Below are 223,088 nucleotides of genomic sequence, written 5' to 3' on the forward strand. Positions count from 1 at the left end.
CTCAGAGCCATGAGTAAACATTAAAACTATGATTTTTACATTGGTATGTTATGATCTGAATAAAATGATTAATGACATCTTTTGCCAAATTTGTTGAAGACAAAGGAAGAGGATCTATTCAGATGCGGTACCTGAATAATACCAAAAGCCCAACATGTATTAAATATTAACGACATAATTAATAGAAAGATTGTCAGGGCCGGGCGCGGTGGCTCACCCCTGTAATCCCAGCACTTTGGGAGGCCAAGGCGGGCGGATTACGAGGTCAGGAGATCGAGACCATCCTGGTTAACACAGTGAAACCCCGTCTCTACTAAAGAATACAAAAAATTAGCCGGGTGTAGTGGCGAGCGCCTGTAGTCCCAGCTACTCCGGAGGCTGAGACAGGAGAATGGTGTGAACCCAGGAGGCGGAGCTTGCAGTGAGCCGAGATAGCGCCACTGCACTCCAGCCTGGGCGACAGAGCAAGACTCCGTCTCAAAAAAAAAAAAAAAAGAAAGATTGGATAATTCATTAGATTCTCTTGCCCTTTTAATTTTACTCCTTAGCCACTTGTTTTGATTAATGCAAACCAGCAGAAATATTTTGCATTGTGTTTCTGGGAAAACGGACTGGGAGGTAGCTAACACTGATCACTTTCTATTTACACAGCATTGTGCTAGGAACTTAAATATCTCTTCCAGTATTAGGACTAACCTTGAGAAATGGGTATCATTGTACCCACTTTAGTAGCAAAGACATTGAGATTCAGAGAGATTGTGACATACCTAACGTAGCAAAACGAGTAGCTGGAAGAGCCAAAAATTGAACTCAGATCTCTCTGGCCCTACTAAATGCATCACCATAAATTATTTCATGGGCAATCTGCCCTGCACATGAATTGATTTCTTTCTGCCAAATGTATGTGTTCCTAGATCTTTTTGTAATATTCTGACATGGGAATGCCCCCAGGTCTGTGAGGACTGGCTTCTCTGGGGTTGTATCAATAGATGAAGGAAAATTTTGCAATTGTTTATACAGTTTGGGGGTATGAGGTGGTACAATTTGTACATTTTTGTTACTTTCATAGCAAATTCTTCAGTTTTCTTTGATGAGGACAAGAAATAAATTTTTTCCTTTCTTAAGAGCAAATACTTTTGTGGTTTTCACAAAAGTTGTCTTTCACAAACATAACAATACTGTGTATATTATAATAAATCATAAACTTATAATAATATAAAATAAATAAATAATAATAATAAAACACATCTCTAAGATGTGAAAGATCATTAGTTCATACATTAAAAGTAGGATACCACTTTTGAAAGCCTAATATTTTTATTAGTAAAGTGTGTCTAGACCAAGCGCAATGACTCACACCTGTAATCTCACTACTTTGGGACACCAAGGCAGGTGAATTGCGTAAACTCAGGAGTTCAAGACCAACCTGGGGAACATGGTGAAACCTTGTCTCTACAAAAAAATTAGCTGGGCATGGTGGCATGTGCCTGTTAGTCTCAGCTACTTGGGAGACCCAGGTGGGAGAATTGCTTAGACCCAGGAGGTCAAGGTTGCAGTAAGGTGTGATCAGGCCACTGCCCTCCAGCCTGCATGACAGAGCAGGACCCTGTCTCAAAAAGAAAAAAAATAAAAAAAAAGTGTTAGAAACATTTTTCTAATTTTATTTAACTCCTAGGTTTCTGTGGAAACCTAGCAATGTAACTGTCTTTTACTATGTATATTTGTTTTAAGTTCTCCTTGTAAGAATTCCTATCTAGATTTATTATTTTTTCATGTTGTTATTTTTCTCTTTTTTATGTTTTATTTGGAAATAATTATTAAAAAGTTGCAAAAATAGTACAGCAGTCCTGTGTAGTATTTGCCCAGTTTACCCTATTGGTATCTTACATACCTATAATACCTTATTAAAACCAGGAAATTTACATACTACAGTCTTCTTTAGGTTTTTAATTTATTTTTATGTTTCTTATCAAAAAGTTTCCATTTTGCAATAATTCATTTCTATTATATTTGACTTGGCCCTTCCTCTCCTAAATTAGCAAATGTTAATAAGCTTGTCCTGCTGCTCATCTTGAATTACAAGTTTATTTTTAAAATTATCTGGGTCAACAATATTGAAAGTGATTCATTTGTAAGGTTGTTGCTTTCTCTGGTCATACTGTTCCATGTCATCCTGCCCTAATAAACCTGCAAAATTATACAGCTTGTGTGTGTATATTTTAATACATCTTCCGACTACTGCAGTTTTTTCACAGATTGTTATCAAAGGAAAACAAAGAGGAATACAAGATATCCTCATTTGACTGGCTTTTTAAAAAAGTTTCTAAACATCTAACTGTCGAAACAAGAATACTGGGTGGGCATGGTGGCTAACGCCTTGTAATCCAGCACTTTGAGGGGCCAAGGTGGGCAGATCCCTTGAGCCCAAGAGTTCAAGACCAGCCTGGGCAACATGGTGAAATCCTGTCTCTACAAAAAAAAAAAAAAAAAAAAAAGCTGGTTGTGGTGGTCCACACCTGTAGTCCCAGCTACTCCAGAGGCTGAGGTGTGGATGACTTGAGTCCTGGAGGTCAAGGCTGCAGTGAGCCATGACTACACCACCGCAAGCCAGCCTGGGTGACAGAGCAAGATCCTGTCTCAAAAAAAAAAAAAAAAAAATGCTATGGTTTGTTAGTTAGTGTGCAAAATCTCACTTATGGCTAATTCTGGTTCTACATGGATTCTCCTACCCAGGGCACTCACCCTTACTCCACCAGAGAATAAACAGGAAAAAAATGAAGGGTAAATTACTTTTCAATCTTAGTCTTGAGGAAAGGTTAATGAGAGGGGAAAATTTGGGACTTTGTATAGGTATCAATTATGTTATGAATCACTTATTATCAAGTGATGGTTTTTCTGCATTATATACTTAGTATAAATGAGTAAAAAACACCCTTCATATTACAGCTTATTTAACAAACTATTATTTATCTGCTGTGTGTCAAGTACCCAGTTAGGTACTTGACACAGGGACAAAACAATCTCTGCCCTTAAGGAGCTAGAATGCCAGAGTTTCTGTTGATATATAGTTTGTTAATGCGTGTTAAGCTCTCACTATGTGCTAGATAATTTGCAAATGCTAGACATCCAACGGGAAGCAAAAATAAAGCTGTTTCTTTTTCTCATGAAACTGGTAAGGGAGACAATCTCACAAAAGTACCTTTAAAATCTAACACGTGTTAACAAAGGGTAGGTATGTGCTGCCATGAGGGCATAAAAGCATTGGGACTTGACTTAACCTGAGGTGTCAGAAATGCCTTCTTCTGGGAAGAGATGTTTCAAGCTGAGATTTAAAAGTGCCTCAGAGTATAAACTACGTGCGGAAGTGGGGGAAAGCAAGAAAGAGCACATATAGAGCTCATAATAGAACCAACAGAGTCCCAGGGGCTGAAATGAGAGAATGTGAGATGAGTCTGGAGAGTTAAGGGCCCACCATTCAGGGTCTTAGAGGCTGTGGTAAAGATTCTAATCTTTGTTATGAAATCTACAAACCAATCGAGTTTTTCGTGAGAACAACATGGTTTGTATTTTCAAAAGCTCACTCTGACTTCAATGTTAAGAATTCATTCATGCATAGTGGCATGCACCTGTGGTCCCAGCTACTCGGGGGGTGGAGGCACAAGAATCGCTTGAACCCGGGAGGCGTAGGCTACAATGAGTTGAGATCATGGCACTGCACTCCAGCCTGGGCCACAGAGTAAGACTTTACTTCAAAAAAGAAAAATTTTTAAAAAAAGAATTCATTCTTGGCCAGGTGTGGTAGCTCACACCTGTAAGCTCAGCACTTTGGGAGGCCAAGTTGAGAGGATTGCTTGGCGCCCAGGAGTTTGAAACCAGCCTAATCTATATGGTGGGACCCCATCTCTACAAAATATTTTAAAAAATGAAAAAATTAGCCAAGTGTGGTGGTGCATACCTGTAGTCCTAGCTACTCATTGTTTAAATAATGCATCCTGAGGGCCTGCTATAGACCAAATCCTATTCTGCACACAGAGCACACGGCAGTGGACAACAGACAAATTCCCTATCTATGAGGATCTTACATACAGACAATATACAAATAATATGTAAGATAATAGTGCTGTAAGAACATTGAAACAGGGTGAGAATGAAAAGATAGGGTGGAGTTGCTATTTTATAAGCTTGAACCCTATGAAATTACTGATTTTTAAAAATAACGTTTGACCTGAGAATGACATTACACCTTAGGTTTAAATGGTTCAATCCAGTTGTGTGACATGAGGGTCATATGGTTCAACTTAATACTTGGAAGAGTCAGAACTAATGAGGTGATCTAAAGAAAGAGAAGCAAGCCATGTAAATATCTGGGAGAAGAGCATTTCAAGAAAAGGAACAGCAAGTGCAAAGGCCATAAAACAAAAATGTGCTTGCCATGTTTGAGGAGCAATAACAAGGCTGAAGAGTAAAGAACAAGTGGGAAGAATGGTAATAGACGCCAGATCATACTGGTGACCATAGTAACAAATTGGCTTTTCTCCTTTTTTTTTTTTTTTTTCCTTAAGACAGGGTCTCACTTTGTCACTCAGGCTGAAGTGCAATGGCGTGCTCATAGCTCACTGCAGTCCTGAACTTCTGGGCTCAAGTGATATTCCTGCCTTAGCTTTCTTAGTAACTGGGACTACAGGCATCCACCACCACGCCCGGCTAATTATTTTTTTTAAGAGATGGTATTTCACGAAAAATTATCCGGGCGTGGTGGCAGACGCCTGTAGTCCCAGCTACTGGGGAGACTGGGGCAGAATGCCGTGAACCCGGGAGGCGGAGCTTGCAGTGAGCCGAGGTCGCGCCACTGCACTCCAGCCTGGGCCACAGAGCCAGACTCCGTCTCAAAAAAAAAAAAAAGATAGTATTTCATTATGTTGCCCAGGCTGGTCTTAAACTCCTGCCCACAAGTGATCCTCCCACCTCAGCCTCCTAAAGTCTTCCAAAATGTTGGGATTACAGACGTGAGCCACCACACCCAGCCTGGTTTTTCCTCTTTGAGTGAGCTAAGCCGTGGGAGAGTTTTGAGCAGAGGAACTACCCATCTGCCATTTTTTTAAAGGCCTAGTCTGTTAATGGTAGAATGTAAGTGGTGGATGTAGAAGTGATTGCTGTAAAACACACAACTTTGCTGTGTGTTTGAAATTTTTCCTAATAAAATAAGAATAGTTTAAACTGGTACATTGTGAATAGACTTTAGAGGAGCAGAAGTGAGAGCAGGAAGACCATTTAGGCTGTCACAATAATTCAGGTAGCAGTGGAAGTGGTAGGAAGTGGTTGGGGGTAGATGTGGTGTTTGAATTACAAGTTAGTAATTCAGAGGAAATACCCAGGTAGGAAATACAAATGTATGAATCCAGCTAAAGATTAGTAAAACAAGGACAAATGTCTTGAGAATTAAAAGAAAATGCTCAGGAGTGTAGCCTAAAGCCTCTTACTCATGCTATTGTTCTAGGCTGGTTTTGGTTGTAGATAGTTATCAGTTATATGTTGTCGTTCAGATTATTTATATGTATTACTGTCCACAACTCACTTATGTTCTAAAGGGCTGTTTTTTTAATGTTCTTGTCTTCCCAAGCAGCGTATATGCTTTTTGAGAAAAGATCTATTTTCTTGTATATACCCCGCAATGCCATATTCCTAGAAGGCATTTATAGTGTTCACAGAATAAAAATATTTGAATACAGAGCTTTTCATGTCTTTTGTTTTTATAAAACATCAATTTTCTTATAAATGTTTAATTTAGACACTTCTGAAAATAAAGGTAGAGTTAGAATTTCCAATCTGTTGCAACTTATGCCCATTTCAGGTCAGAGAAATAAAAAGAGAGCCTTCTTGGGGGGAACAAAAAAGGCCCAGGTTTGTGCCTGTAGTAGTAGTGTCAGCTACCTTAGGAAGTTTGAGCCCAGAAGTCCAAGGCTGTATGGCACCACAATCGTGCCTGTGAATAGCCACTGTACTCCAGCCTGGGCAACATAGCAAGATCCCGTTCCTTTTAAAAACAAAACAAACAAAAAAACCCAATCAGCTCTTCTCCATATTGGCTTATACTCAAACTTCATCATGTGGCAGCAAGACAGTTCTCAAAAACTTCAGTTCTAAATTCACTCCGGTCCAAGTCCAGCAAGAAAGAGATCCCTTCCAGTAGCTCCTAGATTCACTGAACCAATTACCTTGCTACAGTATTTGTTAAAGGATATGGAGTTACCTTCCCATCCTTTAACAAATTACTGTAGCAAGGAAAACTCTTGTGCTATGATTAGCCAAATTTGAGTAATATGCTTTACCTCTGGTCCACCCAAAGATCATGGACTATAGGAGAGGAGTGGTTCCTGGAAGAAAAAAATGGAGTACTATCACCAAAATATGGAAATGGACACTGATGGTGAAAACACAATAATTACTACACCAACTAACTCAAAGGCCTATGCATTGTTTCTTCCTTAAGCTTTTGAAAGAAGTTAGTCACTGCCATGGCACTCACTTTGAATCTCTTCCAATTCCACACACAATACTGCATTTTTTCCCCTGAATCATCAGGCTGTCATATATTCAGTTGCCATCGAAAAGTAAATGCATGATTATGAAAGTTAACCACCTGGAACGGTCAGCATTTTAGCACATCACTTTTCGGGACACTCCCAACTGGTATTGCAGGTAGTTTCTTGTCCTCATAATTCTTTCCTACTGTCAAGCTACCTGAAACATATTTATTTGTCCTCTATACCCTAGGGGCAGGGTGGCTGATAACTAAGGTGCCTGGGAAACACTTCAGAAGCAAGTGACAATGAACATTTCTAGATGGACTTCTAGATGTACGTTTACACTGTAGAATCTTGAAAGGAAAATTTATCTACAGATATGTCTGTTTTCAGTTTCTTTTCCTTTTGCACTAACAAGTTATTTTCCCCACATGACGTTTAATCTACCTTATATAACATTTTTTAACATTTTAGTTCAAAATTTACTTCAGAAAATGGATGACTTTGGTGTGAAACGATTGTTGACTATTATTCTAGAATTTGGGATGGTGCCTCTAGTTTGCTGCTCCCTTGGACACCAAACATAACATTCTCTGTTCTAGGACGTGCTTCAAGTCGGTCATAAGACTGGCAGAAAATCAAACCAAACTAAATGAATAGTTGTTGAAGTTAATCTCCCATCCTGGAGCTGTGCATGCCATGGGGTAGCCAGCTATTAACAGGCACGATCCTGATCAAAATCACTGCTCTGTGGTCCTGTTTATCAGGATTTCACATTGTGGAAACTAGATTTCGGCCTGGTTTCTTTAAAAAGAAATGTGATAATGAAATAATCATGTATTATAGCCATTACAATTTCTATTGTAGGAGAAAGTGGATAATGTTTTAATGTAAAACAGTAGGTTATTAAACAATATGTTCTAGATGAACACTTAACATTTTTGTTTTAATTAGCCAGGTGTGTGTGGTGACCTGTGCCTGTAGCCCTAGCTACTCAGGAGGCTGAGACGGCAGGATTTGCTTGAGTCCAGGATTTCGAGGTTACAGTGAGCTCTGATCACACCGCTGCACTCCAGCCTGGGTGACAGAGCAAGACCCCTTCTCACAAATAATAATAACAATACAAATACAGAAAAATACTAGAAAACACACCCAAATGTTGACCTTAAGGAATGGAATTATCAGTTATTTTATTTTATTTTTATTTTCTAGAATACTCAAAGGTGAAATGTACTACATCTGCGGCCAGGCACGGTGGCTCATGCCTGTAATCCCAGCACTTTGGGAGACCAAGCCAGGCAGATCACTCAAGTTTAGGAGTTTGAGACTAGCCTGGCCAACATGGTGAAACTCCGTTTCTACTAAAAATACAAAATTAGCTGGGTGTAGTGGTGCACGCCGGTAGTCCCAGCTACTTGGGAGGCTGAGACAGGAGAATCACTTGAACCCAGGAGGCAGAGGTTGCAGTGAGCCGAGATTGAGCCATTGTACTCCAGCCTGGGTGACAAGAATGAAACTCTGTCTCCAAAAAAAAAAAAATTGTCTATTACTGCTATGGTCTGAATGTTGTGGTCTGCTATGGTTTGTCTTGCCAAAACTCATATGTTGAACTCCTAACCCCCAAGGTGATGGTATCAGAAGATAGGGCCTTCCTGAGGCGATTAGGCCATGACAGCAGAGCACTCATGAATAGGATTAGTGCTCTTATAAAACTGGCCTAAGAGACACCCCTCCCTGGTCCATTATGTGCTATTAGAATGAGAAAACAGCTGTCTATAAGGAAGCAGGTCCTCACCAGACACCAAATCTGCTGGCACCTTGATCTTGGCCTTCTCAGCTTCCAGGATTGTGAGAAATAAATTTCAGTTGTTGATAAGCCACCCAGGCTATATATTATTATAGCAGCCCAAATGGACTAAGACAAATACCAATACCACCGAATCAAAATAAAAAACTAAAAATTAAATCTAGGCTGGGCGAGGTGGCTGTAATCCTGTAATCCCAATGTTTTGGGAGGCCAAAGTGGGAGGATCATTTGAACCCAGGAATTCGAGATCAGCCTGGGCAACATAGGGAAACCTCGTTTTTACAAAAAAAATTTTAAAAAGTATACACGTATGGTGGCATGTGCCTGTAGTTCTAGCTACCTGGGAGCCTGAGGCAGGAGGATCACTAGAGCTAAGGAATTCAAGGTTACAGTAAGCTGGGATCATGTCACTCCAGCCTGATTGACTAAGCAAGACCCTGTCTCAAAAAAAAAAATCTAATTATGCTTCTCACTGCTCAAAACCATGGAAGATTTCTCTCTTGTCTTGCATACTTCATTTATTCTTTCATTTAAAAAAAAAAAAAAAAAAGCATGTACAGGGCTGGATGCGGTGGCTCACGCCCAGCACTTTGGGAAGCCGAGGCGGGCAGATCACCTGAGGTCAGGAGTTCAAGACCAGCCTGATCAACATGGTGAAACCCCATCTCTACTACAAATACAAAATTAGCCAGATGTGGTGGTGCATGCCTATAATCCCAGCTACTCGGGAGGCTGAGGCAGGAGAATCACTTGAACCCAGGAGGCAGGGGTTGCAGTGAGCCGAGATCGCACCATTGCACTCCAGCCTGGGCAACAAGAGCAAAACTCCATCTAAAAAAAAAAGCATATACAGTTTGTACAGATGCTAGGAGTAAAATATACAGATGTGGCTCCTGTTCCCCCAGAACTAACTGTCTAGAGAAGATATAACAAGTAAGCTAACAGAAACAATCCAGTATGTCACAGTCAATAACAGGGTTTTATGCATCCTCCATCAAAATGCCGAAACCTTCTTTTACACATCAAATGCTGCCTTTGATAGCTAAGCTACCAAGCAAGGGGTACTCACATACAATGGCACTGACTGTCAGTCATTGCTTCAGTTTAAGCAGCATCCCTGTGGTTGTCCACATGGTATGGTAGTGTTCAGTTAGTTGAGTAGTGTTCAATTATTGGGATATTTATTTACTCTTATTTTATGAAAATGCAGATGCGAATACTAGTTATAGGAAGAGTAGGTCTTATAAATGTAATATGAATGACATAAAGATGGAAATTATTAGTAGGGCCAGGCTCAGTGGCTCATGCCTGTAATCCCAGCACTTTGGGAGGCCAAGGCAGGCAGATCGCGAGGTCAGGAGATCGTGACCATCCTGGTTAACACGGTGAAATCCCGTCTGTACTAAAAATACAAAAAAAAAAAAAAAAATTAGCCGGGCATGATGGCAGGTGCCTATAGTCCCAGCTACTCAGGAGGCTGAGGCCTCCCAAAAAAAAAAAAAAAGAAAGAAAGAAAAGAAAAGAAATCATTAGTAGGGGTGCCAGAGCAGTCAATTTTTAGCCTCAGACACCAAAAATTCACTAAATAAAAGCCAGTAAACTGGATAAAGGAAAAGGAGAAAATCAGAGAACAGGGAGAAAATCCTGGAAATATTGCTCAAGTATGTTTAGAGATTTTGGCCTTACATTTTAGTTCTTCAGGAAAATATTTCTCCTTAAGGCAAAGTTTATTGTTAGATTTTTTTTTTTTTTGAGACAGAGCTTTGCTCTGTCACCCAGGCTGGAGTGCAAAGGCACGATCTCACTACAACCTCAGCCTCCTGGGTTTAACAGATTGTCCTTTCTCCTGCTTAGCCTCCCGAGTAGCTGGGATTGCAGGTGCGTACCACCACAGCCAGCTAAGTTTTTTTTTTTTTTTTTTTTTGAGAGGGAGTCTTGCTCTGTTGCCCAGGATGGAGCACAGTGGTGGGATGTCGGCTCACTGCAAGCTCCGCCTCCCGGGTTCACGCCATTCTCCTGCCTCAGCCTCCTGAGTAGCTGGGACTACGGGCGCCCGCCACCACGCCCGGCTAATTTTTTTGTATTTTCAGTAGAGGCGGGGTTTCACTGTGTTAGCCATTAGCCAGGATGGTGTCGATCTCCTGATGTCGTGATCCGCCGGCCTCGGCCTCCCAAAGTGCTGAGATTAGAGGCGTGAGCCACTGTGCCCAGCCAACACCCAGCTAATTTTTGTGTTTTTAGTAGAGATGGGGTTTCATCATGTTGGCCAGGCTGGTCTTGAACTCCTAACCTCAGGTTATCCACCTGCCTCGGCCTCCCAAAATGCTGGGATTACAGACGTGAGCCACTGTGCCTGGCCTATTGTTAGATTTTTATTTTATTATTTTTTTTTAATAGAGCCTGGGTCTTGCCATGTTGCCCAGGTTGGTCTTGTACTCCTGAGCTCAAGCAGTCTTTCCACATTGGCCTCCCAAAGCACAGAATGCATTTTAAATCACTTATCACATCAATGATATTAAAATTGACAAGTTCATAATGATACTAAGAAAATAAATTCAGGCCAGGTGCGGTAGCTCACCTGTAATCTGAGCACTTTGGGAGGCCAAGGTGGGAGTATCACTTGAGCCCAGGAGTTCAAGACCAACCTGGGCAACATAATGAGACTCTGTCTCTACAAAAATTTTTTAAAAAGGAAAGAAATTCACTACTTGCCTATAGAAGTTGCCATGGCAAGTTGCTAATTATATGGTAATAGTAATTGGTAAACAAAGGGAAATAACCAAACATTTGTTCTGCCTTTATTATACAAATTGTATTTCGGTGTAACCAATGAGTTTTAAAGGAAAAGTCCTTTTGTATAAATTATTTTCAACTAATAAATTTAAAAGAAATGATAGGCCAGGCGCGGTGGCTCACGCCTGTAATCCCATCACTTTGGGAGGCTAAGGCGGGCGGATCACAAGGTCAAGAGATTGAGACTATTCTGGCCAACATGGTGAAACCCTGTCTCTACTAAAAATACAAAAATTAGCTGGGCATGGTGGTGCACGCCTTTAGTCCCAGTTACTCAGGAGGCTGAGGCAGGAGAATGGCATGAACCTGGGAGGCGGAGATTGCAGTGAGCCGAGATCGTGCCATTGCACTCCAGGCTGGCAAGAGAGCAAGACTCTGTCTCAAAAAAAGAAAAAAAGAAAGAAACATGACGAATATAGTATGTAGATCTTTATTTCATAATCCAATTATTTAAAAATAAGTTTCTGAGACAATGGGGAAATTTTACTATAGGCTGGATATTAGATGATATTAAGGAATTAATATTAATTACAGATTAATACTTCTGTCAATGTCATAATGATACTGTGGTTGTGTTTTTGAAAACAGTTGGCCTGGTGTGGTGACTCATGCCTATATCCCAGCAATTTGGGAGGCTGAGGCAGGCTGATCGTTTGAGCCTAGGAGGAATTCAAGACCAGCCTAGGTGTCATAGTGAAACTCCATCTCTACAAAAAAAATTTTTAAATTAGCTGGTCGTGATGGTGCACGTCTGTAGTCTTAGCTACATGGGAGCCTGAGATGGGAGGATCTCTTGAGGCTGGGAGGTGGAGGTTGCAGTAGCCCAGATAGAGCCATAGAGCAACAGAGTGAGTCTCTGTCTCAAACAAGAAAAAGGACTGTCTCAAACAAGAAAAAGGAAAAACAAAACAAAACGAAACCAAAAAAAACCAGTGTTTTTCTGTTAGAGACATATACTGAATTATTTAAGGATGAAATTATATGATCTCCAGTATTTCCTTCAAAATACTTCAGAGGGGAGGAAGTGGCAGCTCAGAACATTAGGAGAGAGTCGATAATTTTTCTTTTTTTTTTTTTTGAGACGAGGTCTCACTCTGTCACCCAGGCTGTAGTGCAGTGGCACGACCTTGGCTCACTGCAACCTCTGCCTCCCAGGTTCACGCCATTCTGCTGCCTCAGCCTCCCAAGTAGCTGGGACTACAGATGCGCGCTACCATGCGTGGCTAATTTTTTGTATTTTTAGTAGAGATGGGGTTTCACTGAGTTAGCCAGGATGGTCTTGATCTCCTGACCTCATGATCCGCCCGCCTTAGCCTCCCAAAGTGCTGGGGGATTACAGGCATGAGCTACCGCGCCTGGCCAGTCAATAAATATTAAGGCTTAGTGATGGGTACATGGGAGCAGGGGAGAAGCATAATACCATTTTGTTTGTTTGTTTGTTTTTGAGACAGAGTCTCATTCTGTTGCCCAGGCTGGAGTACAGTGGCGCAATCTTGGCTCACCGCAACCTCTGCCTCCCAGGTTCAAACTATTCCCCTGCCTTAGCCTCCCAAGTAGCTGGGATTACAGGTGTGCACCACCATACCCGGGTCATTTTTTGTATTTTTTAGTAGAGACAGGGGTTTCACCATGCTGGCCAGGCTGGTCTCGAACTCCTGAGTGATCCACCCGCTTCAGCCTCCTAAAGTGCTGGGATTACAGGCATAAGCCACTGTGCCCGGCTTTCTTTTTTTTTTTTTTTTTGGTATGTTTAGACATTTTCATAACAAGAAGTTAAATTTTAAATAAGTAAATAAATAAAGGCTTTAGTGCAATTTATGTCTGCTCTTGGCTTATGCCCTGGGGAAGAGACTGAATGAATGAATCCAAATAACTGTAATATTGGGATCCCTGTACCACTTGGTTTTGAGTGCTCTTGTCTAAATGTGTAATCCTGAGGAAAAAGGCTTCTCCCTTCCTTTTTTAGTGGAAGCCTTGAAAGAAGCTGTACCAGTATCAGCCACAGCAAGGACACAAATCTCAATCCAAGTCATTTCTTTCAGATGGCCTATGTGTCAGCAAGATGTCACTTGGGTTTGAGATGGGCTGCAATTATTTCTGACTGGGGCTTTAGTAGACATAAGGACACTGTGCTCAAATCCTGTGGTCAGCAGTGGAAGTTGACCAAAAGCATGGCTTTTCAAATATAACTTTGACAAAGATATTGCTTTAAAACATTTCAGAATCAGCAGTGACACCAGGCTCTCAGCTTCTGCAGCAGCTAGGGTGATACCTTCCAGAGCAGTCAGCTGTGGTTGTGACCACTGTGATTCCTAAGCTTATCAGGGGAAGCAGGTTGAGCTAAGATGGGGGAAGGAAAGGTCTAGATTTTCCACTAATCTAGGCACGTGGAGCTTGAGTTGACAAACTGAAGGAATCCTTATGGTGAGATGTCTTATGTTCCTCAGCTAGTGAAGCAAGATTTACTCATTACCTGTTCTTGAATTGTATGACTGTAGCATTATATTTTACGGAAACAACTTTTGACTATGATTCAGAGATGTGACTGGAGTATTTCTCCCACTCCCTTGTCACTTGTGTAATCTTGGACAGGTTGATCTTCTTTAAATTAGGATAATAAGACCTTGCCTGTCTACCTCCAGGGTTGTTGTGAGGATCATAAGAGATAATATGTAAAACTATAATTTTTGTAAACTAGCAAATGCTGTATAAATCTAAGGCATCATTATTATTGTAAGTGACTAAGTGATTTACATCTTAAAGCCCCTTATTTTCCTTGATTCTATGTTAACAATAAATGTTTAATTAGTATGCTATAAAATTAGCCCCAAAACAACCACAAAGAAATTTAGCATATGGTATGATCTTTTTACGTTCTGCTATGTTACATAGGAATTCCTGGGAATAAGAAAAAATTTATCCAGTTCCTATTTTATACTTATATCCTGGAGTATATTCTCATCAGTTTAGGAGACAAATAAGTTACTATTTATTCCATAAATAGTGCCAATTATTTTATAATCTCAATTTAAGAAGTCACTATTTCTTCTACTCAATAAAGTATAATCAGGCCAGACCTGGTGGCTCATGCCTATAATCCCAGCACTTTGGGAGGCTGAGGTGGGTGGATCATTTAAGGTCAGGAGTTTGAGACTGGCCTGACCAACATGGCGAAACCCTGTCTCTACTAAAAATACAAAAATTAGCCGGGCATGGTGGCACTCACCTGTAGTCCCAGTTACTCAGGAGGCTGAGCTGGAACATGCCACTACACTCAAGTCAGGGCAACAGAGCAAGATTCCATCTCAAAAATAAATAAATAAATAAATAAAATACAAAAATAAACATACAAAAATTAGCTGGGAGTGGTGGTGCGTGCCTGTAATCCCAGCTACTCCGGAGGCTGAGGCAGGAGAATTGCTTAAACCCAGGAGGCGGAGGCAAGATCAAATGCTGCACTCCAGCCTGGGCAACAGAGCAAGATTCCGTCTCAAATAATAATAATAATAATAATAATAATGTATAATCAGTCAGGAGATTAGAGCAGAAGTTGGTAAAGTGTGCCCCATAGAATGAATCTGGCCACTATGGCCTGAAAACTAAGAATCATTTTGACATTTTTTAAATGGTCTTTTAAAAAAAATCAAAGAAGAATATATTATGACATGACACCTGAAAATTATATAAAATTCAAATTGCAGTGTCGGCCAGGTGCAGTGGTTCACACCTGTAATCCCAGCACTTTAGGAGGCCGAGGCGGGCGGATCACCTGAGGTCAGGAGTTCGAGATTAGCCTGGCCAACCCCATCTCTAGTAAAAATACAAAAATTAACCAGGTGTGGTGGCACGTGCCTGTAATCCCAGCTACTCAAGAGGCTGAGGCAGGAGAATCACTTGAATCTGAGAGGCAGAAGTTACAGTGAGCCGAGATCCTGCCATTGCACTCCAGCCTGGGCAACAAGAGTGAAACTCCATCTCAGAAAAAAAAAAAAAACGCCGGGTCGGGCGGCTCATTCCTGTAATCTCAGCACTTTGGGAGGCCGAGGTGGGTGGATCACCTGAGGTCCGGAGTTCAAGATCAGCCTGATCAATATGGAGAAACCCCGTCTCTACTAAAAGTACAAAATTAGCCAGATGTGATGGCACACGCCTGTAATCCAACTACTTGGGAGACTGAGGCAGGAGAATCACTTGAACCCAGAAGACGGAAGTTGTAGTAAGCCAAGATCGCACCATTGCACTTCAGCCTGGGCAACAAGAGCAAAACTCCATCTCAGAAACAAAAACAAAAACAAAAATTGCAGTGTCTATTTATTAAGACATGGCCACACCCATTCATTTATGTACTGTCTGTGGCTACAACAACAGTTGAGTAGTTATGAGAGAAACCATGTGGCCTACAAAGACGAAAATATTTACTATCTGGCTCTTTATAGAAAATTGTGCCTCCCCTTAGACTAGATGATTCAAAGGGATGGAAATAAAAATGTTTTTCTAAGTTGCTAGCTCCCTGTTAGTATACATAAACCTGGGATATAGGTACTCAAATGATGCATGTTTCAAAAACTCACAGTTATGGTTTTTTAAATTAAGTTACGTTTAATTTTTTTTTTTTTTTTTGAGACAAAGTCTCACTCTGTCTCCCAGGCCAAGCTGGAGTGCAGTGGCATGATCTCTGTTCACGGCAACCTCTGCCTCCCGGGTTCAAGGGATTCTCCTGCCTCAGCCTCCCAAGTAGCTGGGGTTACAGGCATGCACCACTACACCTGGCTAATTTTTGTATTTTTAGTAGAGATGGGGTTTCACCATGTTGGCCAGGCTGGTCTCAAACACCCTACCTCAGGTGATCCACCTGCATCAGCCTCCCAAAGCGCTGGGATTACAGGCATGAGCTATCATGCTCAGCCAATTTTTGTTTTTTTGAGACAGGATCTCACTCTGTCAACCAGAGTGCAGTGTTGCGATCCTGGCTCACTGCAACCACTCCTTCCTGGGCTCAAGGGATACTCCAGCCTCAGCCTTCTGAGTAGCCACAGTTATGGTTTTTACATGCAATGACCAACTAAGCCAATTTTAAGAAAGTAAAAGCCAATTTTTGTTTTTTTGAGACAGGATCTCACTCTGTCAACCAGAGTGCAGTGTTGCGATCCTGGCTCACTGCAACCACTCCTTCCTGGGCTCAAGGGATACTCCAGCCTCAGCCTTCTGAGTAGCCACAGTTATGGTTTTTACATGCAATGACCAACTAAGCCAATTTTAAGAAAGTAAAAGCCAATTTTGTTTTTGAGACAGTCTCACTTTATTGCCCAGGCAGGAGTGCAGTGGCACAATCTCAGTTCACTGCAACCTCCATCTCCTGGTTCAAGTGATTCTCCTGCCTCAGCCTCCCAGATTTCTAGGACTACAGGTGCACACCACCATGTCCAGCTAATTTTTATGTTTTTGTAGAGACAGGGTTTCACCATGTTGGCCAGGCTGGTCTCAAACTCCTGACCTCAGGTGATCTGCCCAACTCGGCCTCCCAACGTGCTGGGATTACAGGCATGAGCCATTGCACCCGGCCATGAAAATCTTATTTACAAAATGTAATAAATAAAATATAAATAAGTATATTGCAATTAAATAATTTTAAAATTTCCCATTTTGTTCATTGATGTTGGCAGAAAAAAAGAGAATTGGGATTATATTAGTTCTCTAACACACAATAGAAACTGACTCTGACTAAGGGAAGAAGGGGTTTATTGGAAAGAGGATTCTTGAGTAGTTCCAGAACTGAGGGAAGAACTAGAGGTCGTGATCTTTGGAAGGACAGGAAACTGGGAAGCTCCAGGTCCTTACCAGCAGGAGACCCTGGGTCTGTTCTTAGGGCACATCTATGAGACTTCAGGAGCCTTTCATTTGAGTTTCAAGCTTTATGGAGAAATAAATTGATGGGTCCAGTTTATGGCTGGGTAGCCAAAGGGAGGGAATAACATGATTGGTAACCTCCCTGGAGTCCCATGGTTGAAATGGAGAAGGAAGAAAGGAGAGGTAAGTAGGATTAAGGGATGCCAGGCCGATGAGAACCAACAGATGTGTGCACAGCCTGTCAGGAAACATGGGCTATAATCTCAACTTCACCAAATGGGTGAATACACTGGGCTTCAGTATTATGTTCAATATGTAATAATTATATATTAGTGTAAAAGGAGGGGCACAACACCCATCTGCCATAAAATTATTCATTGGCCACAGTGCAGAGGATTTTTTTTTTTTGAGTTAAAGAACATTTTTTTTTTTTTTCTTAAGAGACAGGGTCTCACTCTGTCACTCAGGCTGGAGTGCAGTGGCACTATCATAGCTTACTATAACCTCAAATTCCCGGCCTCAAGCCATTGTCCTGAATCAGCCTCCCAAAGTGTTGGGATTATAGGCATGAGCCACCACACCTGGCCAAGAGCCTTGTATATTCATATACAGAATTCATAAACAGTTCACCTGAACCAACAAGAAAAGACATCAAATAGTACTTGACTTCATTACTTATTAGGCAGATGCCAAATACTTTTCTTTTCTTTTCTTTCTTTCTTTCTTTCTTTTTTTTTTTTTGTTTGTTTGTTTGAGACAGGGTCTCATTCTGTCACCCAAGTTGGAGTGCAGTGGCAAGATCATGGCTCATTGCAGCCTCCACCTCCAACACTCAAGCGATTCTCCGACCTCAGCCTCCTAAGTAGCTGGAACTACAGGCATGTGCCACTGTAGCCAGCTAATTTCCTTTTATTTTTAGTAGAGATTGGGTTTCGCCATGTTGCCCAGGCTGGTCTCAAACTCCTAGTAATCCACCTGCCTCAGCCTCCCAGAGTGCTGAGATTACAGGTGTGAACCACCATGCCTGGCCTAGAGATACAAATTTAAACCACCATAAGACAATACTGCATATCTACTAGAATAGGTAAAATGAAAAAGACAGACAATACCAAGTGCTGGCAAGGATGTGGGGCAAGTAAAACTTTCATACATTGTTTGTTTGCTTGGGGACAGTCTCTTGCTCTGTTGCCCAGGCTGGAATGCAGTGGTGTGATCTTGGCTAACTGCAACCTCTGTCTCCTGGGATCTAGCAATTCTCCTGCCTCAGCCTCCCAAATAGCTGGGATTACAGGCATGCACCACCACGCCTGGCTAAATTTTGTATTTTTTTAGTAGAGATGGGGTTTCATCACGTTGACCAGGCTGGTACTGAACTCCTGACTTTAGGTGATCTGCCCGCCTTGGCCTTCTACAGTGCTGGGATTACAGGCATGAGCCACCATGCCCAGCCTACTTTCATACATTGTTAAAGGCAGTATCAAATGGTACAACCATTTTGGAGAACTCTTCAGCAATATACTAAAGTTGAACACATTCATGCCCCAGAATCCATAAATTCCACTTCTACATATGTACCTAGGCACCTAACATACTCTTCCTTAATGGGTTTAGGCCTGGGGTCACAAACTCAAATGCACACAGAAAGAGTCTATCATATCATCAATTGTGGTAGACGATAGGGAGTGTCAAGGACTGTGTTTAAACTGGAGAGCTCCCTATTAAGATTATGTTAAAAAAAAAAAAAAACAAACAGACAACTTGGCCAACATGGTGAAACTCCTCTCTGATAAAAGTACAAAAATTAGCCAGGCTTCGTGGCAGGCACCTGTAATCCCAGCTACTCGGGAGGTTGAGGTAGGAGAATTGCTTGAGCACAGGAGGCAGAGGTTGTAGTAAGCCGAGATTGCTCCCCTGCACTCCAGCCTGGGCAACAAAGCAAGACCTTGTCTCAAAAAGAAAAAAAAGAGAGGAGTTCTTATCCACACCTATAGCCGTGCTTTCCAAGGGCTCATTGCGGTTTGTGCAGGTCTTCAGACGCAAGAAGACAGCCACAGCTGTGGCACACTGCAAACGCAGCAATCAAGGTGAATGGGTGGCCCCTGGAGATGATTGAGCTGTACACACTGATATACGAGCTGCTGGAACCAGTTCTGCTTCTGGACAAAGAGTGATTTGCTGGCATGGACATGTCCATGTGAAAGGTGATGACCACATGGCCTAGATATATGCTGTCCATCAGTCTAGCTCCAAAGCCCTGGTGTCCTATTACCAGAAGTATATGGATGAGTTTTCCAAGGAGGACATCAAAGACAAAGATCAAAGACATCCTCATACAGTACAACTGGACCCTGCTGGTGGCTGACCTCCACCACCACTAATCCAAAAAATCGAGAGACCCTGGTAACCATGCTTACTGCCAGAAATCCTACCAATAAGCCCATCATGAGAACTGGGGTTTACTTGTATGATAAACAATGTTTGAGGGATTTTTTAAAAAATAGATGATCCTTTTGTAGTTCATGAGCATGATGATTGGGTGTTCCCACCCATGTGTGAGATGAGCCACCCTCGAACCTTGTTATCATGTCAACATATTACCTGTCTGACATGAGAAAAACAAAAAAAAAGGAAAAAAAAAAAAGATTATGTTAAGTGCCTGGGAAATATTCTTCTTACTGAGGAAGAAACACCTGGCCAGTTGTACACATTGGCCAGGAGGGCATTTTCATTAGAAGTGATTCAAGTGGGTACTGTGGACACCATTGGGTATAACCGCCCATCACTTCTGTTTACTTTCCTCTGGACATAGCCCCTGCCGCCATGTCTAGACTTCAAGGTTTTGTCTCTCTCTCAATGGCTAATTGCTGTTGAGTGGACACCTTACCCAAGCCAGGAGCAGTGGATTCTGTTGGTGCTGTGCCCAGAGCTCCTTGACTAGGCAGTGTACCATCCCCCAGCTGCTGTGAATGTCTTCTGTAAACACCTCACAGGTGGCCCTGCTATTGAATCATCTTGCCCAAAAATGCTTGAGAAAGTATGTTCTCCCCCTGGAGGGAGAGGTACACCATTGCTTCAAAGTGGGATAACTCAGTCATGTCATTTACTCTCCAGGTCCCACCATGGGATCAGGCTGAGGCTAGGCTTGCTTAGCTCTGTCTCCTGTACCACCGTGCTTCCCTCAGTCCCTTAACAGATTTCTCCTGAGAGCACTGTCTCCGTACATCACACCAGAATCCCTCTGCCTTTGGGGAACCCAAGCTAAGTCACAAGGCCCATAAGATCCTTTTATCCCAAAGAACCAGAAAGCCTGGGCACACTGAAACAGAATCATATCAATGGCAGCACAACCATGAACTCCTGGTGCTCAGTTTCTTCCCTTGCTGAGCTGTGGTTATCCAGCTTTCGTTTTGATTTCATCAAAGCCCATAGGAGCTTCCCAATAATCCTCCTTTTTGTTTAAGTCAGCCAAAGTTTCCTTTTTTTTCCTGAAACCAATATAACCTTAACTAATGTGATGGGTAACCAAGGCCTGACCTAACGTGGCTTTGGAAATATGACCCAATACTTTATAGGATAACATCTCAGTTGGAATCCTGAGGGAAAAATTAATTGATTGCCCTTACTATCCCTAGGCATCAGTAGCTAGAAGTGTTGCTGGGAACACTCCCAGTCTTTAATCCTCCAGGAATTTGCCTTGCTGGGGAACTAATTTGTTACTCATGGCTGTTTTCCTGAGACCTTGTGATTCCCTGGAGGCAGAGGAGTTAAATTACTTCCACTGGCCATCACACCCTTGCATCTTTTGTTGTTTCCAGTACTGTTCAGGAAGGCTCTAGCATCTCTCTGAGCCTTCTTGTTTCTGAAAAATGCTTTTCTTCATCTTTGTATTTCTCTGTGTATGTACACATGTGGTACATTTGCAAACGTTAGGAGAGTAGAAGGAGGTGGGGGGAAGTCAGAGGAGGAGTGGTCAGATTTTAGATCACTGAACCATGGGTTATAAATAAAGGGTGACACAACACAAACCTGATTAGTTCCACTCAGAATTGCTCACTGATTCATCAGAAAATTGATCCTTCTGACCCCGACACTCCTCTCTCAATAGTCAAAGGCAGCTTTTGTTTGAGTCAGTAATTGTGCCTCCATAGGAATTTTATGGAGTTTAGCTCAAGAAAACATTCTATCCAAGCCAAAAATGGGTATGGTAGAATACTATTTAAGATACTAACCTACATTCTCTGATGGGCATGTCCTCCTCTTCTTTCCCTCCATTCAAGCAGCCATGTGGTCTCAGGGAGACATGCCGCAAAGAGAAGAATGAAAAGTTGACAAGTTTTTCTGGCTTGTTTCTAATAATAGATGCCATAAACTGATAGTTCACTGATCTTCGAACACCCACACATGAGTGCCACTGTTTTGGCCCACATAGTACTTTTTAAAAGTATGATTCTGTTCACATGAGGCTCTGTTCTCCAGGTCACCACAGTCCCCAGCATTCCTTATTGTCTGTCACAATTGACATTAGCTGCCTGGCCTTTTTCTGTGTGCCCTTGAACTTGTGACCCCAGGCTTAAATCCATTAAGGAAGTTTATATTAGGTGCCTAGGAAGCAGACATTCTTTCCTCTTAGGAAGACCCGGCAGATTAAGAGAGGGAAGGTTTCCCTCCTAAGAGGAAAACCCCTAGGGTTATCGTCAATAATGAGCCAGGGCCTCTTCTTTGTATCACAGAGAGTGGAAATTCTGGACTCTCAGGCCTGGAACACTTGGGTCCAAATGCCTGAGGAGATGGGGGAGTTACAGAAGGAGCAGTACTCCCAAGACAGGAGAGAGGGAAAGAGGCACATGTGAGGGCCTCGAGTCAAAGTGAGGAAATTCTCCCTGCAGCCACCCATTAAGTCCCCTTCTTTTTCCCACATGATTCATCCACCAAACAGATATTTAGTAAGTGTTCACTGTGTTCACTGTGTGCCAACAACGAACCAACATTTGTGGGCTTTTAATTATGTAATCTCTCTGTCTCCATCCATCCAGATTCTGAACTATTTCCAAGAAAATGCCACCACTTGCTTCACCTCCTGAAGCACCTTGAATACCGCTTTGCCTTGAATGAGAGAGAGAAAATTGTTTTTCCTTCATTCATATAATTGTGGAATGATAGCTCTGAAAAAGCCATGAGAGCTGATGAAGGCCTCCTGTGTCCAAGAAAGAACAGAAATGGAGAAGATTTGGTCTCTTTGGTTCACCACTATATCCTTAGCAGTGTCTTGAACAATGCCTGACACATAGTAGGTTCTCAATATTTATTTGTTGAATGAATGACCAGCTAAGCAGTTAAGGGCAGAGTTGGTCCCAGTTGCCACGTGTCCTGAATCTTTATCCAGGCTCTCTTCCAAACTACAGGTTAGCAGAAGGAAAGCCAATTTTTTTTTGTAAGAGCCTTCTTTGTTTTCTGTTTGTTTTTGTTGTTGTTTGTTTTTAGAGACAGGGTCTCACTCTTTTGCCCAGGCTGGAGTGCAGTGACATGATCATAGCTTACTGCAGCCTCAAACTCCTGGGCTCAAGCAATCCTTGTGCTGCTAATTAAAAAAAAAAAAAAAATTTTTTTTAAATATATATATACACACACACACACAAATGGATTCTACTATGTTGCCCAGGCTAGTCTCAAACTCCTAGCCTCAAGCATTCCTCCGACCTTGGCCTCCCAAGGCACTGGGATTACAGGTGTGAGCCACGCACGCAGCCCCCATAAAGGCTCTTAACAAGAAACTAAGAGGGAAAAAAGAATCACAACAGGAGATTTAATGACAGCAACAGTTTTCAGAAGTATATATGGCCATGGTGGGAGTCTAGAAGAACCTGGCCTAATGGAGCCAGTCTTGAGCTGCAATTCTTTTATCTAATTCTCCCAGAACCCCTTGACTTAGTTGCTTTCACTGGAGAATAAGTGTATTCTGGGGGGTTAAAAAGTTCTCCAGGGAAAGCTTCTCACTTACCTCACCGTCTTGGTATCCTGCTCTTCTGCCCAACATGCAAACATGCAGCTGGTCACTCAGCCAGTCCCTAAAACCTGTTAATTGGCCCATAGTTTGGCTCTGAGCAAACCTGTGGACTTAGGAGCCTCAGCTCTTGCCTCCCAGGAGTTTCCCAACTTTGGGGGAAGGTAACATATGTGCTCTGAAGCAAGCACAATGATGGCTATGACAGGAATTTTGCAGCACACGTTTAAATAACAACCCTAGGTAAGGCAGGTCAGTGAGAGCCCATCAATAGGGAAATAGGCAGTGTAGGTCTAAGGCTTGAGAAAAGGGAGAGAAGGCTGTGGCCTTAGTGTCCAGCCTGCTCAGCATCTCTTCCCCCCCATTCTGGTTGCAGCACTGTTTTTTTCTTTTTGTTTTGAGACAAGGTCTCACTCTGTTACCCAGGCTGGAGTGCGGTGGCGTGATCTTGGCTCACTGCAACCTCCACCTCCTGGGTTCAAGTGATTCTCATGTCCCAGCCTCCCAAGTAGCTGGGATTACAGGTGTGCACCACTGTCTCTGGCTAATTTTTGTATTTTCGGTAGAGATGGGGTTTCACCATATTGTCCAGGCTGGTCTCAAACTCCTGACCTCAAGTAATCTGCCCTCCTTGGCCTCCCAAAGTGCAGGGATTACAGGATTGAACCACTGAGCCCAGCCTGATTGCAGCACTTTAATTATCCCTTAAGAAACTGTCCCCAGTTAGTTGCATGTGGGTGGACTTGGTGGGACTATGAATTAAAGTGCTGTGGTCAATGGGTATGTGTGACCCAAAGACCCAAACTAGGCCATTCACACTCTCTCTTCCAGGGATTTGAATCTTTTTTTTTTTTTTTGGGACAGTGTCTCGCTTTGTCATCACCCAGGCTGGAGTGCAGTGGCATGATCTTGGCTCACTGCAACCTCCATCTCCCGGGTTCGTGATTCTCCTGCCTCAGCCTCTGGAGTAGCTGGGACTACAGGTGCGCACCACCACCCTGGCTAATTTTTGTATTTTTAGTAGAGACAGAGTTTTGCCATGTTGGCCAGGCTGGTCTCAAACTCCTGACCTCACGTGATCTGCCTGCCTCGGCCTCCCAAAATACTGGGATTACAGGCATGAGCCACCCCACCCGGCTGGGATTTGAATCTTGAGTATAGGAACATAAGGGTGGAAAATCTCTCCTGGACGGAAGTTCTCTGAAGGGACCTCCCATTAACTCCTGCTACTTGGACTCCTCAGGTCCCCTAACTGCTCTTCCTGGGGCCTGCCGGTTCAGATTCTGTAAATTCTGTGAGCTTTCCCATATCATTCCAATAAGGTCTTTTAAGGGTCTGCTTCTGTGGTTGGCAACCTGAGAACCCTGCTTGGTACAACAAGGGTTCCTGGAAAATGTAGGAACGTGAACTGGTGGCATGAATAGCTGAAAAGGATACAGAGCTTATTCCAGGTCAGGAGAACATCGCCTGTAAGGCCTCTCCAGAACCATGCTTGGCCTAACTCAAGGGAGATTTCAAAGGGGGAGGAATGAGAAGTTAGGAGGGGGATGTGGAGTGGAGCCAGAGTGGACTGGAGGGTATGGCCTTTCTCCTAAAGCAGAGGTTCACACAATGTTGTTGGATACACTGCTGGGCCATAGTCAGTGAGAGCTGCAGATGGAGGTAGAGCCAGCCAACAGACAACTTGGCAGGATGCACTAAAAATTGGAGCTGGGCCTCAGAAGTGGGTTATGCTGGCCAAATATCATCTGTCTAGTGTGTCCAGATAGCAAAGAGTTGGGAACAATTACTGAAGAAAAACAAGAGCTGTGGAGGAGGGGATTGTTTGAGGATGCAGCAATTGTAAAGAATAGAGTAAACTCTTTGGTCAGCCTGGATTTGAATCCTAGCTCCATCACTGATGTTGCATGGTTGATTTTCTTACCCTTAAATGGTCCCTACCTCAAATTAATATGGTGGCTGGCAAATAATAAGCACACAATAAATGATGGCTGCTGCTATTATTTTCATCAATAAAATTTTATATTAATATACATTGTTAATTAGTAATTATTATTATTATTTCCAGTTAAACTTCAGATTTAAAGCCATAGACTATCCCTGCATGCATACCCACCCACACACAAAACACACAATTATATTCAGAAATACCCCTGGGGCCCAATTTGAAATTACAGAGTAATAAACCCTAGACAAAGCCAATAAGGTATAAAAAGCAATGATCCAACAGTCATAAACTTCTGCCACTAGGTTAAAAGAGAAATGTTGATCTATGACTCAGAGCTGTGGAATAGTCAGGGACCCAAGTGACTGGTAAAGTTGGGACAATAACCTGGGTTTACCTCCTGTTCTGATAATACCCTTGGAAACTGGATGCAGATGCAGCCCAGATGCTTGAACAGGAGTGCGATGGTTCATGAAGTACCCAGTGAGTCTGAGGAAATGGACCTGAAAATGTCACTGTATTATGAAAACAACTTCATTTATCACTCTTCGAGAAGACAGAGTGATCAGGAAAGTGCTGGCCTGGGACTTGAAAATCCTAGAGTCCATGGAGGGTCTATTAGGACTTCTGGAAAGTGGTTGATCCTCTCAATGCCTGGGTTTCCCATATCAGTAGCCCCTGACCGTGGCATGAACGTCCTTCCTCCACCTTTGTGAATATTGCCCATTCTGCCTGGAACACCATAATCTCACTCTTTCTCCACCTCATCCTGATGCTCTCAGGATCTCTGAATTTTGAACACAAATATATCCTCCCCCACAGCAGACATTTTATCATCAAGGCCAATTGGCACAAATATAGACATAACCATTGTGTTATAAGCCGCAGGTGGGTCTTTTCCTTAGGATATTGAAGCATAGGGATTTATTTATTTATTTACTTATTTATTGGGGATGTAGTCTTGCTGTGTTACCCAGGCTGGAGTGCAGTGGCGGGATCTTGGCTCACTGCAACTTCTGCCTCCCGGGTTCAAGCGGTTCTCCTGACTCAGCCTCCTGAGTAGCTGGGATTATAGGCACCTACCACAACACCTGGCTAATTTTTGTATTTTTAGTAAAAACAGGGTTTCACCATGTTGACCAGGCTGGTCTCAAACTCCTGACCTCAGGTGATCCACCTGCCTCAGCAGCTGAAAGTGCTGGGATTACAGGTGTGAGCCATCGAGCCCTGCCAAAGCACAGGGATTTAAACTAAAAGGCCACACTTCCACCATACACTGCAAGGCAGGAGGGACAAATATTAACCTAATGTCACAGGCAAAGAAATTGAATCTCAGTGAGGTGGGGTGACTTGCCCAAGATCACAGAGCTGGGAAATGTTCAGTTAACTCCACATCCACCTTATCTGCTCAAATTCCAGGGTTCTCTCCTTCATAATCAGCTATGTCTTAGGCAGCTTTCTCATCTCCAGGTTATATGGTCTCTGAGGGATCTTCTGGGCTCATGGACTTGGGAACAGTCGCCTCCAGATAGAGGGGAATTCTTGGGGAAAGCCTCAGGGTGTAGCTGGAAACATCCTAAGAGACTTTTGGATTGTATCAGTGAACAAGATACCAAGAGCTCCATCTCTGGAATTTACATCCTAGTGGGAGTAAGAGTCAATAAGCTATAAACATAACAAATTCAGAGATTATGTAAGATGTAAAAAGGTTATAAGGGCTACAAAGAAAGAAAGAAAAGGGTATGGGAAATGGGTATCATAAGTGTCAAGATAGAAGGAAATGTTGCAATTTTAAATCGGGCAGTCAGGAAAAGTCTCATTGAGAAGGTGACATTTGAACAGAGACTTGAAGATCAGGGACGGAACCACAGGATATCTGGGCAAAGAGGATTCTGGGCAGACAGAAGAGCCAGCGCAAAGGCCCTGAGGTGGAAGCATTGCTGTTGTGTACAGGAGACAGCAAGCAGGACAGGGTGGCTGCAGCAGAGTGAGCTGGTGGTGGAGAGAAAGGGAGACCAATCATGTAGGGCCTCGGGGACCACTGTAAGAACTTTGACTTTTACTCTGAGTAGTACAGCAAGCCATTGGAGAGTCCTGAGCAGAGAAAGGACTGGCCTGGCTCATGTTTTAAATCTGGCTGCCATATTGGGAGTAGATTGGAGGAAAAAAAAGTGGAAGCCCTGGGACCCACCAACATGAACAATCAGGGAGAAGACAAGAGGCCAGCAAAGGAATGAACAGAAGTAGTAGAAGCAAAACTGTAGTGCATGTTTTCCTGGAAGCCAAAATGAAGAAAGTCTCTCAAAGGAGGGAGTGGGTCTATTTGGCCCCCTTCCAAGACTGCAACTGCAGTGAATGTTCCACAAAGCATATCAAGTTCTTTAAAATCCTTGAAAAACTTCTTGCTACCTTCAGGAATAGCCCGAGGCAATTATCAGGACTTATCTAGCCTTTCATGAGCCAACCTTGCTTGTCTCATACCAAGCCCATCCCTACCTGAAGCAATTGCAGTTCCCCAAACATGGGGTGCTTGTTCTAAACACTGAGCCTTTCCATAGTTCTTCCTTTGCCTGGAAACTTCCTGTCAATCCTTCAGGTCTTGGCTGAGATGAGACACCCCCTTTCAAGTCTTCCCCTGCTCTGTGCTCCCTGAACATCTAGTGCTTACTCCAGCTGGAGCATTTGTCAGGCCTCTGAGCCCAAAAGCCATCATATACCCTGTGACCTGCATTTATACATTCAGATGGCCTGAAGCAACTGAAGATCCACAAAAGAAGTGAAAATAGCCTTAACTAATGACATTCTATCGTTGTGATTTGTTCCTGCCCTACCCTAACTGAAAAGATATATTCTCCCCCACCCTTAAGAAAGTACTATGTAATATTCTCCCCTGCCCTTAAGAAGGTACTATGTAATATTCTCTCCGCCACCCTTCAGAAGGTACTTTGCACACCTATCCCAAACCTATAAGAACTGGTGATAATCCCGGCCAGGCACGGTGGCTCACCCTGTAATCTCAGCACTTTGGGAGGCCGAGGCGGGCGAATGGCGAGGTCAGGAGAGCAAGACCATCCTGGCTAACAGTGTGAAACCCCGTCTCCACTAAAAAAATACAAAAAAATTAGCGGGGCGTGGTGGTGGACGCCTGTAGTCCCAGCTACTCAGGAGGCTGAGGCAGGAGAATGGCGTGAATCCGGGAGGCAGAGCTTGCAGTGAGCTGAGATCACACCACTGCACTCCAGCCTGGACGACAGAGCGAAACTCGTCTCAAAAAAAAAAAAAAAAAAAGAACTAATGCTAATCCCACCACCCTTTGCTGATTCCTTTTTTGGACTCAGCCCGCCTGAACCCAGGTGAAATAAATCGCTTTGTTGCTCACACAAAGCCTGTTTGGTGGTCTCCTCCCACGGACGCGTGAGACATTTGGTGCCGAAGACCCAGATCAGCCAGACTCCTTCAGGAGACCAGTCCCCTGTCCTCACCCTCACTCCATGAAGAGATCCACCTACGACCTCGGGTCCTCAGACCAACCAGCCCAAGGAACATCTCACCGATTTTAAATTGGGTAAGCGGCCTCTTTTTACTCTCTTCTCCAGCCTCTCTCACTATCCCTCAACCTCTTTCTCCTTTCAATCTTGGCGCCACCCTTCAATCTCTCCCTTCTTTTAATTTCAATTCCTTTCATTTTCTGGTAGAGACAAAGGACACACATTTTATCCGTGGACCCAAAACTCCGGCGCCAGTCACAGGCTCAGGAAGGCAGCCTTCCCTTGGTATTTAATGGTTGCGGGGACGCCTGCCTGATTATTCACCCACATTCCATTGGTGTCTGATCTCCACGGGGATGCCTGCCTTGGTCATTCACCCACATTCCCTTGGTGGCAAGTCAATTGCGGGGATGCCTGCTTTGGCTGCTCACCCACATTGCAGCCCAGGACTGCTCACGCCACCCCTTCTCTCCGTGTCTCTACCCTCTCTTTTCTCTCCACTTTCCTGGGGGGCAAGCACCCCCCACCCCTTCTCTCCATGTCTCCACCCGTTTTCTACTTTCCTGGGGGCCAAGTGCCTCCCACCCCTCTTCCACTTTCCTGGGGGGCAAGCACCTCCCACCCCGTTTCCACTTTCCTGGGGGGCAAGCACCCCCCACCCCTTCTCTCCATGTCTCTACCCTTCTCTTTAAACTTGCCTCCTTCACTATGGGCAATCTTCCACCCTCCATTCCTCCTTCTTCTCCCTTAGCCTGTGTTCTCAAGAACTTAAAACCTCTTCAACTCTCACCTGACCTAAAATCTAAGTATCTTATTTTCTTCTGCAATACCACTTGACCCCAATACAAACTTGATAATGGTTCTAAATAGCCAGAAAACCGCACTTTGGATTTCTCCATTTCACAAGATCTAGATAATTTTTGTCGAAAAATGCACAAATGGTCTGAGATGCCTGATGTCCAGGCATTCTTTTACACATTGGTCCCTCCCTAGTCTCTGCTCCCAATCTGGCCTCTCCCCTTCTCCCCAGGCTGCTCCTCGCCAGGCCGAGCCAAGCCCCAATTCTTCCTCAGCCTCTGCTCCCCCACCCTCTAATCCTTCTATCACCTCCCCTCCTCACACCCGGTCTAGTTTACAGTTTCGTTCTGCAACTAGCTCTCCCCCATCTGCCCAACTATTTCCTCTTAGAGAGGTGGCTGGAGCTGAAGGCATAGTCAGGGTACATGTGCCTTTTTCTCTATCAGACCTTTCGCAAATCAGCCAGCATTTAGGCTCTTTCTCATCAGACCCCACTAAATATATACAGGAACTCCAATATCTAATTCTGTCCTACAATTTAATCTGGAGTGTCTTAAATGTCATCCTAACTTCTACCCTCTCCCCAGATGAGGGGGAAAGAGTTTTTTCTCTAGCCCAATCTCACGCTGATAATCGCCGGCTTCATGAGCCAGACCTCCAGGAAGGCATTAGAGCAGGTCCCCGAGAAGATCCCCAATGGAACTGTCAGGCAGATTCCCCAGGTATAGCTGGGTGAGATTACATGGTTTCCTGCCTACTTGAAGGGCTTAAAAAGGGAGCTTACAAAGCTGTTAATTATGATAAACTTAAAGAAACTACCTAAGGTAAAGACGAAAACCCAGCCCAGTTCATTGCCTGCTTAGCAGCAACCCTTAGACGCTTTACCGCCCTAGACCAAGAGGGGCCAGAAGGCCGCCTTATTCTTAATATGCATGTTATCACCCAGTCAGCTCCTGACCTTAGAAAAAAGCTTCAAAAGTTGGAATCCGGCCCTCAAACCCCACAACAGGAATTAATCAACCTCGCCTTCAAGGTGTAAATAATAGAGAGGAGGTAGCCAGACAGCAACGCATTTCTGAGTTACAGCTACTTGCCTCCGCTGTAAGACAACCCACAACCACGTCTCCAGCATACAAAAACTTCAGAACATCCAAGCCACAGCCCCCAGGGGCTCCTTCAAAACATCCTCGTGGACCTTGCTTCAAATGCCAAAAGCCTGGCCACTGGGCCAAGGAATGCCCGCAGCCTGGGATTCCTCTTAAGCCATGCCCTGTCTGGGCGGGCCCCCACTGGAGGTCAGACTGTCAGACTCACATCGCTGCTGCTCCTAAAGCCCCTGGAGCCCAAACCCAACGTTCCTTGGCTGACTCTTTCCCAGATCTCCTTGGCTTAGCAGCTGAAGACTGATGCTGCCTGATCGCCTTGGAGGCCCCCTGGACCATCACGGACGCTGAGCTTCGGGTCACTCTTACGGTGGATGGTAAGTCTGTCCCCTTCTTAATCAATACGGTGGCTACCCACTCCACATTACCTTCTTTTCAAGGGCCTGTTTCCTTTGCCTCCATAACTGTTGTGGGCATTGACGGCCAGGCTTCTTTTTTTTTTTTTTGAGCCAGAGTCTGGCTCTGTCGCCCAGGCTGGAGTGCAGTGGCCGGATCTCAGCTCACTGCAAGCTCCGCCTCCCGGGTTTACGCCATTCTCCTGCCTCAGCCTCCGGAGTAGCTGGGACTACAGGCGCCTGCCACCTCGCCCGGCTAGTTTTTTGTATTTTTTAATAGAGACGGGGTTTCACCGTGTTAGCCAGGATGGTCTCGATCTTCTGACCTCGTGATCCGCCCGTCTCGGCCTCCCAAAGTGCTGGGATTACAGGCTTGAGCCACCGCGCCCGGACGGCCAGGCTTCTAAACCTCTTAAAACTCCCCAACTCTGGTGCCACTTTGGACAACATTCTTTAATACACTCCTTTTTAGTTATCCCATCTTCCCAGCTCCCTTATTAGGTCGAGACATTTTAACTAAATTATCTGTTTCCCTGACTATTCCTGGGTTACAGCCACACCTCATTGCCATCTTTTGCCCTAGTTCAAAGCCTCTTTCACATCCTTTCCTTGTATCTCCCCACCATAATCCACAAGTATAGGACACCTCTACTCCCTCCTTGGCGATGGATGATGCACCCCTTACCATGCAATTAAAACCTAATCACCCTTACCCTGCTCAATGCCAATATCTCATCCCACAGCATGCTTTAAAAGGATTAAAGCCTATTATCACTTGCCTGTTACAACATGGCCTTTTACAGCCTATAAACTCTCCTTACAATTCCCCTATTTTACCTGTTCAAAAACTGGACAAGCCTTACAGGTTAGTTCAGAATCTGCGCCTTATCAACCAAATTGTCTTGCCTATCCACCCCATGGTACCAAAGCCATATACTCTCCTATCCTCAATACCTCCCTCCACAACCACTCCATAACCCATTATTCTGTTCTAGATCTCAAACCTGCTTTCTTTACTATTCCTTGCACCCTTCATCCCAGCCTCTCTTTGCTTTCACTTGGACTGACCCTGATACACATCAGGCTCAGCAAATTACCTGGGCTGTACTGCCGCAAGGCTTCACAGACAGCCTCCATTACTTCAGTCAAGCCCAAATTTCTTGCTCATCTATTACCTATTCCAACATAGTTCTTCATGAAAACACACGTGCTCTCCCTGCTGATCGTGTCTGGCTAATCTCCCAAGCCCTAACCCCTTCTACAAAACAGCAACTCCTTTCCTTCCTAGACATGGTAGAATACTTTTGCCTTTAGATACCTGGTTTTGCCATCCTAACGGAACCATTATATAAACTCACAAAACCAAGCCTAGCTGACCCCACAGATCCCAAATCCTTTCACCACTCCTCTTTCTGTTCCCTAAAAACAGCCCTAGAATTTGCCCCCACACTAGCTCTCCCTAACTCATCCCAACCCTTTTCATTACACACAGCCAAAGCACAGGTTTGTGTGGTCAAAATTATTACACAAGAGCCGGGACCATGCCCTGTAGCCTTTCTGTCCAAACAACTTGACCTTACTGTTTTAGGCTGGCCCCCACCCCCATGACTGTATCTCTCTGATCCACCTGACATTCACTCCATTTCCCCATATTTCCTTCTTTCATGTTCCTCACCCTGATCACACTTGGTTTATTGATGGCAGTTCCACCAGGCCTAATCACCACTCACCAGCAAAGGCAGGCAATGCTATAGTATCTTCCGTATCTATCATTGAGGCTACCACTCTGCCCCACTCCACTACCTCTCAGCAAGCCAAACTCATTGCCTTAACTCGAGCCCTCACTCTTGCAAAGGGAATACGTGTCAATATTTATACTGACTCTGAATATGCCTTCCATATCCTGCACCACCATGCTGTTATATGGGCTGAAAGAGGTTTCCTCACCATGCAAGGGTCCTCCATCATTAATGCCTCTTTAATAGAAACTCTTCTCAAGGCCACTTTACTTCCAAAGGAAGCTGGAGTCATACACTGCAGGGTCCACTAAAAGGCCTCAGATCCCATCACTCAGGGCAACACTTATGCTGATAAGGTAGCTAAAGAAGCAGCTAGCATTCCAACTTCTGTCCCTCATGGCCAGTTTTCTCCTTCTAATTGGTCACTCCTATTTATTCTCCCACTGAAGTTTCCACCTATCAATCTCTTCCCACACAGGGCAAATTGTTCTTGAAATTTCTTGAAATTCAAGGAACATATCTCCTTCCAGCCTCACAGGCCCATTCTATTCTGTCATCATTTCATAACCTCTTCCATATAGGTTAGAAGCCATTTGTCCACCTCTTAAAACCTGTCATTTCCTTTCCATCATGAATATCTATCCCCAGTCCTCCACTCTTGACTCCCTCTTGGAGTGGATAGATGATCTTTGCTGACAGGACACATTCCAACACTTTCACCCTGATGAAGTCCTATTCTTTACTGTTATACTCACTCTTATTCTCGTTCCTGTTCTTATGCCACCCTCTACCTCTCTCCAGCTATCTCCACCACACTATCAATCTCACTCACTCTCTCCTAGCCATTTCTAATCCTTCTTTAACAAACAATTGCTGGCTTTGCATTTCTCTTTCCTCCAAAATCGCCAAGGCCTCAATTTACTCACTGCTGAAAAAGGAGGACTCTCTATATTTTTAAATGAAGAGTGTTGTTTTTACCTAAATCAATCTGACCTGGTATATGACAACATAAAAAACCCAAGGATAGAGCCCCAAAACTCTCCAACCAAGCAAATAATTATGCTGAACCCCCTTGGGCACTCTCCAATTGGATGTCCTGGGTTCTCCCAATTCTTAGTCCTTTAATACCTGTTTTTCTCCTTCTCTTATTCAGAGCTTGTGTCTTTCATTTAGTTTCTCAATTCATACAAACTGCATCCAGGCCATCACCAATAATTCTATACGACAAATGCTCCTTCTAACAACCCCACAATATCACCCCTTACCCCAAAATCTTTCTTCAGTTTAATCTCTCCCACTCTAGGTTCCCATATTGCTCCTAATCCCACTTGGAGCAGCCCTGAAAAACATTGCCCATTATCTCTCCATATCACCCCAAAAAATTTTTGCTGCCCCAACACTTCACCACTATTTGTTTTGTTTTTCTTTTTTTTTTTTTTTTTTTTTGAGACGGAGTCTGGCTCTGTCTCCCAGGCTGGAGTGCAGTGGCCGGATCTCAGCTCACTGCAAGCTCCGCCTCCCGGGTTTACGCCATTCTCCTGCCTCAGCCTCCCGAGTAGCTGGGACTACAGGCGCCCGCCACCTCGCCCCGGCTAGCTTTTTGTTTTTAGTAGAGACGGGGTTTCACCGTGTTAGCCAGGATGGTCTCGATCTCCTGACCTCGTGATCCGCCCGTCTCGGCCTCCCAAAGTGCTGGGATTACAGGCTTGAGCCACCGCGCCCGGCCATGTTTTTCTTATTAATATATGAAGACAGGAATATCAGGCCTCTGAGCCCAAGCTAAGCCATCATATCCCCAGTGACCTGCACGTGTACATCCAGATGGCCTGAAGCAACTGAAGATCCACAAAAGAAGTGAAAATAGCCTTAACTGATGACATTCCACCATTGTGATTTGTTCCTGCCCTACCCTAACTGAAAAGATATATTCTCTCCAGCCCTTAAGAAGGTACTTTGTAATATTCTCCTCCTGCCCTTAAGAAGGTACTTTGTGGCCGGGCGCGGTGGCTCAAGCCTGTAATCCCAGCACTTTGGGAGGCCGAGACGGGCGGATCACGAGGTCAGGAGATCGAGACCATCCTGGCTAACACGGTGAAACCCCGTCTCTACTAAAAAATACAAAAAAAAAAAACTCGCCGGGCGAGGTGGCGGGCGCCTGTAGTCCCAGCTACTCGGAGGCTGAGGCAGGAGAATGGCATAAACCCGGGAGGCGCAGCTTGCAATGAGCTGAGAACCGGCCACTGCACTCCAGCCCGGGCAACAGAGCGAGACTCCGTCTCAAAAAAAAAAAAAGAAAGTACTTTGTACGCATATCCCAAACCTATAAGAACTAATGATAATCCCACCACCCTTTGCTGACTCCTTTTTCGGACTCAGCCTGCCTCCTGCACCCAGGTGAAATAAACAGCCTTAATGCTCACACAAAGCTTGTTTGGTGGTCACTTCACACGAACGCGTGAGACAGCATTTACTATGCTATTGAGATTGCCTGTTAAACATTCCTGCCTCTTCCAACAGATAATAAGTTTATTGAAGGCAGAGAATATTTATCCTTCACACAGAACTTGAAAAAACAGTTATATATATATTTTTTGATACAGAGTCTTGCTCTGTTGCCCCGGCTGGAGTGCAATGGCAGGATCTCAGCTCACTACAACCTCCACCTCCTGGGTTCAAGCAATTTTCCTGCCTCAGCCTCCCAAATAGCTTGGATTACAGGCACTTGCCTTCATGCCTGGCTAATTTTTGTATTTTTGTAGAGATGAGGTTTCACCATGTTGGCCAGGCTGGTCTTGAAGTCCCGATCTCAGGTGATTCACCCGCCTCAGCCTCCCAAAGTGTTGGGATTACAGGCTTGAGGCAATACACTCAGCCAGTATTTTTGAGTGAATGAGAAAATACATTTTGGGACATGTTGAATTGAGGTATTTATGGGACACAGAAGGCAGAAGCATCTGGTAAGAGCAGTGGTGTGCTGGTAAATGTTTATCAACCGGCTCATAGTGGAAAAAGTTCCAATTTGTAGCGTTTGTTGAATTCCACAATGTCAACACTCCCACCATTGGTATTCAAGCTGCCAATGTGGCATTGCTAAATATAGAATTGAGAAGAGATGTGCACTCTTGGCTCTCACAAGTTGGTACAAGCAGGCTCCAGCACACCACTGCCTGTGGGTAGGTGGATTTAAGGGTATGAGGTTCAGGAGTGCGATGTGGGCTGGAGAGATGGATTTGGTCGTCATCTTCAAAGTGATGGTCATTGGAACTAGAGGAACAGCAAGACAGCCCAAGGAGTTTGTTCAGGGTCAGAAGGAGAGAACAGGAATCGAATTTGACACAAGGCCAACATTTTATGTATCACGTGGAAAAGGAGCATCTTTGAAGGAGAAAGACCTGAATGAAAAATTGTTCAGGAGAACAATTCAGGAGAAAACCTGAATGATTTTTTCATTTGGACAGGAAGACCTGAATGAGAAAATCAGGAGAACAAGGTCAGAACAGTGTCAAGGAAGTCAGAGAATAGGAATTTTCAAGAAGATTCTTCCCATGGTAAATATTATGCAGAGAGATGCAATAATGCAAGGTCTGGAAAATGTCTGTTTCAAAGTTAGCAGGTTATTATTACTTAATCAGAATAGTAAGGACAGTGGCCAGAGTATAGAGAGGAAAGTGAGAAGAGAGTGAATATGGTCAGGGATGGTGGCATTTGGGGTGTTGTATTAGTTACCTGTTGCTGCATATCAAATTACTTTAAAACTTAGTAGCTTAAGCCGGGCCCAGTGGCTCACACCTGTAATCCCAATGTCTTGGGAGGTCGAGGCAGACAGATCACTTGAGGTCAGGAGTTCAAGACCAGCCTGGCCAACATAGCAAAACCACATCTCTATTAAAAATACAAAAAATTTAGCTGTGCATGGTGACACGTGCCTGTCATCCCAGCTGCTCGGGAGGCTGAGGCATGAGAATCACTTGAACCCAGGAGGTGGAGGTGGCAGTGAGCGAGATTTTGCCACTGCACTCCAGCCTGGGTGACAGAGCGAGACCCTATCTCAAAAACAAAACAAAACAACACAGTAGCTTAAAACAAAAATAAACATCTCAGATTCAGTGCATCAGGAATTCAGGAGAAACAGATCTGGGCAGTTTAGACCTGGGGTCTCTTATGATGTTACCTAGGGCTGTGGCCATCTGACAGCTTGAATGGGGCTAGAGGACCTCGTGTGGTTGGCAAACTGCTGGCCATTGGCAGGAAACCCCAGTTCTTCCCCATGTGGACCTCTTCATGGGGCTGTTTGAGTGTCCTCACAATATGGCAGCTGGTTTCCTCCATAGTGAATGATCCAAGATAGCATGGCAGAAGAAGCTGTAAGTGTCTTTAATGGCCTAGCCTTAGAAGAAATGCACCATTACTTCTACATATCTTGTCAGTCACACAGACTAGCCATTATTCAGTGTGATGGGGACGATACAAGGGCATAGATATCAGGAGGAAAAGATCATAGGGGGCCATCTTGGAGGCTGGCCACCACAGATGGAGGCAAGGGCTGGTAGGATTGACTGGCCTCAGGGTTGCAAACAGAACTCTGATGTTAATCTGCTTCATTGAATCACTGGTATATTTCGGTTCCCCAGTAGAGGTGTTATTCAAGCTCCTAGAGCTGAGACGTCTTTCTGTAGACTTTGAGGCTGGTGCAGCAAGAAGATTAGCAGTGTGGATAATTTTTTCTGTGAGAACCATAAGCCAGCATAGGCTGAGACTAATGTGCAGCCTCATTATTGAGGCTATTTCAAATACAGACTCCCTCTCTTGGAAGGTACACAATGATTGGGCTTGGAAACTATGCAGTCAGATGGAAGTAGCACCATGATCAGAATGTAAGAAGCACATTTTCTCTGATTCAGGATAAACCTCACTGATCAGGGCTTACCTCTTTCTACCTCTGAGATTCTTTTCTTTCTTTCTTTCTTTTTTTTTTTTTTTTTGAGATGGAGTCTTGCTCTGTTGCCCAAGTGCAGTGGTATAATATTGGCTCACTGCAGCCTCTGCCTCCTGGGTTCAAGTGATTCTCCTGCCTTAGCCTCCCGAGTAGCTGGGATTACAGGTGTGCACTACCATGCCTGGCTAATTTTTGTATTTTTACTAGAGATAGGATTTTGCCATGTTGGCCAGGCTGGTCTGGAACTCCTGACCTCAGGTGATTCACCTGCCTCAGCCTCCCAAAGTGATGGGATTACAGTCATGAGCCACCGCACCTGACCTTCAGATTCCTTATTTTCTAATAGTAAGATATAACATTTGGGGGAAATGTTTCTACTTTCTCAGTTTTGTGTATCAGAAATCTGTAAGGGCTTATAATAATGGACATAACACCTATCATCATGGTTAGAGTTCAGAATCAAATTTGTGGAAATGGCCGGGCACGGTGACTCATGCCTATAATCCCAGCACTTTGGGAAGCCGAAGCGGGTGGATCACCTGAGGCCAGGAGTTCGAGACCAGCCTGGCCAACATAGTGAAACCCCATCTCTACTAAAAATACAAAAAATAGCGGGGCATGGTGGTGGGCGCCTGTAATCCCAACCACTCGGCAGGCTGAGGCAGGAGAATCGCTTGAACCCAGGAGGTAGAGGTTGCTGTAAGCCAAGGTCATGCCAGTGCACTCCAGCCTGGGCGACAGAGTGAGACTCCACCTGAAAAAAAAAAAAAATTGTGGAAACAGCTAGAATTTTCTACTTTTTCTACTTAATCACCTGTGGGACGTTCTCTGCTGCTGCCATCTTGTGGCCACTTGGAGTAATAACAATCACAGTATGCCTTTAGTCCAGTGACTCACCAGGCGATGTAGGAAGGTCCTCTGGGTGAATATTTCCGATGGCAGGTTTCCAATTATTCTGCAAGGCAGGCTCTACTTATGGTGTAAAGTGTTGCTTATTAGAAAGCTCTTTCTGAAACTGAGTCAAATTCTGCTTTTATTCAATTTCTATGCAATTCTTTTTCTACTTTATAATTTTTTTAATTAATTTTTTTTTTTTTTTTGAGACAGGGTCTTGGTCTGTATAGCCTGGAGTGCAATGGCATGATCATAGTTCATTGCAGCTTCAAACTCCTGGGCTCAAGGGATACTCCTAGCTAGCCTCTCAAGTAGTTAGGACTACAGGTGTGTGCCACCACACCTGGCTAATTTATTATTATTATTATTATTTTGAGACAGAGTCTCACTCAGTCACCCAGGCTAGAGTACAGTGGCACAATCTTGGCTCACTGCAAATCTCCAGCTCCCAGGTTCAAGTGATTCTTCTGTCTCAGCTTCCCAAGTAGCTGTGATTACAAGTGTGCACCAACACGCTGGCTAATTTTCATATTTTTAGTAGAGATGTGGTTTTGCCATGTTGCCCAGACTGTTCTCGAACTTCTAACCTTAAGTAATCCATCTGCCCCAGCCTCCCAATGTGCTGGGGTTGCAGATGTAAGCCACCACAGCTGTCCTGCCTGGCTGATTTTTAAAATTATTTTTTGTAGAGAGATCTAGCTATGTTGCCCAAGTTGGTCTTGAATTCCTGGGCTCAAGCAATCCTCCTGCCTTGGTCTCCCAAAGTATTGGGATTACTTGTGTGAGCCACTGCACCCAGCCCCTAATTCTTAAAAAAAAAAAAAAAAGGAGGCAGCTGCTTATCATATTTCCCTAAATCTTTTTTCCTAAATATTTTAGCTTCTTTATCTCTCCCTAAATAATATGATTCCCAGAGCCCTCATTCATCATCTAGGGTCTGAGACAGGCATGCTGGTGCAAGTGATTTACTGGGGAGTGGCCTCAGGAGAAACCTGTAGGGAAGTCAGGGAAGCAAGATGGTGAAGAGGGCAGAGCTAAGCAAGGATGCAGTTTAGCCAGAGACCAGCCCAGCCTGATGCCACGGGAAGCTCTGGATCCTGAATGGTACTACAGAATGAGTCTCACCTTGAGGCAAGGGGTTCAGTCTTGTATACTGTGACACTCAGTCATTGGCTCTTGGGGACGAGGGGAGTTGGAGGAAACTTTCCTGAGTGAAGTGGTTCTCATTTGGGCAAGGGCAATTCTCAGGAGGGCTAGCAGCCAACGCTCAACAGCATGTGGGGAATGGATGACCAGGAAAGAGGATCTGTATACCTTCTGCTCATATCTCATTTCAGTCATTATAGTCAGACCAGACCCAAATATCCCAGGTGTAGTCTGAATTGTAGTATTCAAGGGATCCAGGCCGAGTACAGTGGCTCATGCTTATAATCCCAGCACTTTGGGAGGCCGAGGCAGGCAGATCCCTTGAGCCTGGGAAGTCGAGGCTGCAGTGAGCCAAGATCAAGCCACTGCACTCCAGCCTAGGCAACACAGTGAGACCCTGTCCGGAAAAAAAAAAAAAAGACTTAAAAAAAAAAAAGAGTTCATTATATCCCATTCTCCTTAGTCCAGTATTAATAGTCTAGGCTTACATTTGGGTTGTCTGATCGAAACCCCAAGAAATTTTTCACATAAAATTGCTCCCAGGCCAAGTGTCTTCCATCAATGCCTATGGCACAGTGATACCAAAAGCAAAAGCAAGTAAAATTGTATTCCTTTAAAATTTCCTCCTGTCAGTTTGGACTCACATTCTAACTAACTAAGCCCTCATTGAAACTGAATTCTATCATCTAATCCAGCACTCTACGCTCTGTCTTCTGCAGACGATCCGTCCTTTGGGCTGGTCATCTCTCTTTTTTTGTTTGTTTGTTTTTTAAGATGGAGCCTCTCTGGTGCCTAGGTTGGAGTGCAGTGGCACAGTCTCAGCTCACTGCAACCTCCGCCTCCTGGGTTCAAGCAATTTTCCTGCCTCAGCTTCCCGAGCAGCTGGAACTACAGGTGCGTGCCACCACACCTGGCTAATTTTTGTATTTTTAGTAGGAACGGGGTTTCACCACGTTGGCCAGGCTGGTCTCAAACTCCTGACCTCAGGTGATCCACCTGTCTTGGTCTCCAAAGTGTTAGGATTACAGGCGTGAGCCACAGCGCCTAGCCAGGGCTGGTCATCTCTTAGTGTCTGGCTGTCAGTGCCCCTGCCTGATGGTATCTGTTCTGTTGCTGTCTGCAGAACAGAACCACAGAGGGAACTTTGGTTGAAAACAGTCAGCAGCAAGCCTGAGGCCAGGGCCGTGGAAAGAAAGCCAAGGTTTAATGGAAACATGAGTCTGAAATAAGTAGACAGCCCGGAACCCAGGTGGTTATGTAGTTAACGTTATGTGACCAATATAGAAAACTTGAGAATATCAGCTCAGTAGCCCTGAGCCTTCTTGTAGCTTGACAGTGCTGGGAAGGTATTGGAAAATAATTTAAGAAAAGTATTCGGGCTAGATGCGGTGGCTCACACCTGTAATCTCAGCACTTTGGGAGACTGAGGATCACCTGACATCAGGAGTTTGAGATCAGCCTGGACAACATAATGAAACTCTGTCTCTACTAAAAATACAAAAATTAGCTGGGCATGGTGTCACATGCCTGTGGTCCCAGGTATTTGGGAGGCTGAGGCAGGAGAATCACTTAAACCCAGGAGGCAGAGGTTGCAGTGAGCTGAGATTGTGCCACTGCACTCCAGCATAGGTGACAGAACAAAACTCTGTCTCAAAAAAAAAAGAAAGAAAGAAAGAAAAGAAAAAGAAAAAGAAAAAAAGAAATGTATTCAACCAATATTCAACTCATTTAAATGAGTTGTAGAGTGGCATATGATTACCTTAAACTTTATAATTTGCAGAGAATTATACATCATCTAGGATAACATTTTCCACATATCCAACTGCACCATCACTTGCAGCATCAGACCCAGAGGAGGCAGGTAGCATGGGGCCTTCTCCCTCCCTCCATCAGCTGCAGGGCTCACACATCTAACTGGCCCTGGGGCAGGGAAGGTCACCCCTCCTCTGACCCTGATTGAGGTGTTGAGACAGTTTTTTCTCACCAGGCCTCCATTAGCAGAAGAAGCCACCTTTCTGAGCAGTTCTGCAAGCATGTTTCTCTCTGCCAGCCTTGTCCAGAACTGGCAAACCTTTTCCCCTAAAGGGCAGTAGATGAAAAGGGTTACCATGAAAGGCAGATCGTACTTGGGAAATACCAAAGAGCACCTAAAATCACCTTATGTACCCCCAGAGATATGTGTGTCCCACTGACCTTTGGGATACACCAAGTTACAACATATATTCTGGAGTGGAGAATCATCTAATTATTCCATCCTCCCATCACCATCCTCCCAGACCAAAGACCTAAAAATCTTGAGAGCAGCAAGACTGCACAGTAGACACCACATTAGAAACTTATTGCATTTGTCACCTCTGAACCACAAAGTAGATTTTTTTCTATCCTAATTAGAGGCATGGAGTTTTACATATGGCAAATGTTCTCTCATTTGTTACCCTGCCCACCAAGTTCAGTAGGTCTCTATATGATTGGGCTCTCTTTACAAAGCAACTTAAATAAATTATATCAAGGAGAGATTCCAGTGATGAAGAACAGCCTGTTTTTGAATGTACTCCCCCAAATGCAGGCACAAGGTGAATTTCATATTGGGATGGCTTAACTAACATGTCTTGATTTTAGAGTCACTATGTCTGTCTACATTTAAAATAGATAATTATCTTTTAACTAGGCCAAAACATTCAGGTTACAAAAGGTCACAGTGAAAAGTTAAATTCTTGTCTCTTCAGGGAGCAGGCAAGAGCCCCACCCTCCTGGGCACAGCTGCAGCTGCCCAAGTTGCAGCTGTAGACCCAGGCATCTCTGCACTCTCCGGGGCCAGGAAGGGCCCCCTTGCTCCTGCAGGCTCAGAGGTGTCTGTTCCCACTGTCTGGCCTCTCTCTGCTCCTGGCACCCACTCTGATCTTGGAACAAGGTTGGGGTCAAGCCTGGATGCTGTCACAGCCCACCCAGGTTGTGACACAGACAGCCCCCTGCTGTGTTGGCCCCCTCTGGATTTTGGGCACTGATGAGTACAGGAGGGAGGCTGAGGGCAGCTTGCTGGTCTGCAGGCACCCCTTGGCACAAACAGCCTGGCATGCCGTGAACTGTGGCAAGAGGCAGAGAGGCTCCTGGGCAGAAGAGGACAGGTCTCCAGTGAAGCTCCACCTTCAAGCTGGGGAGAGCCTGAAGCCTGATGGCCAGGCTGCTGGTCCCATGGACCAGAGTGGAAACTTGTGGTGCTTTTTCTGGGCCTGCCCATGGCTGCCTATGGACCAATCAGCATGCACGTCCTCTGCTCTGAAGCCCATAAAAACCCCAGACTCAGCCAGACTTGGGGACATGACAGGACTACCAGTGGTGGAGAGGAGCTACTGACCCCAGGGTTTCCTCTTGGCTGAGAGCTGAAGATACAATGTGATGACCAGCTGCAGAGAGGAGCTACCCACCCCAGGGTCTCCTCTCTGCTGAGAGCTGAGCAGATGTCAGGACTACCAGCTGCAGAGAAGAGCTACCCACTCCAGGTTCTCCTCTCTGCTGTGAGCTGAATCTCATCAGGACATCTTGCCTGTGGAGAGGAGCTACCCAGTGCAGGTCTCCTCTGAGCTGTTCTGTCGCTCAGTAAAGCTCCTCTTTGCCTTGCTCACCCTCCACTTGTCTGCATACCTCATTCTTTCTGGACACAGGACAAGAACTTAGGACCTGCCTAATGGCAGAGCTGAAAGAGCTGTAACACAAACAGGGCTGAAACATGCCCCTTGCTTGCCACATTGCAGGTGACAAGAAGGAGAGAAGAGAGAAGGAGAGAAGAGCTGTGGCCCTTTGGGGAGCCGAGATCTAGGAGCTCCCTAAGCCAGGGCTGTGACACTCTCTTTGGAACTCTGGGGTTCCTGGCATCTCCAAGCTTCTGGGCACCACTGTGTTCCCTGGTGCCAGCCATGGAAGCTGCTTGCAGTATGCCTGGTCCAGCTGCAGCCTCCCAGGGAGCCGGGACCCATGCCAGCACCTGGAGCTGCCCACTCTGCCATAGCTGGTGTGCCTGGTTGTGTGCAATGGCCAGACCCTACACTTGCTCACACACCCCTTGCTGCTCCATGCCTGGCTTTCTCTTGGCAGGCAGTGAGCTCCAGGTCAATAGCACAATACGAGCACAGCCTGCCAGGCTGAGCAGCCAGAATGAGCCCAGTGGGCCTGAGCAAAACTCAGGCAAAAAAAGTCACTGGCCTCAGAAGTTTCCAGCTGGTGAAGTGACACCCCAAGAATCCCATGATACAGGCTGGGCATGGTGGCTCATGCCTATAATCCCAGCACTTTGGGAGGCCAAGGCAAGTGGATCACGAGGACAGGAGTTCGAGACCAGCCTGACTGCCAACATGGTGAAACCCCGTCTCTGCTGAAAATACAAAACTTAGCCAGGCGTGGTGGTACGCGCCTATAATCCCAGCTACTTAGGAGGCTGAGGCAGGAGAATCACTTGAACCCAGGAGGCAGAGGGTGCAGTGAGCCGAGATTGAGCCATTGCACTCCAGCCCAGGTGACAGAGCGGGACGCCATCTGAAAAAAAAAAAAAAAAGAATCCCATGATACTGAAAATACAAATAATTAGCTGAACATGTTGGCACATGGCTGTAATCCCAGCTACTTGGGAGGCTGAGGCATGACAATCACTTGAACCCGGGAGGCAGAGGTTGCAGTGAGACGAGATGGCACCCCTGTACTCCAGCCTGGGTGTCAGAGTGAGACTCTGCCTCAAAACAGAAAAATAAATAAATAAATAAATAAAAATAAATAGAAACACAACTGATCACTGACTTCTCTAGCAACAAGTTCCTCCCTTCTCAAGCTCCCTTTCCCCTGGCAATTGATGGAGTTAACTGGAGAGTGAGCATTCTATCAAACTCCATTTAGAGTCCAGAAGATAAACAGCTAGGCTTTCCTGTTGGTGACAGCTGCCTTGCAGATGCCAAAATCACCTCCAAGATCTTTTATTGCATTAAAAAAATGATCCCAGATGCTGCTTTCCACAAACTTCATAGATGGTTTTTCAATATATTAGTCCACAAAGTGGAATCCATTATCGCATTCATTTATTTTTCATGAGGTGCTGTAACAGGAATCCTGGATTCAGCAAGTGAAGCTGAAAGCCATGTAAATAATGTATGTTAAGTACAACTGATAGCCACCCTTGTCATCTTGACATCGCTGAGAGTGTTAGAGTAAAGAGGCATACATGTGGCAACATGATCACATTCTTTATCCTTCTGCCCAGACTGGTAATGAAGGGACTGAAGGTGAATTTTTAATTTTCAGCTTAAGTGAGTGGTTCTCCAGCGTTAGTGAGTAGAAAAACCATCTGCAGGCGATTCCTTTTTTTTTTTTGAGACAGAGTCTCAGGCTAGAGTACAGTGACATGATCTTGGCTCACTGCAACCTCCGCCTCCTGGGTTTAAGCAATTCTCTTGCATCAGCCTCCTGTGTGGCTGGATTACAGGCGAGCACCCACATCCAGCTAATTTTTTTGTACTTTTAGTAGAGATTGGGTTTCACCATGTTGGCCAGGCTGGTCTCAAACTCCTGACCTCAAGGGATCTGCCCACCGTGGCCTCCCAAAGTGCTAGGATTACAGGCACGAGCCACTGCTCCCAGCCAGGTGATTCTAACTCAAAAGGTCTCTCTCTTTCCCTCCTTTCCTTCCTTCTGACAAATCCCTTTTATTTTTATTTTTATTTTTATTTTTGGCTTCCCAGAAAGCATCTCACCAACAAGTATCTTTTAAGCTCCTGCCATGCATCAGACAATGTTTGGGCCTCATAATCTGCATGTTAACAAGCCCTTTAAATGATCTTCGGGTAGGTGGTTCAAAGAACACATTGTAGAAGCTGGCCTAAAGAAACCTGTAATCGGCCGGGCGCGGTGGCTCAAGCCTGTAATCCCAGCACTTTGGGAGGCCGAGATGGGCGGATCACGAGGTCAGGAGATCGAGACCATCCTGACTAACATGGTGAAACCCCGTCTCTACTAAAAAATACAAAAAAACTAGCCGGGCGAGGTGGCGGGCGCCTGTAGTCCCAGCTACTCGGAGGCTGAGGCAGGAGAATGGCGTAAACCCGGGAGGCGGAGCTTGCAGTGAGCTGAGATCGGGCCACTGCACTCCAGCCTGGGTGACAGAGCCAGACTCTGTCTCAAAAAAAAAAAAAAAGAAAAGAAAAGAAACCTGTGATTGATACTGTGGTTATCTTTAAAAAAATTTTTTTTTTTTTTTTTGAGAGCGGAGTCTCACTATGTCACCCAGGCTGGAGTGCAGTGGCGCGATCTTGGCTCACTGCAAGCTCCGCCTCCCGGGTTCCCGCCATTCTCCCGCCTCAGCCTCCGAGTAGCTGGGACTACAGGCGCCCGCCACCGCGCCCGGCTAGTTTTTTGTATTTTTAGTAGAGACGGGGTTTCACCGTGTTAGCCAGGAGGGTCTCGATCTCCTGACCTCGTGATCCACCCGCCTCAGCCTCCCAAAGTGCTGGGATTACAGGCTTGAGCCACCGCGCCTGGCCTTAAAAATTTTTTTTTAATTTTCTTTCTTTATAAAATAGAGATGAGGTTTCACCATGTTGCCCAGGATGGTCTTGAACTCCTGGGTTCAAGCAATCCGCCCGCCTCAGCCTCCCAAAGTGCTGGGATTACAGGCATGAGAAACTGTGACCAGCCAATACTGTGGTTACCATTCATTTTAGCCAGTTCCTCAACCCCTACAACAGATGCTATGTTGTGTTTAGGTACCCACCCTTCTCTGCTCAACCATGTGCTTCAGGAGAGGATGGCCACAGACCCAGGGGGTAGATCCTGATTGTTCAAAGGCAATCGTGGTCTTCCCATTTCCCATTGTAGGGACTGGTTTAGATAAGGCCATGTGATGCAGCTCTGACCAGTACAATGGAGGAGAAATCTGCAGGGGGTTTCTGGGAAAGATTTTCTTGCTCCTAATAAAAGACATGCAAGAAAATGTGGTCTTTTCTTATTCGGAATATGGTTGTATCCAGATATGAAGGTTGGCACTAGGGCAGTCACCTTGCAACAAGAAGGGGAAAGCTAGTCTCCAAATGAAGCCTGCCCAGCAGGATGACGGAGCAACAAGATGGAAAGAACTTGGTTCTTGAAAATGTCGTTGAGCCATGGAATTACCCAACCCTGGAGCTGTCCTATTCTTGGACTTGTAGGTGTAGAATAACACATTTCCTTGTTTAAGCCAGATGGGCTTGGGACTCTTTTATACCTTCTGCTAAAAACATTCTGACTGGCATTGAATTTGCATGTGCACTTTTGATTCAGGGTTTAAGCTTTCTGTAATTCACTGTTAAATAATTGTAACAGTGTCTCAGGTGGGTTCCCTAGAAGCTGAGTCTGAGACAGGGATTTGAGTGCACATGATTTATTGAGGTCATGCTCTCAGGAGATTGGTAAAGCAGGAGGTGAAATAGAAAAGGAAAAAGGGAAGAGATGAGCAAGGATGTTGTTGCATGTGAAGTCTAGCTTTAGCCTGATCCGTGGGCGGTTCTGGAGCTGTATTGTTCAGTATGGTAGCCATTAGCCACCTGTAGCTATTTAAATTTAAATTAATTAAAACGAGTTAAAATTTAAAGCTCAGTTCTTTAGTCACATGCCAAGTGCTCAATGACCACAGAAACTCATAGGTAAAGTCATCAGTCATATCAGTCATAGGAGCCCGAAACTCACCATCAGGTAAAGGTATCTGGAGAGAGTACCAATTGTGAGTACTACCCATGGTATGTAAGCAGACATGAGCTGCATGCAATGCTATTGGCAGAGAGGTTAGGTAACACTCCTTTAGAATCTCCCAAGACTGCTCCTAAGGAGCACCTTTATTTCCTAACAATCCCTAGAGTTCAGACACATACCAACTATATAAACATATCTAATAGGCGGGTCACTCCAGTGATGTTCAGATTGCAGGGGGGACCATGGAGCCTCAGAGAGCAGACTCAAAGGGAGAAAGGGACCTGGCGCAATGAGTAAGAACTAGAAAAACAGTGCCTGAATGTCAAAGAGAACTGGTGGGGACAGAGGCCTGACTCTGGACAGAACTTGAAGCTGCTGCTGGAACTGTCTCATCCAGCCACTGTGTCCTACAAGAAAGAAAGAAGAGGGTATATATTTTCATTTTTTCACTATGTTCATCTCACTTTTTTTTTTTTTTTTTTGAGTCAAGGTCTTACTCTGTCACCCAGACTGGAGTGCAGTAGTGCAATCTCAGGTCACTGCAACCTCCCTATCCTAGGCTCAAGCGATTCTCCTGCCTCAGCCTCCCAAGTAGCTAGAACCACATACACGTACCACCACACCAGGCTAATTTTTTGTATTTTTTGTAGACAGGGGGTCTCACCATGTTGCCCGGAGTGGTCTCAAACTCCTGGACTCAAGTGATCTACCCGCCTTGGCCTCCCAAAGTGCTGGGATTACAGGCGTGAGCCACTGCACCCGTGGTGGCCTGTAATCTGGCACGGTTTGAAATCCAACCACCCTGCCCATCTCACTTCTATAGTATGTTTTCCTATGTTTTATGCCTGTCTACTCTTTGGTTATCTCTTCATATGACACCAACTTTGTAATGCCATCTTCTAGAAAGAGAATAGAAGATAATTAAGTCTTTCCTCTTACATGGTTGGCCACAATTTGTTTTTTGCTATTACTACTTTAATTTTATTTATTTTTTATGACTTTAAAAAATTCTTGTGGGTACATGGCAGCTGTATATATTTGTGGGGTACATGAGATGTTCTGATACTGGCATGCGATGTGAAATAAGCACATCATGGGGAATGGGGTATCCATCCCCTCAAGCCTTTATCCTTTAAGTTACAAACAATCCAATTATATTCTTAAAATATACAATTAAGTTATTATTGACTATAATCACCTTATTGTGCTATCAATAGTATTTATTTTTATTTTACTATTATTATTATTTTTGAGACAGGGTCTTGCTCTGTTGACCAGGCTAGAGTGCAGTGGTACTATCATAGGTGCAACCTTGACCTCCTGGGCTCAAGTGATCCTCTTGCCTCAGCCTTCCAAGTGGCTGGGACTACAAGTTTGCACCATCACGGCCATCTAATTTTTAAATTTTTTGTAGAGATGGGGTCTCGCTTTGTTGCCCAGGCTGGTCTTGAACTCCTGGGTTCAAGTGATCCTCCCACTTTGGCTTCCAAAGTGCTGGGATTACAGGCTTGAGCCACTGCACCCTGCCTATTATTCCTACTTTAGAAATATTTCTTTTTGCTTCACAACTTACTATGGGAAATGCCTCATCTTTACCTTCCTTCTCAGTTCTTTGATCAGGGGTTTCTTCTTGCCTGGAGGGAAGTCCTTAGATTTCCTAGCCATGTCCTCCCAGTAGCTGCTACCAGAGCAATAGCTGCTGGTTCAGCTCAGGTCAGGATCTCATTGCCCTGTTCCATCACTGGTTTGGTCCTGGGGGGTAAGCAGATGGGGCTTGGGGGTGCAGGAGAAGTAACTATGAGCCTGAGTCATAGTCGCCCCTGAGCAGGAAGCAGAGGAGCTTCTCGTTCAGATTCTTCTCCTTGAGGTCAAAGATAGAACCCAGAGGCTAAACCACATCACCCCTCAGGGCACACCAGCCCAACTTCCAACTGCAGGCACCTGCAACTTTGGCTAAGGGCTGTTCTCTGGTCACTGAAGCCCACTTTGCTCACCTGAGTGGCAAGCTGCAGATGTCCAGGAATTGCTGTTCCTTTCCACAACTCCCAGTAGACTTCAGCTAATGATTAATGGAAGTTAGTGTGTAAATACCAAAGCTCGTCGTTCCTTGGGTGGGATACCTGAGCACAAGTCTACACTGGCTCCCAGAGTTTCCCATCATGACTGAGCTCCATTTGTCCTCATGGTGATTGACTGGGTAATGCCCATGCCTCCTTTATTTGGCTGCCTTTCCTATACTTTCTCACTTCCCCTCCTATTGGTGTTTCTTTGTTTCTCAAATGAACTCCTTGCACTCTCAGCATCTGCTTCTGGGGGTACCCAACTAAGGCATTAGATGAAGTCTACAAGAGCAGTTGTCACTGGGGGCTGGGTGATTTGGACATAGTGCTGGCAGCCTGCTGCCTAGCCTAAGCCCGAGGACCATCATCAGGGCACAGAGACTGGGGCAGCACACTCTGCCTCTACATCTTCTGCATGGTTAGTTTAAATCTGGAGTGAAGATTACTAGCAAATATATGGACCATACAACAAGCTACTTACTCCCACATCATTCTTACTTATTTGTTTTTTAATTTTTATTTTTTTGAGACAGGGTCTCACTTTGTTACCCAGCCTGGTGTGCAGTGGTATGATCTCGGCTCACTGCAGCCTTGATCTCCCAGGTTCAAGTGATCCTCCTGCATCAGCCCCCAACTAGCTGGGATTACAGGTGTGCGTCCCCATGCCTGCCTGATTTTTGTATTTTTTGTAGAGATGGGGTTTCATTATGCTGCCCAGGCTGGTCTTGAACTTCTGAGCCCAAGTGATTCTCCCACTTTGGGCTCCCAAAGTGCTGGGATTACAGGTGTGAGCCACTGCGCCTGGCCTTCCATATAATTCTTATCAGTTCTAAAACTGCTATTTTGTTCACCATCTGTTTGACTTCTGTGTTTCTCTCTCAATTGGTTCAGAACTTGAAAGTAGAAGGTCATTAATTGAGCCTCCTGAAACTGTTAAAAATAAGCATGGTAAGCTGGGCGTGGTGGCTCACGACCATAATCCCTTTGGGAGGCTGAGGTGGGCGAATCATGAGGTCAGGAGTCCAAGACCAGCCTGGCCAATATGGTGAAACCCTGCCTCTACTAAAAATACAACATTTATCCAGGTGTGGTAATGTGTGCCTATAATCCCAGCTACTAGGGAGGCTGAGGCAGCAGAATTGCTTGAACCCAGGAGGCGGAGGTTGCAGTGAGCTGAGAACTATGCCACTGCACTCTACCCTGGGTGACATAGTAAGACTCCGTATCAAAATAATAATAAATAAATAAGCATGGTGGAAAGATAGGACTTCAGGATGAGTACAATTCAGAGAGATTGGAAAGAGGATGGCTAGATGCTGGCCCCTGGCCTGAGGGAAGGAGCAAATCTATAGTCCACAAAGGAGGAGGCATAATGAGGTAGTAGGCAGAGTACGAGAATAAGAATTTAGAAATAAAGAGAAGGCAGAAGCCAAGTAATTGGAACACATGGGATGCTGGATGTGATCCTGTTGAAACTAGAGCTCAATTATCAGAACTGGGTCACTGCAACCAGAATAGAGTAATCCATGCTGATACATAGCTTGTGAGGTAAGAGCTAGTCAAATGCTTTCTTAACAGGCTATGATTGGACCTAGGGGTGGGAGGCTGGGGCGCAGCTGAGGACATGGTAAACCCAGGTGTGGACAGACACTGAGGAAACAGGCTGGCAGGCTGGTACTGATTGGTTCTGCAATCAAGCATTTAAAAGACTGGTGCAATTCTATCCTTCTTATTTGTTTTGTTTTATTTTTGAAACAGTGTCTCGCTCTGTCACCCAGTCTGGAGTGCAGTGGCATGATCTCGGCTCACTGCAACCTCTGCCTCCCGGGTTCATGCAATTCTCCCTGCCTCAGCCTCCCAAGTAGCTGGGATTATAGGCTTCTGCCACCATGCCCAGCTAATTTTTGTATTTTTTAGTAGAGACGGGGTTTCACCACGTTGACCAGGCTGGTCTTGAACTCCTGATCTCAGGTGATCCACCCGCCTTGGCCTCCAAAGGTGCTGGGATTACAGGCGTGAGCCCATGTACCGGCCTTATTTTTCTTATTTGTAAAGGGACAACACTGTGCTTTATAAAGCCACAAAGGAAAATGCCATTCTTTAGTCCTTTTTCTCAGATTTTGCAGACACTAGACTTAAAAGCCTCCTTGCCTAACCTGTCTCTTTCGTCTTCTCTGTTGAGGTTCATGCATCATGACGAAATACCAGCTGCTCTAAATGACTTCAAATTTGCCTGATCCAAACAAGTTGCATACCAGGTATAGATATCGGGACTTTGTCAGTTAGGAACGACAGAAACCTGAGTAAAACCAGCTTACGCAGAAAGAGATTTTTTTTTTTTTGATTCAGATAACTGGGAAGGATCCTGGGCTAATTTAGAGGGTGGAAGGAAGAGCCCAAGAATCTAGGGTCTCAGAGACTTGAACTCTGGACTCAAGGTCAACCAGACTCTCTCTCCATTCAGTTCCCAAGCCAGTTTGTCAGAACTTTTTTTGACATATTTACCTTTTCCTGTCTTATTGCAGATAGAACTTTACAATACCTTTAATCTCCCCAGCAGCCTGAGTCACATGCTATCATGCAGCTCAGCCAGCTCAGGTCAGGTCCTCACTGCCCTGCTCCATCACTGGCTTGATCCTGGGGGGTGGTGGGAGGAGAATGCCAGCAGGAAGAGATCTGTGTATTGCATCTCTGGAGGACACTGATTAGTGCTGCTTGCATCTTATACCCATTTCATGGCCCAGCATGTAATGGACAATCAATAAATACTCTTGAATGCATGAGTAAGGCTTTCATAAATAATGTGACAGAGGTAGCTCTCATTGTCGTAAATTAATAAATTTTAGTTTACGTCTCTATCTGGAGATGCTGGTCCATGTGTGCTTGCTTCTGAGACATGTCTGCTGTCAGTGTTTTGAGGAAACAGTTTCTGAGTCTGCAAGCTTTGGTAAATTCAGAAGGTAATTAAATGCCACCCTTGAAGGTTTCCTGGATAACAGTCTGTTCTAGATGACCACCTAGACTATAAGCCTTTCCCTACTTAAATCTCTACACTAAGAACTTATTAATGAAATGTATATATTTTTCAAACTTATGTTTACAACATCACAATGAAGTAATTATAGTCAGATAAGATGTTATTGTCTCCATTTAATAGGTAGGAAGGTCCAGGCATATATTGGGTAAGTCAGTGTTTTTCAAGGAATGTCTTCCAGAACACACAACCCCTAGGTGATTCATGAAAAGGAGTTCTGTGGTCAGTTATGATTGGGAAGACTCTGAGTGATTTCCAATGTATGTTAGTATGCTAAAGGTTCTGAAGGAAGCAGTTAAGAACTCTATATGGGGCAGGTACAATGGCTCATGCCTATAATCCCAGCACTTTGAGAGGCTGAGGTGGGAGGATCACTTGAGCCCAGAAGTTCAAGACCAGCCTGGGCTTGTAGAGACCCAGTCTCTACAAAAAATTAAAAAGTTGGCTGGGCATGGTGGTGCTCACCTATAGTCCCAGCTACTCAGGAAGCTGAAGTGGGAGGATCACCTGACCTCAAAATTCAAGGCTGCAGTGAGCCAAGATCATGTTACTACACTCCAGCCTGGGCAACAGAATGAGATGCTGTCTTTTATTTTTTATTTTTTTGAGACAGAGTCTTGCTCTGTCGCCCAGGCTGGAGTGCAGTGGCACAATCTCAGCTCACTGCAAGCTCAGCCTCCCGGGTTCACGCCATTCCCTCCCTCAGCCTCCTGAGTAACTGGGACTACAGGTACCCGCCAGCATGACTGGCTAATTTTTTTGTATTTTTAGTAAAGACAGGGTTTCACCGTGTTAGCCAGGATGGTCTTGATCTCCTGACCTTGTGATCCGCCCGCCTTGCCTCCCAAAGTGCTGGGATTACAGGCATGAGCCACTGCACCCGGCCGAGATGCTGTCTTTTAAAAAAAAGCATCAATGGAGAAAGCTATATTAAGTAAAATCCATTTAACATTGATCAAAAGGATTTAGCAAAATTATTGAACCTTAAAACTACTGCTTCTGTATATATCTTCTCTTATTCCCTCCTGTTTTCATACAGGATCTGTCTCTTTCCACCTAAGGCCAATCTCTCTATTTATACCTAGGACCCTATTTTCCTTTCCATCCATTCTTAGGAATCTTCTATTTTTCAAGTATTCTCTCTCCTTCCTCATCCTAGGGGTGGTAGCAGCTCCCTGCTCTTGCTAATCATCCTGTTTGGTTTTCCAATACCTATTTAATTAGTTGCCCTTACCTGGTATGAGTTATGTTTTCCTGATTTGACCCTAACTGATGATGATACATGGAAATATCAGAAAATAGGGAATAGGGGGAAGGAGAGCATTTGAGAAACAAGCAAATTTTACTTGACTTGGTAGATTACCTTGAAGTCAAGGTACCTCAGGGAAAGTAGAAGAGACCAGGAGGCAATGGCAGTAGATTGATGTCTATGAGCTCTTACCTAGGCATCATTCAGTTTCCTGTGAAAGCAGATGTCCTCCACACTAGCGGTTGAGGGGAAGTTGTATGAGTAGAGAAAAGGGCAGGTTACAGAGGACAGCCCATCTCCCTGTATATGAGCGATTCTCTCTGGTTGTTAGTAAGTCACAAATAAGTCAGTGCTGTCATCTAGTTGCCTGGGGTGGGGGTCAGAGGACTTGCCCCACAGCAAAAACCTCTTCATCTGGGAACAAGCTGAGCACAGCTTCTTTTGGCTGCATCTGTAACCTGTCCTGGGTTGGGCCAGCTGCTGAGTTGTCACAGTTTGTGGTTGGCGCCTATTGTTAAATGTCAATATTTTCACAGTCATCCCACACTGCTATGCTGTGGCATTTGTCCTTTGGCCCTGGGAAGACAGGCAATTCTTTCATACATAATAGGAAAAGATAGAAGAGAGACTATCTTTTTCTTTCAAAGAGTGTTCAAGTCAGTAGCAAGTTATTGTACTCTGACTAATGCCCTTTCAAATGGAGAAAAAATATAATTCTGAAATCACACACTTCTGGGACCATTAGAGACACCAGTTTACTGAGCATGACTTTTGCAAGATGATTTTGTAATGAAATGTAATCTTCAAAGTCTGAAATAAGTAAAATACATTTATTCAGAAAATGCATGACTGTTTGTGTATATGTATTAAAATCTATTACCCGTAAAGCATCCCATGATCAAGACAGGAGATGAGAATTATACTGTGCTTGAAGTATAGACAATATTGAGTCCAAGAGTGTTGGGCAGACTTGAAGTTCCACGTGTAAGAATGTCCTCAATCGAGGTGTCTCTGGAGTTTTCCGGAGGTTGAATCTGGAATGACCAGTTCTTGGGTGTGCCCTGTTGAGGAGCTAACTGGTGCAGGAGCTATCTGGGGTGAAATCACTACCCATGAGAAGAAAAGCCTCTCCTCCACCTTTCCCAGGCTGAAAAGACAGCTTGGCTTGGGGATGGCATGGGTGGAGCTTTCAGCTGAGACTTAAGGCCCAGCTCTCCTCCCAGTGTGAGGAGAGGGTGACCCTACCCTCTTCCTCCTGCCACAGGAACCATGGAGGGCAGCTGTTGAGGAATTACCCCTGACTGAAGGAGGGCATAAATGCTCATTCCCCTCTGAAGGTCTGTAAAGTGCAGACATAAACATTCCAGACTCTCAAATGTGAAACACTTGTCCTTTTGCACCTGGGTTGAAAAGTCAAGCCTAATTATTTTAATAATGCCCCAATGCCTTGAACTTCAACCATTCCTATAAGAGCCTAGCACCCCAGGAGAAGGAAACCTAGCACCCCAGAAACGCTGCTTGAGACAAATAATCCTCGGCTGGATTTCTGTGGCTAATGCCTGTAATCCCAGCACTTTGAGAGGCAGAGGTGGGAGGATCACTTGAGGCCAGGAGTTCAAGACCAGCCTAGGCAATATAATGAGATCCCATCTCAAGAAAGAAAGAAAAGAAGAAAGAAAGAAAGAGGGGAGAGAAAGAAAGTAAGAAAGAAAGAAGGAAGGAAGGAAAGAAAGAAAAAAAAGAAAGAAAGAAGGAAGGAAAGAAAGAAAAAGAAAGAAAGAAAGAAAAAAAAAAAAGAAAGTATTGTAAAAATCCTTAGTGTTGAAAATAAAGTTCCATGATTAGGAAAATGTCAGTGAAAATACTTTATTTTTTAAGATTTCATTTTCTTAAATTTTAAGTGCTACCCTTTAAAAATTATTGATGATAGAAAAAAAATTTTCCTTCCTTCCTCCTCAGGAGGCAGTTCCTAGTAATAAGAGGATTTTTTCCCCTTTTTTTCTAAGTGCAAAATCTTTCTTGTAACTTCCTCATAACAATTGCCTCTCCCGCACATGAGGACAGGGTTCAGTGATAAGTGTAGGAATGCAGGAGAGGTGGGGTGGAGAAAACTCTGCTTCAGGAAGGGAGAGACAAAGATGACCAAAGTCTCTGCACTGGGTAGAGAAGGCTGAGCCAAACAAGGCCAAAGTCGGCATGGGAAAGATTAAGACAGCAACCCAGAGGGCAGCAGGGAGAGTTGTTTGGGGAGAAAAGATACTTTTAATAAGATTATTCAGAGTAAATACTGTGCACTATACAATGTAGACTATGCCCTTTGTTCCTTATAGAAAACCTAGACTGTAGAAATTCTACATTCAAATTCTACATTTAAAAAATATCTATTTTTTAATAGTGTGTGGAAGAGTCTGTTTTCTTTTCGAGATTTGGTTCCAACATTGAGACAAGAAGGGTATAGCTCCTGCCCTTGGGGCTCAGCTACATGTTGGCTACACAAAAGTATTAAATTCTTACGGTAAAATTTCAAAACATACAGAAACACACAAAGTGAAAAGTGAAATTTTCAGAAATTTTCACTCTCCAACCCTCCGATTCTGATTAATTACATTGTTCAGCATTAACCTATCCACAGCTAATGGTTTGGTGCTTTAATGTTTTTCCTAAGCATTTATGGACACATATAATTGAATATTTGGCTCAAAAAGAATTCAAGGTTGAAAATAATTTTCCTTTAAAGTTTTTATGGTATCAGTCCATTGCCTACTTCTTTAGCATGTTAAAATTAATTTTTGAAGAGTTAATACATGCTTGGGGTATGAATTCAAAAGATAAAAAGGATATAAAATAAGTCTCTTTACCACTGATCCTGCCATCTGCTTAGTTCCATCACTGGTTGTAACTACTGTTACTGGTTTCTTTTTTCTTTTCTTTCTTTCTTTTTTTTTTAATGAGACTGCGTCTTGCTCTGTCGCCCAGGCTGGAGTGCAGTGGTACGATCTTGGCTCACTGTAACCTCCACCTCCTGGATTCAAGCAATTCTCCTGCCTAAGCCTCCTGAGGAGTTGGGGCTACAGGCATGCACCACCACACCCAGCTAATTTTTGTATTTTTAGTAGAGACGGGGTTTCGCCATGTTGGCCAGGCTGGTCTCGAACTCCTGACCTCATGATCTGCCCACCTCGGCCTCCCAAAGTGCTGGGATTACAGGTGTGAGCCACTGTGTCCAGATTTTTTCTTTTTTTGAGACAGGGTCTCACTCTGTCACCCAGGATGGAGTGCAGTGGCGTGATCTCAGCTCACTGTAGCTTCTACCTCCCTGGAGCAAGGATCCTCCTACCTCAGCCTCCAGAATAGCTGAGACTACAGGTGCACACCACAAACCCAGCTAAATTTTATGTTTTTTGTAGAGACATGGTTCTGCTATGTTGACCAGGCTCAAACTCTCGGGCTCAAGTGATCCACCCATTTCGGCTGCCCAAAGTGCTGGAATTACAGGTGTGAGCTACCGCGCCTGGCCAAAATTGCCATTTTTGAAGTTAAAAAAAATCAGCAATTCCATGAAATTCAATCTAACGTAATATGTATAACATATGCATATAATTTTTAATCACACTGATGATAGCATCCTGTATACACTATAGATTTCTCACTTAACAATTAATCTTGAGATCTTCCCATACCCATATGTATAGAGCTGCCTCATTCTTTTTTTATTTTGTGCCTGTTTATTAGTTTTCTTGCCTAACTATTATTATTCTAAAATTTACATACAGAAAAATTGAACTCCAGTTTTGATTTACAGCTCTATGAGTTGTAATGCATGCATAAATTTGTGTACCCACCACTACAATCAGGAAACAGAAATAATTCAAATATATCAGTGTAACCTCCAACAATGACCAAAACAAAATATTACCAGTGCTCGAAAATCTCCTCTAAAACCCTCATCTCCATTGCTATGCCTTTCCTATACCCCAAGACAATATTTTCCTTTACTTCTAACACAATAAATTAATTCTGGCTTATATGGAATTGTATATGGAATCATATACACTAAAACATCCTTTCATCTGTCTTTTTTTGTTCATCATAATGTAAGATTTATCTATATTGTCTTATGATTACTATAGAGCAATGAATTGCACCATATTTCATTACAGTATTTTTGATATAAAGAATTCAAAATAAACTTTTGCATAGATTGACAAACTATTTTTATTTATGGTTTCTGGATCTTGTGTTATACTTAGGCCTTTAGCACTCCAAGATTATAAAATTATCTTACATTTTCTCCTAGACTTTAATACTTTCTTTTTTTTCGTTTTATACGGTCTCACTCTGTCGCCCAGGTTGGAGTGCAGCGGCGCAATCTGGGCTCACTGCAAGCTCCACCTCCCGAGTTCACGCCTTTCTCCTGCCTCAGCCTCCCAAGTAGCTGGGACTACAGGCGCCTGCCACCACGCCCGGGTAATTTTTTGTATATTTAGTAGAGACGGGGGTTTCACCGTGTTAGCCAGGATGGTCTCGATCTCCCGACCTCATGATCCGCTCGCCTTGGCCTCCCAAAGTGCTGAGATTACAGGCGTGAGCCACCGCGCCCAGCCAATAATTTCATTTTTTTCAAACTTAATTCCCACTCCCACCCTGCCACCAAAATATATTAACCTATTACCCAAATATTCATGTAATCCTTACAGGAATTATGGTGGATACAATTACATGTCTTTATTTTAGAGATGAAGACACTGAAACATACAGAAGTTATTTTCCCCAATGGCAAAGTTGGCATCTGAACACAGTCAGTTGACTTTAATGTCAATGTGCTTATTCATTACTCTATCCAGCCTTTCTACGGGAACCCATCACCCATTATCAACATGACTGGCAAGCACCTCTTTTTTTAAAAAAAACACACACACACACAACAGAAACACTGTATTTAAATGTTTGCAAGAGTGAATTAGGTTACTTAGGAGTCTAATTAGCAAGTAGTTACTTAGTAAGGAGTAGGGAATTTGACACCTTCTCATTTCTATTTCATCAACAGTTCTCTTATCAAGGGACCTCATTCTTGAAATAAGATTTACTTATCAGCCCAGTGTTGTTTTCTCTTCAAATGATTGTTCTGATTCAATTTTTGAGTCATCAGCCACGTAAATATTTCTGGAACATGTCATGTAAACAAATGCAAAACTGTTAAAAATTAAGTTGAACAGCTTAAAAATATTAGCAGACTGTGACTCAGAGAAGTCAAGTAAGTGTTAAACACAGCTGGAGACCAGGAAAGAGGGCAAGAAGGTCTGTTTTAAGAAACACTTTCTTAAAAAAGAAGTGTTTTAAATTGGAATTTAAAACACTTTCCAATTCTATCTCTGAGATCATATTACTATGGACAAGTAATTTTTTGGTTCTTCTTTGTGTCTATTTGTCAAACAGAGCCAGTAAGAGTAAGAAGTAGCTCTTCATTTTTCCATAGTTTATTTACTTTCTGCCAATAATGGGAATTAAATTAACAACAAACTTTTTTTTTAATTTTTAAATTTAATTTTTTTCTTTTTTTTTTTTTGAGACGGAGTGTTGCTCTGTCACCCAGGCTGGAGAGCAGTGGTGCAATCTCAGCTCACTGCAACCTCCACCTCCTAGGTTCAAGCAATTCTTCTGCCTCAGCCTCCTAAGTGGCTGGGATTACAGACACGTGCCACCACGACCGGCTAATTTTTGTATTTCCAATAGAGATGGGGTTTCACCATGTTGGTCAGGATGGTCTTGAACTCCTGACCTCGTAATCCGCCTGCCTCAGCCTCCCAAAGTGCTAGGATTACAGGTGTGAGCCACTGAGTCTGGCAACAACAAACATTTTTAAAAACCCTTTAAAGATAACTTATACTAGGCTGAAAAGTTGGCTAAATTCCAGAGGGTCTAAGTTTAGACTCTGATGTGTAGACCTTTCTTCCATGGGAGGTTTTCCAATGGTTTTATAATTGAAATTTACATAGCCTTACACTATTCTCTTGTAAAAGTAAATATTAGCAACATAACATTTTGAAGCATTCTGATGAAATATATTAAAACAATATAGTAATACAAATATTTCAACCTCTACATCTTTGTTACTTGTTACAACAAATGTCTCTCTCCTCCCACCTCCATGCCTTGAGTATAGCTGTAATGGAAGGAAGTAAGAGCTGGGTCATAGAATACGTGACACCTACCCTAAATTCAACTCATTTCCCCCTCTCCCCCAACTCCCATCCTGTAAAACCCCTTGGAAGCATAAGCATCAAGACCCCCAGGGAACTGCAATCATGCTTTCCAGGCTGAGACCAGTAACAAACGGAGAAGTGTCCCATAGCAGAGTGGAGATTTAGCAAAAGTAAAGAGACAATGAGAAGAACACACAACTTGGAAGATCAAGGACTATTTTACTTCCCTAAATATACTTAGAGGGAATTGTCCCTTAGGGTAAAAGGAAGAGCTAATATCTGGGTTACATGAATTGTATAATACAATGTGAAGGAACTCTGATAGCATACACACTTAAGATGACATTTTAACATAGCTTATATTAAATAAATGGGAACTACAACAAAAGTAAAATACCATTCAGCATCTTTTTGATTGATAAAAAATTAAAAACATACTCATAAGGGCATTTCCCACACTATCAGTAGAAATATAAATTGCTATATATTTTGGAGATCACGTTGTCATTAACCATGCTCATTGGATAGAACTCTCAATTATACTTCTAGAAATCCATTCTTTTCTTTTCTTTTCTTTCTTTTCTTTTCTTTTCTGTTTTTGAGACGGAGTCTTGCTCTGTCACCAGGCTGGAGTGCAGTGGCACCATCTCGGCTCACTGAAACCCTGGACTCCCTGGTTCAAGCGATTCTCCAGCCTCAGTGTCCCGAGTAGCTGGGACTACAGGCACGCATCACCACGCCAGGCTAATTTTTGTATTTTTAGTGGAGCCAGGGTTTCACCATGTTGGCCAGGAGGGTCTCAATCTCCTGACTTTGTGAGCCACCTGCCTTGGCCTCCCAAAGTGCTAGGATTACAGGCATGAGCCACCACGCCTGGCCAGAAATTCATTATTTTCTACAGAAACATACACACTAGTATACAAACATTTATTTATAAAGTTGCTTACTCTAATAGTTTCTTTCTTTTTTTTTTTTTGAGACGGAGTCTCGCTCTGTCGCCCAGGTTGGAGTGCGGTGGCGAGATCTCCGCTCACTGCCAGCTCCACATCCTGGGTTCACGCCATTCTCCTGCCTCAGCCTGCCGGGTAGCTGGGACTACAGGCACCTGCCACCACACCTGGCTAATTTTTTGTATTTTTAGTACACCATGTTAGCCAGGTTGGTCTCGATCTCCTGACCTCATGATCTGCCTGCCTTGGCCTCCCAAAGTGGTGGGATTACAGGCGTGAGCCACCGTGCCCGGCCTTCTAATAGTTTCTAATTAGCAAAAAATAGGACAGAAGCTAAATGCCTACCAATTAGAAATCTTAAATTATAATTCATATATAGTATAAAATACTATGCAGCCATTAAAGAGATTGAAATACATATACTGCTGGGTGCAGTGGCTCACACCTGTAATCCCAGCACTTTGGGAGGTCAGAAGATCAAGATCATCCTGACTAACATGGTGAAACCCCATCTCTACTAAAAATATAAAAAATTAGCTGGGCATGGTGGCAGGCACCTGTAGTCCCAGCTACTCGGGAAGCTGAGGCAGGAGAATGGCGTGAACCCGGGAGGCGAACCTTGCAGTGAGCCAAGATTGCGCCACTGCACTCCAGCCTGGGCGACAGAGCCAGACTCCGTCTCAAAAAAAAAAAAAATACATATACTGATTAGAAATTATATTCATGGCCTATTAATTGAAGAAAGCAAGATATGGATTTTGTAGAATCAATTTTTCATAAAATAAAACAAAACTAAATATATTTATGTATAAGTAGCTAATTAAATGTATATATTTCATATATTTTATGTATAGACAATTAAATGTATATATTTCATAAATACAGAAAAATCGAAAAAATGAAAACTGAATTACTAATACAGGTTATTTGCAGGAACCAGATTATACTTGTTACAGTGAGCATATTACTTCTGTAAGAAAAGAAGATAAAAATTCAGTGTGATACACACATTAACAGCATGTAAGACTGAGGCTGTATGGAGGAGAGTATGATTAACTCCACTGATAGGTGTGTGTTGGGGGTGGTTTGGGGAGTGGTATTAGAGAATGCTTGAAAGAGATAATGAAATTTGAGCACAGCATTGTCCAGGGTAGAGAAGAAAAGTGGAAAAGGAGGAAAGGTACAGTCAAGGAGGACAATGAGTGTACTTCCATACTCATTACGATTTTCACAACTACTCTGTATAATTTGTAGACCAAAAAAAAAGAAAGGCAAGCATGTACATAAAAGCAGGTTGTGGGCCGGATGTGGTGGCTCACGCCTGTAATCCCAGCACTTTGGGAGGCTGAGGCAGGTGGATCACCTGAGGTCAGGAGTTTGAGACCAGCCTGGCCAACATGGCAAAACCCTGCCTCTACTGAAAATACAAAAATTATGGTGGCACATGCCTATAATCCCAGCTACTAGGGAGGCTGAGGCAGGAGAATCGCTTGAACCCGGAAAGTAGAGGTTGCAGCAGGCCGAGATCATGCCACTACACTCTGGCCTGGGTGACATAGTGAGACACCGTCCCAAAAAATAAAATAAAAGCAGGATGTGGCTGGGTGCGGCAGCTCACACCTGTAATCTCAGAACTTCAGGGAGGCTGAGGCATGTGGAACACTTGAGCCCAGGTGTTGGAGACTAGCCTGGGCAACATAGTGAGACCCTGTCTCTCTCTCTTAAGAAAAAGCAGAATGTGCCAAGGGAACCCTGAGTTAATTTGATATTTCTGGAGCTTTGAAGTGTGAAGAGTGGCGAGGGTTTAGTAAGAGGGAAAGCAGGAGTCAGGCTGCTGAGGGCTTCTAGTACTGCCTGGGAGTACGAACACTGTCATGTAGGACAAGGTGACCACTGATCGGGTTGCAGCAGGAGAGTAACATCAGCTATGTGGAAGATGGATTGGAAAGAAGCAAAACTGGAAACTGGGGAGCCATTTAAAAAAACTATAATGAAGACTGAAACTAGTGGCAGGGTAAATTAGGAAAGCAGATGGATTTCAGAAGTATTTCAGAGGAAAATACACAAGACTTAGTGATTCTCTGGATACTAGTGGTGCATAGAGAGGGATGTCTTGATTGACTTCCAAACTTTTGGCTTTGGTAACTGGGAAGATGGAGATGACACCAGCCAAGGTAGAATATATACATGAAAAAATAAGCTTATGAAAAGGAGAAGCAGCAAGAGGGTAAGAGGAAACACAGAAGTGACAAGCCTGATGGTGATGGTAGAAGGATAGTAGCAGATGATTTTATTTTTGGAGATGTTGAAGGTGAGATGCCTATGGACCATTAAGGGAAGTTGCCCAGTTGGCCATTAAGGCAATTGGATGTATTAAGATTAATTAACTGTTTTTTTCCCCCAATTGGCGGTGTATTGGAAAAAAAAAAAAAAAAACACCTGGCATGATGGCTCACTCTTGTAATCTCAGCACTTTGGGAGGCTGAAGTGGATGGATCACTTGAGGTCAGGAGTCTGAGACCAGTCTGGCCAAGGTGGTGAAATCCCATCTTTACTAAGAAATACAAAAATTAGCCGGGCTTGATGGCACCGGGCTTGGTGGCGCAGGCCTGTAGTCCCAGCTACTCAGGAGGCTGAGGCAGGAGAATCGCTTGAACCCCTTGGTGGAGGTTGCAGCGAGCCAAGATTGTGTCACTGCACTCCAGCCTGGGCAACAGAGTAAGACTCTGTCTCAAAAAAAAAAAAAAAGACTATTTAACTCTGTAGAAATGTAGTGTCAGGTTCTGTACTAGCACTGGCTGAGTTGCATGACACACATAGTCCTTGGCCCTGCTCAACCTGAGAGCCCAGTGGAGACGTTATAATCTAGAGCAGGGGTGTCCAATCTTTTTGCTTCCCTGGACCACACTGGAATAATTGTCTTGGGCCACACATAAAATACACTAACAAGGCCGGGCGCGGTGGCTCAAGCCTGTAATCCCAGCACTTTGGGAGGCCGAGACGGGCGGATCACGAGGTCAGGAGATCAAGACCATCCTGGCTAACATGGTGAAACCCCGTCTCTACTAAAAAATACAAAAAACTAGCCGGGCGAGATGGCGGGCACCTGTAGTCCCAGCTACTCGGGAGGCTGAGGCAGGAGAATGGCGTGAACCCGGGAGGCAGAGCTTGCAGTGAGCTGAGATCCGGCCACTGCACTCCAGCCTGGGCGACAGAGCGAGACTCCGTCTCAAAAAAAAAAAAAAATACACTAACAATAGCTGATAGCCAAAAAAAAAAAAAAAAAAAAAAAAAATCACAAAAAAATCTCATAATGTTTTCAGAAAGTTTATGAATTTGTATCAGGCCACATTCAAAACCATCCTGTGCCACATGCAGCGCCATCCTGTGCCACATGCAGCCTATGGCCCGCGGATTGGACAAGCTTGATCTAGAGCTCAGGGGAAAGGTGTAAGCTGGAGGTCTCAACATACAGAGGGAGAGGGAGAATTAAACTCTTAGAATTTGTAAGTTTCATTTACTATGAACTGTATGCTTTATGCATATCATCTCATTTGAACTTCACAACAATCCTATGAAATACTATTAAAATGTTACAGATGAGGAAAATGAAATGCAGAGAGCTAAGACTCAGAGGTCACAATCTGGCTTTTGGGCTGAATTTTATTCTAAGAGTTGTTTCGTTGCATTGATTTAAAAATCCCCTTAGATGGGTTCACACTGTCATTTGTTACTTTCCTACATTTTCCATTGTCTGAAATCCTATGTATATGTGCTTTACTCATAACCTCCTGCTCCCTTTAGGCATTTGATTTTGTATACTGTGGTTTGCTTAAGTGCCAAAGGTTAAAGAACTAGTAAATGGATGACTTTATTTTTTATCTTTGAGATGGAGTTTCGTTCCTGTTGCCCAGGCTGGAGTGTAGTGGCATGATCTCGGCTCACTGCAACCTCTGCCTCCCAAGTTCAAGCGATTCTCCTGCCTCAGCCTCCTGAGTAGCTAGGATTACAGGCACCCGCACCACACCTGGTTAATTTTTTTTTTTGTATTTTTACTAGAGACTGGGTTTTGCCATGTTGGCCAGGCTGGTCTTGAACTCCTGACCTCAGGTGATCCACTCCCCTCGGCTTCCCAAAGGGTTGGGATCACAGGCATGAGCCACCACGCCTAGCCTAAAAATTGATAAGTTTTATGTAAACCAAAAACTGTGCTCTTAACCATTATGCTATACTCTGTGGTTGGCAGGTACAAGGATTCTTGATAAAGGTTAAGAAAATGCATTGTGTGGCGATGCAAAAAGGACTGATGACACATTTGCGGTCAGAGAGTAGGAAATCAGTTGAAGGTTTCAGATGTGTATTGGTTCTTGACTAAAAGCATTTTCTGACATGCTATTTTGTTATCTAAGGCTTGGAAAGCAATCTGAACCCCCAGCAATAATGTTATTCTGAAAATTTTCTGAATCATGGAGACAGTATTTGCATTTTGTGCAATTGGAAGGGGTGGAAGAATGACAATTAGGCTTGGTCTATAACTATTAGCATTGCTTCTTTGTGTTGAAAACGATGGGTACTAGTTCCACTAGGAAAATAAATTCATGAAGTCTTTGATCATTATGATTGAGATGCAAGCCTGTTTTAAATGTCCTGCTCTGCAGTGAGGTGTGCTAATCCTTGAGCAGCTAGATGGGAAATGAGTTCAAATTACTAACATAGAAAATAGGGGCAGGCCGTGTGCTTCAGCTGGATTGGTGCAGAATTCTAAGAAGTGGGCCAAAGCCTGAGACTACAGAAGGTGATTTGCATCCAAATTTGTGCCACCCAGAGGAGCTGAAGAATTGAGTAATTTCTAGGTTTAATTAAGAGCAGTCAGAAAGACTGCTCTTTCTGACTGAAATAATGTTAATTTGTAGAGACCTGAGGCAGAATGTGGCTATGAGGAGGTTTAATGTTTTAACAACATTGTGTTACATGTGATGAAGGGTTTCAACCCTGTCTCTTTTTTTGTGTCCTGGCAAAGCTATCCCCCTTTTCACATAATTAGCATTCTTCTGATTTCTTTCTCTAAGTGATATCTTGGATCCTTTTTATTTATTATTTATAGTAGTTGACTTTGACAGGGCCCACATACATGTACAAACACAGATACATGCATATATATTATACATATAAAATTGGCAAACTTTGATGTACAATTGTGAAAGTTGGGAGAAAGATGTTTATTGGGCATCCGGAGCTGGGAGCAGCTGAAGGCCTATTGAACTTCAGTCAGTTGAGAGTTAAGTACTCTTTTTATTTTTATTTTGAGATGGAGTCTCATTCTGTCTCCCAGGTTGGAGTGCAGTGGCACAATCTCAGCTCACTGCAGCCTCTGCCTCCTGGTTCAAGCAATTCTCCTGCCTCAGCCTCCCGAGTAGCTTGGATTACAGGCATGCACCACTACACCTGGCTAATTTTTGTATTTTTAGTGGAGACCCGGTTTCACTATGTTGGCTAGGCTGGTCTCGAACTCCTGACCTCAAATGATCTGTCCGCCTCAGCCTCCTAAAGTGCTGGGATTACAGACATGAGCCACCGCGCCCGGCTGAGAGTTAAGTACTCTTGAAAAACAAAACAAAACAGCCCAGAAAAAAAACTCTCGGTAATTATATAAGGCAGTGGTCCCCAATCTTTTGGATACCAGGGACCTGTTTCATGGAAGACAATTTTTTCCTGGGGGTGGGGCTAGGGGGATGGGGAAGGATGGTTTGGGACAATTCAAGTGCATTATATTTATTGTGCACTTTATTTCTATTATTATTGCATTGTAATATATAATGAAATGATTATACAACTCACCCTAATGCAGAATCAGTGGGAGCCCTGAGCTTGTTTTCCTGCAACTAGATGGTCCCATCTGGAGGTGATGGGAGACAGTGACAGATCATCAGGCATTAGATTCTCATAAGGAGCACACAACCTAGATCCCTCTCATGCCTAGTTCACAATAGTTCCAGCTCCTATGAGAATCTCATGCCACAGCTGATTTGACAGGAGGTGGAGCTCGGACGATAATATGAGCCATGGGGAGCAGCTGTAAATACAGATTAAACTTCCCTGGCGTGCCAGAGATTCACTTCTTGCTGTGTAGCCCGGGTCCTAACAGGCCATGGGCTGGTACCTGTTTGTGGCCCAGGGGCTGGGGACCCCTTACATAAGGTGTTCACTATGAGATATAAGAGGACTTAGCCCAGGTGTTAAGGCAGTGTTCCAGGTCCCACTTTGGCTCTAATACATTTAGGGATCAGAATATGGACTCTCGGGAGCAGGTTCCCCCTATTATTGCTGGTAAACAAAATTTGCTAAAACGTGGAGATCAGCATATACTGTTAGATTCTGATACCTGAGACAATGTAAGCCGTTTCAGATGATACCAAAGGTACAGCATGCAAAAGTGAGTTGCTGAAATGGACCTGAAGATTTGCAGGCAGCCGAAGTTCGGGTTTTGGATAAATGAGGCACATAAATATTAAAATCTTGTAGGATGACTGCAGGTGTTAGGAGTAAATTTGGACTCATTATGAATCTGTGTCTTCCACTAGGCTGTGAAATCTCCAAGGCCTGATAAAGGTTTCTGAATGAATTTGTGAAATATACGATTTCGGTGAAGAAAAGAATAAAGCGGGTGTCCAAACAGTTGAGGTTTTACGGTATTGGCATAAAACATTTAGACCCCTGGCGGCCGGTATCAGGGACTTCCCGACGCTGGAAGAGTTCAGGGAAGGGAAGCGGGCCCCTCTGGAACCGAAGACATAGAATCCTAGCTACAGGTACTAAAGAAAAGTACACTATCAATTAGGGCCCGCGTCAGGTTCTCTGGATCGCCCCTTCTCCCATCCTGGACGCTCATCCCTGTGTTCTTTGCAGTGGGCCCGTCGGCCCTGCTGCCATCAGTAGAAGCAGTACTCCCCCCGTCTGATTTCGCAGGGCCAAAGCCCAGGTGAGGGTCAGTGTAGTGTTCAGACTAGCCCTCGCTCCATTTCTGAGCCGCGAGGGCCGCACCCAACGAAATCAGGCAGCTCCGAACCTTGTGTCCTCCAGTGCAGTGAGTTCGGGAGCGACAGGCCGAGCGCGCATGTGCGGGCCCCGACATTGTGCTTGTCCCCTCCGGTGCTCCGTAGTTAGCCTCGGAGAGCTCCACGTAGGCGGCGCAGGCGCCCTTGGTGCACAGTTCACCTGCTGCCGTTGTCGTCGCCGCCGCGGCTCCCGGGGCTGGATGGGGGCCCGAGGCCAGCCAGTGGCACCCGGAAGAAAGAGACGCGGCGGCGGCGACGCCGACATCCTCAGGACGAGTGTCCGGACTTGCCCGCAGGCTCAAGGAGGAGGCGGCGAGGCCCGGTTCCCGCGGTCTCGGGTGTAGAGAAGTCGCCGTAGCCGCCGCGGCCGGGACTCCCCGGGCTCTCGCCCCTCAGGTCTCATTGGCACTCAGGACTGTACGTACGCTGCGCCATGTTCAAGAAACTGAAGCAGAAGATCAGCGAGGAGCAGCAGCAGCTCCAGCAGACGCTGGCTCCTGGTCAGGTACGATGGCCGCGGCTTTCCTCCCCTAGCTCCCGATACCCCTTGAACCGGCCCGCGGACAAAAAAGGCGGGGGGAGTGGGGAAGTTCTTCCGTGACCTTTGACCCCTAACCCGGGACTCTTCCCCAAGCTCCGGATCCAGAAGGAGCTCCGGGCGGTGCGGGTCGTCCGTAACTCCTGACCTGGATTTTCCCATCGCAAAACTCCATCCAGTAATGAGTGGATGGGGGTGGCTGGATCCCTCGTGACATCCCATCTCCGTTAAGAGTTTTCCCCTAAGGCCAGACTCCGAACTTGCATGATTTCTGATCCGTATTTGAGGTTCCCCCACCCATCTGAGACCCCACGCTGGGAATGAGGGCGGGGTGGGAAAACCCGGGTCCCTTGTGATATCTGACCTCTGCTGCAGGTGTCCCCCTCTCTCATGCCCATCGTGAGATTTTGTGTGAAATGGCCAGGATCCCGCACAACTGACCCTTGACGGAAGTCTCTTAATTCCAAACCCAGGTCCAGGGATTGAAGGCTGGGGAATAGAGCCATCCTGGGTCAGGCTGCTGGTAGGAGCGGTGGGACATGAAAGAGGTGGCGGCATGGCCGGCGTCCAGCGCCCGAGGCTGTCACGAGTTAGTCACTTCGCATAACTTGGTTGATCTGGGACTGGCGGGCGGAGGGGGAGACACTCTGCCTGTCCATAGAACTCTGCTCTGCTTTTTCAGTCTTGCTGCTCTGCGGACAGGGTTATGTTTGTTTTTCAGGAATGCTGTTGCTTTAGGAAATGCGTTTCCAGGGAAAAGGAGGCGTGTTAGTAGTATTAAAGATACAGTTTCCTAAGTGTTAACTGGAGATGTTTCGATGCTGGCAGCACAGGGTCTTAACAGCGAAGATGATGGTTTCTGCTTAATTTCTTCCCAGCCTTTTTGAATTTCAACAGATTGAGCAGATCTGTCCCTTAATTTTAGGGTTTTTGGTCTTTGCTTGCGGTTGCAAGAAAAGCTGTGTTTTGACTAACTTGGAGGCATTTCCAAATTCTTAACATACAACGATTGCATTAGGTTTATTCGGAAACTATAAATTGAAGTTGTTATTTTTAAATTTAAAGCTCATGTGTAGTAAAACAGTGCTTGAGAAAAACATCAGAACACAGCACTGAAGGGTTGCTTCGTTTCTCAAGTGTAAATGGTGGTTAAAATTTAAGTAGTAAAGATTGTCCTTTTCATACCATTTACTGCAGTCTTTTAAAATTTTACAAAACACTGTTAATTAAGAAACAAAGATAAACTTTAAAAGTGAGGTAGAGATGAGGAATGTGAGGAAATGGGCATGTTAGTGAATGTAAGGCACTTCCATTTGGGAGTGTATAAAATGTAATTGAGCCAGGATTACATTTCTAGAAATTTATTCTAAGAAAATTTAGGATGTATTAAAGATTTAGCTCTATGAATTTTCATGTCAGTGTTGTTTTAATAGGTTAAAAACTAGTCAGAAATGTCCACCAATAGAGAATTGGTTAAATAAATTTTATCAGGTAATTAGTTATGCTTGATAGGTTACTATGCAGCCATAAAAAGTCAGCATTTACTGTGTCCTTAGTATGTACCAGACATTTTGCTTAGTATTTACACAGATTATTTTATTTAATCTCACATAAGCCTGTGAGGTAGATAATACTATAATTCCTCTTTTATAGATGAAGGAATGAGGCTCAAAGAGGTGAAGTAACTTGCCTGATGTTACGCAGCTAGTGTTAGAGACTTCAGAAAAGTATTAACACAGAAGGATATTTGTGTTAAAAGACAGAAGCAGCAGGTAAAATGTGATCCCAGTTTTGGGAAAAAGAATCTGTATGTAAGTGTATTTATATACACAGATGGTAAAACTAGTTTAAGAATAATATAAGGTGCTGGTGAATTACTGAGTGTACTTTTTCTTATTTGTAGCGTTTAGCTTTTCATGAAAATGAGTTGTTTTTGTTCATTAACAAAGAGGTTGTTTTTAGTAATAAGCTAGTCACAAGCTAAGATGTAAGAGCTCTGTTTCTATAGCTTAATGCTTCTGGTGAGACAGGGCATCTGGATCAAGTAAAATCACTTTGTGTACAAAAGGTTTAAAATAATCCTTTTGGATTATATGTATATTCACTGTGTTGGCCAGGCTGGTCTTGAACTCCTGACCCCTGGTAATTGGCCAGCCCCGGCCTCCCAAAATGCTGGGATTACAGGCATGAGCCACTGCGCCTGGCCATTCCTGGTCTACTTTTGATAATTATTTTGTAACCTTCCTTTCTACCTGCCATATATCTTTCTCCCTGCTTGTGAATTGTTATGATCCTAGAAACAAAAAATGTGGCCTGGTATGGTGGCCTCACACCTGTAATTCCAGCACTTCGAATCACTTGAGCTCAGTAGTTCAAGAGCAGCCTGGCCAAGATGGCAAAATCCCATTTCTGACCAGGCACTGTGGCTCACGCCTGTAATCCCAGCACTTTGGGAGGCCAAGGCGGATAGATCACCTGAGGTCTGCTAAAAATACAAAAATTAGCGGGGCGTGGTGACGCACACCTGTAATCCTGGCTACTCTGGAGGCTGAGGCAGCAGAATCGCTTGAACCTGGGAGGCAGAGGTTGCAATGAACTGAGATCGTGCCACTGCACTCCAGCCTGGGAGACAGAGCGAGACTTGGTCTCAAAAAAAAAAAAAAAAAAAAAAGTTTTAACAACAAATATCTATTTTGGATTTTTAAACTCCTTGCAGAACTAAGTCAATGAAAGAAACATCAAGAAGTAATACAGACATTGTAATTTCTTGGGATATATGAATACAATATTTTAAAACATTTTTAGCCTTTTCAAATACTTCTAAAACTTAAAAATTATAGAAGTACAGATACAAAAGGATGAATACATGACTCCACTTAATTGAGGTACCTAGAATAGTCAGATTCATAGAGACAGAAAATAGAATGGTTGTTGCCAAAGGCTGGGGAGAGGAGAGAATGGGAAGTTGCTGTTTAGTGGGTACAGAGTTTTAGTATGGAAAGATGAAAATGTGCTGGAGATGGACGGTGGTGATTCCACGACAGTGTGAATGTACTTCATGCCACTAAACTGTACACCTACAAATGTTTAAACTGGTAAATTTTATGTTATGTATATTTTATCACAATAAAAAAATTAAGTTAAAAAAACAACATATGAGCCCCTCCTTACGCCTGCAGAATCATCCCTTATTTTTTTCCCTCAGCTCAGAGATGGCTGCTGACCTCACTCTTTTAGAGTGAGACCGCAAAATAATAGTTTATGTGATACAAATTTAAAAAACAAAAACAAAACCAGCAAACAGTTCCACAGATAACAGGGAAAAGAGTCCCTTCTGAAAGGACATAGCCTTAATGTAAATCCAGGTTTACTAAATAGTTTCAGTCATGAAACTGGGGAAAGCATGAGTCCCAGAGAAAACATTTAGATCAGAAGGAGTTTATTAAGAACATGATGAAAGGCTTTAATAAGTTTGGTACCTAAAATGTAAAGGTTTATTTGAAAAATTAACCCCAAGTTACTTTGACTGCTCTTTTAGAACTGGGATGTCAAATTGGTTTGGCAGTGACAACAGTGCTGTGATGAGGATTCAATGGCTATGTCTCTGCCGTGACTAATCCATAGGTGTTGCAGAGAGAGTGAAATGAACCAGGTATTAGTTATGAACGGTGAATGCCTAGGCCCTCTGCTGGATGTTGCATTTGCTTTGAAGGGTCTATGTAGTCCCTACACAATGGAGTTGTGAGACAAGTACTTTCAGTGTAATGGTGATATGTACAGGGTGTTGTGGTTGTGCAAAATAAGGCATTTCTGGAGAAGATCAGGGTGACATCTGAGTAGAGCCTTGATGGATAATGAAAAGTCATGGTATAGGGACAAGGGATTCAAGACTTCCTCCTAAGGATGACTGGATTAATTTTCTAATGTTGCATAACAAATTACCACAACCTTCGTGCCTAATAACCCAGTTATTATTTTATAGTTCTGTAGGTCAGAAATCTGGCATGGCATGACTGGGTTCTCTGGTCAGGGTCTTGCAAGGCTAAAATCAGTATGTTGTCCAAGCTGCGTTCTCATCTGGAGCTCAGGACCCTTTTGTATGCTCACGTGGTTGTGGTAGAATTCAATCCTTTCTGGTTATAGTACTGGGGCCTTCATTTCTTGCTGACCACTTTCAACTCCTAGAGGCTACCAGCAGCTCCTTGCCACGTGCCCCTGTAGGCATTTTGCTTTCTTCAGAACAGCAGAAGTACATGTCTCTGCCCTCTAGACCCATATTTGAAGGGCTTATGTAATTAGTTTAGACCTATCCAGGTAATCTTTTGAGGAACTCATAGTCAACTGATTAGTAACCTAGTAATCTTAAATATGCCTTTAAAATCCCTTTACCCTATAATGTAACAATTATGGGAGTGATATCTCATTATATTCACAGGGCAGGGGTCATTTGGGGTCATCTTACGATTTTGCCTGTCACAATGGCCAAAATGGTTTTTCTTTTTTTAAGTTTTTGTAGAGTCAGGGCCTTACTATGTTACTCAGGCTGTCTTGAACTCCTGGCCTCAAGTGATCCTCTTGCCTTGGCCTCTCAGAGTGTTGGAATTATAGGCATAAGCCACTGTGCATGGCCAAAATGGTTTTTCTTATACTGAAATTGAGTATAACTGTGGTCAGTTAATAATTAGGTAGTGAGCAATAAAATATTAATTGTGGGTCTGGATGTAGCTGTCAGATTTTTTGGTTAGCAGCTTAGAAAGCTGACTCAGGTTTCTTATGGCTATTGCAATTAATCAGCTCATGCTTGGTTTGAAGGAACCTAAATCCCTTTATATCTTGAAGTGAGGATAGCCCATTAAGGAACCTGGCACCTGGGACAAATGCTCAAGTAGTTAGTTCTTTGTGCACTGTTTTATACTTTATACTCACATCCATTTTCTCGTATAATCCTTACTCTTTGAACTCCGGAGGAAGATCAACAAGCCATCAGACCACGTTTTGCCAGATAGTACTACTTTTCTGGGGAGAGTATGTTTTAGAACCTGTTAAACTTTGTAAACCCCGTTTGATTTTTTGTCAATTTCTCCAGAGCTGATGAGGCTCTCAGTTACTGATTAGAACATATGAGGCCAAGGTGTAAGACATAATTCCAGTTTTTAAGATTTGCAGTGAGATATACTTTTTAAGCAGTTGGAAGGTCACTGTCTAAGGTAGCCCTTTCCTGGCATCTGGATATTTGGAAAGCTGAATTAATAAAAAAGCTGAATCTTAGACTTGATGGAATCACAACAGAGAGAGTTGATTAGTCAAGAGGTATTTCCTGTAGTCTAGTAGTACTTTTCTAATTATTTTTCTAACTTTTTATCACCCAGTGACCATTGTATTAAAGGAGTTCTTACATATAATCATTTATAAATACATAGATACAAAAGACTGCCTCCATAGTGGCAGCCTTTGAGGCACCTACAGCCTTTGAAGCTGGTGCTGGCAAGGTTTGCAAATTATGGCTCTAGGTGTGGGAAGGGTTTACTGAATTTATCTTAGCTTTAATGAAAGCTATTTCTGATGTTCTTTGAACATTTGTAATTTGAATGTGGTGTTCAAGGTAGGCTCAAATTATCTCCAAGACGGAGACTAACACTACACAGTGACTGTGTTTTCCCTCGATGTTTTCTAAGTGCAGTGTTGACCTTTAGTCACATATTTTCTAGACATTTAAACCATTGCTAAGGCTTCAACTTTATTTCACATTCATTAATTTTGTTGTTTATATACTTTTTTTTTGAGATGGAGTCTTGCTGTGTCACCCAGGCTGGAGCGTAGTAGCGCAATCTCAGCTCACTGCAACCTCTGCCTCCCGGGTTCAAGCGATTCTCCTGCCTCAGCCTCCTGAGTACCTGGGATTACAGGCGCACGCCGCCACTATTGTTTATATTTTTAAGTCCTTATTCTTCCTGCTTTGTCTTTGGTGGGAGAGGATATCTCATCTCTGAAGGTGACTTCTGCACATAGCTGATTTCATCTGTTGTATTGATTTTTCTGGTTCATCTTTTAGAAGGTGTTGGAGTTCTTAGTTGTAAGCAACAAAAACGTAGTCAATCTAGGTAAGCAGAAAAAGAGTTTATTGAAGACTCTTTTGCCTACAGAATTTCCTTGAGGTCCTAAAAGTCTGAGCTGATTACTACGTTCAGTTATACTGGGGAGACTGCTCTGTGTTGCAGCTGCTTCATCTTGGCACTGGCATCACGTCTTTCACTTCACAGCTTATATCTGCGTGGATGCATGAACTTCTGTCTCCATTGTCATCAGATGATGAACTTTTTTTGCATGTCTGTTTTTTCACATCACTCACTTACAACTCGAAGTCTCATGTGTTTCATTGATGGAGCTCAGGTTACCCTGTCTCAGATAAAAAGAAGATTGGATTAGTAAGTTTTCTGAGTTCTAACTTACGGACTTACAAGAGCTATTTATAGAAAAAAGGTTATTAAACTTTTGTCATATTTGTAGATGCTTTTCCTCACCTCCCAATTAAACTGCTGCTTTGATTTGTGTTTCACATGAAAATCTCTTTCCCATTCAGACATTGTAGAAATAGACTCTTGTATTTTTTGTATTTCAATTAAAAAAATACTTAAATCTTTAATATAGCTTAAATATGAAGTAAGGATCTGATATGTGTGTCTTGTCCCATATGGATGGCCAGTTGTCCCAACATTTATTGAATGTCTATCCTGATGCAAAATGTTGTTTTTATCGTAAGCTAAATACGTATATCTGTCTAGATGTATATATGTGTATATAGAGTATGTGTATATGTGTGTATATATGTGTATATAGAGTATGTGTTTGTTTGTATACTGTTCCTCACAACCTCTCAGTTCCACCCTAGCCACAGCAATTTGTGCACAGATACGACAGACCAGAGTTCCATTTGTTTATTCATTCATTCGTTTATTTAACAAATATTTATTAACTGCCTTTTGTAAAGTGCAGACTACAAAAAGAGGTAAGGTATCATGACTCATTCATTTCTCAAAGTAGAGCTGAGTTCAGATCTATTTTGCTATGGGTATAGGGGGATCTCGAAGTTTTGGTTTTATACTTTTAGGGTTTTTTTTAGGTCACCTTAGAGTAGACCCCAGACCCCTTGTTTAAATTTTGAGCCCTTTCTCCTGAGTTGTTTTGCATTGAGGATTATAGGAGTCAGGCTGTCAATTACAGAGCTAAATGGAATAGCATCTCAGTATTTAGCAGTGGTATTCAAGGTAGGCTTAAAGCAAGGCCATTAATTAGGTGGGCAAGTGCTGTTTATCTGCATTTCATACTATTGAATGTTAGAGCTAGAAGGTAGAAGGGATCTTAAAGATTGAATTGGCAGCCTTTTTTTGATGAACTTCTAATTTTGGAATAATTTTGGTTTATAGAAAAGTTATAAAGGTAGTGCAGAGAGTTTTTATGTACCCCTCACCTGGCTTCAGTTTTCTCTAATATTATCATCTTACATTAGTATCATGACTTTATTTTTTTTTTTTTTATTTTTATTTTTATTTTTTTTTTTGAGGCGGAGTCTCGCTCTGTCGCCCAGGCTGGAGTGCAGTGGCCGGATCTCAGCTCACTGCAAGCTCCGCCTCCCGGGTTTACGCCATTCTCCTGCCTCAGCCTCCCGAGTAGCTGGGACTACAGGCGCCCGCCACCTCGCCCGGCTAGTTTTTGTATTTTTAGTAGAGACGGGGTTTCACCGTGTTAGCCAGGAGGGTCTCGATCTCCTGACCTCATGATCCGCCCGTCTCGGCCTCCCAAAGTGCTGGGATTACAGGCTTGAGCCACCGCGCCCGGCCCATGACTTTATTTTATATATATGGAGACACATAGTTCTCAAAAAGTTCATGTAGCTAAGATCATAGTTCTAGTTGGTGGCAGAGTTAGGCCAGGGACCTGGTAGGTAGCCTGGATTTTCTAGTTGATTATATTTGTTATCCTTTTCTGCTTTTCATGTTTTTGCTCTTTTCCTTTCTTTCACTGAATTCTTTGAGCATGGACTGAGAGAAGGACTACCTAGTACATAGTTCACTAGTCAATATAGTCTTGCTAATTTGTGCAATAATTTTTAAATCTAGACTTCCTCCAATTCTTCAACACCAACAAGAACGAGGAGCAGGACATCTTCATTTACAGAGCAACTTGATGAAGGTACACCCAATAGAGAGGTAAGTTTGGAATTCTTTTTCTAGTATACCTCTCACAAGAAACTAATTAATCTAAAATGAAATGCTATTGATAACAAAATGGGAAACTATTTTGACAGGTCAGCTATTTAATTCCTAGGTAGAGTTTTATTAGTAACACAATTAGTCTTTTTTTTCACAAATAGCAGTTATGATTTATGTATGTATGCATATATGTATGTATGTATGTTTTTGAGATTGGGTCTGGTTCTGTCACCCAGGCTAGAGTGCAGTGGCACCATCACTACTCATTGCAGCCTTGACCTTCTGGGTTCAAGTGATGCTCTTAACTTCAGCCTCCTGGGTAGCTGGGACTATAGGCGTACGCCACCATCCCTGGCTAACGTTTCAATTTTTTGTAGATGGGGTCCCACTGTGTTGCTCAGGCTGGTCTTGAACTCCTGGGTTCAAGTGATTCTTCCAGTTATGCTTTGTAAACTATGGTTTGTTGAGAACCTTAATTTGAGAGGATAATACATTCTGGATTTAATAGTTGAAGTTTTCAGAATAATTTTTTTTTTTTTTTTTTTTTTTTTTTTGAGGCGGAGTCTCGCTCTGTCGCCCGGACTGGAGTGCAGTGGCCAGATCTCAGCTCACTGCAAGCTCCGCCTCCCGGGTTTACGCCATTCTCCTGCCTCAGCCTCCCGAGTAGCTGGGACTACAGACGCCCGCCACCTCGCCCGGCTAGTTTTTTTTTTTTTTGTATTTTTAGTAGAGACGGGGTTTCACCATGTTAGCCAGGATGGTCTCGATCTCCTGACCTTGTGATCCGCCCGTCTCGGCCTCCCAAAGTGCTGGGATTACAGGCTTGAGCCACCGCGCCCGGCCGAGAATAATTTGATAAATTTGTTAAACATAGCATCATTTTTTCAAGCTGGTGAGTGGAAACTGAGAAGTAACTTATTGAACTTATTCCGTGTAACCAGCAGCTGGCATTAAAACTCATTTCCAACTTTTTTTTTCTGTGAAGTGTAACACACGTAGAAAAAGAAGGTAAAACATAAATGCACAAATCAGCAAATTAATCATGAAGTGAATCCTCCCAGGTCAAGCAAAGGAACACTGTCAGCACTGTGGTGCTCCCTCTTTCCCCCTGAAGGATTACCACCATCCTGAATTTTTGGTATTTGCTTGCTTCCTTTTTTTTTTTTTTTTTTTTAAATAGTTTTACCTTTTAAATATGCTTTCTAAATGTAGACATTGTAGTTAAACATTTGGGTTGTCCGCAGGTTTTGGCTACTATGAATTATGTTGCCATCAACATTATTGTACATTTCTTTTGGTGTACATGTACCTGCATTTCTGTTGGTATGTACTTTGGAGTAGAATCACTGCTCCATTTTAACACTTAAGAAGATAACACTGATGGTTTTCCAGAGTGGTTGTAGAAATTTAAATTCCCACCAGGAGCTTATGAAAGTTGCTTTTGCCCTATATTTTTGAGAGTATTTTTCTACTCTGTGTAAATATGCTGGAAAACAGTCTTTTTCATTTCAGCTTTTCTGGTGGTGATCTTCCATTTTGGTTTTAATTTGCATTCTCTGATAACTAACAAGATTGAGCATTTTCATCTGTTTATTGGCCATTTGATGTCTTCTTTTGTGAGTGCTTAAGTCCCTTGCCCATTTTTCTATTGGATTATCTTTTTAAAAATTGATTTGTAGAAGTTTTTAAAAAATATAGAATACATAGGAGTTTTTTGTTGAATATATATCTTGCAGATATCTTCCCATTCTGGCTTGCCATTCATTTTCTTAACGATGTCCTTTGATGAACGGAAGTTCTTAGTTTTAGGCCAAATGTGGTGGCTCATGCCTGTAATCCCAGCACTTTGGGAGGCCAAGGCAGGAGGATTGCTCGAGTCCAGGAGTTTGAGACCAGCCTGGGCAACAAAGTGAGACCCTGTTTCTACAAAAAAAATAAAAATTAGCCAGGTATGGTGGCATGCACTTGTGTGGTCCCAGCTACTCAGGAGGCTAAGGCAGGAGGATTACTTGAGCCTCAGAGGTCAAAGCTGCAGTGAGCCATGATTGCACCAGCCTAGGTGACACAGTAAGACCTAGGCTTACTTGAAAAAAAGAAAAAAAGAAGCGCCTGGGTTCCATCTATGTCCCATCCCTGACAGTACCTTCTATCTTAGAAGGTTATGAGAACAAAATGAGAAACCAGATAGGGTGGAGGGAGATTATGAACAAATTAATTTATTGTCCTTTTAATAAAAAACTTTATATAATTGAAAAATCCTTTATTATAAAATAAGTTGAAGTAAGGTTTAGATTGCACTCTGTGGTCCAAAGTACCTGTTAAAGTTGTCAAAAAAGCTTAAAAAGCAAGGAGATGAAGTGATGACAGTGCTTTGTCATTCTATCCGAAACCATCTCTTAGCTAGGATTGTTAAAATTTAGAAGGAAATAAATAACCTTTAGCTGACTTGGTCGATTGTAAAAGAGTGCTAAAACCAAATCTTTCAGAAATAATTGTTTTGTAACAGTATATTCAATTAAATTGTTTTAAAGCATCCTAGATTTTTAAAAAGTATTTTTAAAAAGTGGTATCAGTCAGCCGGGTGCGGTGGCACGTGCCTGTAATCCCAGCTATTTGGGAGGCTGAGACAGGAGAATCACTTGAACCTAGGAGGTGGAGGTTGCAGTGAGCTGAGATTGTGCCACTGCTCTCTAGCCTGGGTGACAGAGCGAGACACTGTCTCAAAAAAAAAAAAGCAATGGTAGTGATCAATATAATTCTGCACTATTTTCAGTGTTTCACTTTATTGTATGCAAACTAATATAATGTCAATCAATATGCTGAGTGTAGAAATGATGCCATTAATACTGATTGCAAAAACATTACAACTCAGTACTGCAGCTTTCATTCGAATTGGTTATATGTATAAACTGAGTTCAACAATATTGTATTTGAAATCGTAAATGCAATAATGTAAGTAATGCTTAAGAAAATAAGATCTCAGGAAACTGTATATACCCTGTACTTTTATGCAACTTTATCAGATCATTTCAGTGTATGCACCAAGGATATAGCGTATATGACATGAACTTTGAGTGCAAAAACTGTACCTGTTTATTTTGCTCTCAACATCTAAATAAAGGTGTTTTGTTTTGTTTTGTTTTTTAAATTGTTTTAAAGTAATCCCCATCAGGACAATTTGTATGTATTTTTACAATTTTTTTTTTTTTTTTGAGACGGAGTCTTGCTCTGTCTCCAGGCTGCAGTTTGCAGTTCAGGGGTGCGGTCTTGGCTCACTGCAACCTCCACCTCCCAGGTTCAAGTGGTTCTCCTGCCTCAGCCTCCCGAGTAGCTGAGGCTACAGGTGGGTGCCACCACGCCCAGCTAATTTTTTGTATTTTTACTTGAGACGGAGTTATACCATGTTGCTGAGGATGGTCTCAATCTCTTGGACTTGTGATCTGCCCGCCTCAGCATCCCAAAGTGCTGGGATTACGGGTGCGAGCCACTGTGCCCGGCCATATTTTTACAATTTTTAAATTAGCTCATACCCTATTATCTAGAAATCCCATTTCTAGAAATCTGTCCTGTAGAACAATAGCATTTTAAATGTGTATCCGCAAGGCTTATTGTAGTAAGCTATTTATAATACTAAAAAGATGATAAAGTTTGATTTGCAATATTAAGATTTTCTCCAAACTAATCTATAGACTCAGTGCGATCCCAGTCAAAATCCTTTTAGGTTTCTTTTGTTGTTGTTATTATTATTATTATATTATTATTATTATTATTTGAGACAAAGTCTCACTCTGTCACCCAGGCTGGAGTGCAGTGGTGCGATCTCAGCTCACTGCAGCCTCTGCCTCCCAGGTTCAAGCAATTCTCCCTGCCTCATTCTCCCAAGTAATTGGGATTACAGGCACCCACCACCATGCCCAGTTAACTTTTTGTATTTTTAGTAGAGACAGAATTTCACCATGTTGGCCAGGCTGGTATTGAACTCCTGACCTCAGGTGATCCACCTGCCTCGGCCTCCCAAAGTGCTGGGATTACAGGTGTGAGCCACCGCGCCCGGCCTTTGTGTCCCTTTTATAAAGAAGCCTAAGGCACTCCAAACAAAGACAGATTTATTTGGGTTTATATACAGTATTTACCAACACAGGAAAGCAGACATATTAGTATTTTCAGCAATAGAGAAAAATGCAAAACCTTTTTTTAATTGACAAGGAAGTTAACTTAATGAACCATTCTACTACCTAAGCATTCCAGATATGTAGACTTTACTGTGTCTACTGTTGCTATGGACAAATATTTATGTTTTGAGCTAAATTTCCACATTTTTCTTCCAAAAAAAAAGAAAAAAAAAAAAGCATTTTTTTGTCTTTTGAGACAGGGTCTCACTCTGTTGCCCAGATTGAAGCATAGTGTTAAATCTCAGCACTCCACAGCTTCAACCGCCTGAGCTCAAGTGATCCATCCACCTCGGCCTTGTAAAGTGCTGGGATTACAGGCATGAATCACCATACAGGGCCAAAACAAACAAACAAACAAACAGAAAAAAAAACACTTAACACTTAAAATAAATCCAAAGCAGGCACAGTGGTGTGCACCTGTAGTCCCAGCTACTCAGGAGGCTGAGGCAGGAGGATCCCTTGAGCCCAGGAAATGATTTTTCAGTATGGTGTGAAGTAGGGATCAAGTTTCATCGCCTCCAATATGTTTATCCAGTTGTCTCATCTTTTTCACACTGCTCTACTGTTGTACATTTTTTCATTAATTGTGTCCATATGTCCATATTTGAGTGGCTTTGTTCCTGAGTTCTCTGTTCTGTTCCATTGTTCTCTTTGTCTTTGATACCACACTGTCTTAATGAGTATCGTTTTACATTCACGCTTTATATTCATGTCCATATTTGAGTGGCTTTGTTTCTGAGCTTTCTGTATTCTGTTCCACTGTTCTCTTTGTCTTTGATTCAGTACCATACTCCCAGCTATTCAGGAGGCTAAGGCAGGAGAATCGCTTGAACCCAGGAGGCAGAGGTTGCAGTGTGAACCAAGGTCGTGCCATTGCACTCCAGCCTGGGCAATAAAAGCAAAACTTCATCTCAAAAAAAAAAAGGGACATAAAAAATCTGTATTATTGTAAACATTGAAGGCAGAGGAGAGTAGACTGAATTTGCATTGACTCTGAAGTCTACCTAAGTCTACTCTGGGTACCCTCCTATCCTGCGCAAATGACAGATCTGTCTGTTTGATCATAGCACTCTCTACTGGTGATCCTAGGCATAGCCTCACTATCCTCAGAGTCGGGCTTCCTGTTCTTGTTGTTGTTTGAGGTTAATCTTTTTTGCTTTCCTAGGTCTGGGTTGCTTTAGAGCAATATGTAATGTAGGATCCTGTAAGGGATTAACTAGAGCAAATGAAGCTAACATCCTCCTACCTCTGCCCCACTCCAGATTGGACCTGGACTTTTTCAGAGATAGGGTCTCACACTGTGTTGCTCTGGCTGGCCTCCAACTCTTGGGCTCAAGGGACCCTGATTGTTTTTTTATTGAGTTTAAATTCATGTAACATAAATTAGCCATTTAAAGCAAACAGGTAGCATTTAGTACATTCCCAGTGTTGTACATTCATCACATCTATCTAGTTCCATAACCTTTCCATCACCCCACAATGAAACCCCATGCTGATTAAGCAGTCATTCCCATTCCTCCTTCCTCCAACCCCTGGCAACCATTAATTTGCTTTCTGTGTTAATGGATTTACCTTTTCTGGATATTTCATATAAATGGAATCATTTGATATGTTACCTTTTGTGTCTGACCACTTTTACTTAGCTTAATGTTTTCAAGATTCATTTGTGTTGTAGCATGTATCTACTTTCTTTTTATAACTGAGTCTAATTTTTTTTTAAGGGAGTAAAAATCTATATACTGTATTAGTTTGGAATAAAACCTGGAATAGACTGGTGAGGAAAGGATGGTTTTTGGTGTTACCTGAATCAGCCTAAGCTGACATCCTGGCTTTGCCATTTGCTGACCGAAAGATTTATTAAAGTTAACTTTTCAGTCTCAGGTTTTCTCATTTGTTTAATGAGAAATTTGTGAAGTTTTGGGGATTATCAGTCAGATGGCATGTAAATCTCTAGTGTGGTAATTTGCACATAGTGGGCGCTGACTAAGTTGTTAGGGACAGCCTCGGAAGAGGGGAGGGCCTGCTCCACTTCCTCTTTTTAGGGGAGGGGAACAGATGGACTTTATGTGGATTAAGGTCCTAGGGATGTTATCTCTGTGTCGCTTTGCCTATTGAATTTGTGAAGGAAGGATTGATAGCTTCACTTTGCCTCCTATCCTGCTCTCTCCGGTTTGCTGTCTTCCTGAGACACTTGCTCATTTATTAGGGGCCATAGTAAACGTGTCCATTGTTATCCTGGGGACTCATCCATGAACAACTTGCATATTGTTTTTAAATTAAATTCCAGAATTAGGTGTGTTTTCATATACATATATATATATATAATTTTTATGTGTATATGTATGTATGTGTGAGATGGAGTCTTGCTCTGTCGCTCAGGGTGGAGTGCAGTGGCATGATCTTGGCTCACTGCAACCTCTGCCTCAGCCTCTTGAGTAGCTGGGATTACAGGCATGAGCCACCACGCCTGGCTGATATTTGTGTTTTTAGTAGAGATGAGGTTTCACCATGTTGTCTAGGCTGGTGTGGAACTCCTGGCGCTCAAGTGATCCACCCACCTTGAACTCCTAAAGTGCTGGGATTACAGGCATGAACCACCACACCTGGCCCCAGTTTTTGAGAATTCTTAAGCACATTTTTGAGATTTATTTTATGTTTCAAGGCTTATATGGCTTAAAGGCATCGTTTTAGGGATTACTGGGAAGTATCTTCAAAGTTAATACATGAGAAACATTCCTTCCTAAATCCTTTATTATATTGAATATCGTGTTAATTGGTTTTCAGAGGTTAAATTAACCATGTATTCCTGCAATAAATGTCACTTGTTTCTGGTATATAATCTTTTTTATATATTACTAGATTGATTCATTAGTATTTTGTTGAGGATTTTTTTGTCTATATTCATAAGAAATGCTGGTCTGCAGTTTTCTTTTTTTGTGATAACCTGGTTTTTGTATCAGCAATACAGGCCCCATGAATTGAGTTGGAAAGTGTTCACTTCTCTTGTATTTTTTCAAGAGTTTGTGAAGAATTGCTGTTAATTCTTCTTTAAATGTTTGGTAGAATCTACCATTGAAATCATGTGTCCTGGGCTTTTTTTTCGAGGGAAGTGTTTTGATAACTAATTCAGTATCTACTTTTTATAGCTGTGTTCACATTTTGCTTCTTCCTGAGTTAGTTTTGTGATTTGTGTATCTCTAGGAACTTGTCCATTTCATTTATCTCATTTGTTGGCATAAATTAAACTAAATTTGGCCTGAGGCTACCTGTATATCTTGAGTCCCTATGTAAGGAACTGTAGCCTAACTTAGTACATAAGCAAACTGAAATCCTAAATTAGGAATGTAGTTTTTGTAACAGCTCCTGAGTCTCAGGCAGTCACAGTAGTCAAGTCTACCAATTGCAGGCTGCTAACTAAGCAGCCCATTCTCAAATGAGGCAAAAACCTTTGCTTTTAACACATAGTATAGCTTTGTAATCCTTTTCTGCCAATTCAGTGGTAATTTCTTCTCTTTCATTGCTGATTTTCATGATATGAGTCTTCTTTTTTCCCCTGTCAGTGTAGCTAATGGTTTGTCAATTTTGTTGATCTTTTGAAGAACAAACCTTTGGTTCCACTTTCTTGTTGCATATGCTGAGTATTCTCGTAATTGGAGTGGAAAGCTGATCTTTCATGACTTGTTTTACTTAAGCCTGAGGAGTCTTGGACTTAGCAAAAGTTCCTTGAATCTAAATTACATCTTCTTTCCTGGTTTCTGGGCTGATACATGTTTTTTCCCATCTTATATACCCTTGGTCTTTTCATTGGCGATTAAGACTAGGGAAAGTTAGTTACCTTGTCCTTTTATGCTGTCATTTTGTTTAAAGGCTTTCTGTGTAGTAAAACTATCCATATAGACAAAATAGAGCCTTGAGTTGTGATCTTGAATTTGATCAACATGATTTACCCACAGTCTGTACTGGATATTTCTTCACCTGCTGCTACTGTAAACCATTTTATTCTTGTATCTTCTGTAGAGTATATTATCACAGGTACTTTTTATAGGGGTGTCCAATCTTTTGGCTTTCCCGGGCCACATTGAAAGAAGAATTGTCTTGGGCCACACATCAAATACGCTAACACTAATAATAGCTGATGAACTAAAAAAAAAAGTCTCATAATATTTTAAGAAAGTTTATGAACTTGTGTTGGGTATCATTCGAAGCCATCCTGGGTCACAGATTGGATGAATTTAATTGACCCAAAATCATAAGGGTTCTACTAACAGTTGTACTTAACAGTATCTGAGAAGATAGAAACAGGACCATCTGCCAGGCGTGGTGGCTCATGCCTGTAATCCCAGCACCTTGGAAGGCTGAGGATGGTGGATTACCTGAGGTCAGGAGTTCGAGACCAGCCTGGCCAATACAAAAAATTAGCTGGGCGTGGTGGCGGGTGCCTGTAATCCCAGCTACTCAGTAGGCTGAGGTGGGAGAATCGCTTGAACCCGGGAGGTAGAGGTTCCAGTGAGCCAAGATCATGCCATTGCACTCCAGCCTGGGCAACAAGAGTGAAACTCTGTCTCAAAAAAAGAAAGAAACAGGACCATCTGTCTTTGAGGAAGAGGGATTTACACCCTTGCTAAGACACCGAACTTTTTTGCTAAGGCACTAAACTTTTTAGGCCCTTCCCCCATTATTATACATGAGAGATGATAATCAAACCTTTGTTGCCTATGAGTAAAAAGGAATCTAAAAATCACTGAAATAAATAAGTTTTTCAAGGAATTTCAAAGAAGTTTTTTCACATGGGAAGGACTTCTAGGCTGGATGTGGTGGCTCACACCTGTAATCCCAGCAATTTGGGAGGCTGCAGCAGGAGGAATGCTTGAACCCAGGAGTTGGAGACCAGTGTGGGCAACATAGTGAGATCCTGTCTCTACCAAAAAAAAAAAAAATCAAAAAAATTAGCCACGTGTGCTAGTGTGCACCTGTGGTCCCAGCTACTTAAGAGGCTGAAATAGGAAGATTTTTTGATCCCAGGAGGTCGAGGTTGCAGTGAGCCATGACTGTGCCACTGCACTCTACCCTTAGTGACAGAGCAAGACCCTGTCTCCAAAAAAAAAAGGCTGCTGGATGTTGTTGGAAATAATCAGTCACGATGGCATGCTGCCTAACATGCTAAATCCTACCCGGAAGACTTCAGGACTTTCGGTCAAATCGTGCTGTGATTTGAGCCTTGAGGCATCCTTGCTGTTTTAGTCACAGAAGTAGTAGATAAAACTTAAAAAACATTGAAACATGTATCTGAGTTCACAAACAAGGTAAACATCTCCCTGGGCTGAGAGGGAGTGAATTCTTGGTCCTAGAGGGTTTGGGGTTGGGACAAAGGCAGCCATTTTCAGCTAGGGTTTTGTGAGAGAATTAAGCTCTGTGGAGAATGATTTGAGTAACTGCATTTTTTATTCTTCCAAGTATTGTATGAAACTATTACCATGCTATATATACATAGTAGATACATTAATTCATTGTATACAGGCATTTGGATTTAATTTTCTCTTTGAACTCTGGTTGAGGAGGACTGGAGATGTTCTATACAGAGGAGATTTTGTGTTACAAGCTGAGAGCTAATGTGCGTCTCCTACCACTGGTGAAAGGAAGTTGAAAAAAGCTGTTGCTAACTGCTGCCTAGTGCTCTCAATTGTCCATTATGGGAAACTGCTGTCCTTAGGGAGGCCTCATGACCAAGAATCGAATCCAACCTCACATTAGCTTGGTGACTGAGTTTGTGATAACCCCTATATTGCCATAAGGTAAGAAACTCGAACCAAGGCCTTGGGTGTCAGATTGGCTGGATAAGGAGGGATGAGCACAGGAGGAAGGACAAAGATAATACCTTTTTCAAGATGAGCCTGTAAATGAAAATTCTAAAATAAATGTTAAGAGGGCAACCAGTAAAAACAGAGATTAAGACATATTTACTCCAGATGAAATTAAAGTAATACAACAGTCTGGAAATTACTTTAAAACAACTTTCTTCAGTAAGGAAAAGGAAGTAATAATTTTCTTAAAAAGAACAGAAAATTGTGGGAGAAAAACAGGCCAAAACAAAACTAGACTAGATGGATATGAAAAAGAACTAATTGGAAATCCTAGAAATTGTCTGGGCATGGTGGCTCATGCCTGTAATCCCAGCACTTTGGGAGGCCAAGGCGGGCAGATCACTTGAGGCCAGGAGTTCGAGACCAGCCTGGCCAACATGGCAAAAACTCATCTCTACTAATTTTACAAAAATTAGCTGGGCATGGTGGCGCATACCTGTTATCCCAGCTGCTCGGGAGGCTGAGTGAGGCAGGAGAATTGGTTGAACGCAGGAGGTGGAGGTTGCAGTGAGCTGAGATGGTGCCACTGCCTGGGCAACACAGACTCCCATCAAAAAAAAAAAAAAATCCTGGAAATGAAAAAAAAATTGATGTAAACATGTAAATCACAATAAAACTCAGACTGATGCCAGTTACAGAGAAAATTATAGAATTCAAAAAGAACACTGGCTAGGCGTGATGGCTCATGCCTGTAATACCAGCAGTTTGGGAGGTGGAGGTAGGTGGATTGCTGGAGCCCAGGAGTTCAAGATTAGCCTGGGCAACATGGCAAAAACCTGTATCTCTTTATTTTCATTTAAAAAACAAAAACAAAAAGAATACTGAGTAATCCTACCAAAACCACCGAGATTAAGGAAAAATATATGATGTGCCTCATAATGATGTTTCGTTCAGCGATGGATCGCATATATGATAATAGTCCCATAAGATTATAATGGAGCTGAAAAAGTCCTATCGCCTAGTGACATGTAGTTGTTGTAATGTGTTTGTGGTGATGCCGGTATAAACAAACCTATTGTGCTGCCAGTGGTATAAAAGCTCACAGTAATGTCCTAGGACTTCACCTTCACTCACCACTCACTCACTGACTCACCCAGAGCAATTTCTAGTCCTGCAATCTTCATTCTTGACAAGTGAGTGCCCTATAGAGTCGTGTCATTTTTTCTTTTTTGCTGTAGTTTTACTATACTTTTTCTTTGTTTACATAGATACTTACTATGGTAGTACAGCCGCCTACAATATTCAGTACAGTAACATGATGGACTAGTTTGTAGCGTAGGAGCAATAGGCTCTACCATGTATCCTAGGTGTGTAGTATGCTATGCCCTCTAGGTTTGTGTAAGTATGCTTGTCCAACCCAGCTTATTTTGCTGCTGTTCCCGTTGTGTTTTGTTTTAGTCTTTTAGCAGTCTAAAGGCATGGTTTTTAGTTTCTGTCTCTAGTGGTAAGTGGAAAAGAGGGATGAGGAAAGGTCCTTACTGATTCAACCAGAAACAGAAGCTAAGAACCCATGACTGTATTTTCTGCCTTGGACACCCCTCCATGATGTTCACATGACAAAATGGCCTAACAACACATTTCTCAGCATGTATCCCCTCCCTATTGTTAAGCAATGCATGACTGTATATCCTCCACGTCTCACACTCATGTATGTATGTGTGTTTATTTAGGAAGGAAATAACAAGGTCAACAAAGACTCCTTAGGCTTTAAGGTGGCTGTCAATGGACACTAATTTTGATATACTTTGATATACACATGCATACATATATGAGAGTATGAGACATGGAGGATAGCTTGAAAGCCTTCAATGCATATCTGCTGAGAGTTTCAGATAGTCTTCATGAATGTTCAGACATATATAACTTCAGTGTTGGTTCAACTGATGGCTTCAGTGGGGAACCACACAGAAGAGGTCGATTGAATCCTTAGCAGAATTGCAGCCGAGTTAGTTTTCCATTTGAAGAGTTTGAAAGATGGAGTTGAGATAGAATCTTAGTGAGAATATTAGAGAACTGTTGCTTATGAGACTTTTTCAAGCATAAGAAGGAGATAACAAGGGTAACAAAGACTTCTTAGGCTTTGAGGTGACTGTCAGTGGACACTAATTTTGATATACTTTGCTTTTGCTAGGGTTAGAGGTCATAGTGTACATTTTTGTTTGGCAGCACCTTTTGAAATGGTGGCCATTTTTCTATGCTGGACATTAGCTTTTTTGTTTTTCTCTTAAAATTTCAAATGTACTCCTCTGAAGTTTTGAATTATTTTCTAATGTGGACAAGAGTGACTGACTTCATTACAAAAATTAACTTTGGAAGTCTAAGAAGAGTGAATTTTTTATAGTCCTTAACTTAAATTTAACATCCATTCTAAGGATGATCTGAGTTCCTGGGAGAGTAAGATTTTCAGCAGGAGTAGAAACTAGAGCCAAAGAGGCATTTAGCATATTTCAGTACACTACTAATACTAATACTAAAATTAAGAATTTAGTGTAAATGCTGAATCCTGTCCAAGAAGTGCTAGTTATTACGTAATATAAAAGACTTTGAAATGTTTTTCCTATTTATAATTATGATGGTCTCTAATGTAGGACCAAATGAACAGTTAGTTAAGGCTCTAGTTAGTATTCATAACTCTACAGTACTGAGATGAAAAGTTTATGTTCTTAAGCTTTTGCAGACTTTTTTTCAGATATGTTATGTATCATATAATATGTAATTTATCACCATATTAGATAATGTATTAACTGCTGAATTCATGTTTCAAAAAAATTTTTTTGAGGCAGGATCTCACTCTTTTGCTCAGGCTGGAGTGCAGTGGTGTGATTACAGCTCACTGCCGGGCTTAGGTGAGCCTCCTACCTCAGCCTCCCAGGTAGCTGCGACTACGGGTGTGTGCCACCATGCCTGGCAAATTTTTTGTATTTTTTGTAGAGATGGGGTTTCGTTATGTGTTATTTGGAAATAATTATAGATTCATAGGAGGTTCTGACATCTTTTGTGGGGGAGGCCCTATATATGCATCACCTATTTCTCCCCAGTAGTAACACCTTACATAACCATAGTACACTGTCCAAACAAGGAAACTGACATTGGTAAACTGTGACATCCATAGAACTTATTCAGATTTTACCAGTTTTACATGCTCACATCTTCTCTCTCTCTCTGTCTCTGTGTGTGTGTGTGTTGTGTGTATGTATGTGTGTATAATTCTATACAATTTTATCACATGTAGATTTGTGTAACCTCCCTCATAAACAAATTCATTCTGATTATAATTTATTGTACATGTAATTCGTGATTGTCAGTATTTTGGTGTGTAGCATACAGTTTCTGAAAGAAAACTAAAGCACAGAAGATAATATGTACCAAAAGCACTAGTGTAACAGAAAATGTCTTTAAACTTATTATAAAGTTTCAAATGTTTCTTCTGTACATATTTTAGAGAAAAATAATGTGGTATGTAAGTACAAATAAATGATTAAAGTGTTTTATGTTTTATTCTCTCCATGTGTTTTCATGCTATTTTTTGAATATGTAAAAATGAATGGGTCAGTATTTATAAATGTTATTCTAAGACATTGTGTTCTTTACTATGCATTTTAAAGCCCACTTTATTGAAGTATGATTGACATATAAAAAACTGTGCATACTTAAGGTATACAATGTGATGAATTTGGTGATAAGTATATACCTGTGAAACCATCACCACCATCAAGGCCATAGACATATGTATTACCTCCCAAAGTTTTCTCCTACCTCCACTGTTATTATTTGTGGTAGAAAGTAACATAAGATCTACTTTTTGAGAAAATTTTAGGTCAGCTGTGCCGGCTCATGCCTGTAATCCCAGCACTTGGGAGGCCGAGACAGGTGAATCGCTTGAGCTCAGGAGTTGAGACCAGCCCGGGCAATGTGGTGAAACCCCGTCTCTACAAAAAATACAAAAATTAGCAGGCGTAGTGATGTGCGCCTGTAGTCCCAGCTACTCAGGAGGCTGAGGTGGAGGATGGCTTGAGCCCAGGAGGTGGAGGTTACAGTAAGCTGAGATTGCAATACTGTGCTCCAGCCTGGGCGACAGAGCTAGACCTTGTCTGAAAAAAAAAAATTTTTTTTAAAAACATTATAATACAGTATTGTTAACTGTAGGCACTATGCTATAGAGAAGATCTCAGTAACTTACTTAGCTCACGTGTCTGAAACTGTGTCCCGTCATGTGTTTTTTTGTTGTTTGTTTTGTTTTGTTTTTTGAGATAGAGTCTCACTCTGTCACCCAGGCTGGAGTGCAATGGCACGATCTCGGCTCACTGCAACCTCTGCCTCCCGGGTTCAAGCGATTCTCCTGCCTCAGCCTCCTGAGTAGCTGGGACTACAGGTGCGCGCACCACCACGCCTGGCTAATTTTTGTATTTTTAGTAGATACAGGGTCTCACCATATTGGTCAGGCTGGTCTTGAATTCCTGACCTTGTGATCTACCCACCTCAGTCTCCCATAGTGCTGGGATTACAGGCCTGAGTAACCACACCCAGCCCATGTATTGTTGTTAATTGATATTGATTTTTATAACAGAGTGCCAGGCACTCTGTGTGCAGTGGTTCCTGTTGCATATATCATTTGTATGCCAATAAGCAAGTTGTTCATAGGTTGGATTTTGAGATCCTAAACTGATCACTCATCTCCATTCCTGATCTTTTCCAGCAGCTTATTATTTCTGTGGGTGGGATGGTGGTGGGGTGGTGGTGGTGATGGTGGTACTGATGTCCATTATAGTGTTATGCATGCTGCGTGGTGAGAACACTTTGCAACATGCCATTATGATTTGTTTTTCATCATTTGTTTTATTTTTATACTTTTGCTTATTACACTGAATGAGACAGCTACTAGCCGGGATGATAGCAGAGCCTGCTTTTCTCTCTGAGTATACTATCTTTGCTTTGGATTCCTCCAAACATCCTAAAACACAGAGTGACAGTGTGGTGAGTCCTTCCACCGCTTTCTGCATTCCCTTTGTGGGGAAGCAAAGTAATTTGGCAATGTAGAAGCAAATCTCATGTTACTTGCCACTTACTATCTCTCAAAGTATCTTCAGTGTCCTGTTGCTAACCCTGCTCTAAAAAAAATCAGAGAGTAAATTGCTGAATTCTGATGGCTGGTGTGCTTCCTGATAGCTTTTTAACTGCAACAAAAATAACGCTGTTTTTGCTAATGTAGCTACTTTAGTAATGAAGCTGCCTTCACTTATTCTAACCTCTTTTTTTCCTAGGGAATGTTTGTTCATTAACTAAAAAAAGGTATGCAGTGCTAGATATCTCTGTTCTACTATTGATGGGAGGTTAAGAATATTTTGAGATGTGACTTAACACTTTTAGGGGAAAAGTTCGTTGTTATGTAAATCCATAATTAAACAGCATTGAATAGGTGGGTAGATTCTACTGTAACAGATAATTGCATCTTATTTCGCAATTACCTGTTTTTTATATATTAAACATCTGAAAGAAGAGAATTGTCTCATTTGTTTTCAACTGACTGATGTCACACGGTTTTGAATCCTGTATGTAATTTCATTTTAGGAAAGTGGATATTTTCCTGTTGAAAGTATCTGGTAAGCTCATAATGTAGCAAATTAGAATTTAGAGATGTTTGCCCAGTAAGGATAGCCTTTGGTGTTAAACACTGACTGAACTGGGATTGAGGTTTTTCTTTCTTTTTTAAAAAAATTGTTCCACAAATCTACTAATTACAGAAACAAAGTTTACAATGGAGAAATGTGGCAAACACCATCAGATTGAGGTTTTTCTAAACAATAAGAATTGATTTAACTTAATTAGGTAGCTGGTGATAGAAGTAGTACATTTCTGTACTTGAACCATGTAGCCAGTAAAGACTTGGTATGCATATGGCCAGTAGCAGTCTTAAATTACTTTGTAAACTCAGTTTTAGGAAAGAAAACAGCTAGGGAGATAATGGGATTTCTAGTGATGCCTTAGCTTGGGTCTCAGGGAAAAGTGGTCTCTCCTTGGCTCTGGCTACAAGTAATATCTCATAGTTCTTAAAAACTGATTTGGGAGGGAGTCAGAAGTTCCAGTTAGAGAGACTTACTGATTTACTGTTTTGTTTATTTATTTATATATATTTGTTTGTGTGGGGTCTCATTCTTTTGCCCAGGCTGGAGTGCAGTGGTGCAGTCACAGCTCAGCTACCCTATACCCCTGGGCTCAAGCAGTCCTTTCCTCAGCCTCCCAAGTATGTGGGACCACAGACATACACCACCATGCCCAGCTAATCTTATTTTAATCTTTTTAGAGAGACAGTCTCACAGTATTGCTCAGGCTCATCTTGAATTCCTGGCCTCAGGTGGTCCTCCTGCCTCAGCCTTACAAAGTGCTGGGATTACAGACATGAGCCACTGTGTCTGGCCCAATTTACTTTGAAAAGCATAAAATGATATTGCTTTATATTTTCATGTAGTAGTAATAGAAGCTATTAAAGAGAAAAAAAATAGAAAAGGTTCTCCTAGGGTCACTTCCGTAAGTATATAAAAAGTCATTTGTATTGAGTACTTATTCTGTTGTTGAAAATGCTATTAATGTTCAAGTGGAGGCTTTAGAACTTTTTTTTTTTCTTTTGAGTGAGAGGGTCTCGCTCTGATACCCAGGCTGGAGTGCAGTGGCCCAATCTCGGCTCACTGCAACCTCTACCTCCTGAGCTTAGGTGATCCGCCCACCTCAGCCTCCCAAGTACTGGGACCACAGGTGCATGCCACCGTACCTTGCTAACTTTTCTATTTTTAGTAGAGATGGAGTTTCGCCATCTTGGCCAGGCTGCTCTCGAACTCAGGCTCAAGCAATCCACCTGCCTTGGCCTCCCAAAGTGCTGGAATTACAGGCCTGAGCCACCACACCCAGCCTAGTCAGAAACTTATTTCTCCCAGTGGAACAAGGGAAACCATAGCGTAGCCCATATTAGAATAAAAATTTAGTGAGGGTCTAATCCATTATAGGCTCGCTAGGCACTGACTTTTCCTTAGTTAAGTTTTTTGAAAAATGCAGCTGTTTACCCCAAATTCTAAAATTACTGTAACTTTGGTGCTCAGCAGTCAATTCAATGGTTGTTGAAAGATTGAAAAAGGCCGGGCGCGGTGGCTCAAGCCTGTAATCCCAGCACTTTGGGAGGCCGAGACGGGCGGATCACGAGGTCAGGAGATCAAGACCATCCTGGCTAACACTGTGAAACCCCGTCTCTACTAAAAAATACAAAAAAAAAACTAGCCGGGCGAGGTGGCGGGCGCCTGTAGCCCCAGCTACTCGGGAGGCTGAGGCAGGAGAATGGCGTAAACCCGGGAGGCGGAGCTTGCAGTGAGCTGAGATCCGGCCACTGCACTCCAGCCCAGGCAACAGAGCGAGACTCCGTCTCAAAAAAAAAAAAAAAAAAAGAAAGATTGAAACAATATGTAATTGAAGACAAGCCTGGCAGGGAACCTGTGTGTGCTTTTAAGTTGAATATACTTTAAAAGAGTTTTTATCTGATTTTCCGCAGTAGAAAGTCTTGGTGGGTTTTGAGTATTGACATGTATTGAGCTAGTTCTGCAGGCACCTCCCTAGGAGAAAGCCTTCAGATGAAGCAATTGCATAAGGATTTAATATACATTTATTGAGCCCTTACTACTAGTCAGGCAGAATGTTAGGTCATGGGGACTAAGATGAAAATGGTAGCGTTCTCACCATGGGACGCGTTTACCTGTGTAACAGACTTGCACATCCTGAACATGTATCCCTGAACTTAAAAGTTGAAGGGAGAAAAAAAGAGAAGAAAATGTAGGGCTCTGTCTTCTGAGAGTTTATAGTTTACTTTGGAGGCAAACATGTCCACGTACACTGAAAGTACAAAGGAATTAAGGCTTCATAGAAAAAAACACACACAAACACACAGGCATAAGGAATGTGTTAGCCTTCCAGGAACCATATAAAGCTTCACATACAGAGCTTCACAAAATTTGAAAGCTGAAAGATGAACAGAAGTTTGGCAGAAATGGAGAAGGCATTACAAGTAGTGACAGGTCTCTAATTTTACTTCTAGAGATTCCTAATGTAAATTTACAGGGCAACTTAGGCCAATACTTTTCATAAGCTGTCCTGCATTTACTTAGATATGTGGTTTAATACAGAAATTGAAATACATATGTGGGGAGAAGTTTTTAAATGTTGTTCTCTGTGTGTTTAATAGGGTGATATTTCTGACAATTGTAGGGTAGCTGGTTTTTTGTTGTTGTTTGTTTGTTTGTTTTGAGGCGGAGTCTCGCTCTGTCACCCAGGCTGGAGTACAGTGGTGCCATCTCGGCCCACTGCAGTCTCTGCCTCCCAGGTTCAAGTGATTCTCCTGCCTCAGCCTCCCAAGCAGCTTGGATTACAGGCACTCGCCACCATGCCTGGCTAATTTTTGTATTTTTAGTAGAGATGGGGTTTTGCTGTGTTGGCAAGGCTACTCTTGAACTCCAGACCTCAGATGATCCGCCTGCCTCGGTCTCCCAAAGTGCTGGGATAGGTGTGAGCCACTGAGCCCGGCCAGTGTAGCTTTTTTTTTTTTTTTGAGGTGGAGTCTCACTCTGTCGCCCAGACTGGAGTGCAATGGCGTGATCTCGGCGCATTGCAGCCTCCGCCTCCAGGATTAAAGCGATTCTCCTGCCTCAGCCTCCCCAGTAGCTGGGACTACAGGTGCATGCCACCACGACGATTTTATAAAAAATATAATTTTTATATTTTTAGCAGAGATGGAGTTTCACGATATTGGCCAGGCTGGTCTTGAACTCCTTACCTCAGGTGATCCACCTGCCTCGGCCTCCCAAGGTGCTGGGATTACAGGCATGAGCCACCGTGCCAGCCCAGTATAGCTTTTTTGTATGGACCACAATCATGTGTCAAGTCATTTACTTCAAACAGAATATGGACTCTTGCTGTCTTCCTCTTAAGCTAAATATTTTGTGGAGCCCCTTCATTTCCTTTCTCCATAATTGGTCCATTAATTTTCAATATATTAACTGGCCAAGAGAATTGTTGATCTCTGTAAAGTATATTTTGTATTTTATGCAGTTGTCCCCAGCCTTTTTGGGACCAGGGACTGGTTTCGTGGAAGACGGTTTTTCCATGAACTGGGGGCACAGGGATGGTTTTGGGATGATTTGAGTGCATTACATTTACTGTGTACTGTATTTCTGTTATTATTACATTGTGATATGTAATGAAGTAATTATACAACTCACGACAATGTAGAATCAGTGGGAGCCCTTAGCTTGTTTTCCTGCAACTAGATGGTCCCTTCTGAGGGTGATGGGAGACAGGGACAGATCATCAGGCATTACATTCTCATTAAGACCACACAACCTAGATCCTTCACATGCGCAGTTCACAGCAGGGTTCATACTTCTATGAATATCTAATGTCATCACTGATCTGATAGTAGACAGAGCTCAGGTAGTAATGCGAGTGATAGGGAGCAGCTGTAAATGCAGATGAAGTTTCGCTTGCTCACCCACCGCTCTCCTGCTGTGTGGCCCCGTTCCTAAAAGGCCATGAGTTGATACTGGACTGTGGCCCAGAGATTTGTGACCCCTCTTTTACAGTGTGTAGTATATTACATTTTTAGACATAGAAGGTATTCATTGTGATGTTACATGGATAGATGCCGTGTATACAACTGGAAGATAAAAGTTAATTCCTATGTTCTCCCAACCTTTCTTCCCTATCTAACTTTAAGGAAGTGTCTTAGACTGATAAAATTTGATAGCTTTTTATTAGAGGGAAGAGGAGGTACTTAAAGTTTGTCTTTATTAGGGAAAAGTTGAAACATATTACAAAAGTGGAAATAGTGTTGGTACAAGAACCCCTCCCCATATCCATTACCCAATGCCAATAATTAATAACTCATGGCCATCTTGTTTTATCTATTACCCTACCCCCACACTTCCCTGACTACACCACTACCATCTTGCCTACTTGTGCAGCTCCCCCTGGCTTCCCCACTCCCACCCCATTGGGTATTTGAAGCAAATTTCAGAAGTTCTGTTCCATCAGTAAATATTTTGGTACATATCTCTAAAACAGTGCTTCCCAACCTCCAGGCACAGGTCCATGGCCCGTTAGGAACTAGGCTGCACAGCAGGAGGTAAGAGGCAGACAAGCAAGTGAAGCTTCATCTGCATTTACAGCTGTTCTCCATCACCCGCATTACCACCTGAGCTCTGCCTCTTGTTAGATCAGTGATGATATTAGATTCTCATAGGAGTGCGAACCCTGTTACGAACTGCGCATGCAAGGGATCTAGGTTGCGTGCTCCTTATGAGAATCTAATGCCTGATGATCTGTCGCTGTTTCCCATCACCCCCACATGGGATCATCTAGTTGTGGGAAAACAAGCTCAGGGCTCCCACTGATTGTATATTATGGTGAGTTGTATAATTATTTATTATATATTACAGTGTAATAACAATAGAAATTGAGTGCATAATAAATGTAATGCAGTTGAATCATCCCAAAACCATCCCTGCACCTCTGGTCTGTAGAAAAATGGTTTTTCATGAAACCCGTCCCTGATGCCAGAAGTTGGGGACCACTACTCTAAAAGATAAAGATGTCTGGGCATGGTGGCTCACGCTTGTAATCCCAGCATTTTGGGAGGCTGAGAAGGGCAGATCACCTGAGACCAGCCTGGGCAACATGGGGAAACCTTGTTTCTACAAAAAGTACAAAAATTAGCTGGACATGGTAGTGCACACCTGTAGTCCCAGCTACTGAGGAGGCTGAGGTGAGAGGATCCCTTGAGGCTGGGAGGTTGAGGCTGTAGTCAGCTGTGAGCATGCCACTGCAGTCCAGCTTGGGCAATAGAGCAAGACCCTGTCTCAGAAAAAAAGGATTAAAAAATTTTAGCCACAATATTATTTATCACACCTAAAAATTAGTAATTTCTTACCTTCAAACTACCTAATCAGTGTTCAAAAAGTAGAAAATACCTTTGCAAAACTGCAAAATGCAAGATGTAACTACTGAAACATAGTAGCAGGCATTTGTTGGAATGGTTTTGTTTAAAACATGAAAGTTATTTTATCATGAGTTACTTCTATAGTTCTAACTAATTTTAGTTAGTGAATTATAAATGCAATGTAGAATTTTGAACCTCAAAGAATCTCATCTAGTATCATGAAATCTATGCTAGTATGATGTAATCAGTAGAATGTTGCTTAACTGGGAGCCTTTGGCATACCAACAGAACAGAACAAAACAAAAATCTTTCACATCTGTAAGAAGAGGTTTTTAAGTTCTTCTGAAAATTATCATTATTTCATTTAGATTGCTAACTTCAAATGAATGAGGCATTACCATTTCTTGCTGTCAATATATTTTTCAGAGCTTAGCCCAAATAATTTTGAGTATTATTTTATTGTAGGAAAAAATTGACATTACTTCCTTTTCTGGATAGTTTTCTGTTTGAGTGAGATTTGTTCATTGATTCCCTGATGTTGATTTTTGTTATGGGGGAAAAACTGGGGACATAATGAGAAGAGGTATGTGACTAGCTTGAAATAGGTTTTGCTACATACTAATCTTTGCTGTTGAGTTCTATGTATTACAGCAAAATGAATTTTCTAAAATACTTACCGTACTACAATAGTTTTGCCTTGCATGAAAACATTCTAATAAATGAACAATTACTAATTTTGTTTAGTAGATAAATGTATCTAATAGGCCTTGGTGTATGGGCTTTATTCTTAACAGTTTTAAACCTTTAGTTTTTTGTTCTTTTGCTTTACAATGTTTCTTTCTTTTTCTTAGAATGCATCTACTCATGCCTCGAAATCTCCTGACAGTGTTAATGGAAGTGAACCAAGCATTCCTCAGGTCTGTTACTAATTGTTATTTTAGAAAATAACAAGTCATTTCAGAGTGTTGGTTAGTCTATATTAATTATTAGCATCTGACTTCACATTGAAATGGTGATGTCCAAATATTCAATACAGTGTATATGGTAAATACAGGTTTGCTCATGGTTTCTTGGAAAAAGTTTTAAATGAAAGCAGGATTGTATTATTTCTCATTTTAAAAATTAATGCGAAGCCAGGCACTGTGGCTCATGCCTGTCTGTAATCTCAGCACTTTGGGAGGCTGAGATGGGCAGATCACTTGAGGCCGAGAGTTCAAGACTAGCCTAGCCAACATGGCGAAACTCTGTCTCTACTAAAAATAGAAAAAGTCAGCCAGGATTGGCACATGCCTGAAATCCTAGCTACTTAGGTGGCTGAAGCATGAGAATTGCTTGAACCCAGGAGGCATACATTGCCGTGAGCTGAGTTTGTGCCACTGCACTCCAGCCTGGGTGACAGAGTGAGACTCTGTCCAAAAAAAAGAGGATAATAATAATTATGAGAAAGTAAAAACTTTTTGAAAAACTGTGATCTGAGTTTATAGTTATAAAAGATCATGGAGGTAGCCATATTGAGAGACATACTGAGTTATATAAGGTGGAAGGGGAGTATGAAGGAATGAGATCTTTTAAAGTATTCTCTAAAGTGTATTTTACTACAGAGTTTAGGTTGTCCTTGATTTTAAAAAGTCACTTATAGAGAGGGGCTCAAGTCTTTTTTTTTTTTTTGAACCCTTCCAAAAAAGAAAAAAAAAAATCACTGTGATAGCAGGCTGGGTGCACTGGTTCATGCCTGTTATCCCAGCACTTTAGGAGGCCGAGGCGGATGGATCGCTTGAGACCAGGAATTCGAGACTGGCCCAGCCAACATAGCAGAACCCTGTCTCTACTGAAAAAATACAAAAATTAGCTGGGTGTGGTGGTATGCACCTGTAATCCCAGCTATTCAGGGGACTGAGGCATCATAATTGCTTGAGCCTGAGAGTGGAGGCTGCAGTGAGCTGAGATTGTACCACTGTGCTCCAGCTTGGATGACAGAGTGAGACCCTGTCTCAAGAAAAAAAAAAAAAAACCTTGTAATAGCAGTGTTGGAGATGAACATTTGTTTACTTTGGTTTTAGTGATGACTATTATCATTATCCTGGCTGTTCTTAGTAGTCCCTAATGTAAAATAGTAGTATTTCTAATTCTGCGAACCCAGGGCATGAGTCTAGACAAGTTGATTTATGAGCTAAATGATTCGTGAACTAAATTACATAGACAAAACATTCGGAAGTATTGTCTAACAAATGTTTAAATGAGCTTCCCAAACTCCGTGGATGGGTGTCATGTGAGCTTAGATCCTCATAACTGTCAGTGAGGCTGGTCAGGTTCTGGGAACAGCCCAAGTCCCTAGGTCTGTTGACTCTGGTCTTGAGCAGCCACTCCAGTTAATCCCAAATTCTCTACAAATACATAATTTTCTCTGTTATAGGTTCCATGAAGTAGGGGTAAAATATTGGGAGGCATCAGTCTAAACAGCACTGTACTGAACATATCCAGTGATCTTTAAATAATACTATTACAGAGTATGATTTAAAATGTATATTTTCTTTTCTTTTCTTTTTTCACTCTTTGCCCAGGCTGGAGTGCAATGGTGTGATCTCGCCTCACTGCAATCTCTGCCTCCCAGGTTCAAGCGATTTTCATGCCTCAGCCTCCCAAGTAGCTGGGATTGCAGGCTCCTGCCACCACGGCAGGCTAATGTTTTGTATTTTTAGTAGAGACAGGGTTTCACCATGTTGGCCAGTCTGCTCTTGAACTCCTGACCTCAGGTGATCCAGCCACCTCGGCCTCCCAAAGAGCTGGGATTACAGGCGTGAGCCATCGCACCCAACCTGAAGTGCGTATTTTCTTCTCTCATGGAATAGTCCAAAAAGACTATAGTTATGAATGCAAAAACTTGAATGAGTCAACTTTATAACAAATTCAGAATTTTAATTTAGACAAAGAATGAATGTAGGTGATATTCAGGAAATAAGCTCACTGAGGGCTTTGCGTTTTCTTAAATATTACAGATATTTTCTGAAAAAATAAAATGGTATTATTGTGTACTGTGTATTAGACATATATGAAACATTTTACATATATGATCTCATTCATTCTCATAACAAAAAGATGTCTTCCCTCAGTTTTTTTTTTTTTTTTTTGAGACAGGGTCTCTCTCTGTCACCCAGGCTGTAGTGCAGTGGTGCGGTCATAGCTCACTGCAACCTCAAACTCCTGGGCCCAAGCAGTGCTCTCACCTTGGCCTCCCAGGTGACTGGGATTACAGATGTGAGCCATCACATTTGGCTTGTTTACTTTTATTTTAAACAAATTTCTGAAAAGTTGATTTTGGGTTTAGCAAATTAAAAACAGTGTATATACATGAAGCGAGGGGGAAATGCTTACTATGTTTGAGCATATTGACAGCAGCAGGAAACCATAGTTCACTGCAAGGTTGAAGACGTAGTAGAAAGCACACCCTAGAGTTCTTAAAACATAGCAGCCTGTGGACCCTCTTACGTCTGGGGCAAAGTATCCTACACAGATTGAATGTCCCTAATCCAAAAATCTGAAATCCATAATGCTTCAAAATCTGAAACTTTTTGAGTACCCACATGATGCCACTAGTGGAAAACTTCACACCTCACCTTGTGATGAGTCGGAGTCAAAACACTGGTGTACAACATAGTTTATTCAGTGTTCTCAAGGGAAAAAAGACTCTTCCCCACCCTCTAGCTGTAAGATTATCTTTTCCAGGCATACCCAGATTCTCTCATACAAGCATGTCCACAAAGGGTTACACAGTGGCACATGTGCAGGCCAGATGGCGCCAAGGGCAGGTTCCCCATGATGCTCCACATGGGCCCAAGACTTACGTGCTTTACTTGCTGTGTTTTTTTTTTCCTTCTTCTCTGCTCTGTTGTATAAAGATTGGTTGAAAATGTCAAAAAGGCCTTCAGAGGCCCAGCATGTTGGCTCACGCCTGTAATAATGGCATTTTGGGAGGCTGAGGTGGGCAGATCACCTGAGGTCAGGAGTTCGAGACCAGACCGGCCAACATGGTGAAACCTCCTCTCTGCTGAAAATATAAAAATTAGTCTGGTGTGGTGGCATGTGCCTGTATTCCCAGCTACTTGGAAGGCTGAGGCACGAGAATCACTTGAACCTGGGAGGCGGAGGTTGCAATGAGCTGAAATCACGCCACTGCACTGCAGCCTGAGCAACAGAGCAAGACCATGTCTCAAAAAAGAAAAAAAAAAACAAAAATTAAAAAACCATCCAGCAGAATGCCTCCCCCTCCCTAGTGGACCCATTTCCTGGTCCCTCAATTGCTTCTGGTGTTTCTTCTTACCTAAAAAAAAAAAGAAAATATAGAGTAACTTTTCAATCAAAACACAGCATCGTAGATAGAGACTGAAAGCTTACCATTGTTTGTTGTTGCTGTTGCTTAACAGCTATTACAGATATTCTGATGTTACTACTGTGCTGCTTAGTTACCCTGAACACATTTTTTTTTTTACTGTGTTAATGGTATGTCATATATGTATTTCTCTTACTGTGAAGTACTTATGGATGAATAAGCATAAGAAAATTATTGCTTATCAGTAGCATGTAAGTTCAGTGTCAGGAATGATGGTGGTGCCAGACAACCACAGATTGTATTTGTGGCTGAAATTGTGACACCTTTGCTTTCTAACGGTTCAGTGTGGACACTCTGTTTCTTGTACAGAAATGATTAAAAATATGATATAAAATTACCTTCAGGCTATGTGTATAAGGTGTATATGAAACATAAATGAATTTCATGTTTAGACTTGGGTTTCATCCCCATAGCATCTCACTATGTATATGCAGATATTCCAAAATCTGGTTCCAAGGTTTTTGGATGAGGAGTACTTAGTCAAAATGAGTTCACAATATACATGTTGTTTTATAATTTGACCTTTCCCATTTAATAGTATATCTTGAACTTCTTTCCATATATTATTGTTTATTTTTAACTTTTTTAAAAAAATACTTTATAGCCCAGGACATACTTTTCAAGTTGCCTTGGGGAGTGCTTTCCATATACTGTAATTTATAAACTGTATCCTCTAATGATAAACATTTGGGTTATTTCCAGTTTTTACTCTTTTAAACCACCTGTGATATATCTGGGTGTATGAAGGGCATGGGGCATATCATCTGCTCTTACTCCTACCTTGCCCAGTATTATTAAATCTCTAGAATCTGTGAGCAGAACATTTCTGTTTTGGTTTTTTAAACTCTAAACTGAAGAGAATCTTTTTTTTTTCCTGTATTTTTTGCCTCCTCATGATGTCAGATTCCCTGGAGTATTTCATTCCTGGCACCTTTGAGATCATACAGTGACCCTGTTGTTAACTAATGAGAATGAGTTTCTAGGAGACATTGTTGAATATTGACTGCTGTGACCTGAACAAAATAATACTGCTTAGAACAGTTAGTTGAATTAGGTCATATTATTTTTCATTGTGACTAAATTAATTTAATTAGGAGGACAGGTCTTGCTTATCACTGTCTAACATTGGAGTTACTGATCTGTGCAGAGGGACTCTAACTCGGACCTTTCAACTGTCCTCCATGATTTGTTAATGCTTATTTTTATTCCTAATAGACAAATGGTAAGTAGAGCAGAGTTGGCTGTTACTAGTCAACTCTGCCTCACGTTCCCTTATTAAACAAAGTGGGTTCATTACATATTACCCTCCCCCTGCCCCAATTCGCCTCTTTTCTTGAGAATGATCAAGCATCACCACATCCATAAAGACCCTCTAGATAAAGCCCACTCGTGTTCAGTTACATACTTCACATTTCATGGTATATACCTACAATTTAGACACTGGGATGCAGATGGTCACTACCTTCAAGGATCTTACGGTTTAGTGGATGAATCCTCACAATATACTTGTGAAGTCAGCTTGGAAAGTACTGCTTTTTTCTTTCTTACAGATGTGCAAACTGAAGGAAAGTGACTTACTGAAGGGCATTCTATCTCTAGGTGACAGACCTGGGACCTGCACCCCAGTCCTCTGACTCCAGGTCCAACAATTTTTCAGCAATAACCAAGTGTCTTGTTTTTCAGAAAACAATGTATTATGTAAAATGTCGGGAATATAAATTCAACTTGTTAGAACTTTTATTAGATTATTGCTGGTGATAGGGGTAATAGAAGTCTAAATGTGTGTATTTTAATCCACACATTCTGTTGGGTTTTGGTTGCAGGCAGGTGACACACAGTCTTTTGCACAGAAGCTCCAGCTGCGGGTGCCCTCCGTGGAGTCTTTGTTTCGAAGTCCAGTAAAGGAATCTCTATTCCGGTCTTCTTCTAAAGAGTCTTTGGTACGAACATCTTCCAGAGAATCCCTGAATCGACTTGACCTGGACAGTTCTACTGCCAATTTTGATCCACCCTCCGATATGGATAGCGAGGCTGAAGACTTGGTAGGGAATTCAGACAGTCTCAACAAAGAACAGTTGATTCAGCGGTTGCGAAGAATGGAACGAAGCTTAAGTAGCTACAGAGGAAAATATTCTGAGGTAGGAGCATGATCTTTTTGCCTGTACAAAAATTTCTTCCTCTTGTTCTCTAATTCATATTACTGTATTGCTTTACTCCTGTGATTGGCTAAACTGTTAATTCCCTGGATATATCCTGGTTACTGATGGTATGTAGTTTGTGGCAATATTTAGTTAAAGACTTTCAGTATCTAGTTAAGTAAAGACAGTGGCCCTTTGGCAAGACTCTTGGTAAAAGTTTGGAAAAGATTGTTGTCTGTAGCCTTCTGGTTCTTATATTCTGTTCCCCTCTCCTTTCGTAGTCCCTCTGTTCAAGATCACTTGAACACCCAGTGTGGAGTTCATCTTCTGTTCTCATATCCTCTCCTTTATTCCTCTCTAACTGATGCGACTCCAAAATGACCTCATCTGCCAACGAGGTTCCCATTATCACTGACTCTAAAATTGTTTTAGGTAGCCTGATTATCTGACAGATTTGGTTCATTCTCATTGTACTTACATTTAAACCTTTGCCTTGGATCAATCTTTTCATTGCTAAACCTGTGAGAATGACACTTCCTGTCTGGTCTAAGGGAGGAAGGAAGTCAATGCTAGTCCATTTCGCTTTTCAGTCCTTTAGGAATGTAGCATCTGCCTTTCAGGCTAAATTTTATTTCTTGCCCTCCCTCAATTCCCTCTGCATCCTATGCAGTTAAAACAGTTCTTTCTCAGGAAAGCCTTTTTGGAGTAAGTTGTCCATATCTTTTTGTTTGTTAATCTTAAAATGTGTAATGTCTTATGGTTTGTAAATCACCGTTGTAGTTAATTTTAATTAATGAATACTGAAGTTCAGAGTCAGTATGTTAAAGATGGCTGTAACTTCTGTTTCCAATTATGACTACAATGTGAGTAATTTTATCCTACAACCAAAAACAAAACAAAAACCCAAATGAATATGCAAGATAAGATATCTTTTTAAACTATGAAGTGCTGACAAAATAGGAAGCAATTATCAGGCTTAAATACATAGGCTGGCTGGAACCCACCCAGAGATATAAACAAGGCATTAAAGCCATGTATGTCATGAGGCACTTGTAGAATCAAGCACCTTTTTCCTTTACATTTTTTTAACTTTTATTTTTAAATTTCTACCAAAGTTAATAATGGTCACGAATCTTTTAGTCTTGTTTCTTCACTAACTTAACCATGGCTTTTAAGTTTGAAGCTGGAGTAGTAGTATTTAAATATGCTAGACACTGTGTATTTTATATTTATGTTTTGTTGTTGTTGTTGTTTTTGAGACAGGGTCTCACTTTTTTGCCCAGGCTGGAGTGCAGTGGCTCAAACACGGCTCATTGGAGCTTCAACTTCCCAGGCTCAAGCGATCCTTCAGCCTCAGCCCCAGCCCCCTCACGTAGCTGGGACTACAGGCGCACACCACCACACCCAGCTAATTTTTGTATTTTTTCGTAAAGATGAGGTTTTGCTATGTTGCCCAGGCTGATCTCGAACTCCTGAGGTCAAGCGATCCTCCCGCCTCAGCCTCCCAAGGACTGTTCTTATAGGCATGAGCCACTACACCTGTCCTGTGTATTTTATATTTATTATGTCATGCAATATTGTACCATTCCTATAGATGTTAATTAGCTCAGTTTTGTACAAAAAGAATTGGAGAGTCATAGTAACTTGCTGACGTTGCCTGGTAACTTGCTTATGGTCGGACAGGTTGTAGTTGCAGAGTCTGGATTTGATTTTAGGTCTTTCTGGTTGTTTCTAGTATTCTGTGCTGTCTCAGATTCAGGCAGCTTAATGGGATCAAAATAACTTATAGACTTTGTTTCTACCTCTCTTTGGCATTGTTAGTGCCTAGGATGAAATAATGTTGTAAATGACGTCTGATTCTTGGGTTACTCTTCCACACACACCCCCCTCCACCTGTTTTTTGAGCACCATTTTTCTTTTTCTTTTATTTTTAGTTCAGGGGTACATATTCAGGATGTGCAGGATTGTTACACTGGTAAATGTGAACACCATTTTTCTATATTTTGTGAGATGGAGTCTCACTCTGTAGCCCAGAGTGGAGTTCAGTGGTGTGATCTCGGCTCACTGCAACCTCTGCCTCCTGGGTCCTGGGTCAAGCAGTTCTCCTGCCTCACCCTACAGGCATGCGCCACCATGCCCAGCTAATTTTTGTGTTTTTAGTAGAGACAGGGTTTCACCATGTTGGCCAGCCTGGTTTCCAACTCCTGACCTTGTCATCTGCCCACTTTGGCCTCCAAGAGTGCTGAGATTACAGGCGTGAGCCACTGCGCCCGGCTGTGAACACCGGTTTTTTGTCTGGTGTTATGATAATAGTAAGCGGAGAGTCCTGGTCTTAGGCAGAATTTTGTTTTTTACATTCTTTGTTGCTAGACTCACCTTCCATTGCTGCTTTTTTTTTGAGACAAGGTCTCACTCCTTCACCCAGGCTGGAGTACAGTGGCGTGATCACAGCTCCCCTTGCAGCCTTGAGTTCCCAGGGTTAGGTGATTCTCCCACCTCAGTCTCCTGAGTAACAGGGACCACAGGCACACACCACCACGCCTGGCTAATTTTTTTGTATTTTTGGTAGAGATGGCGTTTTGCTATTTTTGCCCAGGCTGGTCTCCAACTCCTGGGCTCAAGCAGTCCTCCTGTCCTGGCCTCCCAAAGTGCTGGGATTACAGGTGTGAGCCACCATGCCTGGCCCTATTGCTGCCTGTCTTTTGATTCAGGATATCACTAGTGGCATTTGGGACACACAGCAGCCTTCCAAGGTAAATGGCAAAGCTATAATAGGGGATGCTTCCTCTTAAATCTGCAGCTTATCTCTTTAGCACTTCCAAAGTAGGATCCAAAGAATTCACTGGAGCCATGTACTTAGCCTTCAGATGAGTAACTTTTTTTTTTTTTTAATTGTAATAGAGAGAAGGTCTCACTAAATTGCCCAGGCTGGTCTCGAACTCTTGGGCTCAAGTGATCCTTCTACCTCGGCCTCTCAAAATGTTGGGATTACAGGCATGAGCCACTGTACCCAGCCCTAGATGAGTAATGTTTTATAACTTATAGGCTGAAAAGATTTGTTAATCCATAATTTCATCAGGGTGTGCTAGAATGTTTAAATACCCTATTTAGGTTAAATGGTTAAATATCTCTTTAAGGACTTGAATTACTAGTTTTCATCTGTTGATTATGAGGTTCTTTGCTCAGATTTTTGCAGAGCTATAGTCACAGACCCTATAACCAGAAGGAACCCTATAGGAACCCTATAACCAGAAATCAATTACATGGTCTGTTATAGTCCAAAGCAGAAAAATCACCGGTGAGCTCATTAAAACAGTTTCCTGTCTCTCCACACCCTTCCCAAATCTCATTCAGTTAGATTGGGGTTTGGCCCAAGAATTTCTGTTTCAAGCAAACTTGCTGGTGATGCTGTTGCTGATTTAGTCTGTGACTATAGTTTGAGTAGCCTCCTGCCTTAGGCAAGCTGGCTTGAATCACCACCTGTGAATTAGGTACTAAAATTTAGAAGTATATCTCTAAGATGAAGTCATATGGAGATTTAATGTCTGTCAAATTTACATTTTATTTTTTAGAAATGTATGTCCTATGTTAGTTTTGGCCGTCATGCATCTAATTAGGTTATCTTATAAGAACTCTTCTAATTTATTTTTTGACTTTCATAAAGAGAATTTTTTAGTGGACTTTAGAATAATTGCATTTATTTAGGAATGACTAATGTTGATGACTATATTTTAGCTTGTTACAGCTTATCAGATGCTTCAGAGAGAGAAGAAAAAGCTACAAGTAAGTCATTTGTATACTGTATTATTAAGTCATAATTTTTAAATCAGAAAGATCTTACGTAGTAAGATATTTCTAACCCTTCCTTTTAAATAATTGTGCATATGAACAAAGTATTAAACTTGTTTTAACATTATTGGAGGTTTCGATAAAGAGAAACTGAATGAGATCTCAGAGATTTTACCTCTGTTAAGGATGAACTTTCTTGAGTTACAGATCTCTGTAATGCTTAAGAAGTTAGAATTTACAGCATGCCTCTCTCAAGCATGTTTTCTAGTGTCTCAGTCTACAGGTTGCTTCCTTGTTTTAGTAGTAAAGACATGTCTAACCTTCCATGCAGAGTGGTAACACCAGTTATTTATTGTTAATTCAATGTTCTAATTGTCTGTAGAACATAGGAAATAAGATGATTGCAAAGAGTTTTTAGTTTATTTGATAATGTTTTCTTTCTTTTTTCTTTGAGATGGAGTCTCGCTCTGTCACCCAGGCTGGAGTGCAGTGGCGTGATCTCGGCCCACTGCAACCTCTGCCTCTCAGCTCAAGCCATTCTCCTGCCTCAGCCTCCCGAGTAGCTGGGATTACAGGCGTCCATCACCATGCCTGGCTAATTTTTATGTTTTTAGGAGAGACGGGGTTTCACCATGTTGGCCAGGCTGGTCTTGAACTCCTGACCGCAAGTGATCCACCCTCTTCTGCCACCCAAAGTGCTGGTATTACAGGTGTGCACCACTGCGCCTGGCCTTGATAATGTTTTCTGAAACATGCAGCTAATTTTGCCTTAACCCATTGTGCTATTAATATTCCATGAATTCATTCTCAAAAGGTTACCTTACTCTTAAGTTTGGTAGGTATCTTGTTTGTGTTTCTTCTGTGAATTGCCTATGGATTTTTATTTTTAGATGTAGGTAAGTCTGACACTAAGTGACAGTAAAGAATGGTGGTTTCATAGTTCCAAATTTCAATAATGTTAAGAGATAAAATTTGGCTGGGTGTGGTGGCTCACGCCTGTATTCCCAGCACTTTAAGTAGAGGCGGGGTTTCACTACGTTGGCCAGGCTGGTCTCAAATTCCTGACCTCGTGATCTGCCTGCCTCGGCCTCCCAAAGTGCTGGGATTGTAGGTGTGAGCCACCATGCCTGGCCAGCTTCTTAATTTTTTTTAATGTATAGTTACTAATTTAGCCATCTGATGTTCTTTGTGAAGTTTTCTGGATGGTTTTTTTTTTGAAATGGAGTCTCGCTCTTTCGTTCAGGCTGGAGTGTAGTGGCATGATCTTGGCTCACTGCAAGCTCCACCGCCCAGGTGCACGCCATTCTCCTGCCTCAGCCTGCCGAGCAGCTGGGAGTACAGGCGCCCGCCACCATGCCCGGCTAATTTTTTTTGTATTTTTGGTAGAGAAGGGGTTTCACTGTGTTAGCCAGGATAGTCTTGATCTCCTGACCTCGTGGTCCACCTGCCTCGGCCTCCCAAAGTGCTGAGATTACAGGTGTGAGCCCCGTGCCCGGCTGGTTTTATATTTTTAAATACAGACAATTATTTTGTTTCTAAGCCACAAAAACCTTTAGAACAGGTTGTTAATTGATGTGTTCCACACATTATAGGTTTCAGTGAAATAAATTGCAGTTGGAATTTGATTTAATTTTTAAAAATTTTATTTTTTAAATTGAACAAACAGTAAAATTGACTTTTTGTTTGGTTTACATGTCCATGCATTTTAACAAATGTATAGATTTTGAACCACTGCCACTGCCAGGATACAGAACAGTTCTATAACATCATGATCTAAGTTTTAACAGATTTTTCAGTATGGTCACATCTTTAACATTTTAATCTTGTCCTCTGTCTTCAGGTTATTTTTGGACAAACAGTTGTAATATTTTAAAAATAATTATTTTTGCCTTGCTTTGTATTTACTATGTCATACAGTTAGTTGTTTAACCAGTTTTGTTTCCCCTCTCAATTAAAGGGTATATTAAGTCAGAGTCAAGATAAATCACTTCGGAGAATTGCAGAATTAAGAGAGGTAAGTTTCAGTGATGAGTACTTTGAAAATAGTAATTAAATCTCATATATCAGAACTGTTGTGTGTCCTAGGGTAGTTTCATATGCATCTCATTAGTTATACAAATAACTAACGAGTCCAGCCTCCAAGACCAGGGGTCAGTTCTTAAAATTTTTACTTGTATGATTTTTCTAAGATATGTTGTCGGAATTAATGAAATAAGGTCTTAGCAACAGAATATCATTCGTCTGCATGAACAGTCAGCGTCAACTTCCAAGGGTTAACTGGGTTCTTCTGTTAAGTATTTCAGGCTTCTTTTTGTTTTTCCTAACCATCAGTCTTTTTTATAAAATAAATTATGTTTATTGTAATTTTTAGGGGGTGAGTTATTTTTCATAGCAGTTAGACTGTTTGAATTCCTTTATGTCTTCCTGCGGGCCATGTGTACCCACTTGCCATCAGAGTAGGTAAGACCACTCCTGGTTTGACCTGCTGTCTCAAATTATTTTGTAATGAGTACCTGTTGACTTTTTTGGGGTTCTCCCGCTGTCAGGTCCATCTGATACCTTGTTTCTTCCCTCTGCTTTCTCCTATATAGATCCCACCAGTTGCGTATTTTACTGCTATTGGTGCTTTCTCTCCATATTGTTTGTTGAAGAATGTCTTGTTACCTATTTTTGTTATGAATGTTCTTCATGGGTTTTTGTTACTTTCTGTTAATTCGTTAACAAAACAGTGTTATTTTGAGAAGTTTGAAATAGGTAGCTTTAGGACAAATCAAAGTAAGTTTAATGTTTTAGGTATTGTAACTGTGTAATTTATCAGTCCAAGATACAGATTTAAAAGTATAGATAGCCTTAAAACGGTCAGGTAAATTGATAAATCTATAAATAGTAATTGAGAAAAGCTAGTATATTTGTGGGAGGAGACAAAGAAGAAAAACAAGGGAGTATAGATTAGGATGATATCATCAATATAGCCATATTGTCCCATAGAATATTCTTTGTTGTTATTGTCAATGACAGACTACTACGTGAATTAACAATCAGAATTAATCATGTAGGAATTTCCTGTATTATATCACTAAAGTTTTATTCTTATTGCTATCATGTTTGATTTCTAGTCTCTTGCAATATTTTTTATATAGCCAAATCACTGAATTTTTGTGATATGAAAGAAAGATTATATAATTTACCACAATTCCCAGATAAATTCTTTAAAACATTCTAAACATGACTTTGAAAACCAGGCTAATTTACTTTTGTTATACTGACAAGACCAAGCATTGGCGTCAGTAATACAAATAATTACAGATGTCCTATATTAATGAAAATTTGTATAACTTCTTTTGGATTAATAACTTAGAAAAATGTATACCCACTTTGGAAGTTATAGAGAAGGAACAAAACCTTAACTCCTGGTCTGCCCAAGATTCTGGTTTTCTAGTTGGACTGGGAATGTGTTAGTACTCAGAAAAGTATGCATGGGGGTTAGGTGTATGCAACAAAGGGGTTGTGGGAAGTGAGAGAATGATAGCTAGGGTATCCTCTTTTGTTTCTCCTGCTTTATATTAATAGAAAGAAAGTGCTTTTAGTAGCCAAAAGCCCCTTGGCTTTTGCTAGAGAGGCAAATAATACAGCATTTCTACCCAAAAGATTTTCCTGTTAAGCTAATATCTTTTTGCTTAACATTTCTTTTTTACTTATCTTGTATTTTGGGAATAAATGAAGGGTGTTAATGATAGATATCTTGTATTTCTGGTGAGAAATTAAATGCCCATGTTTTATGCAGTTAATGATTAGATACACATAGTAATGGAGAGCAGGCATGTTTAAAATTCAGAGAGTGTACGTTAGAGATTAGGCATCAGGTTTTGATGCCTAAAACCTGATAAATCCTCTTTAAAACATTCGCGTTATTTAAATATGCATTGAATGAAGAGACAGGAATACCTCTTTATAATGTTATTATATCTGGAAATACAGGAATACCTGTTTTTTTTCCTTCCTACGCTCAGCCCTTCTCCACTAGGAGCCCTCGTCTGAGGGAGCTATACTCAAGAAAATACAGCTGAATGGGAAACCCGTCTACTTTATTCATAGATGAGTAAGCACCCATGTGATTGCTGGCTGTTAGTAAAGATAGGCCTCCTATCCTCGAATTTAAATTATAGAACCAGCATTCCTTGGCAACATCAAATGGGGAAAGAAAAAGAATTGACTTTGCTAGCAGGCCCCAGCCTTACTCATCTACTCAGTTGCAGCTGTTGAGGGACTTAGAAAAACTGTGAGAGAGCTCACTGGCTAAAAAGCATGCCTTGTCATGCTTGTCTGTGGTAAAATGCATTTGTGTTGACCTTCTAAAGAGGGTGGAGCTCTGTGAATACTCTGAATGCTGCCAGTTAGATTTGCAACTCTACCTAAATTTTTTAGGAGCCGGTGAAATATTGGGGGCAAAGACCAGAGGTAAGGGAATATGGAACTAAAGGGCCTATGTTAACTTTCCTGTCTAAATCCATAATTTTATGCAGTAACTTTATCTTCCTCTATTAGGAAATATTAATACTTATCAGAATCACAGATTGAAGAATTTGTTGTTGTTTTTTAATCCACCTACATGTGTTAGTTTTCTAATTACCACCAACTTAATGGCTTCACACAGCACAAATACATTATCTTGGAAGTTTGACCCAAGCCTCACTGGGCTAACATATTGACAAAATAGTGTATAGGTAGCCAGGAGAGGGAGAAGGGGACATGATTAAAAGATGCTCCCTTGTATCGGAGAACTTTCTGTCTAGATGAAGAAATGAAAACATGCAAAATCTGAAAACTATAGTATAAATCGAGGAGTGTTTTTTGGTTTGTTTTTTGTTTTGGTGGGCTGTTAGGACCGCTGTGTAACAGAGCCGAGCATGGAAGGTTGTAGGTTGTAGGAAATTATTCGGAAGAAATGAATTTTACCTTCCAGTTCCTTCCAGAAGTGGGGGAGAAGGGAGTTGTCATAGGGCCACTAACTGTTGTATTTCGAAATAAAGACATCAGGAATAAGCACCCAGATTCTTTTATTGCCATTATTTCATTAAAGAAGTTGTGGCCGGACACAGTGGCTCCCGGGCACAGTGGCTCACACCTATGCCTGTAATCCCAGCACTTTGGGAGGCTGAGGCAGGTGGATCACAAGGTCAAGAGATCGAGACCTTCCTGGCCAACATGGTGAAACCCTGTCTCTACTAAAAATAACAAAAATTAGCTGGGTGTGGTGGCATGCACCTGTAGTCCCAGCTACTCAGGAGGCTGAGGCAGGAGAATCACTTGAACTCAGGAGGTGGAGTTTGGCAGTGAGCCTAGATCGCACCACTGCACTTCAGCCTGGTGACAGCGAGACTCCATCTCAAAAAAAAAAAAAAAAAAAGTTGTTTTAGTACCAAAGCAATTAGGAAGGACATGTTCCCGGGACAAAGTAACAGCTACTTCCATGAAAGGAATTAAGATCCAAGAAAATCTCTCCACATTGGCTTTTGTTTCTTATTTCACTATGGATCTCTGAAAACTTTATTTAGGCCATGACCAGCATTTGGAGACTACTGCTGTGGGAATGTCAAGTCAGGAGACATTTGTGAGAGGAAAAGGAAAAAATATGCTCGGAGATGTTGGGGCAATGTGGGTGTTGGGCAGAATAGAGGACACTTAACAAGTGTACTAGATAGTGCCTCAGTGTTTTGCTGGGGCAGTTCTCAGTGTTTTGAGAATTAATGTTTGAAACAATGTGAGAAGAGGGAGTTGCTTAGAAGTCTTTGAAAATATTGTTTGAGGAAAATTTTTCTAGCAAATGTGTGAGGGATGGATTAAATTAGAGGAGGACTTGAGGTAAGGAATCTGTCTAGAAGTCTAGTGAAGGAAATTAACTATCACAAGCTTGTCCAACATGCAGCCCATGGCCTGCCTGCAGCCCAGGACGGCTTTGAATGCGGCCCAGCACAAATTTGTAAACTTCCTTAAAACATTGTGAGGTTTTTTTTTTGTGATTTTTTTTTTTTAAATGCTCATCAGCTATAGTTAGTGTATTTTATATGTGGCCCAAGACAATTCTTTTTCTTCCAGTGTGGCCTAGGGAAGCTAAAAGATTGGGCATCCCTGATCTAAAGTTTTAGACACCTGGACTGTGGTTATAGTTGTGGTAAAAGATAGGATCTAAACATTCTAGAAAAAGTAATAAAAAAATATTGATTATATGCAGGGATTAACAAAGATAAGTAAAATGTGACTTTGAATATTTTGAATTTAGGAAACTAGTGAAGTATAGGAATCCCAGAATGATAAAGGACTGTTTGATATTTCCATATGCTAACCTCTAGCATTCTAAGGGAGAAACGCAGAAGACACAAGGTTGAATCCAGAGGTCTGGAAGGAATCAGTGAAGGACAAAGAGGAAACTGTAATTGACAGGAATGTAGCCAAGAGCCCTAAAGCCATGGTCAGCAGATATAGCCAAGAAAAGCTTCCATAGGTGATTTTGTCATTGTGCGAATACCACAGAGTGTTCTTTCAAAAACCTAGATGGTATAACCTACTATATACTTAGGCAATATTGTATTGTTTATTGTTCCTAAGCTATAAGCCTGTACAGCATGTTACTGTACTGAATTCTGTAGACAGTTGTAACATAATGGTATTTGTATATCCAAGTCTATCTAAACATAAAAAAGCACAGTAAAAATACGTTATTATAATATTATGAAAGCACCGTCGTATATGTGGTCCGTCATTTTCCAGAACGTTGTTACGTGGTATGTGACTATACCTAAAATGAAAGGGTAATTACTGGTGGCTGGTATTGCAGAGAGAGAAAAATAAGTGGATTTGGTTAGGAAGGCTTGTTAATGACCTAAAGAAAGCAGCATTTTAACTAATTGCAGGAACTAGAAATTTCATTTTACAGATGAGAAAGCATTTGGTTTCGACTATCAGACACTTTCATATATTGGGGGGAGGAAGACTCTACTGGCTATCTGTTTGGTATATAATAATTTGATTTCAGATCAAATGAATATAATATAACACAAGTAGTTAGAGTCTGAAAGTTTTACTTTTATCTTCAGTAATTTTTTTTTTTTTTTTGGGAGACCGAGCCTCATTCTGTCACCCAGGCTGGAGTGCAGTGGCAAGCCTCAATTCACTGCAACCTCTGCCCCCAAGTGATTCTCCTGCCTCAGCTTCCCGAGTAACTGGGACCACAGATGCCTGCCACCACACCCAGCTCATTTTTGCATATTTAGTAGAGATGGGGTTTCACCATGTTGGCCAGGCTGATCTCGAACTCCTGACCTCAAGTGATCCACCCTCCTCGGCCTCCCAAAGTGTGGGATTACAGGTATGAGCCACCGCACCTGGCCTATCTTAAGTGATTATTTATTTTCTCCACATTATTATCAATGCAGCCATCATTACAGCTCTAGAAAGTATACATTTTTCTTCTTGGATCTTCACATTCTTTAAGGAACAAAATTATTTGTTAATGTTTTACATGCTGATTATTCACTAATTATTGTCACTGATACCTTAAGGGAAATGTAAATCTGTATTCAACATGTTTTTAAATTTTGAAAAATTTGTTTATATTTTTTGTTTTATACTGAAAATTGCCTGTAAATCATTTTGTTTTAGGAGCTCCAAATGGACCAGCAGGCAAAGAAACATCTCCAAGAGGAGTTTGATGCATCTTTAGAGGAGAAAGATCAATATATCAGTGTTCTCCAAACTCAGGTAAAAGAATAAAAGAAAAAGTATGGAATTTTTTGGATAAGGAAAAATAGAGGGGGTGTGATTTGGATATCTGCAAGGTTCCAAAAGTTTTTTCTTTTTTAAAACTTTTTGCTTTCCTCAATTTTTTATTTTTAATTTTTTTTTGAGACAGGGTCTTGCTCTTTTACCCCGGCTGCAGTGCAGTGGCATGATCATAGCTTACTGCAATCTCAAATTCCTGGACTCAAGCAATCCTCCAGCCTCTGCCTCCAGAGTAGCTGGGACTACAGGCATATGCCACCATGCCCAGCTAATTTTTAAAATTTTTTGTAGAGATGGGGTCTCACTCTGTTTCCCAGGCTGGTCTCAAACTCCTGGGCTCAAGCGATCCTTCCTCCTTGGCCTCACAAGGTGTTGGGATTATAGGCATGAGCCACCACTCCTAGCTCCTCGGTTAATGTTAAGGATACTTTTTTATTTATTGTGTCTTTTGACTAACTGCATAATAATAATAGCAAATACAAAAACCGACTGTATTGGGGGTAAACTTTTTGTTTTATTTTCCCCCACTTTAGTAAGAAGAGTATCATTTAATCCATCCTCTCTCTGTTTTAAAGAAAGTACAATAAGCCGTCTACATTGATATGTTTTGTATGTGTGGATTCAACCAACTGGATAAAAATATTTAGGGGGAAAAAAACCACGTGTAGTGAACATGTAGCCTTTTTTCTTGTCATTATTTTCTAAAATATATATAGTATAACAACTATTTGCATAACATTTTCATTATTTAGGTAGTTTATGTAATCTACGGATGATTTAAAGTATACTGGAGGATGTGTGTAGACTATATGCAAATACTACACCATTTTATATAATGGACTTGAGCTCCTGCGAATTTTGGTATTGACAGGGAATCCTGGAACCAATCCCCCACAGATACCAAGGGACAATTGTACTACTCCCATAGTTTTTTTTGACTTTTTTCTAATAAAGCACATTTATATTAGGTTTCTCTGCTGAAACAACGATTACGAAATGGCCCGATGAATGTTGATGTACTGAAACCACTTCCTCAGCTGGAACCACAGGCTGAATTCTTGACTAAAGAAGAGAATCCAGAGAGTGATGTAGAGCCAGTAGGTAAGCTTCATTTTGTCAAAAGGTTAATTTAAAAACTAGAGGAGGGCCGGGCTCCTTGGCTCACACCTGTATTCCCAACACTTTGGGAGGCCAGTGTGGGAGGATCGCTTGAGTTCAGGAGTTTGAGACCAGCCTGGGCAACATAGAGAAAACCCTTCTCCACAAGAAAAAGAAAAACGAAAACAAAACCCCAAGAAAACCTAGAGGAGGATTTTGAGAGATTCCAGGATGTGAGCTGATAGATGTGGGCTGAGGTAGAAGTGTCCGTGGTCCTAATAGTTTCAGGAAGATGCAAGGGTTTTTTTTTTGTTTTTTTGGTTCTTTGTTATTTAGGAGAAAATACGTGTTTTTTGTTTGTTTGTTTATTTGAGATGGTGTCTCACTCTGTTGCCAAGGCTGGAGTGCAGTGGCATGATCTCGGCTCACTGCAACCTCTGTCTCCTGGGTTCAAGTGATTCTCCTGTGTCATCCTCCTGAATAGCTGGGATTACAAGTGTGCACCACCACGCCCGGCTAATTTTTGTATTTTCAGTAGAGATGGGCTTTCACCATGTTGGCCAGGCTGGTCTCAAACTCCTAATCTTAAGTAATCTGCCTGCCTCCGCCTCCCAAAATATTGGGATCGCAGGCGCGAGTCACTGTGCCCAACAAAAATAATTGTTTTAATATGCAAAAATGTCATAGTCTGTGAGTAATACCACATTTTCATTGTAATTGAAATTCATTTATTATGCTACACTGTTTTATTAATAGCAGTAGCTAGGTGTCATATGAACAGGCCAGTTCTGCTTACATGCTAATAAATGTGCTATGTGTAATTGTTTGGATATTTTAGTTTTTAAATAATATTGCTTAAATATTTCTATATTCATAGATATTTGTATTTGTCCTATTTCCTATTAATTGCTTTTTAACTGGAAAAAGAAGAAATAGCTATATTTTGTCTTAAAATTCAGTTATAGCCTTCTTTGCTTTGAGGCTTTGAGGTATATACGCAATAAAATTCCCATCTTTTATTTCCTAGCTTTTTCTTTCAAAGGGACTTACGATAAACTTGGAGTAAGTAGTTGAACAGTTAACTGTCTGAGCAGCCAGCCTATGGTCGGGTGGTGGGGCGGGGACCCGTTCCCGAAATTCCCCAAATGTGGAAACTTCAGACTCATAAATGTAAAGTGATGGAGAAAGCTGCACTTACCAGAACTTCTCTCAGAAAGAGATTAGAATGTGGTTGGGAAGAACACTGTACTTTATTAATCCTTTTGGGAGGTGAACTAAGACACATAATTTTGAATAACAAAAGATGATTATCAAACTGTTATTTTAAGGAGGGTGGATTCAGTTAATGTTAGTTAACTACCGTGCCATTCTGAATGGGGTTGAACTGCAAAGAGGTGAATTCACTACTAAGCTTCTTCAGATAAAGATTAAACAACTAATACTAAGTAAAGTTTTGGAAGGGTGCCAGTTTATTAGCTGACTAGGGTTGTCCCTTCTTCATCTGACTAAGAGTATAGCAGAATGTTGGTGTAAGAATACACTCCTGGCTGGGCATGGTGGCTCTCGCCTGTATTCCCAGCACTTTGGGAGGCTAAGGCAGGCGGATTGCCTGAGGTCAGGAGTTCGAGACTAGTCTGGCCCACATGGTGAAACCCCATCTCTACTAAAAATAAAAAAAATTAGCCAGACGTGGTGGCATGCACCTGTAATCCCAGCTACTCGGGAGGCTGAGGCAGGGGAATTGCTTGAACCAGGGAGATGGAGGTTGCAGTGAGCTGAGATCACGCCACTGCACTCCAGCCTGGGTGGCAGAGCGAGGCTCCGTCTCAAAAAAAAAAAAAAAAAAAAATGGAATACACTCCTGTGTACTAACAGACTGTTACTAAAGCGCCCTTATATTTGTAACCGCTCAATGGGTTCACCTTGCCCACTGCCTAGACAGAGCTGATTTATCAAGACAGGGGAATTGCAGTAGAGAAAGAGTAATTCACACAGAGCCGACTGCACGTGACCGGAGTTTTATTTTACTCAAATTAGTCACTCCAAGCATTTGTGGATCCGAGTTTTTAAGGACAATTTAGTGGATGCGGGGAAGCCAGTGAGCCAGGAGTGCTGATTGGTCAGGTCAGAGATGATATCATAGGTAGTGAAAGCTGTCTTCTTGTGCTGAGTCACTTCCTGGATGAGAGCCACAAGATCAGATGAGCCAATTTATCTATCTGGGTGTTGCCAGCTGATCCATCAAGTGCAGGGTCTGCAAAATATCTCAAGCAGTGATATTAGGAGCCGTTTAGTGGTGGTCAGAATCTTGTAGCCTTCAGATGCATGACTCCTAAATGATAATTTCTAATCTTTTGGCTAATTTGTTAGTCCTACAAAGGCAGTCTGGTCCCCATGCAAGAAGGAGGTTTGTTTGGGAAATGGCTTTTATTGTCTTTGTTTTAAACTGTAAGTTCTCCCAAAGTTAGTTCGGCCTACACCCAGGAGCGAACAATGACAGCTTAAAGGTTAGAACCAAGATGGAGTCAGTTAGGTTAGATTTCTTTCACTGTCTCAGTCATAATTTTCCAAAGGCGGTTTCATATTCCTTACTGATGGCCCCTCCTTATGCTGCTTTATTGTTAGTGGAAGATGGAACTTCTGCTAAAACACTGGAAACACTCCAGCAAAGAGTTAAGCGTCAAGAGAACCTACTTAAGCGTTGTAAGGAAACAATTCAGTCACATAAGGAACAATGTACACTATTAACTAGTGAAAAAGAAGCTCTGCAAGAACAACTGGATGAAAGACTTCAAGAACTAGAAAAGATAAAGGTAAAAGAGCAGATGAGTTTTGTTCTAATTTAATCCTGTAAAGTTAGATCCACAGGCTCCACAGCATGGCTTGTACCTCCGGGAAAGGAGAGTGGATGGAAAGGACATTCTTGTTTGCCCTGGCCTATATAACACTTACTATACCTTGAGACTTCCTGTGTACTTTTCTCCTTCTACACTGTAACATGTATATAAATTAGATAAATGTTTTAGAGTTCTCAAATGAGAAGAAGCTTTATTAGAGATGGAAATGAATTTCAAAATTTTTTTTAGGACCTTCATATGGCTGAGAAGACTAAACTTATCACTCAGTTACGTGATGCAAAGAACTTAATTGAACAGCTTGAACAAGATAAGGTAAAACAACAAAACCTGTGATACTAAAATTTGTCAAGAGGCCCCAACATTTACTTTTGGAAACAGTTGGAAACATTCATGCTTGTTTCTGTTTTCCAAAATTATGGCAGCTTTTTCCATGAAAAATCTTTTTAATTTCTAGATTTATGTAACTACTAGCCTTAGTTTTGTATTGTGTGAAACTGATTCTCTGATTTCTTGATCCCAGTCAGCATTTTGATTTGTAGACTAGAATAACTGTTGCAAAGTAAGTTTATATTTATGGTACATAACTACATTACAGAGAAAAGTTAAATTATTTATAGTTAAGGCATTCTAAATGTGAATGGTATCAGTATGTTCTTTCAAATAATATGGAAACAGACTAATCTCTCAGATAAGTTGCCTAAAAAATAAATAAGGGGCTGGGCACAGTGTCTCATCTCTTTAATCTCAGCACTTTGGGAGACTGAGGTGGGAGGATTGCTTGAAACCAGAAGTTCAAGATCAACCTGGGCAGTAAAGCAAGACCCCCTGTCTACAAAAAGTAAAAAATTAGCTGGGTATGTTGGTATATGCCTGTGGTCCCAGCTACTTGGGAGGCTGAGGCAGGAGGATTGCTTGAGCCCAGAGTAAGAGGCTGCAATGAGCTATGATCACACTACTGTACTGCAGCCTGGGTGACAGGGTGAGACCCTGTCTCTTAAAAAAGTAAATAAGTGATAATTTATATATTAGCATAAACAACAATTTCTACAAATAAATTTTAGAATGTGTAGGTGAGATTGGAGGATTGAGGAAGGAATGAGTCTTACCTTTGGTAGTTTGGAGTTGGAGCAGCAGCTATAGCTATGCAGCAAAGACAACCAGAAAATTCATGGGTTAACAGTTTTGACCTAAGTCTTTCAGTCCCAAGTTCTTGGGTCCTTTTTCTAAGCAGCTCCCAGTTTGTTCCATACCATCCGCCAGTTTCTTTAATATGCCGGGTTATCACTACAGTGTTTTAAGTGGTCATGTAATTAAGAACATGTCACAGCTGTCCTGCTGTTAAAATATATTGGCAGTCTTTTTCATCCTTTTGATAATATTGCTTTGCTAGATTATAAACTTCTTGAGGGCCTATTTAAAAATTTTTTTTGTGTTACTAAGAACTTAAAACATTTACAAAAGAAAAGCTGCTAAAATGAATTTCTGTGAACCCACCACCCATCTTCAACAATTAACATCTCATGACTAATCTTGTTTCATCTGTACCTTCTCAACTCTCATTGTCCTACTCATGCCAGAGTTGTTTTAGAGCAAATCCAAGAAATTTTATCATTTTTTTCCCAAAAGTATTTTAATATATCTTTAAAATAAAAGATGTTATTTTTACAGTAATACAACCACATTATCATGATCACATCTAAAAATTTAATAATTTTTTAATATGACCTGCTATCTAGTCAGTTTCAGATTTTCTCTAGTCTCATATATTTTTTGCTCTTTTATGAATCAGGGTCCTTATAAAGTTTTTTTTTTTTTTTTTTTTTTGGGAGACAGAGTCTTGCTCTGCCGCCCAGGCTGGAGTGCAGTGGCCGGCTCTCAGCTCACTGCAAGCTCCGCCTCCCGGGTTCACGCCATTCTCCTGTCTCAGCCTCCCGAGTAGCTGGGACTACAGGCGCCCGCCTCGTCGCCCGGCTAGTTTTTTGTATTTTTTAGTAGAGACGGGGTTTCACCATATTAGCCAGGATGGTCTCGATCTCCTGACCTCGTGATCCGCCCGTCTCGGCCTCCCAAAGTGCTGGGATTACAGGCTTGAGCCACCGCGCCCGGCATAAAGTTTTTTCATTGCAATTGGTTGATATGACTCTCAAGATTTCTTTTAATTTAGAGGTTCGATTATCTTCTCTCCTTCTCTTTCCACTATATTTTGGTTTTTGAAGAAACTGAAGTTCCATGATTTTGTTTTGAGATTTCATATAACAGTGTCTTACTTACCTGGTTGTTATCTTTCTATCTCTCCATTAATATTAGCCATCTGAAAGAGTCATACTCTAAAGTAAGGGTTGGCAAACCCTGTAATCTTAAGACCATGAAATAGTTGTCACAAAGTCTGAACATTTTTTCAACAGACAAGTGAACCACCTCATTTTTTGTTAGTCCTAAATGACTTTTTTGCTTCGTACAATTTGGTTATCTTTTTCCGCTGCTGAGCTGCATTTCTAGTGTAGATTATCCAGAAAGAGGGAACAGAAGTAACTAGCAAGTTGGAGGAATGGGGATGCCTTACTGAGCAAAGTAAGGAGTAGTGGTGGTACCAGAGACAGTCACAGGAAGAAAGAGAAAAACCAGGTAGATGTGTCCTGGGATTTTGCTTTATCCAGTGTGGCAGCAGGTACCTTCCATTCTCAGTCTCTGGGGTTATCCCCATGTTATAGCACAGATCAATATTTGTAGTTTATTGTAGCATCAAGCCAAGTTCAGAAGACTATATTTTGTTCATTATAAACTGTTTTCTAAGACAGATAGCACATTTGTAGAAAGGTTATAAATTAAATATTTTAAGTAATAATGTTTTAATGCATTAAGGGTTAAACTATTAAAATTTTTTAATGTAAAAAATACCCTGTTATGCTAGGTAATAGGATTAGAGCAGAAAACAGACCTCAGTTTGTGAAGTACTGAAATAATTGTTACGCTGTACTTAGCAAGAAATATCATTTTTTTCTGCCTTTTATTTTTAATTTTTCAATTTTTAATTTTTTTTGAGATGGAGTCTCGCACTGTCACCCAGGCTGGAGTGCAATGGCATGATCTCAGCTCACTTCAACCTCCGCCCCCTGGGTTCAAGCAATTCTTCTGCCTCAGCCTCCTGAGTGGCTGGGATTACAGGCATGTGTCACCACGCCTGGCTAATTTTTGTATTTTTAGTAGAGACAGGTTTTCGCCATGTTGGCCAGGCTGGTATCAAATTCCTGACCTCAGGCCATCCACCCTGCTTGGCCTCTCAAAGTGCTGGGATTACAGACATGAGCCACCATGCTCGGCCTTTTTCTGCCTTTTAAATTGAGTTTTATCTGTGCTGTTGATGCAGTTTTGTTATGCAAATATTTTAGAGTCTTCACTTCTATTCAGGGAATGGTAATCGCAGAGACAAAACGTCAGATGCATGAAACCCTGGAAATGAAAGAAGAAGAAATTGCTCAACTCCGTAGTCGCATCAAACAGATGACTACCCAGGGAGAGGAATTGCGGGAACAGAAAGAAAAGTCCGAAAGAGCTGGTAAGAACTTGAGGGTTACTTGTTTTATGTTGGAACTCAAAAGTTAACTTAAGGTGCTTGACCAATATTTTTTAAAAATGAGTTAAATATTGATAAAAATTCTTAACTGTAGAGGCTCCTAATAAGACACCCATCTCTGCTCATTAGAGGAGGCAGAGGTTGGCAAACTGTGGCCTGTGGGCCAGATCCAGCCCACGGCCTGTTTATGTACGGCCCTTAGGCTAAGGATGATTTTTAAATTTTTAAATAGTTGAAGAAAAGAAAAATATATGACAGAGATCGTATGTGATCTACAAAACCTAAAATATTTATCATCTGGCCCCTTACAGAAAATGTTTGCTGACAGAGTATCAAAATCCACGTTTAAAATTTTAGAACTTCCCAGTAAGGTACAGCATGGTATTTATTAAATAATTGTTACCTTATAGATGCTTTAGGGTAAACAAAAAGTATAAGTTATAGTCTGCTTTTAAAGAGAATAATGATCACTTTAGTGTTAATAGCGTGTTTTGACACAATAAATGCTGGGCTATAAAGTATAGAACCCAGCATAGTATTCAACAAGGTACAAAACTGACTAAAGCTAGGAAAGGAGGGATGTTTGAAAGGGGGAGAGCAGGATGAACTGTGACTTCATATCAGGGAAGATGTGAATTTTGAATTGGATCTCAAATAATGAATAGAATGGGCCTAACAAGAGAGGTGTGGGCAGCACACATTTCAGATGCTATGATGCCATGAACAGGCACAGTGATCATGGTGGGTGTGTGAATCAGCTGAAAACCATTCTTGCTGAAGTGAGAAATGCAGTTGGATTGTAAAGGAACTGACTATTGAAATCTTAAAAGGTAGGTAGCTGAGTTTAGACTTTGATATACAAAGTAACAGGAAGCCAGTAATAGGAAGGCATAGTGTGATGGGAGCTAGGGTTTTACATAGAAAATAAATGAAATAGGAAGTCAAACTTAGAAGCAAAGACAGAAATCCAGATTTTAGGGACTGTGAGCTTTGGCCACCTGGCTAGGATGGTGGTTCTGGGAAGGAGAAGAAAGATAGAATCTGTAGAATTTGGTCTCTAATTAGGGAGGCAGAAGAAAAGTAAGGACTCTAAGTTGACTTCAAAGTTTTAAGCTTAGGATACTTAATAAATAGTAGTGTGGAATTAGAATAGGAAATCTAAATGGGGAAGTTGAGAATTGGAGTGAAATGATGGGTTTGTTTAGATACATTGAATTTGAGCCAGTCATGAACTTTTCAAATGGAATTGAGTTGCAGGAATTTGGAAATAAGAAACTGGAACATCTTTCAGGAGTCGTCAGCCTAGGATTGAAACCTGTGGTTAAATCTCTAGGAGAGGCTGATTTCTACAAAAGATTAAGTTTTACAGTAGTAGTAATAGTCGTGGTAGTAACAGCAGCAGCTGCTTCTGCTGACACTTATTTAGCACTTGTTGCTGCTACTACTACTGCTGCTACTATTGTTAATACTGCTGCTAGCCATTACTTTAGTAATGCTCTGGTTTAAGGGCTTTGCTTGTATTTACTTGTGTTGCATCCTCACAAGTGTGTGGAATAATACTGTTATCTTCATTTTACAAATAAGCAAACCTAAGAATGTAGAAGTTAAGTAATTTGCCCACATTTCTGCACAGAGGGTAAGTATATACTCAATATTTAATCCAGGCATTGTGACTCACGTCTGTGCTCTTAACCATATGGAGGTCTTGAGTTTGGCAATGAGACATAAATGAGAAAAAAAAAAAAGTTACCTCATGAAGTCATAGAAATTGTGGATAGTTAGGTTTTTGGGGGAATATAAGATGTGTTTCAAGAAGTGGAGAAGGTAAGATGAAGACTTTGGAAAGGTCTTTGAATTTGATAGGGCTATGATTTGGAGGATGTAGTTTTGAGAAATGATTTTACAAACCAGATTTTAAGGTAAGAAGGGGACTGGGTCTCGACACAGATAAATAGTTGACTATTTCATAAATATCTCCCCATCTTCTTGCAGTTATTGTATGGATAAAGTGACTGGGGAATTTAGTTAATGAATTTGTTCTCATCAAACCTGAGAAAACTTCCCTTTAGAAAGAGTAGATGGCATCTTTCAGAATATAATCTTTGAAGACTTTCTAGAACCAGTTTGAGTGTTTTAAGACATTGGTTCAACAACTTTGCTTTCAGTGAACAGAAAATCTAATGCATAGCCTCAGCTTCTCATATCAAGCCTTTCCATTTTTAGAACTGCTTTTTGTTGACTATTGTAGTCAGTAAAGAGAAAATGTTGGTCAGGGGATTAAATTTCTTTTGAAATTGGGTGAACTTAGTGAGGAGATAGAAACTGATGAATAAATATCAAGTTGAAAAGGGTAAATGGTGAAAAGATAGACAAAATATATAGTTCATTCACATGCAGGATAAAATTTTCCATGTATATGTTCCAGTTAAACCTTTAGTAGTACACATTTCCTCCCCTTGCTTGCTTCTCCAGAACAGATATATTTTGTCTTTAAGTGTGATTTTCATAAACCATATTTTTATAAATATTTGATAGCCTAAAGGTTTAAAATTTTTTTCTATTAATACTGTCAAAAATTAATAAATACTAAAAGAATTAAGATTTAAATTACTATTATTATTACTTTTTACTTTTTTTTGGGCACAATCTTGACTCGCTGCAATCTCCGCCTCCTGAGTTCAAGTGATTCTCATGCCTCAGTCTCCTGAGTAGCCGGGATTACAGATGTGTGCCACCACTGCTGGCTAATTTTTGTACTTTTAGCAGAGACGGGGTTTCACTATGTTGGCCAGGCTGGTCTCGAACTCCCAACCTCAGGTAATCTGTCCTCCTTGGCCTTTCAAAGTGCTGGGATGACAGGCGTTAGCCACTGCGCCCTGCCAGATTTAAGTTATTAATGGATATATTTATTTTGGAAAGTCTTTATTTAACAAAGTTGTAAGTGCTTTTATAGATTTTTTAAAAATTATATTTGTAGTCATAATAAATGAGGGCTATGATACAAAGTTGTAACAAACTGGCTCTACATTGAAGATAATGCCTTTTACATCTATAATGAAAGCTAGTTTTAGGCACACAAACTGTATTTCATTTAATAGTCTTAATTGAGTCTAAACAGAACTGTTCAAGTAGGAAGTGGTTCTTATTCAAATGTGAAGTGTGTATGCCAATTGAAAGAAAACTTCCAATTAAGCACTAAGCATAAGAAAAGGTCAGTGCATTGGGAGTTATACCTGATGTAAATGACGAGTTGATGGGTGCTGACGAGTTGATGGGTGCAGCACACCAACGTGGCACAAGTATACATAGGTAACAAACCTGCACATTGTGCACATGTACCCTAGAACTTAAAGTATAATTTTAAAAAAAGGAGGAAAAAAAAAAAAGAAAAATTCAGTGTAAAGGAAGTAGGATTTCTATAAATAGTCTGGCTATTGGAAAATTCAATTGCTCTATTAAATATTTATTTTCTTTGTTAGATTTAAAATTCAAAGGTTAAACACATAAGAACTGGTCATGTGAAGGAAATATTAATATCATTACAGCTTACTATTAAGATTTTAGAAGTAGATATATCTACATAAAACTGTTACCTAGAAAATAAACTCTCCAAGTGCATTTTCAACTGTGAAGAAATTTAAGTCTGATACTGCTAGTAATTATTGATGTGGATATTAGTAAACAAATCACTGATTCCTTTGGCTCACTTATTCTGGATGTCAAAATCAGCTCAAGAACGTTCCCCACTACTTTTCTTGGGAAACAGTCTCTTAAGCTGCTCCTCATATGTTTTTCTAGATGAGTTGTGGTGCCTTTCATATGTTGGAGGACAGAGGAAATCTGAATGTCTTTGGTTTTAAACAGAATGATTCTTTATTTTCTTTTTCTGTTTTTGCATGCTGGCGTAAAAAGAATAATTCTGTTATAAAATACTGAGACTGTGAATACGGTGGTATACTGATTTCAGGATGGTGTATCAACCTGTAATTCTTAAATAGTCTCCTCTCTAGTGGAAATGTTAGGCATATTTTTTGATGTATGATAGCATAGCATTTTTGTTTTGTTAAAGATGTGTATTTTATTTTAGTGTATAAAGGGAACAAAAAATAAGTTTATTGGTTATAAGCGCTTCTACAATTGTTGATAGTGTTTCTTTCTTGTTGTTACTTACGAACAGATGGTCACATCTTCTATTAACCAGATTTTAAACTTGGAAAAGTTTGGTGATTCAGCTTAAGTGCCTGATGCTGTATTTTAACTCTCCAGGAAATTATATCCTCAGTGTAGCACCAGTGTAGAATGTTAATGCTACTAAAGTTCACACTAGTTCTTGGCTGTTCTGTGTGTGTGTGTGTGTGTGTGTGGTGTGTGTGTGTGTATGTGTATCAGGATAGGAGATGGGGTAGCTAATTATTAATGCAGTATATTACCAAAAAATTGGAAAATAGAGAAAATGACATCACTGTTGTTTTAGTAAATTTCCATGTAGTGTTTTCTCTAATTTTTATTTTTATATTATTGTAATAATACTGTACATTCAGTTTTGTATGTTCTTCTCCCCCATTTAGCTTTATGTTATTGACACTTTTACGTGTTGCTGAAGTACTAACATATTTTAATGGCTGTGTCAGAGTGCATGTACATCATTTACTTGGTTATCATTTCCTTACTGTTTATCATCTAGATTATTTTATAGTTTTGTTACAAATACTATTGTGACAATTTTGACATATAGCTTATTAGATAAAAAGTTTTGTCTCAGGATAAATTCTTAACCATAGACTTTTAGTCTTTTTCATTAGCCACTTTTAAGTGATTTAAATTTATATAGCCATTAAAAAAATAACCCAGGCTACAACGCTAATCCTCCCCCCGTTAAAATGTTTTTTCCTACAATTATGCAAAATGAATAAAATATTTTGCTTAGATTAGGAAAGTTTCTAGAGTATAGTAACTTTTGTAAACCCCGTTTCCTTTTCATGTACCTCGTCTTTGCTGAAGTTATGTGTTTTATATGATTGGTGGCATTTAAAGACTTGGGCTAACTCATAACATTCTTTGCTTTTTTATTGTCGTGTGTTTGTGCAGGAAATTTTTTTTATTCATATATTCATTTTTATAGGTCTGATATACCAAAAGCAATTCATTAGAACATATTTATTTGATGTTTGAAGGACCCATTAACGTAGTTTTATGTATTTAAATAGTGTGTAAGATTTATGCATTTTTATATAACCAAAATCACATATGTATTTAACTGCTTTGTTGCTGATAATTTATGTAACAAAGTTTTCTTGGAGTCTTAAGTCTCACAAAACATCTTATTTTTGTGCATCCACACATGCCAATAAGTGAATCATGGTGCCTTTCCCAAGCCTTGTATGAACAGGACTGGGGTAAGGGCTATTTTTTTTTTCTTATCATGGGTACTTAGAATAAGCTTTACAAAGAAAATTCCATGTTTCTCAGGCAAAAAAAAAAAAAAAGTATGAATTAAAGTAGATTTTAAGTATGCCATGTTAGATAAGTAATATGTACGTATTTTGGCACTATATGAATAACTGCTGGAAAAATTTATTTTAAATGGCTTTTAAAATGCAATTATTTATGTCTCCAACAATGTCACTATTACTTGAAACTATCAATAATTTAAAAACACATTTCTTTGGTGCAAGATTATATTTCTAATTTAATCAATGTACTTAGCTTTAGCCTAATATTTTTCAGCATTAGCCTGATGTTTTCAAGGTATTTGATAGATAAATATGTATGTAAAATATACATGAAAATTTGGGGCTGGGCGCGGTGGCTTACGCCTGAAATCCCTGCACTTTGGGACGCTGAGGCAGGTGGATCACCTGAGGTCAGGAGTTCACCAGCCTGGCCAACATGGTGAACCCCGTCTCTACTAAAAATATAAAAATTAGCCGGGCGTGGTGGCATGTGCCTGTAATCCCGGCTTACTCTGGAGGCTGAGGCAGGAGAATCACTGGAACCTGGGAGGCAGAGGTTGCAATGAGCCGAGATCCCGCCGTTGCACTCCAGTCTGGGCGACAAGAACAAAACTGTCTCAAAAATAAAAAATAAAAAGAAAATTTGGATAAATTGGTAAATTTTTTTGAAGGTCAAAGCATAGTCAGTTTATAGAATGAATCTTGTTACATATTTTGTAGTATGGCTTAAAATTTAGATTTCCCTTGCAAATGTAATATTTATTAAATCTCTGCAAAGGCCCTAATTTATAGATAAGCATTGCACTATCTAATTTTTGCCACCGGGTGGTAGTATTTTATTTTCATTTATGTAAGCTCTAGACTAGTAGCTTGGACACTTTTTGATCTCTGGGACCTCTTAACACTCTTAAAATTTATTGGGGATTCCAAAGAGCTTTATTTATGTGGGTTATATGTATTGATATTAATGTATTAATAATTAAAAGTAAAATTTTTTTTTTTTTTTTTTTGGAGACAGAGTCTCACTCTGTCGCCGAGGCTGGAGTCCAGTGATGCAATCTCGGCTCACTGCAACCTCCGCCTCTCGGGTTCAAGCAATTCTCCTGCCTCAGCCTGCTGAGTAGCTGGGACTAAAGGCAGGTACCACCATGCCCAGGTAATTTTTTGGTATTTTTAGTAGAGATAGGTTTCACCGTGTTAGCCAGGATGGTTTCGAACTCCTGGCCTCGTGATCCGCACGCCTCGGCCTCCTAAAGTGCTGGGATCACAGACATGAGGCACCGCGCTCGGCTAAAAGTAAAAATTTTAACAATATTTGTTTAATTCGTTTTTAAAATAACAATTATAGACTGGGTGCAGTGGCTCACGCCTGTAATCCCAGTACTTTGGGAGGCCAAGGCGGGTGGATCATTTGAGTGCGAAGGGTTTGAGAACAGCCTGGCCAACATGGCAAAACCCCATCTCTACTAAAAATACAAAAATTAGCTGGCTATGGTGGTGTGTGCCTGTAGTCCCAGCTACTCAGGAAGCTGAGGCAGGAGAATCGCTTGAACCCCGGGAGGTGGGGGTTGTAGTGAGCCAAGATCACGCCACTGCACTTCAGCCTGGGCGACAGAACGAGACTCTGTTTCAAAAATAATAATACTGATTATAGGCCGGGCGTGGTGGCTCATGCCTGTAATCCCAGCACTTTGGGAGGCCGAGGCGGGCGGATTACCTGAGGTCAGGAGTTTGAGACCAGCCTGGCCAACATGGTGAACACTGTCTCTACTAAAAATACAAAAATTAGCCAGGCATGGTGGCATACGCCTGTAATCCCAGCTATTCTGGAGGCTGAGGCAGGAGAATTGCTTGAACCTGGGAGGTGGAGGTTGAAGATGGTGCCATTGCACTCCAGCCTGGCCGACAGAGCAAAACTTTGTCTCAAAACAAACAAACAACAAAAAACAAACAAACCATTTATAAATCCATTACATGTTAGCACAAATACTTTTATGAAATCTACCTATATTTTCCAAAATAAGGTTTAGTGTGAAGAATGGCCTGGTTTTACATTTTTGTTATCTCATTGCTTGGCTTAATACAATGCAGCTGGATTTTCATGCCTGTTTCTGCATTTAATCTGTTGCGATATATTATTTTGGTTGAAATATATGAAGAAAATCTACTCTTACGTAGACACGTATTTGGAAAAGGGAGGATCTCACAGATCCTCTGAAAGGGTCTCAAGACCCCAGGATCTTTGGACCACATATTGAGAACTGCTGCTGTAGGCTTTGATTTTATTTGCCAAAGAGGCTTGATGATTCAGTGGGAATTCTGATAAAATGATTTTTGTTGCTTTTTCTGTTAATTTGCATTTCATTTATTTTGTAGTGCTTTTCATTCACTCATTTTGTTTGTTTGTTTTTGCTGGGATAAAGACAGGCATTGGCTTACTTATTCATTCTTCATGTCATTAACCAGCTTGTTAGGATCATCAATTAATCTAGAGGTTAACAGCCTTTTCACACTTCTGCATTTTTGTTTATTTCCTGCACTGAGGGTAGAAGTGGGTCTTGTTAACCATGTAGTAAAGTGTTCTCTGGGACAGTGTAACAAAATAGTAATGCTACATGAAATCTCAGAATTCTGGCATTTCTTATTATAATTGATTGGTATGCTCAGGATGAGGAGTATCCTCTAAGAGGTGCTGGAGTAGCAAAAACATTGCCACATTCTTCCTAGCTGTATCTAAGGATTAGTTATTTTATTCCCCTTTATTACTACTTCAGCTATCTTTTTGTGAAATATTTTCTTTGTCACTTAATACCTAGTATATGCTTGGCAGTTGGTAAACAGCTGCCAAGTATGTATTTGATGACTGAATGGTTGGATTATTGAGCTACAGATTGCCAACCTTTCTCATTTAACCCTTATAGAGAGTGTTTGCCCATTTTTATAATTCCCATGGATGTGAGTGAACCTCATGTGAAGTGGAAAGGGAGAAGCTAGCAATAAAGGATCTGCCCTGCATTTTACTTAACTGACAGAGGATCATACTTACAGTTCATTGAAAATTGACCTAAAAGTATTTTTTAAGTGTGTGTGTGTGTTTTTTTAAATAAAAATTGCCTGAGATACATTGAATTTTGCTTTGGAAGAACACAGTGTGTTCTTGCAAGATTCTGTGGCAGTTCATGCTTAGCCTTCCTATTGATGTGTGCCGTGACTGTGATTTTCCCATGCACTCTTGCATGTTGGCAGAAGACCTGTCAGCTGTGGCTGATGCACGCTTTATTTCTCCTCACTCACTTATCTTTTGTTGGGAATTTGAAAGATAAATTGTCTGGACATTTTGAACATACTTTTTTAGTACTTACATTAAAATCCTATTTTCACTTTGGAAAGAGTAGGGAATTCACTTTTATAATATTATAGACTGGGGATGCCATTTCTGGGGGTTACAAGGTCAGGTGAGATGTTTCTGGGTAGTAAGTAAACTCTTGGTATATCCTCCTTAAACATTGTGATGAGACTCAGTGTTGGAGGCAGACTTCCTGTGAGGAAGTGGCTTCATTTGTGATACAGTATAGAACCCATAATGGGTTTGAAATATGTTTTCTGTGTTTGGAGATATAGATATGTAATCTTAATGCCTTTCCCCACTGCTTTTTTGGCTATTTAACATTTCCTTAAAGCAGGATGGGGAGGTAGAAAGCAGTGAGTTTTGTGTCAGAAGAAGTATAACATATTGCATTTTGTTGAGAGTTAAAAGCCATTAGTAATTGATTGGTTCAGAAATTCTGCTTTAGTAAGAAATATTATTGCCCAACGGAGCTTGATCCATGTCAGCATTCTTAGTTTTTAAAAATATTGCAAGGTAAAGATCGTTGCTTAAATCCAATTTTAAAGTTCTATCATCAGGCTTATATATTCAGGTTGATTTATCATCTGAAGGAAAAATTGGATGCTTCAGTTACCATATTTCAATGAAAGATTTTAATGGTTTCTTTCTAGGTATGAAATTATTTGGTTCCCTGACATGGTACTGGAAAGTGGGAGAGAGGGTTGATGAAAAGAACTTTGAAACCAAATCCATCCTATTTTCATCATTGTATAATGGATAATAAGGTGACTTGGACAAACTGTTTTAGTGGATTAAACACTAAAATTAGACTCTATATAGAATAGTACCTGAAATTTATTGAATGTGATTAGAAAACTTAATTAGCAGAAAATTATATCTAAACAGGAACTTGTGGCATGGATTTTTTGTTGTTTGAAAAGGTGAGAACATTACATTTATTTTTTATACTGTGCTGGATTCTGGAATTTTAAAAATGAAAACAAAAAATTCACTAGATTTGACTACATAGTTTTGTTTTATTTTACTTAATTGACAAAAGGTTTTCATTTAAACTCTTATTTTGCTGAAAGGGTTTCAAAACTCTTCAGTTTCTCCAGAGCCTGATTGAAGATATTTTTGTGAATTACTCAGAAATGCCGAGATGCAATTTTATATGCTGAATAATAATGAAAAGGTGCTGATGACATCTAAGTATTAAAAGACATTGGTCATACCTTTTTTCATTCCCCCAGCATTTAAACCTTCAACACAAACTAATTAGGCAGTAAGCACTTTGTTTCAGAATCTTTCCCATAATTAATCACTTTACTGGACTGATTTTTTTAAGTGAGGAAACTTAATTTCTTGTTAGTAGTAAGCGTTCATTATTTCTTGACTGATTTTTTTAAGTGAGGAAACTAATTTTTTGTTAGCCGTAAGCGTTCATTATTTCTGTATTTTCTGTATGGTTGACATTAGAATTAATAGTAAAAGAATATGTAAACCAAAGACACCATTTTTGTTTCCAACATATTTATATCTAAGGATTATCATGTTGGGGTTTGCAGGCAAATGCCAGTAAAGTTAGAATAGGAATCTTTTCTTTTTTTTTTTGAGACGTCTCTCTTTGTCAGCTAAGCTAGAGTGCAGTGGCACAATCACTGCGCACTGCAGCCTTGACCTCTCAGACTTAAGTGATTCTCCCACCTCAGCTGCTCAGAGTAGCTGAGACTACAGGTACAAGCCAACCTGCCTGGCTAATTTTTAATTTTTTTGTAGAGATGGGGTTTCACTGTGTTGCCTAGGCTGGTCTTGAACTCCTGGGCTCAGGCAATCCTCCCACCTTGGCCTCCCACAGTGATGGAATTATAGGTGCGAGCCCCACTGCACCTGGCAATAGGAATCTTTATAAATAATTTCAGCTAATTAATATTCCTTTGAAATTTAGACCTTATTTGAGTATCACTTTTATACTTTGGGCATATAAAATAAATTGGATAGATTTGCTTTTTATATAAAAGATATCACTTTGGGAGGCCGACGCGACGGATCATGAGGTCAGGAGTTTGAGACCAGCCTGGCCAATATGGTGAAACCCTGTCTTTACTGAAAATACAGAAATTAGCTGGGCATGGTGGTGGGCACCTGTAGTGCCAGCTACTCTGGAGGCCGAGGCAGGAGAATCGCTTGAACCTGGGAGGCAGAGGTTGCAGGGAGCCGAGATCGCGCCCACTGCACTCTAGCCTGGTTGACAGAATGAGACTCCGTCTCAAAAGAAAAAAATATATATGATTGTCAGATAAATTACTTTTTAAATGATTGAGCAAACTAAGTTGCATTTCCCAGTTGTTACCAGAATTCACTCTTCTCTTGGCAATTTTGCCTTTGAGAAAATGCTTTAGAGTAAATGTTTGTCTTCAGGTTTGCAATTCCTGTGCCCAAACCACTGTGTTAAACCAAATTGTTAATGAAAGGCCTTTTTTTCTGAGCTGCCATAGGTTGAAGTTCCCACATTTCTTATACCACTGGAAGTGAAAATATTATATATGCCAATAAACGACTGTCTCCCTGGGGCATATGTTTCTTGGTAGGATTATAAACCCATCTTGAAAATTGAGTTTTGTTTATCGTCCATCTCAATGGTAGAGGGAAGTCTGGAGACTTCTGTGAGGACTAAAGGAAATAATCTAGGATGGCAGTAGCAGTAGGACTTTCCTAGGGTATCATTATGCTAATAATGCGTGTGTGTGTGTGTGTGCATGCATACATACATATACAACCCACGTATATGTACGCATATGTAAAGGCATATACAGATCCTCCTTGACTTATGGTGGGGTTAGAATTTGATAAATTAATTGTAAGTTGAAAATATCAGTATCAACTTGTAAAGGGTTTATCCAGACATAACTTTATTATTAAGTGGAGGAGTGTACTGACTGTGTATTGCTTTTGCACCATTGTGAAGTTGACAGATCCAAGACCATCATAAATCAGGGACCATCTGTGTACACAAATACATGTAAACACACACATATGTATTTTTTTTTTTTTTTGGAGACAAAGTCTTGCTCTGTCGGGCAAGCTGGAGTGCAGTGGCACCATCTCAGGTCACTGCAGCCTCCGTCTCCCAGACTCAAGTGATTCTATTGCCTCCAGCCTCCTGGGTAGTTGGGACTACAGGAGTGTGCTACCGCACACTCAGGCTAATTTTTGTATTTTTAGGAGAGATGGGGTTTCACCATGTTGGCCAGGCTGGTCTTGAACTCCTGACCTCAGGTAATTCACCTGCCTCAGCCTCCAAAAGTGCTGGGATTACAGGTGTGAGCTACTGTGCCCGGTCACATGTATTTTCGGTGCCAAGTTACACACCTGTTGCACCCGTCCTATCTGATTTTGTTTGATAATGTTGAGCTGTTTGGCCTCTTTAAAGACCTGACCAGATGCAGTGTCTCATGCCTGTAATCCTAGCACTTTGGGAGGATAAGGTGGATGGATCACTTGAGGTCAGGAGTTTGAGACCATTCTGCACAATATGGTGAAACTGCATCTCTACTAAAAATACAAAAATTAGTCAAGCATGGTGGTGCATGCCTGTGGTCTCAGCTACTTGGGAGGCTGAGGCAGGAGTATTGCTTGAACCCAGGAGGCAGAGGTTGCAGTGAGCTGGGATTGCACCACTGCACTCCATCCTGGGTGACAGAGCAAGATTCCGTCTCAAACACACACACACACACACACACACGAAAAAAACCCTACTACTCTAGCCAAGATGATTATTTTTGCAGAGCCTGAATTCTTCCTTATCTTACCCAAAAACCCCCTGCTGTGGTAGTGCCTTTCTATAATACTGTTGAATCAGGTAAAGATTTCTTTCCAGTCACCTGGAAAGAGCTCTGGTTTGAAACTTATACAAATAGTAAGTTTCATTTCGAAATATTCAGCCAGTAAATGTTTAAAAAAGTAACAAAAATGTCTGCTCTTTTATTATATAGTTAAGAAGTTTTTAAAAATAAAATATGCCTAAGAATAGTTTTTCCGTTCTTAAAAGTGTCATAGTGAGTATATAATAGTTAATAAAGTATTAACATAATTATTGATGATAAGAACTATAGAGCAAACAAAAAGCAATTGAAATTATACAGTACAGAAATAGGGACAAATCTTCATTTCTTTAAATTTACTATCCATAAAGAAACTGGTAGAGAATGGAGAGCCTTCAGTCATTTATGTTTTCCAAACTTCTAAGCTTAGGCTCGTATAAACAGTCTTAATATCCTAATCCAGAACTCAGTGACAAATTGGTTTTGGTGACTGAACATTTCTTGTGGCTTTGCTGAACTACTCCAATATGTCTTGGCTTAGAACAATGATGAGTTTTTAAACCTGTCCTGCTACTGCTGCTCTTAGTTCTCAAAAATTGAATGTAAAACACTTTAGCTCAGTGATATTTCTTGAGATACTTGTTTTCTGCTGTTTTCATTATAGCTTTTGAGGAACTTGAAAAAGCTTTGAGTACAGCCCAAAAAACAGAGGAAGCACGGAGAAAACTGAAAGCAGAAATGGATGAACAAATAAAAACTATCGAAAAAACAAGTGAGGAGGAACGCATCCATCTTCAACAGGAATTAAGTCGGGTGAAACAAGAGGTTGTTGATGTAATGAAAGTAAGAATAATTCTGTAATGAAATGGGCTACAACAAATTTGAAATTTAAGTGTCTTTTTCCTTACACTCTTTGACTGTAAAGAAGAATTTGTTTGTATTTTAGACATTGACTGTTTCCTGATAATCAGGATGTAGTACAAATTTTGATAGATAAATGCGTTTAATACTAAGGTAATTCTTTGGAACCTTTTAAGCTTTGCTTTCTCTCCAGTGGACTATGTTATATAAACTGAGATGTGCCTTAACTGTTCTGTGGCTCCCCAACGCTTAGGCACCTTGAAGATAGGCTACTTAGCTGCTTCAGTAGTGTATCCTCCAAAGAACTTGGCCAAGAAGATACTTGCCTAGTGTGTGTTGAGGGAATGAGGGAGTAAGTGACTGTGGGACTAGATTGTTTAAATGTTTTAAAGGATCATTATTACTTAATGTTCTGGTTACTCTTAATATAGATAGACCTCACTTTAAAAGTTAGCTTTTTGGAAAGATCTCTTAGAAATTAATGAATTTTTAAAATCCCATAGATTTTCAAATTTTCAGAAATATGAACATGTCATCATCATGGCCCCTCCCTGCTTCCAGCTTCCTTCCTCACCCATTTTTTTCTGCTTTGTTTTTTGCTTGTTTTTCCTCCTGTCATGTTTGCCTTTCTTGCCACATTGCTCATTTTATCCTATTTCTTTACTGACTCCCCATTTATATTCTTGATATTTGATTATGGCCACTAAAATTGCTCAAGATAAATTATAGATCTGAATAGATGAGGCTTGGATTTCAGAGTTTCAGTATCATTTCTATAACTCATGGTAAGGTTTCTGTGATTTTACTTATGAGTGCATAACAGGCATTGAGGGGGGTAAATTATATTTCTTTTCATTTTCTTCTTCCTGCTGAACTGTAGGTAATTTTCAAAGTAGAAATTATTTGTGGCCAATTATTGGATATATAAGGCCTTAACTGTAACTGCCTGACTGTATTTTAAGTTTTAAAGTAGTCATATGATGTGATAAGTAATGTTACCATGGACTCCAACAACTTAAAAATAGTGTATTATTTTGAAAGGTAATAATATAGACATATGGTATAAAAATCAGAGGATATAAAGTCTATAGTGAAAAGATTCCCCTGTTTTCCCAAAGAAAAGTGCTGTTTTCCTTTTTGAGTATATTTCTCATAGATAGCCTGTGTATATAATTTCTCTTTTCTCCTCTAATTTTTTTTTCTTTTCCTTATAGATGGGTTTATTAGGCTTCCTTTAAATGGTATCTGGACTTTTTTTTTTTGAGACGGAGTCTCGCTCTGTCGCCCAGGCTGGAGTGCAGTGATGGGATCTCAGCTCACTGCAAGCTCCGCCTCCCAGGTTTACGCCATTCTCCTGCCTCAGCCTCCCGAGTAGCTGGGACTACAAGCGCCCGCCACCTCGCCCGGCTAGTTTTTTGTATTTTTTAGTAGAGATGGGGTTTCACCGTGTTAGCCAGGATGGTCTCGATCTCCTGACCTCGTGATCCGCCCGTCTCGGCCTCCCAAAGTGCTGGGATTACAGGCTTGAGCCACTGCGCCTGGCCGGATTTTTTTTTTTTAACTTAAAAACCACATGGTTAATCCTGACATCATTTTTAAAAATTCAGTTTTTTCTTTTTTTAAACACAAAAGATAGCATGTTATATAGAATGTTCTATATTTTGCTTTTCCACTTAATAATCTTTCTAGGAGTTTCTTAGCCATTGGTAGTTGATAATTCATAGTGATACCCCATTTATTTTAAAGGCTGCTCAAGATTTCATTGTATGAATGTCCTGTAATTTAATCAGTTTCCTGTTGATAGATACTTAGATTGTTTTCTGTTTTTGCTATTGCAAATTATCACTTTTTTTTTTCCTTTTTTTTTTTTTTTTTGAGACCGAGTCTTGCTCTCTCACCCAGGCTGGGGTGCAATGTTGCAGTCTCGATTCACTGCATCCTCTGCCTCCCAGGTTCAGGCGATTCTCCTGCCTCAGCCTCCTGAGTAGCTGGGATTACAGGCATGTGCTATCATGCCTAGCTAATTTTTGTATTTTTAATAGAGATAGGGTTTCACCATGTTGGCCGGGCTGGTCTGAAACTCCTGATCTCAGGTGATCCACTAGCCTCGGCCTCCCAAATTGTTGGGATTACAGGCATGAGCCACTGTGCCTGGCCTGTGAATATTCTTATCCATACTTGTTTACATTTATATTTCTTTAGGGTAGATGACTACAAGTGGACTATTACTCAAGCAAAGACTATATGTATTTTTAATTGTTGCCTAGTTGCTGTGAGGTCTGTGGAGGACAATTTATACCCTCACAAGCAATGTGTTAGAATATGTTTCCCCCCTCATAAAGATAGCATTATCTAACTTTATCTTTCCAAGTTTATACGTTAAAAAAATTACCATTCTAATATATATAATTCTTACCTGTATGATAAACATATTTTTCCTATTTAAGTTATTTGGCCAAATCCTTGACTCACTTTTCTGTCGGGCTATTGGTCTTTTATTGATTTGTAGAAGCTCTTTGTTTATGAGAATTAGCCCTTTGGACATAGGTCCTTTTAGCCAAATAGTTTTCTCAGTTTGTTATTTGTTGACTTTACAACTTGTTTTTGTAGAAATTTTTTTTTCCTTGTAGTTGAATTTATAAGGCTTTTCTTTAAATGCTATCTGGATTTTTTTTTTTTTTTAAACACGTGTTCAGTCCTGAGATCATTTTTTAAAATTTGATTTTTTCTTCTGGCACTTTCATGCTTTCATTTTTTTTACTGTTAACATCTTTGATCCAACTGAAATTTATTTAGTGTAAGGAGTGAGGTAAGGATTCAACTTAAATTTTTCCCAGATGGCTACCAAATGGTCTCCAAATCATTTATTTAGTAATCCACATTTCTCCCTCCAATATGCCATATTATCTTCTTTTTTTGTTTGTTTTTTTTGTAGAGACTGGGTCTCCCTATTTTGTCCAGGCTAGTCTTGAACTCCTGAGCTCAAACTGTCCTCCTGCCTTGGCCTCCCAAAGTGCTGGGATTACAGGCATAAGCCACCATGCCCCGCCCATGTTATCTTTAATATATACTAAATTATTAAAGTATTAAATGTGAGGGTTTTTTTTCCTTCATTCTCTGTGCTGTTCTATTGCTTTGTCTGACCGTGTGCAGCTCTTTACTCTAATTTTATAATATGCTATTTGGTAGCTTCTTATTATTACTCTTATTTCTTGGAATAGTGTTTGTTATTCTTCCATGTTTATTTTGTCCAGTGGGCTCCCCCATTCTGGTTTTTTTTTTTTTTTGTATATTAACTTTTTAGATTTATATAAGGAGATTTGACATTTTTATGAGATTGAGGTTTCCTATCCAAAAAAAGAACAAGGCCTGTACCTTTTAATAAATAGTACAAACCTGGAAAGCTGGGCATAATTTGATTGGTGCATCCAAGGCGCACCTTCACCAGTGTAGTGCCCTCTCTGAGAGCATCCTTATTCCTCAGCTGTGCTCCCCTATCCTGACTTGTAGGGAACATCCCTACAAGATGTGGAAATGAAGTCTATTGCAGCAGCAGCAGCACTTGTCTTAAAATAAGAGGAAAATTACTGGTTATTCTTTTAACTATCATGGCTTTGATGACTTTGATCTGTGTAGGAAATGTGTTTTAGGAGGAATATGATTTTTTTCTTCTTAAAAAGTTATTAGTTTGAGTAAATTATAATAGTATTTAGTTGTGGAGTTACATATTTTATTCTGGGTGTCCTTATATTATCTGGCTCATTTTCAGAAATCCTCAGAAGAACAAATTGCTAAGCTACAGAAGCTTCATGAAAAGGAGCTGGCCAGAAAAGAGCAGGAACTGACCAAGAAGCTTCAGACCCGAGAAAGGGAATTTCAGGAGCAAATGAAAGTAGCTCTTGTAAGTGCCTATTTTTTTTTTTTTTTTCTGCTCTAGATATACTTCTCAGAGTTACAAAGTTATCATCCTCTCACCGTTGCATTCCAGTTGGAGGTCAGACTACTGGCAGCCTTGACGTTTGGGTATAAAGAGAGGATAGAGAGTAGGCAAGCTGTCAGAGCTTATTAGCTTGGCATTGTGTGAAAATTAAATTTACTGATCTGACACACTTTCTTTCTTTCTTTTTTTTTTTCCGAGATGGAGTCTCGCTCTATCGCCTAGGCTGGAGTGCAGTGGTGAGATCTCGGCTCACTGCAGCCTGCATAATCTCCATCTTCCCAGTTCAAGTGATTCCCCTGCCTCAGCCTCAGAAGTAACTGGGACTGCAGGTGCACACCACCAAGCTCAGCGAATTTTTTTTTTTTTTTTTTTTTTTTAGTAGAGATGGGGTTTCACCATGTTGGCCAGGCTGATCTTGAGCTCCTCACCTCAAGTTATCCACCCACATTGGCCTCCCAAAGTGTTGGGATTACAGGTGTGAGCCACTGTGCTTGGCCACACTTTCTTTTTAAAACATTTAAAAAATTTTAACAATTTCTTTCAATATTTATATTTCTCTTTCGTTGTCAATATTCACTATAACTAACACACTTTCATTAAGCAGATTGTTTATCCATCCCTCCCACCTGACAGTAGGCTATGATTAGGGACAAGAAAAGGAGAAGATAGATTAATTGAACTAGTGACTGCATAATTCAAGAAGAGAGTGCATAATTCAAGAACAATGTCAAAAATCTCATCAGACTGAGTGTACCCAGAGCTCAAGTCTGAGAAAATTTTGGCTGAGTTGCATTTTACAGAAGAAGAAATAAAAATGGCCAAGTAATTTTTATTTTAAGTGGAATAATTTCAGTACTAATTTTCAGTCCATATGATGGCTTAAAAAATAGAGTTAAATTTAAAAACTTCCTGAACTAACAAAAACCAGGAAAGCAGATTGAGATTTTTGCTGAAAGATTTTTTAAAATAGCATAATTTGAAAGTTTAAAACAAAAAATATTTTTCTTCACTTATGAAAGCCTTTTACATAAGTTGCCCATAAAAAAGTGTTAGTGACAAAAATGTAATATGTTGTTGTATGAAGTTATTATCCATAAGATAATACGTGTAACTCAAAAATACTTTCAGTGTAAAAGGATAATAAATAGTATTTTAGATTTTAATCTTCTTTCTTACATATATTGTTGTTTTCACTCTTAGTTGCTTCTGGGGCCCCGAGAATTTCTAGCAGCAGTGATTCTTGAATTGAGTTAACAAGTTCTCTAACCTGCTCTGTGGGGGCACATGGATTTACAGTATGATTGGGTGTCTATGGTCATGAAATTTACACATATATGGCCACATACTTGTTTTCTTTGTTGATCCAGAAAAGAATTAAAGCATTTTACCAGAATACTTAAACTGTAACAGTACAACATAAATTAAAAATAGGGGCAAAAAATTAAGAAACAAAGTGGGAAATAAATAGCACTAAAAATGCCTGTCATGAGGACCTACTCTGAGTTTTCATGCTGGGGTAATTGACCTTTGGGGACACTGAGCCAGCCTTCATATACACATGTGTGGGTACCTGTGCCTGCCCGTTTCTTAATTCAGTGGACTATTAAAATTTCCTCCTTTATGGGCATGTAGAGATATATTTAAAATATAGTTTACATTAAATAATATATTTAAATGGATATTTTAAAATCAGTGCTATGGAAACTAATATTTTCTTATCAACCTACTCTCAATATGGTACAAAATTTTTCCTTAATTAAAGTAGTACACTTTACTTTGAGTACAGTGAACTGAAAGTATTGCCGTTGGCAATATCTGCTCTAAGCAATAGGTATAGATAAGCACACTTGTCTTAATTGGAGTTCAGTTAAGAAATTAACATTTAATATGTTAATCGACCATTAAAAATACTCTCTAAAGCTTCTCTTCTCAAAACACTAAACACTTTAAATTGAATGTTGATACATGGTAAGGACAATCAGAGAAGCTTTTAAGGATTGATAGGGTGGTAGAACCAATGTAGCTTTGTTTTATAGATATTGTCTTGATCTTACCCATATATTCACAAGTCATCTTCTGATTTCAATTTGATTTGCCGTGTGGGGTCCCTTTCTAAATGAGGTATTTCTCACAAACTGTATAAACTTAAATCTAGTTTCTAGACCTAGAGTAGAAATACCGAACTCTGGTGACCTTTCACATTCAGCAGTGTTTTGTAAAACATTTGAATAGTGGAAAAATAGACATAGTGGGGTTATTGGAACAAAATTTTTCATATCAGTAGTAATTGTGGCAATTACCCCACTGGAAAAGCCATAGTGCCTTGTTTCTATAGACTAGAGCATGGGAGGAGAGAGATGATGACATTACCTATCCAACAGGGCTGGGTGCAGATCAAAAGAAATGAATGATTCCTGGGGAAGTACTTTGCAAATGCTGAAGATTTATATGCATTTAAGGTGGTATTAATTATTTTTGGCACAGGAAAAGAGTCAATCAGAATATTTGAAGATCAGCCAAGAAAAAGAACAGCAAGAATCTTTGGCCCTAGAAGAGTTAGAGTTGCAGAAAAAAGCAATCCTCACAGAAAGTGAAAATAAACTTCGGAACCTTCAGCAAGAAGCAGAGACTTACAGAACTGTAAGTTTTAATGATACTCAGATTCTGGAGTTGTGAAACTATTTGCGTATGAAAATTTGTTATCTCTGTAGTCAGTATAAAGTTTCAAAGATTATTGGATTAGATTTATGTATACGTGCCCTTCATTTTTAGATAGTGTGCGCTATGCATGGGAGTGGATTTGGCTTTAGGCTCTGTTTATTACATGATGCTCCTGGTTCTGCCTTTAGCTGACTGTATTTCTGTCAGCCACTGAGTCTGCCGCTTTTCACTGACCCTGCAGCATCTCCATTGCGTACTCATCCTTGATGTCTAGGAAGTGGGCTCATTTTGTAGGCACTACTTGTTCTGGCACCTTCCTGCATGTCCAGGTTTATCTTATGCCATGTCCTGAACGTAATCCAGTCTCTGCTTATATCACAGTTTAATTACACTAGTGTGTTGTTTTGCATTTGGTTTCCCCAGTTTTTCCATACTAAACATAGTCCCGTAATGAACATATTTGTATATATGTCTCAGAGTGTACATTTTAAAGACCCTGTCTGACCCTTTCCTTAGCAGTATTTGAAACGTACAACCTGTTTTGAAAACTGACGATGTTTAGACTTGTTAGCTTTTTTGCTCTGATTTAGATAGTAAAACAGCCATACTTCTTACTCATAGCTCTAAACCATCCTTAATTTTTCCATTACTAACACTTACAAAAGGTTCCATGGTGGGTGAAATGGACACTTAGGAGGCCTAGCTCTTCTACTTGTTAGCTTTTTAATTTAATTGTACTTTAATTTCATCACCTGTCTCATGAAGAGATTATATTCAGTAATTCCTTGGGACCCTAGGACCTTTCCAGTTCTGACATTTTGTGGGTCTGCCTTACTTAACTTCAGTTTCATGAGATACATAATACATTTTCATGAGATAATAATAATTTTTGTTAAAATGTGTGCAAGTTCCTTCTTTTTGAAAAAAGAACTTTCTAAATGATAATTTTGAAGGTGGAAAAATCATATGCTCTTTTTCTTCTAAAATTATGAGAATAATAAAATAGTATGTAGGCTGGAACTATGAGTTGGGTTAAGCATATAATCTTTTCTTTTCTTTTTTTTTTGTTTGTTTGTTTGTTTTTCAAGACAGTCTTGCTTTGTTGCCCAGGCTGGAGTGTAGTGGCATGATCTCGGCTCACTGCAGCCTCCGCTGGGTTCAAGGGATTCCCCAACCTCAGCCTCCCGAGTAGCTGGGACTACAGCTGCACGCTACCCCGCCTGGCTAATTTTTGTATTTTTTTGGTAGAGGCAGGGCTTTACCATGTTGGCCAGGCTGGGTCTCAAACTCTCGGCTTCAAGTGATCTACCCTCCTTGGCCTCCCAGACTGCTGGGATTACAGGCGTGAGCCACCACGCCTAGCCATAATCTTTTCTTTGTTATTTGATTCCTTTAGTAATTGAGCACAGATTCTTTGTCCTTTTTAGTGTTTGGTATGATATGTTAAGCTATTAATGTAAATTTTGATCTTCAGGTAGGTGGTAGACATCATGTCTGTGTATCATTGCTAATAGGTAAGTACGTACTTTAATAAAAATGCATCTGTTTTTAATTAACAGAGAATTCTTGAATTGGAAAGTTCTTTGGAAAAAAGCTTACAAGAAAACAAAAATCAGTCAAAAGATTTGGCTGTTCATCTGGAAGCTGAAAAAAATAAGCACAATAAGGAGATTACAGTCATGGTTGAAAAACACAAGACAGAATTGGAAAGCCTTAAGCATCAGCACGATGCCCTTTGGACTGAAAAACTCCAAGTCTTAAAGCAACAATATCAGACAGAAATGGAAAAACTTAGGGAAAGGTGTGAACAAGAAAAAGAAACATTGTTGAAGGACAAAGAGATTCTCTTCCAGGCTCACATAGAAGAAATGAATGAAAAGACTTTAGAAAAGCTTGACGTGAAACAAACAGAACTAGAATCATTATCTTCTGAACTGTCAGAGGTATTAAAAGCCCGTCACAAGCTAGAAGAGGAACTTTCTGTTCTGAAAGATCAAACAGATAAAATGAAGCAGGAATTAGAGGCCAAGATGGATGAACAGAAAAATTATCACCAGCAGCAAGTTGACAGTATCATTAAAGAACACGAGGTATCTATCCAGAGGACTGAGAAGGCATTAAAAGATCAAATTAATCAACTTGAGCTTCTGTTGAAGGAAAAGGACAAGCATTTGAAAGAGCATCAGACTCATGTGGAAAATTTAGAGGCAGATATTAAAAGATCTGAAGGGGAACTCCAGCAGGCATCTGCTAAGCTGGATGTTTTTCAGTCTTACCAGAGTGCCACACATGAGCAGACAAAAGCATATGAGGAACAGTTGGCCCAATTGCAGCAGAAGTTGTTGGATTTGGAAACAGAAAGAATTCTTCTTACCAAACAGGTAGCTGAAGTTGAAACACAAAAGAAAGATGTTTGTACTGAGTTAGATGCTCACAAAATCCAGGTGCAGGACTTAATGCAGCAACTTGAAAAACAGAATAGTGAAATGGAGCAAAAGGTAAAATCTTTAACCCAAGTCTATGAGTCCAAACTTGAAGATAGTAACAGAGAACAGGAACAGACAAAGCAAATCTTGGTAGAAAAGGAAAATACAATTTTACAAATGAGAGAAGGACAGAAGAAAGAAATTGAGATACTCACACAGAAATTGTCAGCCAAGGAGGACAGTATTCTTATTTTGAATGAGGAATATGAAACCAAATTTAAAAACCAAGAAAAAAAGATGGAAAAAATTAAGCAGAAAGCAAAGGAGATGCAAGAAACGTTAAAGAAAAAATTACTGGATCAGGAAGCCAAACTTAAGAAAGAGCTTGAAAATACTGTTCTAGAACTTAGTCAGAAAGAAAAACAGTTTAATGCCAAAATGCTGGAAATGGCACAGGCTAACTCAGCTGGAATCAGTGATGCAGTGTCAAGACTGGAAACAAACCAAAAGGAACAAATAGAAAGTCTTACGGAGGTTCATCAACGAGAACTCAATGATGTCATATCAATCTGGGAAAAGAAACTTAATCAGCAAGCTGAAGAACTTCAGGAAATACATGAAATCCAATTGCAGGAAAAAGAACAAGAGGTAGCAGAACTGAAACAGAAGATCCTCCTATTTGGGTGTGAAAAAGAAGAGATGAACAAGGAAATAACATGGCTGAAGGAAGAAGGTGTTAAGCAGGATACAACATTAAATGAATTACAGGAACAGTTAAAGCAGAAGTCTGCCCATGTGAATTCTCTTGCACAAGATGAAACTAAACTGAAAGCCCACCTTGAAAAGCTGGAGGTTGACTTGAATAATTCTCTGAAGGAAAATACTTTTCTTCAAGAGCAGCTAGTTGAACTGAAGATGCTGGCAGAAGAAGATAAGCGGAAGGTTTCTGAGTTGACTAGTAAGTTGAAAACCACAGATGAAGAATTCCAGAGTTTGAAATGTTCACATGAAAGCAGTAACAAAAGCCTAGAGGACAAGAGCTTGGAATTTAAAAAACTGTCTGAGGAACTAGCGATTCAGCTAGATATTTGCTGTAAGAAAACCGAAGCCTTACTAGAAGCTAAAACAAATGAGCTAATCAACATTAGTAGTAGTAAAACTAATGCCATTCTCTCTAGGATTTCTCATTGTCAGCACCATACAACTAAAGTTAAGGAGGCACTGTTAATTAAAACTTGCACAGTTTCTGAATTAGAAGCACAGCTTAGACAGTTGACAGAGGAACAGAATGCACTAAATATTTCTTTTCAACAGGCTACTCATCAGTTAGAAGAAAAAGAAAATCAAATTAAGAGCATGAAGGCTGATATTGAAAGTCTTGTAACAGAAAAAGAAGCCTTACAGAAGGAAGGAGGCAATCAGCAACAGGCTGCTTCTGAAAAGGAGTCTTGTATAACACAGTTGAAGAAAGAGTTATCTGAAAACATCAATGCTGTCACATTGATGAAAGAAGAGCTTAAAGAAAAAAAAATTGAGATTAGCAGTCTTAGTAAACAACTAACTGATTTGAATGTTCAGCTTCAAAATAGTATCAGCCTATCCGAAAAAGAAGCAGCCATTTCATCACTAAGAAAGCAATATGATGAAGAAAAACATGAATTGCTGGATCAGGTGCAAGATTTATCTTTAAAAGTTGATACTCTGAGTAAAGAGAAAATTTCTGCTCTTGAGCAGGTAGATCACTGGTCCAATAAATTCTCAGAATGGAAGAAGAAAGCGCAGTCAAGATTTACACAGCATCAAAACACTATTAAAGAATTGCAGATTCAGCTTGAATTAAAATCAAAGGAAGCTCATGAAAAGGATGAGAAGATAAATTTATTGAAGGAAGACCTTGATCAGCAAAATAAAAGATTTGATTGTTTAAAGGGTGAAATGGAAGACAAGAAGAGCAAGATGGAGAAAAAGGAGTGTAATTTAGAAACAGAGTTAAAGACTCAAACAGCAAGAATTATGGAATTAGAGGACCATATTACCCAGAAAACGATTGAAATAGAGACCTTAAATGAAGTTCTTAAAAATTACAATCAGCAAAAGGATATTGAACACAAAGAATTGGTTCAGAAACTTCAGCATTTTCAAGAGTTAGGAGAGGAAAAGGACAACAGGGTTAAAGAAGCTAAAGAAAAAATCTTAACACTTGAAAACCAAGTTTATTCCATGAAAGCTGAACTTGAAACTAAGAAGAAAGAATTAGAACATGTGAATTTAAGTGTGAAAAGCAAAGAGGAGGAGTTAAAGGCATTGGAAGATAGGCTTGAGTCAGAAAGTGCTGCAAAATTAGCAGAGTTGAAGAAAAAAGCTGAACAAAAAATTGCTGCCATTAAGAAGCAGTTGTTATCTCAAATGGAAGAGAAAGAAGAGCAGTATAAAAAAGGTACAGAAAGCCACTTGAGTGAGTTAAATACAAAATTGCAGGAAAAAGAAAGGGAAGTTCACATCTTGGAAGAAAAACTTAAGTCAGTGGAAAGTTCACAATCAGAAACATTAATTGTACCCAGATCAGCAAAAAATGTGGTAGCATGTACTGAACAAGAAGCAGATTCCCAAGGCTGTATGCAGAAGACACATGAAGAAAAAATCAGTATTTTACAAAGAAATTTAACTGAAAAAGAAAAGCTGTTGCCGAGGGTAGGGCAGGAAAAAGAAGAGACCGTTTCTTCTCATTCTGAAATGCAGTGCAAATACCAGGAGCTCTTAATAAAGCTAGAACATGCTGAGGCAAAGCAACATGAAGATCAAGTTATGATAGGTCATCTTCAAGAAGAACTTGAAGAAAAAAACAAGAAATATTCCTTGATAGTATCCCAGCATGTGGAAGAAGAAGGAGGTAAAAATAACATACAGGCAAAGCAAAACTTGGAAAATGTGTTTGACGATGTCCAGAAAATCCTCCAGGAGAAGGAACTAACCTGTCAGATCTTGGAGCAAAAGATAAAAGAGCTGGATTCCTGCTTAGTAAGACAGAAAGAAGTACATAGAGTTGAAATGGAAGTGTTGACCTCAAAATATGAAAAATTACAGGCTTTACAACAGATGGATGGAAAAAATAAACCCACAGAACTTTTGGAAGAAAACACTGACGAAAAGTCCAAATCACATTTGGTCCAACCCAAATTGCTTAGTAACATGGAAGCCCAGCACAATGACCTGGAGTTTAAATTAGCAGGGGCAGAACGGGAGAAACAGAAACTGGGCAAGGAGATTGTTAGACTGCAGAAAGACCTTCGAATGTTGAGAAAGGAGCATCAGCAAGAATTGGAAATACTAAAGAAAGAGTATGAACAAGAAAGGGAAGAGAAAATCAAGTAAGTTTTATATCAGCTTGAATATTTTTATTTTTATGGCAGTCCTTAATGAAGTCTCCTTTTTTTTTTTGGTGCCTAATACAGTTATTTTAAATTATTTGGGTAAGTTTCACCAACCCAAAGTATTAAACATAAATCCAGTATGTTAAATATGAGGAGAAGTAAAAACAATTTAGGGCAAGTGACAGTGTTATTCCATGTCCATTTAGGGGAGAAAAACCTTTTCTTGTGTACAAGATTCTGGTTATTAGGGATATATCCAAGTAATTATTTTCTTTTCATTTCATTGTTTTTAGTATTAGCAGTATTATTATATAACATAGATGTGTTTTGAAAAAAATTAAAATGGAAAACAAAAATTCTGTGGTTCCTAGGACCACTCCCTTAGAAGTAATCATAGTTGATATGTCCCTCCAGAAGTGTTTTCTGTACCTGGACACACCACACACACACACACACAATCTCTCTCTCTCTCAAAAATGTTTTCATACAGTGAACTCAATGCACTGTCTTGAAGACCAGGTTCAAGTTCCTTGCAGCTTGTTCTTTGTGTGGCCACAGTTAACTGTAAATTTTTGTTACTCAGACAGGAGCAGGAAGATCTTGAACTGAAGCACAATTCCACATTAAAACAGCTGATGAGGGAGTTTAATACGCAGCTGGCACAAAAGGAGCAAGAGCTGGAAATGACCATAAAAGAAACTATCAGTAAGTAAAAGTTTAAGTTCCAGAAGGAACAATTATATCAGCAGAGGCTATAATTTAAGCTTATTGTTTTTGCACTTTGTGGTAAGTGCATTAAGTCATTAAACTGGAGAAGAAATAATCCTTGCCCAATAACGTTCTCTATTGGGAACCTGCCCTGCCTGGCAATGACTTACCTTAAGGAGAGGGGGAGCAGGTAAAACAATCGGAAAGTATTAGCTGATTAGTTACCTTGTAAAAAGACACTTTTGCTCAGGGAAAGGATACATTTGATCACTGTTGAGTTAGATGTCTCATTAAACATCTTACAATGCTTATATAAAATTAAATATCAAAATTAATTGGAATGAGAATTGTTACTGAAACTGAGATGTAAATATTAACTCTTGACTAATGTGTTTTCTTGCCTGTGTCCATTTTTATTTATTAGATAAGGCCCAGGAGGTGGAGGCTGAACTTTTAGAAAGCCATCAAGAAGAGACAAATCAGTTACTTAAAAAAATTGCTGAGAAAGATGATGATCTAAAACAAACAGCCAAAAGATATGAAGAAATCCTTGATGTTTGTACCTTATTTCTTCTCTCTCACTTTTGAAATTTAGCTGTAATAGATTTCGTGGTAGTGCTGAAGATTTCCTTTTCAAATGTGTTTTTTTGAACGAAAAGTGTTTTTTTTTTTTTTTTTTGACTCAGTGTTATTCAAATTAGTACTGTTATATGCAGATTTATAAAGTTGAGTTGATTTCTGCCAGGATTGTAGTTTCCTGATGTGATTCTGCTAACCTGGCAGCACAGTCCCCTTGTTGCTAGTATTGAAGCAACAGTAGATACTAAAAGAAAGAATAGTTTCGGCCGGGCGCAGTGGCTCAAGCCTGTAATCCCAGCACTTTGGGAGGCCGAGGCGGGCGGATCACGAGGTCAGGAGATCGAGACCATCCTGGCGAACACTGTGAAACCCCGTCTCTACTAAAAAATACAAAAAACTAGCCGGGCGAGGTGGCGGGCGTCTGTAGTCCCAGCCACTCGGGAGGCTGAGGCAGGAGAATGGCGTGAACCCGGGAGGCGGAGCTTGCAGTGAGCTGAGATCCGGCCACTGCACTCCAGCCCCGGCGACAGAGCAAGACTCCATCTCAAAAAAAAAAAAAAAAAAAAAAAAGAAAGAATAGTTTCTTTCCCATCTGCCTCACAGAGTCTGACTGAACTGTGAGGGAACCAGACTAAGAATCAAGACCTTGTGCTTCAGTGAAGTCTAAGTAATGGGGTAGTGAGTGTGTATTTAAATGTGGCTGCTTAACTTAGCTGGAATCTCTCTGGGAGGGCCAATTAACTTTACTCTATCTCTACCCAGTATGTGGAGATTGTACTGGTCTCAAGAGAAAAAAACTGGGAAAAAATGGAATGTGTAAGCCAAATCTTTTATATTTAATGGAAGGTTATTTCAAAGTACTTAACTCTACTTATGCCATGTTGCAATTCGTAGAATATGCCACTAATGCATTGCCATTAGCAAAATAAGCCCTGAAGATACACCATGAAGATAAATCATAAATGCTAATTAGTACTTTGGACTCTTAAGAAAACATTTTCAAATGTAACACAATATAAATTGTTTTTCGTTGGCTTACAGATTCTGTAGTTACTCTAAGCCTTATTTCACTATATGCTGAGAATCTTTTGGTGATTAAGAATTTATAAATCAAAGAATCATGCCTTAACTGACTATGTCAGCAGAGGTCTGAGTCAGGAACAGATTCTAATAATTATTTTAAATGTAATTGAAATGGCTAAAATTCCAAGATATAACACATACCTATAAATGCCACCTTTTATTATAATTCTTGAGCTTTATATATCATTATGAAAAGATTTAAATAATTTCACATTTTCTTATACTTCCATAGAGGATATATGTGCTAAGTTTAAAAAAACAGTATTATTTCTTGAATGCCTAGAGAATGTTGGAATTGGAAGATACAGTAAAGCTAGTTTAGTTCTACTTTTTTTTTCTTCTGTTTTTGTTTTTCAGAAGGAAAAGCCAGCTCAGTATAGTTAAGTAATTTCGCTAAAACTACATAGTGAGTGGTAGAGCAGTGATTCTTCATTAGCTTTACACATTTTGTAAAAAAAGACTTCTTCCTAACAAAGGAACTTACAGAAGTCAGTTATATATCATGGATAATTAAGTCAGGGAGATTCATTTGCAGGGAGTAAATTGTGCCATAGCTCTAGAATTCCCTTTTGTGAGCTATTTCTCTGTCTTGGGATGTGTGGGGTAGCAGATGGTAGACTTTTCTAGAGTCATGACAGACCTTTTAGGTAGAAGATGAGCGAACAAAGAGACACGTTACTGTATACCCTTTGACATGGTTCCTCCTTAAAAATCTGCTGTATTTTAGGGAAGTTAATGAAATTGTCCTTCAAACTTCAGGCTTAGAGTAGTAGAGCAAGTGGACAGTAAGTGGAGGGTGGGCAAGGGATTGGCATGGACTCTTTTCCAAGTCCCTTCCTGTGCCTTGGACCAGCACTGCCTTTGGAAATATAATGCAAGCCAGCCAGGCACGGTGGCTCATGCCTGTAATTCCAGCACTTTGGGAGGCTGAGGTGGGTGGATCACCTGAAGTTAGGAATTCAAGACCAGCCTGGCCAACATGGTGAAACCCCATCTCTACTAAAAATACAAAAAATTTGCCAGATGTGGTGTCATGTGCTTGTAATCCCAGCTACTCAGGAAGGTGAGGCAGGAGAGTCGCTTGAACCTGGGAGGCGGAGGTTGCAGTGAGCTGAGATTGCGCCACAGCACTCCAGCCTGGGCGACAGAGACTGTATCTCAAAAAAAAAAAAAAAGCCACAGATGTGAGCCATATTGTAATTTGAAGTTTTCTAGTAGACACATTTAAGAAAAAAAGGAAACAGGTGAACTTAATTTTAATAATATATGCTACCAATGCAATATAACCAAAATAGTATCATTTCAACATGTAATCAATATTAAAAATATATACATACATATAAATTCTTTGAAATTCACTGTGTTTTTACATTTCATCTCAGTTTGGAATAGCAACGTTTCAGGTTCTCACTGGCCACAGTTTTAGGGTAGCTAGTGGCTACCATATTGAATAGTGTAGCCTTAGACTTTCAGCTGCCAGGACTTAGGACTGACTTTGTAATTAAATAGCCAGTCCCCATCCAGATATCCCCAGATATACCTTATCCTGAAGAAATTTTTTTAAAAATGCAAATACTACTAAAAAGAGCTATTAGCAGTTCTCAGCAAACACCATATTGCTTTGATTCAAAGACATAGTCTCTATGATTCTCTCATTTAGAAATTTCTGGGATTGGAATTTCGTATGGGATTTGTATGTATTATGTAGTAGTGTTTTTTACCCCTTAAAAGCTATTCTCAGATTGGTGATTTGTCTCAGTGATGACGTTGTAGAATGCTGCATTTTTGTCACCTATTAAAATAATTCTGTGATTTGTTAATAGCAAATTTGAACACAGGCACATTTTCATTTTTCTACTTTGAATGACATTCTTACCATTCTTCCTTTTGAAGAAGCTGGAAACTTTTGACATCTTTAGTTCCCACTTCCTATGTCTCTAAACACCATACACATACATATTCACGTACCTATTTGGTCATTAAATCTGCCTCTCTCCCCAGCATAATTATCTGACATATAATGGACTCACAGGATATGGTTTGAAACATCCTGAGAGTCATGTTGCCTGTTGCTCTCCTCTGAACTCTGCTGCTGCCACCACAGTCTGTGCTGCCATTTTTTCATCTGGCCCGATCTGTTGTATTAATGTCCTACCTAGTTCCCTTACTGCAGTTTTTTTTTTTCCCTAACATAGTCATCTCTGTCAGAGTTATTGTCTGTCTGGAAACAAAGGTGTGAATTTATTACTTCTCCTAAATATGTGTAGTGGTTTCCCATTGTCACAGTGATATCTCGTCCAGTTTGGTCTGTGTTCCAGCCAGACTCAACCATAGCTTGTTCTTCTCCAGATGTTTCCTTTGTACATGCTTTTCTGTGTGCCTAAAATCACATTCTCAGGCTTCATAAAATAATACAGGCGTTACCGTCTCTCTTTTGGCTAAAAAAAAAAGTTGGGGGACAGGTGTGTGTGACTGGGCTCAGTGGCTTATACCTGTCATCCCAGCACTTTGGGAGACTGAGGCAGGAGGATTGCTTGAGCTTGGGAGGTCAAGGCTGCACTGAGCTGTGAACGTGCCTCTGCATTCCAGCCTGGGTGACAGAGTGAGACCCTGTCTCAAAAGAACAACAACAAAAAATTAAAGTTTTTAATTTTTATTTTTATTTAGAAAAAATTCTTGGATCAAATGTATTCACATGGCTTAAAGATTAAAATAATATTAAAACGTATTCTTGGAGATAGCATACATGTGTAATGCAAATTGTACCCATTCCTCCTCTCTGTGTTCTGTGTCCTCTCCCTCTTCTCCCTCCACTGGCAACCATTAGTTTCTTATACTCCAGTGTTTCATTATGTAAACAAGCAAAAATGAAATATATTCTTATTTTTTTCCCCTTTCTTTTTTTTTTTTTGAGACGGAGTCTGGCTCTGTCGCCCAGGCTGGAGTGCAGTGGCCGGATCTCAGCTCACTGCAAGCTCCGCCTCCTGGGCTTACGCCATTCTCCTGCCTCAGCCTCCCGAGTAGCTGGGACTACAGGCGCCCGCCACCTCGCCCAGCTAGTTTTTTGTATTTTTTAGTAGAGACGGGGTTTCACCGTGTTAGCCAGGATGGTCTCGATCTCCTGACCTTGCGATCCGCCCGTCTCGGCCTCCCAAAGTGCTGGGATTACAGGCTTGAGCTACCGCGCCCGGCCTTTTTTCCCCTTTCCTACTCAAAAGGTAGCTTTTTGGATATGCTTTTCTATGTCGTTTTTTCACTTGTTCATTTTTTTTGAAACCTCTTAAATATAATTAATTGCATCTGTGTTCCTTGGTACTCATCTATATTTGTTACTTATGTGATTTTTGTCATATACACCTATGTGTGTAGGAATGTATTAATAAATTTGTCCTCTCCCTTAGACTATAAGCATCACTCTAGAGAAGAGATTTTGTTCTTCTCTAGTCTTGAGAATCTGGCCTAGTGCCTGGCACATACTAGCACTTGATAAATTTGAAGGAGGTGACACATGGTGGAATTCATTTGGGAGGAGGGCATGGTGACTTACAAGTTGGAGACTCACAAGTAAGGGTGCGTACTCAATCTCAGAGCAGTCTCACTTGGAGACTATATTAGATACAGAACGCTGCATTAGTTACAAAATTGGTTTCTTTTTAACATTGACTGTATTTTAGTGATTTTGTTTTGGCATAATAACTAGTCTTCAAAGCATAACCTGTCATGTATATACATAAAGATTCAACATAGTTTTTCTTAGTGTTTTTACTTCAAAGCAACAATATACTTTTTTTTTTAATCTTAAAAGGAGACTAGAAGGCCTTTATAAAGGAAATTACATAACTGTTACTTCAATTAGAAATGACACATCAAAGATTCTTTTCTAATTATTGGGGGGATTGCTTTAAATCAGTATCCCACAGATGTCAAGGGAAATGTCAGACATAGCTAATTGTCATATTAGAAACTGAGCCTGACTAAACAAGTAGCTCTAGAGGTTATTCTTTCAAATAAGGCTAAAACCACATTGACACAGCCATACAAGAAATGTCAACAAACCAAGAGAGCAGTGACATATTTACAACAATTTTGGGTTGATGGTGTTTTAGAGGTGGAGGCCAAATTCATGTGTGTCTCGGTGGGAAGAGATCTAAGATACCTGAGGATATCTAGTAGAGATCTCTGCTATACTTATGTTGAAAAAAGGGATTTGTTTTTGCAATTAAGTCTAAGAAAATTTCATGAAAAGTGGTATTTAAAATTATAATAGGATTTTCCAAATGTCCTATGCTTCATTGCCTTATTTTGTGCCATAGGGCCTGTGTGTGCATTTGTTTTTGAGAATGATGTTTCTGTTTTTGGCAAGTCAGGATCTGTTAAATCAGATACCTGTTTGTGGTTGTTTTTCCTGTTAAGTCTCTTGCTCAGCAAACACTTGCCCTCATTACTCAAATAAGATCAATATTCCAATTCCAAATACTATTTTAGCACAAAGGTTATTGCAAGATTTATAAGAACGAAGAGAAGTCTGGGTTGCTCTGTACAATAAATCATGGCAATGACCAAGACAAATGAAGGAATGTAAGGATGGAAAACAGCCTTTTACCAGGGCAGTCAAAACAGAAGAGAGGACAATTCGTATGCCAAATTTTATAAGTAGGAATATTGAATCAATAAGTCACATATTACTCTTTCTAATTCAACCTTGTTTGTTTTTTGCAGTTTGGGGCAAAGGAAGTCATTACGTTGCTTACCAGCACATTGGACAGTAACTAATTTTTTTTTCAAAAATAGGTTTTAGTAGAACATTTTACCTCAGAACCACTGGTAGGGGTAGATATATAGGAGATGTGCAGGCTTGTCAAATTAGGACAAAGGACCATCTGTTGATTTATGCAGCCTAACTAAAGAGGGTGAGAAAACTGAAAACCCCGTAACTTCTGTGATCTGTAAATTGCCATCTGATTGGGTAGTGTTGTGTATAAAAATATCTACTACTTTATTTTAATGAATATTTTCTAGAAATCAAATTCCAATATAGAAAAGGCTGAAATCTTAAAACACAGGCTATGTATTGTAGTTCTGTCACAATTCTGTTATATACCTAATTGTTGCTTAAACCTGGGAACCCTAGTTTAAGGGAAAATAAACAGCTTGATGAGCTTTTTGGGATGAGGAGAGAGGGAGTGAGGGTGAGAAAAATGATATCCTATGAATAATGAGCATTGGAAAGGACTTGGAGTTTAAAGTGAGGCATGAAGGAAAGTGTTTAGAGCACAATAATGAATTAAAATAAAAACAGTAGTGTGTGTCTCAAAAGCTTAAATGTTTATTTCCCTACAGAGATAGTTTTCTCTACACCATGTTACCTCTCCAGAGTGCTTTTTTGATGTGTTCATTTATTAGTGCTTCTTCTTTTTTTTTTTTTTAAATCCTAAAGGCTCGTGAAGAAGAAATGACCACAAAAGTAATGGACCTGCAGACTCAACTTCAGGAGCTGCAGAAGAAATATCAGCAAAAGCTAGAGCAGGAGGAGAACCCTGGCAATGATAATGTGAGAGGAGTTTGAGTTTGCTGCACAGGTTTCTTGAAAACATTATCATTTCTGTGATTTGACTAGCCTACTAACATACATACATATTTATCTCGTTTAATCCTAACAAAAACCCTTTGAGATTTTTACCTCTCTTTTATAGACAGATAAACTAATGTTCAAAGAGATTAAATAAAATGTTCAAGCTCACACAATAAATGTTGTGGTGAGGATTTAAACCAAATCTACCAGACGTCAAAGCCTAGGCATTTTGTTATACCAATGCTTCTCTATCTTTTCCTTCCATGGAAACAATAGCAGAAGAAAGTGAATCTTATAACCCTGAAGCATAGCTAAAAATAGTCCATTGTAAATGTAATACATTTAGATTTTTGGGTTTTTGTGCTAAAAATTCACGTTAATTTTATATCCTACTCTATAATATATGCTTAGTAGTCACATAAAAATGGTGTTTTTAGTTGTATACCATTAAGAAAAGCAATTTCTTTCTTTTTGGCCAGTGGACCAGATGCAAATACAATGTGATGATTTGGGAAAATTGGACTGAATTCAAAGAGAACGGGCTTGCAAATCTAAGCTTTTTTTTTTTTTTTAAAGAGTCTTAATCCTTAAGTAAAATCGTCATTATGAAAGGTAGACCATGTTTACTCCGTGCTTTCTTGTCCTGCTGTGCACCTCAGCAGCACACACCCACAGTTGGAGAAAGCTGCCATTGTACTTTTCTACTGCCTAAAATGTTCTCACTCATCCAGGATGGTCTTTTCATAGCACAGCCTTGCGGGTAATGGGAAAGTGGGTGGTCACTATGACTTTATCCTGGAGAGGATTTGTTACAGAATGTCAGTTACCAGATAACAATTTTTTACACAACCAATTACATGGATGACTTACCCACAGTGCAGAGAAAGGGCCTTTATAAAGAGCTTTCCTTCTCTGTCACTTAGTAGGCATATGTCAGGTATAAGCACTGAGCAAGCTGAAAGGACCATTTTCTGTTTCTTTAATAGGTAGGTTAGTTCTGTTTAAATTTTCTTTACTTTCTTTTTTTCTTTTTTGCTGTTTAGTCATGTAGTCATGACTTGAGTATTCCAGGTGCTTTGTATATTACTTCTTTTGAGAAAATACATGTTTATAACTAACTTTTCCTTAGTATCAAAGTATTAATATTGGATATAGTAACATTTTAACTTGTGTCAGAATGCCATAGAATATTGAAACATTATGAGATATTAAGAAGGACTTCTGAGTCCTTTACCTTGTGTCATAAGAAAGGTAAGAAAATAGCCTTAATTTGTCGGGGCGTGGTAGCTCATGTCTGTAATCCCAGCACTTTGGGAGGCCGAGGTGGGCGGATCACCTGAAGTTGGGAGTTCGAGACCAGCCTGACCAACATGGAGAAATCCCATCTCTACTACAAATACAAAAAAAAAAATTAGCTGGGCATGGTGGCGCATGCCTGTGATCCCAGCTACTTGGGAGGCTGAGGCAGGAGAATCACTTGAACCAGGGAGGTGGAGGTTGCAGTGAGCTGAGATCGTGCCATTGCACTCCAGTCTGGGCAACAAGAGTGAAACTCTGTCAAGAAAGAAAGAGAGAGAGGAGAGAGAGAGAGAGAGAGAGAGAGAAAGAGGGAGGGAGGGAGGGAGGCAGGAAGACTTAATTTTTATTTCTACTCTAAACATTTTTTTTTCTGTTTTATTCTTCATAAATTTGTTTCCTTCTGGAGCATCTTCTGGTGCTTCTAGATATCTTAAATTGCAATATGTATTTAGAATATAATATTTTGTAAAACAAAACAGACCATTTGTTTATAAGCACATATTTAAAGTTGCCTTACCTCAAGTCTGACCACTTCCTTGAGACTCTTAACCCTGACTTCTTATTTCCTTATATCTTTATATTGCTTTGTTTTACTGTTTCTTATAGCTATTAATGTATACACTCATGTTCTTTCTTTTCCATTTTTTCAGGTAACAATTACGGAGCTACAGGTAAGACTAGTTCTTTTTTTTTTCTCTTTTTTCCTTTGAGCCAGAGTCTCGCTCTGTCACCCAGGCTGTTGCCTAGGCTGGAGTGCAGTGGTGCAGTCTCGGCTCACTGCAACCTGTGCCTCCTGGGTTCAAGTGATTCTCATGCCTTAGCCTCCCAAATAGCTGGGACTATGGGTGTGTGCCACCACGCCCGGCCAATTTTTTTTTTTTTTTTTTGCATTTTTAGTAGAGATGGGGTTTTGCCATGTTGGCCAGGCTGGTCTCGAACTCCTGAGCTCAGGCAATTACCCTCCTCGGCTTACCAAAGTGTTAGGATTACAGACGTGAGCCACCACACCCAACCAAGACTAGTTCTTCTTTGAATTTGTCTGAAAGTCATGCATTTTAGGAGTATTCACTGTTATAAGTTAAAACATAGAGACTATTTTAACAAGGAAAAATTTCCAAGCAGTACAGAAATGTGTCTGGGCAATAATGAAACCTCTGTGCATTTCAGATCTGACTTTTTGTTCTTTCAGACACAGCTAGCACAGAAGACGACTTTAATCAGTGATTCGAAATTGAAAGAGCAAGAGTTCAGAGAACAGGTACAGGCCTAATTGGTACCTTCTATTTTGAACTAAAGTTACGTTAGTATGTACTTGGATCTCAGCTAATTTTTAAATAGTTGGCTTTGAAATTTTTCAGTCTTATACACAGGAAATTTTATGTCCACATCCAGAGGTACTAGAGGTTTTCTCTATAAATTCATGATCATATATATTTAAGCAAGAACATTTGTATCATATTATTTTTAATGCCTAACTTTTTTTTATAACAATTTGTATAATGTATAGTAATTTATGTTCTACAAAGAAGTTATTTTTTGCTTTTATCAGAGAGAAAATAGTCATCTGTCTTTGGTACTTTTTCCAAGTGGTTTAATTGTCCTAATTTAATTCGCCCATGTATTATTGATGGACAATATATGTAAGTCAATTTAAATAGGACCATGTGGTACACCTTCAAGGATGTGCAGTACACACATACCAGGATATGTGGTATATGATCTTTAGTAAAGTCTTTTTCCAAACTCTGGAAGAAATAGTGCCTCAAATCAGCAGGCTGAGTTTGAAGGCTAAATCTCCTGGGATTTTCCCAGTTCTTTTTATTCATACAGACAAAAATCTTGATAATTGTTAGAACTGAGTGATGGATAGGTATATGAGCATTAATTGTGCTATACTTCCTTGGAATATGTTTGAAATTTTTTATATTTCTAAAAATTTCGTAAAGATAGGTCCCAATGTGACTTTATTTTACCAGTGATTTAACTTTTCCCATCTATTCTCAAGATTACTGCTTTAAAATTCTTTTAACATCAAATCTTGAAAACTGCCCTAGCATAACAATTTTTATATTAGTTATTTTTGTTGTGGGAATATACACATTAAAAGTTACCATTTTAATCATTGTAAAGTACACATTTCATTGACATTTAGTTTATTTACAGTGTTGTGAAACCATCACTGTTACCCAGTTCCAGAATATTTCATCACCCCAAAGGGAAACTCCATACCCATTAAGCAGTCACTCCCCATTACCTCCTCCCCATAACACCTAGCAACCACTAATCTGCTTTCTGTCTCTATGGATTTGCCTATTCTGGGTATTTCATATAAATGGAATAATACAATACCTGACCTTTTATGTTGGGCTTTTTTTATTTTTTATTTTTTGAGATACAGTCTCGCTCTGTCGCCCAGGCTGGAGTGCAGTGGCATGATCTCAGCTCACTGCAAGCTCTTCCTCCCGGGATCAGGCCATTCTCCTGCCTCAGCCTCCTGAGTAGCTGGGACTACAGGCACCTGCCATCACGTCCAGCTAATTTTTTTGTATTTTTAGTAGAGACAGGATTTCACCGTGTTAGCCAGGATGGTTTCGATCTCCTGACCTCGTAATCCGCCCACCTCGGCCTCCCAAAGTGCTGGGATTACGGGCATGAGCCACTGCACCCGGCCTATGTTGGACTTTTTTTTAACTTAGCATAATGTTCCAAGATTCATCCATCTTATAGCACATATCAGTATTTAATTTGTTATGGCTGAATAATATCCCATTGTATGGATATACTACATTTTGTTTGTCCATTCATCAGTTGATGGACCTGTGGGTTGTTTCCTTCTTTTGATAATAGTGAACAGTGCTACTAAAAACGTTGATATACAGGTTTTTGTTTAAACACCTGTTTCCAGTTCTTTTGGGTATATACACAGGAGTGGAATTACTGGATCATACAGTAATTCTATGTTTAACTTTTTGAGGAACTGCCAAACTTTTCTACAGTTGCTGTACCGTTTTACATTACCATCAACAAAGTGTAAGAGTTCCAGTGTCTCCATATCCTCACCAACAAGTTTTTTGATTATTGCCATCCTAGTCAATACAAAGTGGTACCTCGTTGTGGTTTTAATTTGCATTGCTCCAGTGACTAGTGACGTCAAACATCTTTTTATTGGCTTGTTGGCCATTTATATGTTTTCTTTAGAGCAATGTCTACTCAAGTCCTTTGTCCATTTTTTAGTTGGATTGTCTTGTGGAGTTATAAATTCTCTTTATATGTACTAGAGACAAGTCCCTTATCAGATACTTGATTTACAAATATTTTCTCCCATTCTGTAGGTTGTCTTTTTACTTCATTGATAGTGTCTGTTGATGTACAGAAGTTTCCAATTTTAGCAAAGTGTAATTTATGTAATTTTTTCTTTTATTCTCTGTTCTCTTGGTATCATATCTAAGAAATCTTTAGTTTTGGTTTTTTTGTTTTTTTTTTTTTTGCAGAAACAATTCTTGCTCTAAACTATTTATTTTAATTTTATTTGCCTATATTCTGTCTTCACATTAAAAAATATTGCGATGACAGCAGTCTTTCTTTTTCTTACATACAGTTTCTCTGCGAATCTTACATGGTCTGATTATTTGTTATTTTTAGATTCATAATTTAGAAGACCGTTTGAAGAAATATGAAAAGAATGTATATGCAACAACTGTGGGGACACCTTACAAAGGTAAGGATGATCTTGTATCATGTTATTCACCATTATCTTTTATTGGTGGATTCGGGCATGATTTTTATTTTTGTTTTTGCTAATTTATATTTTTTCTCATTTAAAAATTTTTAATTTTATTTTTTCTTAATTGACAAATGCATATATGTATTGTGTGCAACATGATATTTTGAGTTATGTATTCATTGTGGAATGGTTAAACTAAGTGCATTACCTAACATATTACCTTTTTTGTGTGTGTGTGATGACAGCACTTTAAAATCTACTCTTTTCACAATTTTCAAGAATATGGTATATTGGGTGGGGAATAATACAGTACATTAACTATAGTCAATTTTATTCTTATTTATTACATTAACTATAGTCAATTTTATTCTTATTCAAGCTATTATAATCATATTTTACAATAGATCTTTTAAACTTACTCTTCCTTATTGAACTGAAATTTTGTATCCTTTGGACAGCATCTCCCACCACCCACAGTCCCTGATAACCACCAGTTTACCCTGCTTAAGTTCAGCTTTTTAGATTCCACATGTAAGTGAGATTATGTGGTATTTGCCTTTCTGCACCTAGCTTATATCACTTAATATAATGTACTCCAGCTTCACCATGTTGTTCCAGTGACAGAGTTTTCTTCTATTTGGAGGCCGAATAGTATTCCATGTGGTTAATCTGTTTTTTACAATGAATATATTTTACCTTTTAACAGCTGGTTTTAAGGAAAGAAAGATAGTAGGCTGCCGGGCGCAGTGGCTCATGCCTGTAATGTAATCCCAGCACTTTGGGAGGCCGAGACGGGCGGATCATGAGGTCAGGAGATCAAGACCATCCTGGCCAACATGGTGAAACAGTGTCTCTACCAAAAAAAAAAAAAATTAGCTGGGCATGGTGTTGTGCATCTGTAGGCCCAGCTACGCGGGAGCCTGAGGCAGGGGAATCACTTGAACCTGGGAGGTGGAGGTTGCAGTGAGCCAAGATCACACCACTGCACTAAAAAAAAAAAAAAAAGAAAGAAAGATCCACTGACTTCCCAAAGTGTTGGATTACAGGCATGAGCTACCACACCTGGCCCAAAGGATTTTAAAGATGAGCTTGAGTCTTTATGTGGTAATTCCCTTGAGATAATCGAGATCATTGAATAATCTTATATAAGACTTACCCATTCTCTAAAGTTCAGTTTCGCTACCTCACTGTGTTAAGAATAGTTTTGTTTTGCTACATGTTTTGTAAACCTTTCTGCTTTCTCATGGGAAGCATGAGGACATAAAAACCATTTGGCATTCTTTTCTTTTGTGGTTTTGAAAGCTCTCATTGCTATCAAATAATGTAAAATACTACACTACACAAATTTTAACTAAATTAAAAGGCTTGCTGTCGATCCTTTCCAAACTGTAGCTCCTCAAAAAGAGGTGAAAACCAGCCTGGAAGTTTCCTATGCTCACTGCAGAGAAGATTCTTGCTGCAAAGATGATTTACTATAGCTAAGTCACTGTATATGATTCTCAGCATAGAACTAGGCTGAATCAGCCTACAGCCATACCACTGTGAATGCTTCCAATGTCATCTGATCTCAAAATCTAAGCAGGGTTGGACCTGGTTAATATTTGGGTGGGAGAACTATACTGTATCGGTACTCAGCAGTGCATAGAGAATAGTGTCAATTCCTTTTATTTTCCATTTAAGAATTTCCTACATAATTTTCTTTTTTCTCAATTTTGTGAACACATGTATACAATTTAGTAGCTAACTCATAATACTAAGTGCTAAACACTTATAAATACGTTTTTGTCTTTTTTAAAACATTATTTTTCTCAGATTTCTCAAGGATAGTATAGCTTATCTGCTCATTTAATCCTCTTAAAAACCCAAGCAGTCTGGTGCAGTGTGCACATTACTCTCTTCATCATGCTGCCTCTTTAAAGAGTAAAATGAGGCCAGGCGGGGTGTTTCACGCCTGTAATCCCAGCACTTTGGGAGGCCAAAGTGGGTGGATCACTTGAGGCCAGGAGTTCGAGACCAGCCTGGACAACAGGGCGAAACCCTATCTCTACTAAAAATACAAAAAATTAGCCAGGTGTGGTGGCGCACACCTGTAATCTCAGCTACTTGGGAGGCTAAGGCAGGAGAATCGCTTGAACCTGGGAGGCGGAGGTTGCAGTGAGCCGAGATCACGCCACTGGACTCCAGCCTGGGCAACAGAGCACAACTCTCTCTCAAAAACAAATAGAGAGTAAAATGAGCACCTATCTTGTAGTACAAAATAAAACATTCCTAGTTCTTTAGAAGTCCCTGTGTGTCTGCCTTTACAATATCTTTATCCCTCTCATCATTTTTACTGTTTCCCCTGACTTTTCTTAATCATTATCTTGTTCTTTATCATTTACACCTGTATTTATATTTTCAAGCAATATTTTGTTTAGATTTTGTTTGCTTTGTGAATTTATGTAATTCAGTCATACCATAAGCATTCTTGTATGACCTATTTCTTTGGCTTAATATGAGGTTTGAGAGTTACTCACATTGTGTGTAGTTGTGGTTCACTCATTTCCATTATATTAATTTTGTGCATTCTTTTTAATTTTTTCTAGTACACATGTGGAAATTTTTCTCTAGAATATATAATAAGAATGGAATTGCTAAGTTATAGGATATATTTTTGTGCGTATCCCATATTAAGTTAAGCCAAACTGTTTGCTATATCTTTTGTAGTAATTTCCACTTCCATCAGCAGTGGGTGAGATTTCTGACCACTCTAGCACCTCATCAATGCTGGAGATATATATATATATATATGTATTTTTTTTTTTTTTTACGTGGAGTCTCGCTCTGTTGCCCAGGCTGAAGTGCAGTGGCATGATCTCAGCTCACTGCATCCTCCACCTCCTGTGTTCAAGCAATTCTTCTGCCTCAGCTTCCCAACTAGCTGGGAGTACAGGGGTCCATGCCCAGCAAATTTTTGTATTTTTGGGAGAGACGGAGTTTCACCATGTTGGCCAGGCTGGTTTTGAACTCCTGAACTCAGGTATCTGCCTGCCTCGGCCTCCCAAAGTGCTGGGATTATAGGTGTGAGCCACTGTGCCTGGCCTCATAAATGTTTTCTTTTGGTGGTGATAAATAGTTGGTTAATTTGAATCAGGAGCCAAACGGTGCTCATACATTACATTTGATTGATAAATTACTTAAGTCTGTTTTGAACTCTAGGTCCTTCTTCACCTTTGCTTTTATCATTTATTTGATGAGAAAACCAACTTATTTGTCATGTAGAGTGAACCACATTCTTAATTTTCTGGATTCCATCTCTATGGAGTCCTCTGTCCCCTGGTAGGTAGAACTAGAGGCTTGATCAGATTTAAGTTTGATTAGCTTTAGGTTTGCATTGACAGTAATGCTTCATAAAGGAAGTTGTGTAATTCTTGTTGTCTTATATCAAAACTTTCATGACATATTTACAATTTTAAGATCTACCACCCAGTTCCAGGTGTGATCCATGACTTTTCACCAGATTTTAGCATCCATTGGTAACTTCCCTGATCTGTTACTTCAGTAGTGGTTGCATAATGGTGTTAGTAAAATTCCACCATTTCTTGTGCATATATTAATTGGAATTCTTCTATAAATAGGAACTTTTCCACATTATCTATATGGTTACCTTGAGGTACAACTCAAACAAGAAAAGCAGGATATATTTCAGTTAGTCTGAAAGTGGTAAACAGTAAAGTTAGTCTGAAACTGGTAAACAGAGTTTATCCTGCTTTTCTTGTTTTTTTTTTTCAGTCAGAGTCTCAATCTGTCATTCAGGCTGGAGTGCAGTGGTGTAGCCTTGGCTCAGTGGGACTTTGCCTCCTGGGTTCAAGCGATTCTCATGTTTCAGCTTCCCAAGTAGCTGGGATTACAGGCGCACACCACCACGCCTGGCTAATTTTTGTATTTTTAGTAGAGATGGGGTTTCGCCATCTTGGCCAGGCTGGTCTCGAACTCCTGACCTCATGTGATCCACCCACCTTGGCCTCCCAAAGTGCTGGAACTATAGGCATGAGCCACTGTATCTGGCCAGTTAGTCTGTATTTTTGAAGATCTGTTTCTGGCACCTCTAGTGTGTTTCATTGATCAGTTTGTCTATACCTGCTCTAATACCTCACTGTCTTTTTTTTTTTTTTGGTAGAGATGAGGTCGGTCTCTGTTGCCCAGTCTAGTCTCGAACTCCTGGCCTCAAGTGGTCCTCCTGCCTTGGCCTCCCAAAGTGCTGAGATTTCAGGAGTGAGCCACCATGTCCAACCTTCACTATCTCAATAACCGTCACTTCATAATAAGTCTTGATGTTTGGCTGGGGAAGTCCTCCCACTTTTTCTTTAAGAATTGTTTAACTATTCTTAGCACTTTGAATGTCCATACAGATTTTAAAATCACCTCGTTAAGTTACATACATGCATACATACACATTCCTGGGAGGATTTTGATTAGGCTTACATTGAATTTATAGAAAAATTAAAGAGAATTGGAATTTATATGGTATTGATTCTCCAATCCATAATCACAGTATACCTCAACATTTACGTAGGTCTTCAGTGTCTGTCAATAATGTTTCTTGGCTGGGCACAGTGACTCATGCCAATAATCTGAACACTTTGGGAGGCCGAGGTGGGAGGATCACTTGAGCCCAGGAGTTCGAGACTAACCTGGACAGTGTAGTGGGACCCTGTCTCTAGAAAAAAAAAGTTAGCTAGGCATGGTGACATGTACCTGTAGTCCCAGCTACTTGGGAGGCTGAGGTGGGAGGATCACTTGAATCCAGGAGGTTGAGGCTGCAGTGAGCTGTGATCGCACCATTGCACTCTATCCTGGGTGACAGTGAAACCCTGTCTCAAAATAATGATGTTTATCGTTCTCAGTAGTAATCTTGCACCTCTTTTATTACATTTATTCGTAGATGTGATTGTAAATGTAATATTTTCTAACTAAATGCATATTTTAAAGGCGTTATGGCATTACGCATTTTTTGAGGAAAATCCAAGCAAGCTTATGTTTTAAAATTATCTGTAACACACAGATAAAATTGTGTTAAATGTCAAGTGAATTTTTCAGTTATACACTTTGGAATTTGGCCCAGATAAAGTGTGGATTTTAAAATGCTGAGTGTTACCTAGATGAAGTTATTTGGGAAGACCCATTAGAGGCAATGAGTAGACAATTTGGAAAGCCTCTTTATTTGAACAGTAACTAATTTCCTCTAATAATTGCTTAAAACCAGAAATAAGAGCTGGGAAGTCTTCTGTACCACTGTTTGGGAGAAATCAAGAAGAGGCACAAGTATTGAAAAATAGTATTAATTCCCTCTCCTGGAAAATAGCTATCCCAGCACTTTGGGAGGCCAAGGCAGGCGAATCATGAGGTCAGGAGTTCAAGACCAGCCTGACCAATATGGTGAAACCCTCTCTCTACTAAAAATACAAAAATTAGCCAGGCATGGCGATGCACACCTGTAATCTCAGCTACTCAGGAGGCTGAGGCAGGAGAATCACTTGAACCCGGGAGGTGGGGGTTGCAGTGAGCCACGATCTTGCCACTGCACTCTGGCCTAGGCGACAGAGCAAGACTCTGTCTCAAAAAAAAAAAAAAGTACTCTGCTTATTTAATAAAATTACTTATTTTCTGAAAAGTGAAAAAAGATCTGCATTTTGTGTAGATCTAGAGGAATAAAACAAGTATAATATATAGAAGGGTATATTACCCATAGGAAATAATGTATTTTCATTATTTAGTTCTTAGAACTCTATACTTGCAAAGTGTAATTTGAGTGAGTTGAGTCTTCTAAAAGTATGCACTTAAAAAAATTCCAAACACGTGAGTACATGTAACGTACATGTAATGTATGGAGACAATTTAACACCTCAGAATCCACCATCCAGAACGTTGCCATTTCTTTTGAGGCTTCTTTTGCTGCTCTGTAGTCCTTATATCTCTGTTGTTTCCCAAGAGTAACTGCTGTTATTATATTACAACATAACTAGTTCCTTAAAAAAAATTGATTTTAATGTTTTATATATTTTGGGCTGTATAGAAATGACATCATACTGTATGTGTCCTATGTAAATTACTTTTTTAAACCCAATATTGTTATTTTGAGATTCATTCTAATGTGTGAAGCTATAATTTGACCATTTTCAACACTGAATTTAACAATAATACATTATGTCTTTATGTCACAGTATGTTCTCTTGGTGGACATTTGAGTTGTTTCAATTTTGCTTTTATAAACAGTGTAAATAAACATTGACTCCTACTGTACATGTGAAGTGTTTCTCTAGGTTATATTGCTAATAATTGAATTTCTGTGTCATATAATATGCTTGTTTCTATGTTACACAGTTTTAAAAGCAGTGCCAAATTGTCATCTGTAGTGCTTGTTTTCAGTTTCCTCTCCTAGTAGTACACAAGAGTCTCCATTGTTTCACATCCTCACCAGTGCTTTGTATTATCTGACTTTTAAGATTTTGCTCATCAGACTCTGTAAACGACAGATAACACAGTTTGTTTTCACTGAACAAAATGGTTATTTAAATTCTAAACCCAAAGTAATGTATAATTACAATAAAAGGCCAGAAGAAAGAGGAGGAAGAGAAAAAGATGTGAGAAATAAAATTGTTACAGTAATTCTTGTTTTCTCTTCCAAGTATAAAATAGTAATTGGAATGTTTAGTGTGCATGTGTGTATACAATGCAATATGATACAATGTAAAAGCAATGCCTCTCTGTTCCATTGGTTGTTTTTAAAATCTGTTTTTATAAGTAATAAGTAATTTACCTGGTTTTGTCTTTACAGTTTGGTCTGTTTTTTATTTGACAGGTGGCAATTTGTACCATACTGATGTCTCACTCTTTGGAGAACCTACCGAATTTGAGTATTTGCGAAAAGTGCTTTTTGAGTATATGATGGGTCGTGAGACTAAGGTATAAATCATGTCTCGTGATTTGGTGTGTGGCTTAATTTTAAAAGAAATATGTTCCACTTTTAATACACATATGAATGCCATATGTTTACTATTAGCACATCAGACATGCTAATAGTAGGTAATAGATCATTATTTTATTGCTGTTAGTTTACAAAGTGAATTGGTGGATCTTGCTTATATTTGTTAAATTTATAAAATACTAATTTTTAAAATACTGTGGGTAACACTGAACACTAAACATTAAAATTTCATTAACGTAAGAATAATTGGTGACCATGTGGCTTTTTTTCTTCTTGACTTTGTATCTTTAAGTTAGAAGAATAGGTTTCATTTTCAAGGAGACTTTAGGATATTATGAATAATATTGGAAATAGTAATAATTAATAGCTACCTGGAGAGATTTAGAAACATTGTACTTTAGTTACTGTAAGAAAATCATTTCTGCACTTGTGGAATATTGATCATTTAAAAATTACCCCATGTAAGTAATAATGCTTGGCTAATTTGTTTTCTAGAATGTTGCATTTGTTGTAAGGTTTTTAAATGTAGAGTCTTGTCTTATTCTTATTTGTATCCCTTGCAGTGTTTTAAAAAGAGCCTTATTGGACATTTGGTAAATATATATTGAATTGAGTTAAATGCTTGTAAGGAAATTCATGAGCCTTTCCTCAAACAAAATTTTTCATTTAAAGCAGTTTCTGTTTTTGGCGTTTTTTACCTTCAAGGAATTTTGATTGTCTGTGTGCCTTGGCTGAGAATGGGATAATGAATTTTCTATGCTCAGAAGCAATCAGTGTTTTAATGTATAGGTGTGTGGGAGTTGCTGAGTCATAGGATACTAAGCAGGTTCAAGCACTGATTTGGCAAATATATTTGAAACCTAAAAAGCAAGTACCTTAAAATAGTATTATAAAAGGAAATATCTTAAAAGAATATTATAAATGTATAGATTGGAGATTCAACTAAATACCAGGAGTGGGTTAGAAGTCATTTGAATCCTTAATATCTGTAGAAATCACATTTCATGATATCAAATTAAAGTAATATCTAATGTTGTGAACATGTATCACAGAAGGGAGATATTAAATCACAGCACTTCAATGTCTTTTTTTTTCTCAATGCCATTTTTCAAAAAGTCCAAGGATAAATAAAACTAATTTTCTCCTTATCTTTTAAAAACAAAACTAACAGAATAACAGCTTTCTCTTATGTCCTTATGGGATATACACTATATTCCCTCAAATACAGGGTATATTATGTCCCTGTGGGGGGATATTTGAGGTGGGATAGATCGTTTAAAGTTACCTTGTTATTGTTTTGGGGGTAGGGAGGAGAGGCATATCTTTAAAAAACAAAAAGCTCCTCAGAACTTTAGCTACTTTGGCTCATTAGTGAATCTAAAGCTATGATGCAAAGGTTGTTGCCAAATACTTTATTTAGCTTTTTCTTGATCTGTAAAATAGAGAGACAGACTACCTCAACCTGTTTCTTCTGAAGGTTATGAATGTATGTGAGATGAGATAGATAGCTACAGAGCTTAACTACCCTGAAGAAAGGCCTAGCATAAGTGGCTTAAGGGGTAGTACCAATTCAGCCAAGTCTAAGCTTGTGCTTCAGGGCTCTGCAATTAATCTTAGAGTGTGACTTGGGAAGTAGCTGAAAGGGATGCCTCATGGCACAAGCAACCCCTTCTAATAAGGTGGCTGGGAATCTGTGTTGAGGAGTAGTCCTCTGTCTCCTCTTCAGCATTGATTCTCCTTTTCTGGCTCTAAAAATGAAGGGTAGTCTATCATTCTGCCATCGCATTTTATAGACTAATAGAAAATTGGTACCAGGTATTTACTTTTAAGTTGCTGCACATTTATTGAACATGGCCCTTTATCACCATGGTGGATAGCAAGATCACATTTGATACCATCTCTAACTTTAAGGTGTTCACTGTGCAGTAAGGAAGGGAACCATTCTCACTTAACCGTAATGTGATGATGAATGTAGTAAGTGCTGTAAGAGAGAAACAGAGTCCTCATGTTTACTTGTGGGAAGATAAAGGAGAACATTACGGAGGAGGTGGTGTGTATACTAGGATTTAAGGGGGGATGTTAGATTTTGATATATGAGCCCAGATGGTGGAGGGGTAGCCCAGACAGAAGGTTTCAGGCAGGAAATAGAGTGTGGGTTTTTGAAATCACAAGTAGCCTGGTCCAACTAAAACACTGGATTTATGAAGGGGAAGTGATTTCACTTAAGGCTGCACTCAAGTGCAGGGCCTTGAATGTTCTCAGAGTTTTACCTGTAGGTATTGGGAGGGGGTAGCCCTGAAAATTTTCAAGTAGGGATTGACAAGATCAGAGCTGTTTTTAGACACATCTTTTGTGGGCTTGCCCAATTTCTATACATTAACAAAGAATTTGAAATGGAGACCAGGTCACGGTTTTAGAATAAGTCAGATTATGTTGTGCCCTTTGTGATTTGATTACCATCTGCAGTTGTTTCTTGTCTAGCAGGATTCATATGTCTTCTCACCTGTGTTTCTTCATCTGCTTTTGTACACAGTGTTCTTTATGAGGCAGATGCCTTTTAAAAGAAGACTGTATATAGTACATACGTTCTTGTAGTATGGAGTTAAGTTCTCTTCCTTCCTTCTGTCTGTATACTTCTTTTTCTTGGGTTTTGATCTTCATGCTAATATTGAACCTGAAATTCAGCCTGTTCTCCTTTTCAACATAAAGTGTTTCTCATCCTAAGCTTTTCTGAAGATGCCTCTCCCTCAGGAATACCTGGCAGGAGAGGTCACTTCTAAATCAGGTGGCTCATTTGAACGTTTCCTTACTTCCCAGGGCCTGAGGATATTGTATGTGGAGTAGACAGTCTGATATCTTTTCCAAGGCGTGGCAAAGAGCCTGCGCTTCTCAAAGTGTTTTCTGGCAAGCCAGGGACGAGCTCTAACTCTTTACTGGGTAATGAGCTGCAGATTCTGGATCGCTGATGAATTTAGAGATGGGTTTACCTTTTAATGTCGTCTAGAAATACGAAGAGACAACTAGCCACAGCTCTTTTGTCCCCCCCCCAACATGCTTGTGCATGCATGTATATGTTGTTTCATAGTAAATATAAATGGACTTTTGGTCCTTGGAGCTTTACGTGGTGTTGATATTAGAGAAATGCTTCCTATAATTGTGAATCCCTGAATTTTAGATTTTTTGGTATTTATAAAAAAACCTTTATAGATAGTATACTAGAAACTACTTCAGGGTATTATTAAAAAGAAAATACTGAAGTGATTACTACTTCATATTTCTCTTGCCATTTCATGCCACATATTTACAGGCATACCTTGGAGGTATTGCGGGTTCAGTTCTAGACCACTGCAATAAACGAATATCACAATAAAGCAAATCACACAAATTATTTTGGTTTCCCAGTGCGTATAAAGTACATTTATACTATATTGTAGCCTATTAAGTGTTCAATAGGCATTTTGTCTCAAAAAAGTGTATACCTTAATTTAAAAATACTTTGTTGCTAAAAAATGCTAACATTCATCTGAGCCTTCAGCAAGTCGTAATATTTTTGCTAGTGGAGGATATTACCTCGATGTTGATGGCTCTTGACTAATCAGAGTGGTGGTTGCTGAAGGTTGGGGTGTCTGTGGCATTTTCCTAAGACAACAGTGACATTTGCCACATCGGTTGACACTTCCTTTCATGAGCATGTTTGATAGCATTTTACTCACCATAGAACTTCTTTCAAAATTGCAGTCAGTTCTCTCAAACTCTGCCGTGGCTTTATCAACTAAGTTTATTCAATATTCTAAATTCTTTGATGTCATTTCAACAGTGTTCACAGCATCTTCACCAGGAGTAGATTCCATCTCAAGAAACCACTTCTTTGTTCATCCATAAGAAGCAATTCCTCATCCATTAAAGTTTTACCATGAGATTGCAGCAATGCAGTCATGTCTTCAGGCTCTGCTTCTGATTCTGGTTCTCTTGATAGCTCCACTATATCTGCAACTACTTCCTCCACTGAAGTCTTGAATCCCTCCAAGTCATCCATGAAAGTTGGAATCTTCTTCCAAACCCATTAATGTTGACATTTTGATCTCTTCCCATGAACCACCAATATTCTTAATGGCATCTAGAACAGTGAATCCTTTCCAGAAGTTCTTCACTTTGCCCACTGTCATGAGAGGAATCATCACCTATGGCAACTATAGCCTTATGAAATATATTCCTTAAGTAAGAAAACTTGAAAGTTGGAATTACTTCTTGATCCATGAGCTACAAAATGGGTGTTATGTTAGCAGGCATGAAACAATTTAATCTTGTATATCTCCATCAGAGCTTCTGGGTGACCAGGTGCGTTATCAATGAGCAGTAATATTTGAAGGGAATCTTTTTTTCTGAGCAGTAGATCTGAACAGTGGGCTTTAAATATTCAGTAAACCATGCTGTAAACAGGTGTGCTGTCATCCAGGCCTTATTTCATTTCTAGAGCACAGGCAGAGTAGAGTTAGCATAATTCTGAAGGGCCCTAGGATCTTCGGAATGGTAAATGAGCATTGCCTTCAGCTGAGAGTCACAGGCTGCACTAGCCTCTAATGAGAGAGCCAGCCTATGTATTAAAGCTTTGAAGCTTTTGAACTTCTCCTCTCTAGCTATGTAAGTCCTAGATGGCATTTTCTTCAAATAGAAGGCAGTTTCATCTACACTGAAAATCTGGTTAGTGTAGCCATCTTCATCAGTTAACTTAGCTAGATCTTCTGTATTATTTGCTGTACCTTCTCCATCAGCACTTACTGCTTGTATTAATCCCTTCTCACACTGCTAATAAAGACATACCTGAGAATGGCTAATTTATAAAGGAAAGAGATTTAATTGACTCACAGTTCTGCAGGGCTGAACTAATGACATGAGGAAGGCCTCAGGAAACTTACAATCATGGTGGAAGGGGATGTAAACACATTCTTCTTCTCATGATGGCAGAAAGGAGAAGTGCCCAGCAAAAGGGAGAAAAGCCCCTTATAAAACCCATCAGATCTCATGAGAATTCACTCACTATCACAAGAACAGCAGCATGGGGGTAACTGTGCCCATGATTCAGTTACCTCCCACTGGATCCTTCCCACAGCATGTGGGGATTATGGGAACTGCAAGATGAGGTTTGAGGTGGGGACAGAGCCAAACATGTCACTGCTTTACCTTGCAATTTTATGATACGGAGATGTCTTCTCTCCTTAAATCTCATGAACCAGTCTTTTAGCTTTAAACTTTTCTTCTACCTCTTTCTGACTTCCCTCAGTCTTCATAGAATTGAAGGGAGTTAGGGCCTTGCTCTGGATTAGGGTTTGGCAAAGGGAATGTTGTGACTGGTTTGCTCTTCAGACCACTAAGACTTTCTCCAAACTTCTATCCAGACCACTAAATGAAATAAGGCTATTTCATTCTGATTCGTGTGTTCACTGGAGTAGCACTTTTAATTTCCTTTCAAGAACTTTTCTTTAATGTTTACAACTTGGCTAACTGGCATACAAGGCCTAGCTTTCAGTCTCTCTTGGCTGTCAAAATGCCTTTCTCACTAAGCTTAATCATTTCTAGCTTTTGATTCAGGGTGAGAGGCATGCGACTCTTCCTTTTACTTGCATACTTACAGACCATTGTAGGGTTATTAATTGGCCTAATTTCAATATTATTGTGACTCAAGGAATAGAGAAGCCCAAGGAAAGGGAAAGAGATGGGGGCTCAGCAGAACACAAACCACATTTTCAGATTAAGTCTAGTGTCTTACATGGGCATGGTTTGTGGTGCCCTAACACAGTGACTATCATAACATCAAAGGTCACAGAGTGTAATAACAGATATTATAATAATGAAAAGGTTTGAAATACTGCAAGTATTATCAAAATGTGGCACAGAGATATAAAGTGATCACATGCTAGAAAAATGGCACCAATAGACTTGCCTAACAAAGGATTCCCATACACCTTCAATTTGTAAAATAAAAACAAAAACTAAAAAACGGTTTCCATGAAGCTCAGTAAAGTGAAGCGCAATAGAATGAAGTATGCGTGTACTTCGTTTCTAGACTGCAGTTTAAACACACAAGATTCTAGGCAGTACAATTTAAATGATGAGGGTTTTTGTAAAATTTGGAATTTTCCAAGAACTGAGTTGTCTTAAATATATATATATATATAATTGTGGTTGTTGTTGTGTTTTTTAAGACAGGGTCTTACTCTATCACCTGAGTGACAGTGATGCAATCATAGTTCACTGCAACCTCAAATTCCTGGGCTCAAGCAATTCTCCCACCTCTCCCAAGTAGCTAGTAATACAGACATGAGCCATAACACCTGACTAATTGTTAAAATTTTTTGTAGAGATAGCCATAAATAAAATAGCCATAATTCTGGCTAATTTAAAAAATTTTTTTGTAGAGATGGGAGTCTCACTATGTTGCCCAGGCTAATCACAAACTTCAGGCCTCAAGCGATCCTCCCACTTCCCACTTCAGTCTCCCAAAGTGTTGAGATTACATTTGTTAGCCACCATACCCGACTAAACTTTTTTTTATTACCAAAATGGGAGAAGACGAAAGACAAAAGGAAGATGAAGTCTGAAACTAAAATCTTGCCATGTGTGGGATTTGTGAGGAATAGTATTAGTTGATCTGTTAGTAGAAATAAATATTAGAAATATGTAAAGTGTCTTGCCTAGACTTAGTATATAATAAGAACTTTAAAAAAGTTAGTTCCTTTCCTTCCTGGAAATAATTATGGTACTTTTTTTCCTAATGACATGAGTCTCCAAAATTTTTGGTTAACTATATTATCTTTTCCTTAATGACCTTCCCCAGATCACTTCCACCCTTCCCCCTTCCCACATACGCAAAGTCTCTGTAACTATGATCAAGGAATGTTAGAGTCAGTTTTCTGGGCTACCCTTCCATCTGCTGTAGGAATCTTTAGGAGAATACTACCACCTGATTTTGTATGTAAGCACTGAAGTTGTTATCCTACTTATTTCATAAGTGGTATCTTCTTTCCTCTCTGTCTCCCTCAAAACATCTCATCTTGATACAAAATAGGGAGTTTCAACCTTTGAGGAGAATTTTCCAGGAGCTTATGGGTGACAGTCTGACTTACGGTATATTTATTTAGATCTGCACAATTTATAATCTTGTTTTGCAAGCCGCCATGTGTAATGTTTTGATTCATCATGTTTTCTACCAAATAAAACATCTTGTGTTTATTTAAAATGTAATTTGTATTTCTATTAGGTTGATGTGCTGCATGTCTTGAAAAATACCTACTGAGCATGTTCATGTTCATGCAGTAGCCGTGTTTATGAGATATATGATGTGATTTAGTTAAAGCTGAACATGGGGGTATTTAAAATCTGATTATTTAGAGCATATGTTTTGGCAATACATCACTTACCAGATAGATTTCTGCAAATAAGAAGCCTTTTAAAATGAATGTATAATAAAGTTTTATTTTAATAAAGGGGCCAAGAGCATTAGAATTTTATATAGCTTCGTGCTATTATAAATGCATCTTGTTAAAATAATATAAATCTAGACATTGTAAGGAGTCCTTTTAAATTGAAATTCTAGTGTTGTTATTTCCTTGACTAATACCTTCACATCATACTTCTTTGTTCGTGGCTTTCATTGAGAGCACTTAAGAATCCCACCAGCAGAACATGTCAGAATGGGTTGAGACTTTATGTGCTTCACTGTCTGTTAGTGATCATCTCTTGCTTTTCTTATAGACCATGGCAAAAGTTATAACCACTGTACTGAAGTTCCCTGATGATCAGACTCAGAAAATTTTGGAAAGAGAAGATGCTCGGCTAATGGTAAGTTCTAGAAGTAGGCTCTAGATAGAAGAAGATGATATCCCATCTGTTTATATTCTGTCTCATTTATAAGGACTTTTGAGTTGGTAAAATAAATTTTAAGGTTTCAAATCTTTATTATATCACAGCCTGAAAAATGAGAGTGAATTTACACTAAGACATTTAACCAAGGGTAAATGTGAATGGATGCCCTCAAGGGAAGGAACAGTCTAATTTAATACCATATAAGAGGTTGACACCCATATATGCTATATGGGATTTCCAGAACTTGGGCTGTTTTTGGAAAGGATGGAAAAGACATTTGTTCGGGTATATCCAATAATAATTTTTTAAACCAAATTATATCATGATGTTAGATGTTTTATATATTATAGTTCTTTATTTCATTCCAATTGATTTCCAAATACATTAATTCTGGGTGAAAGAATTTAAGCATTCTTGAGCTTTTGATACCTTACGGGGGAAATCAGACAAACAACTGAATTATTTTTAAAAACATAGTGTGAAGTCAGCTGTAATTGAAAAATGAAAGAAACACACACTGTGTAAATTATACAAAATTCTCCATGCCACAGTTAGTTTTGCCCTGGGCCAGTAATTTAATAATATTCATTCTAGGCAGAGTGTAAAACTTGAAAAATTTGGGTCCTGCATTCAGCTCTCTTTTTCTGCTTCCTTTCCTTGTCTTGATAGTAGCCTGCAGAGCCCTCCGTGAATACCCTCCTCCTCCCAATCTCTTAACCTATTTCATCATACCAGTGCTGGTTTTCTTCTCTCTCTCTCCTCACTAAAGCAAGCCAACATCTTTTCCTTAATGGTGGGTTAGCGTGTGTCTGAGCATCTCCAATAAAGAGCATAAGTCAGTAAGTCCCAAAGCATCTCATCATATCCCAACATATTATTTTCTTACGAAAGTTCTTGATTCTCTTGAGCCCAAATCTCGTTCTCTACATGATCACCTATTTGTTCTGGTTCTAACTCATAGAACTCAACCAAAAATCTGGGGATGACCTAGATGGAGGGGTTTTCCCCCTTCCGGCTAAATAATACCTCTTGCACTTACAGCCTTTTATGAAGTTCCTCTGACCCTCTGCACAAGGTCAGCCCTGAAGGGACCCCAATGTCTCAGGCACATTCTGACCACTTCTTGGTCTCCTCTAAGCTCATCCTAGCATTCCCTGACCTTTGTCCCAGTGCTTCATTGTATATTGTCTTGTATTATATACTTAATTGCCTGTTTGCAGAGGTAATTGCTAATATTTTGGTTAGCATTTAATTGTTTTTTGTAAAAATCCCTCCTCCGCCACTCCCTGGCATTTCGTAGCCTGAAAAGCATTGCTCTAGTTATTTCTGGTTATAAATATTTTTGATAAAGAAGTATGTCACTATAATGTATACCATTCATCAATAGAGAGAATGTTATTTTAAATTATAATGAACATCTAATTCTACAAGTGTGAAATTTTGTATCCATGAGTAGAAATTTTTCCTTTACTGGGTAAAATAGCTATCTTTGTGAAGATAAAAATTTCTAATACAGTTTGAGCCTGTTGACATAATTTTGTCATTATGGTCCAGTTTAAGAAAATAATTTTAAATGATACAAAAGGGCTTTTATATAGTTATCTATATTCATTCTTCCATAGCTGCTTTATCATCTTGATGTTGGAATATGGCAGACTTTACTTTTACTGCATTTTCTCAGAATTTGCTGTATAGTGTAGACTCATCTTAAGTCACTGCTGTAGCAAATGTGGTAGGAAACGTTCCCCTTCATTCCGTATACATATGCAGTCTTTGGTTGATTTGCTTTGATGAAAAACAAATCAAATTGGTAAATGTAGGTAGTGAATCCATAAAACTCTTTTAAAGCAGACAAAAAAGTTTCTTTTTGTTAAGTTTAACTTTAAAAAAGTCTTTGAAAAACAGACTGTTTACTTCCTGAATACAGTGGTATTCATTCTAGGTAGGGATGAAATGTTGGCTGACTTATCCTTCATGAAAGAATCTTCCTTTATCCCAGAGGTTGTCCTGCCCAGAAAGAATGTTCTACTTTTCTACTACTCCTTTAAGCAAGTCTCATCCATCATTATCTCTTGCTTAATGAATAAGTTCAGTCAATAGTTGTCTACTCTTCTAGTTGTTACGGGAAATATAGGAAAATAGAAGATATGGAAAACATTGGTTGTTGACCTTGTGGAACTTTTCATTTTAGGGGGAAGGGGTAATATCCATTCATACATGAATAAAAAGATATGCTTAAGTAATATTATTCAAATAATAAAGATGCTTAGGAAATAAGAAATTTTATGATGAACATGAAATGAGGAAGGCCCCAAAATATGAGATGACATGAATTAATCAATTTGAGCCAACTTTTGTCAGTTTAAGGAGATTCTTGATACTTGATAATGTGACTCATGATTGTTTCATGAGTATAAGAAAGTTGAAGCAAGAGTTACCTTTGTCAGAGATTGCCATCATTCATAAAATGAGCAATAAGAATCACTGTCTTTGAACAAGTCTCGTGAAGAAATTTCAGCTAATTTCATACCTCTCTGTCCATTGAGCTGTAGCTCATTAGAACAAAACACAGGTGTGAAAATGACTTTTCTTTTTCCAATAGAAAGTGCACATGATGAAGTGTATAGAAAACAAAACTGTAGGAGTTTATTAGTCATTTTTAAATGATTTAATCACATTAATTTTAAATGTATACATCAAAATGGATCTTTTCTGTAAGTTTTTGTAACTGTGCAGCTATGGTTTCACTTCTGTTAAAATCAGCAACCCTAAGTGTTTTGTTATTTTTGCCTAAGGGCTGAAAAGGTGGTATAAGAAAACCAAAACAAACCTAAAACATGTTGCCAAGCTACCCCCTCTGTCAAATTAATATTTGGGATGCTTACAAGAGTGTGGATCGTGCTTCTTGTTGACAGTGTACAGCCCATGTTAGTTTTTACATTATTTATCGGCTATTATCAGAGGAATACATTCTAAAAACTCTGCTTTTTGACCATGACGATTATACATTTACTTTGTAGCACTAATCAAAAACTTTCTATGACTGCTGCTGAGGTACTTTTCAGTATATCTTATCTTTACTATACTTTGCTTTCTTCAGTGAGTTTTATACTCTTTATGTAAAAAATCTCATTAGAGGATACAAGTTATTACTATTTTCAGAGTTTAACCTAATCTCAAGTAGATTTTATAGATGAGAAATCACTATCTGTTAAGTAAGATTAAATTATAGAACATAATTACAGTCTGGTTTATTTGAGGATCTTGGTGTATAGGGAAGGAATCTTAGTCCTTTGTTGACTTGCTATGGAAACTCAGGCAATTCTCAGAGCCTCTTTTCTTCACAAGACTAACATAATCTTGTTAAGATTGTCGGGGTACCAGAGTACAGTTGTCTGCACTGAGTGATAATGTAGGGATGGTGGTGATGATTATTTAGCCTCCTTATAGCAATGTGTAGAACTAATCTTTTCTGGAAAAAGAGACTGGAAAGGTAAACAAATCATTTATGTGTATAATAAAAACCATTAAAGACATCAGTAGGAGAGTCAAGTCACAGGATGACACCAGCCCACAAAATGCCCCCATCTCCAGCTTCAGTACCTTAGAGTGCCAGCCACATGCGATATTGCTGGGATGAAAGCCTAGATCTCAACAGCTTGATTGCTGTATGACTTAGAGCAAACCGTTTTCATATTTTTGACCCTCATTGGTAAAATGAGATTGTTGGATTATACTATCTCTAAGGTTTCTTTCCCCATAAAGTATAAAATTTTGTTTTAGATTTGTTTCAAGTAGGAAAAAGAATTGCCTCTAAACACAGGCAGAAGTTAAAACAAAATGCGCATGCCAAATGCACATATCTCTGTTTTTCCTAGAACAGCCTGTTTTCCTTCCTCTCAATTTTTAGTTTACTATACCTTGCTATTTCATTTTGTGATGGTTTAGGTAGCTTAGATGGCCAGAGTAGACTGGATATTTGAGTACCACAGTATGGGTAAGAGTGAATACATAAGTCCTTGGCTTGTCTAATTGTTTGTGTTTTTATTGAATAAAACTGCCCTAGAAGTACACCCTAATTTTTTTTAAAGGAGAATGTTGTTACATTCTTTAAGATAATTTCATTAGGAAAGTTTATTGTATTGGGTAACAAGTCATCTCAGAATTGAGAGAGTCCTTTGTTATATGGAAACCCCTCTTTAAAAGTTTTCTTAGACATTTTTCTCTTTAGAGTGCTAGCAAAATGTAATGACATAAACTGACACCACTGTTTTCTTGATGACTCCATTAAAGAAAATTTCTCCTTTGATGGAGAAGGTTGGCTTGTTTGTGTTCTCTGTCCATTCTAGTCATGTATTTCAATTGCTCTTTTGTTGACTCTCCTTCAGCTTTGCTTTCACAATGATCCTTGGTGTTGTATGTAGTTCTTCATCATTCCTTGCCCTGGACCAGTCTTGTATTTTATTAACGTCTCATTTTCTTCCTTTGTTGGAATTTTCAAAATTCCCCCCGAATTAATAAAATCATCAGAACTTTTCAGCATTGCTAGGTAGAGAAGTTTTCCATTCCTCCACGAGGTTTACCCTTTCCCTTTGCATGGGCTCAGAAGATGCATGCAAGGTGGGTTCAGGAAACACGTACAAATAAAACTGACACATTGTAGAAAATATTGCACATGTCAAATACATATCTTGAGAGTGGTTTTTATTCTGGTATTGGTAGAATAAGGTAATATGTGATCATTGGAAAAAAACATTGTAAGCCAGAAACATAGAAAGGGAGTCCCTCATGATCTTCAGCCTCCAAACTACTTCTGCTATGCCAGTATCATCTCTGTGAACAGTTTGGGGAATATCTCCATGTTTTCTAAGCCATAGAATTACATATTTGTAGTTATTCCTTTATCACTTATTTTATAAAAATTAGAGTATGCAGTGGCTTGCTTTTTTCACTTAATATATTTTTATATTATTCTACTTATTACAAATTGTTCTCGTTCTTTTCAATGGCTAATTGTACGATTATATGGATGTCCTACAGTTTAGTTCACCAGTTTCCTGCTCATTCCATTTACTTACTTTGTTTTCAAGATTTTCAGTACTTAACAAGCATAGACATAGGGAATATCCATGTACATGGATTTTGTATATTTCTGCCAGATTGGATATATTAACCTCATTGTGTTGTGTGTGTTGTACATATTATTTTCTAGCTTATCTTTTGGTTTTGCTGCTTTTTACTAACTTTAAATATGAAAAATAAATAAAATGGGGTTTCTGAGGTTGGCCACACTGTCCAAGAATAGACTCAGATTTTATAAACAATCTTTGTTTTTAATGCTGCCATTTTAAATCACCGTGAAGGTAATTAATGATTTTGGACTATGACCATCTTACAGTGGGGCATAGAATTTATTTAAGGTTTGTCACAGTAAAAACTGTATTTGAGATTGAATTTCCTTAAATTGAAATTTCAGTTTGGGTCACCATTCCTGAAACCATTTCTGATACATTGTTGAATTACAAGATAGTTATTCAGTGATAAAATTGACGTATGTTAGGAATGAGAATTCAACATAGAGACACGTGACTCTTCAAATTCATCATCATTTTCCCGAAAACTTTTTAGGGTAAATTGGGATTATGCAAATCAAATTTTAATGTGTACTTTCATGGAATTATGAAAGATCCTTTTGTAAAGCAAATAATTGCCCCATAATTTAACTGGTAAATATGTACTTAAAATATGCAGTACACCTTTCATTATGTTAAGTCTTTAAATGAAAGTTGCATGTAAAATCTCAGCGACATATTTTATTTACCTAGGATATGGGGGGAGGTATTACAGATTCCTTATTCCTTGCCTGTGCACCCTCGATTTGGGGAGATTTGAGAAAAATTTAAGTGTGGTCTGTAATCCTATGAACTTCATATACACATATAATCTATGTGTTATATTAAGTCTTAAAACTAACCCAATAAGCTTTTTTTCTTCCTGGCTTTGTAGTTTACTTCACCTCGCAGTGGTATCTTCTGAGTAAACCATCAGTCTGTGCTTAGTTAGCATGTGGTGAGTGAAGAACAATGTCTTTTGTCTTTTGTGCAAAAATCAAATGTGTTGCATGATACTAACCATTTTGCTGGAATTCTTTTGCTCTTGTTTAATGAACATATGATTATGCTATGGGTTAATACAAGTATTTTCTGTTCATTCTGTTATATGGATCAATAATAGTTAAAAATTATTACCACCAGTAAGAGTTACATAATTTTAGGAAATTTCGTTTCTTTAAAGAGTAAATGAAAGTTTGAAAATTGCTCTTTGAAATTTTGTTAAATAATCCAAAAAAGTATTTATGTAACTTATTTTCCCTTTTGTTTTTAATTTTCCAAGAATGATCTTTGAAATTATGATTGTGAGAGAGAAGTGAAAATCATTTTCTAGATAAAAGTGAAGTGGTATATTTCGTGAGAATTAATCCTACTAGCCTAAGTAGAGTCAAGGCTAGTCAGAAATAATGAAAACTAGTAAGATTGATTTTAAAGTATAGCTTTATTACTTCCTGGGATCAGACAGTTTAACACAAGACAACACATTTGTCCTGAGGAGAGACCCTTAGGCAGCCTACTTTAATTGTACCTGATTCTTTCTGATTAACATATTACAGTGAAATGGAGGCACACAAAATGTTTCAACGCAGTTGACTGTCTTCATCATTTAAACCCTCTCCCCTCATCTCTACATATTTTTCATGCTCTTAGGTTGATTTAGTACCCCCTAAAAATGTAGCATACATCTTTACCTCAGCCTTTGCTAGAATTTTCACAAAACCAAAACAGATCACAATTAATAGGGCTTCACTGTAGTTAAATACTCTCAGTGATTGTTAATATCCAGCTAATAATACTATCAGGGTTTAAAATGGCAAGATACAACATTTCTCCGTTCTTTTAAGCTTTTACCTTTTTTTTCTTTTTCTTTTTTTTTTTTAATAAGGAGAGCCTTTATTACTTTTATTATCCTTTTTTAATAAGGAGTGCAGTAGTGTGATCATAGTTCACTGCTGCCTCAGCTCCTGGACTCAAGGGATCCTGCCACCTCAGCCTCCCAAGTAATCAGGACTACAAGTCGCCTGTCGATTTTTTTTTTATTTTGTAGTGATGGGGTCTCACCATCTTCCCTAGGCTGGTCTCGAACTCCTGGGCTCAAGTGATCTTCCTACCTCGGGCTCAAGTGATCTTCCTACCTCAGCTTCTAAGCTTTTATTTTTTATTTTTTTTGAGCCAGAGTCTTGCTCTGTCACCCAGGCTGGAGTGCAGTGGCGCAATCTTGACTCACTGCAAGCTTCACCTCCTGGGTTCACACCATTCTCCTCCCTCAGCCTACCCAGTAGCTGGGACTACAGGCACCCGCCACCACACCCAGCTAAGTTTTTGTATTTTAGTAGAGACAAGGTTTCACTGTCTTAGCCAGGATGGTCTTGATCTCCTGACCTCATGATCCGCCTGCCTTGGCCTCCCAAAGTGCTAGGATTACAGACATGAGCCATTGCGCCTGACCTTCTAAGCGTTTATCTTTAAAAATCTTCTGTGCCTACATTTGAGCCTCCTTTTGATTTTAATATATATTATTTGGTTTGCCTTAGTGATTACCCAGAACTGTCTATTTTTGTCATCCACATTACAGTGGCTGGCAGTACAGTGCATGGTTTTGTTAGGTTACTTTGATAATAAATGTGAACATTGAAAAACTGTAAATTCTATAGCTAACCCATTAAATCTTAATGTTTTCCTTTTAAAAACAATATTATAAATATTGCATTGCACTTGTTATATTATTGCAACTAAATATGGATTATCACAGGAAATATATATTGTGCAGCATTTCTATTGACTGTCTCCTCAACTTTTAGTTTGAAACATTTCAGACATAAGATTTGCAAAAATAGTACAGTGAACACCCATATACCCTTCACCTAGTAATGTTTGGCCAGATTTTCTCACTTATTCTCACTCTTGTTCTCTCTCCATATATATTATTCCCCATTTGTAAAATTTGGCAATTATTTACCAACATGCTTGCAAGCATTTGACAATTGTAAACATATACTAAGTACTTTAGCATGTATCTTTAAAAACAAGGACATTTTCCTACATACAGTACAGTTATTACACTTAGGAAGTTTAATATTGGCTAATACTAATATATAGTACATAATACTCAGTTTTTTCCAGTTTTCCAAATAATGTCTCCCGTAATTTTTTAGAATCCAGGATCTACTCAAGAGATTTCACATTGCATTTAGTGGTCATATTTTCCTAGTCTTTTTTAAACTAGAAAACTTCTCCTAGCTTTTTTGTCTTTCATGATGCAGCATTGTTGAACTGATCTTGAATTTTGTTTCCCACAACAGATGAAGCTAAGGTTTCAAAATAATAACTGACAAAGGAATTTACATATAACAGAAGATCTTGTTGATGTCTTCTTTAGGTTCCTAGGACCAACATGATTGTTGAACTAGTTTTATAAATAATATGCTATTAGTATACATTATGAGTGGTGAATCATATTGTTCATTTACAAATTGAGAAGACTAAATCTTCCCCTATCCACTTATATATATGGAAAGTTTGCCTCTATTAATCTTACTTGGTAATTTATTTTTATGGGATTTTAAACTCATACCTCGATGTGACTACCGGTTTTAGCATTTTCTTTTTCTTCCTTTTCTTTTCTTTTTTTTTGACACGGAGTTTCATTCTTGTTGCCCAGGCTAGGGTGCAATGGCGCAATCTCGGCTCACTGCAGCCTCTGCCTCTTGGATTCAAGTGATTCTCCTGCCTCAGCCTCCTGAGTAGCTAGGGTTACAGGCGCCCGCCAACATGCCCAGCTTACTTTTTGTATTTTTAGTAGAGACAGGATTTCACCATGTTGGCCAGGCTGGTCTTGAACTCCTGACCTCAGGTGATCCACCTGCCTCAGCTTCCCATAGTGCTGGAATTACAGGGGTGAGCCACTACTCTTGGCCAGCATTTTCATTTGAGAAACATTGTGAGAAAGACTTTGGCTTTGTCATAACCTTTTTTTAGCCCCCCAGCATGGTCATACCAGGCTAGAGTGCAGTGGTGTGAACACAGTTCACTGCACCCTTGACCTCCTGGGCTAAAGGAATCCTCCCGCCTCAGCCTTCTGAGTACCTGGGACCACAGGCACATGCCACCACACCTAGCTATTTAAAAAAAAAAAATTTTGTAGATAACAGGGTCTTGCCATGTTGCTCAGGCTGGTCTTGAACTCCTGGGCTCAAGCAGTCCTCCGATCTTGATCTCCCAAAAGTGCTGGGATTATAGGCATAAGCCCAGCCAGCATTTCTAATTAATTTATTTTTTGCGACAAGGTCTCGCTGTGTTGCCCAGCCTGGAGTGCAGTGGTACAGTCACAGCTCACTGCAGCCTTGACTTCCCAGGCTCAAGTGATCCTCCTGCCTCAGCCTCCTGAGTAGCTGGGACTATAGGCACGCACCATCATACCTGCCTAATTTTTTGTATTTTTTGTAGTGATGGGATCTCACTATGTTGCCCTGGCTATTTTTAATTTTTAAATTAAATTTCTTAATTCCAGATGATACATAAATTTTCACACCAAAATGCTGTTTGTCTTTTGCTATTATGTCGTGCTGGGAGAATTGCAGTATGTAGAATAATCAGCATACTGGATAAGAGGAAAGAGCTCTTTCTCATCTTTATTTATTTATTTTTTTGAGGCATTCTCACTGTGTTGCCCAGGCTGGAGAGTGATGGTGTGATCTCGGCTTACTGCAGCCTCCACCTCCTGGGTTCTTGAACCCAGCCTCCCAAGTAGGAGGCTACTGCCTCAGCCTCCCAGGTAGCTGAGAGTACAAGCATCACCACGCCTGGCTAATATTTTTGTATTTTTAGTAGAGACAGGGTTTTGCTGTGTTGGCCAGACTGGTCTCAAACTCCTGGCCTCAAGTGATCTGCCCCCCTTGGCCTCCCAAAGTGCTAGGATTACAGGCATGAGCCACCAAGTCCAGCCTGTCATCTTTAATTCCAATCCAATATTTGTGAGATTCAGCCAAGTCAGCGTGTTTACTCCTGGGTTACTGTATAAACTGGTAGCATTCAATATGTGGTGAATGGTTGCAGTTCCAGATTTCACTTAGAAATGTCATTTTCCAGGATTGCTGACTATAGGTTGGTTTACATAATTGCAAGAATGTTAATTTTTAGAAGATACCTTTAAGATTTAGTATTTAAACAATTTCTACTTTTTTTTTTTTTTTTTTTTAAAGAATGGGGTCTTGCTGTGTTGACCAGGCTGGTCTCGAACTCCTGGTGTCAAGTGATTCTCCCATCTCGGCCTCTCAAAGTGCTGGGATTACAGTCATGAGCCACCACACCTAGCCTTATTTCTCCTTCCTTACTGCAGTCTCTAGACCATGGAATAGAATTTTATTTCAAACTTGAAAAAGCAAATCTCCCAAAAAGTCAACCTAAATGTTTTGGGTTTTTTCCCCCCCTTTCTTTATTCTCTTTTCCTTTTTCTTTTCCAGTCATGGCTCCGATCTTCATCTTGAAGAAGAGTGACATTGGGCGACTGCTGCTTGGAAAATTGTCCACACTTGCTACTCTTTGAGAATGAAGTTGTCATTCAGGGCCTCTCATGTAGCCAAAAGACCAAGAAAAATCTGGCCCACGGATATGTTGCAGACTGCCTTTAAAATAGATTTTATCAGTGGAGAAATGGTGATAGTTTTTTCTTCAGTTTTCTCTTGGGAAGAGTTTTATGTTGTTTAAAAAATATTTTGAATGACTTAACCTGCTTTATGGGCTTACATAATCCTTTCATCCATTCTTTTTAAAGAACGGCTTACCTTTCCTATTTATTTTTAGGGTGATTTTTTAAAAAGACTTGTGCAATACATTTTGAGGTGAAACTTAGTGGATTTTTTCTGATAGAGCATTTAATTGACTATTTTATTCAGGTTGATCTGTTGAATATTTGCTAAAGACCAGTTCTTTAAGCTAAGACATGTAATAAATCCCAAATGGCAGTACCTCATTGTTTACTTAGCTTTTGTACTTATATTTTTCAGAGGAAAAAAACACTACTGTAAATTGTGAATAGCCAGTACATAACTGTATTGTATGCAGATCTGTGATTGTTGGCAGTGTCATCTCTGAGAAACAGATAAATAAAGTTTATTTACTATATAACATTTGTTTATTGTACTTCTTCCTCAGTTGAGATCTAGTTTTACAATGGTTAAGAATGCATATTCTATTTGGATGAATATAGTGAGGAATTATTTGTCAATATAACTAAATGTTGAGCGTTTGAAAAGAATTTTCGTGTTCAAATTTGGTATGACCAAGTTAGAAGGAGCATGGAAATAATACCCCCATGATGTCTGTTTTAGGATTCTGACAACTTGGAAACGCCTCCTCTCTCTGGAATAGACCATACTTGAATTATTTTTTAACTTACTGAAAGAGAAATTTCTGAACACTGAGAGATGGGTACTGTTCACAGGGCTTCACACACCCTTCATATTCTGGGAAATACAATACTCAATATCTAGGTATTATCCAATCTCTGCCTCAAGATGGAATCTCAGTTTTCCAGCCAGTCTGGACCTTAGCTCTCCTGATATATCTTACATTGTGATAGAGTGGGGAGCTCTGGGGGACAGATAAGCGAGGGGTCGGCCCATAACCCGTAGCTGACTCCTTTACTATTCCAGTGAGAGAAGAGGCTCTTCTTAGCACACAACCACCCCGCTCCCCCAGCCTCGGTTTTAAAATCATGGTTTACTTAAATTGGCAAAATTTTGTCCCACCAAAGGGTTTCTGACAACAGATATGACTTCTTATCCTTATCTTTTTCTAGGGTAGAAATGGTGGACTCTCAGTGAAATCCATATGCAACTTTCTTTCTTTAACCCTTGTCTAAAAGAGGAAGGATCAAAGAGAGCAGCAAACTTTTTCTATAAAGGCCAGAAAGTACATGTTATAGGCTATATAGTTTCTGTGGCAGCCTTTCAACTCTCAACTCTCATTATAGTGCAAAGGCAGCCATAGGTAATGCATGAAAGCATAGCTTTGTTCCAACAAAACTTTATAAAAGCAGGTCTCAGGCTGGATTTGACTTGCAGGCTGTAGTGTGCCAACCCCTTAGAAAGCAAACAAGCTGGATTTTAAATATTTATTTAGGGGGCAGGGGTGGTAATCATTTAATATATAGGAGTTGCTCATTTTTCTTCAGTACAGCTATGCAGCCCTTGTTTCAGAAAGGGGTGCAGTAAACTCACTTCACCTTGATTAAGAATAATGGGGACATTCTTTCGATGTTACTTATTCCAGCGAGCACATAAATCCAGACACAGGTTCAGAAACTAAGGCTCTCTCCAAGACCTCATGACTGCAGCACACAAAAAGATTGATGCAGTAAATATATTGCCAAAAAATAAGCATTTCACTTTGAAAGGTTTTAGATGTGCAGATATTTAGCAAGAATTTTTCGCAAAAAATTCGCTTGAAGTTACTAGAATTCATAGACACTTTGTTCAGGTCAGGTGCATGTACGACCTTAGTCGTAGAACTACCTTAGAACAACCTTAGTGTTGACAATTGTTGAAAATTGTTGAATTAGGTGTTCCTGATTAAAGGAGTGGAACATTATTTCTAATTTTCTGACATATAAGTGTTGACTTTTTTTCTTTCAAAAATCCATTGGCCACAAAAATTCTGTAGAGTAAGTAACACACATAGGCTATTAGAGTGCTCATTCATTTTACCTGCTGAATGCCCAGAAAATGGACATGGCTCAGTTGGAGCTGCCTTATCCTCTGCAGCATACTGGGGCCACAAAGGAATAAGCTAAAATACTGTGCCCAGACTGAATCTTTTCCTTATGTCTGAAAAAGCAAACAGGAAAGACTTACTGCCTTTTTTTTTTTTTTTTCCTGATTCTGAAAGAAATTTAGGCTAATTTTAGACTAAATTTGGAGAGTTCACATGGAGCGTTTCAGCCACTTTACATCCTAGTTCTTCCCATGAAGTCACCAGCAGTTGCCAGCTTGACCACCCAGTAGATAAGGCACCAAAGCAAGTGGTCCCCGAGCTGTCCACTTCCCTGCATGCCATTCATGCCAAGCTCCCTTTCAAAAGTGCCCGCATTTCTGCTTCAAAAGTGAAGTAGTACCCTTAAGGGAGGAAGCCTATGTTTTTTTCCCTAAGCTAACTTTGGAATAAAAAGTCACTTTCTTACAGCAAGAGACTGAACCTGCATTTCGGTTCCAATTTTGGTGGCCCATATGGGCTGCCCACCTGGGCTACTGAGGCGGTCCCTGAGGGAAGATAAACTAGAATGGTGGAGGTGGCTACTGTACCATGTGTAGTGGCTGGAAGTCTCCCACTTTATCTTTTTTTTTTTTTTTCTCCTCCTTTTCTCACACCCTACTTGTAAAATCTGGCTCCTAGGCGGAGGCCTACCAGGCTATGTCTTCCTTTCTCTTTTCTGCCTGCTTTACATCTGCTGTTACTAAGTTGCTGGTGCTGAGATAGGATTCCTTATTTGTGGTCTAACTAGAATGTAAACATTGGAAACTCATTTGAAACTGAAGAAAAAAAGTATGAGTTTTTTTTTTTTTTAATTCATTCTGTGATTTAAAAAACAAAAACCATACCACCATAGAGACTGCTTTACCCAAATTTTAGTTCATAGCTTTTGTTGGGTTATATATTGGAGCTAAGAAAGTTTAGCCATGTAAACAGGTTCCAGTTTCACCAAAGAATAGTGTGGATCCAGCCATCCTTCATAAAGTGGTGAGTGTATATATATAGAGCGAGACTCCATCTCAAAAAAAGAAACAATATGTATATGTATATGAATGAGACTGATGTTATTAGTTCAATGAAAACAGTTAAATCTTCTGAGCTATCAACAAAATGCCATGTGTTTTCTTAAACACTTCATAAGAACAGGCTTTAACAATGGTTAGTAGGGAAGTAACTTTAAGTTGTGTAATATCTCCGTTTTCAGAAGTAATCTAAATAAATTGCTAAAAATGGGAAAACTGGGTACATAGAAATGAGATAATGCTTATAAGTAAACTTTTTGTATAATTTAAAATGTTAAAATCATTTTGGTTCTTATTTGATGTGTGGATCATTTTCATGAAGAGAAAGGGTTATTATATGGGAAACATGTTCCAGAAATTGTAGAACAGTTCTCATCTATAAAATGCTAATATCCGATAGGCAGTTCAGAATTTCTTGCTTCCTAGGTTTACATAAAATGTGCCAAAGATGTGTTCTTATTGAGAAAAAGAATAATTTTGTCTAATTCTAAAGTTATTTAAAAGTTAATTCAAATTATGAACTTGAAAAGGCTATTGCATCCACATAACTTTCTGCATTGCTTTTAAAGTCCTTGTGCTGTTAAGTTACATGGCTTTGGGCCAGGTGTGGTGGCTCACGCCTGTAATCCCAGCACTTTGGGAGGCCAAGGTGGGCAGATCACTTGCAGTCAGGAGTTCGAGACCAGCCTGTTGAAACCCTGTTTCTACTAAAAATACAAAAATTATCCAGGCTTGGTGGCACACGCTTGTAATCCCAGCCACTTGGGAGACTGAGGCAAGAGGATTGCATGAACCTGGGAGGCGGCGGTTATAGTGAGCTGAGATGGTGCCAATTGCACTCCAGCCTAGGTGACAGAGCGAGACTCCATCTAAAAAAAAAAAAAGTTACACGGCTCTGACTCTTGGGTCCAAAAAGGGCACGTGATAATGCAGTGTCTACCCTTAATTCTTGTGAGCGGTTAAAATTCTTTGTAAGTTCAACAGTGACTGCTCTAGGACCTTCTGGGAAGAGCAGTGGCACCTGTCCCATGTTGTAGCTCAGTAGCTGAGGCTTTGCTTTTTTTTTTTTTTTTTTTCCCGAGGCGGTGTCTCGCTCTGTCTCCCAGGCTGGAGAGCAGTGGCACAATCAGCTCACTGCAAGCTCCGCCTCCCTGGTTCATGCCATTCTCCTGCCTCAGCCTCCCGAGTAGCTGGGACTACAGGCACCCGCCACCACGCCTGGCTAATTTTTGTATTTTTAGTAGAGACGGGGTTTCACCGTGTTAGCCAGGATGGTCTCGATCTCCTGACCTCGTGATCTGCCTGCCTTGGCCTCCCAAAGTGCTGGGATTACAAGCGTGAGCCACCGTGCCCGGCCAAGGCTTTGCTCTTTTATGGTGGAGGCTTGGGTTCAACTTCTGGCTTAGGGAATGAGTCCTTTCTGCTTTGTTATTTCTGTGACCATTTGCCATTTATTAATACTTTTTCCCTCCATGGACAGCTTCTGATATCCTATCTTAAAATTTTCCATTCTCTGAGCTATATTTTGGGGCAATTCTAGGTAAAAACCGTTTGCCATCCCTTTGAAACTACCTTGTGCACCTGTGGTTGTCATACCCTCAAGGCTTATTGATTTCACCTAGGAGGTTATCTTTAATTTAAAAAAAAGGCCAGTACATATATTTTCAAAAGCCGGAAATATCAGCTGTTTGTCCTGGCTAAAATCTGATAATAATAGATTTTTTTTTTTTTGATACAGGGTCTCACTCTGTCACCCAGGCTGGAGTGCAGTGGCATAATCATGGCACACCACAGCCTCAACCTCCTGGGCTCACATGATCCTCCCACCTCAGCCTTCTGAGTAGCTGGGACTACAGATGCCCACTACAATGCCTGGCTAATTTTTGTATTTTTTGTAGAGACAGAGATTTGCCATGTTGGCCAGGCTGGTCTCGAACTCCTGACCTCAGGTGATCTGCCCACCTCAGCCTCCCAAAGTGCTGGGATTACAGGCGTGAGCCAACACGCCCTGCCGAGGATTTTAAAATATTTTTCTTTTGAGAGTTCCGTAGTTAGAAATCAATTTAGACTGGTGTTTGCGTTTTATATGTATGGATAATGTCTTCAAGGCCCCTGCTTTCCCTCTAAAAACTTCTTAGTCAACAGAATTCTGTCTGATTCTTCATTTACTCTTGTCTGGCCCTCATTCCTCTTGTATCTAACCTTTTATCACCCCCTACCAGATCTGCTTCTGTATGTCTATGTATGTCTATTCATTATGTGTCATGTGCAATGTTTCACTACCAAAACTTATGAAAGGGTTCTAATTAATGGGCTGAAAAATAATAAGTGCTTAACTCAAATATATTGTCAGAAAAATAGCAACTTTAATGCTCATGTGACTTAAATCTTTGGTAAATACAGTTTAAAGATTATCAATAAAGTCTTCAAAATGTAGACATTTGGTCTAAATTAGGCAGGTCAGATACTGTTTGCTAGATGCTTTAGGGTCATAAATTGCTTCCATGACTTAGTTATTTGACTTGTCTCTTATGGCCATGAGATTCTAAATAAAGCCTAGGGACATATAGAGTTAGCCCCTCAGCCTAGGCTGGGAAGAGTCACACGTTGCCTGCAGCTCTCTGTCCTTGTCGTGGACTCTACAATCTGATATATGGTTAAATTTTCTTGCTTACCAGGTTTTTCACCAAAAATAAAAGTTGCTGAGAGTTGACACTGTAACATGTAATTGAGACTACTGGAGAAACAGTTTTACATGCAAGGTGTATAAGGAAAGTCGAATGTGTTTTTGATAAAATGTTACAAGAAGGCATGGAAATATGGTTTTCGTTAAAGGGGATGTAGTTTTGTTTAGTTCAGAAGTTTTTAAGGATTGTCCTAACCTAGAAGACTAATAGGACAAAACTGAAGGTTTAAACAAGTTTTAAAATATTTGTGAAAGATTGATCTTGTAAAGCAGTTCTGTGAGTATGAGCCAGTTGGCTAAAATTTGAAGGGGATTATTCAGTTTTTCTGTAAATTAAACATTAAAATAAAAGCACAGTGATGCAGTGCCAGAATCTTGGCCCATCTGTCTGGATAGCAGGGTTTTCTTAGAGCATTGATCTCTTCTTTCACAGAAAATTACAAAAGGGTTATAAAACATTTATGGAAATTTTACCTTATGGTCAAATTAAGTAAGATTGGATAGATTTATTTATGAGGTTTTATCAAGAATTGGATTTAACAGTAGAGTACACTAATGCAAAGGTGAATTTTGCTTTCTTTTTTCAACAAGATTTCTGTGAAAGATAATGAAAGATTTTTGTTTGCTTTTTAAATAAGTGACAGGGGAAAGAAAAGAGATTCAGTTGGTCTCACGCTGTATATATTGGGTCTTGTTTAGAAGGCTGAATCTCTCCTTTATCAACAAGTAAAGATTTTTGCCTTTAAAAATTTTTCGAATTATCGTTTTGGCTAAATAAATGACTTATAGTGGACCTGGGATTCTATTTTATGATATTAAATGTTTAAACCCCTGAGCATCTTAAACTCTAAGATGCTTAACCTCTGAGCATCTTAAAGTCAAATTCTAAATTAAGCCCTTTAAAAAATCTAGTTAACTCTTTTAGATATTAGATACCCTGTAGTCCAAAAGAGACATATTTGTCTTATTTGGTGTATTGAAACCATACAGGAAAAAATGTCAAATGTAAAATGGTGTTTGACTCTTCATCTTATATTCATGTAAATATGTTATTAGCATGTGTTCCAAAATTGTATATGATTCCTATAATTCTGGTATGTCTCAGTATATGTTGTCAGTAAATATGATTATGTTAAATTATTTTTTAATACATAAAAGAGGTTTAATTGGCTGATGGTTCTGCAGGCTGTACAGGTATCGGCTTCTGGAGAGGCCTTCAGAAGCTTACAATCATGGCAGAAAGAAGTGGGAGCAGGCACTTCACTTGGCAAAAACAAAAGGAAGTGAGAGAGAGTGGAGGGGGAGATGTCTCCCACTTTTAATCGACCAGATCTCATGAGAACTCACTATCATGACAACAGCACCAAGGAGATGGTGTTAAACCATTCATGAGAAATCTGCCCCCTTGACCCAGTCACCTCCCACCATGTCCCACCTCCAACACTGGAGATTACAATTCAACATGGGATTTGGGTGAGGACAAATATCCAAACTATATCATTCCACCCCTGGTCCCTCCCAAATCTCATATCTTTTTCACATTTCAAAATAAAATTATTCCTTCTCAATAGTCTCCCCAAAGTCTTAACTCATTCTAGCAGTAACTCAAAAGTCCCAAGTCCGATGCAGAGTCTCATCTGAGACTCATCTCCTTCCCACTATGAGCCTGTAAAATCAAAACAAGTTATTTACTTCCAAGACACAAGGTGGGGTAGAGGCATTGGGTAAACATTCCCATTCCCAAAGGAAGAAATCAGCCAATAGAAAAGGGCTCCAGACCCCATGCAGGATAAAAACCCAGCAGGGAAATCATTGAGTCTTAAGGTGCCAAGATAATCTCCTTTGACTCCATGTCCCATATCCAGGGCACACTGGTGCAAGGGGTGGGCTCCCAAGGCTTTGGGCAGCTCCACCCTTGTGGCTTTGCAGGGTTCAGCCCTGTTGCTGCTCTCACAGGTTGTTGAGTGCTTGCAGCTTTTCCAGGTGCAGAGTGCAAGCTACCAATGGATCTACTATTTTGGGACCTGGAGGATGGTGGCCCCCTTTCCCACAGATCCACTAGGCAGTGCCCCAGTGAGAACTGTGTGGGGCCTCCAACCCCACATTTGCCCTCTGCACTAGCCTAGGTAGAGGTTCTCTGTGGGGGCCCCACCACAGAGTGGGGGCTTCTGCCTGGGCACCCAAGCTTTCTCTTGCATTCTTTGAAATCTAGGTGGAGGGTGCCAAGCCTCATTCACCTTGCACTGTGCACCTGCAGGCTTAATACACATGGAAGCCACCAAGGCTTAGAGTGGGCTTGTGCTCTCTGAAGCAGTGGCGTGAATAGTATCTGAAGCCCTTTAAGCCAAGGCTGGAACTGGAGCTTCCAGGATGCAAGGAGTAGTGTCCCAATGCTGCACAGGGTAATGGGGCTCTGGGCCTGCCCCACAAGAAGCCATTCTTCCCTCCTAGGCTTCCAGGCCTCTGAAGGGAGGGGCTGCCACAAAGTTTTCTGACGTGCCTTCAAGGCCTTTGACCTTTTGTCTTGGCTAGCGTCACTTGGCTCCCTTTTAGTTGTGCAAATTTCTCTAGCAAGTGGTTGCTTTATGGCCTGCTTGAATTATTCTCCCCCAAAAAGCTTTTTCTTTCTCTGCCACATGGCCAGGATACAAATTTTCCAAACTTTTACACTCTGCTTCCCTTTTAAATATAAATTCCAAGTTTAAGTCTTACCTTTGCTCCTGTATTTGAGCATAGGCTGTTTGAAGCAGCCAGGCCATATCTTAAAGGCTTTGCTGCTTAGAAATTTCTCCTGCCAGATACCCTAGGTCTTCACTCTTTAGTTTAGATTTCCACAGATCCCTAGGCCATGAACAGAATGCAGCCAAGCTCTTCACTAAGGTTACGAGATGTACGACCTTTGCTCCAGTTCCCAATAAGTTCCTCATTTTCAGCTGAGACCTCAGTAGCCTGGATTTCACTGTCCATATCACTATCAGCATTTTGGTCACAGCCCTTTAACCAGTCTCTAAGAAGTTCCAAACTTTCCCTCATCTTTCTGTCTTCTGAGCACTCCAAACTCTTCCAACCTCTGCCCATTACCCAGTCCCAAAGCTGCTTCCCCATCTTTGGTATCTTTTTTTTTTTTTTTTTTTGAGATGGAGTCTCGCTCTGTGGCCCGGGCTGGAGTGCAGTGGCTGGATCTCAGCTCACTGCAAGCTCCGCCTCCCAGGTTCACGCCATTTTCCTGCCTCAGCCTCCCGAGTAGCTGGGACTACAGGCGCCCGCCACCTCGCCCGGCTAGTTTTTTGTATTTTTTAGTAGAGACGGGGTTTCACCATGTTAGCCAGGATGGTCTTGATCTCCTGACCTCGTGATCCGCCTGCCTCGGCCTCCCAAAATGCTGGGATTACATTTGGTATCTTTATAACAATGCCCCACCCCTCAGTACCAATGTTCTGTATTAGGCCACCCTTGCACTGCTTTAAAGAGATACCTGAAGCTGGGTGATTTATAAAGAAAAAAGGTTTAGTGGGCTCATAATTCTGTAGGCTTTACAGGAAGCATAAGTCCAGCATCAGCTTCTGAGGAGGAAGCTTACAATCATGGCAGAAGGTGAAGTGGAAGAAGGCACTTCACATGGCTAAAGCAGGAGCGAGCAAGAGAGAGCTATTCTGTCAAATTATTGTGTCCCACAGAGATGACCAGACTTTAACTGTGACTGTTTTGAGACTTGTCTTCCATAATTGTTATTTTACTTTAATGTTTTTCACAAGCAGTGTTATAATCAGCTCTAGCACTCTGACAGATGCTCTTGAATGCAGGTTTCTGATAACTTTGGAGATTTTGACATTAGAATAGAGGGGAAAACTTTCAGGGTTCCCATAGAAAGCTAATGTATTCATGAATATTGAGCAGAACATAAGTTAATTACATAGACTGAACTGATGGAAGACTGAAATAATATTTTTAAGACTTGTTTAAAGCATTGCTAATTCATTTGTTTTTCAGAGTCTGGAAAATCTTTTTTCTTTCTGCAGTTTGGACTAGATGATGAATTCTTTCCAGGCTACAGATCCCAAAGCTAATGTTTTCAAATTTTTCTTCCATTTTTAAAATCTAGGCTCAATGAATTACTACTATATTATTCCTTGTAACATAGGCAAGAAAAACATGTCAAACAGCTACCACCTTCCTCCTCTGTAACTAAAGGTGCTTTGAGTCCAACATCTGGATAAAATGTGCCCAACGTTAACCTTCGTTTTTCTTCTGTTTTCATAGAAGTGGCTCTTATTGAAAATCTGCCTTCATGACATACAGAGGCCTAACCCATCTGCAATGCCACCTCCTGGATGGGACACAGCTAATTAAACTGATCTATTCTCAAGAACTAGACAGGGCTTATGACCACTATCATGAGTAGTCATAGCTCTTCCTGTAACTTGGTAAATATATATTTAGCCAACCTGTCATCATATCCATTGCAGTTGGCTTAATTATTAAGACTAAATGCTGCATATACATCCCAGATAATTCAGGAGATGTCTTGATAACCGTGTGTATTAGTCAGTTCTCACACTGCTATAGAAACATACCTGAGACTCGGTAATTTATAAAGAAAGGGGTTTAATCAGCTCATGGTTCTGTGGGCTGTACAGGCTTCTGCTTTTGGGGAAGCCTCAGAAAACTTAACAGTCATAGGAGAAGGCAAAGGGAAAGTAGGCACATCTTCACATGGACCGCAGGAGAGAGAGAGAGAGAGAGAAGGGAGAAGTTCTACACACTTTCAAAGAACCAGATCTCACGAAAACTCACTGTCATGAGAAGAGCAAGGGGAGAAGTCCACCCTCATGATCCAGCCCCTCCTTCAACATTGAGGATTACTATTCAACATAAGATTTGGGTTGGGACACAGAGCCAAACTACATCACCATCCAAGACATGAACCAACAAATCAAAGCTATGTCTGATCCAACATTGTTGCTAGATCATCCTGATTCAGGTCAGGACTATTTTGGTGGCAGAAGCTACTTATGACTTTGGTCCTTGTGCAAAAATAAGCAGACTTACGCGTTGTGGATTTTACTGTTGTTGCACCCTCTCTGAAAGAATGCAAGGTGGGCTTTCCCAGAAACTTTCTAGATCTTGCACCATAATGCTGCAACAAATATCTGTAAGTCCAGGTACTCATGAATATTTCCAACCCCAAGTAGATTAGTTCCATTCTGGTGCTCAGTGGCTGTGTCTCCATTTGCAGTAAGTACTTAGCTAGAATGAATACAGTGCCCAAATCCCATAGAAATGGAATGGAACTTGGCAGCGAGGAGTTGTAACAGAGTACATCCATTTTTCTAAGAGATAAAATGAATAATTTAAAAAATGTGTTCTCTTCTCTTTCCCCCTTTTCCCCACTTTCTACTTAGCTCTTTGGAAATGCAATTATAACCTTTTACCTCCCCTTCACCAGACACTCCCTACAGGGCAAGCGCATCTAACTTTGTCCTAAGAAGCTCTGCTGTGAAGCTGTCTCCAGCCAGGAGGTTGTCTTAAGAGACAACAGTTAATGTACATCTCAAAGTATGCCCACTACAAAACTCTGTCCCACCTGGAGCATTTTGGCCACCTTTACAATATAGTTCTGCCCACAAAAGCACTAGAGGTCACCAGCTCGGCTACCCACTAGATAAGGCACCAAAGCAAGTTATGTGGACCCCCAGCTGCTCACTTCCTCTCCTGTATGCCATTCATGCAAAGCCCCCTTTTAAAAGCGCACACTTTCTGCTCCAAAAGTGAAGTGGTGCCCCTAAGGCATATGTTCTCCTCAGCATTGGAATAAAAGTCACTTTCTTTATACCAGACCTCACTCTTGTTCATTGGACTCTGCAAGCAGCTGCATTTTGGTTACACTTTGGTACATTCAGTAATAGCATTTTGTTTCTTTTCTTTTCTTTTTTTTATTGACACGGTCTCACTGTCCTCCAGGCTAGAGTGCAGTGATGCAATCATGGCCAACGGTAGCCTCAATCTTCTGGATTCAAGTGATCCTCCCACTTCAGCCTCCTGAGTAGCTGGAACTACAGGTATGCACCACCCACCTGGCTAACTTTTTAAATGTTTTCGAAGAAACAGGGTCTATGTTGCCCAGGCTGGTCTTGAACTCCTGAGCTCAAGCAATCCTCCCACCTCAGCCTCCCAAACTATTGGGATTACAGGCATGAGCCTGGCCCATAGAGTATTTTTCTAATATGTGAGTGGATGATGGAACAACAGGCTGTGTGTATGTACATAAATTTATATGTCTATTTATACTGGGTCATTAAAATTTCTTTGAAACCATCTTTAATTGCATAATATTTTATCATATGAATATACCGTTGTTTAACTCATTTCTCTGCTGTTGAACATTTTGGTTACATGCAGTCACTTTCATTCAGTACTCCATGATGTTCTTACTTTTCTGTAGTGTAGAAGCACTTGAAAAAACAGTCAGGACCAACGTGTCTTTCCATAAGTAGCCTTTGGTGCCAAACGAGTGGATACATTTCAGATTATCATGTGCCAGGTTTGGTGCCATATCCCCTAACATTCTAAATCGCAATGCACGGGTCAACATTCTGAGTTGGTATGCTCTTAGAACATCACCTTTCAAAACTGGACTCTGCTCAACTTGATGTGTCAAAGATGACTGGAAATAGCAATGACTAAAGCATACTTTCTGTGGCTGGAGTAGGTGGGTGATAGGTGAGGGTATAGGAAAGGCAGCAGCAGCATGCCTTCCATCCTTGAGCCGCTTGTTTCTGTTATAACAATCAATTTTCTCTCACCTTAATTTGGGATCCTCTTTGGTTAGGTGGTTGTCGTTTGTTATGTTCTTTAGGTATGTTCAAACTCCAAGCATGTGAACATTGTCTTAATGACGCTTTGTAAACAATGCCACCATTAAAAAATGTAAAGATTTTCCTCCAGATTAGCCTAAAATGCAGATATGGTTTTATTCCTTATAATTTTACAGTGGCTTACTCCCCTGCTTCTGGAAGACTTCTTGGTTGCCCCACAACCAGATTAGGTACTCTTTCCCCTTTAAACAGGAGTATTCAGTGTGTTTCCTATCTCTGTTCCTGTTTCTCTTCCACTACTGTTATGTTGGGAGTGGGTGGGACAGATAATTTGTCTTTAAAATTCACAGGTCTCCAAGAGAAGTTGAATCAAGATCTGGCATTGATCATGAGATCTTGGACATAATGTCAATGCAATCATTGGACAAGTCTTTTGGGGTGTCTTGGGGAAGAGGATGAGTATATTTTTCCCAGCAGCCAGGAAGGAAATGAATATTTATGATCCAGTGTGCAGATCATGGTAGACTGGATTCTTGTTTTCAATTCTTCACTCTCTCCCTGTGTTTGGATTTTGCAGCCACATACTTTGTTATATGACTTTGCAGTATCTCCTGTTAGAATAGATGGAGTCCATTTCTCTCCTGGCACTGGGTTTGGCTGTGTGAGTTTTGGGTGGATAGAACATATGCCATATCTGAGCAGATGTTTTGAGAGACCTTGCATAGTTCAGCCATTGCTTTTTTTTTTTTTTTTTTTTTTTTTTTTGAGACGGAGTCTTGCCTTGTCACCCAGGCTGGCAGGCTGGAGTGCAGTGGTGCAATCTCGGCTCACTGCAAGCTCCGCCTCCCAGGTTCACACCATTCTCCTGCCTCAGCCTCCCAAGTAGCTGGGACTACAGGCACCTGCCACCCCGCCTGGCTAATTTTTTGTATTTTTAGTGGAGACGGGGTTTCATCATGTTAGCCACGATGGTCTCAATCTCCTGACCTCATGATCCAACCTCCTCAGCCTCCCAAAGTGCTGGGATTACGGGCTTGAGCCACCGCGCCCGGCCTGCCTTTGCTCTTTTATCTCTGCCATGAGACTGAGGTATAGGTTGCTCCTTCAGCCTGTGCACTGGAAGAATGAAGATACATGGAGCAGACATGTAACATGAGTGAGAAATGGACACTTACTATTGTAAGCCACTGAGATTTGGGTGTAATTCCTTACTGTAGAATAATAACCTTGTAAAGGATGGCTACTATGTTGTTTAAATAAACACACAAACCAAAACAACAACAACAACAAAAACAAATTTCAGGATAATGTCTTGAGTTTTTAAAAGTGTGACGATGATATGTCTTGCTATGAATTTCTTTAGGTTTATCCTGTTAAGAGTTTGCTCAGCCTTTTTAACCTGTAGGTTTTAATCTTTTGCCAGATTTGGGTTATTTTCAGTCATTATTTCTTTAGGTGTTTTTTCAGCCCTACCCTGCTTCTGAGATTCCAGTGACACAGTGTTAGAACCTTTTTTTTTTTTTTTTGTGGTCCCACAAGTCTCTGAGGCACTGATCATTTATTTTTTCAGCCTATTTTCTCTGTGTTGTTCAGGTTGTGCAATTTATTGTTCTGTCTTCCAGTTCACTGATTCTTTCCTTTGGAACTCTCCATTCTGCTATTGAACCCATCAATTCAGGGTTTGTTTGTTTGTTTTTTTTTTTTTTGTCTGGTATTGTATATTTTAGTTCTAAAATTCCCACTTGGCTCTCTATATCTTCCGTTTCTTTGATGAGAATTGTTTGTCTGTTTCAAGCATGTTTGTAATTGCTCATTGAAGTGTCGGTAGGATAGCTGTTTTTAAAATCTTTGCCAGATGTTTTGAACATCTCTGTCATCTTGGTGTTAGCATCTACTGATTATCTGTTTCCACTCACATAGAGATTTTCCTGATTCTTGGTATGTCTAGTGACTTTCAACTGAAACGTGAACCTTTTGGATATTATGAGACTCTGGATATTCTGTTTTAGCTGGCCCTTTTTGACACACTTTGGCAGGGGAAGGGCACCTAGTTGGGGGCACACCATTACTGCCAGGTGAGGGCAGAAGTCTAGGTTCTCCACTTGGCCCTCATTAACATCCAGAGTCAGGAAGGGTCTCCTTATTACTGTTGGGTGGAGATGTAGAGTTAGGGTTCCCCAGCAGGCCTCCACTGATACCCAGTAGGCCTCCACTGATTACATATATGTATACACACACACACACCTTTTTTCTTAATCCCAAATATGATAGTACAGGATAACATTAAGGTTGTTTGACCTAAGGGCAGGATTTAGTAAGTATGTGAAAGAAATCTCAGAAGCATCCCCACAACTGGGGTTAGTTAGCATCCAGGATGAAGTTGTTTGACCCTTCACAGGGGTGGAAATCCAGACTTTCCATATGCTCTCCACTGATGTGGGGACATGATATGGTGGGAAGGTCTCACTGCCACCCACCAGGGATGCTCCCTACTTGGCCTTCTCTGACATCACCCTGGACAGAGTGTGCTTCCTTTATAGCTTGGCAGATGTTAGAGGTCTAGGCTCCCCACTCTGTATTTGCTGGCATGAGTTGGGGTGGGCCTGCGGTATTTTCTGTGGTGTTTGGCTGGAGTAGACAGTTGTCTGAAAGCTTTCTGTCTTGCTAGGCTGCCTCTTTCCTGGTTTCTTGGCTAGAGAGAGGAGTCTTTTTTTGGAGATTTTTTTTTTTTTTTTTGGTCTGAATTCAGCATTTCCAGGTAGCTGGCTTCTTCAGCTCCAAGTCTGGGATCTATGAAGTGAAGAGAAAACCCAGGGAACTCACTACCATGGTATTCCTTAGGTCCCAAGGTCTCTAGCCGGTCTGCCTTTGCTTCATCTTTTAGAGTGTTATATTTGTTTTATGTATAACGTCCAGTGTTTCTAGTTGCATTCATTGGGAGGAATAGGAGAAGTATGTCTATCTTCCCAGAAGCAGAAGTCTCCAATACAATGTGATTTTATTTATGTAAATTTGAAAAGTTATATGTATTGTTACAGGTATGCATACTTTTAATAAATGTATGCATATATAACCTGGAAGAATATATAGTTAATTCACCATAGTGTTTATAACTGATCTTCCCTGATCACTACCACCCAGTCTCTGTTTCCTCACACTTCTTTAGTTTTTCTTATGGCCTCTAGTATTGCCTGCCCTCATGTTGTATATTTATTTGTTTATTGTCTTTTTCCTCATACTAGAATGAAAACTCCAAGAGGCAGGAACATTATCCATCCTGCTCACTGTTGCATCCTTAACACCTAAAATATGTAGTAAGCACTCCATCAGCGTGTACTGAGTGAATAAATTAATGAAAAAGTGAATAAGGGGATAAAATGTGTCAGTACTTTCTGTGTAATTAAAAACAAAACATTTTGAAAAGACTGAGAATATCACCTCTTTCTCCAATGAGAAGGCACATGGAAATGCAAGGGAGTATGAGAAACGCAGTTATGGGCAGAATATGGACTCTTATTTTATAAGCCAATTAATCATAAAGATTGCTATTTTAAAGAACCAATTACTTATAACACAACTCACAACTGATCAAGACACACCAGTGGAAATGAGTACAGCTGGAAAGAAGCTCTCTATTGTTTTCATTCCTACTTTATTATTATTGTTTTTATAAATTTTTTTGAAAACTTTTATCTTAGGTTCAGAGGTACATGTGCAGCTTTGTTATACAGGTAAACTCATGTCACAGGGGTTTGTTATAGAGATTATTTTATCACCCAGGTACTAAGCCTAGTACTCGATAGTTATTTTTTCTGATCCTCTCCAGATGCTGGCAAGGTTGTGGAGCAAAGGGAACACTTATACACTGTTGACAGGAGTGTAAATGAGTTCTACCGTTGTGGAATGCAGTGTCGTGATTCCTCAAAGAGCTAAAAACAGAACTACTGTTTGACCCAGCAATCCCATTACCGGGTATATACCCAAAGGAATATAAATCATTCTGTCATAAAGACATATGCACACGAATGTTTACTGAAGCACTATTCGCAATACCAAAGACATGGAATCAACCTAAATGCTCATCAATGACAGATTGGATAAAGAAAATGTGGTACAGATACACCATGGAATACTATGCAGCTGTGAAAAAGAATGAGATCATGTCTTTTGCAGGAAAATGGATGGAACTGGAGGCCATTTTCCTTAGCAAACAACTACAGGAACAGAAAACCAAATATCACACGTTCTCACATACAAGTGGCAGCTACATAATGAGAACTCATGAACACAAAAAGGGGAACAACAGACCCTGGGGCATTCCTTCTTTTCTAGATAAGTTTTTCTTTTGGGATTTGAGCCTCTTTGATTTAAAATTTAGCATAGGCCCAGAAGAAGACTCTGTCCTCTGAGTTTAATTTTTCCTAATCTCCTGGGGAGGCAGCATTGTCTACTAGTTAAGAGTGCAGCCCCTGGGGCCAGTGCTGTGGAGTGAATGTGTCTCCCAAAATTTATGTGTTGGAAACTTAATCCCCAGCGCAACAGTGGTGGGTAGTGAGGCCTTTGGGGAGGTGTTTAGATCCTAAGGGCTCCGCCCTCATAAATGGATTAGTGCCACTATAAAAATGGCTTGTGGGAATGGATTTTTTCTCTCTTGCCCTTCTGCCTTCCACCATGTGAGGACACAATAAGAAGTTCCACACCAGATGCTGGCATCTTGATCTTGGACTCCCCAGGCTTCAGAACTGTGAGAAATAAATTTCTGTTCTTTATTTATTACTCAGTCTCTGATATTGTGTCATAGCAGCACAAAACAGACTAAGAAAGCCAGTCTGCCAGTGCTCCAGTTCTGGCTTGACCATTTACTCACTAGGCAAGGGACCTAATCTGTAAGCCTCATTTTTCTCATCTATAAAATGGGAATAATAATAGCATCTACCTCTAAGGGTGGCTGTAGATTGAATTAGTACTTATAAAGTACTTAGAATGGTGTCTGAAACACAGTAAGAGCTCAGTTAAAATTGGCTATTGCCAGCCTGTTAATAGCTTGTAAGATTGAAATTATTAATTATTAACTATTAACATGCAAGAGTGCCAGGTAAAATGCAAGCTGAACAAAACTAAAGCCAGGCACTTTTGTGGTTGGCCACAATAGGCAAGATGCTGATGACTGTGGTCACCAACTGCCCAGAACCAATCCCTGCCAATGCCAGAGAAGAACCTAAGCCAAAAGAGGTGCCCACATTCTGCCTGGACGTTGGCAAAGGGATGACTCATTAACAAAGACAAGCAAAGACCGCAGGGAGGGGCTTCACCAATCTGGCTGTACTTTCCAGCCCTTGTTCTTTTCTCACACGCTGTCCTGCCTTGAGAGGAAGATTTCCTTTCTTGCCCTCTCTGACCTCAGAGGCATCCCACTCTAAGTGGTCTATTTCATCTCTCTGTGCCCTCACCCTGCAGGGATCCTTGAGGAGCTGTGTCAGGCTGAACTCTGCTGTTTGCAAAGCTAATGGTCACTTGGAGCAGCCAGGGCTTCTCTGGGGCAGGCCCGAAGGAAAGCTCAGGAGGGGGCCCATGCTTTAACCTTGGCTCTCAGTCTGTTGGAGAAGACTCAGGATTTCCTGAACCTGAAGCCAGAATTGCCATCAGGTGCTCTATTAGTCCGATTTGTGCTCTATTAGTCTATTAGTGATCACCTTACTCCATTACCCTGGGATAATCCAGGCTTGTTTTGCTCTACCCTAGGTCTGTGAGGTGAACAGCTGCCCAGCAATCCTACTGCCAGTATTCAATGAGAATACACATGCTCACTTTGTTCCTGCCTATGTCAACCACAGCAAGCTTTGCAGTCTTAACCATTGGGTCTAACCTTCTTGGCCTTTTCCTTTGACCTCAACTCTGCTCAGTCTCGAACTTGCCCTTCATTCCCGACCTTTGATTATATTCTCTCAGAGTTAACCCTAATTCTGGCCTCCAGGCCTCCCTAACTATTACTCACAACCAACCCCTGGACAAAGCCTGATCCCAGCTGTCCCAAGGAATCATCCTGTTTGGTCCAGACCTAATCCCTGGATCCTGCCCCATCACAGGCTCTTGAGGCTGGTTGGGGAGGGAATGGAGCTGGTTCTTGGGGCCTGGTTAGATGCGTGAGGCTGACACTGTCATGTATAATGAACCTAAGCCCACATGGCACTGTCCACCCCAGCCATGGCTGAATCAGAGGTGAGGCCAAGAGTTTGTGAGTGGAGCACCAGATGAGTCTGCTGGAAACTTTCAGACCCCTGTAGGTGGGAAGTTAGACTTGAGCTTCTTATATAAACCCAGGGGGCACTGAAGACTGTCCATCCATTAAACCAGAAGTAAAAAAACCAAAAACCAAAACCCCAAACCCTCTGTTACCTGGTCTGGGAAAGCAGAAGCTGCACTTTGCCCAGGTCAGTGGAAAGAAGAAGAGTTACCTGTGAGCAGTTCGAGGCTGAGCCTGTACTGTGTGAGTGTGTGAAGTCATGCAGGAACTCCAAGCAAGGAATGGAACGTAAACACTGCCCTGAAGCCCACAGGATCCCAGCAAAAGCTGATGGGAAGCTAAAAGATGCCTGCATATCCCAGGGTGCTGAAACTCCCATGGAGAATCACCCTGCTGAAGACGAGCTAGTGGGAAAGATTCCAAGCCATGAGAGGAAACGAACTCGTGAGAGGGAGCAGCCACAGACGCACAAATGGGATTGCACCCCCAAGAAGGAGAGATGATAAAACAATCTGAAAGAAACCTTAACATAGGTGCACAGAAGAAAGTGCAGGTGTCATGATAGCCAAGAGGAGGAGCACCTAACTGATCACCGAGAGAGTGACACCTGGTCTTAGGCTTAGAGGAGGAGTAGAAGAGGGCCAGTGAAGTCAGGGAAGGTTTCCAAGGCAAAAGGACCAGCAAAAGGCAAGAAATAGTCCAGTTTGCGTGAACATGAGTCCACAGCAAGTGACAGCCGCTGACAAAGAAAGTGTGAGGCAAGTGCAGGAGATGAGGCTAGAGGCAGATAGGGGCCCGAAGTTGAAAGCCATGTACATCTTGCTAATTTTTCTTTCTTTCTTTCTTTCTTTCTTTCTTTCTTTCTTTCTTTCTTTCTTTCTTTCTTCCTTCCTTCCTTCCTCCTTCTTTCCTTCCTTTCCTTCCTTCCTTTCCTTTCCTTCCTTCCTTCCTTCCTTTCCTTCCTTCCTTCCTTCCTTCCTTCCTTCCTTCCTTCCTTCTTTCCTCCTTCCTTCCTTCCTTCCTTCCTTCCTTCCTTCCTTCCTTCCTTCCTTCCTTCCTTCTTTCCTTCCTTCCTTCCTTCCTTCCTTCCTTCCTTCCTTCTTCCTTCCTTTCCTTCCTTTCCTTCCTTCTTCCTTTCCTTCCTTCCTTCCTTCCTTCTTCCTTCCTTCTTCCTTTCCTTCCTTTCCTTCCTTCCTTTCCTTCCTCCTTCCTTTCCTTCCTTCCTTCCTTCTTTCCTTCCTTCCTTTCCTTCCTTCCTCTTCCTTCCTTCTTCCTTCCTTCCTTCCTTCTCCTTCCTTCCTTCCTTCCTTCCTTCCTTCCTTCCTTCCTTCCTTCCTTCTCCTTCCTTTCCTTTCCTTCCTTCCTTCCTTTCCTTCCTTCCTTCCTTTCCTTTCCTTCCTTCCTTCTTTTTCCTTCCTTCCTTCTTTCCTTCCTTCCTTCCTTCTTCTTCCTTCCTTCCTTCTTTTTCCTTCCTTCCTTCCTTCCTTTCCTTCCTTCCTTCCTTCCTCCTTCCTTCCTTCCTCCTTCTTTCCTTCCTTCTTCCTTCCTCCTTCCTTCCTTCCTTTCCTTCCTCCTTCCTTCCTCCTTCCTTCTTCCTTCCTTCCTCCTTCTTTCCTTCCTCCTTCCTTTCCTTTCCTTTCCTTCCTTTCCTTCCTTCCTTTCCTTTTCCTTTCCTTTCCTTTCCTTTCCTTTCCTCTCCTTTCTTTTTTGGTAAGGCATGGAGTCTTTCTATGTTGCCCAGGCTAGCCTTGAACTCCCGAGCTCAAGAGATCCTCCTGCCTCAGCCTTGATCTTTCTGCCCCAGCCACCTGAGTAGCTGGGATCACAGGTGCACACCCCTGTGTCTGGCTTAATTTATTAGACCTCATCCTAAACTGTAACAAGAAACAACTCCAAAAGAGTCTTTGATGTTTTTCAGCTGAAAGCCATTCCTTGAAAGTTTAGGACCAGTTTTGCAACCGGACTCTTGCAACAGCAGCTTTTGCCAGTATGGACTCTGAAAAATGAAATGTATGTGGGGTGTTCCATTGCTTAAGGTGAATGCAATGCATAAAGTAATCTGGGTGTCTCAGAGGAAGGGAAAAGAAGCTGCTGTCTGAAGTCAAGTTTGTTTATTAGAGCTGTGTGCACCCTGCTGCTCGCTCTTTGGGCCCAGGAGAATGAGGTTACAGCCAGCTGGCCTTTGCCACCAAGCCCCACAGTCTAAACAGCTTCACAGGCAAGGACTTGGACCAGCCCCCAGGCCCCTTGGCCCACTGCTCAGTTCTTACTTAGCAGACCCACACATGGATCCCAGGCACAAGTTGGGAAGTCTGTTCCACGTCCAGCTGAAGGTGTGAATGACTGCAGTCAAGCCAACTAAATGATTGGAGATTGATCTTGAGGGAGAGTATTATCTCTGCCTTTCAAGGATGTGTCGGCTCCCCCTTTCTCCCTCTGCCCAGTTTTGGATTGTGGAATGATGGCTAAGTAGCAGGTACCAAACCCAGCCTCACTTCTGCCCGCTGACTTCCCAAGCATCTCTTAGGAGGTTCATGACTGGACCCACCCCCAGGCGCTACCACAGGGAGGGTGATCTTAGGTGAATCTCTGAAACGGGACTTTTGCCCGTGGTGTGTAATATGTGAAAAAACCAGAGATGGTGGAATATGGAGAATGCTTTGAAGCCCAGGCAGTCCGTCAGTTCTCCCAGAATGCCTGGTAGGGATGCAGCTGGCTGCCTTCCTGTGCCCGTGGCAGACATAACTATCAACACATGTCTCAGTGATCTATTGCCACAATCAATGCATAACAAGCCACCCAGAATTCAGTGGCTTATAACAAGTGTCTGTTTAGCCCAAGAGAGTCTTTGGGTCAGTGATTCAGGCTGGATGACTGGTCTTGGCTAGGCTTCCTCATGTGATCTGCAGGGTGGCGGGCTGTCAGTTGGGGGTCACCTTTCTGGGGCTTAGCTGGGGAGCCTTGGCTGTGCAGGGAAAACTTTCTGGAAAACTCTGCCATCCTTCCAGAGGCTGGCTGGGCATGTTCTCCTGGCAAAGGTGGACGTGCAAGAGCAGAAGTGGCAACCTGCTGGCATTTCTGAAGCTTCTGCCATGTCACAACCTTGGCCAAACTCAGAATGAAGGGGGAGATTCTCTCGATGGGAGGAGCCCAAAAGTCACATTATAAGGGTGTGAATACAGTGAGGGGTGAAGATTTGGGGCACTTAAGGCAATCAGTTTACCAAAACACTTTTCAACGCAGTCCTCCACGGCTGCTGCCCATCGATTGAGTTCAGACACCACATAGAAGCTGTTCGCCATTACAACTCTAAATACACAATTTTCAAGCTAGGTTTTGTGTAGCCCTTCAATTCCAAAGGAGTGCTTCAGGGAACTCTGCAGGGACTGGGGTGATGGAAGGAGGGGGAGGATAAAAGGCACAGTGCTGGGTTCTCCTGCTCACTTAGAGCTAATCCACTCTTTCTTGTTTTATTTATTTATAAATCTCAAAGTCTCAGTCTTTTAGACCCTGGAACCAGAAACTGGCTCACTGTCACTCTGCCACATTCTATTGGTCAAAGTAATCAATTACTCACCTAAATTCAAATGTGCCTGGCTAGTTTTTGTATTTTTTGTAGAGACAGGTTTTCACCTTGTTGGCCAGGCTGGTCTCAAACTCTACCTCCTTTTCCTGGAAGGTTCACTTTGAGAGGAGTTAACCATCATATAAGTAGTCTGACTGCTCTCAGACTGCCATACTTGTAAGAAAACTCAAGCTAGCCATGTAGAGAGAGATGCCTGGTCAGTCCTGAGAGGTCGTAGCTCTCTCAGCCTAGGAAGTATAAAGCCTTCCCAAGACCCAGCCCCAGCCACCATCTGACCAAACTATATGAGAAATCCCAAGTGACAATCACTCAGCTGTGCCCAGTCAATCCACAGGGTCATGACAGATATTAATAAGGTATTATAAAATTTTTTTATTGAGATGTAATTCACATACCGTACAGTGTCCCAATTTAAAGTATACAATTAACTTGTTTTTAGTATAATCACAGTTTTACAATCATCACTACAATCTAATTTTAGAAAACTGTCATCACCCCCAAAGAAATCCTGCAACCTCTAGCAGTCACTTCTCATTTCCCTCCTTCCCTAACCCCTTCACCCTGGGGCAACCATTAATCTACTTTCTATCTATGTAGATTTGCCTATTCTGGACAATAGGGAGTGTTTTCCCCATTGCTTTCCTAGAAATGGAATCAATCATATGTGGCCTTTTGTGACTGACTTTTTAAACTAGCACCATGTTTTCAAGGGTCATCCATGTTGCAGCATGTATAAGAACTTCATTTCTTTTTACTGTCAGTAATATCCCTTTGTACAGACAGACCACATTTTATCCATCCATTCTTCAATTGATGGACATATGATTGCTTCTACTTTTTGGCTATTTGTGAATAATGCTCCTGTGAACATTGCTATACAAGCTTTTATGTGAACATATGTTTTCAGTTCTCTTGGTCATATATCTAGGCTATCAACCTCTTTTTTAAACTTTTATTTTAGGTTCATAGGTACATGTGCAGGTTTGTTACATAGGTGAACTCATGTCACAAGGGTTTGTTGTACAGATTATTTCATCACCCAGGTATTAAGCCCAGTACCCAGTGGTCAACCATGTCTTTGCGATTGTGAATAGCATACAATAAACATTCATGTGCATGTGTCTTTATGGTAGAATGATTTATATTCCTCTGGGTATATACCTAATAATGGGATTGCTGGGTTGGATGGAAGTTCTGCCTTTAGCTCTTTGAGGAATTGCCACACTGCTGTCCACAATGGTTGAGCTAATTTGCACTCCTACCAACAGTGTGTAAGTATTCCCTTTTCTCTGCAACCTCACCAGCATCTGTTATTTTTTAACTTTTTAATAATAGCCATTTTGATTGGTAAGTGATAGTACCTCATTGTGGTTTTGATTTGCATTTCTCTAATGATCAGTGATAGTGAGCTTTTTTTTTTTATGCTTGTTTTGTTGGCCACATGTATGTCTTCTTTTGAAAAGTGTCTGTTTATGTCCTTTACCCATCCTTTAATGGGGTTGTTTGTTTTTCTCTTGTAAATTTGTTTAAGTTCCTTATAGATGCTGGATATTAGACCTTTGTCCGATGCATAATTTGCAAATATTTTCTCCCATTCTGTAGGTTGTCTGTTTATTCTGTTGATAGTTTCTTTTGCTGTGCAGAAGTTCTTCAGTTTAATTAGATCCCATTTGTCAATTTTTGTTTTTGTAGAGATTGCTTTTTGGTATCTTGTCATGAAATCTTTGCCTGTGCCTATGTCCAGGATGGTATTGACCAGGTTGTCTTCTGGGTTTTTATAGTTTTGAGTTTTACATTTAAGTCTTTAATCCATCTTGAGTTGATTGTTGTATATGATGTAAGGAAGGAATCCAGCTTCAGTCTTCTGCATATGACCAGCCTGTTATCCAAGTACCATTGATTGAACGGGGAGTCTTTTCCCCATTGCGTGGTTTTGTTAGCTTTGTCAAAGGTCAGATGGTTATAGGTGTGCAGCCTTATTTCTGGGCTCTCTATTCTGTTCCATTGGTTTATGTGTCTGTTTTTGTACCAGTGCTATGGTTTTTGTCGTTGTCGTTGTTGTTACTGTAGCCCTGTAGCATAGTTTGAAATTGGGTAACATGATGCTTCCAGCTTTGTTCTTTTTGCTTAGGATTGCCTGGGCTATTTGGGCTCTTTTTGGGTTCCCTTTGAAATTTAAAATAGTTTTTTCTAGTTCTCATTGGTAGTTTGATAAAAATAGTAGCGTTCAGTCTGTAAATAAATTCTTTGGGCAGTGTGGTCATTTTAAGGATGTTGAATCTTTCTATCCATGAGCATGGGCTCTTTTTCCATTTGTTTGTGTCTTCTCTGATTTCTTTGAGCAGTGTTTTGGAATTTTCACTGTAGAGATCTTTCATCTCCCTGGTTAGCTGTATTCATAGGTATTTTATTCTTTTTGTGGCAATTGTGAATGGGATTGCCTTCCTGATTTGACTCTTGGCTTGGCTGTTGTTGATGTATAGAAAAGCTAGTGATTTTTGTACATTGATTTTGTATCCTGAAACTTTGCTGAAGTTGTTTATCAGTTGAAGGAGCTTTGTGGCTGAGACTGTAGGGTTTTCTAGACATAGAATCATGTCCTTTGCAGACAGGGAGGGTTTGACTTCCTCTTTTCCTGTTTGGACGCCCTTCATTTCTTTCTCTTGCCTGATTACTCTGGCTAGGACTTCCAATACCATGTTGAATAGGAGTGGTGAGAGGGAAGATTTGCTCTACAAATTTCAGCTGGAAGTTAAACTCTTGGAGTGATGCCAAGGTCAAGGCATAGATGGCGAGGTCACGAACGGGGTGTCAAGGCAGCCCTAGGCACTCCCTACAGAGCCAGTAATGGACAGACAGCCAGGGAGCATGGACACAGGGAGGAGACATCAGATGCACTTTGAGGATGAAATAGCTATTGCCTTTTCCCAATTCACGTTACAGGGGCAACCTGGAACATATCAGAGACATAGAAGAAAGGAGAAGGAGGAGAAAGGAGCATTTATGGAGCATCTGCTCCTTTTGGGCTCAGCATAAATAACTCTTCTCATACAGGCTAATTTAAGCCCTCCCAGGATGGAGGTATTGTCATCGTCATTTTACTAATTAGGATTCACCTTTAACCATATTCAATAGCTATTGTAAAAGTTGAGGCAGGGAGTCGTGGCTCACACCTGTAATGTCTGCACTTTGGGAGGCCAAGGTGGGAGGATGGCTTGAATCCAGGAGTTCAAGACCAGCCTGGGCAACATGATGAGACCCCATCTCCACCGCCACCAAAAAAAAACAAAAAACAAACAAAAAAAAAACACCCAAACAACAACAACAACAAAAAAGGAAGAAAGAAATAAAAAAGAAATTAACCAGGCATGGTGGCATGAGCCTGTAGTTCCTGCTACTCTGGAGGCTGAGGTGGGAGGATCACTTGAGCCTGAGAGGTCAAGGTTGCAGTGAGCCATGATCCCACCACTGCACTCCAGCCTGGGTGACAGAGCAAGACCCTGTCTCCAAAAAACAAAAAAAAAGTTGAAACTGAGTTTTGCTGAGCCACAGTAAGTAGTATAGATGCTTCAAGAAAATGCCTAAAGATCAGAAAACATCAGGTGCATTGTGATCTTGTGATAATATACAACTGGATTCTTTCCTTCGGAGAATGGAATATGTCAGAATTGCTTAACTATGGTTGGGGTGTGGAGAAGAGGAGGAGGTAGTTGGGAGAGAGAGGGCAAAAGAGTGCAAGCATGAGCAGCCAGGAGGAAGAAAGAGCTTTTGCTTTGAAGACAACTGATAAGATGGTCATTGAAACATGTTTGAGCATCAGAAGTGTGGCCCTGGCTGACTGCCACTTTATACCAGGCACTCTGCATGCCTTATTTTCTTCATCTTTCACAACAGCCATAGGCAAGGAACCTGGGTCATCCCAGAGGTCAATAAGTGTGCCAAAAGCTACATGGCCAATAACTGGAAAGGTAGGATTTGAGTCCTAGACTTAGTGATTCCAAAAGTTTCCACTGCGCCCTGTCAAATTCATGCCAAAGCACAAGCAAAATCTCTCCAATTCTCCACCTCTAAACTTTCTTTTTCTTTCTTGATTTAAGGGAAAATCTTATGCCTCTGAGACTCCAATTCCCCTGCAGCTTTTTCCAGGTGGTGTGTCAGGGAGAGGAAAAGGGGTTGTGTTTTTATTCCCATCCCTCTTGGATCAAAGCAACTCTTTCATGGTGCCAATGTCCACCTTGCAGTTTCCAGGCTGCTATTTCCTCCTTACCTAAAATCTCTGAGCTCTGCAACTCTTGGCATCTGCATTCCTACACAGTGTACAGACACATCTTGGTTTATTGCATTTTGCTTTATTGCATTTTGCAGATACTGTGTTTTTTACAAATTGAAAGTTTGTGGGAACCTTGCATTGAGCAAGTCTATTGGTGTCATATTTCCAACATCATGTGCTCTGTCACATTTTGGTATTTCTCACAATATTTCAAATTTTTCATTATTACTATTATATCTGTTATCATCATCTATAATCAGTGATTCTTGATGGTACTATTGTAATTATTTTAGGCTTCCACGAACTGCACCCATATAAGAAAGCAAACTGAATTGATAAATGTTATGTGTGTGCTAACAGCTCCACTGACCTGTGGTTCCCCAGTCTCTCTCCCTCTCCTCAGGCCTCCCTATTCCTTGACATGCAAGCAGTGTTGAAATTAGGCCAATTAATAACCCCACAGTGGCCTGCAAGTGAAAGGAAGAGTTGCATGCCTCTCACTTTGAATCAAAAGCTAGAAATGATTAAGCTTAGTGAGGAGGGCATGTAAAAAAAAAAACTGAGATGGGCTGAAAGCTAGGCCTCTTGTGCCAAATAGCCAAGTAGTAAATGCAAAGGAAAAGTTCTTGAAGGAAATTAAAAGTGCTACTCCAGTGAACACATGAATGATAAGAAAGTGAAACAGCTTTATTGCTGAAATGGAGGAAGTTTTAGTGGTCTGGATGAAAGATCAAACCAGCCACAACATTCCCTTAAACCAAAGCCTAATCCAGATCAAGGCTCTAACTTGCCTCAATTCTATGAAGGCTGAGAGGGGTGAGGAAGCCGCAGGAGAAAAGCTGGAATCTAGCACTGGTTGGTTTATGAGGTTTAAGGACAGAATCCATCTATATAACATAAAAGTGCAAGGTGAAGCAGAAAATAGGAGCAAAATGTAGGAGCTGCAGCAAGTTATCCAGAAGAGCTAGCTAAGATCATTGATGAAGGTGGCTGCACTAAACAACAGATTTTCAATGTAGATGAAACAGCCTTCTGTTTGAAGAAGATGCCATCTAGGACTTTCATAGCTAGAGAGGAGAAGTCAACGCAGAGCTTCGAAGCTTTAAAACACAGACTGACTCTCTCGTTAGGGGCTAGTGCAGCCTGTGACTCTCAGTTGAAACCAATGCTCATTTAGCATTCCAAAAATCCTAGGGCCCTTCAGAATTACCCTAACTCTATTCTGTGCTCTAGAAATGAAATAAGGCCTGGATGGCAGCACATCTGTTTACAGCCTGGTTTACTGAATATGTGAAACCCATTGCTGAGACCTACTGCTCAGAAAAAAAAGATTCCTTTCAAATGCTGATAATGTACCTGGTCACTCAAGAGCTCTGATAGAGACGTACAAAGTCATTAAGTTTTTTATGCCTGCTAACACAACATCCATTTTGCAGCCCCTGCATCAAGGAGTAATGTTGACTTTCAAGTCTCAATAGTTAAGGAATATATTTCATAAGGCTATAGTGGCCATAGATAGTAATTTCCCTGAATGATCTGGGCAAAGTAAATTGAAAACCTTTTGGAAAGTATTCACCATTCTAGATACCATTAAGAACGTTTGTGGTTCATGGGAAGAGGTCAAGATATCACCATTAACAGGAGTTTGGAAGAAGTTTATTCTAGCCCTCACGAATTACTTGGAAGGATTCAAGACTTCAGTGGAGGAAGTAGCTGCAGATGTAGTAGAAATAGCAAGAGAACTAGAATTAGAAGTGGAACTTGAAGACATGACTGGATTGCTGGAATTTCATGACAAATTTTAAATGGATGGGGAGTTGCTTCTTATGGATGAACAAAGAAGTGGTTTCTTGAGCGAGAATTTCCTTCTGGTGAAGATGCTGTGAGCATTGTTGAAATAACAACAGTTTAGAATGTTACATAAACTTCGTTGGGAAAGCAGCAGCAGGGTTGGAGAAGATTGACTCCAATTTTGAAAGAAGTTCTATGGTGAGTAAAAGGCTGTCAGAGAGCATTACATGCTACTGAGAAATCTTTTGTGAAAGGAAGAGTCAATCAATGTGGCAAACTTCACTGGTGTCTTTTTTTAAGAAATTGCCACAGCCACCCCAGCCTTCACAACCACCACTGTGATCAGTCAGCAGCCATCAACATCAAGGCAAGACCCCTCACCAGCAAAAACACTGACTAGCTGAAGGTGCAGATGACTGTTAGTGTTTCTTAACAATAGAGTATTTTTAAATTAAGGTATGCACATTGCTGTTTTTAGACATAGTGCTATGCACACTTAATAGCCTATAGTAAAGTATGAATACAACTTTTATATGCACTGGGAAACTAAAACATTTGTGTGACTCACTTTATTGTGATATTCACCTTAATGGAGTGGTCTGGAATAGAACCAGCAATGTCTCCAAGGTATGTCTGTAATTTTTGTGCCTCCTGTTCTCCAACTGACTACTTCCCTCTTTTGGCATGACTCAACATTTTTCAACACTGAAGGACAAATTTAAGATGTATTGTTCCTACTCCTGTCCTTCCACCAGCCTCATCCCTATTGCTTGTTTCCTCACACTTTTCCTTGGCCATCCCAGATTCCATAGCCCAGCATGACTGTCACACATCTTCAGCTGCCATGCCTGTCTCCCTCCATCGAACTCGTCTGGCAAAACCCTTACCCCGGTTCCATCCAACCTCCACTCATTCCTTGCCTGGCAGTTGGAGGAGACTGGAGAATCTGCTGGATTGTGCTCACTTGCCCACTTGAGATTCACAACCACTAACTTCAAATGGGGCCCTTCATGTGGCCCTGAAACTTCCCCTGTTCGCTTGTCCCTGCACTCTCACAGCACATACATGATGTGTGTCTTTCCTCACACCTCCAGTACCTCCGCCTCATACCTCACTCCTCTGAAGTCCAAGTCCTACTGCACTGAGAAGATAAAGGCAATTGGAGAAGAGGAAGGTTATTTCCCCACCACTTCTTCAAACTTATTTTTATTTTATTTATTTATTTATTTTTGAGATGCAGTCTCGCTCTGTCACCCAGGCTGGAGGGCAGTGGCACCATCTCAGCTCACTGCAAGCTCCGCCTCCCGGGTTCACGCCGTTCTCCTGCCTCAGCCTCCCGGGTAGCTGGGACTATAGGCACCCGCCACCACGCCCAGCTAATTTTTTGTATTTTAGTAGAGACAGGGTTTCACCATGTTGGCCAGGATGGTCTCGATCTCCTGACCTTGTGATCCGCCTGCCTCGGCCTCCCAAAGTGCTGGGATTATGGCGTGAGCCACCGGGCCCGGCCTTCAAACTTATTTTCATTGGTCCCATAAACTGTACCATCCCTGCTGTTTCTGTAGTTGAATCTAATGCTCTTATCTGAAGCCAACGCCTCACTTTTCTACGGAGCCTGCATCTTCTCACCTATAAACATGCTGTAATTGCTCCCACTCAAACACGAAACAAAATGAACAATAACACATTTCTGCCTTGTCCCCACATACCTTTCAACACCCGCTTCATTGATTTACTTTGTATTAGGCCTTTCTTGAAAGAGTTGCCTGCACCGTCTGTCCCCAGACTCTTTCTTGCCACCTTTTTTTCTGAACCACTTAAGTCAGGGATTCACTCCACAATTACACTAAGATGACTCTTTTCCAGGCCACCAGTGACCTCCATCTTGCCACATCCAATGATTGGTTTTCAGTGTTCATCTTGCTCAAACTCTCATCAGCATGTGACAGTTTGCCACTCCCTCCTCTTGGCTTCTGGGTGTTCTTTCTCACCTCTCCCCACTGGCTACTACTTTGGCAGTCTCCTTTGCTGCCACCTCTCATTCCCCAACCTCTGCAAAGTGCCCTGAGGATCACTGCTGAAGCCTGTCCCCATACTTACTCCCTAGATGAACTCATTCAGTCTCATGGCTTCAGAGACCATTGAAGGGCTGACAACTCCCAGCTATACATCTCCAGCTCAGAGTTCGCCACCAAACTCCAGCCGTGTCTATGTAACTGCTGACTTCACATCTCCACTTGAATGTTTTATCAGTCAGCTCAAGTTGCCATAACAAAAAACCATGATGAACAACAGAAACTTATTTTCTCACAGTTCTGGAGGCTGGAAGTCCATGATCAGGTTTTAGGCAGTCTTGCTTTCTCCTGAGGCCTCTTTTTCTGACTTGCTCATGGCCACTTCCATGTGTCTGTGTGGCCTTTTCTTTCATATTGGATTAGGACCCCACCCTCATGACCTTTTTATTTTTTATTTTTTATGTTTTGAGACAGGCTTTAGCTCTGTCGCCCTGGCTGGACTGCAGTAGCATGATATAATCATAGCTTACTGCAACCTTGAACTCCTGGGCTCAAGTGATCCTCCTGCCTTAGTCTTCTGAGTAGTGAGGACTATAGGTGCATACCACCACACCCAGTTACATTTTAAATTTTTTTTGTAGAAATGGAGTCTCTTTATATTGCCCAGGCTGGTCTTAAACTCCTGGCATCAAGCAATCCTCCTGCCTTGGTCTCCCAAAGTGCTGGGATTATAGGCATGAGCCACTATACTTGGCCCTAATTTAATCTTAATTACCTTGATAAGGCCCTGTCTCCAAATACAGTCACATTGGGAGCTAGGACCTCAACATAAAAATTTGGTGAGGGCACAAGTATACATATGTAACAAACCTGCACGTTATGCACATGTACCCTAGAACTTAAAGTATAATAATAAAAAATAAATAAAAAAAAAAAGAAAAGAAAATCTATCGGAGATGTAGTCAAAATAGTAATTCCCAAAGTAGATCTTGAGGTCAGGTCAGGTCTCATCTGAAGTATGGTAACTATTTTGTAAACAAAATATTAGTCAAGCCAAATTAAGGAAAATCTCCTTTATCAGCTGCATCTCAATCTCTAGGCTTATTGATTGAGATTCATTATAAAAGAAAGAGATTAGATTATGTAGCTTAAACTATACTAGAAAATTGATTCAAACATTAGAAACATAATGTTATGATGGAAAGATCAAGGAACTATGAATCAGTGTGAGAGCTCTCACTACCTAGCTGTGTGATTACTGGCCAATTTCTCATGCTTCATACATCATCTGTAGTATGAGGGGTTGGGATTTAATTATCTGAAGTCACTTACGACTCTAAATTTTAATTTTAGAGATCTTCGTCAATAAGATTGTAAACAACAGGTGCTTTATAGTTAACCTAAAAATGTAATTGATCAAAACTTTATAGTAATCAAACATAAAATTTCCTCAAGCCATGTCCTCAACTCTTACCCAACTCCTAGAAATGTCCTGGTGTCTCTGAGAACCACTATTTGAAAATGACTGTCTAGGGGAATAGTACAGTGTGTTTATTTTTTGAAGGCTTATTTTATTTTAATGATTGATCTATGCAATACCGAGGCCATTATGTACAGATAAGTGAGGGGAGCTTTATTTCTTGGTCTTTTCTGTACTGGACAAAGTCTTGATGATATACGCATTGGTCTGGAGGCACTCAACACAATGAGACAATCTGTTTAATACTTCATTCAAAGCTATGCAATTTTTTTTCTGATGTTCAATTTCACCTTTTTCAAAGAACAGTTCAAATTCTACATCCTACAATTGAATCTCTTTCTGATTATCTTAGAAGTAATTTTTTTTCTCTATATTGTCACAGTTCTTCTTGTTGCTTTTATCACATTCCATGTCAGAGTATAGTCATTTATATATTGATTCATTTTTATCTCCTCTCCTACCTAGATCATAAGCATTTGAAATACAGTGATTTGTTTCGTCTTCTCTCCTCAGACTACCAACATATTGCCTTTATAACTGTTGGAATATTGTACATTGTGGAGCCTAATAAATATGAAAATTGAAAAAAAAATTTGGTGAGGGCACAATTCAGTCTGTAACAGATGTCCAGTGGGCACCTCGTCTTCTTGGTGAATGGCAGTTCCATCCTTCCAGGTGCTTAGGCTGAAACCCTATACTCCCCTCTTTCTTGCTGGCTGCACATTTCAGTCCACCAGCAAATCCTTCTGTCTCTGCTTTAAAAACGTACGTGGATTCTAACTGCTTCTTTCTGCTTTCACTGCCATCACCCTGATCCAAATCATCATCATTTTAAAACTATATTAAGAAAATGGCCTCTTGTGGCCAGGTGCGGTGGCTCACGCCTGTAATCCCAGCACTTTGGGAGGCCAAGGCAGGCAGATCACGAGGTCAGGAGATCGAGACCATCCTGGCTAACCTGGTGAAACCCTGTCTCTACTAAAAATATAAAAAAATTAGCCGGATGTGGTGGCGGGTACCTGTAGTCCCAGCTACTCGGGAGGCTGAGGCAGGAGAATGGTATGAACCCAGGAGGCGGAGCTTGCAGTGAGCTGAGATTGCTCCACTGCACTCCAGCCTGGGCAACACAGCGAGACTCCATCTAAAAATAATAATAATAATAATATAAAAAAAAGAAAATGTCCTGTTGCACTGTCTCCTGTTTCTGCCTTTGGCCTTTAAAATCTTTTATCAATGTGCCAGTAAGAGTAATCTTTCTAAAACAGAAGTCAGGCCATGTCACCTTCTGTTCAACCCCCTGCCACAGGAGCCCCCATCTCATTCTTTTAGTGGCCAGAAAAGCCCTGTGGGACACTTCTCTGATTGCCTGGTATTCTGCTGCTTGCTCCTACTACTCAGCCACACTATTCTTGCAGTACCTTGTGGCACGTTCTTACCTCAGGGCCTTTGCATTTGCTGTTCCCTCCAGCTGAAATGCTCTTGCACTGGATATTATGTGTTGTGCTTCCAACATCTTTGTCAGATATCTGCTCAAATATGACATTTTCATCCAGGCATGGTGGCTCATGCCTGTAATCCCAGCACTTTGGGAAGCCCAGGTGGGTGGACCACCTGAGATCAGAAGTTCAAGACCAGCCTGGCAAACGTGGCAAAACCCCATCTCTACAAAATACAAAATTAGCCAGGCATGGTGGCGGGCACCTGTGATCCAAGCTACTCAGGAGGCTGAGGCAGAAGAATCGTTTGAACCTGGGAGGCAGAGGTTGCAGTGAGCTGAGATCCTGCCACTGCACTCCAGCCTGGGCAACAGAGTGAGACTCCATCTAAAAAAAAAAAAAAAAAAAAAAAAAAAAAAAAAAAAAAAAACATTTTCAGAGAGGTCCTCTTTGACTGTCTTACAAAAAATAGTGCTCTCACTCTTGCTGTGCAAACTCGATTTCCTGTACCCTACTCTATGTATTTTTGAAGCAGTCATCACCATGTGATACACTCTTTCTACATTATTTTCTTGGGCATTTGCCTATTGTCACCTTTTCTCCCTACTACCATGTGACTCCATGAGGGCAAACATTTAATCTGTTATGTTCACTGGGGCATCTCCAGAACTTGCCTGAAACCCAGTAGGTATTCAATAAGTTCTAGAGGGATGAATGAATGACTCCTCTCACTGTAAGGGAGTTTGGGATATGTAGTCTTTATCTGGGCACATTTCTACCTGTTCTCTTTGTAGAGGAGAAATGGATGAGGATGTTGGATAAGCAGCTCAGCATGTTCCCCAACATGTAAGGGAGTCATGTCGAGTTCTGCACTCTCCTTCTTGGTACACATCCTCAGAATGCATCCTTTGCAGAAGCAGGAAGTGCTTGTGCTTGCTGTGAGTCTTTGTGGACAGAGGCAGGATCATGCTGGCTAGAATCTAGTGGACAAGGTAAGGAAATGTAAGCATTGAGGAGGGGTATGCATTTGTTGTATGAGGTTCAAGGAGGTCCTGCCTCAATGAAGAGGGTCACACAGACCCCTAGGAAGACTGGACTCTGTGCACTGGAGCTAGTGGGTCTCTGGAGATATGAGGATCACAGGCCTGATTTCCAGAGTGTGGCATGGAATGGTGCTGGGTGTGTATCTTAGTCTGTTTTGTGCTGCTGTAACATAATAACTGAGATTAGGTAATTTATAATAAACAGAAATTTATTTTTTATGGTCCTGGAGTCTAAGTCCAGAATCAAGGGGTTGGCATCTCATGAGGGCTGCTTGCTGCATTATTACATGGCAGAAGGTGGAGAGGGCAAGAGATAAAGTGCACACAAGAGAGGCAAGAACAAATGTGTTCCTCTATAGTGAACTCATTCCCATGATAATTAACGTACTTCCACAATCATGGCATTAATTCATTCACGAAGTCAGAGTCCTCATGGCCCAATCACCTCTCCACAGACCCATCTCTTAGTACTGTTACAATGGCAATTAAATTTCAACATGAGTTTTGGAGGGAACATTCAAACATAGCAGCATGCCATTCTTCATGTTCATCTTTGAGCATACTCCCACCCTTGCTGTTTCCATCCTTGAGGCTTTGCCTTTCATCCCCAAGACTGGCCTCAGCCCATACTCTATTGTACCAATGCCAAAAATTGAGGTTTAAAGTCTCACTGAGTAATCTTAACCAAAGATATATTGTAAACCAATAGTCACTGAATTCTACTTGCTCACCTGTGGATATTAGTTGGGTATGTAAGTTAGTGTTTGCTGCTTAAAATAGCAGCTGTTTATGAGCTCATAATTCTGTGGGTTTGCAATTTAGACTGGGATCAGTGGGGTGGTTCTTCTGCTCTCAGTTGGGCTCACACGTTCAACTGCAGCCAACTTCTGTGTTGGCTGAGGCTGGCTGGTCTAGGTCCAGGATGGCTTATCTCTACTTTGTGTGGTCCCTCATAGTTGGCAGGCTGGCACAGGCTTGTTTTCATGGCAGCCCCACAGGGCTCCGAGGGAGCAAATAAGAGCATGCATGACTTATTGAGGCCTAAGCTCAGATCCCAAACTCCATCACATCTATTACATTCTGTTGGTCAAAGCAAGTTGTCACAAAGGCTAGCGTATGAACTACAGAACTATGAGT

General features: G+C 40.5%; 1 protein-coding gene and 1 non-coding gene across 7 annotated transcripts; both read left to right on the forward strand.

Moving 5' to 3' along the window:
• The first annotated feature begins 19,475 nt into the window (after positions 1-19,475).
• LOC117084720 lies at positions 19,476-19,579 on the forward strand. Its single transcript, XR_004437621.1, has one exon. It is a non-coding gene; the product is annotated as a small nucleolar RNA U13 (small nucleolar RNA).
• Positions 19,580-67,824: 48,245 nt separating this feature from the next.
• Positions 67,825-187,944, forward strand: GOLGA4 (golgin A4). 6 transcript variants are annotated; one of them, XM_033212019.1, is made up of 26 exons: positions 67,992-68,176; positions 76,327-76,416; positions 91,328-91,426; positions 98,273-98,338; positions 103,632-103,946; positions 107,682-107,729; positions 109,693-109,749; positions 115,395-115,493; positions 116,483-116,615; positions 119,238-119,425; positions 119,699-119,782; positions 122,879-123,026; positions 136,314-136,492; positions 140,280-140,411; positions 142,935-143,090; positions 144,671-148,905; positions 149,492-149,613; positions 150,041-150,171; positions 156,716-156,829; positions 158,800-158,820; positions 159,339-159,407; positions 161,792-161,867; positions 168,715-168,818; positions 176,593-176,679; positions 182,710-182,772; positions 187,277-187,944. In XM_033212019.1, the coding sequence occupies exons 1-25, from the start codon at positions 68,105-68,107 to the stop codon at positions 182,737-182,739; spliced, it is 6,855 nt and encodes a 2,284-aa protein (XP_033067910.1). In that variant the 5' UTR covers positions 67,992-68,104; the 3' UTR covers positions 182,740-182,772; positions 187,277-187,944. The 6 variants fall into 6 exon arrangements, with proteins under 6 accessions (XP_033067914.1, XP_033067910.1, XP_033067912.1 ...); XM_033212021.1 differs by having other exon boundaries at positions 136,314-136,474; positions 187,277-187,788; XM_033212022.1 differs by lacking the exon at positions 67,992-68,176 and adding an exon at positions 68,703-68,798 and having other exon boundaries at positions 187,277-187,788.
• The last annotated feature ends 35,144 nt before the right edge of the window (positions 187,945-223,088 follow it).

This window comes from Trachypithecus francoisi, unplaced genomic scaffold, assembly GCF_009764315.1.
Source record: "Trachypithecus francoisi isolate TF-2019V2 unplaced genomic scaffold, Tfra_2.0 Lachesis_group0, whole genome shotgun sequence".
NCBI classification, from domain to species: domain Eukaryota; kingdom Metazoa; phylum Chordata; class Mammalia; order Primates; family Cercopithecidae; genus Trachypithecus; species Trachypithecus francoisi.

Bases quoted from the DNA above. Each gene is read 5' to 3' on its own strand.
- GOLGA4 (XM_033212019.1), top strand. From the start codon at position 68,105: ATGTTCAAGAAACTGAAGCAGAAGATCAGCGAGGAGCAGCAGCAGCTC. The intron at 68,177-76,326 runs GTACGATGGCCG...TTTTAAATCTAG, and splicing joins AGACGCTGGCTCCTGGTCAG to ACTTCCTCCAATTCTTCAAC. The intron at 103,947-107,681 runs GTAGGAGCATGA...ACTATATTTTAG, and splicing joins ACAGAGGAAAATATTCTGAG to CTTGTTACAGCTTATCAGAT.